We start from the raw sequence: 288,358 nt of genomic DNA, 5'->3' as shown, positions 1-288,358 counted from the left end.
AGCATTCAGAAAAGAGAAGCCACAGATCAGAATCAGCGCACTGCACATAGGAGAGGCGAGAAAGTATTACATAGACAAACTTTTTTCAGTTGTGGGTACACGTGTACCTGTGTGTTTGCATGTGGGTGCACATGTAGATAGCTTCCTGTGTGTGGTTGAGTGTGTATGTGTATGCATTGTGTGCATGTGTGTTTTATGTATATGTGCGTGTCTCTTTGGGCGTGGGGGGGAGGACACACTATAGAGTGGATTTCTTACCAGGGGTCACAGGCGAAATATTTTGGGAAACGCTGGTGCAGATGGTCCCTAAGGCTCTTCTGGCTTTGACACTGCATGATTCCAAATGCTGTTAGACGAGGGGAGGGACCCTGAGGGACTCATTCTAGCCACGGGATAGGAAAGGCTTCACAAGAGAGACAGTGGAATTTGTACTCTCAAAGATGAATAGAATTTCAGCCAACAGAGAAACGAGGCGTGGGGCTGGAGCAGGGAGGGCGAAACTGCATTCCAGGCAGAGGCACCGCTGAGCAAAGGACGGGAGATGGGCCTGTGCTTGGTCTGCTTGGAGAACAAGCAGGAGCCCTGTGAGCCCCGAGCAGGACGTGCCAGGAGGTTCTGAGGCTGGAAAGGTGGGCGGGGCCAATGTTTATGGGGCCCTTGACTCCCACGTGGGGGCTCCTCATAGGGGTGGTAGGGAGCCAGGTGAGGCTTTCAATATCTAACATAGTAGGCCCCTCAGGAGGGACCCCAAGACTCCACGCTCCTCCCCCTCCAGGAAAGGGCTTTGTAGACTCATTTATACTACGATGTGGCTGACTGGCAAGACTTCACGAACGACCTGTTTTATAGGAATGGTTGGTGTTTTACTGTTGGAAAGTGGCTCTAAAATAGGAGTTTTGGAATTTTTTCGAGCTGAACCGGACTTTAAAAATACTTGTAAGTGATTTTTTTTCCAGGGGAATAATTAGCACTTAGGGTCTGACAAAGGATTGCCGCTCTGGACGTGCCACGCCTGATGGTCTGTGAGGGGGGTTGTGCGTTCATGTGTTGGCATTTAAGGGACCTTGATGTGTGTGAGGACATTTGGGACAAAATACTGGAAGTTGAGTTCACATGTCTGAGAATCTAATACATAAACAAGATGGATTCATTGGTCGCTCCTTCTGCAGATGAGGAAGCTATAAACCAGGGAGAAGTGACCGGCCCAAGGTGACAAGTGGGCTGGCACCCATTCCTAACCCGTTGTACTCCTGAATGATGGTGTGCTGCTCGGGGGGGGGGGGTTGGTGGGAGAAAGGGCAGTATTCTGGGAGACCAATCAGAGAGATCGCTGGAAGGTGGCTTCCTACTCAAAAAGCCTGTAGGATTAAAATAAAACAGTTCAGCCTGGCACCCCTCCCCCACAGAAGGCAGCCCCACCCCACCCGGCTGGATAATCCCTTGACTGTCTCATTAATTAAAGCTAGGTTAACCCTGACATTGACCCCCAGCACCCAGGCAGGACCTGGACCCCAGACTCATTTCCTTCCTGGCACCCTCGGAGACTGGACACTGAGCAGGGAGAGGTGAACCCATAGGCAACTATTTTTAGCCCAAGAATTGGTTGTCGGGGACATAAGCTAGTTCCCTGCCTGATAACAGGGACGAGCCAGTGGTGCTGTTTGCAGGGCCTAATTGAGGGGTTTGTTGTAAAAGGCAACTTGTCAGCACTGCCGTGCCCCGGGTTCAGTCCTCCTGTCATCGGAATTGAGCTATCTGCCAATTCCTTGGGGCAGGGGAAGGGAGTGGGGCGGAGAGGGGCAGGCAGATTGTGTACTCTGCCCCTGACCTTGCATTGAGAGTCCTTGAGCCCAGGAGGGGGCAGAGAGGATAAGAGGGCTGGAGGCTGGACTGGGGACCTAGCAGGAGGGGCTGGAGCTGCTGGGCCCACAGTTTTCAAGACTTTCTTGTGTCGGGAAGATTGGGGAAGCTTCTGGTATCCCAGGAAAGGGGTTGGGGAAGGATGGCTTGGACTCGTGGCATCTTAGGGGAAGGCTGGACTCAGGCCTACTTTCCTTATTTAGAAACCTGGAGTAATGATGCAGAACCACCTTATGGGAATGCTAAATGAGCAAAGGAAGGTTGAACGCCGCTGGCCATGGGTTCAACTTTCCTGAGACGAGCTAAAATTGGCTTGATCGTTAAAGCAAAGCTCTGTGATCAAGCATCCAGGTCTATGTTATTCTTTACAATTATTTTTAAGATATATATATATATATATATATATATATATATATATATATTAATAGATGCCACAGAACTTGCACATGATGCAAAAGTAAAAAAGGGCTCAGGATACATCCTGAAAACGTCCCTCCCTTCCCTGCTCTCAGCCACCTCATTCCTCTCTCCAGAGGCTCCAAGGTTGTCCGTTTCTTGGTGCCCTCCCAGAGTCTGTTTATTCACATAAACAAGCAATCTTGGCTGCATATCCTTTTTGTTTCGTACAAACATGCCTATATAATCGATGGCTACTCTCCCCTCGAGGACACTAGTAGTCAGCCTCCAACACAAAAGGACAAGAGGAAACACAATCCTCTCCCCACCAGGCTGAGTGAGGGCAGGACCATGGTCCGGGGCATCAGCCCTTTCACCAAACCTGCAGCCACCAGTGACATCAGCAAGGTGGTTAGGTGGGATCAGAAGTGACCACCCGGACATCTGCTGAGCCAAAAGGATGGATTCGCTAGGGCCTCTCCCCGCTTGAGTCCTTTCCCTGCTTGACTGTTAACAGAAACGCAGAGAGAAAACCCAGCACTCATGACAACTGGCTTGGTGTCGAGGAAGAGACAGGACAGGTTCAGGGGGACCTGGAAGCCTGGTGACACCCTCCCACCCGGACAAGCCCAGCTGCTGGCCACTGGGCAGGGCCTGGCTCCTCCCTAGACCCCAGCTTGCTTCTCTGTAAGTGAAGGTGCTGCACTGAATTCCGTTGGTAAATGTGCAGTGAGCACTTATTACATGCCACGTGGTAGGGGGGCGAACTTGAGCGACACGAGGTTCCTGCCCTCAAGGAGCTCCCTGTCTAGCGGGACACAGGCACAACCAACTCCACGCAGACAGAACAGAATAGAGTGGTGTGGGAGGTCCACGGGGCGGGTGAACCACTGGTTAATTCTCCCTGAGGCGGGTAGGGAAACACCACAGGAGCCTGAGGGCATCTGAAGTGGGCTTCAAAGGATGGGTAGGAGTTTTCCAGAGGAAACTCGGTGACCCTTCCAGTATCTCCAGTGCCAAAATTCTATTCCCTCAGCCACCGCGGCATTTCCAAACTGCGTCCTACAAAACACTCTAATTTCCTCAAGATGTGAATTAAATGCCCTCAAGAAAAAGGTTTCCATGATAGAAGAGGTTTGGGAAGCAAGGAGTTCAAATTAAACAGGTGTCCTTGCTGCAGGACTCCGAAGAGCCTCCCTGTGCTCACTGCGTTGTGAATGTGTAGGGAGGGGCCAGAGATTAAGGCTCTCCCTTCCTCCCTCTTCTCACCTTGAAGAGTTCTGAGGAGTCCAGCTGAGGAAGGCTCTCCCGGGGCAGGTCTAGGTGAGTGCGGGCTCTGGCATCTCCACAAAGGCCTGGGCTGCCTCCTAGCTCCCTGCCTGCCAGGCAGCTGCAGCAGCTGACTATCTATCCACACAGGAGGCCTGTGCTAGGTGTACCGGTTAATAATGCGGATTTTGTATCAAAGAAAACCTGATAATTTCAAGAGAAACATCAAAAGTGCTTTATTCAAAGTAATGTTCATCATAGCTACATATCTCCCCCCCCCCCCCCCCCCGCCGCCATCTTTCAGGTAATTTGTGGATACCGTCCCAATAGAACTTTTCTTGTTTTGAGGCAGACCATTCAGAGACCCAATTTTCCACTTCTTCGTACGTTTCGAAGTGCTGCTCAGAAAGTGCGTGTGCCATCGATCGGAACGAGTGGTAATCTGAAGGAGCAAGGTCTGGTGAATATGGCGGGTGGGTTAATACTTCCCAGGCAAGATCTTTTAATGTGTCTTTAACTGGTTTTGAAGTGTGTGATGGTGCGTCATCATGAAGCAAAATTACTTTGCTGTGTCTTCTGGCCCATTCTGGTCGTTTTACGATCAAAGCGTGGTTCAAATTGACCTGGACGTTCTTTGTCTTTCACATTGAAATCATCACTTTTAAAGCGTTTAAACCAGCATTCACAAGTATCGTGAGATGGAGCAGGTTCACCATAAGCTTCCTGAAGTATAGGATGACTTTCAGTAGCACTTTTCTTCAAAATAAAGTAATGAATTAAAACTTCCTCAAATGCTATTTTTTTGGCACGAAATTCAACATTTTTAATCGTAAAAATATCTATGATGTTAACACCTTCAGAAAATTTGTCATATGAAGTTTTGAAGCTTGTTGTCAATACAACAAAATAGCATACGTATCAAATCGCATATTTATCAACATATGTGGAACCCGATCTATTGAAAAAATCCACATTATTAACCGGTACACCTGGTAGGAGCCCAGTCATTCCCAGAGGGCTCTTGTCCTGCTTCCCTCCCACCTATAGCCAGGCTGGAGGCCCCATGCGTGCCAAACAGGCCTGCCCCTCAGCAAGGCCCAGGCTGGAGAGCTGGGGCTAGATGGAAACCTGAGGAAGGTGAATGCTTCTTTCACCCTGGCCATATATAGCTGCCTGTGTCAGGACAGGCTGCCTCTGCTGTCCCTGCCCCCATGCTGCCCCTGCCAGGGTGGGCATTTGTGGGCAGCACGGATGGGGCCTCTGCAACCAAGGTTCTTACCTGGAAGCCCCCTATCACCTCAAGAGAGAGCAGAGGTGGACAGGAAGGGGAGTCCAGACCAGGGAACACAGACTGACGCCTCATTGCCCTCCCTTCCTTCTTCCCCTCCTCTCCCCTCCTTTCCTCTCCCTCCCCCTCCCTCCCTCCCTGTCCCTTCTCTCTCCTTCTTCTTCCTTTCTGCTCCCACCTCCCTTGGGCATGCACGGAGTGCTCATTACATACAGAATTCCGCTCTGTCCCTCCAGACTGAACTTGATGCCCACCACACTGGATGCACTAGTAGAGGGGAGAGGGGCAGGATGCTCTGCTCCTAGGATAAACTAGCTGGCATTTAAGTGCCCAGAGAGGAGGAGTGGAGGAGCAGGGCCCAGGTGGGCCCAGAGAAAGGAATCAAACATTACTCAGAGCTTATAGCACTGAGCATGTGCTAGGGGCTGTTACATGCACTAGGAGGTAATTTCCTTGGCCCCAAAATGCAGTGAACGTAGTGTCATTATCCACGTTTTCATCCACAAGGGCCCCGAGGCTCAGAGGGGTTATGCAGGGTGCCCGGGGTCACACAGGAGTGAGAGGAGACCAGAGGCTTTTGATCCAAAGTGCCTGCTTCTTGGAGGAGGGACATGGAAGCAGGTGTTGAAGGAACTGATGGGCCTGACTGCGGGAGAGGCTGGTGAACCGGGGCTGAGGGGCACGAGGGAGTCTGTGGGCCCTGGCCTGGCTGGAGCCGGCAGAGGTGAACTGGGAGGAGAGAAGGGGCGGCTGAGCAAAGCCGCTGGCCAGAGGAGAGTGTGGGACTGGCTTCCCAGAAGTGGCTCCTCAAAGACCCCATAACAGAAAGGTTCCTGGCCGAGGGTGGAAGGGACGCTGAGGAATCCTTAACAAAGGCACTGAGGCCGTAAGCTTCTCTGATTTATCTGCTGCAGGTTATGTAGTGGGTATTGATTTTCTCTTAATACAATTTCATTCTGATGTTTTAAAAAAGAAAGATGAGAACAAATGTGTGTGGAGACAGGGAGCTCAGCAGCAAAAGGTTCTTCTGGGGCCACCCAGGGGTAGCTCCTGGAGGGGGGTGGGGCCTGCACTGGGGGTGGGGGTGGGGGGGTGGGGCGGGCTGGGTATGAGGAAGACTCAGTGTTAGAAAGGTCCCAGACTTCAGTCCCTGCCTGCTCCCTTCCCTCCCACAATCCCCTCTGGGTTGGAGCAGACACCACTTCCATTGGGCGTGCCTCTGCTCGGACACCTGCACCCACGTTCCACTTGACCTTGGAGGCCTTTCCTGCACTTCCTGACCACTGACTGCCTGGGTTTCCACAGCACCTCTCTGAGGCTCACCTTTGCTACAAACAGGATGATGCCACTCTGTGAATGCTCTGCCTACTCCATCTGAACGCTGTGATTACAGAAAACAAAAGCACTTTGCAGATATAATGGAATGGATAGACCTCCATTCTATTGTATCTGTTAACACTTCATTTTGTATAGTCCCAATAGTCATTTCTGTTGTTCCTTGACTTACCCTTCCTAGAGTTGAAGGTCTTCATTCATTCAAAATTGTGATACAGGATTAACACGTGCCAACGAGAATGCCAGGTGCTGGGATGGGGGCTTGCGGCAAGGACACAGTTTATGCTCTCTCTGCCCTACAACGCCTTTCCAGGGCAGTGGTAGTTCATGCTCTGCTTAGTAAGTAGTTATTCAGTGATTGAAGAGTCATGCTAGCCTACCATCTTCAGTGTTTTAATTTGGGAACACCCCACCAATCACCCAACCCACCTTCTCTCATGCCTTTCACCTGGCAGGCTTCCAACTGCAGACACTTTGTCCCCAAGCCCCTCCTGTGTCCCCTGAAAGGCCTTTCGCTCAGTCTGTTCTCAACCCTGTTTTCTTGCTATTCCCCACTGCAGGAGGAAGATGAGAGCTGGAGAAGGGGGGTCAGGGTTCGGCTTCTGGCTCTTGATTGGGGTTGGGAAAGGATAGGTGGGGGTGGGGTCAGAGAGTCGGATGTGCTTTTCTGGGAGACCTCTCCACCAAACCACCTCCTCTCTGCCTTCTGCTCCTGAAGACTGAGTGTACACCTATAGAAAGTGTACCTAAATACACCTGGCCTTGTCCCTGAATCTCCTAAGGGAACCTGTTAAAGTAGAAATAAACTTTAAAAAAACACAGATTCCAGGCCCCCTCCCCCCAAATTTACAGACTCAGAATTTCTGAGGATGAGGAACCAGAACTCTTAATTGCTAATAAGCTCCCCTGATAATCCTATATAATAAAAGGCTAATATGCAAATCGATCGAACAGCAGAACGACTGGTGGAACCACCGGTCTCTATGATGAGCACTGACCACCAGGGCTGCCCCCAGCTCGCAGGCCCAAGGCCAGCCAAGGCAGGTGCGAGTGGGAGGCCCCCAATCGCCCCACCGGTCACCCCACAGAGGGGGTGACTGGTAGCCAGGCCAAGGGACCCTACCCGTGCATGAATTTCGTGCACCAGACCTCTAGTTCTGATATAACCAGCTTGGAGCTGGGAACCACCAGCATAAAGAGGAAAAAGTCCATGGAAGTGGACAGCCCTAGATCTAATGTCAGTTCTAGCACTTATTTACTGTGCAACCTTACAAAACTAATTAACCTCTCTGAGCCTCATATCAATACCTGCCTTATAAGGTGGCGGTAAGAAATACATAAAATGGGGCACTCTGCCTGGAATTCCCAGAACCCTAATAAATGGGGAGTTGATTTTACAGCTATTATTACATAATTAATTTATTATTGTTGTTATTATTATTGCTACTCAAACACCTCGCAAGCCCATGCTGTAGTTCTAAAGAGTGCTGTTGCCAGGCAAGGCCCCTGGAGAGGTGTCTCTAGTTGAAAGCCAAACAGATAAAAGGCAGCAATGGAGCTATTTGCTAGATGCTGGGCTCAATGACAGTAAAAGCTCCAGGGAGACCAGAGAGATGAAAGGAAGGGACTCGCCATGTTGGTGATATTACCCTGTGCAGTGACATCTGCCAAGTGCGCTCACCCCAGGTAACTCTAGGCGCTGCCACCCAGCAGCTTCTGTGGCAGCAGCAGAGGCTTCAAGAAGCTTCAGGGCAGGAGAATCACTTGGGGGACGTTGCTCTGGGCTGGGGCAGGGTGCAGCTGGCACCACTCCAGAGCCCCTGCTCCTGGCAGGGAAAGGAGGGGGTCTTGGAGCAAAGCCCATGGTGACAGAAGGACAGGAGGCCATACCGGCCTGAAGAGAGATTTTTAAGTATAAGTCTCAAGACTTGGCTGCCAATGTAGCCTCTTCCCGGCTGGGGTTAGGGCTTCCCCACGTTTCCACCTCCGTTGCAGCATTTACCACTCTGCTCTGATTATTGGCTTGTCTGCCTCTCCCATGGGATGGGAGTGACTTGTCAAACCTCATCTTACATTGTTGTCGCCTCAGTCCTGCACTACTGCTGCACTGGCCTCCTTTCTGTTCCTCAAACCCACTGAGCTGTTTCTAGCCCCAGGGCCTTTGCACTTGCTATGCTCTCTCTCTTCAGTCTCCAGGTCCTAGAGGGCCTCCCTAGCTACCCCGTTTCTGAAGTAGGCCACCCAGCTGCTCTGCATGACAACACCTGCATATTTCCTTTAGAGCACCTATAAATCTAGAATCATCTTGCTTATTGACTATGTACTTGATTATTGTCTATCTCCTGTGGAGGGGAACATATAAGCTCTGTGGAGGTAGGACTATCTGCCCTATTCACTCTTGATGTCCAGAATCCAGACCCCAGTGCCTGATACAGAGTGGGAGGTCGATGCATATTGTTGAATAGTCTCATTATCTAGTTGAATAGTTTCATCGCAAGTCTTAACACCTAGCACAGTGCCAGGAACCAAGAGCTGCCTAACAAATGATCGCTGAATAAATAGATGACACCTTCAGCCGTTTCTGAATTGGATTATTACCAAGAATTCTTCTAGGAGTGATCCTAGGACTAGAAATCTACTTACACAACAGTGTTAATTGAATAATTACTATATACCAGGCACTGAGCTTGGCTCAGGGGACACAGCAGAAATCAGAATCCCTTAACAGTCTACATTATAGAGGAGAGGAATTAAGTTGGGGAGAGGGGTTTTCTAGGAGATACATAGAGATGCTCTCAATATCCACGTTTCTTCTCATCCTTATATCTGACTCCTGGGATGTTCCAACATGCCATCACCATTGTGGTTTGCTTTGCAGGCTTGGGGTTTGCTGGATTTAAATGTTAGAGAAGCAGGATTCGTAGGCAGGATCAAAGCAGCAGCCAAACTCAGCCACAGAGCTTCTCTCCTCCCTCCATCCCTGTCCCTCTGCTTCTGCCCATCTACACCCTAGGCAGCCTGCAATCAGGCACCTTCACTATAAAGACTGATGGTACACAGAAATGAATGGAGAAAGCTTCTGCTATGCCTGACTTTTGTGGTAGGAATTTAGAGCCCTCAGTAACCAGATCAGCACAGCTCTGTTACGCTACGCCCATCAGCCAGGCTGAGGCAGAAGGCTCCTAGGAGGTCTGGAGTGGGGCCTGGGGGCCTAGGACAGCCAGCTGGGTGAGGTGCCCCGGAGCCCTAGCGGTGGGCTTTCCAGCCAACGTACTGTTGTTGAAATTGGGCTTTCCAGGATCTCACTTTTTATTCTACACTCTGCCCAGCACATGGGAGGTGCTCAATATAGACTGGCTGAAGGACTGAATGAGTCAATGAATGGATGGATGGATGGGTTGTTTTATATATTTGCGGGGGGAAAAACAAGGACATCCTCCTGATTTCCTGTGGTGTGGTTAGCTCCACTGACCAGACCTCAGAAATTTATTAATAAACCAAATGATCAATAAGACACCACCCAGAAGTGCATAACACACTACAGAGCAGTGACCAAATTGTCTTTGGGAACAGCAAACTGTATCAGAGCAATTTAATTTCCTCTGCAGTGATAGAGCGACAGGCCTCATTGGCGAGGGTGAGAAGGAGCTGTCATCTATCTTGATTTCAGGGCGGCTGTTGGTTCAATCTTACATGACATTCTTGTCAACTTGCCAAGGAAGCACTGCCTGTTTCAGCTTCCCCCGGGGGTGGACAACCAGCCTGAGGCTTCCCGCGTAAGGCCCTGTCCCCAAGTCAGCTCCACATGGGCTCTGGGCTGTGCATGTCTTCACATAGGGGACCCTCCCGGGTGCTCACACACTGAAAACATAGAGAGGTTCAGATGCAGACATGCATGCACATCTACGTGGGTGAGAACATATGTGCACAAGGCCACATGAATACACACATGCACTTGTAAACATGCATGTATCATATGGAGATCAGCATGCCAGGTATGGGTCATATATAAGCCTCAGCATTTGAGCCTGAGGATGTGGGGGAGGGAAGAACAGGGTGGGGCTGAATTGTCAATCATGTGCTAGATGAGTGATCTATGTAAATGCTGTCTGATAAAAACAGAATTCAAGCCACATACATAATTTTAAATTTTCTAGAAGCCACATTTAAAAAGTAAAAGAAACAAATGAGATTAATTTTAGACATATTTTTGCTCGTTGTTCTCTGCATTAACTCAGTATATCCTAAACATGATAATTTCAACATGCAATCAAAAACTCATTGAGATATTTCTTTCTTTTTTATTTTGTACAAAGTCTTCAAAATCCAGTGTGTACTTAACACTTACAGCACATCTCAACGTGGATGCTAAATTCAGACACAAGTATTTTTCATGTGAAAAGGTAGATTAATATATCCAAATAGTCTCAAACATATTTAAAAATTTTCAAAATTGAATTGAGTGTCAGTGCCACATTCCAAGTGCTCCATAGCCATGGGGGCAACTGGCTACCAGGCTGGATAGCAGGCTCGAAGCCCCAGCAAGCTTAGGAGCAGCAAAGGTGGTTCCGTGGGGGCGGGAGGGAGCATGAGTCTCCAGGATGTGAGTGGGGCTGTTGAGGACAGGACATGGTGGACATCACTCATTCATAGGGTCGCCAGGAGTTGGAGCCAATTCAATGGCACTTAACACCGAGGTAATGGCTCATCTCTGCTCCAGGATGTTTGTGGCTGCAGTCCAGATTACTACGATGGCTGGGAGCTGAAACCAATTGGAGGGTAGCCTGGCATGTCTCTCTCTTTCTGCTCAGTCTCTCCATGTGGCACCTTGGGCTTCCTTATGGCATGACAGCCCCAGGGTAGTTGGTCTTACATGGCAGCTTAAGGCCCCAAGACCCTAGAGGCTGATGAACTGCAAGGTTGTTGTGATCTTGCCTTAGAAGTCCCAAGCATTGCTTCAGTCACATTTTACAGGTCAAGCAAAATCACTAAGGAAAGCTCAGATTCAAGGGGAGGAAGGGACAGTTTATCTCTCTATGGGAGAAGAGTGTGCATTCATAGAAGAGGAGGGAATGGACAGCAGTCCCTTTGGGATCAAGCTAACCCTGCCCACTGCCCGGGGCCAGCAGCTGTGTGTTTTATTAGCTCGCCCACATTTGTCAGCCCAACAGCCTTTCCTTCTGCAGAGGCCACAGCCTCAGAGACATGCTGAAGTGCTTGTCTTACCTACTTAGCCAGAACAAAAACCCCTCAAGAGTTGAGACCTTCTCTCTTATGCCTCATTGCCCCGGGCCTTGACATTTTGGGTGCTTTTCTTCCTAAATCGGTGGCCCCCACCTGATTCCATTGACCTTCCACTGCTGGCCACCCACTGCTCCTAGAAACATCTTTATTGAGTATCCTGGTCCCTAGGGTGGAAAAAGGGCTCATGAACTCACCCCCACAGCTTGAGTGCGGAGACAGACAGAGGAGGGAGACAGGGGTGTGGGATGGACAGAGTGGGAGGAGGATGACTGTGGGAAATGTGACCACGGTAGGTCTGGTCTGTTGGTGGCCATCTGAATTTATGTTCTTGACGTGGACACATGCCATCTCTGCCTACAAGGCCCCCACTCCTGCATTTCAATTCAGTGTTGCCCTTGCCTTACAATACAAACTGCGTTAAGAGAATGACATTGTTCCCGAGAAGGGGGCGGCAGGGGTGGGGGAGAGATAAACAACAAAAAAAGGAGATGGAAATAGCAGTATCTTCAGAGAAACTATTTGTCAAAATATTTCTAAATAATGGTGGCTGGAACGGGTCTACATTCAAGTCCGTGTGTAGGAACACATGCCCTTGCGCTGAGAAGGCGATGTATCCGACGTATTCTTCTGGCCCCGGCGGAATGCAGAGGCACAATGAGGCTGGCCATGCAGAGCAGAAACTGCTGATGGAAAAGACGATTTCTGCTCGGGAGGGCAGGGGCTTGCCTCTATCTGGATCTCTTTCATTGCTCCACAAAGAGCCCTTTCTTCTTCCCAGGCCGCACTAAATAATCACAACCAGGGACTTTTTCTCGTCCCATTTCTGAGCCTCTTCAAGTGTCACCTGGTTAGCAATCAAATTCATACCTGGAATAGTGTCTTTGACCTTGGACCAGTCTGCGTGTTGCCTGGCATGTTGGTGGGATTCTGGGAGAAATAACTTGGTTTGGAAAAGTGATGGAGATTGAGGGCTCCCTGAAATGTTGGCAGGCCGTACCTAGAGGTTGGATTTTTGTGACGTGTGTTAGATTGGAAAAGTGTATTGTCCTGAAGGAACTGCGTAAGCTCCCCTCCCTGCACAACCACCACATCCACCGACCACTGTGTTTCTCTGGCATTTCTTGCTTCCACCGTCAGAACCATACTCTGGGGAGTGGGTTTGCTTGGGGTTCTGCCTGCCTGTCTTCCCACTGCCAGGTCTTGGATCCCCAGGGCCGTTTGCCTTGATCTTGGTCTCTGTGTTCATCTGAGCATGCCTCGCTGCCCTGGCCTTGACATTTTGGGTCCTTTGCTTCTAGAATCAGTGCTCCTCCCCTGGTCCTCACCAGCCTTTGGCCACCCATTGCCTGAGTGATGCCGTGTCTCACAGAGCGGGTGGTGAAGAGATCTCAGCAAGCCTGGGAATGGGGGCTGGATTCAAATCCAGGCTCCATCACTCAGTAGCTATGGGACCAGGCAGGGTATTTAAGAAGCGAGAGCTTGTGTTTCCTCGTCTCTGAAACAGGATTCAGAAAACCTCCTTGCAAGGTTAATGTGAGGATTACCACTTCTGCAGGCCAAGGGTCTGGCCTTGGGAAAGCGTCCAATCAACGACAGCTCCTGTTACCCCCTCACTTTTACTGCTGATGGTGGCCGTGGGGAATCGCTCCGTGTGCCTCAGCTGTGGGCTGCCTGGCCAAGGCCTTGTAAACAAGCTCACTCAGCTGCACAGCCCGAGGGAGCCGACCGAGCGGGGTCTGGGAGAAGCCATGTAAGTTATGGAGCTCCTACCACATTTGGGAATTTTGCTGGGAACTCGCTGAATCCTCAGAGATGCCTGGGAGGGAGGCCCGATTATTGTGCTCATTTTACAGAAGATGGAGTAGGGACTCAGGCAGAAGGAAGGTGTAGGCTGAAAAACTGGGACCCAAACCCATGACTGGGCCTGGGCCCAGGTGAAGGCTGGATTCCCACAGAACCAAGAAGATAACAGGTGACTTGATGCTGAATCTGTTGACCCCTGAAATCCTCAGCATGGGAACAGATCAGAAGCAGAGCCTGGGGAGGGACGACCCTGCAGGTGGAGGCTGCCCAGCGCCCCCTCTGGGGTAGGGAAGTGTCAGGGGTGCAGAGAGATGGGCAGGTCTATTTCACTGTGATTGGCACAAGTCTACATACACATCAACACGTTACCCCACCTGCCAACTCAGCACAGGTTCCCTGAACAGGGCACCCAGGCAGGAGGAAGGAGCAGAAGACAGGGGTGCAGGCCAGTGGAAAGGGGTCCTCGGCCTCTAAGAACAGTACACACTGGAGTCTGTCCAGTCTCTCACCACCTGCTTCCCAACCCCGCTTCTCTCTCCCTTCCACTTGCAGCCACCTCCCTAATCACTCTGACTTCTCTCATCAACACTTGGTGCCCTCATCTTCTGAAATCACTCCTCCCTCCTTCCACTGGGATCCAAGACCCAGAGGAGTGACTCATTCACCTGGGCACCCACAGTGAGTCCACTGCCAGGCCCTGTCTCCCGGCATCCTGAGTTCTGTTCCCTGCCCCACCATGCTGGTCGGGCTGCTGTCTTGTCCGGGGGCAAGAGTCAAGGACTGTTTTTTCTCCTCCCCCAGAGGAGAGAGGGTACAGCCCCTTAAATGACAGTGTTTGTCCTCCCAGTTTTAGGCAAGAGTCCCATGACTGGCTTTCATAGGACCTTTCACAGCCTGGCCACTCAGGGGAATGCACACTATCTCCAATCTCCCCGAGCTGTGAAACCAAAATACAGAAACAAAGGCCCGTCCTCATGGGCCCTTAATCTCTCAGCCAATCATGGTCAAGGAGCCCTCTTTCCCTGGTCACACATGCCAGGCTCAGGTTTAAAGCTGAGGGCACAGCAGACAAAGAGGGCAGCAGAGCAGGTGGAGACAGAGCTATTGTGTTGCCTGTTTAGTCTTGCGGTCCCAGCCCAGCCTGCTGGGAGGGGCAGGGGGCCTATTTTACTGGGGTTGGCACAAGTCCTACACATCCAGACTTGTTGGTCCACCAGCCAACTCAGCCCGGGTCTCCCGGGTCAGGGTCACCCATGTGAGGAGGCAGGAGCAGGAGACAGGGGAGGTGGTGGGAGGGTAACATAACAGAATAACTGTGGGGTAAACATTCTGGTTTCACACCAAATGATACCTTCCCCATATCCTGAGATGGCGGTGGGGCTAGGTGATGGGTAGAGATGCTGTAGTCTCTGTCCCCACTCCACAAAAGCAGACCCCAAGCCCTGGCTTTCCCGTCCCGCTGCCCTGTGACTGGGCAGGCTGCTCCAGGGAGACCCCTGGGAGCTCCCTGGTGAGCACCTGGTCTCCTGGTTTGGGATTAGTGCTCTGCTCTGGCATTTGTTGTTGACGAGGATGTCACCATAGGAGACCCATCCTGGGTGCTGAGTAACTCTCAGACATGATGACACTCACTCATCACCCTCATTAACCAGTGACACCTGGTCTCATGCAGCTGCATGTGACAATATGCTGGGTACACCCACCCAAACCCCTGTACAAGGAGCTTCCGTGGGGAAGAGGAGAGGGAGAGGCAAGACTTCCGGTGAAACAAGGTCTCATCCAGCCCGGCCGTCCCTCTTGGCCAGCAGCTCCTCCTAGAAGAACATGTAGAGAGACAATATAACCGACAGGCTGACACTGGGCTTTGGTATTGGGTGACTTTGGGTTCAAATCCTGACTTTGCCACTTGCTGCAGCTAACCTGTCCTCTCTGAGCTGCCACGTCTCTGTAGAAAGGTGAGAATAAGAACAGCTTCATAGAGTTTTCAGTAGATCAAGTGAGGCCCAGCTGAACAGCCACCACACAGGGATGTAGACAGGGTATTACTAAGTGGGTATTACTAAGAAGGCACATGGGGCAGAGCACAGATAGTGTCAGACAAATGCTGCCCAACGAGGGTGAGAACGTTCTGGGCGGGTGGCACTGCTTCTGACAACCAGGGAAGCCTCTCCCTTCATTGCTGTCCTCGGAAAGACCCTCAGAGTGTCTCTGGAAATGCGGGCACCTCACCTGCCTGCAGAGAGAGGGAGGCAGGAAAGGGACTTGCTCACGCACCCAGGACCCGGGCTCCCAGCAGGCCCCCAGCAGCAGCAGTGCAGTCCCCTGATGTGGCCAAGGCAGGACACGTTCCCTCGTTCCCTCAGAGGAGCTGGAAACTGCTGGGTGCCTCTCCCAGACTCTGTAATGACGTCTGGAGCAGATGGCAGGGGTGGGTGTTCCTGGCTGGGCTGACAGAGCCTCGTTTGCCTGGAAATTCCCTCCAGTTCCAGGGAATCCCTTCCAGATGTTCCCACCCACAGCCCTGCTGAGCAGGAGCAGTGGGGAGGTGAAGAGTCAGAGATGGAAAGCTGAGCCAGCCTATACATAGACAAAGAAATAAGCCACCATAGGGCTAGTCCAATAGCCTTATTGCGTTCAAGTACCTGCTCACCACCACTTACACTAATCCATGGCTCCACTATTAGGTAGCCATTCCTTTGGATGAGTCATTCCATCTCAGGGAGTTCTCTTTCAGACCGTAATTTCCCTGGGAGGAACAACACATAAATTCTTGCCACTTAAACTGTGGTCCAGCAACACTGGCATCCCTTGTTAGATTCTCAGGCCCCACCCCAGGCCTAATAAATGAGAACCTGCTCTTTAACAAGATGCTGCACTAAATCACTGTGGCCCCTTAACTTCTAGAATAGCTGCATGAGGGCAGGGGTTTCTGTTTGCTTTGTTCACTACTCTGTCATCAGTGCTTAAATAGTTGAGTTCTTTCCCAGAAGGTTGGTGGAAAGTTCTGGCACAGAACTCAATAAAAGCTTTTTGAATAAATGAATTAACACTAATTAGAGCCTCGTTCCCTACAGCCCCGAGGGAAAGCAGGGAACACGGGAGAGGCAAGCTTTGATATGGAAGGAAGGAGAACACTACCAGGCCCAAAGTAATCGGAGGAGAGGAGGGCTGGGAAGGAGGAGAGGGTGTGCAAAAAGTGTGGTGGCCCCAAAATAAGCTTTATAGTTACTCCCTGAATTAGAAGTGAAAACAGGACTCGGGAGGAGATGAGACAAGGCCCTTCTCTGAGAGGTCCCCTTCCTCTCCTTCTGACCCGACCTCTCCTTCAGCAGCCCCCTCATCCCTGGCGCCTGGGATGCCTTCGGGGCTCTCTCGTGTGAAGCTGGCTGCTCCTGCCATGTCAGTCAAGCAGGCAGGCCCGGGTCTCCGTGGCTCAGGTCACCTGGGGCCACAGGTGACTCCTCTAGTTGTACCCCGGTCTCTACCCAGTGGCTCAGCAGGAGAATCATAGTGATTGTCAAGTTGATCCCTCCATCAACAGTTGGAGAAACTAAGTCCCAAAGAGATCAAGGAACACAGCCAAGTTCACACAGGTAGGAATGGCGGACGAATGCCCAGGGCTCTGCCTCTTGCACTGGTTGGCGTTCTCTCCATCCCACCTGTGGACAGCTCAGGTGCTCCTCCTCTGGGTGCCCTAGCATCTGTGCCTGGCAACTAATAGGCGGAATCACTGTGGAATGAATGAGTGCGAAGCAGAGAGCCCACGGGCACCCAGAGAATGACAAGGGTAGTGAAGGCCACCGTTTCTCCGACTCTTCCTCCCTCCTAGGCCCTGGGCTGCGCACTTTACACTGGTTATTTCTTTTTTTTAAATTACTTTATTGATTAAGGTATCACATATTTGTCATCAACCCCCTCCCCCTACACTGGTTATTTCTTTTCATCTTTACATCAACCTTATGGGAAAGGCTCTATAGTCACCCCCATTTACAGATGAAGAAACTGGGGCACAGGGTGACTAAGAAAGAAGAAACCTTGGTTCTGCTGGAGCGGGGATCTCAACACACTTCTGCCTAAACCTCGAAAGCCCCCAGTCCCCAGCAGGGTGCTTCGCTGCTCTTTTCTTTGAAAGCGGCCGCTGCTGCCCAGATGAGTCTGGCACAGGCTCTGAGCCAGGTGAGTTTTTAATTCACTTTGATGGCAAGCAGAGTGTGTCCCCACTGGCTCGTCGAGGAGCCTGAGACTTCAAGGAATTCTCTCTGAATCCTCCCCACCACCTGGGATGCCCCAAGTCCCCCGGTTCACTCTCAGTGGCAGCTTCTATGCAAATACCAGCTCTTCTGCAGGCTCCGTGGACCCTCCGGTCCCTCTCCATCCTCTCTCCTGCTTTATTTTGCTCCGTAGCAGAAAGCATTGCCGGACATTATGGTATAGCTGTGAGCTGTGTTTGCTCTTCAGTGTCTCCCGCTAGGAAGTGACTTTCATGAGAGCAGGGACCTGGCTAGTTTCCTGCTCTTCCCGCAGGGCCCAGCACAGAGTAGGTACTCGGTGCATATTGACAGAATGAATGGATCCTCACAATGTGGTACATAACACAGAGTTTTTCTAAATCACTACCTACAAGTTCGTGGTATTTCGGTGACAGATGTGCCTCTAGGAGTTTGTTAATGAGAGTAAAAAGTCAACATTTGCCAGAGGTTTACTTTTTTATTTTTTATTTTATAAATCTTTATTGTTGAAAGTCTTACATATGTCCCCTTTTCCCCCCATTGACTCCCTCTGGCCCGCCCCCGCCCCCCACCTCAAGCCTTCACCCCCCTATTGTCTGTGTCCATACAAGGACATGTATGCATACAAGGTCTTTGGTTGATTACCTCCCACCACCTACCCTCCCCCGCCTTCCCTCAGAGATTCTGCACTCTGTTCCATGCTTCCACGTCTGCCAGAGGTTTACTTGAAAGAAATCACAGTGGATCCATTGCTCATCCATGGACTACTTATTAAGCCCCTCCCTGTGTACTAGGTAGTATGCTAGGTCCCGGTCTTACAACAAACGAGCCATGCCCCACCCCATCCCAGGAGTTGTATTTAGTAAGGGGAGATAGACACTAAACAATTCCCACAAATAAATACTGAAACTGCATTGTAAACTGATCAGGGCCATGACCTAGTCTGCTGGGGCGAGCACAGATTTGAGGTTCGTCCCCTGGCAAGGTCCCTCACACTTGTCTGCACTCTTGTGGGTCTTCCTGGGTGGCAGCGAGGGGGCTGGAGCAGCCACTGGCATGCCCTGGAGCGGTGGTTGCCCAAGGGGGTGGGCTTAGCAGGGACAACATCTATCAAGTCAGCGCCAGGGAGAGCAGGCTGGTAAGTGCTGATGGGGTGACTTCCTCTTGGGGAAGGATGGACCCCACTGGGCTGGAGGCTCAGCCTCACAGCATTAGGGGGTCTTATTAGTCACTTATAAGGCCCCTCTGAGTCCCAGCTCCAGGAGCCTTCTTCTCCAACTGTAAGCATGATAACAAGACCTGCTTCCTCGCAGGCAAAGGACTGAGCAAGAGTCACATGTGAGCGATGCAGGTCAGCGCCTGGCTTGCAGGAGTGCCCTGTGAGGGTCTCGAAATGTGGGACAAGACGGAGCTCCCTGGAGGAGGGGGTGCAGTGAAGGCCAGGGCGGGGAAAGCACAGATATCAGAGACTGGGATTGTCCCATCTGGAGGGCAGATGGCTCCGGTGCCTCCGTTTTTAATCTATAAAATGGGTCACTGGCTCGTCGTTTTCACACAGAGGGCTGGACAAAGAGAACTGGACTTCAAATAAAGCCGAGAGATTTGCAGTCAGGCAGGAGGAAGAACTTCTTGAGTCCCAGAGCAAATGGAATAAGCCAGTGAGAGGGAGGAGTAGACTGTCTTAGGAACAGGGCTACTACACCACAGGACAACCACCGAGGTTTCTCTGGCCGCAGGGGCCTCAGCTCCCTTCCCTGGGGTGAGGGGGATTCCACCCTTCTTTCACCCAATTTTCCCAGACAGAGGTGTACAGTCAGTTCATATTCTCTCTCCCCCTCTCTCCCCTGGCTGTGCATGAACCCGTGGGGCCAGGCAGAAAGGATGCGCCCTCCAGGCTCAGAGGTGTGACTCCTCTTGGGCTCACCCTCTGGCTTCCTCGATAGCCTCTGGCTTCTTACTGACTGCTGGACTTGTGGTCAGAAGGAGCCAGGTGGCTCCCTGGGACAAGGATGCTCGGCAACAGTAGCAACATCAGGCAAAACTGATGACGTGTTCGAGAGACGCGGTAGAACACTACACAGCAGATAACAAGGTGACCTACTTAGATCTCTAACATAAAATCTCGGGTTTTAAAAAAAAGGCATTTTGCTGCATGTTGGGTTACTGTGGTACCCTTTATGTCACAGCAACCTAGCATTACTATATACACACTCACAAAATACTATACCTTTTTCAAAGACCCATGCGTGTATGTGAAAACAATATTTAAGTGTGGACAGATGACATCAACTTCATATAATAGCTGCTACTTCTGAAAATGAGGTGGGGTGTGACTGTGTAACAATTTAGAAGGAGAACGGCCCGTGTGGTTTAAGATAAAGCACAGGCACTCCAACTATGGGGCAGGAAAGTGAGGCCAACCTCCTCCTGCCGGGGCTCCATTAGTGCCCACCCTCACCTGACTGCACCGCTCGCCGCAGGCGGCAAGCACTGTCCCCTCCCTCATCTTAGGTGATGCCCACAGTAATGCCATGACGGGCAGGGCAAGTGTGATTTTTATCCTCATTTTGCAGAGGAGGCCACAGAATCAAAAAGGTTAGGGGACTTGCCCATGGTCGCAAAGCCAAGAAGCAGCAAACAGGGACCCTTGTGTCTTCCAAACTGATCAAGCACAGTGGGGTGGATGGCCGGGGTCCAAGCGCCCATCTATTCCCCGGGAGCTCAGAGTTTGCAGGCTTTGCATATGGTGTTCTTCCAGGCAGACAGCGTCTCCTCAGCCTGCACCGCATCTCCAAGCTCCTTATTCCCTTCCTTTGCTCCCACCCTGTCTTCATGAACCCCAAAGGTGACGCCCTTCTAACTGTCTCATGGTACTAGATGCCGCACCCAGACAGCAGTAACGCAAGTACTTTAGCTTCTCTTCTCTGAGACTTCTCTTCCCGGGCTGCCAGCCCAGCTGTCTCCCTGTCCAGTCCAGCCTCAATTTTCCTTTTCCCTCACCAGTTGAATCCCAGTCCTGCCGCATGTGCTTCTCTTGATTGGTCTCCCCGTCTTGTTCCTCCTTCTTCCCGATCACTGATTGGCTCCCCCTTTCTGATTCCTCCCACCTCTCTGGACCCTCCTACTAGTAACTTCCACCAGAGGCTGCCCCAGGTTGTCCTTAGCAAACTTCTAGGTCATGGTTCTCCAGATGTCAGCGCTCTGCTGATCACACCACAGCCCTCCTGAGGAGCCAGTTAAACACCCAGATGCCAGGGCCCCGGGCCCAGAGATGCAGATTCAGTAGGCCTGTGGTGGGGCCTAGGAATTGGTAGTTTATCAAAACAAATCTTAGGTGATGCTGATATTCAGTGAAATTTGAAAACCACTCGCGTCTAAACCTTTGAGTCAAAAATCAGGAAAACCAAGGCCCAAAGAGGCTAAGTTACATGTCCAAGGTCACACAGTTAATAAACTGGAAGCAAATATTTTGAAGCTACTGGTCCCCCGGTGACACTCTCCCTATGCTGAAGACACGCATGGCACAGAGGCACACACACACCCCACATACGCCCTCCTGAGCTAACTCTAGGCTCCCTGGGGTTGACTACAATCTGGCCCCTTTGCTTCTAGGCCACAGAGCCCGGTCTGGGACACAGTAGTCCCTGTGGAGTGGGGGAAGGACGGCTGTTCCTTGATGAAAGCTATCGCCCCGCCGGGGCCGGGGCCTGGCATCATTCTGCTGCCCAGTCAGAGCCCAGGTCACACACCAGGCGGTGATGCAACTTGAGCTGCCCCTCCCTGTCCCAGCTGTCCCAGGAGGTTCCAGGGGCCTGGCCTCACAGCCACCCTCCCCAAGATTCAGGTGTCACACAGCTGGGCGCCACGCCAGGCTCCTGGTTCCCAGGCTCCCGCTCCCTCCCTCGAGGCTGTGGGAATCCCAGGAGATTGCAGTTGTCTCTCGTGGAAGGCTCGGGTGGCTGTGAAGGGTGCTGAGGCAGTGGGGCCCCCTCTGGGCCCCGAGAGACCCTTTCTCACTCCGAGCAAGCCCTGAGTGGGCAGACCTGGTCTTCCAGGCCCTGCCATTCTGGATTGCCTACTGTCCGCAGGCTCTTCGCTGCCAACCCGGTGCCTCTCCTGCCTTTGCTCTTGTCCTGATTCATCTTGACACATCTGCTGACAGTCACCCCTTCCTACAAACTGCAGTTCTGAAGTTTCTGGTATCCAGGGGAATTCTGAGAGCCCGTCCCTCTGCTTCTCCTGATTGTGATCACATCCCCACTTCACTGGTACCCATGGGGGAGTAGCAGAGATAGAAATGAGGGCATTTCTGACACTCACACCAAGAAGGATGGATAAAATACCAAGCACTGGCTGAGGGAAGCAACTGGAACTCACCTGCATTGCTTCTTGGGAATGCAAAATGGTATAGCCACTTTAGAAAACAGTTTGGCCAAAAAGTCATCAGGGGCTACAAGGAAGCTCTGAAACCCTGCATGCTGGAGAAGAGGCTGGGGAAGCAATAGGGACAGGCTACAGAGGAGGTATCATTAGTCCAGTTACAGATGAGGCCGTGAGGCTCACGGAAGTTGCTCAAGGTAGCACAGTGGTAAGAGACAAAGCCTGGGTTGGGACTCTAGTATTTCTTGGTTGCTAGTAGTTTCTATCTAATTTGCCCCACTGTGCGATGGGAGCACAAGGATCTCTCTCTTAGCAAGTCTCATCTGCTTAGGTAAAGCTTTTTATGGTCTCAGACATCTCCCTTGCTCTGCGCCTCAAAACCATGAGGGTACTGATAGCCCCGCAAGCCTTAGGGGTTCAGATTTGCTGTCAGATGGATGTGGGACAGTATCCAGGCTGGAGAGGGGACCCTGGGACTGTTACTCTATCTCCCTGAGTCTCAGTTTCCCCATCTTCCATGCGAGTTGATAATGGTAACGATCTCCTAGGGTCGCTGTGTGGATTACATGAGACGATGAATGGAAGGTGTGGCATATAGCAGGTGCTCTGGCAGAACTCGGGGAGCAACCTCTGCTCTTGATGAAAGACAAACCCGGGGCCAGAAACCTTCTGTCACCATGCCAGCCGTCTGATGTCCCCAGTCTCCCAGGCTCTGACCTTCTCCCTCCCAAGCTCAGTTCTGCCCACGCCATCCTTGTCTAAACTTTCCCAAATGTCACTCTTTGGTTGTTGTTTTTTAAGCCTCTGTGTCTTTATCTAGGTGACATTTTTCTTTCTTCCACAGGGACTGTTATGAGAACAGGAGTGAAAATAACAACAGGGCCCCCAGATTAGGCTTCCCCCAAAAGCAGGAGGATGTTTTGGCCTAGAGGCACCCAGAGGGAGTCCTAGGGGTAGAGAGTGGGGGAGGGGGAGGGATTGAGCTGTGGCCAGTTCTGCAGCTGAGTCAAAGGAGGCCTCCCTCTCTAGGAAAAACCCCACTGAGTTTTGAATCTCACATGTGATGAGTCAGTGAAACCCAGCTCTGGTATTCCTGACAAATCCGAAGCCTTCCACATAGGAACTCGGGGAGCAGGTTAAAACACCTTCTAGCACTTTCTGTCCACATGGGCCTATGCTGACAGGCTCAGTCAGATCAATTCTAAGCATCCCCTGGCTGGGTGAAGAGACCAATTACGGAGCTGACAGCAAAGGGTCCCCCCCCCAGCCAGGCTCTCCTGCGGCTCCAGGCCCTCAGCCTTGCGTTGCTGTGGTTGGTGGACTCGCTTGTCTTCACAAGGCGTGTGGGGATTGTCTCATGGCACCTGGTGCCTGTGATACATCAATCAGTGCCTCAGTGAGGGTCAAGTGAAGTGACAGAGACCCCTGCTCTCTGGAGAAATGAAGGGTAGGACTTCTGAGAGGAGGTGAGTTGAGGGCAGAAGACACCTCCATTTAAAACTTGACTCCCCTAGTCTGCCCAGCTCACCACACCCTCCCCGTTCTCCAGGAACTGGCCATCACCAGGCATGCGCACCAGGGTGCTCCCAGCTCACCCCCCTCTATCCCCACTCCCACCACCACCGATGAACAGGAGCAAAGAGCACCTGTTAGCCAGTCAGATTCTTTCTGCCAGGAATTTGAACTTTTTACCTGAGAGGATAGCAGGTGAAAGGAAAAGTGGTGACCTGTCTTTTTACTACCTGTCCACAGTGAGTCCTCGGGGGGCTCAGCTTCTAGTTATCCTCCCCACAAGGCCTAGAATAATGGAATAGCCACTCTCTGGGAAATGACCAGTGGGTTGTCATGATAGCAGAAGGGGAACAAGGCTGTCCAGAAACAGACCCAGAAACAATGGTGCAAGAGCAAATAGTTTACCCGGGAGGTGCAGGAAACACTGGTAAGGAGTGGGAAAATGCAACAGGGAAAGGAAGGCAGATAGTAACGGATACATCTTATGCGAGCTGCCTCTGGGGGGATGAACTCAATCCTACAGGAAATCCCAGGGAACTGGTGAGGAAGACATGGGACAGGGTGAGCCCACCTGAGGGGTGAGAGAGCTGGGGTATTAATATCTCAACTCCCCAGTAATTGATGAGGGCTGATGGGATGATGGTGTGCCACTCCCTGGCATGTCTAGCCTGTCTTTCGTGGTCTGAAAAAGTGCTCAGGGACAGAAATGCAGACACTGCAGGTAGAAGTTGGCCGGGAAGATCCAAGGGGATGGGTGGGCACTGACGGAGTCTGCCCAATGGTGGGTCACACACTGCTCTTCAAGCTTCCACTTGCGAGTGACACTGTCACTTCCACTCCCATGTCATTGGCCAAAGCAACTCATAGCTGCCATGTACCTAGATAGGGAGACACTAGAATCCTTGTGCACAGCCCACTGCCAGCCACAGGGACCCAGTCTGGACTCTCACTGCTCGTATAGAGAGCAGCTGAACGGAATCTGCCAGGAGACACCACAAATCTTGTCCACTGGCCACATCTGGTCTCCTCTGGAAACTCTTCTAGCTCCTTCCTTCCCCTCACTTCTCCTGTGGTCCATTTTGGGTTTCCTCTCTCTTCTCAGTAACAGTCATTTCCCAGCTCAGATGCCCCAGGGGGGGTTCTTAGCTATTCCTGTCCACCTCTCAGTCTAAATAACTGAACACTTTGTCATTTGCAAACTGCACAGGCAGTGATCGTTTCTTCTCACGTCATGTGATGGGCACTATCTTCAGTTCCACAGATGAGGAAACTGAGGCACAGAGGAAATAGATGGCCTGCTCAAGGATTCACAGTTCATGGCAGACCTGGGATTTGAAAGTCAGGTCTCCTGGCTCCGAGTCCAGTGCTCAACCTTCCCCGACATGTGGCTTTTCTGAGGTCGACTCCCGGCCTGACCCTACCATCCTAGGGCCACCAATGCCACCTCCGTCTCGCCAGCTTAACTGGCAAGCACTGTTATGTCACAACTCCACACCTTTGCCTGAGCTGTTCTCTCTTCCTTGAAAGCCCTCCTCCATCTCCACCAACCAGAGGGCCCCCCAGAAGTTGTCCCTCTTCACCAGGCAGGAAGTGTTGGCAGGTGAATTTCCTTTACCTGTGGCTACAGTCACTTAGATGCCAACTCCATGGCTCACCACCTAAAATGCAGCCTAAACCTCCTTCCTTCTCCCCATCAGCTCACTCCATTAGTTCCATTACCTGCTCTGGTGAAGCTCCACGTGGCTGTCAACACTGGCAGCTGGCAGCCAGCCCAAGGAGGCAGAGTCCTCCCTGGAACCCTGGCATCTAGCTGGCAGGTGGGGAAAGAGTAGGGAGAAGACACACCCCTCTGAGCTGCCTCAGCCTGGGATGACAGGTCACCTCCACTATTACTCCACTGGCAAGAACCAGTGGCATCCTCACCCCCACCCCCACCCATGCAGGAATGCCGCAGCAGTGAGCCAGGGACCAAGAGGAGGTTTTAGGAAGCGTTCTGCCATGGGCCTCGGTGAGGCATTTGGGTTTTATTCTAGAAGTGACCAGATGAGAAGCTACTGGAAAGGTTGAAAACAGAGAAGGGAAATGATCTGTGGCTTCGGGAAGGAGAGACTAGGGGTGGGGCTAGAGGGAAGAATCACCCAATCACCGGACTAGTTCGGTGCTACAGGTGGAATTTGATCTCAACGGGTCTGACGCCAGAGTGTCACCCCTGGGACTGAAGTGGACACCTGCCCACCCATCTCCTGGCCTCCTGGAGACAGTACAGCAATAGAGGCAGAGAACAGCCTTCAGAGTAAGTCAGGCCTGGGGTCGAACCCTGGCTCTGCACGTAGCAGTTTCAGGACTTCTGTTGCCTTGCTCAGCCTCAGGTTCCTACAAAATGGTGATAACCGTGTCACGTAGCTCATAGAGTGGTGTGAGCCTTCCATGAGACACTTCATATGAAGTGTGGGGTTGAGGCACAGTGACTCTCTGCACTGGGGAATCCAGGGGCAACCTGCTAGGTGTAGTTCTAGTAGCCTTGGGAAGGGGATCCCTCATCCCTAATGTTTGGCTTTCCTTTTCCCAAAAGTCTGGGATCCCATCTCCTGGGCTTAAGGCTTTGCTTCCTGTGACCATGCAGAGTCCCCTTCGAGAGGCGGCACATTTCACAGTCCCTGTCAACTCCCTCTGGGGAAAGAGCTTCAGTGAGCCCTCCCCAGAACCCTGTTTGAATGAGGGTCTCAGGGCCCAGTCCACCGGGAAAGGACTGCCAACCAGAAGAAAAATTACTCTCAAATTGGGGCCAAAGACCCTCTTTCCCTCTTGGGCAATTTTGCTGCTCTCTCAGCCCAGAATCCTCTCACATCCCTTAAATCCAGTCAGGAAGGAGAAGCTGGTCAAAATCTGGCCCTTCCGAGCTCACATTTGGAGCTCCCGGGCTAGGACCTGGCCAATGTGAGGAGCTGGGAGTGAAGGCTTGGCATCGACGTTTGAATCTCTGAGGATCAAAACTGAGAGCTTTCCTGATGCCAGTGTTCACATTGATTCAAAGGTGGGAAGCTCCAAAGCGGTTATACAAAGCTCTGACCTAAACCTGCTCCTGGCGGAGCACATTTTGACAGGTTGAAGGGCCCTGGAAGAATAAAGAGGGAGCATGACCAGTCTGTGCAGGAGATAAAGCCTGGGGGTGCAGTCTTGGGGGTGGAATGCCTGGGGTTGCTCACTGGCCACGTAAAGGGCTGGAGCTAGAGAACCGAAGGGAGGAGCTGGGGAGGGTCCACCAGGAGCCGTGAGGTTCCCTCAGCCTCAGTTCCCTACAAAGTGGTGATAATCGTGTCACGTGGTTGTGAGCTTTACCCGAGGCACTTTGTTATGCGAAGCTCACAGTTGAGATCTAGTAGACAAGTGTGGCTTCAGGGCGGAGAGGAGTGAACTAGGGGGAAGACAAGAGAGAAAAGGAGAAAGAGGGGTGGAGAAGGGGTTAAAAAAGATGTGAAAGACATGGGGTTTCAGAGTCCACTGGCCATCCTGAGACCCCTCCCACTACATAAATAACACCTGGAAATCCTGGGCAAAATACAACAAACACCCTTTCAATGAAGCACTGAATTCTCGGGCAAGTGAGGGCAATCCTCAGGGGCCCCAGATGAAGAAAGAACCAAGAATGCTAAGATGATATTGAGGATAGCAGTTTCTCTCAGGGTATTAGCCCACCTCATTAACATAGGATCTTAAGTTTTAAAATCCACCCAAGCAAGAGAGGAAGTTGGAATTGAGATCCAAGCATAAAACCTAGATCCCTGAAGGGCTAAATCTGGAGTGAAAAGTTGGCCCGTCAGCTAAGAGATGGAAAGAAACACACCTGTCTTGGCCTGGGCCCTGGTTTGAAAAAAGTCAGTCTCTCCTAAGAACTTGAAATCATAGGCTCCTCCCATCTGCCGGTTGGGGTTCAAGTGCACCCAGCTTATGTGGTTTGGAAAACCCCAAACCAAGAAATGTATTTAAAGTGGGGCCAGATTCTTAGCACCTTCGGGTACTAATGCTAATCCTCTTTGGAGCTGACACTCTTAACCCAGGCCTCACGGGATTCCCACAGATACGGAACATCGTCTTTTGGGTTGACAGTTTTCAAAGACTGGAGACTGCTCGTGATCCATCAAATTTTATAGCTCCTCCTTTCTCAGTAGTAATAAAGTTGAATCTGAATTCAGGAGAGCCTGTCTTGGGATCACATTAACCAGCCTCCCTTGCAGTGAGCTCCTGCCGCCTTCTTTGGTCTGCAGAATTTACAGCTTCTCATAAAACTGCAACACCCCCTCGACATGCTTCTGGTGTAGCCCAGGATGCACAGCCACAGCCAAGCTCTCCAGACAGGCTTCTGAATCCTCTCCATGAGCATATTACTCAATTGATCACAGCAGTCAAGTCAAAACCCATGGTTCCCCTGGAAGGAGGGACCCTTTGTCACCAAAAGGATTAGGAAATGGGACCTGTGGGAGCCGGCTGGCCCCGGAGAGGCTGATTGGCGTTTCTGCCTTTGGTTCTATTTCTGCCTGTCTTCGCTCAGCTGGGGCATCTCCTCACTGAAGTCCTGTGGACATGACTCAGGGTAACCGCCTCTCTAACCACGGCGTCTTTCATCAATTCCAGGCCACCCCCAGCCTGGCAGGCTCTGACCTCCCAGCTGGCCTCCACCTCCTCACCCACCCACTCCTTTCCAGTCTCTGGAAGGAAAGCTCCTGCAGCTTTGATATTGGCTCCTCTTCCTAAAAGCCTCGTCACACTGTCTTTTCTGTTCCGGAGAGTAGAGTCTTTAATCCTCGCTGCCAGGAGGACTCTGGTCTTCCTTGCTCAGAGATTCTCATCCACCTGTCCTTTTCCTCTGGCTCCTTCTCCCCCTTCTCTGCCTTCTTCACCCCCTCTTCTTCCTCTTCCAGAAAGCCCCCCTTGATTAAGGGGGAGTAGAGGGAGAACACCCCTGCCCAGCATCATCTTGCCTTCTCGCCTTCTCTGCTGGGCCAAAGGAGGCAAGCAGCGTGTCCCGCCCATGCATGCCACCCCAACATGTCTTTCTTTTTGGAATTAGTCAAGCTCATTCCAAAGTTCAGAGAGGAAAATAGCCAGGCAAGAAGAGGCAAAAACCTAAAAAGGAATAGGGAGGGGTCCCAGAGTTAGAAAGCTATGGCGATTAAAACAACATGAATAGACAGTTCAGTGGAACAGGGGAAAAAAAGCAAAAACTCTCTGAAATGAAAACAAAGAGCAACAGCAATTCCGTATGTGGTAATTACCGTGTTTCAAATCACTGGTGATAAGATGGGTCGTTTATTAAATGGTATGGAACAACTGGAAAAAAGTTGGAGCCCTGTCTCACAGCTTACACGAAAATAAATCTCAGAAGCATCAAAAATGAAACCATACAAATACGATGAAAAGATTTTAAAAGTTAATTTGGAGGTAGGAAGACCTTTTAAAATCTGTTACAAAACATAGAAGCCATAAAGAAAAAGTGCATAAATTTGACTACAGATGAGTCAAGGTTCTCTCCCTGGAAAAAATAATCTAAGCAAACAACAACCTGTCATCTCTTAGCATGGGCAAAGGGGTTGTTTTATTAATATGTAAAGATTCCTCCAAATCCATAAGAAACAGGAACAATCCAGATGCAAAACTAGCAAGTAAAGAAGATGAGCAGACAGTCCCGAGGCAGGAAGAACAAATGGTTCTTCGACACGTGAAAAGATGCTCAACCTCTCTCACAGAAGAAATGCAAAGTAGGCTACCAGGAGATAGAATTTTTTCACCTATTGAATCAGCAAAAATAAGAGAATATTTGCTAACAACTTTTATATATTGTTGGTGAGAGCGTAAATTGGTCCCATCTCTGAAGAAAGCAATTTGGTCCTATCAAAATAAAAAAATTCATATGTCCTCTGGTCCAGAAATGTTACTCCTAGATATTTATCCTACAGATTAAGCAGAAAAGTGCATACTTGCAGGCCTATTGTATCGAAGCAACGCTTGTAAAACCAAAGGTTGGGAAAAGACCTAAATGGCTAAGAGAGGATGAACGAAATGCATTGTTCAAAAAATGGAACACCAACAATTGTCTTAACAATGGGCCTACTCTCTCTGTGCTGATATGGAGAGATCTTCAAGGAAGTAAAATGGGAAAATTCAGGGGGAACGCGTGTGTGTAGTATGTTACCTTTTCGTGGAAAACAAAAGTGTGTATTTATCGACACAGAATGTCCCTGGAAGGATCTGTAAGAAGGTTAGAGGTGACCTCATTTTACAGATGAGAAAACTGAGACTCGGAGAGGTAACATAATTTGTCCAAGTTCAAAAGAGGTGCTGGGACCCAAACCCAGAACCAGATCTCTTAACCACCACCCTTAGTGTCACGCCGAGCACAAATGAATGCTCAGCCAGTCCCAGCTGTCAGTACTAACCTGCCACTGTCCTCAGAACAGAGAGCAAAGTCCAGGCCAAGAGGATCAGGCAGAGCACGGCAGGGGAGAGCACGTTCTTGCCCCCAGGAGTCTGATGCAGGTCACTGCGGCCCAGGTACTGATGGAAAAATAGGAGGTCTGTGCTAAAAAAATAAACGGCGTGGTCCCTCCTGCAGCCAAATGCTCCTCCCGCCTTGTTTTCCCCCTGCCTGGTGGGATCTTATTTCTAGTTCCAGTATGAAGAGGAATCGAGTCACTTAGGTGAGAGCCTGGCCACATTAGGAACACCAGGTGTGGGCAGGCTGACCAGCCTGGCCTCGGGTAGTGCAGGCAAGTGTGAAACTAGCAGAGGCCTGAGAAATCCAGACTGTCACTGAATGCCATGCACTAATTGGTTTAATTAAGGTGCAGGCCTGTAGGTCACAAGAGCACAAGATCACGTTCGAGGCGTGTAAACAGGATCTTAAATGAATTTGTGATTAGGTCTTCTCTGTTACTGACATCAGCTGTCAGGTCTTTAGCTTGTGATAAATACATTCCTGGGCAAGAGCTTTGTCCTAAAGGGGGCTCCTGAGCAGAGCGGGGGCCTTGGGAAAGCTGTTGGGAGAAGATGTGACTTGCACATGGTCATGAAAAAAGATAAGTGGGGATAGTGGAGAAGAAAGAAAGGAGAGAACTGTTTTATTGCCTACTGTGCACCATGTTCGATCACCCTCAGAACTCTGGATCATCCCCCACAATGCTTTGAGATAAGGATTGTGCTCCCATTCTGTAGATGAGGAAACTGAGGCCGAGAGTCAGCTCTAAATCAGGGCTGAGGTCACAGCTAAGTAAGCAGCAAAGACAGAACAGAAAGAAGGCTAAGATTAGCCAAACGCTTTCCACGTATGGCAAGTGCTTACCATTCGTGTTATTACTTTGATACCTCTCAAAACCCAGTAGCTTCAGTGTGTTTATCATCATTTTACAGAAGAGAAAACTGAGGTCCAGAGAGCTTAAGTGGCTTGCTGGTGAGTGGTCTGTCTTACAACATGATTCATGCTCTTTCTCCCTAGTACCTCAGAGTCTTGAATTGCAAGGAATGCACACATCAGTAGTGAATCAAACAATGATGGCATACATACCAAATGTTTTATGATGGTGTGCTGCTTTTCAAATGTTCGTCCACTGCTGGTGTATTGGTTAAAATATACATTACAATATAATCAATGTTAAAGGGTAATTAATTCATAGTTACTTTTAAAAAATATTGTGTCCCTCCCCGCAACTTGGTCCCAATCAATGGCTACAAAATACAACCGTTGAACCTCAGGGGTCTGAGACATGGGGTGGAGACTGTAAAAGGGCTTTCATCATGAAAAAAGTTGGGGAAGCTTGCTCTGCCCTCCCTGGTGGAAGAAGGTTTGGGAGGAAAGCAGGTACTTTTCAAAGGGAATGAATTTGACCATGGCGGCGGGGCGGGGAGGGGGGGTGGATCTGGCTAAGGATGCTTCTCCAATAGGGTGCAGAGGCAGAAAGGACCAGGAGGGGATGGTCACTTTTCTATGATGATGCTGTGTGGCAAGCAACCCCCAAACCTCGGTGTCTTATAACAATGAGCTCACGAGTCTGCAGTGGGCTATGGTGACTGCTCCTGGCTGTGGGTGGGACTTAAGCTCTGTCCCCATGTCTGTCATCCCTGGACCCAGGTTGAAGGAGCAGTGGCGACGCAGGCCCGCTCTTCTCAGGGTGCAAGGCTGGAGCTCAAGAGGCCGAGCCATCCACGCAAGCACGTTTAAGCCTCTCTTTGGATGGGCTGTAAGTCATGTCTACCTCCATTCGACTAGCAAAGCCAAAGTCAGCGGGGCAGGGCAGTATCCTCTGCTGCACAGCAAGGAGAGGAGAATGCATGTTTGCTGAACAGTAACAAATCTACCACTGAGGCTGAGTCTGCCTGCAGCCACCTGGGCAGAAGGCCTAGAGGACCACTCCAGGGTAGTAGGCCCCCAAAGGCTCAAATTTAAAACCTACAGTAGCCTTAGACCTGGGCACACACGTCCGTCACCTAACAAACATCAGCCATGGAGGCCCTTCAAAGCCCTTTGCTGAGTCTGATTCTGCACCCATTCAGCCCAGTATACATACCTTTTGAGCTATGGTGGCTTCAGGACAGTTGAGTCAGCCCCAATGCAAGGCTCTCTCCTGCCTCCTTGCCCATCTTGGGGGATTGCTCCCCCACTAGCTCATAAAACATTCATTTCTCCTAATTCAAATATTTTCACCCTTTAGAAGACTTGTTAATACTGTATTTTAAGAAGCATTTTAAAAAATCATTGTCTGCTCTGGCTGGAACAGTAGCTCATAAATGATTGATTTCTGCTGGCAGGAGATGAGGATTCTCTTTCTTTTGGAGCAGAAAAGGCATGGCCCTGGCTGGGATTTCAGAAGGACAGGCAAGTGTCGGGGATCGGGGTGGGGGGAGTGTAGGAAGAGGGTCTTCACCCACCCAGGGCAAGAGGAGAAGAAACAGGGCCCCCGTTTGGCCACCCCTAAATGGGGTTCCTATTCCTGGGTTTCCTCACCCTGGTTTAGACCATGGGCCCAGTGGAATTCCTGCTCTGCCTCCTGCCAGCTGTGTTACCCTGGGCCAGTTGCTTGGTCTCTCTGAGTTGCAGTCTCTGTGCCTATAAATCAAGTAGTGCTGTTGGGAAGTGAAGAATAAATGAGATGATGCCTGAAGAACCATCATCTACCAGGTTCAATAAGTGGTCATTTTCCTCTGTTTTCAAATTCCTTTGGTACGGGGCACCCTGAACCTGCATTCAGACTCTGAACTTAGTGCTGGAATGGGCGTAGGGCAAGAAGAACTTCCATATTGGGTTCCCGGGGAGGCCCTCTGTGCTGCCTGGAGGACCCCTGCAGGGCAATCCAGCAGTGCCCTTGAGCCTGGCTTGTCCCCTGGAGGCAGGAGTGACCTAGATCAGAGCGTCTCAGTGGTGTCTCGGAACCACCGCGGGCCGCAGTGCTCAGTGCTCCGGTGGGAGCTGCCAATGCAATCTGCCTTCCCTGTGCCAGCCTCAGCCCCAGGGGATCTATTAGCATCTCACACTTGTGCACAGCTCGGTAAATCAGCCTCCTTGTGCAGGGTATTCTGTGTGGCAGTATTCGCTGGAGATAGAACAGGACTCGGAGGTGTGGAAAAGGCTGCTCAGAGCCCCAGGGAGCGGGGCCGGGGGGGTGCACCAAGCAGGAGCTGCCTACGCCCGTGGGGATTTGACCCCCTTTCCCAGCCATCATCTGGTGTCCATGGGAGGGGGTGGTGGTGATAGGGGCCACAGCAGCCCTGATCACTGAGGGGCACGGATGCTGGGTACCCCATCCTGACCCAGCTTTGCCTCCCGCTGTGCTTGAGTCCTTAGGCACACCCAGAAACCCAGAACCAGGGTGGCTTAGCCTCTGAGCAGAGGGACATGGGAAGGCTGGCGTTTCTCAGGACAGTGACCCAGGTGCTAGTTGGTTCATTCCTAAACAGCAAGTGCAAAAGCTTTGAGTTTTGTTATAGAACTAAGGTGCAAGGGTCTGACTGCACTGGCATTCTTGTCATTGTTCTGATGAAGTTTTTGGAAAGTGAGCATAAGGGTTTTCGTTATCACAGCCCTGGAGTGGTCCTGAAGAGCCCGTGGAGGGGCAAGCATGTGCACTAATGAATGGAAAAAAATAGTCTGAGAGTCATCGATGGGGTGTAACCTTCTCCACTGAGTAAAGAAACTCAGAAAAGGGAAAAAGCTTGGCTAAAATAAAAAAGGCGTTTAGGGTGATGCCTGGACCAGGGCTCAAATCCCAATTCCGGTTCTTTTCTGTTTCCACATTTTCTCCACAGCCACTTAGCCACTATGGGTCCCACTCTTCCCCCCCTGCAAAGTGGGGATAATCACACACCCCTTCTCACCTGCAAGGTCTTCCTGGGAGCTCTCCACGGGGAGCATATGAAACAGGTGAGACCAAACAGGATCACCACTAGGCCGGTGCCTCTGGGCTGCAATCCCCAGGCCCTGGAGCTCAGGCCTCCCCGGGAGCTGGGAGAGCCCAGCCCCACGCAGCCTGCTGTTTGTCCGCTTAGCCTGCTTCTGCCTCACAGAGCGGCAGAACCTTGAGAATACACATTTCACCGAAACTTACTCTCCCTGGATCCCTGCTCTGGGTTTTATTCAGCTCACCTGTCAGTCGGGAAACACACATGTGGCCATGGCCAGAGCCAGGTTGAGAAATAGGTGGACTTGTAAGCCTCCTTCACTATCACTCCTCCCTTTCCTTGCAAAGCGGACCAGCCAGACTCTGCCAGCTGGTGCCCTTCAGCCCATCTCTCAGGGGTCTGCATTTTAAAAAGGAAATGGGGAAATACCTGTCCCCAAAGGTACAGAGGGCTCCTGGTAAGGTACCAGCTTCTTGGTTCCTGTGGGCAGGAGGGGGGGTTCCGGCGTCTCTGTGTCAGCCCACGTGGGCGGCCACTCCCTCCCTGATGCACGAGGCCTCCCTAACTGCCACGGGCCACCTTGGGTTTGGTTTACTTTGTAGCCTTGTGATACCAACTTCACAGCCAAGGCCGCTTTCTTCTTGTCCTTCTCTCCTGGGCAGAGAGCCAAGAGACCTGAATTCCAATCCTAGCTCTGACCCTGACTGTGTGATTTGGGGCAAAACATTGTTATTCTCTGGACTTCATTTTCCTCATCTCAAAAATGGGGAGATTTGACCGGAGGATGGTTAAAACCCTTCAGCCCTGAAGGTAAATGACTGTGTCGTTCTCTGAGGATCTGTGTGCCCAGCAAAGGCCTGGGGGGTGCCTGATGTTTGTGCTGTCGGCGATTGGAAAGACAAGGCATGAAAAGTTACCAGAACTAAACAGCAATAGGAGCCGAAACCGGTTTGGCTCAGTGGATAGAGCGTCAGCCTGCGGACTGAAAGGTCCCAGGTTCGATTCTGGTCAAGGGCATGTACCTTGGTTGCGGGCACATCCCCAGTAGGGGTTGTGCAGGAGGCAGCTGATCGATGCTTCTCTCTCATCGATGTTTCTAGCTCTCTATCCCTCTCCCTTCCTCTCTGTAAAAAAATCAATAAAATATATTTTTAAAAAAATAAAAAAATAAACAGCAATAGGAGACAACCTTACAAAGTCCATCTGTCACCAGAAAGTTCACACTCAGGGCTAATTGGGCTGGGAATGACCTTGAAGAGATGTAAGACAGAGAGGTTCGCGAGGAGGCAGAGATCAGGGGACTGACATGGTTAAGGAAGTATTCTGGCAGGGAACGGGGGCAGAGCTGAGCTCAAAAGGATGGGTGGGGTTTGAATCGATGGAGAAAAGCCAGGCAGGGAGACAGCATGGGCACAGGTGGGCACTGGGGGTTGGTGAGTGAGTTGAAAGGACAGTGAAGGTGAAGTTAAAGTTCAAGCAGGGTGACTGTGGGTGGGAACGGCCCTTCTTCTTTCTCAGAATCCCCCCTGGGAGCCCCAGTCTATAACATAGTATTGAAAACTTGAACTCAACCCCATTTGGCTTTCCCAACTGCCTTTCTAGATCCATCCTCCCTGTCCCCCACCCCCCACCCCCCAGCCTAAAGCGCGAATCCTTGTACCTTCCTACCATGTGCCATATGATTTTGTCCCCCTCCAGGCCCATGGGCTTGGATGAGAGGTGGGCAAGTGACTGCTCCATTCATAGACTGATTCAAGGGCATCAGAAATGCTCTCTTGAGAATGTCACTAATACACACAGAAACTATAGTCAGGAATGGGGACTGAAACCAAAAGCTGTAACATGGAGAAGCAGGGGCAGCTAAGTTGGTCCTTGTGCAAAGTGAGTCCCTGACTTTTCAAGAGAAGGGGCCTGAGTCCCTGACGTTCCAGCCCCAGCCCCTGAGGCCCCCTCTACTGCCCTGAGGCAAACCAGCAACACACCCAGGCTATGCAGTGGGACCAGTGCCTTGTAACAAGCATGCCTTAAGTAGAGCACAGCACAGCCAGGGCAACTAGCCTGAGAAGTTGGGGTCACAGCCCTGGTCCATTGTTGTCTTTAATTAACATCAGAAATGATATTTTCAGACATCTGTTGGCCATGTGTATGTCTTCTTTAAAAGATGTATTGTCTTGTTCTCTGCCCATTTTTTAATTGTTTTTAAAAAACAAAATCACCAATTCTAAAAGAAACATTTACCCCTATGTTTACTGCAACATAAGTTACAATAGTCAAGGTATGGAAGTAACCTAAGTGTCCATCAATAGATAAAGAAGCTGTGGAATATATATATATATATATATATAAAATGAATATTACTTGGCCATAAAAGAAAAGGAAATCTTGCCATTTGCAACATGGATGGACCTAGAGGATATTATGCTAAATAAAGTAAGTCAGAGAAAGATTAAAAAAAAAAAAAAAAAAAAGGCCCCGGTCTCTCAACACAACTGCTCCCACTCCAAGGCCCCCGAGTTTCCACATTTCCTTGGGCAGATAAAGATGGACAAACCTCTTGCCTTCACCCACATTGTATTCCCTTCACTGAGTCATATTCTCTCTGCCATCGACTCCCACTCTGAGTGACTCACTCATGTCAACAGACCCAACATCTTCCCTGCCCTTTCCAAGGCTCCCAAGACTGATTCCTGGTGCGGATGGGGATAGCGGGGGCAGGGAGTGATAAACTCCAGCAATTTTGCTTCAGTGTTGATGCTACTGGGAGGGAGCGGCAGGGGAGGCCCTGAAAGAATTGGATTTCTGCTAAAGGCCATATAACATCTGGAAAGTAAGGAAGAAATGGGGCTGGAGGGAAGGTTGAGAGATGTCTGGATCTACATGGCTGGTGCAGTCCCACTGCCCATCCAGATATGGCTGAGCATCCTTCTGAAGAGGCCCCGGACTTTCCCCTAGGTACTGCCTGCCTCCGCCTCCCAAACATCCTCTCCAGTCCCAGCCCTGCCAGACGTGACAGAATGTTCAGGGTTGTGCGGGGAATGGAGGATCCACTGGGACAGCAATGGAGAATAACAAAATTGATGGACGGAAGAGAAAAAAATCCATTTCTCTTCCTCAACCCAGTATTTACCACACATGGAAGCCTGGTTCTCCCTTCTCCTGGCAGGGAAGCGATTACACAACCTGACAGCCAGTCCCTGGGGCCCGGGCTGCGTTGGAGCTAATTGCCAATTACTAATAAACATTGAATTAACACCCTGGACCAAATTAAAACTAATTTGGATCAAACTATAATGACCCAGATGAATTCCATTTCTATTGTCTCCTCCACACATACTCACACACTCCCACTAATTTATGTCTGAGCCTAAAGTCTCCTCAAGTTTGGGAGTCCCAGGACAAAAACCCAACCCACGGAGACCCACCATCAGGACCACCAACTTTCTTGTTCAAATTGAAGCAACTCTAGATTCCACCGTGCAAGGCCCTGGTCATCTTCCCACTCCACAGTCTGACATCTCACCAAACGCATCTCACACTCCCTTCACCTGGCCCCCTGGAGCCCCCTGAGCTCTCCTGCTCCCCAAGCACGTTCGACTGGCCAGTTATTGCTTCTGTCTTTACAACACATTGTTACTCGCATCTCTGCAAATTCAAACTCAATGCCTCTTCTAAACGCTTCTCTGGAGAAACCTTCTGGGGTAATCTTTATCATACACAGAATTGGGGGTTATGTCTTATCCTCACTTTCCCATCCGCACCAAACACCTCTAGGTGTCACACAGCCCTTCCTGAAGCCTTGAGAGCGAAGCCTTTGTCTGGAGGAGCAAAAGTCTATCCTTTCTTCTCACTTTTTATTTCTCCTTCCAAGGTGGTGAGGCTTTGGGCTGGTCATGCCCCCTGCCTTTCCTCTTGAGACCTGATGGAAATGAAAGAAGGTGCTTGCTAATGAGGCTGGCTCTGGTTAAGGTCTCAGGGGAGAGACAGATGAAGGGTTCCTTGAGGGTCCACAGGGTCTAGTCCAGCTCCATGGGCAGGAAACCAAATAAAACTGAAAGCAGCTGTCCCACATGAGAATGAAGAATGTGCCCATGGATGGAGAATTCCCTGAGGATTAGCTCTCAGGGAATTCAGACCAGGAAGTGAGGAGATGGATGGGGTGCACATGTGTCCATGGTAAGTAAGGACCCAGCCAATACCTTCTGACTCAAACAGAAGGAACCCATCCAGTCAACTCCTCTTGTTTTAAAGGAGAAACTGAGACCAATAGACAGGTGACCTGCCCCTCATACAGCAGGTTAGTCAGGGATCAGTGTATTGGTCTGATGAAATGTTAATGTTTCCAGTTCCGATGATAGAGCTAAAGCAGTTCCTTTCCTCTGTGAGTAGTGGGCCTTCACAAAGATACAGCCTGAATGAAGGTGCAGGCAAGCTGCCTCCTCCTGTCCCTTCTGAGGCCCAGTGGGCAAGGCAGGGAGGATCTCCTTAGCTAAACAGGGAGGCCACGGTTGTAGCCTCTCCCCTTTCAAGGTAAGGAAGGGCTCGTGCTGAGAGTGGAGACGGGAAATGGGCAGAGTCTCCACAGGCTCAGGTCCTGAGAATGCTGAGGGCAGAAGAGGAGCTGAGAGGGGACAGCACTCCCTCAGCTGGGAGCCTCCGGGCCTCCTGCTTACAGGGTCAGCTGGGTGTGACTGCAACAAGCAGGGGTTGAGAGACCAGGGCCTATGGTCTGGGGATAGGCACTCAGACGAAAAGGACTCACTTTTAAAAGGCATATCTAAAAAGCCAACCACATGCTTACATTTCAAACATAACATCAGCACCAAAATTTAAGTGATTGCACTGTTGCAATTGTATCGACTAGTTTTATATCCAAGACTTTGAGGCTTTAAGCACTCTATGGGATGGAATGGTGACTAAAGAAAGAACATTTCGTTATAAAGTTCTTTTTCTTTAAAGGGCAGAGACCCTAACATATGGCTTTCCTCGGGGACCCTTCTCAAGATAGCCAGAGGCCGTCCCCGCCCGCCCCGTGCTGTTTTCTGAGACCAACCATTATATGAACTGCTTAGGATTATTCCCATGTATTCACACGTGGGTGTTTTACTGTCTCTGGATTGATTAAATGACCCTTTATGACTGGAACTGGGTTTCCTTTGGGTTCTTCAAAGTGCATGGCCAAGTGCTGAGCCTGGATTAGAAATGCAGCAACTGGGTAATTCTGAGATTGTTGTTCAGCATTACCCAGTTGCTGAGTTGCTAAACCTCTCCTCCTCTGTCTCCTCCTCCCAGGCTGCTTTCTCTATCCCATGCCTCCCTTCTAATGTCCTTCAAGAAGAAGCATCCAGCTGTTTCACTGAGGGCTCAGATCCACTCACACCTGTCTTACTCTTGGGGTGACTGCGCTGGGAGCCAGAAGCCACACCATGTCAGGTGGGAGTAGAGATGAAGGAACCTGGAAAGGAAGGGACCTCACAGCTTTTCTTGCTGTGCTGAGACCCCCTCATTCTTGTGCCCCAACCAGAACCATAGTCCCCAACTCCCCCAAGAGCTTCAGATACCCTTCCCAATGATGCTGAACTCGGTCTGTGGTCAGGGGGGTTTAAAGCTTGCAGAACACCTGGCCACCTGGGGCAATGCTGACATCCCCTGTAATGAGCAAAGCCTAGCACCTAGCACCTAGCATCTTCCAGAGAAGATGGGGATATGTTGGGGGTGGAGGTTGCGGGGAGGCATGTGTGTCAATAAATGCATGCAGGATTGAATTCGTTTTTGGTTTTTTAAAGCAGTTATCATGTATAGACATGGCCTTTGTGCTGAGTATACATGACTTAACCTGATGAGCAAATCCCCTGATTCTTAATTAACCTTTTCATTTGAACGCCTTGACCAAGCAGCAAATGGAGGCTGGTGAATTAGAAATCATAGCCTTACCTCCCTGGTGCCCCAGCCCGGCCAGCCACCTAGGCTGGTAATTACCTCGGCCAAGGCTGGGAACTTTCCACAGGCTGATGGACAAATAATCTCCGCTAATAGCTGTGACGACCACAGAGCCCCGTTCACCCCTCATCTCCTTCCTGATTACCTTCTGTGAAACCAGAGGGCAGGTTTGGTAACATTCTTCTCTCTCCCCCTCCTTTTACTAAAAAGGACACCATTTGGACTAAGATCGGGAACATTGGCATAAGGAGGAAGAGGCATTGGCCTGCAGAAGCCTCTCCCCGCAGGACAAGCCAGATGCTCTGGCCATGTCCTTTAGCAGACCTGGTGGACAGCTGATATTTCTGGAATGTGCTCCTCAGCGGATGTCAAAGCAATTTAGTAGGCTGGCTCTTGGCCCACAGGCACATGGAGGAGGTGGGGAGGTGTCAGCAAAGTCTTTAGCCCCCAGCCGAGCTGAGCAAGGAGCAGCAGAGAAGAAAGGGAAAAATTAATGGGACAAAAAGGGAGAGGAAGAGGAGGATGAGAGAAGGATGCAGGAGAAGAAGCAAAGACTGCTTTCTGTGAATTTGCTTCTTGTGGTCGTCTAGCTTATCCCAATATTCACTGTCCTCTTCTTGAAAAACCACTTCTTAGTTTTAGCTGGGCGCATGGCCACGCAAAGACTGATTTTTCATAGCTTTCTTTGCTGCCAGGTATGGAGCCAGTTTCTAAGAAACTCTCTTAAAAGGCTGCTGGTGGGTGTCCTTTAGCGCCCTTCTTCCTTCCTCCTTTCACATGCCTGGAATGTAGATAGAATGGCTGGGAGGTTTAGCAGCCATTTTGGTCCTTGTGGAATGAGAGCTACCTGCAAGGATGATGGAGCAGAAGGAGAAGTATCTTGCTTTCTTAGCATGTCAGACTACCTTGCAAGTTCTGGATTGTATACCTCTGCCTTTTGAATGAGAGAGAGAGAGACATACTTCTATCTTGTTTAGGCCACTATTACTTTGGGTTTCCTATAGGAAGCAGCCAAACCTAATCCTAATTGATACGCCACCTAAATTGTTCACAGGCTAACACTGGTGAAAGCACCCGGCATAGTAACTCCCATATGACAGCATCTCAATCAATCTCTTTTCTCTCCTAACATAGGACATGCTCCTAACGAGCTCTGGTATTGTAGCTTAATACAGTCTTTATACTGTCAGTTACCTATTCATGGTTATGCATAACCCCACCTCTCTAAATATAGCTCCTATTATATATGCTTTTCAAGATTATTTTACTCCTAAGCTTATTTAACTCTACAAAAAAAGAATGCATATTGTCCCCACTTTATAGATGTGGTTCTGTAGGCTCCTAGGGGACCAAAGCATGCCAGGTACCCAGGGCTTCTCACTCCAGGTCCACACTGTTCTCCTACCTCACATCCACAGCAAGTAGAACCAAGCTTCGTGATTCATCTTCATGTTCTTTCCATTGTAAACAGCATGAATGTTCTTTGGCATGAAAGCATGCACACAGTAGGTGCTCAATGAATACATTACATGAAGTTAAGCATTCATCCAAGCAACTCTTCAAGATACACCTAGACCAGGCGTTGGCAAAATACGGCCCACAGTCCATGTTTGTATAACCCATGAGCATAGAATGGTTTTTATATTTTCAAATGGTTATGGAAGAAGGAGAAGGAGACAAAGAAGAGGAAAGAGAATGAGGAGGGGAAGGATAAGATGATGTGACAAAAGCCTAAAATTATCTGTCCCTTAACAGGGAAAGTTTTCAGCCCTCGGTTAGACCATCCTCATGCAGGTGTATGTTTAACCCACCAGCAGTGCCTTCACCAGCTGCTCTCCCCTAAGAGAGACGATTCCCCAGAGAGCTTGGGGTCCCTGCCACTGAAGGCCTGCAGGCTTGATCTGCCCTCTTGCTCCAGACCCCGATGGAGTCCCCAGACCCTCACTCCCTGTGGCACTTCTTCTGGGCAGATGGACATGAATATTTCTATCCCCATATCCGCCACCATCCTGTGATTTAGAAGCCTTTCTGAGTCACTGGTCAAATAATCAAGCTCAATTTGATTAAAAATTCATTGGCTTTTTTCCCTGTAAAAAAGAATAAATAAGTGAGCAAACATCAGCGGCGTAGGCTATAAACTGAAGTGTGACAGTCCAAACAGGCTGAAACCATGACCAGAAAAGCCATTAGCTCCAGGGCATTTTTATTTCCTCAAATACCCACCTTCCGGAGGGGAGGCTGAGTGGGTTCCGCTTTCCAGTGCCGCTGACAGCATGTCCCCCCATAAGCTCTCTTATTCACTCAGGGGATATTTGAGTGATTATGGGAATGGGGTTTAAAGTCAGACTGAATTTTACCAGCTGTGTGTCCCTAGCTGAAGCACTTAACCTCTCTGAGCTCAGTTTCCCCATCTGTAAAATAAAAAAAATTAAGATTTGCCTTGTAGGATATGCACAGTGCTCAGCGCCATGCCCAGCCCTGAAGTGGTCACTAAATGGAAAATATATATTTGGTATTATTATACTGACCAGCCCTCTTTTTCCCCTCCTCCTTCTGTCTCTCTCTCTCTTTTTTTTCTCCCTCTTCAGTTGCTTGCTAAACCACATCCTTGAAGCAGGCCAACCCACCTCTAACTTGGCTCTCTCCTTTCTGGCCAAGCCACTCAGCATTTCCACCAAATCTCCCTCTAGGGGAGTTGCCGAGGAGTGACACTGCCATCTGGTAAAGACACAAGGAGGGTCTGGGCCTCCAATGTGTCGACCCCAGAGCTGGGGAGGCAGAAAGAACCTCCTCTCAGAGCTGCAGACCAGGAGGGGCCTGACCCTGCCAGGACACTCCTTTGCGCCCCAATACTGCCCCTTCCCTCACTCAGAGCCTCAGGGCCAGTCTTCCTACTGGAGGAGGGAGTGGCCAGTTAAACTTCAGGTTTGGGAATAACAAGTAACATAACGGAAAGCTAGGCAAAGGGAGCAGAGCAGGGCTGGGGTGACAGAGCATATTTTAAAGGAAGGTGGTTTAGCCCTTTCACACCTTCAGTAAGCACCCAGTGCTGAAATGATGCTGACGACGACGATGATGACGACTAATATTGATTGAGTGAGCATTTACTATCTGCCAGGCATCATACTGAGCATTTACATGTACTGACTTACTTAACCTTCACAAAGATCCTAGGAGGCAGAGACTCTGTTAAACCCATTTTACGGATGAGAAGATTGAGGCAGAGACGTTTCAAGTAAATTGCCCCAGGTTGCCCAGCTAGAAATGACTGAACAGGATTTGAACCCTGCAGTCTGCCCCTACTACCTGTGTGCTTATCTACTCTGTTAGACTGTGTGTAAACCCTACAGTCTGCACACAATGGAAGACCAAGGTTATTACTAAGACTTTTTAATCCCCTCTGCCCCTGCTAAGGAAGTAGGTCTCAAACTTCACCAACCATCAGAACCATCTGGGAGGCATGTGAAAAATACAGAGTCCTGGGCTCACCCCAGGGAAACTGATTCACCAAGCCTGGGAGGCCCAGGAATCTAAATTTGTGACCAGAATCCAAGGCTGTTCAGAACATACTTAGAGACACTTGGCCTCCCTGAATCAAGACCCAACTTCTGGGCTTGGCCGACTGGGTCTGCCCCATGAGGTAGACTCTTCCTGCTCAGTCCACACCACACTTACCCCGACTCACTGTCCTAATCCAAGTGACGTCCCTCCCTCCTCCCCCTTTAAAGGCCCAGTGGAGTTCTGTATAGTCTCTTATGCCCTCCGCAGGAATAGCATCCACTCCGGTTTTCCCGTTTCTAAACCCCATGCCCTTGTAGAGAAGCCGCTCTGCTTCAGATCCTCATTATAAGCTGCCTGGTATTCCTACTTCAGTGTCCTGTGGCTGCAGCCCTTTTCTGAGGAACCAGCTCATCACAAGTGATTTAAGTGAAGAGGCTTTCCTTTCTATTCCTCGTGTATGCCCCCCACATGGTAGGTTAGCATTCAATAGAGACCTGTGGATTTGGTTACAGACCTCACGGGCCAACACTCCTATTTCAACGATCCTCTTGGCCACTATGCACAACTGGCCTGTTCTATGTCTGCTGCCCACGGGTACAGTCCAAGGGTCTGGGGTCTTCCTCCACGGGATCCCGGTGCCTCCTCTATGCGAGGCACCATTCCAGCACTGAGGGTCCAGAGGATGACCCTCTCTGGGGGCTGACACACCCACATAGCTCATTCTAATGCAGTTTTGCCCTCCAGGGGACATTTGACAATGACTGGAGACATTTTTTTTTAATTAAATATACTTTTATTGATTTCAGAGAGGAAGGGAAGGAGAGAGAGAGAGAGAGAGAGAGAGAGAGAGAGAGAGAGAGAGAGAATGATGAGAATCATCGATTGGCCACCTTCTGCACGCCCTCTACTGGGGATCGAGCCTGCAACCCAGGCATGTGCCCTTGGCCGAAATCGAACCTGGGACCCTTCAGTCCACAGGCTGATGCTCTATCCACTCAGCCAAACCGGCTAGGGCTGGAGACATTTTTAATTGTCACAGCTGGGATGATGGGGGCCACTGGCATCCAGTGGGTAGAGGTGAGGGATGCTGCTAAACCTCCTGCCATGCACAGGACAGCCCCCTCCCCAACAGCAAAGCAGCACCCAGACCCAAATCACAGCTGCAAGGTTGAGAAAGCCTGCTCTAATGGAATGTGCTAAGATTTACAGCGCAGCGACAACCGGTGACAGTGACAGTGACAGAATGGTTAATAACCCCCGGGGAGTAGGGGCTTGTTGAAAAGGATTCACAGAGGAGATGCTTAATACATATGAACTGATAGAGGAATGACGGATGGGAAGGGAGGGTTTTCCCTGCAGAGGCAGGGGAGGAAAGAGGAGGTGTTCCTGGCACCGAGGTGTGAGTCCCCCCCGGCTCATGGTAGGTTAGCTTGGCAGGTTTGGGAAGCTATTGCTGGGTACCATTTGGCCGGAGTGCCTGGTATTTGTTCTTCTCATTCATTCAACACGTCTGCTGCCATCTTATTCTCATCACTCATTTGATCAGCAAACTCCGTCACCGGGCTGCGTGGCCTGGTCAGCTCTGGCTCTGGTTGAATCATCCCCAATTCAGAATTGTTGATCTCTGAACAAACGAGGCTTACTTCATTCCGGGGGGTAGGGGTAGGGGGTGTCATACCGGATTAAGCTGAATGTGATCATCAGGAAAGTGCAAAGCTTTGAGAGACCCCTCCCTCAAACCCGTACTTTACAGGTTTTCAGTGGCACCATCAGGAAAGGCCACCACGCCAGGCGAGATGGCTTCCTTCCCAGGACTAACTGAGGGGTCTTCGGCCAGCCAGTAAGGAGGGTGTGCGTCTCAGAGATAGATAGGAACGAACACGCATTACAAAGTAATTCTGAGAAAAAGAGGCAATTCTGGCAATGCTTGTCTCTTGGAATAAAAACAACCAACCTTGATGGCCCGTTGTTTATTATTTTAAGTCGCTGTTTTCCTGGATGAGCTCAGTCTTTGCCCGCCTCCTCCTACCCGTCTTTGCATGTCTCTTCCACTTGCTCTGGCCTCTCCATGTCCATCTCTCTCCACATGGAGTGTCCATGCCTGTGTCGTGTGTGAGCGCTTCTCTTTATGTCTCCTTTTCTGTGTTTCTTTGAAGGTGGATCTGTTGCTTGCATTCTCTCTGTGTGTGTGTCTCTTTCTCTCCGTTTTTATTTTTTCCTCACTTCTAGCCGCCTGTTTCTGAGTCTGCTTCTCTCTCCCTCCCCCATTCCTTGAACCTCTCCTCCCGCCCCCTCTCTCCACCCCAGTCTCCCTTCAATAACTGGCCACAGTATATGGCCAAAGTGAATTTTTATTACTGGTTGTCTTTCCCAAATAGAATTACATGGTCCCCATACTTGATTTTTAAAAGCTGAAACATTTTCTATTTCTCTCACCCGACAGCTCGCTGAATGAAGCTGCACTTTATTTTCATCTCCCTCCATTGATTGATTTTTCCATTCTGTGGGTCATGTCCTTGAAAGAAAACAAATACGTTCTCCACCCTCATTTTACTGTATTTCAGAGAAGAGCTGGCCCAGGGGGTGTGCAGGGCGCCGTGGCCGCTGGTGCTGCTGGAGGCTGCCGCTCGGCTCTGGGGTGGGCGACCCCAGCGTTCTGCCATCGAGGACTTGGTTCATCTGATTTCAGCAGAGCTGAGACCTGCTTTGGGTTTAACATGCAGCTCTGGAGGAATAGCTATAGATTCCTAATTCATCACCACCGATTCCCTCCCTTCAATGCTGCCTGTAGTGGCTGGAAAGAAACAGAAAATGATTGAAGACAAGTCTCGGGGAGCAAATTTTTTACCTCTTAAAAGGAGAGCGATTTTCAGCCTGGCAGGAGCATTCGCGCAGACTCGGGGGGTCTCAAAGCTTTGCACTTGCCTGATTTTGCTTGAGCCTTTGCTATGCCGGCTGCAGTTTAGCTTGGTTAGCAGGTCCAGTATCTTAATCTCTTGCGGGAATTGACTCTCCATCTTTTTGCCCTGGCCCTCATCTTGCTACTCTTAGCCTTGCCAGGAGTCATTATAAACAGAGTCATGGGACCTGGGGCATCGGGGATGAAAGGGTCCAATCAAATTGCCTCATTAATAGAGGAGAAAATGAATCTCAGAGGGTGGAAGTGATTTGCCCAAAAAGCACAAGGCTACCTGGTAGGGCATGTCCCCAGTCCCCCCTTCAGACCCGTCCGCACATCGATGAAAGGGTCTGTGGGCTAGTTCCCTATCTCTGCTGATAGGACTTAGGATCTGGGGCACAAGGCCAGCCTGGCAGCCCTCAGGGACCATCCCATGGCACGTATGACGCACATCCCCCAGATCACAGATGACCCCCTGCCAGAGTGAAAGGGAAGGAGGAGGAGAAGCTCCTGAAGCAATCACACCTGTGTCTACATTCAGTCTCATTGAGTTCAACATCATTTATTAGCTGTCTAGTTGTAAGCAGGCCCTTTGCTAGAACTGGGGGTACAGCATGAAGTTTAGAGCCTTAAGGTTTAATACTCATGTATGTATAGAGTGGCAAAGGGGCAGAGAACCAACCCTCCCTCGCAACTCAGCCTGGGGGAAGGTCCAGGAAGGCTTCCTGGAGTAGGTGATATCACGAGAAATAACTAATGTTCTGTTGAATGCTTCCTCAGTGAGCTCCCAGTCAGGAGCCTCTGAGGAATGCCATTAAAATAAAATGCATTTTAATATATTAGCAATTCTGATCAAAGCACTTTGTGTTTCAATCTTGGCCTCTACACTCACTCACTAGCTGTGTGACTACAGGCAAGTCACAAGTCCTTCTGAGTCTCCCATGCATGCTCAGGGGCTGGGGTGAGCGTCCAGGAGGATGTGATCTGGAAGTGCATTTTGCACATTTTAAAGTGCTCTGACATTGTGGCTCATTATAACCCTTAGGGTTCCATTTAAATCCTCTGACCTTGGAGTGCAGCCGAAACCAAAGTCATACCTCCTCTCTAGAGGGTGCAGCAAAGGAGCAAAGAAGTAGAGCCTGCGAATCTGTGTCCTCTGACTCTCCCCGAGCCTCTCCGGGCTCAGTTTCCTGACCTGAGAAATGAGAGTGTTAGCCTCTTCCTCTAAGTTTCCTTCCTGCCTGTGATTGTAGGACAGCAGCCAAAAGGCAGAGGCTGGGGCCCTCGAATGGCCAGCGCTGTCTTTGCCTGGCTCTAGGCAGGGGCCTGCACCACCTCGACCTGGCTACCACCTCAGGCTAAACCCCTCGCTCTGTCACTCTGGGCCACCGCCCATAAAACTGGGGCCCTGCTCCATACAAGAACCCAGATGCTGGAAATGAGCTCCATCCCAAAAAAGAGGGAGCTGAGGGAAAAAGAGATCTGCCATCTTCCTCAAAATAAAAACAGAAGCAGATGGCTGGGAGGGTTTCCATGGTTAATTAAACATGCTTTAAGTCTCTAAGTTAATTATAAAATGATTCCTGTAGGGGGAAGCTCTGCTTTGCATGGAGTGGGTTCAGGTAAATATCACAGGGAGCCTGCAGGGCCCTCCCCCTTTGCATTGCTCACCCACAGTCCAGGCCTCAGAGGCAGCAAAGGCCACCCCCTTGGAGCTGAGGGAGGGGAGCTGAGGGAGTGGACAGGAGCCACTCACCTCCTCAGGCATCTGCAAGGAGAGAGGTAGCACGCAGCGGATCTGAGACTCTGTAATTTCCCTTCTGAGAATTTTTCTTACGGAAATTATCAGAAACCCAGATAAAGAGTTCCTGGACAAGAATATTCACTGCAGCATCATTTATAATCATGAAAAATAGGAAGCTGCCTAGATGCCTGCACATAGGGAACTGGCTAAGTAAATTCTGGTACAACCAGACAATGAAATATTAGATAGTCATTAAAATGGTGTTTCTGAAAACTAACTGATGACCTGGGGAAATGCTCCAGTTGTTTAAAGTGAAAAAAGCAAGAAGCAAAAGCCTATGTAAAACACAACTAATTTTATAAACAGTGTGCAGAGAGAAAAATTGGGGATACATTCAAATGCTAATGATTCTTTCTGAGAGGTCAGATTCTGGGAGATTTTCTTTCTATGTACCTTTCTGTATTTTCTTAATCCTTTGCAATGAATATGTACTACTCATTAATCAGGAAAATAATAAAAAAATATAAATGCCAGAACCCCACATAATGGATTTCTGAGTAGGCCTGAACAATTGGAGTACACCTTCTTTGAAGTAAATTAACTTGACTAAAATATGAGCTTCTGGGATTGATAAAGGTAGGCCGTAGCTTACTTTCTAGAGCTCTGGAGTTAAGGTACTTTCAAAGGGAAGCACTGAACATGTCATGTCCATTCCCACTGGTGCCGTGGGACATGGCAGCGTGCTCTGTCAGCTATGACACCCATACAGGACTCTGGGAGAGAGTAGGTGGGCATGGGTGCCTGGGACCACCTAATCTGAGAACTTGATGAGACCTTCATGAGAGATGTGAGGACACAGCGAAGTCTTCCGAAGTCGGAGAAACCCTATAGCCTGGAGAAACATAGGATGACAAGATCAATGGTGAGATCCCAGTCTAGCCAGGACCACAGGACTAGACTCGCCTTGGTCTCTGAAACTCCTTGGAGTCTCCAGAATCATGCAAGGACAGTGGCAGCCAGGCTGACCTGTAGAAAGTTAGAAGGCATTCTTGACCTCCCATGCTCACTGGCTTGACTGGAGTAGGGGATGGAATAGAAAAAACATTCACAAATGTTTATATGATTGAAACACTACTTGACATGATAACAGTCTTCATCTCTTACCAATGTAGCAAGCTCCATCACCAAAACAGCCCACATCCCAGAATTAAAAAGCAGTGGGGCCATAGCCGGTTTGTCTCAGTGGAAAGAGCATCGGCCTGTGGACTGAAGGATCCCAGGTTAGATTCCTGTCAAGGGCACATGCCTGGGTTGTGGGCTAGGTCCCTGGTAGGGGGCGTGCAAGAGGCAGCCGATCAATGACTGTCATCATTGATGTTTCTATCTCTCTCTCCCTCTCCCTTCCTCTCTGAAAGCAATAAAAATATATTTTAAAAAATAATAATAATAAATAAAAAGCAGTGGGCATAACCATGAGAGGAGAAGGAAGGAATTCAGTGTTTTGTCCTTAGGAAGTGCTATCTGGTGATGGTACCCCTCCCCCAGAACCCTTGGTTGCTTCTATATACAGGCCATAGAACTGTCAACGTGTGAAAGTTTGCCCCATCAGCACCAGGCCTCTCTCTGTTTTAGTGCCAGACATGCTGCCCAGACATCAAACTAAGAACAATAACAAGATTACATAATCTTGTTATCATTGCAAAGAGAGGGAGAAACTCCAACCCTGCCTAACCCACCCCAATCACAAAAGGAGATAAAAAGAAAAGTGTGGGATAAAGAAATGGAGATGTTAGTGAGAGTCATTAGTTGTAATGTAAGACACTCTCCAAGAGAACAGAAGAGAGAAGGGGTCCAGGCAGCCTTGAGGAGGCAGCCTTGAGTATCAGCCGTTCCCTGGAACCTCTGAAGCAGAGTATACACCAGAACTCCCCATAATTCCACTTAAGAATCTCCCCCTTTTCAAGCTTCTGCTACAGGAAGGAACAGCAATTATTCAGAGTGCTCTCAAATCTCTCTTACCGCATGACATAGACCTGGCCCTATCACCAAAACTTTTCAAAGCCATTCATTTTCTTGTAGAAGACCATCTTAATTTCATAATAGAATTTTAAAAATATTTATGACTCATGTTATGAAGGGTTGCTTTATAGCCAGCTCTCTTGGAAGGGGCCTGCTATTAAAGTGAAGGATGCCCCTGTGTCCAACTTCATGGTGACAAATTGTCCTTTCAACAAGCAGTTCATGACTTGAACCCAGAAATACGTCCCAGCCTCGATAGTCTTTGGCGTTCAGGCCATCACCACCATCATACACTGGTCTTTGGCGCTCCTAAATTGATTTTTCTCCACCGAATGTGGACTTTTGCACAACCACTGGCAAACATGTTGAGATGCCACAAGACAACAGTCCCATTCGTGAGACATTGCCATTCCATTTGGCCTGTACCATGCAACACAGTGCAATTGTTTGAATACGTTGTTGTGTTTATTGATGTAAAAAAAAAAAATGAGGAGAAACCAAGATGGCGGCATAGGTTAAACACCTAACCTGCAGCCGGGCACAACAATTTCAAAAATACAACTAGAGGTCAGAACGGACATCGTCCAGAACCACAGGAAAGTTGGTGGACTGAAATGCCCACAGCTGGGGGGAAGGAGAAGGCCACGGGGACAGTCGGGGAAGCCGTAAAAGCCTGAGGTATGGAGAAACGGGCGGAGACACGAGCACACGCGCCTGCGGGGAGGATGGAACCGGAGAGGAGGGGGCGGCTGATGACCTGGCCGGAGTTCACTGGCAGGAAGGAGATAAAGGCTCCGGAGTGCGCTGAGCGCCGGCTCCGATTGCACTGAACCCCATTCCGGGCGAAACCCTGGGAAACTCACTCACTTTCGCAACTCCGCCGCCCCCGCAGGCAGCCCGGCCCGGGATGCTGGGGACGCCGCCGCGGCGGCCGGAGCCCGGCGGCCTCCCAGCACCCGTCCCCGCCGCCCAGCCCCCGCGCGCCTGGTCCCGCGGGCAGCGCGCCCCACACACCGGACGGAGGCCCGGGAGCCCTCTCCGTGCACCTCCCGGCGGCGCTAGACTTCAGTAGAGTTGACTGAATTCAAGGGATTAAAAAGTATAAATTGGGGGGACGCCGCGGAGGCGACGTCCGGAACACGGTGATGGCGGTGCCTGGAGCTCGGCGGCCGCCCAGCGCCCGTCCCAGCCGCGCAGCCCTCGCGCGCCTGGTTCCGCGGGACGCGCGCACCGCGCACCGGACGGAGGCCCGGGCGCCCTTTCCGTGCACCTCCCGGCGGCGCTAGACTTCAGTAGAGTTGACTGAATTCAAGGGATTAAAAAGTATAAATTGGGGGGGACGCCGCGGCGGCGACGTCCGGAGCACGGTGATGGCGGTGCCTGGAGCTCGGCGGCCGCGCAGCGCCCGTCCCAGCCGCGCAGCCCTCGCGCGCCTGGTTCCGCGGGACGCGCGCACCGCGCACCGGACGGAGGCCCGGGCGCCCTTTCCGTGCACCTCCCGGCGGCGCTAGACTTCAGTAGAGTTGACTGAAATGAAGGGATTAAGAAGTACAAATTGAGAAGTTTGAAAAAGATGGCGGCGGAGGTTAAAGGCTGTTCTGTTGCCTCGCACCCAGCGAAATCGGAGGGGATGAGGTGTGGAGGTGCGTGGGTCTGGCTGGTGGCGGGGGAAAGGGGCTTTTGTTCCAAACCTAAGGGAGATTAGCTCTCCATCACCCTGAAACCCATCTTCTGGCGAACCCCGGGAGACCCAGATGCCTGCGGGGAGAGGCGGGACTCTTGCAGAGGTGCGCCCAGCAATCAGTGTTTGCTGCGCTGGAGTGCGGAACGAGGGGACTTAGATACATGGAAGGCAGAAGGACCAGACTCACAGCCATCGAGGCTTGCCGCACCATGGCCTGTTGGCGCCCTGAGACCCCGCCCCGCCCTAGGACCCGCCCCGCATGTTTTGAAGACCTGCCCCGCAAGTCTTGCAGGCACACCTGCGCCCCAAGCAACGGCTTATGCATGTGGGTGGCCTGCCCTCTGGCAGCGGACCAGATGATCTGCTGTTCTAGTCGGACTGCTCCAGGGCCACTCAGACAGGAGGAAGAAACTACAGTTTTTGCTGTAATCCTTGCTGAGTGCCTAAGGCAGTAGCTGATCTACACCCCATTGGAGACCCAGAAACGAGGGCATCTAGTGGTCTGTGGGAGATGACACCAGATTTCAACCACGTGCATAAGGGACACATTCAACGGGAATATTCAGTGAGCGCCAAAGCTTTGCTGCACCAAGACCCGGCCCATAAACGTGTCTCCTGCACAGCAACTCTTCCTTTATAGACAAAGAGAGCCCCCCCAATGACAACAACAACAATCAAGACTTAACTATACAAAGGAGGACCAAGATGGAGGCATAGGGCGGAAGCCTGATTGTTGCCTACCACAACAACTTTGAGACTACGACAAGAGAGCAGAGCAGACAACATCCAAGACCACCATAGGGCTGGCTGAGTAGATGCTCTACAACTAGAATAAAAGAGGGGTATGTGGGATGATGCTGATGCCGGCGACCCAAAGACCACACTTTAAGAACTACAGCTCAGGCGACACAAAAGAACTATGGCTCAGGCGATACAACAGCGGCCTGGAACGTGCTCGGCGCAGTTCCCCCGGCGGTCTCCGGCTGAGGGGACGGCTCCACTGGCAGCCAAGCACGGACAGACGAGCCCCTATGAGACATGGGGTGGGAGACTCCGAGCTTGCTGACCTCTGAGTCCGTCAAGAATCTCAACGCCCCGGAAGCGGCCAGGTGCGCATGCTCGGCGACCGGCCACCGATGCAGACCCAAGGGCCGACGCAGCGACGCCAGTCTGGCCCACCGCCATGCACCGGGTGCACCGGAGCTTCGCCGAGCCGCCGCCCGACGAGTTCTGCAGCAGCCATACTGGAGCTCTGGAAGGATGGCCAGGGGAATTGCTGAGGGGGGATTGACCGGCAGGAATTGGGATCGGGAAGACGGGGCCCCGCTGAGACCCGGGTGCGGGCGGGGTTGCGCGCCTCTGGACTCGGGTGTGGTCACACGCCTCTGGGTATAAGTGAGGCCTCACGTCCCTGGGTCTAGGTGAGGACACATGCCCCTGGGTCCAGGTGAGGCCGGACTCCGGGTCCGGGTGAGGCCAAGTGCCCCTGGACCCGGATGACGCTGGATCCCGTGCCCGGGCGAGGCCAAGCGCCCCTGGGTCTGGGAGAGCCCACACACCCCTGGGTCCAGGCGAGACCATGTGTCCCTGGATCCGGGTGAGGCTGCGTGCACATAGGCCCGGGTGAGCCCAAGTGGCCCTGGGTCTGGGAGAGGCCAAGCGTCCCTGGGTCCGGGTGAGACCATGTGTCCCTGGATCCGGGTGATGCCTTGTGCACCTAGGCCCGGGTGAGCCCAAGTGGCCCTGGGTCTGGGAGAGGCCAAGCGTCCCTGGGTCCGGGTGAGACCATGTGTCCCTGGATCCGGATGAGGCCTCGTGCACCTAGGCCCGGGTGAGCCCAAGTGGCCCTGGGTCTGGGAGAGGCCAAGCGTCCCTGGGTCCGGGTGAGACCATGTGTCCCAGGATCTGGGCGAGGCCTCGTGCACCTAGGCCCGGGTGAGCCCAAGTGGCCCTGGGTCGGGGAGAGGCCAAGCGTCCCTGGGTCCGGGTGAGACCATGTGTCCCTGGATCTGGGTGAGGCCTCGTGCACCTAGGCCCAGGTGAGCCCAAGTGGCCCTGGGTCTGGGAGAGGCCAAGCATCCCTGGGTCCGGGTGAGACCATGTGTCCCAGGATCCGGGTGAGCCCTCGTGCACCTAGGCCCGGGTGAGCCCAAGTGGCCCTGGGTCTGGGAGAGGCCAAGCATCCCTGGGTCCGGGTGAGACCATGTGTCCCTGGATCCGGGTGAGGCATCGTGCACCTAGGCCCGGGTAAGCCCAAGTGGCCCTGGGTCGGGGAGAGGCCAAGCGTCCCTGGGTCCGGGTGAGACCATGTGTCCCTGGATCCGGGTGAGGCCTCGTTCACCTAGGCCCGGGTGAGCCCAAGTGGCCCTGGGTCTGGGAGAGGCCAAGCATCCCTGGGTCCGGGTGAGACCATGTGTCCCAGGATCCGGGTGAGGCCTCGTGCACCTAGGCCCGGGTGAGCCCAAGTGGCCCTGGGTCTGGGAGAGGCCAAGCGTCCCTGGGTCCGGGTGAGACCATGCGTCCCTGGATCTGGGTGAGGCCTCGTGCACCTAGGCCCGGGTGAGCCCAAGTGGCCCTGGGTCTGGGAGTGGCCAAACGTTCCTGGGTCTGGGTGAGACCATGTGTCCCTGGATCCGGGTGAGGCCTCGTGCACCTAGGCCCGGGTGAGCCCAAGTGGCCCTGGGTCTGGGAGAGGCCAAGCGTCCCTGGGTCCGGGTGAGACCATGTGTCCCTGGATCCGGGTGAGGCCTCGCGCACCTAGGCCCGGGTGAGCCCAAGTGGCCCTGGGTCTGGGAGTGGCCAAGCGTCCCTGGGTCCGGGTGAGACCATGTGTCCCAGGATCTGGGCGAGGCCTCGTGCACCTAGGCCCGGGTGAGCCCAAGTGGCCCTGGGTCGGGGAGAGGCCAAGCGTCCCTGGGTCCGGGTGAGACCATGTGTCCCTGGATCTGGGTGAGGCCTCGTGCACCTAGGCCCAGGTGAGCCCAAGTGGCCCTGGGTCTGGGAGAGGCCAAGCATCCCTGGGTCCGGGTGAGACCATGTGTCCCAGGATCCGGGTGAGCCCTCGTGCACCTAGGCCCGGGTGAGCCCAAGTGGCCCTGGGTCTGGGAGAGGCCAAGCATCCCTGGGTCCGGGTGAGACCATGTGTCCCTGGATCCGGGTGAGGCATCGTGCACCTAGGCCCGGGTAAGCCCAAGTGGCCCTGGGTCGGGGAGAGGCCAAGCGTCCCTGGGTCCGGGTGAGACCATGTGTCCCTGGATCCGGGTGAGGCCTCGTTCACCTAGGCCCGGGTGAGCCCAAGTGGCCCTGGGTCTGGGAGAGGCCAAGCATCCCTGGGTCCGGGTGAGACCATGTGTCCCAGGATCCGGGTGAGGCCTCGTGCACCTAGGCCCGGGTGAGCCCAAGTGGCCCTGGGTCTGGGAGAGGCCAAGCGTCCCTGGGTCCGGGTGAGACCATGCGTCCCTGGATCTGGGTGAGGCCTCGTGCACCTAGGCCCGGGTGAGCCCAAGTGGCCCTGGGTCTGGGAGTGGCCAAACGTTCCTGGGTCTGGGTGAGACCATGTGTCCCTGGATCCGGGTGAGGCCTCGTGCACCTAGGCCCGGGTGAGCCCAAGTGGCCCTGGGTCTGGGAGAGGCCAAGCGTCCCTGGGTCCGGGTGAGACCATGTGTCCCTGGATCCGGGTGAGGCCTCGCGCACCTAGGCCCGGGTGAGCCCAAGTGGCCCTGGGTCTGGGAGAGGCCAAGCGTCCCTGGGTCCGGGTGAGACCATGCGTCCCTGGATCTGGGTGAGGCCTCGTGCACCTAGGCCCGGGTGAGCCCAAGTGGCCCTGGGTCTGGGAGTGGCCAAACGTTCCTGGGTCTGGGTGAGACCATGTGTCCCTGGATCCGGGTGAGGCCTCGTGCACCTAGGCCCGGGTGAGCCCAAGTGGCCCTGGGTCTGGGAGAGGCCAAGCGTCCCTGGGTCCGGGTGAGACCATGTGTCCCTGGATCCGGGTGAGGCCTCGTGCCCCTAGGCCCGGGTGAGCCCAAGTGGCCCTGGGTCTGGGAGTGGCCAAACGTTCCTGGGTCTGGGTGAGACCATGTGTCCCTGGATCCGGGTGAGGCCTCGTGCACCTAGGCCCGGGTGAGCCCAAGTGGCCCTGGGTCTGGGAGAGGCCAAGCGTCCCTGGGTCCGGGTGAGACCATGTGTCCCTGGATCCGGGTGAGGCCTCGTGCACCTAGGCCCGGGTGAGCCCAAGTGGCCCTGGGTCTGGGAGAGGCCAAGCGTCCCTGGGTCCGGGTGAGACCATGCGTCCCTGGATCTGGGTGAGGCCTCGTGCACCTAGGCCCGGGTGAGCCCAAGTGGCCCTGGGTCTGGGAGTGGCCAAACGTTCCTGGGTCTGGGTGAGACCATGTGTCCCTGGATCCGGGTGAGGCCTCGTGCACCTAGGCCCGGGTGAGCCCAAGTGGCCCTGGGTCTGGGAGAGGCCAAGCGTCCCTGGGTCCGGGTGAGACCATGTGTCCCTGGATCCGGGTGAGGCCTCGTGCCCCTAGGCCCGGGTGAGCCCAAGTGGCCCTGGGTCTGGGAGTGGCCAAACGTTCCTGGGTCTGGGTGAGACCATGTGTCCCTGGATCCGGGTGAGGCCTCGTGCACCTAGGCCCGGGTGAGCCCAAGTGGCCCTGGGTCTGGGAGAGGCCAAGCGTCCCTGGGTCCGGGTGAGACCATGTGTCCCTGGATCCGGGTGAGGCCTCGTGCACCTAGGCCCGGGTGAGCCCAAGTGGCCCTGGGTCTGGGAGAGGCCAAGCGTCCCTGGGTCCGGGAGAGACCATGTGTCCCTGGATCCAGGTGAGGCCTTGTGCAACTAAGCCCGGGTGAGGCCACGTGCCCCTGGGTCTGGGAGAGGCCAAGCGTCCTTGGGTACGGGTGAAGCCAGATCCTGGGTCCGGGTGAGGCCGTGCGCCCCTGGATCCATCCGGGTGAGGCTGGGTCCCAGGCCCGGGTGAGACCACGCGCCCCTTGGGTATGGGTGAGGCCACGTGCCCCTTAGTCCAGGTGACGCCGTGCCCCTGGGATCGGCCGAGACCAAACCAGAGGGAGTCAGACCTCCATTACCACCATTTGTCCACCATCCAGAGCTGAGGGGTCAGTGCTGACATGTACACATAAGGAACTACTGGACATCGAAATTGGGTCTCAAAAGAACTGTTGGTCCAGGGGGAAGCTCGCTACAGATTGATTCATTTGCCTGTCAGCATAAATATTATTGCTCGTCTCACATTCAGTTCTTATTAGTATATATCTAGTGACATTTGATCTCGTTCATCTAGAGGAAATGAGGAACAACATAGACTGAGGAACAAGAACAGAACCAGAAGCAAGGAGGCATCGATCGGACTATCGGGCCTCAGAGGGAGGATAGGGGAGGGTAGGGGGAGGGTGGGGGGAAGGGGAGAGTTCAACCAAAGGACCTGTATGCATGCATATAAGCCTATCCAACGGTTAAGTTCAACAGGGGAGTGGGGCATGCGTGGGGAGAGGGGTGGGATGGGAATGGGGGGATGAGGACAAATATGTGACACCTTAATCAATAAAGAAATTTAAAAAAAAAAAAAATAAAATAAAATAAAATAAAATACCCATAGACCAAAAAAAAAAAAAAAAAAAAATGAGCAAAAACAGGAAGACAGAAGTGCAGCTATTTGTAATAAATGAACATTTTTTACAAACTTAACACAATGGAAACTAACATGAAAATCGTTAGGATGCTAAAGGCAGCAAATCTTTGGCTTCAATCAAGTGTTCATTGGTCTTGAGCCACTTGACCAGATTCACTCATGAGGGAAGGAAAACAAAGTCTCAGAAATAGGTTTTCACTGATTGTGTCTCAGAGGCAAAATATAATCCGGGAGTCGATTATTCCCTTCAGCTCCCTGCGTCTAGAATCCACCTTAAAACGTACAATGGTCATTAACTAGTGCTGGAGATATATTAAAACACTTAATTTTCATGAGAATCCAATGAGGTAGTTACTATAATCAAACCCATTTTAAAAAACGTGAGGTCCAGAGAGGTCTTTCAGCCATACACCAAGAAGGGGCAGATTTATATCCATGCCACCAGGGTCATTGTCCATGCTCTTAACCACTAGGCAACACTGCCTCTTGCATGGCGTAAGATCATCATCCCACTTTGATTCATCTGATTGTCAGAGATAGTTTCAGCAACTTATGACTTGTAAAGAGATAAGGTCAGGGTCTACTGGGACAGGGAAATCCTGAGGGAACCTCCTCCTTTGCCGCTCTTGTCTTTCATGAGTGTGCTGTGGTCAGCTTTCAGACTCAGGTTAAAGCAGGGCTGAGGAGGCATTTAGACAAGACCAAGACAGAAGTAGTTTTTGCCACGATCAAGGCCATTAGCACATGAACAACCCTGTTTGTACTCTATGTTAAGAATCCAAGTTCAGTTCCACGTAGTGTAAGACTCACAGAAAAACTCCTTTGCAAGACAGAAACCCATGCATTTAAATTAAAAATTTTGAAAGCCTTTGGGAAGGGGCCGCTGAAAGCAGATATCTGCGTGGGCCGAATGATTTCCCTGTCACTGGGAACATCACCTGTAGCCTGGAGTGTGGCTGTCCATGAGGCTGGTCCACTTTTAGGTGCAAGGAAACTGAGGTCTGCCTGGGAGGAAGAAAAGGAGGGAGGATGCGCCTGTGGGCAGGTCTGATCGCAAACCTCCCGAAGCAGATTCAGTGTTAGGGTTTCAAAGTGAAGAGGGGAGCACCTCTTCAGGGTGCATCCTCAAAGCCTTTGAATTTGGGAACCAGATTTTTCTGGGAGTAAGTAAGCATCCTTGTGAGCCCAGTCTGTATAACCTGTATTCCCTTTTATGGGTCCCAGACCCCTTTGAGAAGCTGCAGACACTCCAGGGAAAAGCAATGTACGTGCACACATACCCGCGTGATTTGACATACACAGTACATTCGAGAACCCCTTCCAGACAAATCCATGTCCCCTCCCCAGATTAAAGAGTGCCTGCAGAGTGCAGGGGCGTTTGGGATGTAAGCCAGAAGGCTAAAAGAGCAGAGCAACTTGGGTCACGTGACTTGTCCTCTGGTTCAATGCCAGGTCCAGAAGGTGACAAAAGGTCTCTTCACCAGTGCCCATCAGAGCCCCTCGCAAGCTGTTCTCATTCACACTCTCAGCATCTCTGCGAGAGGCATGGGGCGGCGACCTTATTCCTCCCATGGCCATTCAGGAAAGGGGAAAGCTGGATGTCTTGCCCATCTGTCCATCCTGGGGCCTGCCCTATTTGCCTGTCCCCACACCCTGCCCCTCAAGCTGTGCAAACACCCCTCTTCCATCTGCCTCTCTTTCTAGTGTGGGAGATGGTACAGGGCGGGGGGGGAGGGGTTGTCTACAGAAGGGGCTGTTGAAGGGGACAGTGCAGTACATGGCCCAGGGAGGAACCTAGAGGCCTTGAGTCACAAGAGAAGAAGACTTGGAGTGCATGGCTTTTTGGGGTTCCTTCAGCAGCTGGAACCAGTAAACTCCTTGGGGGGAAGAGATTGTTGTTCAGGCAGATAAAGCAGGCATGCCCGTCTTTCCCTTGGGTGCTGAGATTCATCTAAGAAGTTGATGTCATGGGGCCCCCTGGGGCTGCCCACCCACTCCGCAGCTTTGGCAGGGAAAAACGTGTCAGCTGGGTTTAGCAACTTTCCCAACGCCATCCCAAGATGGCTCGGAACGGAAATAAAGCCTGCCTTCTCACTCCAGAGGATGGGTTCTCCTACTCCCTGTGACTCAGCCACACACACGCAAGCTTAGAATACGCCGGGTGAACAGATGGAGGAGAGACGAGAGGAGAACCCAAGCCAGGCTGTGGGGCAAACCATGACCCTTGGGCCAAATCCAGTCTCTGGCCTCTATTTGTAAATAAAGTTTTATTGAAACAGAGCCACACCCATTCATTGGCATATTGTCTATGGCTGTTTTCTGATACAACAGAGTTGCACAGGGAGGACAGAGACACATGCCTGGCATACTCTAAAATGCTCCCTATCTGGCTCTTTACAGAAAAAGTTTTCCAACCCTACAGCATGGGGAAGGAAGGAACTGGACTTCACTGAAGGGACCTGTGAGGACACAGAGGGTAGGCCCCTGGGCCCCTGACTAACTCCCGGGAGCAGAGCTTTCCTACTGGCCTGGGGCTGTTATATGAGAATGAAATAAACATCAACATTCTTTCTTTTATACGTGTGTGTGTGTGTGTGTGTGTGTGTGTGTGTGTGTGTTTCAGAGAGGAAGGGAGAGAGATAGAAACATCAATGATAAAGACTATACTTTCAGGGATCATTTCTATAGTTCGTTTCTAGAGAAGTTTCTGTGAACGTGTAGAGCACCCGAAACCACGAGGAGGAGGCACAGCATTCTCTCCTGAGCGTGAAGCTGGCTCTTGGTGTTGCTTCTGCAACTGCCATTAGCCATTGATGATCGCTCTTCCCTTCCTAATGGAAGAGTAAGATGGAGAGAATGCAGTCTGAGTGGCTTAAACCTACTCAATGGGGGAAAAAAAAAGAAACATCAATGATAAGAGAGAATCATTGATCGGCTGCCTCCTGCATGCCCCCTACTGGGGATAGAACTGGCAACCTGGGCATATGCCCTAACAGGAAATTGAACTGCGACCTCCTGGTTCATACATAGGCTGATGCTCAACCACTGAGCCATGCCAGTCGGGTAACATCAGCATTCTTTAAGCCACTGTATGTTGAGACTTCTTTATTATAGTAGCTCAGCTTTAGTTACATTTTAAATCCTGGCTTCAGCACTTCCCGGCTGTTAGGTAACCCCTCTGAGCCTCAGTTTTTCCATCTGTAAAATGTAAATAACAATATAGACCTTATAGGTTATTGGAAGGATCAAATAAAATATAAAACCCTGTCTCAGAGTAGGGGCTCAAGAGATCTTAGCTCTCTTCCTCGCTCCCCCCTTTGGGTGCCCACAGTTTGAGGGAGAACATCATTTCTGCCCCCTAAGAACTCCATCTGCCCAGGGAAAGCAGGTCACGATCTGACATGCCAGAAGAAGTTGCTAAAACGTCTAGATGCTTGTTTTTCTTAAAGCAAAACACTTCCATTTCCCCACTCCCACCCCCTGCTGCCCATGAACACAGTTTTCTTTAATTTGGAGGCTGGCCCAGCTGTTCACTTGCAGAGTGTCCTCCTCAACGCCAATGAGCCGGTCTTAGAGCTACTTTAAAATAACCATCTCTCCAGGTGGGGAACCCTCTGGCTGGGCTGGAGATTGTGGAGACTGGCTTAAGTGGCCACCCACGGCTCGGAGGGGCTGAACAGGAGCACTTCACACCAAGGCCAGCAATTACAGGGTTTCTACTTGGCTTCATTTAGTGCCAGCTGCCGAGTGGGGCTGCCTCTCCCCCCTGCCGGCAAAGAGTAGTTCGGAAGCATGTCTGGATCATCTGCTGAATGCTGGATACTGTGCTAAGGAGCTGGGGAGGAAGGAGGAGAGTGGACACAATAAGTAATAGACCAAGAAATGCCACCACCAGCAGCAGCACTCTGTAGGACTCAGCAATAAGCCTGGAAATAACCAGCTCTGAAGGTTCAGGGCTGCCAGGGGCCCTGCATTAAAGCCCTTTCCACGGCTGGCCTCGTCACCTGGGGAGGTTTTACATATACAGATCCCCAGCTCTGCCCAGGGCCCACTTCAGCAGAGTCCCCAGGGTGGGGACCCAGGACTCTGTATTTTCAGCATATTCCCTGAGTGACTCTGGGGGTACCTGCCTGGCACTAGTCTGCGGAAGGACTGTGGTGCCCACAAGTCTGGGTTCAAATTCTAGGTCCAAGGCACGAAAAAAACTAAGCATGAAAGAAAGAAGTGATAAGTCGAACAATATCAAAATAAAAACGTCTGCTCTTCGAGAGATACCATTATGAAAATGAAGAGACAAGCCACAGACGTATAGAAAATACCTGCAAAGCATACATCTGATAAAGGACAGGTATCCAGAATGTAAGAGTCCTCAGAACTCAATAACAAAGCAATAAAAAGCAGCTGACCCAACAGACAATGAATTTTTTAAATGGACAAAAAAATGCACCAAAGAAGAGATACAGGTGGCAATCTGACAGACCATGTGGACCATGCCGCACGATTGACCCCTCAAGGACAGGAGGCTGAAGTGGTTGAGCATTGCCCCTTCCCTTCCCTACCCTTCCAGGCTGCCCCGCGCAGGGGCTGAGCCTGCTTCCCAGGCTTCAAGGCCTGGTGGCAGCCGCCGGAGACGGAGGTAACTGTTCAGCACAGCTGCGGCTGAGTCTGAAGTGGGCCAAAGGGACGAGAGGGGAGGCACAAGGACATGCGCTCCGGTGGCCAGGAGAGCAACGTCTGATCAATGAAGAAGGGGTTGGGAAGGCTTTAGGGGCAGATCCAATCAGTTTCCCCCACTGTCTAGCACATCCCTCCACCAGTAGTTACAATACAGCAAATAAGATGACAGTGCAAGGTAACCGGAGGGGGAGCTCTGCCTGGGGGCAAGGGCACTCAGATTGCTCTTACAGAGCTACTGCCCAGGCCAGTGGTCGGCGGTTTGCCGCTCAGTTGACTAATGAGTTTGCCGACCACTGGACTAGACTAAATGTTACTGTGTAGTTGGAAGCTGTGAGGATTAGGCAGTTGTGGCATATTGTGTGCAAAGAGGTAAAGGGTAGTATATGACAGTGATCGGCAAACTCATTAGTCAACAAAGTGGCAAACTGTGGCTCGTGAGCCGCATGTGGCTCGCGCGCCGCAGTTTGCCGACCGCTGGCCCAGGCCAAGGTCAGCGGAACCCAGATCACGTTCAGACCCTCTCCTCAAACCACCACACTCCTACCTGCCTCTCCTCCCACCAGCCCTCCAGCAGCTGCCTGACTAGTTAGTGTCTTCTCATCTTCAGCTGCCTGCCCCCAGGAGGTGAGGGTTTCCCCATGAGCTCTGAGGCCCCCTGTGCATTCTGCCATTAGCACAAGCATCCCATGTTTGGTCTCTGCCATGCTTCCCAAGGGCAGGGGGTGCCATCTAGATCTCCAGGACATACCACAGGGCCTAGCACAGGGTTGGAGCAGTGACTGAGCTGACCAGATGTTCTGAGAGTCAGGGGTGGCAAAGAGGAGACCACCCAGCTCAGACAGAGGATGAACCAAGAGGTGCCACTCACGGTGGACGGGGCTGGAGGACGCATATGAGTCAGCCAGAGAGGGAGGGGGGGAAGGAGGACAGGCCCCTAATGGCTGTCCTGATTCAGATCAAAGTCAAGTGCCTCTGGGAGGTGGAAGAGGCCCTGAGACCTGTCACACCACGAGGCTGGCTCCAGATACAGGCCCTGTCTGCTCAGATGAGAATCCCCTCACAGCACGCCAACAGATGCCTCATCGAGGAGACAAATTGCAGAGAGATTACAACCCCTTGTTGTGATTTCTCCCACGGCACTAAAAACAGCACATCAGTCCCACACTCTCTATATCCAGATGGATCCCACAGCCTCTCCACCCCAAGGGGGCCTGAGGGTGGAGCAGACTAGCCTGGGAAACAGGCCTCGGGGGAGGGCAAGCCTCAAAGCTGGAGAATGAGTGGGACCCCCAGGCTGGGTTGCAGCCCTGCAGGAAAGCCACACAGTGTGCTCCCTGTGCCACCCCCACGACACCCCAATCCGAGGATGAGCCAGGAGACAGGGGCCCCCTGCCCCTTTACCTTGCTGGGGAAGGTCAAGCAGGGTAGATTAGGGCACATGGGCACCAGCTGGAAGCCAGCACCTTTTCCCCAGGAGGCCCACCCAGGAAAAGATGTCTGAGCCTCGAGGAAGTAGGTAGAGAGGCCAAGAGCATGGCTTGAGAAGCCTAACTGGATTCGCCCCAGGAAGGCACTTTGTCAGCACCATGACGCTTTGTTATTACAGACACAAAGGCTGGCATCCGGGTCCTGAATGCTGATTCTGTGGCCTAGATGGGTGGACCCCAACTCGACTGCACCCAGCCTCTTTCTTGACCCACTGGCTCTCCCATTGCTGAGACCAACGTGCAAGGACACCGAGAAGCCCTTGCCTCTCCCTAGCCTGTCCCCTCCTCCTCACCCCCTCCCTGGGCCGCGGGCAGGCTGCCCAGCATCTGTCAGGCAGAGTGGCTGCCACACGCTCAGACACCTTAGGCCCAGGGTTGACAGTAGGGGAGAGGATGGCATGGAAGATCACGTGGGAGGGTGACAGTGATGGGCAGGGAAGCACTCCCCTCCCAGCCACACTGAGACACCTCTCCTCCCAGAGCAGCTGGCCTACGGGCAGAGCAGGGCAGGGTCCCCGGGAACCCCTAGGAGGCCCTTATTCACAAGCCCCAGCTTAGCCTTCCTGCCATGCTGCCCGCCCCCACCCCTGCCCTGTCTCTCTTACTTCAGTGTTTATTAGAAGTCACTTTCTTTCCAGCCTGACTGGCTGTACCTATTGTGTGCCAGCCAGGGTCCTAGGCACCTTGGAGGCTGCCAACCTAGACGGCATGCCTGCCCTCAGACTAAGGCTGTTTTCCCCAAACCAACAGGATGCATTGGAAACTACCCCAGGAGCTGGGGTGGGGGAGGTTCTGGGAGGCAAAGTCTGGAGATGGGCAGATGTGGTGACATTTGAGCGAGTCCTCATCACAGCTCAGTCATTCCCACCACAGGGCCTTTCCTCCACCATTCCCTGTGCCTAGAATGCCCTCTATCTTCCAGCTGGGTTCCTGCCTCTCCCTTTGCTAAGCCTACCACGCAGAACACTGTGGGAGACACAGAAGTGGATCTAATATCAGAATGCAATAAAAATACTGTAATAGCTTCTGCTTAATAGCACTAATTCTGCGCCAGGAATAATGCTAAACTTTTCACATGCATAATCTCTTCTAATTCTTACAACACTCGCACGAGACAGGCATTATTGTCCCTATTCTTAGAAATGAAGAAACTGAGTCTCAGATAGGGTAATTCGCTCCAAGTCACCCAGCTACTAAATGGCGCTCTGATGCTCTCTAAAGCCTTCATTGACAGCTGCCCTCTATGCTGTCTCCCAAATGGGTAAGCCCCAAAATCTGCCCTTCCAGAGAGCCCCTGAGGGTGCCCTCAACAGCACGTCTTCAGCTCAGCTCATAGAGCAGGCCACCTAAATCTTAATGAGGGGTGGGAGGAAGGAGGAGGGAAAATCACCTGTCAGAAGGAAAGAGCATTAGGACAAAGATGACAGACAGCAGGCGCCTTCTTTCCAGCTTCGAGCGGAAGCTTGGGTCATGGATAGAGGGCTGGCTAGAGTTAAACAATCAGATCCAATGCCACTTTGCCACCTTGGATGAGTCCCGCACTCTGGCTGTGTGAACTTGGACAACTTGTTTACAGCCCTGGGCTCCAGTCCCCTGGTATATAAAACGATGCAGATGGATTGGGCCAGTGGTTCTCAATCCAGATTGCTCATTGGAACCACCTGGGGAACTTGAATAACTACCCAATGCTTAGGCCCCGCCCCCAGAAAGTCTGATGAAATTGGTCTGGGGTGGAGCCTAGACATGGGTGTTGTTGAAAAACTTCTCCAGTGATTTTAGCATGTGCAGCCATGGCTGAAAACCACTGGAATCCGAGGCCCTTCCCAGCTCTGTGCTTCTCCAGGAGTCTTCCCCCAGCTGGCTTGCTTTTGTAAATATAGTTTTTCCTTTTGTAAATATAGTTTTATTAGAACCCAGCCACGGACATTATTTACACATGTCTGGGACTACTTTCAGGCTACGCTGGCAGAGTTGAGCAGTAGTTGAGACGACAGGGCTCTCAAGCCTAAAATATTACTATCTGGCTCTTTCCAGTTGCAACAGGAATGCCAGTCTCCTTTCCCAGCAGGGATCGGAGGGAGCAGGAAGGCCCAGGATCTGCTGGCCTGGAGAGCCAGGTCTTCCTTACCGCTGTTTCCTCGGTGTCTGGTACAGTGTCTGGTACACAGGAGACTCACAAAGTATCTGTTCAATGAACAGATGGGTGGGTGGGTGGATAAATGATGGGAGGGTGGGTGGGTAGAAGGATGAATGGATGGGTGGGTGAACAGGTGGGTGGGTGGGTAGATAGATGGTAGGTGGATAGGTGAATGAATGAACTCAGACCAACCTTACCTGGAACATCACATCTGCAGAACCATCCTAGTCATTCCTCTGCCACAGAGCAACCGGAAGCACCGCACAGAAGGCTGAGTTGAAGCAAGACTGCCTCACTCCCTGGTGAGGCCCAGGACCTAGAAAGGTACTTCAACCTCCAGGCCCTCCTCCCTCCAGCCCCCAGCATCCCTCACTTCCAGCAGCACTTTCTGCAAAAGCATGAATAGGTGAGCAGTTCTCCCAGCCAGGCATTTCCCTCAGCCCCCTGATACCTTTGAAACTGCACGGCAGGCTGCCCTTTTCTCCCTTGCCTGGGCACTCCCTTCCCACATACGAGCCTGTCACACCACTCTCTTCCTTCCTTCCTCCCCTCGAGCACTTCCAGTGCCTCTAGAGTGGCCACCGTCCCACAATTTATGGCACGTCACAGGAGGTGCTCCCACCTCCGTAATACATTCCAGCCTGAGACGCCTCCAGTGGTGGCTTCAGGGTCTGTAAGATGATTTAGAGGCCTCCCTCTCTCTCACTGTAAATCCAGAAGCCTGTGCATCACCTTTCCCGGAAAAAGGACAGGTGTACCACAGCCTGATAACACATTGCCCCATCTACCTACCCCAGCCCCCTCATCAGTACACACAAAGGTTGAAATTGCTGCATTATCAAATAAAGAACTGCTGAGTCATTGAATCCACCCGCTGCTGGACCATTAAAAGCGAGTCTCTCCAAGTCATAGCGCAGAAGCATTGCTGAGTCGGCACAAAGTACCCTCTTGAGCCGTGCCTCTACTCATGCAGGTCCTAGATCTTCCCGGAAGCCAACTCCCACTTTCATATCCAATCCACAATGTGCTGTGTGAACGGGGTTTTGTCTGACTCTCCTACCAACTCTATGAATAGTTACATTATATTGCACCCAAAAGGAAACTGAGGTACTCAGGGGTCTCATAGCCTGGGCTCACACCCCAGTCCTTTTGACCAAAAGGCCCATCAATACACACACCCTCCTGGACTGAGCCAATTGTTTCTCTCTCCCAGACCTCCCCTTTACCTTCCTTTATAGCACAGATCATATTGTATTGGGATCTCTCTGGGCACCTAATCCCCTAGACTAGGAGTTCCACATACAGAGAAGAACTGTGTCTAATCTTCATCATGTCCCCTGCACTCCACACCGTGCCAGTCCCACCTCAGGTGCCAAATGGGGGCTTTGAATGCGTCTATCCATAGAAGGTTCTCACTCCTTGTCAGGCAGTGTGACCACCACAGGGGCAGACCTCATACAGGCAGATGCGTTCTGAGGTTCCATTTTCCATTTTCCTTTGGGCGTCTAACTCACTCTAAAGTTGGGAATGGCCCACATTCCCCGTCCTCCCAATGATTCCGCTGGTATCACGTGCTGCCCGCCTTATCCTGCCCCCAGCATGGTCTAGAGCAGAGAATTTTTGTTCTGGGTCCGGAACCCATCAGAGAACCACATGGAAACGCAGGCCCCTCTTCCCAGGGAGACTGTGAAGCCCAGGCACGTGACGTTTTTTGACACATGTAAAATTTTGCACATATCAATGAATTTGATATCTCCTGAAGTCCATCTACAAAACCCCAAAAGGCAGTTAGACCCCGTATTAGAGGATGGTCTGAGAAGTTTGGGAAGCTACTAGTGTAAATAGCAGAGAGCAGGGAACAGAGGTTTCTGGGTAGGAATAGAGTCATAGTGAACCCCAGAGAGGAGGCCACACCAGCCCTCCCAGGCTTCCTCAGAAATTCACCCTGGCTCCCTTGGCACACCTTCCCTGGCCGAGAAAGCCTCCGGTCTCCCTGCCAATCGCGCTCTGCCAAGGAGGTTTATCTAACGTGAGTTGTTTTGCATTTGCTTCATTAGAAAGCCTCTTAAAATTCATCTTCAGGTCTGTGTGTTCAGTACAATGTGTCTCTATGAAAAAATTTTCAAACAAATCACTTTAAGGAGGTTCGTTTTTTATTCCTTCCGCCCGGGCTTGCCACCCCCAGACAGTGCAAACCCTGGAAAACCATCCTAAACCATAAAGCAACGTCAGGGCTCCCAAGACCCCAGCCCTGCCTAATTCTCTCCATTGCGCCTGACTGGTTGGAACCCCTGGCTAGTACCTGGGCAGCTGACCCAGAGATGTCAGTGTCCTCTCCCATCCCGACCCATCCCATGTTGACCTTGACCACAGAGACAAAAATCACCCTTCATCGGGGTTATTTTCTCAGTTTTCCAGATGAGGAAAAAGCCCAGCAAGATGAAGGCGTCCTGCAAAGTCACCCAGCGAATCCGTGGCCTGGTCTTCCGACTAGACGAGGGATGAGAGGGCCTCAGAAACCTCTGCAGGTTTGTGGTTTTCTGCTGCTTAAAAATTCTAGGAGCAAAGCAAACTGTCAGAGGTGGGATACAGGACCTAGCATGGGTCTGGAGGTTTCCAGACACTGCAGTTCCATCAGCTCCAAAAGGCCCAGACAGTGCCGGGGACAACGGTGGGGACAAGGTTGACAGCTGGGCTCCAGACCAAGTGTTCAAGTGCCGGCTGCTGACTCTGCATAGTGATACCGCATCAGCCCCAGGAGAGGAGCGAGGTGTCTGACGGAGGGGCCGCAGCACACAGCCTTCTGCTCCACAGCAGGCTCCTGAGGCCTCTGCAGTCTCTGCAGGAAGACAGAGAGCAGCATGGGTTTCTCCTCTGAGCACAGGGGCCTGATGCCCACAGACGACCACCTGTGTCTTCAGGTCACACCTGGCCCTGCGCTCCCATCTGGCTCTCTATGCCCATGCCCCTTCTCCTTTGCCCTGAGGCTGCCTGTATGGGCTCAGGAGCTGCCGGGTCAGGACCACTGCTCTCTGGGCTGATACCCAGCTTAGCCCGTGACATGGTAGCCATTCAACAACTTTCTGCTGAGTTAAACAATAGGAAAAAATCAGGAGCGTGATCTAGGATCTGGAAGAGCAAGTCTGTTGGGGAAGATGCTTTGGAATCTACTGGTTCCAAAGGCTCAATGGGCCTGTCCTGGCCAGAGGAGGGAAGTAGTAAGTTTATGTTTGAGGTTCCCCACTTGCAAGGCCCCTTTTAAGCCCTGGATCTAACTTTGTACCCATAATTTGGAATTATTTTTTCTTACAGAAGGTACCCAATGTAGTATAAGCTTTAGGCTTCACAAAATCTGGGTTGTCCCCCCCGCCCCTACCATCCTAACCCACCAGCTTTGCAAACTCTGAGCCCTACGTATTGGAGAGTAGGATCCCGGGATTAGGGGATCGCATTGATTATGTGGTTCATCCCTCAAACAGGTAGATCCATCAATTCCCAGGAGCTCTTTCTTAGGGATATGCAAGGATAGATGTCACCTCTCAAATACTCTGTACTAATGTTTGACATCCTTAAAGTCAATAAATTTCTCTTTATGTCCAACTGCTATTTCCTACGTTAGCTGAGTATTATTTCCTCTTGACCAGGCATTGTGCACACCGAGACCATATCTCCCCTTCCTCTCAGAACATTGCCATCTCTCTCAGAAAACCGTGGCCGAGACAATGCAACATCCTTACCTCCCTGGATTCTCCTCCAGACCTCACGGGAAGACCACGTTTTGCATCCTCCCTTGCAGGTGATTTGGGACCATGTGACAGAGTTCTGGCCAATGGATGCGGGTAGAAGTGATATAAACCACTTCCTATGTTGGCCTTAGATCTTGCATGACCTTCCAGTTCTCTCTCCCCTTTGGCAGAACCTTGGAAAGTTTTGTGTTTCAGATAGAATAGCTATGAGGTCGACGTAGCCTGGGCCCTGTGGCCACCTCTTGGAGGGAGCTACCAAGCAGCAGTAAGATGGTGAGAGGAGGGAGGAATGAACCTTTATTAAGACACTGACATTTCAGCATTTGTTTGTTACTACAGCATAGCCTAACCCACCCTGGTGAATATAGTCTTAGTCTCTCTCCCACTCTTCCTCTCTCTCATTTTGGATACCATCTCTATGGCAACTTAGAAGTTCATACCAACACAAAATAGGACAGTGGGGGATGTATCGGTACAGAAGTCACTTTATGGAAAACGAATTCGTTCAAATGCATAACTAAACCAATCCTGAGCCTCCTCTCCCAGTTAAGTCGCATGGACACCTTCAAACTTCCCCCTGGACCCAAGGTCTATCCCTTTGATCATCTCAGGCTTCTTTCTCAGGATTTTCTTCATTTCCTACATCTTTTTTAAGAGCCAGTGGCCCAGATTAGAAAGATTTCTCTGATAAGAAGATGATCCATAACATATTCAGTATAGGATACAGGAGACCTCCTCTGGTTTCTTATGTCTGTTGTTGCAAAAACACAGTATAGCTTGAAAAGTCACATTTGAGGTTAAACCTGGAAAGTTGAGTACATGGTTTTCTCATTGTTTCTTTCTTCTAAAAAGTGTTTTTCCAATTACAGTTTACATTCATTATTTTGTATTAGTGTCAGGTGTACAGCATAGCACTTAGACAATCATAGACTTTACACAGCGTGCCCCCGATATCTCCAGGACCCCCCTGGCACCATACATAGTTATTACAATATTATTGACTATATTCCCTATGCTGCACTTTACATCCCCATAACTATTTTGTAACTACCAATATGTACTTCTCAACCCCTTCACCCTTTTCATCCAGTTCTCCAACCCCACCACCACCTCTTGACAACTATCAATCTATTTTCTGTATCGATGAGTCTGTTTCTGTTTTGTTTGTTTATGTTGTTCTTTAGATTCCACATATAAGTGAAATCATATCATTGTTTCTTTCTGAAACTTCACTAAAATGTGAGTTAAGGAATAAAAAAGGTATAAGCCCACAAAAATAAAAAGAATGAGGGGAGGGGGGAAGCAGCATAAGACAAAAGGCATCAACAGATTTTTGGAAGATGAAAAGCTGGTGGAGGAATTATCAGAGCTGAGAAAGCTGAATACCATGTGCCTACACAGGAGGATGCTCGTGAGAACAGAGCCAATTCAAGCTGCGGAATCTTGGCAAGACACCGGGGACTGCAAAGACAAGAATGAACTGGAAACTGGGCAGCTTCAGCCCAACTGGAAACTGGGGATCCGTAGAAAAATGCCCCAAGTTCCTGCCCCAGTTCAGTACAGTCGGGTGAACACCATTCCTCTACCCCAGTAGGAGGTGTATTGAGCAGAGAAATTGAGGGTCCAAACCCAGATCAACAGGAACAGTAGAAAAGAGTCATCAGAGGGAGAATTAAATGAAAGCCTATCTCCAAATGGTTGTACCCCCAGCCTCCTATGCTATACATCTATCTCCAAGGACCTTAGCAACCAGATCTGTACTATCCCACCCCGGTCACCCACCCCACCCCAGAGAGGAGGTTGGTGGATTCTTCTCTGGTGAAACTGGCCCCTAAAAAGACCCCATGCTACTAACATTGTGGGAATTCTATTCTAAATATATGGCCCTCATATCACTCCTATGGTGAAACTTATTGATTGATAAGTGACACCTATGCACAGAAAGTGTCCAGAAGATGGCTTTTTAATAATATTTTACTCTTAAATATTAGTGGAGTTCAAAGGATAACCAAGAACTCAAAAAAAGTCTCCAACACAAAAGACAGAAACTAAAACCAATAACCAAAGAGAGGACCTTGGAGGAAAGAAAACATCAAACTTGAACGAAGGAGCAGACAAGAAGGACCTATCCAAACTGGATTGTGATGATGGTTGCACATCTCTTGAAATTTACTAAAAAGCATTGAATCATATATTTTAAGGTCTGTAAATTGTACCCAAACAATTGTTTTAAAAGAGAGAATAATTAGAAAAGAAAAAGGAACAGGCCCTTGGCTATTGAAAATATGAAGCAGAAATAAATAGTCAATAGAAGGATTTCAAAGATAAGGTCAAGGAAATTTTTCAGAAAGTGGGAAAAATAAAGGCATGGAAAATATGAGATGGAAAAAATAGGGAAAGTAGAAAAATCCATGTTGGGGGCCCAACAAAGGAAATACAGAATAGAGAAAATGTAAGGGAGTCCATTCTCAAAGAAGTAATACGAAAATATTTTTTTAGAACTGAAGAGCCTGCATTTCCAGATTTTAAAAGCCTATTGAGCACCAAATGCAACGAATGAATAAAAGCCCACACTAATTTCATGGTGAGGGGTATGAAAAATGAAGATCTTAAAAGCTTGTAGAGGGGGGAAAATAGATTGTAAAAAAAAAAAGAATTATCAACCAAGAATGACAGAAAACAACTGAGAAATGAGTTGAAAATTGCTCCCTTAGCATGATAAAAAAACCATAACCCAAAATTTTAAAAACAAGTCTTTGATGAGATCAAAACGTGTGTGTGTGTGTGTGTGTGTGTGTGTGTGTGTGTGTGTATTTCTACATTCATCTCTCCCAGCTTTCTCAAAGACCTACCCCCTTTCTTGGATGTTATCTTTTCTGCATCCTGCTCTCCTTTTCCCTTTCCACTTCCTGTTCTCTCTTCCCTCTTCGTTGTCTCTCTTCCTTAACTGGCCATCACATAGAACAAAAATAATATTTTTCTAATTACTTCCTTCATTTGTTAAGTCATTTTTGTGTTCTCTATTCTTCATCTGGAAAGCAAACACATGGAACACTTCATGTTTCTGCATCTCAAAATCAAATTTAAACTCGATTTTTGTTTTTCCCCCTCTGTGGTCTGGGAGGCACCTCCCTGGATTTCTGCCTGGGAAGCCCTGTCTCACTTCCGCCTCCGGTGGGAGCAGTTCACGTTTTATGGCTCAGCTTGGATGGGAATAAGAGGCTTAACTAGTTCTGAGCTCAAACTCATCGTGTATATATATATAGAGAGAGACAATTCCAAACTGGTCTCTCCTAGTTCAGTGGGGGAAACGAGCTGAGATTTGGTCCTCTATAGGCAAAGGCCTCCTCATTCTAGATCCTTCTATCTAGCTGGCCTTCCAAACCCCAACCTCTCACTAAAGCAGGTCTGTTGCTCTAGGCCAGGCATGAGCAGGGATTGGATCCAGCTCAGTGTCAAGACTTGGGTGGAGGTGGCTGGTGACAGCAGAGACAACCCATTCCTCAGCACACAGTTGTTGAGTGCCAACGATGTGCTCGGCCCCAGGATACAGAGAAAGCTGAGACTTGGCCTTTAGTCTCAAGAATTCACTGTCTGTGGCAGGGGGCACAAGCACCTAAACAAATCCGTATCCTCCACTGTGTCCACTGTGGTAGGAAAAGTATGAACACGGCCTCAGAGCAGTGTGGGCAGAGGGTGGATGGCTTCCGTCCATCCTGGAGCCCTGAAGGAGGCTTCCTCTCAGAGGAGGGGACCTGAGAGTTGAGCCTTGAAGTATGCATGAGACATTGTCAGATGAAAGAAAGCCTGAGGGGGCAGGGGGAGGGCAGGCTCTCCAGAAGGGATGGCCTGTGCAAAGGCACTAAGGTATGTGAGAGCATTTCTATGTGACCCTGGTGGGTGGGAAATGATAGGGGGAAAGGGTATCTCAACTCTCCCCTCAGAGCTCCCCAGGCCCCCATGACATCTGTCACCTCGTGTGGGGCGACAAAGCAAGTGTCTAGTCCTGCACGACTCCACGGTGAGTGACAGCTCTGTCATTAGCAGGGCAGAGGCACAATCTCCCTGAATGAGGAGCTCCTGGATTCAACGGCTGTGCTGTCAGCCACCAGCCCCGTTCACTCTCAGCCAGACTCTGACCTCTGCTGCCCCTGTCTCAGGAAGGAAGATCCCCTCCCTCAGAATCGCTAGCTCTCTGTCTTTTGTGGGGGCTGGGCTGGATCAGTCTGTGGGGCCCGGGAGACCAGCTCCATTGTAAAGCAGCAGCTGTGAGAATAGATCACCGCGCTGACAAGCTGTGGAGCTGGGAGAGTCCTGTGTCCCCAATACCCTCCCCACCTCCCCAGGGCCGGCATATGGCAGGCACTTCATACATGCGTGTTGAATAAATTCTGTGCTTAGAAAAAGAAAAAAGGAAAGTAAGAGAAAGAGACGGAGATTGATTGATTTTTAAAAGGGAGAGAAAGAGATGAGATGTTGGGGCACCAGGCACACAGCACTAGCAGGTCACACCCTAGGGGCCCGTGTTAAATGCCAGGCCCTGTTGCAAGCTCCATACACGCATTAACTTGCTGAACCCCTACAAGAACTCCATTTGGCAGTTGAGGAAACTGAGGCCAAGTGAGGCTAAGTAACTTGCCCACGGCCACAGTCTCAGGCCTCTGCACTGGCTCCCTGGCGACCAGCTCCTGCCCTCACTGGCTACTGCAGGTGGCTGGCCTGAAAACTGCTGAGCAGGAGTGTGACCGTGTCTAGTGTGGCCTCCACTGCCAGTTGAGGGTCGAAGGAGCTTGGCTCTCAGAGCCTCTGACACCATCTATTTTTGTTGCAAAACAGCTGGCCAGATGGTCGGCCCACTTGGCCCTGTGCCCAGACCCCTGACAGGGGCTCAGCAGAGGAAGGGTGGGTTCCCACAGGGCTTTCACCAAGGAACCCTCCCCTGCAGAGCCCACCATCACTTCCCTCCCACGGTCCTCCCGCACTAGCCATCCTAGTCTCCCTGGTCAGATACCCGCCACCGCACTTGAATATCACCGTCTGCCAGGCACTGTGCCAAGCCTATTGCATGACTCATCTCATTTAGTCTCCACTACTGTGTCCTGGAGGGCAGGTATCATTCTTTCTCTTTGCAGGGTGGGAAGGGATGCTTAGGGCATATCTCCCCCCAACCCCTCTCCTCCTCCCCCCCAACTTGTCACAACAGTGCTGGAGGTGGGGCTGGGATTCCAACCTGGCTATGTGGGAGTCAAGCTCTGCCCTGTTAGCCTGGGCCTTTGTCTTCTGAGTGCCACAGGGGGGTCCTGGGGCCTACTGTCTTTCAGCACTGGCTGAGGTCATTTCTCAGCGCCTAGCTTCATCCTGGATGGAACAAAGTTAGAACAAGGATGGCCTCTGGCCTCCCTCCTATCACAGGTGGATGGAGCCCAGGAGAAATGCAGAGATGCTCCAGAGGGATTGAAGGGGCTGCAGACACACCTCCTGCTGCGTTGGTTCCCAGAAGTCAGAGGTCCATGGTCAGGTAGGAGAGGCCTGGGTAGAGGAGGCCAGTGAGACTCACTGCTCTATCCACTGGAGAGGGCAGAAAAGGAGAAATAGAGGATCCCTGATTTAGCAGGTAACTGGCCCTATGAGAAACCAAATGTGACAGTGGGGGACCTTTGTGGGGGCATACAGGAAGTGGAAACCCAGGTTAGACCCACCTATGGCCAAACTCTTAGGCGCTGTCCCACCTGCCAGGGTTAGCCCCTAGGAACATGCTCTGTGCCACAGTGCCATCTGCAGGGCAGCCCCCCACAACACGGAGGCTACTGGGGCTGCTCCTATGAGCTGCTGATCATGAGCATTCCCGATAATGGTTGTGGATGACGAAACCAGCACCCTACATACTGTTATTGAACACTTAGGGCAGTCAATGTAGGCACCCCTTTCCAGCAGCCTTCTAAATGATTCGGGTTGATATGATTGTATCCATTTTGTAGATGGAGAAACTGGGCCTCAGAAAGTTAGAATCACCTAACTAGTTGCTGGTAGAGCCTGGCAGGATTCCAGTCCCTCCTATGGCAGAAGAAAGAGAAGCGTGGATGGAGGGAGATGAAGCAAAAATCTGCTGGTTGGAGAGGTCGGAGAGGCAGGATTTGTGTCTTGGTTCTGTCACACCGGCCCTCAGAGAAGCCCCTCCCCACCCCAGCCATGGAGAGGAAACAGCCCCAGATGACCCATTCTACTGTGTCTGTCAGCAGAAAATTGAATTGCTTAAAGGGGATTTTCTAGGGGGTAAGGGGGGCTTTTACACATCTCATTATCTGGCAAGATAATTGAGAATATTATTTTTCCTCCCTTCAGTGCCCAGCCCAGCCCCAAGTTATCAGCCAAAACAAGGAACTGAGGCTGCCTACCCAACGGAGGAGATACTCAAGTTGCCTAATTTAATCAATGTTTCTGAAATGTGAACCCTATAATTTTTTTAGTTGGCCATCCAAATTCCTGAGCTCATGTTTAAAGTGTCATGGACACAAAATGAAGCAACCTAATTGGGTTTACATGGGTGCTTGAGGTTCTACGAGCCATGTGTGAAGTAGTTCACAGTGAATTTCCTTATTCCTGGGGCAGCCTTTCCCCATCCAACTTAAGCCTCCCAAGAAGAGAAGAGAACTGCTCTGTGATCCTGAGCTCATTGCGGTATTATCCCGATGGGAGCCTATCTGGGAAGGGAGATGTGCCTAGTTGCCAACCTTCCTCTCCTTGTACATGGAGAACCCAGAGGTAAAGTCTGCTGTTCTAGATGACTTGATGTCACAGAGGCAAGATCCAGGAGTGGTGAGGGAATTCAGCTCTCAAGAAATGGTTAGAAAGGCTCATTCTGCTAAAAGGAGAGCATCCTGTGAGGTCTTACCTGCTTGTTCAAGGCACGTGACATTATGCCAATAAGTAACTGAAAAAAACTTAAAGCCTTCTCTTTCTAATTTTCTTCCATTTCCTTTGTTAAAGAGAATGATCGTCAACCTGGAAAGGTTAATAAACATGATTATGGGGTAATGAGGACCCAAGATAGATGATGGCAGTGCTCAAGGAGAGCCCTCTGCTGTACATGAGCTCAGCTCTCCTGATTCCAACTAAATATATCCAAGGACTCCCCAATGTGACCTCAGAACCCCTACTGGTAAATATCCTGATAAATCAGGAAGCTGAGAGGTAGGGGGGAGAGAACTGGAGATGGGGACATGTTGTCCAACTTTGAAAACGTAGATTCCAGAAATGACAGGCTGGTATGTCTGATGTTGACCTGTGGTCAGGTTTTCAGCTCAGAGTCCAAGGCAGCACTTTGTCCTGGAAGGATCTGGGCCCCAGGGCCCCAGACCTGCATTTGAATCATGGCCACGTGGCCCTTGGCAGGTGACTTTACCTTCTTGAACCTTGTTTTCCCTTTTGCAAAGCAGATATAATACACATGCCTTCCAGGGGTGAAGGTTAGAGATGATGTGTGTGAAGTGCCTAGAACAGTGTCCAGGATGCTCAATCAATAGTAACAATGACTGCTTTGTGGATATGATTATTGCTGCCTGTTTTATTATTGGCATTCACAAGTCCTCTGCTCTGGGTACCTACTTTTCTTTTCTCTTCCAGGCATATCCTTGGCTGTAGTCCCTGTTTCCTAAGTCGTTCCCGGTGTCCAGGCAAAACGCGGATTCTCCTACACTTGGGAATCCCCGTGGCCCACCCCAGCCAGGGCTGCGTGTAGGTGAGTGGCATGAAGCAGTAAGTGGCACCACCCAGTGGCAATCTATTTTCTGGCCACATTAGTAGCTAGCCTAAAGATTGAACACTTTGGAGGGTCGCCTACTTCAGTGGTTCATCCAATGCTTGTGTGGTCCATCTAGTGCTTGCGTGTGCCACAGCATCCTCCCAGAGGCTTTCCCATGCTATGCATTGGAGTAAAAGAATGAAAATAAAAAGGTAAGTTCTTAGTGTACTGCTCCTCAGAGACCACAAGGTGGCGCAAAAGCAAAGTTTTTTTTCAAAGCGTCCCACCAAATCTGCAGAGACAGAAAGGAGATTGATCCATGGTTAGTGGTTGCCTAGGGCTGGGGGGTGTGAAAGAAACTGGGATTGACTGCTAAAGGGCCTGGGGTTTATTTTCAGGGTGATAAAAATGTTCTAAAAGTTGATTGCGGTGATGGTTGCACAAATCTATGAGTATACTAAAAACCACTGCGTTGTACGCTTTTAAAGTGGTATGTGAGTTATAATTCAGTAAAGCTGCTACCAAAAAAAAGGTGAAAAGAATATCAAAATTTTCAAAGAAAAAGTATCTCCAAAGCATATCATCAGATTTTCTGTGTACTATTTTGACAACTTCTACCAGCTACCTGTGGACCAAGGACTCGGGTCACGAGAGGGTGTCTGTCATACCTCACTTGAGACCTACTTCTACAGGAAGAATGTAAACCTTCCTGTCCTGAGCAACTCCCATGCAAATATTCTCAGCCCTGATAAGGCATTATTTAAAATAGATCAAAGTACATGATCTACAATATATAGAATTGATGCATGGGGCTCCCCCGCCCCCCCATTACCCCATATTCTTGGTATCCACAGAGCTGTACCCCAGGTAAGCCTGGGAACTTCCTTTCTAGGTGAGGAAATCAAGGGTCAGAGGTTCAGTAGCCCAACTGAAACCAGCGAGTGGGTGGGTGGAGCGCTAATCTCAGCCTCACACTTCGATTCCACACTCAGAGCTCTGGCCATTTCAATAGGGGACCATACATCTCACTTTACACCTGTAGTCCCTGTGAAATTATTAGTGCATTATTAGTCACACTCCTTTCCCTCTTGAGGTAATAAATTCCATGGCTGCCTAACCATGGGGCAGTCTTTTCCCTGGGGCTCTGCCTCCTTTGTAACTAAGACTGATGCCTCAGAACTGGTGCTGTGGTCAGGCCAACAGCACCTCAGCACTTCCTAAAGCACCCACCAAACCCCTCCCCTGCCCAGAACAGGAAAATCCATAGAAACAGAGTAGATTAGTGGTTGCTGGGGACCTAGGGGAAGAGAGGAGTTGGTTTCTTTTTGGGATGATAAAAATAATTGGAAATTAGTTGTAGTGGTTGCACAACTTTGTGAATATACTAAACACCACAGAATTTTAAAAAGGAAAAAAGATGAGGGTGGGACACAGCAATGGGCTTTTCTATACATGCATCCCAGCTGGCACTTGTCATGGTTAGAATAGGACAGCAGTGAGCAGGATCAGGTGAATAGAGCAGGAGAGATTAAGCATAGCCCCCACCCCACCCCACTTCACTTTTCCTATAAATAAGGCTGATTACTTTGTGGCCAGCACTGCTGTTTACACTTGGGCATCAAGATAGCCCCAGAGAAACACCAGAGCAAGGCACACAAAGGCCTGAGACATTTAATCCCCACAACCCTATGAAACAGGTATTATCCCCATTTAACAGTTAAGCAAACTGAGGCTCAGAGACAAGGAGGCTGAGAGTAACTGGCCTGAGGCCAGCAGCTAGTGAGGGACACAGCTGGGATGTGAATATGGCTATCAGGGGCCCGAGTGTCTGCTCAAAGCCACTGCACTAATGTGTCCCCACTTACCCCAACTCACCAAAATCACTGAAAGACAAAGACTATAGTTGGAAGAGTCATGAAAGTACCAGTGAGGAGTACTGCTAAAGGCCCAGGGCCAGGAGAGTACCCCTGTGGTTTTCTTGTACAAGTGCCCTGTGAGTTTTCTATAGAAAATCAGCTAAGATAGAAAAGGAGGGATTTTAAAGTAGTTCAAGACATTCAGAAGTACATGGCTGCCTTCTCTTCCTTCCAAAGCAAGTTTTTTATTGTTCAACCAATCAACAGTGTTCACTGAAGCCTAGCACAGTACTAAGTACACTGTACTAAGCATAAATACACCAGCGTAAGACACAGTCCCGGCCAATTTAAACGTAGAATCTAAACATTTCTCAGGAATTACTCCATGGTTAAACAAGCAAATCTGGTCTTAGCTGACAATATCGCAATGAACAGTCTTTAAAGCCAATTATTTTAAAGAAAAACATTACACCTACACTTGTCATGGTATGCAGTTTCTCCCCAGTAATATCAACTTCATTGTTTTCAATAAACAAGGTTTACTTTTCTTAAAATTCACCTTTGTTAAAATTAACCTCTGTAATTTCAATAGATTTTTTTAAAGGAATTTTAAAAGGTAAAGTAGTGGAAACATGTACAAATTTGGCCAACAGATGTCTGAGCAAAAGAGCTCGAGACTACTGAGAGAACCTAGCCCATCTCCAGGCCGTTTTCGTTAACATTCTGACAACATAAAGCATGTTTCCATGTAAGACATTACCACCGCCCAGAAGAGGGAGTCAGGACCATGGACAGCGGTGCAGGCTAGCCATTACCAGGAGGGCAAAATTTCACACCAACCCAGAGGCAATAAATACCAGGGGTTGGGGGGAATTTTGTCCCCCAAATTAACCTCTTGATCCTCTCACAAACTCTCATAACTCACAGGTGTGTAGTTCTGGGAACAGAAGTTAGCCCAAACCAGAAGTTGGATTGAGATACTGTACAGGGTGATGATTCATTCCCGGGAGCAAACCTCCTGCTTTGAGAGCGTGGAACATTCAGCACAGAGCAGAGGAGAGAGAGCAGCAGTCTCAGGAGCCTGAAACCTGAGAGGGTGATGCAAGGACACAAACATGCCTGTCACCTTGCTTTCTTTTCCAGACCCTGCGCTCGACTGTGGCCCCAGCAAAGAGCTGTAGCCTCATGCTGGGTTACTACCCAAAATGGTGTCCATTTTGGCAAAAAAAAAAAAAAAAGGCAAACGAGGGAAGGTACTAGCACAAGGGGAGGACTGGATAATTTTATACTGTTCATGTAGTCTGGATACTCTAGTGAAAAAGATCACTGATTCCTTGAAATAAAGTATGTTATACCAGGAAGTCAGGGCTAGGATGCAGCTGAAGGGAAAAGTTCAAATCTGAACTTCAAACCTGTGGTCAGCAAGTGCCTTTTGCTCGAAAGCACTGAATAGTGAGCATCTAGCTGTGGCAGTGACGGGAAAGAATGACAGTTCCTTCCTTTTCGTAGACTCTAAAGTCTAAAAGGACCCCAGGTATGCAGAGACGCCAGACCCAGGGCTTCACAACTGAACTTGGTCCTCATGCCAGCAGCCCTCCTCCTTTCCACCATGAAGATCACTCTGGCTCCTGTGCACCCGACAGCCCTCAGGAATCCTCCAGCAACTGTAGAAATGATCATCAAAGCTACTGCAATCGGAGGTAGTGTACAAAATGTAACGCTGGTTTTTCTTATAGCAGATATAAGGCACAGTGTGAGGACGCTGCCCCACTCCCAGCCACACATCCACACTTGCTCCTGGCACACACACAAGCAGCTGATTTCGCCATGATGCACAGGAGTGAATTGCTTCCAGTCACTTCTGGTTCTTAAGCTGGTCAGAGAGCCAGTCCAGGCCTTCGTAAAGCCCGTCTCCACTGGTGGCACAAGTAGCCTGAATGTGCCAGTTTCTCTGGCAGAGGGACTGTAAGCCAAGCTTGTCTGTTATTTCTGCTGTGCTCATAGCATTGGGAACATCCTTGGAAGAGAATATCCAAAAGTCAGTTTATAATGTTGCATTCATATAATGAAATATCATGCTTTTAAAAAAGTATATATACCATGCTCTTCTCCCCAAACCTGCCCCAACCCACAGACTTATCTCAGCTGATGGCAACTCTAGCCTTCCAGTTGCTCAGGCCCAAAACCTTAAAATCATCCTTAATTTTTTCTCTCTCTCTCACTCTCACAACTCCACTTTAGGAAATCCTACAGACTCTACCATCTAAATATATTCAGCATCTGATCATTTCTCACCCCACCTTCACAGCTACACCCTAACCCCACCACCATCATGTCTCACTTAGATTACATACATAACTTCTTTATTGGTCTCCCTGCTTCTGCTCTTGCTCCCCTAAAGTCTATTCTTAACTTAACAGTCAATTAAAATCAGATCAAGTCATTCTTCTATCAAAATCCTGCAACAGCTCAGTCTCTCTGGGGGTCAGAGTCCTTCTGATGGTCTGTAGGCCTTCATGACCTGAGCCCCCATGACTTCTCCAAATAGTCCTGCTTAATCTTTTTAAATACAGCACTCAGCACATGTTACTATATTATAACATTTACTTACTTAGTATGCTTTTTCTTATCCATCTCCCCTAACGAGAATGTAAGCTTCACAAAGGCAGGACTCTATCTCTTTCTCTGATGTATCCCAAGTGCATAGAACTGTGTCTGGCACATAGCAAGCTCAAACTAAATTTGAATAAATTAGCACTAAAGAACAAGGTAGATCTGTTGTATTGATATGGAAGGTTGGTCAAAGATATGCTAATTGAAAAAGGCAGGTTGCCAAACAGAATGCAGACTATGATCTCCACAATTTAAATGTGAATATAATCATTTAACTCAGGGGTCCTCAAAATTTTTAAACGGGAGGCCAGTTCACTGTCCCTCAGACTGTTGGAGGGCCAGACTATAGTTTAAAAAAATCTATGAACAAATTCCTATGTACACTGCACATATCTTATTTTAAAGTAAAAAAACAAAATGGCAAAATGGCAAAAACACCCGCAGGCCATAGTTTGAGGACGCCTGATTTAACTGCTTATATAGGCATAGAAAGTTCTACCTCTGGAAAGAGGTAAGAAATGTAACAATGTTTTTACCCTGAGGAGTGGGACTAAGTATTTCACTTCACTTGATAGTCTGAACTGTTTGCATACTTATACCATGAACATATTCTGCTTTTATAATTAAAACAATAAATCTGTTCCTTTTTTTTTTTTTGAAAGTCCACTATGTTCACTAGTGAAATTCTGGACTGACATCGAACCTAACAGTAGGGACATGGTTGAGTAAATGATGATCCATTTGCCCTTTAATATCAACTTTAAAATCATGTTTACAAAGAGATGAATGACAAGAGAAAATGCTTTCGATAAATCGGAAGTGACAAAACAGTATGCAACACTGTCAAAACAGTACGATTTCCATCATATGATGAATATATTCATGGAGGAGAGAGTGGGAGGAAACATATCCCAAGGTAACTGTTGTTATCTCAGGCTGGTACATTCCACATGATTCTACCTTCTTTCCCATACTTAGCTCAGCTTCACGTTCTGTTCTACACTGGGTCCTCCTCCCACTCTTTTACAGCTTATATTACATTAGAGGCCCGTTGCACGAAGAGATTTGTGCAATAGGCCTTCCTTCTCTTGGCTTCTAACAAACCGGCACCCGGGACCCAGGCCTTTGCTCCGGCCGGAGTCTGCCATCTTCGTCTTTGATGCAGACTCAGGAGTCTGCAGTCTTCGTCTTTGCTGCTCCTGTAGATCCCTTGCCGCCCCCCCCCCCCCCCCCCGGCCCTCCCTCTCATAGCAGGAATCCTGCCCCGCCTGGCCACTCCCTGCCTGGAGCAGCTGGGCGGCTGCCATCTTTGTCCTTCTAATTTGCATATTCCCTCCTGATTGGTTGGTGGTCGTAGCAGAGTGATGGTCAATTTGCATGTTTTTCTTTTATTAGTGTAGATTTCCTCCTCAGTGATAGCCCTGTAAGATCTAATCATTCCCTCCCTGGTCCACCCCCAACTCTGCTCCAGTGTCACTGGCTGCCTTGCTGTTCCTAGAACCCTGGGGCTCCCTTCCTGATGGACTTCAGGTCTCTGCTCAGATGTCATCAGAGAGGCATCCTGGCCCTTCCCCATATCCATTCTGCCCCTTCTCTGCTTTACCTTCCTCCACAACACTTCCACCAGACACATTACATATTATGTATTCACTGACTCTCCTCCCACTAGGATGTAAACTCCATAAACACAGAGACTTCTGTCTGTCTTGTTCACTGATATTATCACCAACACCTAAAACAATGACTGGAACTTAGATGCTCAACGAATATGTGTTGAGTGGATGAATGAATGAATATAAGACGGATGCTATAAAGGAGGTGGAGGAAGAGGTTATGGTAGGGACTAGAGAGAGAGAGGCAGACATCTAATTTAAATATCTATTATTTTTAAGTGATCAACTAGCAGTAAGTTTCAGTTCCAGTATTCAGAAAGCCAACAACATACCTGTTTATTTGCAAACACCAACAATACTGCATCTATGAGCTCATAATCCATTAACAACCTGGTTAGTTCTTCTTGGGCCTCACTGATCCGTTCTCTGTCGTTACTATCGACCACAAAAATCAGACCTGGAGAGACATCATAAGCATGTTAGTGATCTGAACCTGGAAAGGGCAGCTGTTTATATCTCCTTACGGCTTCTCCCCGCTCACATGTGTTTTTCACTGAAAGCAATCCTGTGGAAGGATATATAATCCCAAGAGTTAGGAAATGTACTGTACACCAACTAACCTATCTTTTTCAGAAGCATCATAGCCCTTCACCAGATTACAGAAAATATACAGAGAAATACACAAAGAAAAGGTTTTTAATCACTCATTTAAAAAAAATACGTTTTTTATTTATTTTAGAGAGAGAGGAAGGGAAAGAGATGGAAATATCAATGTGAGAGAGAAGAGAAACATTGATTGACTGCCTCCTGCATGCCCCCTACTGGGGATTGAGCCCACAACCTGGGCATGTGCCCTGACTGGGAATCGAACCTGCAACCTCTTGGTGTACAGGACGATGCTCAACCAACTGAGCCACACTAGCTAGGGCAATCACTCATTTTTAATCACTTAATTTCTGAATCGAACCTACATAATAAAGTTCCAATAAAACTCTGGACATCAAAGTTCAGGTAAGTTTCCCAGGTTTGGCAATACTCTGCATATATCACACATCAATGTGCCGGAAGGGTAATGTATTCCTAACTCTCAGGATTATATACAGGGTGGGGCATAAGTAGGTTTGCAGTGGCTTGTGTGGAAAAAACATGCAGGTTATGATTATTACAAGAGTTTTATTAGCCCTGGCTAGTTTGGCTCAGTGGATAGAGCGTCAGCCTGCAGACCAAAGGGTCCTGGGTTTGATTCCGGTCAAGGGCACGTACCTTGGTTGCAGGCTCTGCCCCAGCCCGGACCCTGGTTAGGGCTCATGCAGGAGGCAACCAATCAATGTGTTTCTCTCACATCGATGTTTCTCTCTGTCTTTCCTTCTCTCTTCCACTCTCCCTAAAAATCAATGGAAAAATATCCTTGGGTGAGGATTAACAACAACCCCCCCCCCCACCCCCCAAAAAAATAGCTTTATTACACTGTGTTTTATATTCTCACAACTGTAAACCTTTTGCCCCACCCTGTATCCTTCCATCTGATTGCTTTCAGTGAAACCACACATGTGAGCAGGGAGAGAACCATGGAAGCTGTGTGTTGGTACCACCCAGATCTCTCCCTTTGGTTCATTTGTGTCCTTGTAATAAAACTGTAATGGTAAGTATAGCCCTTTCCTGGGTCCTGGAAGTCATTCCGATGAACCTGAGGGGGTAGTGGAAACCACCAAATTTGCAGTCAGCTGATCAGAAATCAGGGTGGCCTGGGGAACCCCAGACTTGCAGCTGGTGCCTGAAGTAAAGGAGTCTTGTGCATGTGACCCATGAAGTTGGGCACAACTCCAGATAGCTGGTGTCAGAAGTCTTTGCAGCATCCCAGAAAAATCCCAGGAAGCAAGAGACAGGGTGAAGAAAGGTGCTGCCACACTGTACTAGTATCTGAGCAAGTATCGTTGAAACCTGCACAGACCTGGTCACTGCCACGCTGGCTGGGGCAAGAGATGATAGAAAGGATCTCCCAAAGGAGGTGCCGAGGAGGAATCCAACACACCATCCAAATACAGGACAGGGGAGACTTTCTTAGCAGTAGTCCATGTGGCAATAACGGTAATAACCACGTGGGGTCAGGTGACAGTAAGCCCTCTCTCAGACAAGAATGTGGTTGCCAAAAGAACGAATTTGATCCTAAGCTGTATCAACAGCAGTGAAGGTAGCTTAGTTTTTAGGATATGGGTGATTAAAAAAAACAAACCCCACGCTATTGTATGTCCGTCAGAATATCCTGGGAATGTTATGTGGTCAGTGCTGGACCCCACATCCTAAAGCACAGGCAAACTGGAGGGATTAAAAGAATGACTAGGATGGGAAAGGAGTCAGATACCATGTCATCTGAAAAATAACTGCTATAACTGGGGATATTTTACCTGGAGAAAAGACTCAATGGGGGGACTGCTGATCGCTGTCTTCAGATATTTAAAGGGCTATGGCATAAAGAGAGACTTAACTTGTTTTATATAGTAGATGAAAGATCAGTGGGTAAAATCTACAGTAAGTCAACGTGATAACGAGTCAACAGAACTAAAGTAATGATCTACTGAGGGGGCCCTCCTGTGCCTGGAGGTATTCATGCCCAGTTTAAGCCACAACTTGTGGGGACACTGTAGAAGGGGCCTTGCTGGTAAGGAACAGGTAGTGAGAATGAGATGACCTCTAGGTTCCTTCTATGAGATTTCATGACTATGTCTAGGAGGGAAAGCCAGTGTTGGCATTCTGACCTGGCCCTCCATGCTTCCCAATCCCCCCACCCTCTCCAACAGCTGCTGGACCAGCCGCTCTGGACCAGCCCACTCCGGGAGACAGCTCGACAGCTGCTGAAGGTGTGGGGCTTGCACGTGAGTCAAAGCCATGCCTGTTATAGCACATCAGATTTTTAAAGTGCAAAACATTCAAAATTCCCCCCCCCAAAAAAATATGAATGCTGCCAGCAGTTCTGAACTGTGATCATCACTAAGCAAACCAGGTTATCCAGAAATTTGAAGAGATCCTTACAATCATTAGTTCCTAATGCAAAACAGACAGGGGGGAAGCTGGCATAGTATCTCTTTGCCATTCCTAATAACAATAAAGGTTTATAAATATTAGGTACCTTTTCATATTCTATTTTTATAGGGATTCTTATCTGAGAAACAAGATAAGACTTTTGCACTAAAAGAACCTAGAAAAAGGTAAATTGACGCATGAGTAGCATACTGTAATTTGTTTTGTAAATAGGGGAGGAATATATAATTATAGCATAATTATGTTGCATAAAATACCTTTGTGCAGATATACAAGAAATAAAAATCATTGCCTACAGGAAGGGAGCTGGATGGTTAAGGAACAGTGATGAGCTGATGACCTTTTATTATAGACTTTTATTTCTTTTTGAATTTTGAGCCATGTAAGTACATTGCCATTTAACAAATTAAAATTACCAGCAATCAGAGAAAAGTCTTTCCAAGTGAGAACTAAGAGACCATTTTATGCATTATGTGTGATATAGCCCCATCTTTAAGAAACCAATGATAAGGAAATATAGTAACAATCTGGGATTTTCGTGCCTATACGTGTACTTGTAGAATAGTAGGACAGCAGGGAGGGACTGTGGCCACACAAGAGACTGGGATTTGGGATTTGGGGATTCAGCCCTCTCTGTTCATCTCTTTCTCTCCAGAGGCATGATTTTTAGATATTCTCAATAGGTTTAAAAATGGTTAGTGAATTCAAATTCTTAAAAAATTGGTACCTCATCTAAGGGCACCTATAACTCTCAACCAAAAAATGAAATTCATCAGGATAACCATTTTCTAACCATTTCTTGATTAAAAGGAGTTTCCTATATTGGGCATTAAAGCCCGAGTACTTTTTCTAGGAATGCAGGGACCATTTCTCAGAAAGAAATCTCCCCAGTAAGTGTAAGTAGGCCATCAGAAGAGAAGGAACGACTGACAGTCCAAATAAAGCAGAGCACCACCAGGTGCTTCAAGCATGCATCTTTTTAAAAAATATATTGTTGGAGAAACCAAGATGGTGGCATAGGTAAACACCTAAACTGCTGCCTCGCACAACAATTTCAAAACTACAACTAAAAGACAAAACGAACATCATCCAGAACCACAGGAAAGCTGGCTGAGTGGAAATTCTACAACTAAAAGGAAAGAGGAAAGCACATGGAGAATCAGAGGAGCTGCAAAAGGCTGAGGTACGGAGACACGCGCAGGCGGCTGAGTGCCTGGCTGGCTTTCTCTAGCAGGAAGGAGACAAAAGCTCCCGACTGTGCTGAACCCCAGTTCCGACTGCACTGAATCCCAGTTCCAGGCGAGCCCCTGGGGACCCAGGCTTATACGGGGGGAATCTGGACTGTCAGGCAGAAACTCACGGGAGCCGCGAAAGGCAGAGGCCTGGAGGCGTGTGCGCGAGTGTGCGAAGAGAGGACTGACTGCTGAGTACCGCTGGCTTTCCCTAGCGGGTGGGAAACGGAAGCTCCCCCACTACACTGAACTCCAGTTCCGGGCAAGAATCTGGGAATCTGGATTCATTGGGGGAGGAACTGGACTGTCTGGAAGTGGGCGAAACTCGAGGGTGGCTTACTCTTAGAGGTGCTTTCAGCGAATACCGAGTGACACTGAGACCCAGGGGCATCATAGGGCAAGACTGTTTGCTCAGCCCTGAGACTATGCCCCATCCAAGCTGAGCACAAAGGTTTTTGCAATTTTGCAAGTCTTGTCTCATAAGGCTGTCTCCATCACAGAAGTTCTCCTGGCGTAGACACAGCTGATCCTCACAGCCAATTGGCCTGGAGATCAATTCCTCCCAGTGATACCAACAACAATCAAGACTTAACTACAACAAGACTGTACACACAGTCCACAAAGGGGTGCACCAAGAGTGTCCACCTCAGGTAACTGGGGAGGCCGACCTACTGGGCCATATAGGACACCTAGCACACAAAGCTGCTATAGTCACCTAGCAGACTAGAGGAACGCAACAATCAAGTCAAAGATTTGAAATACAAAGAAGCAAAAAACACTCAACCAGAAAAGCAAAAAGAAAAAAGAATCCAAAAATTTGAAGATAGTGTAAGAAGCCTCTGGGACAACTTCAAGCGTACCAACATCAGAATAATGGGGGTGCCAGAAGAAGAGAGAGAGCAAGATACTGAAAACCTATTTGAAGAAATAATGACTGCAAACTTCCCCCACCTGGTGAAAGAAATAGACTTACAAGTCCAGGAAGTGCACAGAACCCCAAACGAAAGGAATCCAAAGAGGACCACACCAAGACACATCATAATTAAAATGCCAAGAGAAAAAGACAAAGAGAGAATATTAAAAGCAGCAAGAGAAAAACAGTTAATTACCTACAAGGGAGCACCCATACGATTGTCAGCTGATTTCTCAACAGAAACTATGCAGGCCAGACGCGAGTGGCAAGAAATATTAAAAGTGATGAATAGCAAGAACCTACAACCAAGATTACTCTACCCAGCAAAGCTATCATTCAGAATTGCAGGTCAGATAAAGAGCTTCACAGATAAGAAAAAGCTAAAGGAGTTCATCAACACCAAACCAGTATTATATGAAATGCTGAAAGGTATTCTTTAAGAAGAGGAAGAAGAAGAAAAAGGTAAAGATAAAAATTATGAACAACAAATACATATCTATCAACAAGTGAATCTAAAAATCAAGTGAATTAAAAATCTGGTGAACAGAATAAACTGGTGAATATAATAGAATCAGGGGCACAGAAAGGGAGTGGACTGAAAATTCTCAGGGGGAAAGGGGTGTGCGGGGTGCGAGAAGAGACTGGACTAAAATCATACACCTATGGATGAGGACAGTGGGGGGCAGGTAAGGGCAGAGGGTGGGGTGGGAACCGGGTGGAGGGGAGCTATGGGGGGAAAAAAGAGAAACAATTGTAATAATCTGAACAATAAAGATTTATTAAATTTAAAAAAATTAAAATAAAAAATATATTGTTATTGATTTCAGAGACGGGAGAGGGAGAGAGAGATAGAAACATCAATGATGAGAGAGAATCATTGATCAGGCTGCCTCCTGCACGCCCCACACTGGAGATCGAGCCCACAACCCGGGCATGTGCCCTGACCAGGAATCGAACCGTGACCTCCTGGTTCATAGGTTGACATGCAACCACTGAGCCACACCAGCTGGGTTCAAGCATGCATCTTTAGATACATTTAATATAAATGGTTCCAAGCCTGTGGACTGGATAATCCTTACCATTGGTGTCCTTGAAATAATGTCTCCACATAGGTCTGTGTTTACAATGGCTATTGACATCCCAGATGGTGAGGCTGATATTGTTATATTCCACCGTCTCCACATTGAAACCTAAATTGAAAAGATGGAGACAAATTTTAATGATAACTTTTGCTGGTGGAACAATTCCAAATAATTTCAACTGACATTTGGCCAGCTTTAACATTTGGACTTTTAATTTACAAAGCAGCTTGCTAGTCAAAGATTTATAACTTACAAAACAGAATGTGTTAGTCAGCTTGCTCTCCCATTCATCATGAAGGTGTCTCAAACCTTCCCTACTCTCTCCAACCTCCAACCTCCCACTTTCCCCCTTTCTCGCAGCAAAAAGATCTTAACAGTGTACTCGAGAGCAAACAGAAGCCGTTAATGGGACTGACTTCCACTTTCCGCCGCACAATATAGAAACCTTCCCACATCTTTCCTCCCTCCCTCTTAGAGCCTTTCCCACTCAGGAATTTGGATCTAGAGGCAGTTCTCAAGGCAAAGATTAAGTTCTATCAAAACCGCCTTTGCAAAACCCTTAAATAGCCCACAAAACACAGTGCTGGTTCATAGGAAGGTTGATCTACATTCTACAGCTTTGGAACAAATCAGATTCTTCAGTTGGACACCAGCTCAAGTAGTTGGCTTGAACCAGAGTGAAGAAGAAATAATCACACTGCATCTTTAAACACTAGGAGCATACTTGGAGTGGAGAGATGCTTCCACTGAGGAAGGCCAGCTGGAATGAAGACAGACTGGAGGGAACAGCAGATTTCCAGCTTCCCTCTCAGGCTGAGGCTGGGACACATGCTAACTGAGATGAATGGAGGGCGTAACTGCCCTCGATGTTTTAATCATTATTATCTTTTACTTTCTTGCCTAGCAGCTAAGGTTAAATTTGCTTAATCTAAATGTGTTTGTATGACTCCCCTGTAAATCTAGGAATGCGCTGGAGATGTTGGGGAGCAATTGGTTAAGTATATATTACCTGGTTTTGGCATCAAAAAGTTTACATTCTTGGAACAAACAAGATTTTCGAAAAGAAATATTCAATAATATAAGCAGCATGTTAAGAGTTTAATAGACTCAATTGTAACTTGGTGTGGCCATAGGTCGTTAACATACCTATGGTAGAGATGGTAGCCACAGTCCTTCCCAGCTTCAATTTATACAACATGGTGGTTTTTCCTACTCCATCCAAACCCAACATAAGAATCCGCACCTCCTTTCTCCCAAACAGACTTTTAAACAGTTTTTCAAAAACATTCCCCATGGTAATTGAATTTGGTTACCTGAATGAAAAGAAAGGCAAGTCAAATAATTGTTCTTTGCAGAGATATGCAAACATACATAAAATACAAGTCTCTATTAACGGTGGATCCTAGTAAAACTTTTTAAAATCACTTTTCATTTTTCAATTACAGTTGACATACAATATTATATTATACTAGAGGCCTGGTGTATGAATTCGTGTATGGGTGGGGTCCCTTCACCTGGCTGGCAATTGGGGCCAATCAGGGCTGTCTTGCCCAGTCCTGATTGGGGCCGATTTGGGTCGGTGGCTGGGGAGGGACTGCTGGAGGGACTGTGGGTCGGCTCTAGGGCGTGTCCGGCCCCAATCTCGCCCAGTCCTAATCAGCCAGACTCCAGCAGCAAGCTAACCTACCGATCAGAGTATCTGCCCCCTGGTGGTCATAGTGACCAGTCAGGCAGTCAACCACTTGGTTGGACACTTAGCATATTAGGCTTTTATATATATAGATTAGTTTCAGTGATTAGACATTATGTAACTTACTAAGCAATCATCCCAATAAATATTGTATCCATCTGACCCCATACATAATTATTAGAATATATTCCCTAAACTGTACTTTACATACCCACGACTATTCTATAACAACCATTTGTTTGTCTTAATCCTTTCACCTTTTCACCCCTTTCCCCAATCCCCCTCCCATCTGGCAACCATCAAAATGTTTTCTGTATCTATGAGTCTGTTCTGCTTATGCGTTTATTTTGCTTAGTTTATTTTCCTTAATTTAATATACTGATTTGAGAGAGACAAATACAGAGACGGGGGTGGGGACATCAACTTGTTATTCCACTTAGCTATGCATCCATTGGTTGATTCTTGTATGTGCCCTAACTGGAGATCGAATCCACAGTTTTGCCATATCAGGACGACCCTCTATCTAACTGAGCTACCTGGCCAGGGCCAGCTTTTTAGTTGTTTTTTAAATTCAATTTAAACAATCTTAAGTACACTTTTGCCAATAAGGAATAGTATGTCTTTTTTCCAAAGGAAAACTCAATTAAGCCTTTTGCTACCTTACCAGAAAATTGTCTTTTCCACTGCAGCATCTAAGTGGGATAGGTAGAAGCCCAGTCTCAATGCCACCACTGTGATGGCAGGCTCTAGTCACCTTAAGTGGGGAAGCAATGCCACAATAAATATATCTAAACTCTCTTGAAATGAGAACTTAGAGAACCAGTTTATTTTACACATGTGAAGCAAAGTCCTTAAGGTAGGCCCAATATCAACATATCTTCGAAATTTAGTTAGTGGCCTGTGGCTAGCAGACCATATCAATACCCAGAAAATAATCTAACGTTTTTCGGAGGTGCAGAAATACGTACAGCATTGTGAAACTGCCCTGGAATCAGTGAAATTAATGAGGCAAGAGTTGAGGCCATACCATAGCCTTTGATATTGACTATCACCTTATTCGCCATCAATTTTTAAAACTGTTGAAATATAATGTACATACAGATATAAACATTCATGATAATGGTACAGTTTAATGAAATGTCACGAACCAGATCAAAAAAGATGATTGCCAGTGACCTAGAACTCTTTGTGCCCCCTCCCAGTCATTATCCTCCCAAAGGTGATCACTATACTGACTTCTAACAGCGAAAATGTTCAATATTTTGTTTTTCAGTAGAATATAGGATAGATTCTATAAAGGAAGGCAATAGTAAAGACAGACTGGTTTTGCAGAAAGCCAACCAACCAAACAACAACAACCCCCCCCCCGCCCCCCCACCCACACACACACAAATCTCAGTTAAGAAACAAACATAAGCTTGCTGTGAGAAGGAAGGTACCTCTTACGTATCCTGTGAGGCTCCATGTCCTCTCCCAACCACACACAGCGCACCTCCTAGGTTCTCCCTCCTGCTTCTCCTTGTCTCTTCCTACTCATCTTCGAGAGGCGCCCAGACCTCGGGAGGAAGACGATGGCGACCCCAGTGCCTCTTTGGCACATTCACACCACAAGAACTAATTGTCCAACAGGGCACGGAGGGGCGCGCCGCACCCCCAGAGACGGCCTACGAATGCCCTTTCTGCCCAGCCACCAGGCCGCCCCCTCTCCACCGGACGGCCGTGGGGAAAGCGTAGGGCCCAGCGACAGCCTCTCGGATCCCCGAGCCCCGCTCTGCGGAGGACGGCAAAGGGACGGGGAGCCCGGGCCCGCTGCGCAGGCCGCCGCCGCTCTCTAGCTCCCCTCCCGCAGACGGCGTGGAAACAGGAGGAGGCCTTGAGGACCATGGTCCCTTCTCCCCCGCCCGCGACTCAGCCGTCCTCCCTGATCACGGCCACCCTCACCGCGGCCTTCTGAACTTCCGCTCCGCTCAGGTAGGTGGTGGGTCACCGGCGTGGGGACGGGACCTTTTGAAACTTTCGCACCAATGAGCTCGAACTTTCGTGATTGACGGCATGTCTGGCCAATGCCAAGGACAAGAAGATCCTGGCTGCAGGAGGCCCGCCCTTGGAGACACCAAGCTTTGTAAATGCCGGGTTCGCCGACCAGTGACAGCTCATCGCGTCGCGGTGAGACACGCCCGGGTACCCCGCCCCAAGGCTGTGTGCGACCCATCAGAAAAGTAAAAGGATTACTGGTTATTCTGCCGATCAACTCGGAAAAATCCCAAGGATTGAAGAACCCTAGGAGGATTCGGACCCGCCCTGTGGGGACGTGGGGACGGGGCCAAGTTCCTAGTACTCTTTAAGGAACTTTGCTGGGATGCGGCTGAAAGTGGAAACTAGTTTGGGGCTGATGTTCTGTGTAGGAAACACCCGGACCCTGACACCGAGGTTAAGCACAAGGAAGCCTTCCTATTCAATCTGAAGCTAGACTGCAACCCTGCCTCTAAACAGATTTCAACAGCTGGGGAAATACTAGCCACCTGCACCTTCCTTCAAATGTCATAGGACCTGCCCTAGCCGGTTTGGCTCAATGAATACAGCGCGGGCCTGCGGACTTAAGGGTCCCGGGTTCAATTCTGGTCAAGGGCACATGCCCAGGGTTGCTGGCTCATTCCCAGTAGGGGGAGTGTAGGAGGCAACCAATAATTCTCTCTCATCATTGATGTTTCTATCTCTCTCCCTATCTGAAATCAATAAAAAAATATATATTTTTTTAAATGTAGTAGGATCACAGTCCTACAGCTCTCAATCACTCAGCTCCTTAAAGGCCAACTTGGTTAGCTAAAGAGGTTACAAACCCCGGCAAATGGTACATCGGATGGAAAAGGGGTAACACTGCAATTGACAAGCTATGGGGGCAGAGAGGAGGGGGCGGTGCACTAAACTCAGAGACCAAAAGTAACCACACAGGATGGTGTGAACATAAAAATTCTTTTAAAAATATATTTTATTAATTTTTTTACAGAGAGGAAAAGAGAGAGAGTTAGAAACATTGATAAGAGAGAAGCACCGATCAGCCGCCTCCTGCACACCCCCTACTGGGGATGTGCCTGCAACCAAGGCACATGCCCTTGACCGGGATTGAACCCGGGACCCTTCAGTCCGCAGGCCTGACGCTCTATCCACTGAGCCAACCCAGTCAGGGCCATAAAAATTCTTAATTAAAAGCAGATCATGGTGGTGGTCAGTTATGTACTAGGCTTCCCTGACAAACGTCAATCTTTACCTTAAGTGAGCCTGTCTATTGTCTTTGTGCATCTGGGATTACAAACCTGTGCAATGTCAGAGTAATTTTAGTTATAGTACTCTTGGTAGTGGTAATCAGTATTTGCTGTGTAACTTGCTGGGTCAGGTTTTGAATGTATTAGGTACTCTGTGATAATTATCTAATTCTCACATGAAATCTTTAAGTTTAGAGAGTTTAAATGTCACACAGTAGACCCAGACCACCTTCACCCAAGTATTACTAAATGTATCCCTCTATTCTGGTCACGCTTCTGTTCAAAGAATGTCTTCTCCCTCTCTTAGAAAATATGCTGTGCATATTCCTTGCCCTAGAAACAGTCCTCCGGTAAACTCACCCTTAGGAGAAACCTGAAGACACATTTTTACTTTTTCTCAGGAGCCCTCCAGAGAACTTGACAGATATGGCCATCTCAATCAACTATGGTTTGTGGGACTCTAGTGCCTTCAGGTTCTACGAAATGCAGCCCCTTCCAGGAGACGAGGACTTTCTTTTCTCAAAAGTCATAAAGTTTCATCAGATCAATATCGGAAAAATCCCTTTTAAAAGAGATTGGACCCACGATGTTAATATACAGGCAGTTCTCTGGATCCACAATGTTAATATGCAGGGTTAGGCAGCCTGGCAAGTGCATTGGGGCTTACACTAAAGGATAGTCTGGTTTCCATAGCAACATCCATTCCCTTCCATGGAGGATTCCATCATCTCTCCTGCCCACTCAGACTTTCCAGAATGAATTGATTCTTGTTACTATAGGTATTTGTCCTTGATTTTCCAAAGAAAAAGGACATGTTCATCCAAAACAACAACAACAACAACAAAAGCAATAAAAAAAAAACAAAAAAACAAACACCTGACTGCAGCTAGACTGCTGCATTGCATCAGCTGGTCTTTCTTTCTTTTAAAATTCCGTATCCTTTCTCCATTTTGTTCTGTTCTCTAGCCTTATCCATCATTTTGGGAAATAGGTTTCTCTGACAGAAAACAAACAGATGGCAACTCTATCTTCCTAAAACTGGCTATGATGGGGCTGTAAAATGAAGTTTTCTCTACCTGAAAGCCTGGACTTAGGCCGGGGTATCTAACCTGTGGGTATGATTGGAGGGGCAAAGATACGAACTGCTTTCCACATTTAGCTCCCAGTAGAGCAGTCACAGTCTCCCACATTTTGCCATTAGAGACTTGTTTCCTTAGGTTAGGCATTGCTCTCCCAAGCAGTATTTCTTAAATTGCATGTACTCCTGGGAAAACTAATCTATTAGATTACGAATGCTGAAAGAACTTAGAAAAGAGAAGAGGTGGTGCAGAGGGAAGGGTGTAAAAGGGTTTTCTGAAGACCACTTTTGTCTGCTTCACAATGACATCTTCTGCAAGAGGGGCAGTGCAGGTCCTTGCCTGGGTTCAGTGCTCCCTCCTGGGCCAGGGTACCTTGTCTGACAATGCTTGCAAGGCTGCGTGACCTGGGAGAGCTGTGACCAGAAAAAGGGGAACAGCAAAGATATTTGTTGTTTATCCACTATCGCTCCAAGGATTACTCAGAAGGTGATGGCAAATCAGCTCTACTCTAAGATGACCTTGAATATCAGAGCACAGCACAGATGGGATGTGTAGACATGTGACAACCTGGAGCAGTTTCTCAGACTCTTCCTGGAGCTGGATGCTAAGCACTTTAAGGACCAGAGTTCATATCTGCCTACAATTGCATTGGTAGACCCTGCAGGGCTATGCACATCATTCTGTTGCATTTGTACGACTGGTGAGAGGATACAAAGACTCCTTTTATGGGTAGATGTGCTCATAAACTGACACACTGGCACCTCTCCAACAGACCTGTCTTTCCTGGGTGCCAAACATTCCTCCTGCTTGGAGAGATTAAAGACATTTCCCCTGTAATGTAGCCTACCTATTAAACTCTGATCCACCGGTGAGTTAGTTAACATCTGCTTTGTCCCACAAAGCACTCTGGTTCTCAGGGACAGTGTGAGAGTTTATGAAACTGGCCTGAATTTTTCTTCGGTCCCTCGCCCATCTTCAGGTCACTTAGTGATTTTTGTTAGTTCTTAATTTTAAATTGCTAAGCATGCCCAGCTCTTCTCATTCCTTTTCTCTCTCTGTTCCTCGAGTTGGAAAAACGATTTTTTTTTCTAATTAACTATGAGGAATGGAAGATAACAAATCCTATTGTTTATTATCTTTTATAAATATAAAGAGAAAAATAAGATAGTGGGGGCAACAGAGGCGTCAGAGAACCTATTGGGCAGAAACAATCTTCTTGCAGGATCCTATTGTTATTATCTATTCTGATGATGACGTATTCTGAGATTCCAGTGAGGAAATGGAACTGTACAAAAGAAACATCAAGGGTGTGTTTTTTTTTTGTTTGTTTGTTTTTAAAGGTGGAATTTAGGGCATATTACATTCAAATTCCACCATATACACTGTCTACCATGAAAGAACACTGGGGAATGGCAAAGACACAAATTACTTTTATAAACAAAAACAAATATAGAATAGTTAATAAATATGAAAATAATCATAATTCACTTTTAAATTAGAAGAAAATATTAACTTTAGTTTTCCAGGCTACACATAAGCTAAACATAAATGCCAACTTCCAGGAGCTAGGAAAACAAGGATGCCTACAGAGAAAAGCCTGAATTCACGCAGAACTTGAGCTCAGAACCCACCACTCATTACTGATCTTCCTTGGGGGCAGGCCAGTTCCCTCACAGGGTGCTCCTATTGTACATTTTCACGGGTCAGTGGGTCTGGAAGCATCAAGCTAAAGGCAATGTAAGGGCAAAGAGCAGCTGGCAAAGAGGAAAGCAAGGGCTCGGTGACTAAGGCCTCGCTACAAAGTCCAGTGCCCACGGCCAGCTGTGATGAGATTCGAAAGAGGAGCCCTGGAGAAAGCCGCTGGCGGACACGTACGCTCTAAGAAACACGGAGTCACTGCACCCGTCCCTTCCCTCAGCGCCCTCCTGCTCAAAATGGCGCCGACGCCCCGCCCTCCCCTGGCGGCCGCCCAGCGGGCGCGCGCCCGGCGGGACTGGGGAACCGGGGACGCGGCTGGGCGCGTGCGCAGCCTCACGGTGGCAGCGCGCCTGCGCGGAGGCCGGAGGCGGGCGCGCGCGCGGCGGGGGCGGGCTCTGCCAAACGCCGAGCTGCAGCCGCGGAGCCGGACGTGTCCGCGAAGATGGCGGGTCGGGTAAGTGCTGCCCCGGGGGCTGCGGCTTAAGGCGGGGGTGCCGGGCTTGCGGGCACCCCGAGGTCCGGACAGCCCCAGGGGAAGGGAAAGGGGTCTGACCAAATAGGGCGTTGGAGGGGGCCACAGGCCAGAAAAGGGCTTGAGGGTGAGTAGGGGGAGCGGTGGCTTGGAAATAGCCCTCCTCCTAAACTCCATCCTCGTAAGAAAGCTCTAGGGGAGGTGGACCCCTCGCTCCCTGGGCCTCCTGCGTCTCTGTTAATCCCCCTTTTCCCTCCCTTGAGGCTCTTTTCCTTGCCCCTCGAGGCAGCCGCAGGGTTGTGGCCGTTCCATCCCTGTCTGACGGACTCGGGGGGTTTCTCCGCACCCTCTTTCGAGGGCTTATTAGGTGCCGCCTCTGGAATAACTGCGGAGGATCCGTCTGCTGCATTAGGGCGAGGGCTGTGGGAAGGACCGTCAGGAACCTATTCCTGGTTCTTGACAATAAAAGGTCTTGGGGGAAGGAGGAGGAAGTGCCAATGACTGAGTGTTAAACCCCGGCTATCGAGGGACCTGTCACTGTCGGGTCATGCAGGAATGCCTTGAGCTTGGACTGGGGATTTGGCCTGTCGCTTTTTGCTTTGATGAATGACAGTCGCTTCGAATGCTGCAGTGTGTGTTGCGGCTTCAGGGTTTTATATTTTACGTTCTCCCCTAGCCTCTGAGGTCGCGGCGTAGTGTGGTTTTGGCGAGGGGAGCGAGGGCTGGTGGTTCTGTGCTGTATTGCAGTGTGCGTTGAGCTGAGCGCTCTCGGAGGGATGGATCCTGCCCAGAGATGACACTGGTCATAAACCCCGGGATATTAACTGCGTCATTGGGGGATAAGGATGTGCTTGACGGATTATTTATCCCAGATTATTTGAATACGTTGTTTGCGTAGATTTATGCATGCATGCAAATGTCCTACAAATGTCCTACCTAAAAGAAATTGTCATGGGATTCCAGAGTGAGAAGAGACCTTAAAGGTCATTTAATTTGGCCTCTTTCTGCTCTTCCTTTTCTGCTTTTCCTCTCCTTTTTATCTGTGGCTACTTTGTCCACCCATGTTTCAGATTCTGGTTTTCCCACCTTCTCGGGAATCCCACTCCTCTGTATCCACCCGCTCCATCTTAACATACTCAGGCTACCCCCCTCTTAAAACAAACCCTCCCTCCACCCCCACAGCTGTCACCTCTTCTCGTCCCACTTTACAGCCAGACATCCTAATAGAATTGTCTCCCATTTGTTTGCCACCTGCTCACCCCTCAACCCATTGCAGTCTGATTTTTGGCCCTGTCATCCCACTGAAATGTGTCCCTAAATTGTTCAATGCAGATATTCCTCAAGGCTCTCTTCTCACTCTCTATTTTCTCCTTGGGCAGTTTCTTCTAATGCCACAGCTTCAAATAGTATCTATGTGTCAATGATTTTCAATATTTTATTCCCAGTAAAGACCTATCCTTTAAGTTCCAGATCAATGTATCAAATTACCTTTTCAAAACGGGGCATCTCAGTCCTAGCCTGTTTGGCTCAGTGGACAGAGCAACCGCCTGCGGACTAAAGAGTCCCAGGTTCAATTCCATTCAAGGGCACCTACCTCCAGTTGCAGGCTCTATCCCTGGCCCTGGTCAGGGTACATGCCGGAAGCAAGCAATCCATGTTTCAACGAATGGCACCACTATCCATCCATTTATATAGGCTAGAAACCTGGAGTGGGGGTGGGCATGTCATTCTTTATATCTCTTCTTTTTCACCACACCCCCCCCCAACACTGAGTTCTCTCCGCTCCCTTCTACCCCCCCCCCCAAAAAAAAAATGTTTTAGGGCCAAAGAATCTGTCTTGGGTCATTGCTGCTTTAAACTGCACCCAAATCACCCACTGGACTGGTCACATGGGTTCTGTCATTTTAACTTCCTGAAAATCTCTTCCATCGGTCCATCTCTCTAACATCTTCATTTTCACCTCCTGTTCCCTTACCATCATTTCTGGTCTGTCTGAACTGTTGCAGGAAGCTCCGAAGTAGGCTGTTTACACCATTGTCCACATTGATTGTTCCCTCCCATACCCATTAAACCCCTCCCTTGATAGCATCCCATTACTTTTGGGAGAAGACCAAATCTGTAACCAGGCCTGTAAGGTCCTTTGTGGTTCTACTCTTGCTTCTTTCCACTCCCCCACTTACTCTCTATGCTCAGGTTATATATAGGCCTTGAAGCTACAGTGGTTTCTCTTATCACAAGAAGGTCTTTGCTTGTGCTTTCTTTGTAATGTTTTACTCCCAACCATTTCCCTCTTACTCAGATCGCTCAACTACTTAAAGGAAGCCTATTCTAATACCACACTTCAAGTCAGGATCTGTTGTTATATGTTCTTTTTTTTTTTTTTTAATATATTTTATTGATTTTTTACAGAGAGGAAGAGAGAGAGGGATAGAGAGTTAGAAACATTGATGAGAGAGAAACATCGATCAGCTGCCTCTTGCACACCCCCTACTGGGGATGTGCCCGCAACCAAGGTACATGCCCTTGACCGGAATCGAACCTGGGACCCTTGAGTCCGCAGGCCGACGCTCTATCCACTGAGCCAAACCGGTTTCGGCGATTGTTATATGTTCTTGAAGAACTGTATTGCTTTCCTTAGAGATTTATCTGTTATTTTAAATTTATTAATGTGATTATTTGCCTCTATCGTTATATTTTACCTTCCATTAGACCATTTTAGTTTTTTACCCACTGTCATCATTGTACTTTGCACACTGCCTGGGACCACCAAAAGGTGCTACAACCATTTTTTTTAAAGACGAATCTAATTTCTCTTTGAATACTCTAGTGATAGATGGTGCATTGCCATAAAGCTAGCCCGTTTTACTGACATGTTAAAAAGATTAAATTAGGTAATAAGTTTTCTTAGCTATTTTAAATTTTTGCTAGTAATAAAGCAGATTCTAGTTTTATTCTTACTACTTACATTGACTATGGACTCTTATTTAAAATGAATTCCACATACAGATGGCTACCACTGCCCCAGGCCTCTTTCAGAATTCTCATGCTACAGCTGCTCTGGAATCATGGAATCAGAAATAAAAAAGGATTCTGAAATGCAGCCTTAATAGCTTAGGAGAGCTGATTTTAGGTAGGGAGAGACTCCTATTTGGTATTGCTTTCTAGGCCCATTATATTACCACCACCACTCCATTACTGAAAAAAAAAAAAAAAAAGAAAGAAAGAAAGAAAGAAAAGAAGAAAGGCTTTCCATATTGCCTGGACTTTTTTGTAATCTGTCTTTAAAAATTACCAGGAATCTTACTTACTGGAGATCCAGCAGTTCTTTTATGAAAATATACATATATGAATGCAAATAAGCCAATGGATTGTTTCTTCCTGCACCCTGTTGAGGTGATTTGTTGTGAAGAAATAGAGTGGGATGATGTTAAATAGGCATCTAAGGCAGAGAACTCTCCTAGGAGATGAAAGGAGAATAGAAAGATGCTAGAGATAAAATTTACCTAATCCATCGTTTTGCCTAGACATGCTGATATATTTAGTATCTGTTAGTATGTTGAAGAAGCTTTTGTAGCCTAGTCCAGAAACCTACCCATTTATACTTTATGGGTGAATGATATTTTTACTATTAATCTTTAAATGAAGTTTTGGAGCACAAGTTATAAATTGGAGATAGCTCATGTGCAGTACCACAAGTCAAAATAAATAATATAACATGTTTCATGGTCCCATTTTCTAAATCAGTGTTTTGCTATCCAAAGCATGTCAACTTTCTGAAATCTTATATGCAGTAGTTATTGCCTTTCTATGTTAGAGATTTTAAGAAGTATCTTCAAGTGCTGTACATTTTAGAAAAATAAAATTGAGCTCTTTATAGCACTATTAAATAGCTGCTTCTTTGTGAAACCCAGAGGAATTTATGCTTAAGATGGATGTATTCTTTTTTTCCCCCAAGTATTTAAATCAAGGTGCAAAGATGATAGGTTCAAGTATATGAATTATTCCACTGTTAAAAATTCCTGAATTTGTAGAACAGTGAACCCTTGCAAACATTTGCATTGTCAATACACTAGACATTTGCAATAATGTTGTTCTTAAGGGTCCATACTCTAGGCATGGTATTTTAGGTAATCTCTAAACGATATCCTTTATCATATTTCAGCATTGATATCCTTGAATGGTCTCTGAGGCCTAACTTAAACTGTCTTCAATTTCCTAGTGATTTAATCTCTAATTTCTAACTTATTTTTTATGATGAATACTAAATATTCCTTGTGTGACTATAACTATTTCTAGAAGCTCTGTGCATTTTAAATATGTATACTTTATATAAATGTGAAGAGATTTCTAGCATGCTGAAAAGTACAGCAAATGGCATAACATATACTGTATATCTATGTGCTCACTATCCAGATGTAAGAAGTGTTAACATATTTTGATATTTGCTCCAGATTTTTTAATTTTTAGAAATAAAGCATTACAGATCCAATTGAATCCCTTTTGTATCCCTTCTTGATTCCACTAACCTTTCCCAGAAATAACCACTATCCTAAAGTTGGTCTAGATCCTATCTGTTTACATCTACATATGTTTGTGCCTATAAAAATATATATATTTTGTGTTTTTTAAAAACATGTATGTAACCAGATGCAGGTTTGGCTGCCTGCCACAACAAAAGCCAAACTTGTGAGACAGGTGCTGATGAGAAGGAAAGTCGTTTATTCAATCACCGGCTACCTGAGATGGGGGACTCTCGTCCCAAGGCCCATCTCCCCATCTCAGTATAGGAAAAACAGAACAAAGGGATCAAAGGGAGGGGGTTGAGAGTTCTCCACTGAGGACACTACGTGTTGACCAGCACAGTCTATTCTGATAAGGATCTTGAAACTGGTCAAGCAATGGTCTGGTGTGCATCCTTCTGCTTTTTGTTTGAAGGTCAGCAAATTTCCTGGAGCTGGAATACCTGAAAGTCGGAGTCTCTCTCCCTTGAAGTTATTAGTTCCTAGATTCTTATACAAACATGCTTTTATCTACAAGCTATATATTAGTCAGAGTCAGCATTTACAGAAACAAAAGAATGGTGGGGTGGGTTACAATTCCCCACTGTTACATGGATAATGGTGTAGAGGGTCCCCTGGGAAGGCACATGGGCATTCTTTAATTATTGTTAGCTGAACCCAGTGGCATTGGCAAGGGTGTTGTCAGCTTGACCTTCATTTCAGCCCATGGTGTGGGGAAGTGGGTTTTGATATCTAAATCCAGCCTAGCACCAGGAATGCTCAGGGCCTACTCAAGAATGCAAATAATCTCCTTTGTCTTGACCTTTTGGTGAAACTTCCTGGTATTTGGGGGTATAAAATAAACACGCTGCATAGGCTCTGGGTCACTGTCTCTCCATCAGAAGAGGGCAGCGGTCCACCCGGCCCCAGCTTTTCTTTCTATCTCTGTGTCTAGTCTCTCTCTTTTATTTCTCAATCCCCAGCCGCCTCTACTCAGGAATTGGACCCTCTCTCTTTCAGCGCTGGACGCAGGAAAGAGAGAAAATAGTTACATCTGGCGCCCTTCCGTAACTATTTTCGCTCTGTAGCCGTGCTGGACACGGAAAAGAGAGAAAATAGTTACATAATGGTGTTATGCTGTATACTGCATATTTCCTTCTGCAATCTGTTCATTTAAAAGGACATTTGAAATTTATTCATGTTGGTATATGGCCAGTTAATTCTGTTTTAACTACTATGTAGTATTCTATTCTGTTTTCTTATCAGAGGATTTGTATATGTCTCTTAACATACATATGTAAGAGTTTCTTTAGGATATATTTCTAGAGACATATACATATGCACTCTTTCCAACAGTATAGGAGTGCCTGTTACTTATGTCCTCTCCAGCGCTTAATATGATAGACATTTTAATTTATATAATATGATAGGTGTAAAACAATCCTATTGTTTAAATTTGCATTTTTCCTGGTTACCAGAGAGATTGAGCATTTTTCATATTGGTCATTGGGATATCCTCTTCTGTGAATTACCTTTGTATATTCTTTACCCCACCCCCCTTTTTTCTCTCAACTGTTGAGCTTTTAGCATTTAAAAAATTGATTTGCAGAGTTTTCCCTTTTTGTGGGTGTAGGGGTTGCTTGTAGTCTCATCCTTTGTTAGTTGCAAATAGCTTCTCTTAGTGGTGATTATTTCATGTTTATAGTTTTAGATTTAAATTTTAGTATAGTTATAATTACCTCGTTTTTCCCTCTATGATTAGTGTATTTGTATGTTTTTAAATAAAATTTTCTTCACCCAGAAGTCAGAAAGATTTTCTTCTAAAAGATTTAAAATTTTGCTTTTCACACTTTGTTTAATTCATCTGGATTTAATTTTTGTGTTTGGTGTGAATTAGGGAACTAATTTTGTCTTTTCTGTATTTATAATCATTTATCTCAATATCACTTATTGAGTCCATCCTTTTCCCCACTGATTTGTATGCCATCTCTGTTTTATATTCAATCTGTCTGGATTACGTTTCATAATTCTGTTTGTCTATATGTACATCAATACCACTGTTTTAATTACCATAGCTTAAAAATGTTTTTCAGTTACAGTTTACATTCAATATTATTGCTGGCCGGCGCCTAGGGGCCTGCTGGCTACTGGCCGGGGCCTGCCGGCCACAGGGCCTGCCAGCTGCCAGATTGGGCCTGCTGGACGGGGGCTGGTGAGGGGGGACCACAGGAGGTTTGCCAGCCAGTGGGGAGGGACCAGAGGAGGTTGGCTGGCCATGGGAGGTTGGCTGTGGGAACGCACTGACCACCAGGGGGCAGCTCCTGTGTTGACATCTGCCCCCTGGTGGTCAGTGCATGTCATAGTGACTGGTCAACCGGTCGTTCTGGTTATTGGGTCTTAATTGGGTTGCTTAGGCTTTTACTAGTACATATATATAGATTATTGACTATATTGTCCTTCTCTACAGTTACATAGCTTTAAAATTATTCTTGCTGTCTGGTAAGGTAAGCCTGCTCCTTATTTTTCTTCATTTGGCATTTCTTGGTCCTTTTTCCTTTTCTTTTTTAAAATTGATTTTAGACAAAGAGGAAGGGTGGAATCAAACCCACAACCCATAACCTTCTGGTCCCTGGGATGATACTTCAACCAACTGAGCCACACAGGCCAGGGCTCTTGGCCCTTTTTCTTACAAATTTTAGGAGCCACTTAATCCTTCTTCATTAAAAATATTTTTATCTTTAAGTTATCTTTATCTGTTGCTATTGATTTTGACTTACTTTTTCATTTAAAAATATTTTTATTGATTTCAGAGAGGAAGAAGGGGAGAGGGATAGAAACATCAATGATGAAAGAAAATCATTGATTGGCTGCCTCCTGCACGCCCCACTGGGGGTCAAGCCTGAAACCCTGGCATGTGTCCTGACTGGGAATCAAACCATGACCTCATGGTTCATAGGTTGACGCTCAACCACTGAGCCATACCGGCTAGGCTGCTTTTTCATTTCGACATTAAGCCAAAAAGTGACAACTTTGTGCTCTATAGATTTGAAACCAAATGAATTTGCATCAGCTGTTTATGAGTAATGCAGGGTATTTTGGTCCTTTGCTAAATTCAGAACGAAGTGCTAAAGTTCTGATGTATTTTGCACTAACCATATAGATCTTTGGTAATAAAGTGGGAAGATTATTAAGTTAAAATAAGAAACTGTCGGCGGCTGCTCTATAGAGCCTGCCCGCTCCTTCCGTCGCCCTCTTTCCCCAGATGAGTTTTCCTTGCTCTTCTCTTTCTCCTAAGCTCCAAAGGCCCTGCTTTTGCCTCTTGTTTCCTGAGCCCACGCCCAGCTGACTCACTTCCCCTACTTCGGTGATTTTCTAAATTTTTGCTTATAAAAAGAAAAAGAAATAATATAATTTTTGAAATCTAACATTTACTTTTAAAATCACTAAATAACAAAGAGTATTTAGGGGTTCACTGGTGGATTTTTTAAATTGTAAGGTGTCTTTAGTGTTAGGTGCATATGAACATTTTCCTACTTGGTTTGACAGGTAATGAATATAGTAATTATCACTAATTCTGGGTCTTCCAAAGAACATCTGTGTTAGGGGATTTAAAAATGTTAGTTATCCTAGTTACTTTTCTCCTAGAGAATAATATTAACAAAATTTTGTGAGAGGATAAAAGACAGTTCCCACTGTTTAGAACAGAGCCTGGCATGGAAGTATTGATAATTTTTTAATGAATGAATGAACATGTATTTCTGAATACCTTAATAAATAATCATTTTGGACAGTGTCTTCAGTTTGAATTTTAATGTTATGTTCTCTGCCAAGCTATTGAATACTCCACTGTTGTTTATTCTGTTATCTACATCATTAATGAGATAGTATAGCTATAACTTTAAACAGCTGCTGGACTCCAATACAGTCTTTTCTTCACCTGCAGATATTGAGTCTGATAACTGCTTTTTGTATATATTGCTTCTAATCAATTTACTACTAATTAAGAATCAAAATAAACTTAATTATATTTACCAAGTTAAATGATGAAATGGACTAAGAGCATTTCTGAAGCCTCTTTTCCACATTTTTTCTCATCTATTGTAGAAGGAAATGAACCTGCAGTATTTCTGTTTTCTTTTTATGAAGTTTATTTCTCTTTACTGAGTACAGTGATTCTCAAAGTGGAGACTCAGACCAGCTAATTAGCATCACCTGCGAACTTGTTCAAAATGCAAAATTTCAGGCCCCACCCAGGCTGATTAAATTAGAAGCTCTGAGTAGGGGGGTCCCTGCAATCAATCCTCCTCCCCTCCCCTCCTCACTCTTCCCCTCCCCTCCCCTTCCCTGCCATCCCCTCTTCTCTCCTCCCCTCTCCTCCCCTCTCCAGAATAGGGTACAGGGAGAGAGAAAGAGAAGCACTGATATATGAAAAAAGCATTGATAGGTTGCCTTCCATATCTGCCCCTACAGGGGATTGAACCCACAACCTAGGTATGTGCCCTAACCAGGAATTGAACCAGCAACCTTTTGGCGCACGGGATGATGTTCTAACCAACTGAGCCACACCAACCAGGACCCCTGCAATCTCTTTTAAGTGTTCTGTAGGTGATTCTGATGTATGCTAAAATTGAGAGCCATTAACAGCATTTTAAGCTCTCCCATTTAGTTCCTTATAAATTGTTGAAGATTTTTTTTCCAGACTTCTTCCCAAATGTTTGCTCAACCTAGTTATATCCAGATGCCTTTTCTTCCCTTTAATACCTTCACCTATATCCAATTTCCAAACATTTAAGAAAGTAGTTATTTCTTGCATATAGTAGATTTGGTACCCTGACTAAAATGCTAGATAGTATTAACTATAGTTAATAACATATTATATACTTGAAATTTGCTGAAAGAATAGATATTAAGTGTTCTCACCATGCACACATGGGCATACACACACACACACACACAATGGTAACTGTAACTTGATTGTGGTAATCATTACACAAGGTATACTTATATCAAAACACTACATTGTATACCTTAGACAAAACTCCCTAGGCTGAACATATGCCATGGATGTTTATGACCCAGCCATTCTACTGGAGGGTGAGGTGGGAATATATTCAATAGAAATGTATACAGATATCATTCAAAAGACATGTACAAACATGTTAATAGCAACAGTATTCATAATTAAAAACTAGAAACAACTTAAATGGATACATAATGGTGGTATGTTAATATCTATACTAATAATAGCCTAGGTAGTTGTCACGCCCTCATGTCTCACAAGATGGCTGTCACAAGATGGCTGCACACACAGCAGAGGGGGGCGCCTGGTGCCACTCTGTGCGGTGAGGCCTGGGGGGTCCCATGGCTCCGCGCGGCGTGGAGGAGGCCTGTCCCAGCATCTCCGCTGCCTCGTGCGGAGGAGGCAGGTCCTGGCCGAGGAGGTGGGTCGCGGCAGGGGAGGGCAGTTGTGGGTTATCAGGTTGGCAGGGGAGCAGTTAGGTGTCAATCAGGCCCACAGGGGAGCAGTTAGGGGGCTATCAGGCTGGCAGGCAGAAGTGGTTAGGCAGGCAGGCAGGCAGGCAGGCAGGCAGGCGAGCGGTTAGGAGCCAGCGGTCAGGAGCCAGCAGTCCCGGATTGTGAGGGGGATGTCCCAGATTGGAGAGGATGCAGACCAGGCTGAGGGACACCCCTCCCCCGCCCCCACCCGTGCACGAATTTCGTTCACCGGGCCTCTAGTAATTATATATTATAAGAGAAATGAAAGCCGAAACCGGTTTGGCTCAGTGGGTAGAGCGTCGGCCTGCGGACTCAAGGGTCCCAGGTTCGATTCCGGTCAAGGGCATGTACCTTGGTTGCAGGCACATCCCCAACAGTGGGTGTGCAAGAGGCAGCTGATCGATGTTTCTCTCTCATCGATGTTTCTAACTCTCTATCCCTCTCTCTTCCTCTCTGTAAAAAATCAATAAAATTAAAAAAAAAGAAAAAAAAAAAAGAGAAATGAAAATGAGTGAACTATTGCCACAACATGGATGAGTCTCACAATCATAATACAGACAGTCCTCGGGTTACGACGTATGTCGTTTCATGGTTACGTCACCATCTCCCATTTATTTATTTTTAAGAAAAGTTCCATCATTTCGACGTATGTACGTATGTGCTTTATGTTTTTTATTATTTATTTACCACAAGTAAAGGTCAGGAATTGTAATCTTTCTTTTAATTTTTTTTTTACTGTTTTGCTTCATTACTGCTGTGTATGTGCTCCATGTGAGTAATGTAGGTGCTTATGTAGGTGGGTTCCGACTTATGGCGAAAATCGCATTACATTGTGCCATAGGAACGGATCTCCGATGTAACCTGGGACCTACTGAATTGAATGGTAGAAGTCAAACATGGAATAATACATGATGTTTGATTCCACTTTATATATAAAATTTTCAAAACAGGCAAAACTAATCTAAGGTTTTTATCTGGTGATAGAAACAAGATAGTAGTTATCTGTGGTTGGGGCAAAAATCTAGTGATGGGGGTGGGGGAGAGCTGGGCAGTATGGAATGCTGGTAATGTCTTTCTTCAACTGGGTGTTGGTTACCTTGGGTGTTTTCACTTTGTAGAAATTCATTGAACCAAACATTTGCAATGTATGTATTTTTCTGTATGTATGTTTTTCTTCAATAAAATGTTGATTTAAAGAAATGGTAATGTCTTGTAGGTGAAAGAGACCCCAGGGTAGGTGGGAAACTAAAAGGCTGGGTATATTTTTGTCAGATGACTTGTCAAATTGTGACCGTGGATAAAAATACTGTCTCATTCAGAAATCAAACTTATGACCTAGACTTTATTCATCTCATGTTCTAAATTAGTGATTTTCAAACAGTTTATCATGAATCCCATAAGTAAAAAATGTATTGATCATTTATATGTATATATATTTATAACTTATACTTGAATAGTTTATATACATAATAAAACACATATCAAAATAAATAAAAAGGATGAGCTAAAGATGAAAAATACATTCTCAATTTTATTTTATTTATTAGTAATACAGAAAGTAAAGTGATAGCTTCATTATTCTTTAAACTCTTGGTTTAATATTTTGTAATACACCTATTCTGAGATCAGTTTCTAAATTCAGTTTATTTTGATACTTGGATTACCAGACAAACTTGAGATGCACATATCCCATTTTAGAGACCACTGCTCTAGACAACTGGGATAACTATTGAAACTAGCCTTTAGTTAAAACAAAAGCGAAGCAAAAAGTAATTTGTTTTCCTCTATAAATTTGTGTTTGGGAGACAAAGTTAATCAGCTTTGGCTTGAGGTTTGAAGAATGGGCACTGTAGTCATAAAAGACTGACTACAAGTGCCATATTTTACTAACTAGGAAACCTGAGAGAACAGGGGAGGGTTATTGGTTAATAAATACTTTATATGAAGGAATGTTTTGCTAGTCACTGTTGATTATAAGATTGTTATGCTCTGTTTTTAAAACATGTAAACCTGTAATTATCTTTGTTGGGAGATATTTAGAATTTGGTTTTTCTCAATCTATAGGAGACATGGCTTAGAGGCACTTAGGATCTCTTATAAAACTATACTTTTCATGATATACTTTATCAAACTTATTGAATCTACTTCATTGTGTTTGAGTCAGTTTAAATTCTTCTCTTTGAAGAGGTGGAAAACCAACTCAAATAAGCTTCAGCAAAAAAGAGAATTTATTGGCTTATAACCAACGTTCAGGATTCAAGGATTTTAACTTGATTGTCAGGTCTCTGTTTTAAGGTGTTTGTTTGTGTCTCTGTTACTTTGCTTTCTTTGTGATAGGTTTATTCTTGGAGCAGAAAGTCCTCCTTCATGTGGTGGTGAGGCAAGGGAGAATTCCTTTCTTTAATTACTGCTCTACATAAGGCCCCATGGGGGGAATAGGACTCTATGTGGTGGTATGTGTGCTGTGATTGGCACGCCCACAAAAGCATGTGCAATGAGGAAGGAACAGTTTTCCAAAGGAAGGGTTTGCTATAATCACAGAGGAAGGGGTGCTGGGAGTAAAAACAATAGGCCTTTACATCAGGGGATGAGGAATAGAGGACAGGAAGGCATAAACTATTCTTTAAGGTTATAAAAGATAATTTCATTTTCCTAATCATTGCTTTTTATAGAGTATGCAAGCTGCGAGATGTCCTACAGATGAATTATCTTTAACCAACTGTGCAGTTGTGAATGAAAAAGATTTCCAGTCTGGCCAGTGAGTACCTAACTTTGTTTTTCTTCTAACCTGCTAGATGGTATTTTAGAAAGTTCTAGAGAGCTCTTATTTTTTAGTTAACTTGAGAATAATTTTTTTTGAGAATAATTTTTTATTCCTCTTGCTGAATTAGAAAATGGAAGAGATGAGAAAGAGTTGTGTAATTCAGTCTTAACTGTGTTAAACTTTCATAACTATAACATTTTTAAAAGCATATATTGTTTTTTATAACTTTTTTAAAATGGATTTCCCTAGCACAGTGGTCGGCAAACTCATTAGTCAACAGAGCCAAATATCAACAGTACAACGATTGAAATTTCTTTTGAGAGCCAAATTTTTTAAACTTAAACTTCTTCTAACGCCACTTCTTCAAAATAGACTCGCCCAGGCCATGGTATTTTGTGGAAGAGCCACACTCAAGGGGCCAAGGAGCCGCATGTGGCTCGAGAGCTGCAGTTTGCCGACCACGGCCCTAGCAGAACTAAACATACTGGTCATATGAATCATATATAGCATTGCCATTAGGTTTTTGGCTCCAAAATCAGGTTGTCTGAGTTTAGATTCTAACTCTGCCAATTATGAACTTGGTGACCATGGGTAAGTTACCATCTTTGTGTCTCTGTCCCAATCTGTAAAATGGGGATGATGATAATTGTAAAGATTGAGTTATACAAATAAAGCACTTAAGACAGTGCCTAGCACATTAATAAGTCCTCAATAAATATTAGCCATTTTGATCAGTGATGCTAAGATATTTTAAAAGGCATGAAAATTGGAAGATGCACAACAAATGTAGAATCTTTATAAGTATTTTAAAAAATATATTTTTATTGATTTCGGAGAAGAAGGGAAAGGGAGAGATAGAAACATCAATGGTGAGAGAGAATCATTGATTGGCTGCCTCCTGCACGTCCCCTACTGGAGATCGAGCCCGCAACACAGGCATGTGCCCTTGGCCAGAATCGAACCCGGGACCCTTCAGTCCGCAGGCTGACGCTCTATCCGCTGAGCCAAACCAGCTAGGGCTATAACCATTTTTATTAAAATGACGTTAAAATAAACGTCATTTATTTTAACTGATTCATGGTACCCCACTGCCAGAACTTCTAAAGGCCCTGCTACCAAGTTCAGTGCCATCCATATGTTTCTGAGGTTGACAGAGGTAAGGGGCTGTACCTAAGGCAGACTAGGGAGATAAGGAATAATCCATTTAAAGCAAGCACCAATCTTCCTATAACTAATGAAGCAGGATTTTAACTGAGGCTTTGTTTGTTTGTTTTTAATTTTTCTGTGAAATACATGAGTTTCACAGAGTTAGAATTGGTAATAATCTGTGGTTTTTCAGCTTCAGAATAAGGATCTGTACTGCATGATTGTATTAATATTGTTTTCATTCCTAAAATTCTGTGATGCTCAGTTGAACACAGAACTCTCCACATATAAATTGCAGTATGGATAATCAGTGTGAGAATTTTTTTATGGAATTCTTTTATATATGTCAAATGTTCACTGTGCTCATGAAGGGGTTATTTAAAATACAGTAGCTATAAGGAACTTGTGTTTTAGTGGCAAACTGATATGTATGGAAACATTAACCATTAATATTAAAAATTATAGCTTTCTAAAAGATAATTTTAAAAAGATAGCACATAACAGTTTGAAGCTTCTATCTTATACACAGTTCTTGGTAGTTTCTTGGTGTAAGAGATTATCATGAAATGACTATATTTTATCTGTTTATAGGTAACTTCTGAACAGGGTGAATTAGCATAAAATGCTTTGAAATAGTAAATATATATATGAAAGCTGACATATTTTGTAAAAATTTTTTACCATCTTTTTAGTTTTATAGGTATTACTGCTTCAACCTATTGTGAGAGTCTGCAAAGAGATTTAAATACTTGTCCTGAAAACTAACTTTTTTTGCTGCCATACCCTATTCTATCTTTGGTTCTCCTCCCTTTATTCTATTTTGAAGTGAAATAATTCTCAGGAGAGGAAATTCATCTGGTTTTTACTTAATATTAAAGACTAAATCACTATTATCAGTTTTATGTAAACTATAAAAAAACTGTTATCAGTTTATGTAAATTGGAAATGTAATAAAGTTTATATTTTGGGTGATATGTACCCTACTCTCTTGAACTTGGTCCTCATTCTGCTTGATGTGTGTTTGGCCCAAGGTGCTCCTTATGCCTGGAAAACATTTTGACTTGCTCACATTTTTTAGAAATGAAATTTGTGCTCCTAGTCCTTCCGGACTGTCATGTAATGCCATTTTCCCGCCTGGTAATCATCAAGTCTCAGTTGTTGGAAATGAACACATTTGGAAGTGGTATTCTTCATCTCCTTTGACATGGAGTACTGACTGTGTTTCTGTCTTTTAGGCATGTGATTGTGAGGACCTCTCCCAACCACAGGTACACATTTACACTGAGGACCCATCCATCAGTGGTTCCAGGGAGCATCGCATTCAGCTTACCTCAGGTAACTCAGGTGTTAATTTCTTCTCTTCCATTCCTGAAGGTCGTAGAAGCAGCAATCCATTTAAAGCAAGCATCAGTCTTCCTATAGCTATTGATCCATGCTGAAGAAAAACATCTAGGTAATATACTGGGAATTTAAAGATATATCCTGAATTGCCAATTTTACTGTGTCTGCCTTTTATTACTTTGATTTTTTTTTCTAATTTTAAAAAATTCTGCAGTAATATCAGTTAGCTATCTGATAAGGCGTTAAGTTATTTTCATGTTAACTTCCAGGGTAACAGAGAAGATATAAAAATAGCATTTACTTATAAAATTGACATCTATTAATAGTGATTTTTAAATGCAGTGATGTCAGACTAAAGAATATGATATGAGTAATTGTTATCTCAAATTACAACCTAACTTGCTGGGCTCCAGTAATGACTGGAAGGATAATGATCACATTTGTAACTGTTGGTGGATTCTTCAGAGGGAAAATTGCCTTGCACTGCTCCAGACATACAATCCATAATCTAGGAGCACCACAGGTACTAGTCTGTGTTCTATTGTTCCTTATTTCCTTGCTTGTGCTGCTGATCTCATAGTCTTAAGTACTGTAAATACTACCCCTCCTCTTTCTAATAAGCATTGATTTACTCATGATTTCTGACTATTTCTCCTTGTCTTTTTGCTGTTAAAAAAAATTTCCCTCCAACATTTACTGTAGGCCAGATATGATTCTAAGTACTTTTGCATGTATTTGCTCATTTACTTCTCAAAACAACCCCATACTATAGATACTGTTATTATCATACTTTGAGGCCATCTTTGGAATTGAAGTGCAGAACCTAAATGTGGCTTCTCTGTGACCCCAAGTCTGGGCTTAAACAGCATGCTGCTAAATTTCAGGTTGGCTGTGTGTGGGATGGGATATTACAGAAGAGGGGTGTGAAGGGCAGAGAGGAGGGAGAAGTGACCTATGGTGGAAGGGAGAGCACTTAATGTACACATTTAAAATTCAGCATCCTCTTAGCTATCTACCACAAAATCCACATGTTCAGATGAATAGACAAAGTATTGATTTTCAGCCAAAAATTATTTTTCTCACTGTTCTTTGGAGTGTTAGCAGTGGTTACTGATTTTGAATCTATACCAAGCCAGTCCCAAATTCCTGCCTAAACACATTCTGGGTCTGCCTCCATACATTATTGCCTTTGTAACCAGTCTGGACCTGGGGAGAAGCTGAAGTCTGGCTGCAAATGCCTGAGAGAATCCTTTGGCTGGTACACAGAGACTAACTGTAGCCATCTAATGATTTGAATCCCTGCTTGGGTTTCAGTATACATTGTCTGACCAGTTTTAATGTGGTTTTTCTGAACTGAATGTTTTTCTTTCTGTGATACTGTCACAAACAGTGTAACTAACCCCCGTACATTTAGAGTACTGAACTATCTGATACTACAAAGAGCTTCAGGAGTGTTATACTACGCAAATGAGCATCTACTCAGTGGTGCTGGCTTTACTGTAAAGAGGCAAGCTTTGCATGTTTTGGGATGGATGTGCATAAGTTTCCTAGACTGCTGTCACAAGTTAGTACCAAAAACTGGGTGGCTTACAACAGCAGAAATTTCTTCTCACAGTTCTGGAGGCTGGAAGTCTGAAATCAGTGTGTCAGCATGCCACACTCCCTCTGAAGGCCCTCGGGAAAATCTGTTCATGCTTAGCTGCTGGTGTTGCTGACCATCCTTGTTGTTCTTTGACTGGTAGATGTATCACTTCAATCTCTGCCTCCTTCGCCTCATGACTTTCTACCCATATATCAGTGTGTCTTCTCTTCTTATAAGGACAATAATCATATTGGCTTAGAACCCACTCTAATTTGATATAACCTCATCTTAGCTTGATTCCATGTGCAAAGATCTTATTTCCAAATACAGTCACATTCACAGGTGCCAGGACGAAGATTTCAACATATCTGTTTGTGGGACACAATTCAACATAAAAGAGCTTACCATGTTTTGGTCTTTGAATGTGTTCCTGAAATTCAGAGAAATTCCTCTTTTCCTCATTTATCTAATTTTGATTGATTTGACTTTAAGTGTCTATTTTTTTCTCTTTTATTTTACAGCGAAAATGGGCTGGACTTTCTATTGGGCAAGAAATAGAAGGTAGGTAAATATTTTAGCTACCTGAGGGAGATTTTCTTTAAGATTTTCTCATAGTTCTGGAGATCTGTACAGGTTCCTGTTACTGGTTGTTAGGTCGTTGCACATTCATTATAATCATATTATTGGTTAGATCTATGAAACTGTTGTTTTGAGGAAAATGCAGAGGCCTTTTGGAGGTAGCGGGGAAGTGTGGTTTCCCCACAAGAGTCGGGTGAGGGAGGAATAAAAGTAGAAGGAGAGTGTTGTTCAGTATGTTCGAATTGATTCGGATGGGGGAGAACATCTCTAGTGATTATTACTATGTTTTAAAATCTGTGCCTGTGTCTCTTAATGACAGCCACGTAAAGCCCCTCCCTTTTATATATATATTGACTTCAGAGAGGAAGGGAGAGGGGAGAGAGAGATAGCAACATCAATGATGAGGGAGATTCTTTGATTGGCTGCCTCCTGCACGCCCCCCACCCAGGATCGAGCCCACAACCCGGGCACGTGCCCCTGACCAGAATCGAACCCGGGACCCTTCAGCCCGCAGGGCTCTATCCACTGAGCCAAACCGGCTAGGGCTGTAAAGCCCCCTTTTGGTTCAGTTCTGTTAGGATTCATTTTGGCGAAACTTTTAGTTACTTGGAACACAGCAAGTATTTGGTGTCCCTGTGATTTTTAAAAATGCTTCTTTTTTTGCCCTAGTGTCCTTATATACGTTTGACAAGACCAAACAATGTGTTGGCACAATGACCATCGAGATTGATTTCCTGCAGAAAAAAAGCATCGACTCCAATCCTTATGATACCGACAAGATGGCAGGAGAATTTATTCAACAGTTCAACAACCAGGCATTCTCAGTGGGACAACAGGTAGCTTGAAATTTTCTTTCATTTCTTACTTTTTATAGACATTCTAATCCCTGTAGTTGTCCAAAAATTATTCTACTTTTAAAAAACTGAGAGTAGCTTTGCATATGAACAGGTATATCTAAGATGAGTGATAACAAGTGAGGGAAATGTTTAGAAAAATTCTAAAGACACCTTAGGTTACAATGTGATATATGATTACAGCAGCTTTTCTATCTGTAAATTGGGAACATACATGTCTCAAATTTCTTCTTTGCTAATTGTGGGGCATTTGTATAGTCTTAGGGTGCCTTTCTCTTTAATGATATATTTCTGTAGAAAAGTAGTTGTTAACTTTTTTTGGTTATGAACCTCTTTGAGAATCTTAAGGAAATTATGTATGTATATTTTCAGGTTTTTCATAGAACCTCTGAAGCCCTGATTTTCTCTTTTTTAAAATGGTATTGCTGATGATGGCCGTTTGTTTGGACTTCACTTAATATCATATTGTTAACTTCCTAGGAAGAAATTCTGTCCTTTTAAAATTGTACTCTTAAAAAGTATGTGAATTTATAAATTGCTCTGTGTTTGTACACATCCTATATAATAAAGAGCTCATGTGCTAATTAGACCGAACAGCAGAACGACTGTCCGGACGACTGTCTGGATGACCTTCCGGACGAAGCCGGGGCTGCGAGGGTTGAGGCAGCCGGGGCTGCGAGGGCCGAGCCTCTTGCACAAATTTTGTGCATCGGGCCTCTAGTAAATACATAAGTAATTATTGCTCCTGTGCCCTTACATTTATTCCCTTCTTTATGACTTTTCTTAACCACTCCTAATTCCTTCCTCCTATCATAGCTCCATAGCCATGGTCCTCAAAGTGTGGTCCTGTGGCTCTTTCAGGGGGTTTGCAAAGTCAATAGCTATTTTCATATTAATACCAAGACATATGTGTCTTTTTCCTCTTATTCTGTCTGGATGGTCGTTCTGCTGTTCGGTCTAATTAGCATATTAGCTCTTTATTATATAGGATGAGCAAATGGTGCAGTTTTGTAGATATGTGCTAGTGCAGCACATCGACTGCTAAAACAGTCATGGGGGTCAGCTGTCTTCCATGAAAGAGATTTGTGAAAAAGTGACTGTCACTCTTCCAACTTTGGTTTTTTTATTTTGGACATTAGAGAGTATTTTATAAATTAAAAATGTTATTTTTGTTAACACATCATGGATTTATTAGTTAATTTTAGATTAATAAATAAAATTTAAGTTCCTTTGTTCTAATTTCTAATATGGTAAATATCATCAATAGATATAATCTATATAAACAAAGGCCTTTTTGGGGGCCTCAAAAATTTCTATTCTTTTTTAAAAATACTTTTATTGATTTCAGAGAGGAAGGGAGAGGGAGAGATAGAAACATCAATGATGAGAGAGAATCACCCATCAGCTAGCTGCCTCCTGCATGCCCCACAATGGGGATCGAGCCCACAACGTGAGCATATGCCCTGACCGGGAATTGAACCGCGATCTGCTGGTTGGTAGGTCAATGCTCAACCACTGAGCCACGCTGGCTGGGCAAAAATTTGTATTCTTATAAAGGATCCTGAGACTAAAATATTTGAGAATCCTTGCTTATAGCATTCTGATCTCTATAACTTCACCTGGACTCCCTTGCAGTCTCTCACATGGGAATGTATGTAAGATGTGGAACGAGAGAAGTGGTAGAAGGAAAGAGTTGTTGGAGTGAAAGAGTGTTATTTATTTTCATCCTCATTTTCAAAGGCATAGATTTGGAACAAGACTAAGAATTTGATAGTCCACACATTATAATATCAAACCTTTGTGAATAGAAACTGAATTAATGATAGACAAGAAAAGGATACAGTACACTTACTATTGTTTTTAAGAATACTAGAATTGGTATGAACCTCAGAGTTTATTTTATTTAACCTCCTCATTTTGCAAATGAGGAATTTTAGGTCGAGAGAAGGTAAATTACCTAGTACATGCCCCTGGCTACACATCCAGGGGCATAACTGAGATACGAACCCATTAGTCAAGTGGTCAGTTAATTAAACAAATATACTGTGTATATTGAATACCTTATATGTTCCAGCCACCATTTTAGGCACTACAGATCAGCAGTGAACAAAATACGCATAATCCCCACTCTCATAGAACTTACTTTCTAGTTTGGGAAGACAGAAAATAAGAAAGAAATGCCATGAACTTGAAGTACTTTGTTGATGTAAATTGGATGATGCACTAGGGAGCCACTGTGGTGCTACTTTGGTCCAGGAAGGCTCTCCAAGAGGACCTTTAGCTGAATATTTGTTGACTACCTATCCATTGCATTTGGGGCTATATTATATTCCTCTGGATTCCTACACTTTTGGACTGATAGTTTAGTTCAAGTCATCTTGCTAAACTTCATTGTTGTTGTGGGTTTTTTAAAATATATTTTTATTGATTTCAGAGAAGAAGGGAGAGGGAGAGAGAGAGAGAGATAGAAACATTAATGATGAGAGAATCATCAATCTGCTGTCTCCTGCATAACCTCTACTGGGGATCAAGCCTGCAACCCAGGCATGTGCCCTGACGGAATCAAACCATGACTTCCTGGTTCCTAGGTCGACACTCAACCACTGAGCCACACTGGCCGAGCTAAACTTCATTGTTTTTACCTTCTCCTTTAGCTTTAGTATTTTAGTAGAAAATGCTTAGAAGAATGTTTAATAGAAAATGCTTTGATATTTGTAATAATTTAAACCTAATAACATGTGGATGTCTATAAACCCATGAAATAAAATCCTCCATAATATAGAGAAGAAATACATATCTTACCCCAAATCACTGTTCTTAGTATTTATTCCCTTTCAAAGTAAATAGTAGTAGCAGGATTGGCAATCAACATTGCCAGTTATATTTACTGTTATACCCCAGCATGTGAAGAGGGCCTAGCTTGTGAAAGGCACTCAATAAATACTTGGCAAATGGATGCATCTGATGCTGTCTCTGCACTCGTGTGGCAGGCATTTGGTATTGGTTTTAGAAAAGTATGGATATCAGAGTCTCAGACCCAGGCTGATTCATGGCACTGTCATTTACTGTGACTCTGGGTCACATTGCTTAGCCCATCTCTGTATCTCAGCTTCCTCACTAGTTAAAACTGAGGAATAATTTCTGTTTCCAAAAGAGTTTGTGACTATTAATTACATAACCTGTGGTGATTGTTAGGTACACAGCAAATAACTCAATAAATGTTAGTTCCCTTTTCCCCTCATTGGCTAGTGGGTAGTTTGTCCATGAAGCAGATATAAGAGGAACACATAGGACAAAGCTGCTTTTCTGCATTTAGAGAATATTGCTGATGATGTGAGAGTGAAGCCATTGTATCATAAAGTGATATTTCTGCCCTTTCCTTTTTTCTACATAGCTTGTATTTAGCTTCAATGAAAAGCTTTTTAGCTTAGTAGTAAAGGATATTGAAGCCATGGATCCCAGCATCCTGAAGGGAGAGCAGGGGACAGGTAAAAGACAAAAGGTATGTTTTATTGATAATTTTTATTTGATAATTTCTATGATGTAAATTGTGCAGATTAATAGAATTTTTCTACCCATTCTCTTGCTCAGTGATTACTTTCATATTATGCACTTTCCTTTATTATAGTAGGGAGAGAAAATTGCTTTTATAGCAAGCATTATTATTAAAATACTAGAAGCCCGGTGCATGAATTCATGCATGGGTGGGATCCCTTGGCCTGGCCACTGATCGGGGGTGATCAGGGCTTTCTCACCTAGTCATCCTCCCCGTGGGAGGTTGGCCGGCTGCGGGGAGGGACCGCGGGAGGTTGGCTGGCCGCAGGACGTTGGCTGTGGGAGCTCACTGACCACTAGGGGGCAGCTCCTGCATTGAGCATCTGCCCCCTGGTGGTCAGTGCACATCATAGTGACCGGTCAACCGGTCGCAACAGTCGCTTAGGTTTTTATATATATAGAATAGATGGCATAAAATACACTTATTTGCAGACCTACTAGTAATTTGAAATTTGTAATCCTGGTTGAATGCAGATAATATGTACTGTAAATAAATAATAATAAGACAGGCATTAGGAAAAGATATGTGCATTGAAATAAAGAAAACAGGAATAATTGAAAGGTAGTTATGACAAAAGTAAATGTAAATTAGATGATAGTTGGAAGATTTGCTCTGCTCAGAGAGACCTCATTTCCTCTTTGTTTTTGACTTTGCTTTAAGAAGTCCAGAAGTCTGCTATAGACTACTAATTATTGTCTTTCTGTACAGATTGAACTAGGACTGGTTCTTGGAAATAGTCAAGTTGCATTTGAAAAAGCAGAAAATTCATCACTCAATCTTATTGGTAAGACAGTTTTTAGAAGATTCTGAATAACTCTGTTACATGTGACTCAACTACAGTGATTTTCAAGTGGGAAAGAGAATAGGGGTATCTCCCTTGAGAAAGCTTTTCACAAAATCACAATGAGCTAATGTAGTAAAAGTTTAAAACCGTCACTAGATCAGCATTGTCTAATAAAAATACAATGGGAGCCACATATATAATTTTTAATTTCCTAGTAACCACACTATAAATAAGGAAAAAGATACAGATAAAATTAATTTTTAAAGTTTTTATATTGAGATAAGTTTAGGCTTATAGAAGATTTGCAAAAGTAGTTCAGAATTTCTGTATACCCTTTACCAGCACCCTCTGATGTACATCTTAAATAACCATAGTATGGTTACCAAAGCTAAATTATCATGGTTACATTGCTGCTAACTAAATAGAGACTTCACCAGTTTTTTATTATGTCCTTTTTCTCTTTCAAGATCTAATTCAGGACCCACATTGCATTTAGTTGTTTAGTCTCCATAATCTTCTCCAGTCTCTGACAGTTCCTCAGACTTTCATGGTCTTATATGACCTTGAGAACTGGTCAGTTATTTTGTAGACTGTCCCTCACCTGATTGTATGTTAAATGCAATACTAGTGTCACTTTGATTAGTGATGGAGTTAAATGATAAATGTGCAGGTAAATAAAGTCTTTCCAACAGATTCATATTGTAGTCCTATTCTTTTATATTAGCCCCACTTTTAAAAACAGATTGAACTTTAAGAAGAGTAACTCACCAGAATAATAATTCCATTAACTTTACAGCAGTTATTATTTTTTATTAATTTAATAACTAAGTTGATGTTTACTCCAATAGAAAGTAGAGAATTTTCTTTGGTTGCATACTGTCATATCCAAGGTTATTTAATTTTCTTGGAATGTGTAGCCTTTTTTTAATTCATAAATTATTAATCCCTCTTATTGTTTTTCTTAATTATAAAGTAAAATATTTATTTTATAAAATATGGATAGACACCCAAACACAGCTCACACAACTTCAAAAATTTTAAATTTTATTCTGTTTTCATACTGTTTTATAATTTATTCTTTCTGATTAATGTATTTCAACCATCTTAATAAATACACCTTTCAACATTAATTTTAATAACTATATACATCATTTTATGGGTGTGGGATATATCAAAACCTGTTATTTTAAAAATATATTTTATTTATTTCAGAAAGGAAGGGAGAGGGAGAGAGAGATAGAAACATCAATGATGAGAGAGAATCATTGACCTGCTGCCTCCTGCATGTCCCTTACCCAGTATTGAGCCCACAACTCAGGCATGTGCCCTGATGGGGAGTCAAACCGTGACCTCCTGGTTGAGCAATCCTGGCTGCACTCAAAATCTCCTGTTACTGATCAAATATATTTCCACAGTGTATTTTATGTTTTGTACACTTTTAGTTATCTCAAGGGAATTGCGTGACTTTCATACAGTGTGGGTATTTCTAAGTAATTTTTGCGAAGGTGTGATTGATAGGTTTTTCCCTTTGGAAAATAAAATTGTGGTGATTTAGCATACAGTAAGTTTGGCCACAAGAGGGCAGTAGAGTGTAAGAAAAGTATTTTCCGTAGCTTTGTAAAGGAAATGTTAAATCCACAAAACTCTTAACCATAAAACTACTGTTTAAGATAAACTTTTTCTAATGCAACCTTCTCTTCCCTAATTTAATAAAACCTATAATATTACTTTTTTATGTATAGTAATGTATTTATTCCAAGGCACTTTTATTCTTTGTATTTGTGATAGTTAATGTGGTTCTCTGGAGTTACTTTAGGTGGCACTATAACATTTAAGTGAAATAATTTGTGTCTGGGAATTTGAAAACACGAATTTTGAAATCATTAAAGACTTTAGGATGATTTTAGACTTTGATGTACAAGTGAAGAAAAGCAAATAAGACACCAAACTTATTCAGTGCATCTTCCCAGGCTGAGGGGTTCATATACTCAATTATAAATTTAATCTAGATAAATACATGTATTTTTAAATACACTTGCCTTAGGAGCCTTGAGGGACTGCTAGATTTCAGTTATATTTCTGGCAGCTGGTGTTGTCTTCATCAGATATGCACATGGTGTTTCTTCTAATCAACCAAATTAGTTAACTTGGTTAGGATTCCATGGATTGATTACAAACGGACTACAGCATGAGTTTAGCTAGTCATTTTGAAAGTTTTTTACTGACCCTAAAGGGGGACCAGACAAAATAGTTAACATAGCAAAACTCATTCTTATTAGAAAATCAGCTAAGAGCATGTTGTTCATCTTTGTATAAGGCTAGCCTTCCTTTGTTCATTGAGGATGCCCATGAGCTCTTGTCTGTCTGTCTTTCTATACTTACTGATGAAGTTCTTGTTTCACATTTGATCATCTTTGTTTAACATAGGCAAAGCTAAAACTAAGGAAAATCGCCAGTCTATCATCAATCCTGACTGGAACTTTGAAAAAATGGGAATAGGAGGTCTGGACAAGGAATTTTCAGATATTTTTCGACGAGCATTTGCTTCCCGAGTGTTTCCTCCAGAGATTGTGGAACAGATGGGTGAGTTTAAAAAGGAGAACTTGATAAAACCTTATATTGTTTTTAAAAATAAATGTCATGAAGTCTCTTTTCAGTAATGTTTTAAAATTATTCTTCAGACCTTCCAAAGTATTTTTCTCTTTTAACTTCTTCTAAAAATTTTTTTGCCTAAAAAATCTTTGACAAGTTAGAAGTTTTAAAACTACATTTTAAATATATGGAGAAATCATAGAAATATTTGTGGTTTTGCTCCGCTTTTGAAATTTATTCATTTATTTACTTATTCATGTCTGTTTTTCTACTGTACATATTTAGATATATCATTTTATTTAGTTATTTTAATGTTTTGCATAGGGAATATTTAAAAATCTCACCTGACTCTAAAGGTACACTATGGGTCAGATTTACCCTGCTGGATAATTATTATCTATTAGACTGTGGGCATTTTCTAATATTAGCTGCTGCTTCTTTGTAGTGTGCTGTTGCATTACTTAATTAGTACATCTTCATACCTAGTAAATGGATACTTGGTATGTTTTTAAGTTTGATAAGTTTGATCCAATAAGACAAATGTAGGGTATTCATAGGAGTTTCCATATTACATACAAAAAATGCACTATTCATTTATCACTTTCTTCTTGAAGATTTATTTAATTTATCTGTGTGAAGTGGCATTATTTGCCCTAGTGGAAATGCTGTAATGACTGTTTTCATATCCATATTATAAGTTGGATTGGAATGTGAGCCACAGAATACCTCAGAAAGGAATTTATAACATAACAGCTTCTGGCAGACTATTAGTATAAAAACAGTATCCAAAAAAAAGCTGGAGGAATATGAATATATTACTCCTCTCACCCCCATCATTCTTTATCTTTCAATTGCTACCAGGAGATAAAGTATATTCATAATGGTGGGGATAAGAACTGCTTTCTAGGCACTAAGGGCTTGGTTCTATTAGCCTCCTATTGTTGGTAGCTTTTCTGCCTGGTCGCTCACTCTGATAAATTACAGGCATAGCACACACCTGTTCACTGGGTAAAGGTCGAATTTGGAATTGGATTAAGAGAAAATGACAGAGACCCTCATCACCTGAGTTTTATACACCTTGAAATGGCAATAACATACTTTTTTATCTGAAAGATACAAAGGCCAACTCCATAAAAAAACAATTTTAATTTGGAAAATAGTAAAAAGCATGATAGTTCACTATCTTGGCAATGTGTGTTTTGAGGCATACTCCATAAAACTTTTTTGATCAAGATGAAAATATTATTTAAGTATATTGTAAGTATAGGCAGAGATAAAAGGATTTCAAATGTTGTAATTTATTCTTGTAGAATATTTTTTCTGGATTTCAAGAATGAGCTCTGATATAGAAAGAGTCTAATGATTCTGTTTCTTTGAGCATTATACTATCCAGCCAACAAGCCGAAGAATAACTGCTTCTGTAAAACCGTAAAGCCATACTTTTAAACTATATTATGAATATTTTCTCACCATTGGACACTATGGAGGATTCAGCTATTCAGACACTATAGTTTTGTGTTTGTGCATTATCTAAACTCTGCTCATTGGGGCTTCTGTCTGAGTTAGGTAGTTCATAAAGGAGTAAAACTCATATTGGTTGATTTGAGATTTTGCCAGCTGTCAAAGAATTTGAAATTAAACCAGAACAGAGACAGCATTCTGAGTGACTTTAGTCTGTGTTTCTGCAACCCATATCGAAACCAATTAAATGATAATAGTATGCTTTTGTTTTTATTAACATGCCTTTTGACTAAGGACCATGGATTTGAATTTTGTTTGTGAGTGCTACTATCCAGAGCTCTTTTTATGTACTTATTTTTCTAATATTTTTACACTAATTTGATTAGACAAAAATAAAGTTCTGTTGTTTTTTGTTTGTTTGTTTTTTAAGTAATATATCTTTTCTCTTCATGGCTTTTTCCCATCAAGAAACATATGCTATAAATTTGATTTAAGCAAGAATAAATATAAAGCTACCTTGGCTTTTGAGCTGGATTGAAAGACATTGTCTTTATTCTGAATAAAGATTCTCAGTGTCCTAAAGCTACTTACTTTAATGTTAAAATTGCTGTGAAATAATTCTCTTGCTATGCATGTGTCATTCCCTATTTTCCGATAGAGGCTTCTTTTTTTACTTTTAATTTTGAGGACTTATTGCACTCCAAGAACAGTGTGGTTATAAAGTTCTCATTAGGTGGTGGTAAAAGTATATAAAAATGCAAATTGCTACTTTTAGATAGAATATAAAATAATGCTATGTAAGTCCTTCTTATATATACCTTGTGTTCTTTTACCCTGCCAGGTAGAAACAAAATTGGTTGATTCTTTTGCTTACTCTTGGTTAACTAAATAGATAAACCTGTATGGTTGTGGGATCCAGTTGGACACTGGGTATGATTAGTTAAATCAATTCAAATGAAAAAAAATGATTAGAAAAGAATAATTATGGGGCTGTTTTATTTTGATTTAAGCAGAGAACTTTTATACTTTTGGCTTGAGACCAAATCATTATCTTTACCATGAAGTCTAGAGTTATGTCTACTTTGCAAACAGGAATCTTAACTAAATGGATCTTTTGCCTGTACATCAAAGTTGGAAGCTCAAAAAGTGATAAATTTAGAATTCTATTGTGTCATGTTTATGAGACTGATAATTATGCTTCTAGGTAATATAGTTCTTTCTTTTTTGCTTGTAAAACTTCATGTTTCTTTTAAAATTGAAAATATAGTTTAGATACATGCAGAATGTTGCTGATGAGATGTAGGAAGACAAAAGGACTAACCAGAGAGAGACACACAAAACTGGGGATCAGATGAGGTAATATACATGAAATAAGTGTCCTATACAGGATGGGGCAAAAGTAGGTTTATAGTTATGAGTACGCAAAACAGAGTTTATTCTTACATTATTATTTATTAATTGTTGTATTATTTTTCATACGAGCAACTGCAAAACCTACTGTTATGTTAGTTTCCAATCTTTTAGTTTCTCTCTTGAAGTACTTTCAATTATGTAATATATACCTTGCTGTTTTTGTTATAATATTTTTATAGAATTCTAATTAAGGAACGCCTTAAAGGGGAAAGGAAGTCACTTACCGTCCTACAGACAGAGGAAGAAAGGCCGTGTGTAGAAATAGGAAAAGGGATTACTTAGGGGAAATATCAGTTTTGTTTTTGTTGTTGTTGTTTTCATCAGCGTAACTATGTACATTTTCCTTGTCTGTAGCAGTTGGACTCACCCAAACCCCTGTAGGGTAGTTCTTCCTTGGAAGTAAATAAAAGCATTCACAAGAAAACTAGTCCTATACCTTGCATTTAGTGAATACCAAATAACTATTTAGTCGGAATATACTCCAGGCCCTTTAATGATGGATGTTTAGTTACGAATGACCTTAAATCCTACTTTGTGGGATAATAGAAACACCTTTTGAGTGCCAGGGTAGAAATATAGGCATCAAGAACCAGTATCTGGAAGTACAGGTGAATAAACTCAACAGCTGATTGCCGTCCTTGAGAATACTCAGATGTCAACTGAATATATACATTTGCCACATTTAGTCCTTTGCATGCAGTTTTGGAGAGTGCTCAGGATAAACGATTGATTTCCTCAGTTCTCATTGTAGCTCTTTTGTTGGCAAAGATAGTTTCTGCAAAGAAACTTCATTTTTCAGCACCCCTGGCAATTACCTCTAAACTGTAAATGTCAGAGAGGAAAAAAACACACAAATCTTGTTCAAAGAACAGTGGAATAATTGTTAAAGAATTAGCATCCCTTAATGTCATTTTAGGACTAGGTTCACATGTATCCAAGGAAAGGGGCTTTGGTAGAAGTTATCCATTTTAGAGCTAGAAGGAAAAAGGTGTAGAGACACTAAATCTTCAAGCCTCATACTGTCCTTTGGTAGATCTATACCTTGTAGATATCCAGGCCACCAAGTGGGGAGGAAAGCCACTTGTTGTGATCTTGTGCCCCATTCTTCCAAACAGACAGTGTGTTCTTTTTGGTCCCCTTTCCTCTGTGCCTCCCTCTCTAAGCCCATTTTCAATCTGTATTTTTAAGGTTTCTTTTGAAATTCTAGAGGAAAGCAACTCTTTTCTGCTATCATATGTGAGACTGCAGTTACTCTATGAAGTAGAACTGCTGAGAGATAAGGAGCCTTTCAATCACATGCAGACATCTTTCAGATGCTAAGAACAGTGCGAATAAAATAGAGTGGAAGAAAGAGCGCTAAGGTTTTGAACATCCACATTAGGGAGAGAGGGAGTTCTTGCTAAGATTAACATAAACACTGACACTCTCAAAATGCATTTTCACACCCCCACTCATGAGCAGAGATTGCAATTTAAATGGGGGTTAAGACATCTAGCCGAACTCCAGGGCTCTGTAAAAGGAACCCTAAGGCTAAAGAGCTTATCTGAAATTTGAAAAAAAGAAGAAAAAAATGAAGCTTTCTGACATTCATCTTTTTCCCTTGTATTAGTCATAACTTGCTTTTCAGCTATATTTTAGGTTTTGAATGCCAACCTGACATCTGTTCAAGTCTGCCTGTAATTTATTAGGAAAGCAAAAGAAAGCAATTGCTCGCTGGTTAGAGATGCAAAACTTCCCCCATCTGGTTTTCCACAAAGAACTTATAGATGATACTTGGATATGAGGAATGTAACAGTTTAATAATTTACTAATTCTAACTTCAGGTTGGGAAATGTATAAAGTTTTGGGTTTTTTTTAATTAGAAGAAAATGGCTTATGACCATGTGATTTCCAAAATCTCTACAGTAGAATTTAGAGATCAAGCATACATTCTAAAAAAAAAAAAAAAAAAAATACTATTGGTACCTTTCTATAAATTGAAATTTTTAACCTTGAATTAATTTTCCCATTGGTTTTAATTTTTAAAAGTTGAATTTACTTACACTTGAATAGAAATAATGTGGCTGTGCCTATATCTCAGAGTCAAATTATATGCAAATGCAGCTGGCATTTTTTTATTTATAGACAAATTTTAGAGAAAAATCTTTTGGGGATGCAGAATTGTCTATAGTGTCACCAATGGGTTAGACTTGCTGGCAACTATAGTTGAGTTATGTATAGACCAATAATTTGGTCACTATAAAGTTGAAGTCTAAGTTTGAACCTAGTAAAGAAATGATTAAATAACTGTGCTACGTTCTCCTATCCTCATTATGGAATACAATGGAGCAAATCTTAAAGTGATATAGCTCTAAATATACAGATATATTTGTTTTATGGAAAAAAAAAAACCATAAAAGTAAATGCATTATAAAAGCCTCTACAGACACAGGCTGAATTAAAAAAAAAGTTGTTTACTCCTGTGAAAAGGAAGTTAGGGTGGGAAATAAAGGGGAGATTTTTGTTCTTTTACTCTGCATACCTCTGAGTGTTTTACTGTGATATTAGATTTCTACTTGTGTAATTAAAAACACAAACAAAAAGATATTATCACAGGCTATTTCTCTCTCATGGTAGCTCCACTGTCAGCACAGCAAGGGAGCAGGGGAATAGGCGTGTCCCGTTCCCTTCATGAAGTTTCCTTGGAGGGGAAAAGCATTCCCAGGGCATTGATGGCAATTCCTTACAGATGCAGAAAACTATGGCCCAAGGTCACTAAGCAAATCACAGGCAGAACTGGTACTAGAACTTGGTTCTCCTGGCTCAGGAACCCCAAAGCAGGAGAAGGAAATTATTTACTAAGTTTGTACAAATAGTAAGTTACCAGAGCTTGGACTGGAAACCAGGGATGTCTGGTTCCAGAGTCTGTATTCTGAACTGCCTCTCCAGATACTGAAAGATGAAGCTAAGAATCGAGTGGTCAGGAAAGCCTTGAATTTTATGTCAAAGAATATCCTATGATGATATTGTTCCACTTTTGCCTTTTCTCCCTAATTATCAGATATTTACAAAGCTTTTCATATATAAAGGTTCTGAGAACTTAGCCATAATAGGTTTGGGGTATGAAAAGGAAGAGAGGAATTATGAAAACACTGAAGGTCTATAGTTCTGGCCTCATCCCCTACCATTTCCTATATGCATTTACTAGTATAAATGACAACCTTAGCATTCAGAAGTTATTCAGTACTTTAGTAATTTGCTAGAATTCTTCATAGTGAGTGTATATAGAGGTAGTTATAACTACAGAAATCTGATCTTTGTATTTAGATGTCAGACAAGACAATTGTTTTAACTTTCCTCTGCTAAATAGTAAACCACCTCCTCCTCCTTTGTCTTTCTTCTCATTTACTCCTCCCTTCTTCTTTTTAAGATTAGAGGCATTTTCCAAAACCTCAGATTTTTGCCAAGGCAGTGAGAACACTGATTGAAAGCATAAAGATCTCTTTATCTGTTCAGATTTTAAAGTTTGATTAGAGAAACTGTCTTAATTGGGATTTCTTAATTTCTTTTTTCTGGCAGTTTTCCTGGAACTTGAACGTGGCAAAAATCAGTACCTTGGCCTTAAGTAAGAAGCCTAAGTACTCAATATATGAGAGTGAATGAACTCTATAAGACACTAAGGTTTTATAAATAAGTTACTTTTCTAGTAATCTGATGTATTCAAATTGTCATGAGTTCAAGAGACATGAAGAGTTGGTGGTTAGGACTGTAATGTCTAATAACTCTAGTCCACTTTCTTCATGTGCTTTTTGATACCTCTAAGAAGCTCTGTTTTAAGTGAACTGTCAACTTAAAATAAAATAATCATTGGAGAAAACAGGAGGAGATTGCTAAAGTAACTGAACATTGGTCTTCTGTTGCTCTAAGATGATTATTTTGTAAAAGACTTTCTAGTGTACAAGATGCAACTGTGTCCAACTAATTGGTATATAGCCACCAATTAGTTTTGTTTTTACTTTGCCATGGTGACCCAGCACTGACTGCTGAGGGGGCTACGGATCAGGCCCTAAGAGAAGCCCAAAGAGAGAGGCAGGGTCTGATCTGCAGCCTCCGTGGCAGCTGTTGGTCAGCCGTTGCCTCTCTCTTTCCGGGCTTTGCCAGCAGCTGCACCTCTGTTTCTCTCCAGGCCTCTGTGGGGGCTGCTGATCAGCCCCACCTCTCTGATCAGACCTGGAGATAGGCCCAGAGACACTGACTGACATAGAAACCGACCAATCAAAACCAAATCTGGGTGAACTGTGAGGAGCCAATGGCTTCCCAGGAGGTGGAGCTTTTGATGCTGACTGGCATAGAAATCGACTAATCAGAACCAAATCTGGGTGAACTGTGAGGAGCCAATGGCTGCCTAGGAGGTGGAGCTTTTGACGCTGACTGGCATAGAAACCAATCAATCAGAACCAAATCTGGGTGTACTGTGAGGAGCCAATTGCTGCCTAGGAGGCAGAGCTTTTGACGCTGACTGGCATAGAAACTGACCTCAGAACCAAATCTGGGTGAACTGTTGAGGAGCCAGTGGCTGCCTAGGAGGTGGAGCTTTTGACGCTGACTGGCATAGAAACTGACCAATTAGAACCAAATTGGCCGACAGGGGAGGGCAGCTGGGGGCAAAATCAGGCCGGCAGGGAGGGCAGTTAGGGGTGATCAGGCAGGCAGGCAGGCAGGTGAGCAGTTAGGAGCCAGTGGTCCCAGATTGTGAGAGGGATGTCCGATTGAAGAGGGTGCAGGCTGGGCTGAGGGAACGCCCCGATCCCCCACCCCTATTCACAAATTTTGTGCACCAGGCCACTAGTGTGTGTGTGTGTGTGTGTGTGTGTGTGTGTGTGTGTGTGTGTATACTGTTGACCACTCTTGAAATTTCCTCTTTACTTGGTTTCTCTCACTGTAGGGATTTCAGATTTTCCTTTACCTCTCTGGCTGTCCCTTCTCAGTCTCTTTTGTGTCCTTTACTATGTTGGAGTTCCTCAGGAGTCTCTCTAAGACCTATTCGTCCTCACTCTAACTATTTTCTCCAAAATTGATCACATGTATCTGTAGCTTCAATTAGTATCTTTTCTTTTTTTAAACAAACTTCATTGATTTTCCACAGAGAGGAAGGGAGAGGGATAGAGTCAGAAACATCGATGGGTGAGAAACATTGATCAGCTGCCTCCTGCACACCTCCTTCTGGGGATGTGCCCGCAACCAAGGTACATGCCCTTGACCGGAATCGAACCTGGGACCTTTCAGTCCACAGGCCAACGCTCTATCCACTGAGCCAAACCAGTTAGGGCTAGTATCTTTATGTCATTCACTCTCAAAGGTGCATATTCTATCTCAGTCTTGATTTAGAGCTCTGGATATTTATCAGCATATGGCTATCTCATGATTACAAAGGGAGTTCAAAATTAAACTCATTCAACTGCCCCCATCCATCTTCCCTAAACATGCTTCTACCTCTGTGTTGTCTATCTCAGGCAATGATCTAGCCGAAAACTTTCCATAACTCCTCTGTTCCCCTCACCTCCCATTTCCAGTCAATCACACAATAGACTGTCAGTGCTGCAGTCTCCTCAATATCTCAAATCTTCCCCGTTCTCTCCATCTCCCTCACCACTACCTTCCTTCAGGACACCATTATCTCTTGCCTGAATTGCTCCCTAAGCCTTCAGCTTTGCCCTTCTCTAATCCATTCTCCACACTGTAACTGGAGCGATTTTTATAAAAAGGCAAGTCTGATCCTGTCACTCCACGGGTTAAAACTCTTTAGTAGCTCTCCTTAACTCCTTCCATGGCTTACAAGCTCTATGTGGTCTGGCCCCTGCCAAACTTTCCCGTCTGTCAGCCTGTGCCCCTCCCCCATGCTCTGGGTTCAGCCACTGCTCTGGGTTCCAGCCAGCCTGTGCTATTTTCAGGTCCTCTAATTTGCCATGCTACTGCCTCTTACCTGCTTCTATATCCAAGGTTGTTCGTTCACCATCTTTTTATCTAACTCCTCCCTTTAGGCTGCAGCTTTTTTCAGGGTGTTTTTGGCTTTAGTGTTGTTCCTCTGTGTTCCAATAATTCCATATGTTCTTTTATGCATTATTACATTGTAATATAATTGCTCATTACATGTCTGTATTCCAGACTTTTCTCCCCATGTCTGTACCTCCAGAGGAAGAAACCTTGCTCATTTTGTCACTAGTATATTTTCTGCTTCTGGCATGGTGCCTGCTCATACGAATTTTTAAAAAACAAATAAATGCCAAGAACTTTATTAACCTCAGTTGTAGAACACTTAGACAGTTAGACCCACCTCCTGCCCTCAATATGCTTCCAGTATATTTGGGAACAACACTATATTTGCACATCCCAAAGTAGTATCTTGTAAAACATAAGGCACATTGTCAACCAAAGTAGCAAAGTAGGCAATATGGGGAAGCAGCAGATACATTGAAGCAGTAAAGACTTGAGGCACATCCTTTATGCGTGTGTGTATATATATATATATATATATATATATTTCAGAGAGGAAGGGAGAGGGAGAGAGAGAGAAACATCAATGATGAGAGAGAATCATTGATTGGCTGCCTCCTGCACGCCCCCTACTGGGGATCGAGCCCACAACCCCGGCTTGTGCCCTTGACCGAAATCAAACCTGGGACCTTTCAGTCCGCAGGCCGAGGCTCTATCCACTGAACCAAACCAGCTAGGGCAAGGCACATCCTTTAAAAGTCACAGCAGGTATTTATAATTCATTACTAAATCTATGTAGGTCCTTTTAGATTCCTTCTTAATCTAGGAAAGACCTCTTGCATTGATTTGAAATAGAGCTAGACTCCAGAAATAAGGGGAAAAGTATTTGCTTAGGTTCTTATCACCTACTGTCTGCTTCAATGGGAAATTCCATTCTTATGTATGGGTGCTGTAAAAACAGTGTTCAAAATTAAAGGCATCAGGTCAGTATAGTGTGTAGTGTGTGTGTGTGTGTGTGTGTATGTGCATGCATGCACATGTATGTTTTCTATTTTACAAATTATAAGAGTAATGCATCCTCATAAAATAACACAGATATGCAGAGTGAAAATTGATATCTCCCTTCCTTTTACCCACCCCAATTTTACTCCCTCTCCTAGAGGTAATCACTGGAAAGAGTTTGGCAGGATTCTTTTCAGACCTCTTTCTAAGTATTTATAAACATATGTGTTTTTGACTCTGTGAACTCTATAATGTATAGATTTATTTATCTGTTTAAAGAGAATAATACAAGTCACCATTCTGTGACTTTTTTCTTAATGTATCATGAAAGAATATATTGATAACATTTTATCTTTCAAAAAGATAAACAGCATTAGCAAAATTCTATCTAAATAAGCTCAGTAATGGTAAATTAGTATCTCTTCCTCAGCAGTAAGAAGACTCTTGTGCACAACAATCAAAGCTGGCTTTGAGTCGGCCATTACCACTTGTCACTTATATAGCCCTGGTCCTCTTAATACTTAGGGCCTTGGACCTTAAATTCTGTGATCCTTGGTACCCCCACCTGCAAAGTTATTTACTTTAAAAGTTTATTGTCAGGATAGCATTAATGTGTATAAATTTTCTAACACAGTACCTGGCTCACTATCAAACACTTTCTAGATGGTATGTGATTGGTATTGTTATATTGCCAAAAGGCGCTACAGCTCTGTAGAAGGCAGAAATCTTTAATCCATTTACTTTAATCAAATGTTTAGATATATTCTCTTATCTTAAACTTTTATTGCTGTTGAAAACAGTTAACACGCCTTATATTATGCTGTTTTGTAATTACCCGTTTTGAACAGTGTTTGTTGATAAGGTAGTCAAGGGGACACTTGGAAATATTTTTTTTAAATTTGTGAACTCATACCTTGGCTGATTTATATTTACTTTTTATCACATTCCATCAGAGAGAAGCTGATAAATGTTCCACCACTTCTATAAATCTTGTCAGTTTCTTATATGTGAAATATTGACTTGGAAAAACAACAACCATCTTGATAGACACAATAGAGAATAGGATGTTGGAGGAAGGGAAGTGAAAGAAAGAATGAGCAATAATGTTAGCAAAATGCTGCCCAGAACTAAAAAAAAAAATTATTTAGGAGAGTACTTCTACCATGATTCATCAAGACTTTTCTCGGAGTTCAATCTAATTTGTTACTTGGAGCAATCTACCTTTGATAATATGTCCATAATTTAAATTTAAAACAAAACAAAACCCTGCAAGAAACTTTTTAATAATTAACATTATATTCTTTCAGGTTTTTCAAAGAAGTTAGAGTAGACAGCAGTAAATCCCTTCTATACCATTTTACTAATAGTGTGAAATTTGAGATTGAAAGTTACTATAGATAATGTATTCAATACTCAATAGATTTATATGTGACTTTGAGTTCTTCACTGATACCTCTGGCTTTAACACAGTATCTTTTCTATGGGCAAGTAATAGTTTTGAGTCCTGTTTTTTTTTTTTTAATATATTTTATTGATTTTTTACAGAGAGGAAAGGAGAGGGACAGAGAGCTAGAAACATCGATGAGAGAGAAACATCGACCAGCTGCCTCCTGCACACCCCCTACCGGGGATGTGCCCACAACCAATGTACATGCCCTTGACCGGAATCAAACCCGGGACCTTTCAGTCCGCAGACTGACGCTCTATCCACTGAGCCAAACCGGTTTTGGCTTGAGTCCTATTTTTATTCCAGAGTGACTGAAAACTGATATATAAAGACACACATCTGTACCTTCTATACTGTCTATACTAGTAAATGTATTTACCGAATTTATTCACAATGATATAGTTTTTTAGAAGTGCTTTGATTTTAAAAAAATCTATCTAGAATCCTGTCATGAGGGAGAAAATTTAGCACGACTTAAATGCCTTTTGATAATGAATGGTTACTATATGATAAACCTATAATTAGTATGCTGCTAATCCACACATCAGATAGAGTCAGTCAAATCTCAAATATACATAGGAGAATTATCCAAATTGCAGATTATTAGTGCATTCCAGGGACATTTCCATGGTGATCCACAACAACTTTTTTGCCTGACACTTTTTTCTTTTACTGGACTTTTCTTTCCATGAAACTTCTCTTTATTGTCTCTTACTTTTCTGTCTGCTACCTGATTACTTTGGCTTCCTCTGCAACTCTTCATTTAGGCAACCAATTGTGGCTGTGATGAGCTTAAAAAAAAGATAGGGAAGACTCACTTTACATAGTTACAGATTTTCTGTAGTCTGATTTTTCTTTATCTGGCTATAGAAGACTGACCATATGTGATACTAAATGACATAGAACACAGCTGTTCAAAATTCAGATTGTCTTATAAGTGGTAATGGCTCCAGGTAGATACTGTGTCAACATAGGAGAGAAAGATGATAGTTTATTATCACAGTCTAAAAATTTAAACAGTTGACCAAATTATATTTTTCATATATATTTGGTTTTCATCCACAGGTTCTGACTCACAGCTCCCAAAACACATAGAAACTTCCTAAGTGTTGAGAGTGATAATGGTGGTCTTATGTTAATAATATGTCCATTGGCCCTGGCCGGTTTTGCTCAGTGGTTGGCTCATTGGCCTGCGGACTGAAGAATCAAGGGTTCAATTCTGGTCAAGGGCACATACCTCCGTTGCAGGCTCAATCCCTGGCCCTGTCTGGGCGCATATGGGAGGCAACCAATGGATATGTCTCTCTCACATCGAAGTTTCTCTCTCTCTCTGTCTCTACCCTTCCCTTCCACTCTCTCTAAAAATCAATGGAAAACATATTCTTGGGTGAGGATTAACAAACAAACAAAATAATAATAAGTCTATAGGAAAGCACCTAAGGATGGGGGCTGGTTGCCAGTGGAGCCATTTCTGTGATTAGAACTTGTAGTCCCACTCGCTGACCTCTGAGGAAGGGAGAAAGGCTAAAGATTACCTTCAGTCCCCTATGGCCAACGATTTAGTTACTCATACTTGTGTAAAACAGCCTTCAGAAAAACCCAAAGGACTGAGTTCAGCGAGCTTCTGGATTGAATACGTGAAGGTGCGGGGAGAGTGGTGCTTGGAGAGGGCATGGAGCTCTGTACCCTTTTCATGTACCTTGCCCTATGCTTCTGTCATCTGGCTGTTCCTGAGTTATTTTATAATAAACCAATCTTCCTCTGAGTTCTGTGAGCCGATTTAGCAAATTAATGGGACCCTCTAATTCATAGCAAGTTGATCAGAAGCAGAGGTAACAATGTGACTGACATCTGAATTGAGTTGCTAAGCAGGAGGTTATTGGAACCTCCAGTCAATAGCCAGTCAGTCAGAAGCACAGGTAATAAATAGTCTGACATCTGAAGTTGGAGGTGGGGGATATAGTTTGTCTTGTAGGATTGAGCCCACAACCTATGGAATTTGATGTTATCTCCAGGTAGATATTATCAAAATTAAGTTGAATTATCAGACACCCAGTTGGTGTTCCAAGAATTGCCTATTGGAGTGATTTGAGAATTCTCAAATCTCAACAATTGCTTGTTCGAGAATTGCTAATTGGAACACTAAATTAGTGATGTACATAAGATCTGTGTCTAGATTAATATATTTTTTTCTCATGTGGGTGTCCAGTTCTGCCAGTAACCACTTTTTTTTTTATATTCCCATCCAAGGAGATGTGTGTTTGTTTTTTAAAGTGATTTTAGAGAGAGGAAGGGAGAGTGAGAGAGAAAGAGAAACATTGATATGAGATAGAAACATCGATTGGCTGCCTCCTGTATACGCCTCAAGCAGGGATTGAACTGGAAACCTGGGTATGTGCTCTGATTGGGAATCAAACCCACGACCCTTCGGTGCACTGGACAATGCTCCAACCAACTGATCCACACCGGCCAGGGCTCCAGTAACCATTTGTTGAAAAGACTGTTGAAAAGACTGTCTTTGCTCCATTGTCCTGCCTTTGCTCCTTTGACGAAGATCAGTTGGCTATATTTATGTGTGCTTGTGTTTTTCAAATGCAGTCTTGAGTATTCCTAATTTTTTTGTTTTATTTTTTAGATCATTCCTTTTTTCTTTTTCAGAGCCTCAGTAAATTATACTTAAACTATAGCAATAGCCTCCTTATTATCTTACTAGTCTTCAGTCTACTTTATTCCCATCCTAGAATATTTCAAAGCACACTTTGCAAAACTATCTGGTTCAGTCGGAGAATATCAGAAGAATTGTAGAATCTTTTATGTAAGGGATCATAAAAGTCATTTAGTTCACATACTTGTCTTTCATTTGAATTTCCTCTCCATATCGCTGAATAACTTCTGCCAAGTTGATTAGTCTAAGCTTGAATTCCTCCAGTGACAGGAAAATCATTCTCTCTGAATGCTGCAGTCCAATTCTTTGGACAACTGGAGGTTTAAGTTGAATCGTCCTTAGTTAAGGTAGGATGGATATACATATAGCTTCTACTACACGCTCCAGTTCTCCCCATAAGACCATACAGAACAAGGATCACCCTACTTCCCTATGAAAGCCCTTTAGGTTTGGGAAGATATTTTTTGTCCAGAATAAACTCCCTGTAGATTCATCTTTTCTCTAAACTAAATCTCCAAACTTGGTTGGTTCCTCCAGCCAATCTTTTTGTAACTTGAATTTTAGTCCTTTACCATTCTATTCAGATTTCTCTGAACTTTAACATTTGTTTATATTCACCTTAAGTTGTGAAACCCAGAAATCAGTTTGAGTACTGTAAGTGTGGTCCCTGTTTAAAATAGACCAGAAATATCCATCCTTTGTTCAAAACATCAGTCTTCTCTTAATGCAGACTGAAGTTGCATTAACATTTTTGACATCTACATTCTATCTTGATTCATATTGAATTTACTGTTGAGTAACTCACAAAGACATATCTCTCCCAGTTGTACTCAAGTACAGGAATCTTACATTTACTCTTGATAACTTTTATCTTGCTAGAATAGCTCGTTGCTGTTTTACAACTACAACTTGTCGAGGAATAAAAAATGTTTTCTTACTAGCTTATGATTTGAGACTATAAAACATATACACTAAATCGAATAAGAGCCTAAGGACTCTTAGAAAGCAATTTAATATAGTGTCAGTTGTAACTATGAATGATGTTTTCCAAAGTGTCCTCTGGCCTGCATTAGATTCACCTGGGGATGGGCTTATTAAATATTCAGGTTCTTCAGCTCCACTATAGACTTAATGAATTTAAATTTCTAGGATGCCTGCAAATCTGCATTTTAACAAGCTCCATTGGATGTTGGTGCTTGTTAAAGTTTGACAACTACTACTATAAGTATTGAAGAAGAGAACCCAAAGATGTGATCAGAGCTAGGTGGTATTCACAGTCAGATGTGTTCAGCATTAGGTGTCATTCATTAAGGAGCTGATTCCTGAGGAACAGAAGAACATGAACTGATAGTATGAGTAGAGGTTTCAGGTATAGGAAAAGAAATAATAAGTTATCTACTAGAGATGACAAGATGTTGGTTAGTCTGAAGCAGAGGCCTTGTAGAACAGCAAGTAAAATGAGCTTAAAGCTAAGGGATGGACAAAAAAAAAGAAGAAAGGAAAAGCTGTAAAATTCTGAAACCAATGAAGATACATGCTGCCAGGTGGCAGCAAGGCAAGACCTGCTTATAGAAGCATGATCTTTGTCATCAAGAATTCACAAAATACCAGGCCACACCCTAGGAGGGAGTGTAAAAGGGTGGGGGTGTCAGCAAAGATTAGTTTGGAAAGTTGCTACACATACCCCATCTTTAGTTCTAGACTATCTAATGAGAAGATCTATATTAAATCTCAGTTGACTAATTTGGGTATAGACCAGTCAGGTGGTAGACATCTTGCACAGCTGCTTGGAGCTCCGGGCATAGGCCCTTCTCACTTCATTGTAACGGAACTCAAAGCACTCTTGGTAATTGACAGCTGGAGGGGCAACAGCAAGTCTCTACTAGACAAAATGATACCCAGTCAGGCTTATCAAAGATCTGACTGCTCAAATGAGGTCAGAAGTTGTGTTTTTAGTTTTAAGTGTTTCCTTTCCTTAAAGATTCGATAAGTGCACAGCTATGCAAATGTAGATAATAACCTGATTTAGATGATGATTGACTGTCTTTGAAACAAACAAACATTATGAGTTGATGTAAGTTATGCTCCAAGTCTTCATTGCTTGGCTGGAAAATTCACAACTGTTTCTTAATTATATCATAGTACCAAAATGATAAATTGAATAGAACTAAATCACGATTCTAGGAGAAGTTGGGATTAGGCAAACTTTAAAATGAAAGATCAAATATTAATATTAATTTGTGATGGTATTTTCTTCAAGTGCATGCACTACTTAAAAAGAAGCATTCAGCCCTAACCGGTTTGGCTCAGTGGATAGAGCGTTGGCCTGCGGACTGAAAGGTCCCAGGTTCGATTCCAGTCAAGGGCATGTACCTTGGTTTTGGGCACATCCCCAGTAGGTGTGCAGGAAGCAGCTGATGTTTCTCTCTCATCGATGTTTCTAACTCTCTATCCCTCTCTCTTCCTCTCTGTAAAAAATCAATAAAATATGCTGTTTTTTTTTAAAAGAAGCATTCAAATGTGGTTTGCATAACTGAAGAGATTGCAAGACTTGTGAATATGTCCTGACTTGCCACTAGCCTTGCTCTTTGGCAAACATAGTGAATCTCTGCATTTGAACTGGAAGCTATTTGGGATTTCCCTTTAAACATCAGTTATCATTGCCCTAGCTGATTTTGCTCAGTGGATAGAGCACCGGCCTTCAGACTGAACGGTTTCGGGTTCAATTCCAGTCAAGAGCACATGCCCAGTTGCGGGCTCAATCCCCAGTAGGGGATGTGCAGGAGGCAGCCAGATCAGTGTTTCTCTCTCATCATTGATGTTCTCTCTCCCTCTCCCTTCCTCTCTGAAATCAATAAAAATATATTTTAAAAAATTTTCAAACATCAGTTATCATTCAAAACCACTTCACACTTTTCTCTCTCTTCATAGATCATGCTGCCTACAAAATGAACTAAACACTCCTTATCCTGATGCTAATTTGAGATCACTTCCGATTTATTATTCTGTTCACTCTTATGTAAAATTAGTGTTAGCTCTCATTATTCCACTTTTGGATAACTAAAAGTTGACTGACAATTTTTCATCATTGCAGCTGGCCTCTGATAAAGTCTCAAGCAAACAAAGAAAATTTCACTGCTTTCTAAGATACAAACTTGTCACTTTTTGGATAGTGTTTGGAAGATTGCAAATAGTAAAGATTACGGTTTATTCATTTTATTACAGAATTAAGGCTGTGTATTTTAAATGGAGCTATTTTAAGAAAAGAGGTTACAAATAGTGTATTAGATAACAAATATTTTCATGTGTAACTTTCATCAGAGGGGCTGGGTAAGTCTTATTATATTAGGTAAGACCTTATTCCACTTAGACTTTTAGATCAGAAATCATTTCAAGCTATTTGTAGCACACTCTTGAAGTTTCCCTCACCAAAATTTGTATGATTATAACCCCTCGATATCAACACCTGAGGCTCAAAACAGTAGTACACATTTTGTACATTGTTGGGAGAATTGCTGATTCAGGTGAGAGAGTGGTAGCTAGAAGTGAGATAAGAAGGCATCTTATACTAATCTATCTCAAACTAAGAGGCAAAGGATGGGCTGTGGTACTCTAGCATTGCAAATACCCTTTTGGATGACATACCCAGAAATAGCCCCAGTTCATCCCAGTAGAACCAAGTCATCCCTGGTGAGTGCCAACAGAGCAGGGTGTGTGCTCCCTAAGAAAGGGGAGTGGCAGCTTTCTAATATCTGGCAGTTGGGGACTCTGAGAAGGGTTGCAATGGGGGAGATAAGGAGACCTTTGGAAAAGAAATATACATATTATGATAGGACAGGCAGAGGGAAGATGATAGAAGGATGTGTACATGTGGAACTGATAACATGGTAACCTGGCTTTTATGAATGAGCTACATATTGACCCTAAATGAGCTTGGAAAGCTTGAGAAATAGGTATGAATTGACTGCCTACGGCACAAGAGAAGCAGGCAGGATTGAGACTGATAGTAATCTACCTAGAGGAAAGAAGGTAACCATGGAGAATTCCCGGCTTACCAAACACTAGTAAAGTCTTTGTGAAAATGATGTGATCCATATCTTTTACTGCTCATTTAATTTGGAGCTAGATGTTCATCAATGGAATGGGTACTATAGTTTGCAATATTTAAGTGATAATAGCATTAAAGTATTAAATGGCCACAGTAGTCACTCTCAGAAAAAAATTTTGTAAGCAAAATAGTTTGTTTGTTTTTTCCAAGCTTTACAGTCACTTAATAGTTCTAATTCTCACATGCCAGTTGGGAGTCTGGCTCCATTTCATCACTCCTTTACAGCAAGAAAATAAAAATAAGCTAATATTATTTAATAGCCAATATTTATGAGCTCTTACTAGGTGCCAGGAAGAATGCTAAGTACTATATGTTTAATCCTTGTAATAACCTTTTGAGGTTGTTGCTGTTGTTACTCCTAGCTGGTAAATAGAAGAACCAGGATTTGAATCCAGGCAAGCTGACTTAAAAAGCCTTTACTATTAACAATGTACATAAAGCCAAGTTTATTTAATACAAAAGAATGTCCTTTATTTTGAGATTATGTCCTTCTACCTTTTATTATTAAATACATTTTATATGAAATGGTGGTGATAGATGTCAGATTTGATTTGTTTGTTTAAGAAATCTTTACTTTGCAAAATAAAAACTGAGCAACTTAATGACAGCATGTCTTCCTAGGTTTTTTGTTTCGTTTTGTTTTAAGTTCTTTTGCTAGTTTTTGATATCCAAGTTTGAGAATCATTGGTCAGAAAGGTGGGGCTATTAGTAATTTTTAATGTTCTCTGGAGTTCTTTACTTGATTTATTCCTTAATACATTTAATTTTATCAGTCCTCCCTTATTTGGCACCTGACCACAAATCATGCTTTCTTCCTTTTGACAGGTATCTATTGTAAAGCATAATTAAAATGCAGCTTTGTGGCTCATATCCCATGGAATCATTAAACATAATTTATGACAAGGAGTCTAGAATGAGATACAAGCCTTATATTAAGTTCTTTACAGAATGTAGTCTTATAGTGAGATTCCAGTGTCTCATTAACTTAAATCTTTAGTAAACAATGGCATTACCATTTGCTATGCTTATTTCTTTAGCATTTTATATCATTTGTGCCTTTAGTAATATATATTACTTAATGATATATTAATAAACATTAATACTTTTCACTGTCAGTACCATTTGGAGAACAAAATGAAAGAGAACAAGAGTAGCCCTGGTAGCGAGGAATGAACAAGGGAGCCAGATAAAGGAGTTGCTCACTTGTTTTTCCTAACTGTAATCTTCCCTGTGTGATTTATTTATATGTTGGGTGACTTTGGTATCCTGTTGGTAATTTGTTCAACAATCTACCTTTACACTTTTTTTACTTGCTCATTTCTTTCACTCCTTCTCAGCCACCCACTGTTTGGTAAGACCCAAGACTGCCATTACCAATAACCACTTCTGGAATCTCAGTTTTAAGCATCCTGCTTCTAGCCACCTTCCATTGGATCCTTGCTTACTTCTAACATTCTTCCCAGGCCAAATCCAGCAACTTTGATCCCATGGGACCCTCCAGTTAATTTGCTCTGTCACTTCCCAACCTTTTTGTCCTCTCCTCCCTCTTTACCCAGCTTAGATTTCATGGTCTATCACATTTATCTTCCTTGCACACACCCTTGTTGGCCTCACCCTTTGTCTTCTATGTGTGTCAAAGCCCCAAGTGTGTGTCAGCTACTGCCTACTATGTATAAGTACCCAGACTATTAAATATGGCTTAAGAAAAACACAAAACCATGGTGTCTGATCTCATTTTAAATTTACGAACCAAATCTCAGGTGGGCCATTAGTATGTCTTGGAAGCAGTAGTTCCTGTACTTCTCCGGTCTAGTCAGTTTACTCTCCTACTCTTTGAGATAACTAGTTTCTCTCCACTCTCCTCAAACCTTCGCCACTGCCTCTTCCCTTCTTCCATCTTCACCAGCAGCCAGTCATCTGGAATCTTTATTTCACTGAGAAAATAGAAGCAATCATCTTCCCACCACCAAGTGTAGCATTTGTTAGATGAATGAAATAATATGATATTCCAGAATTTCATTTACTCCTATATTCAAATGTAATTAGCAACTTAAATTCCAAAACCATATATATCTACATATCTATTTTTGACCATTTTGGATAATGCTTTTCACTACCACCTTCCTTTATGTTGTATTAACCAAGAATTGTTAATATGTTTGTGCCTCATTCAAGTAAAATTAGTTATTTTTAAGAAGATGATCAACAGGAGCAGTTAGTAAAACAAGCAGTTAAGTAACTGAACACAGGAAATTAAAGAAGTAATGCATTGTAACTATATTTGATTATACTATTAGCCCACAATGGTTCTTACTTATGTAAGCTGTTGTGGAAGAAGAAAAGATGGAAATGACTCAGAAATGCAAGTGAAAACCCCAAACTTTGTGGAAAATGGAGGAAAAATGTTGCCTACAAATCATGTGATAGTTTTGACCTCATACTTTGAATGAGATAATTAGATAACAGAATTGAGCTATAAATATGTTGATTTCAAATTAAATTAACTGAATATTGTTATTTATCTCATGTTACTAAACTGTAAGATTCCGTTTTGAAAAAGGAAATAAGCAGCCAATCAGTTATTCTTTCTCATCATGATGTTTCTATCTCTCTCTCCCTCTCTCTCTCCCTTCTCTGAAATCAATAAAAGTATTTATGCCCTAGCTGGTTTGGCTCAGTGGATAGAGTGCCTGCCTGGGGACTGAAGGGCCCCGGGTTCGATTCCAGTCAAGGGCACATGCCCAGATTGCAGGCTTGATCCCCAGTAGGGGGTGTGCAGGAGGCAGCTGACCCATGATTTTCTCTCATCATTGATGTTTCTATTTCTCTCTCCCTCTCCCTTCCTCTCTGAATTCAATAAAAATATATTTAAAAAAGAAAAAAGGTGATGAGATGGTTAAAACCAAAGAAGTCGAGATTCTTATGGCAGCTTTGATGACATTTATATTTGTAGAGTTGAGTAAGAATCTATACCTTACCTAACAGTGTGAGTTGCTTATATAATTACAATAAAGAGGAGAGTCCCTCAGTGACCTGAATTTCATATGCTGAGTTCACTTGCCTAATGGCATCTGTCTGCTCAAGCACGTTTCCCCACACATCTTCCCAATTCCCCAATTCTTTCCAAACCTTTACCATTGTTTACCAATATCATCTTCTCATCCCTCATTTTGCAGATGATCTAAGCCCCTACTTCACATAGTAAGCAGAACCCCCCGGGCATACCTCAGCTTATTTACTTCCTCTTCTCCAGTTTACTTAACTTGTCCCAGAAGAAGAGGTTCCCTTGCACTCTGTCTCCCTAAATCTGCCCTCTCTTTTGCCAGAGTTCCTGAGAGTGTTATCTGTTTGTTTCTGCTTATGCTTCTCAGCTTCTTTCTCATACCCCATCCTAAAATGATCTGACCCAATCTAAGGCTCTTTGGCCAGATCAGCATGAACTTCCTGATTTTTAAATGCAATGTTCTTTTTCTAGTCCCCATCCTCTCTATCTGCAGCACGTGCCCCTGCTGTCACGTTCCTCAGCCTAAAATTTCTTGTGTCTTTTCACGTGCCCAGAGCAGACATTCAAAAATATTGAACCAGTAATTCTGATATATTTTCTGAGTTTTCAGCCTACATTTTTAATGGACAATGCTGCCTGAATCTCAAAATGCCTTACAGCCAAAAACAAAGTTATGATTTCCTCTGCCCTCCTCTTGCTATCTTCTTGGTGACCTTCTGAGGTTATCCTCATTTCATACATGTGAAGGTTACATACCTTAAGGTCACATCCTTGATGCCTCCTCTTTCTTTTGTTTTCGTTTGCTGTCTAAATTCTGATTAATATCTCCCACATATTTATTTTCCTACTACAATTACCTACCACTATTGCCTCTTTCACTATTGTCTCTTGTCTGGATTATTTCAGTAGTATATTTAGGAGTTTTAAATTTGGATTCCATGAATAGACCCTCAGGGGATCTAAAAATCCCCTCAAAATTATATAAATTTTTTGTACATAGGCATTTTTCTGGGGAGGTACATTAGATTATCCCATGGGAAAGAAAGAGAGAGATAGAATGAGAGACTATGACAATTTAAACAAGTCAGTTTCACTGATTGTTCTTTGCCTGCCCTTTGCTATTTAGTTCCCTAACCTAGGGCACTGATCTCTCAGTAGTGAGGGGGCATGTAAGGCATAAGAAAGTAATAGCAATCAGTACAGCTTCGCAGTCAGACAGCCCAGCAGCCAGAGATCAGAGGCTCTCCAACATCAGAACCATGCTTTAATGTCCTAGAGAAGCTCAGGAGAAAGATGGGGCATCCGCAGGGGCATCAGTAGGGATGTGTCCTCCTGAGCCCTCTGGTCCCATTTGTTCATGTGCTTCCAAAGGACTTGGAGGGATGTGCAAAATTTAATTGGTGAAAATCCAGAGCTAGCCAGTGAGGCAGTGTCCCCAGAAAAAAAGGTTAAGAACATCTCTTCAACTAGACTTCCACCCTCTCCCTCTTTGTTTGCTAGTCCTTCCTCCAATTACCATCAGACTTAGTTTTTAAGCCCATATCTTATTGTGCACCTTCCTTGGTTATATAAACCTCAGGGTTTTTACAAAACATATTAAGAACTCCTGGACGTGTTGTCAAGGCCTATGGTAGTTGGGAGCCTGTCGGACTCATTTCCAGGCACTCCCCTCTCCTCACCTCCAAGGCTGAGCCACAACAGGTTACTACTAGCTGTTTTTTGTTGTTGTTTTAATATTTTTATTGATTGCAGAGAGGAAGGGAGAGGGAGAGAGAGATAGAAACATCAATGATGAGAATCATTGATCAGCTGCCTCCCTACTGGGGATCGAGCCTGCAACCCCAGCATGTGCCCTTGACCAGAATCGAACCTGGGACCCTCCAGTCCACAGGTCGACACTTTATCCACTGAGCCAAACCAGCTAGGGGACTACTGGCTGTTTTGAGAGGACAGTTTCCTATGTCTATACCTCTGTGTGTTTGATCAGTCCAGTCTCTCTTTTAAGGGTTCCATTTCCTCTCCATTGCCCAGCCATGAACCTCCTACTATCCTTCAAGTTACCTGAATGTTACCTCTTCCCCTATTTGCATCCCTAATTTTCTACTATCACCCTGACAGAATCAAGTCTCTCTTGGCTAAGTTCCAAAACATTTTATACATATCTCTGATAATGTCATATTATATTGTAGATAACCTTTTTAAATTTCTGTCTATCCTACTAAACCCAGAATGCTCTGTAGGTAGGGATGGCCTTTTTCTTGTTTGTATCCCTAATACTAGTTTCATGCATAGTCCAAACAGGAGCTTAATATACTTTTGTTGAATGGAATTACTTTTGAAAAATTTTTATGATTCATTTAAAATTAGGGACCAATGCTTATTTAATAAGTCAGAACAGGCTATAATAATAGTGATAATAACAAAGTCTCATTTCCACTGCTTGTTTAAGTAACTGCTTTCTTTGTGGAAGTGGATTTTGAAAATCTTCATATGTCAGTGTATATTTTTGATGTGCTTTCTTGAGATCCTAAAAGAATTATAGTTCTAATGCAGACTAGAGCTTCTGTGACATCTGTTGATGTTATATTGAATAGAGTCTGTCATTTCAGAGATCTGTATTATCCTCCTTCTATATAATAAAAGGGTAATATGCAAATCGACCAAAGGGCAAAATGACCAGTCCCTCTGACGCTCAGTGCAGGAGCTGCCCCCTGGTGGTCAGTGCATTCCCACAGGGGGAGCGCCTCTCACCCAGAAGCTGGCTCATGGCTGGCGCAGCAGCAGTGGCAGGGAGCGAGCCTAAGTCGTTAGTTGGACATCCCGCGAGGGCTCCCGGACTGCAAGAGGGCGCAGGCCAGGCTGAGGGACCCCCCCAATGCACAAATCTTGTGCACCAGGCCTCTAGTATATAATAAGTTCCATGGAAATGTATTTTATCTCCCTCAAACTTCATGGTACTATTTTGTGAATTTTTTAGTTATTTTATAAAATCTGGGTCAATTTAATTCAAAACATATTAAATTGAGCATTTTTCACATATAAAAACAGAGTTACAGAGTTAAGACTAGTATTTATATATCATGTAGTTTGTTTTGCTAAGTTTACAAAGTCCCTATCATTGCAATTATGTTTTTTAGGTATTTTAATTAGTTCAGCTATGTTACTTTACACTGTTCCATAAATTAAGAACTTTAAACAAAAATTTTAAAAGGGTCTTTTCTCCCTCATTTTCTTTGAGGTTTTACTTATTTATTTTTTGGGAAAGGAATCCATAATTTACTTATTCAGCCATTTATTGAGTACATATTATAATGTGTTAGGCACTATGCTGCATGTCTGCAATTCAGGATTGATGAGACAGTAACTGCCCTTGAATAATGGAGAAGAAGGTATATATACAAATAATTGGAATTTAAACCTTAGAGAAGAGGAAGGAAACTCATCCTTTAAGAGCCAATGTTGATGTTGAGAATGGATGTGTCTGCAGATAAATTTGTAGATACGGAATCAGGAAGCTAAAGGGAGTCCACAGTCTTTTTAAAAAAATATGTGAAGTAGGAATGTAGGTCATCTTTAAGAATTAATGGCATGGGTAGCACTTGAGAAGAGAAGAGCAGTGAACATCTGAATAATTACTAAGGGGAATGGGAGACAACTCACAAAAGCAAGTAAAGGATGGCATGCTGGACTGAGAAAGCAGTGAGAGTAGAACTAAAATTGGATGGCATGAAATTGTGAAGATATCAGCCAGTGGTATGATATTTTATGGCTGTGCTCTGTGATCAGTGTGTAGGTGCAGTAAATCCACATTGTGTTCAGGGCTTATGGGATGAGTGTTCCAGGAGTATAAGAAGGCCAACGAGTTGAGAATCCTTGAGAAAAAAGTATGACTTACTATGGAAGGAAGTATGGTTAGGGGGAAGTTGTAAACGTGGAGAAAGTTAAGGAAGTGGAGATGAGGATAAGGCCTGGTACTTTGTAGGTACGCAGCAAATCTTCATTTTCTTCTTTCTGGCTCTCCTCTCCTTGTACCTATTTCACCACCACTGTCACTTGCCTCTGCAGGTGTTTTATAAATAGGAATAGCTTCAAATCATGATGGTAGCAGTTGGCTTGGAGGGGAAGATTAGGAGGCAGGTTCCAAAGTCCTCATCAAATGTGCCCCAGTCACTTGGATGCTGTAGGGCTTGGTGGTATTGACCTCTAGGAGAAGCTCGAGACTTCCCCCTCATCTCCCTACCACTCATGCTTGAAGGGTGGGTTAAGGGCCAAAACATTTTATTGGGCCAGGGTTCTTTTTTTTTTTTTTTTTTTTGCCATGGTTCTTAAGACAGGAATTTGCTCTGTGATGAGAGGGTTAAGACTAAGTCTTCAAAGGTTTCCAAATAAGGTCCTCTAGTCTCTATAAGCACAACCTTACCATAAGCACAGATCTCATTACTTTCAGGGATTTAAAAGGGAGTCAGTCCTTTTTGACATAATGATAGAAGTAATGAACTTACTGGCAATCCAAAGGGTCTTCCTCCTCAGAATGTAGAATTTCTAGGAGAGCTGGTTATATCTTGTGATTTCTTTTATGTGAGTTATTACATGTATTGTCATCATTGAAAACATAAGATGTATATTCCATTTCCAGAAATTTTCTTTTTTACCTACTTTTGAGTGTTAACACTGAAATCAATAATTTTTTATTTCACAGCGTGCTTTTTGGTGTAGGAGAAATAAAAAACTCACTTAAAAAAGTCATGCATCTGAACTGTGAAACTGCTAGAAAGATGAAAATTCCTAGAGTGAGTAAACAGAAACCACAGGTCATCCTAATCTTAAGAAATGGAGTAAATGCTCATGTAGAGTTGTCTAAAGAAATCCTGGGGCACCTAGATTATTATTCTTGTTATTTTGCTATTAATGATACCTCTAAGGCATTTAGCAATGCTTGCCTAGAAAAGAAGTTTCCTTTGGAACTTCATCTGGGTGGCTCTGAGAAAGCATGTGCCTCACTTGGCATTAGTCACGTGAAGTAGAACATTTAACTTTATGCACAAAGTCTGTAATATCCATCTGGATCATATGGATTGCTCTGTGCCATCCAACTCACATGTTTGCCCTTTCTGCAAGTGCTTGTATTGGCAGGTAGACCTATAATTTCTATGACTAAGATAGAGTTTCCATAGCTTACTGTATCATAGAGATTTGTGTTAGGTTAAATTAACAAAACAAAAAAACAACAACAACACACTAGATTTCTCCCCCTGCCCCTGACTTTAAAGTAAAGAATGATAGAAAAATAAGTAATAGTTCCTAATTAGGTATTTAGTTTAAAGAGAGAGAGTTAAAAGGATTTGTTCTAAATGATAGTTCAAATAATACTTTTCCAAAGACCTTTAATTGGCAGCTTCCCCCGCAAATATTGGTACTGGTGTAGGAATTGTTTCTGAATTTGAAAAAAAAAAAGAGCTTCACTTGTTCATTCTTGTTCTGTTCATGACACCTGGCTATTAATGTATGTTAATGGAATCACTGTACTTTTTATTACGTGCATATGAAGAAGAAAGAAAATTTTCCTTTAGATGTCTTACTTGGATTTTAGTTAGTTGACGTAAGATTGTTTTCTTTTCCTTTTTAGGTTGCAAACATGTTAAAGGCATCCTGTTATATGGGCCCCCAGGTTGTGGTAAGACTCTCTTGGCTCGACAGATTGGCAAGATGTTGAATGCAAGAGAGCCCAAAGTGGTCAATGGGCCAGAAATTCTTAACAAATACGTGGGAGAATCAGAAGCTAACATTCGTAAACTCTTTGCTGATGCTGAAGAGGAGCAAAGGAGGGTAATGTTAATATAACTATATTTCAGTAAAAGTTTATTATCATTTATAGGATGAATGAAACTCAGCGTTATGGTGGAAAACTTGTTAGAACAGTCTATATTTTTAAAAACTTGAGGGTGAAATTTATTTAGTACCAAGTTATGTCACTCAACCAGGATTATGGGGGATTTACATGATGTCATTACCCACATGTTCATAATACAAAGATAGATGATTGTATAAGCCAAAAGTTTTACAAAAACAAATCATGAATATATTTTCAGGTGACACTTTTATTCCACATTACTTCCAGAGACTTGAACTCATCCTTTGGAAAGGGAGGAATTAAATCTATAAAGGGACTCGTAGAATTATGTGTATGTTAGGTCCATGTGCAGAAAGCTAGCTTACTTACCAGTGAGTCTACTCAATTGTAGAGTGACAGGTATGAGTTGTTAGGTCCCAGAGGCAAGCTTGATTTGAGTCTTAGAAAAATAATAAAATTAATTAAAAATAAAACCAGAGTTTACTATGTGGTGGTTAATTTTATGTGTCAATTTGTCTAGGCCTCAGGGTGCCAAGACATTTGGTTAAACTTTATTCTGAGTGTGTTTGTGGGGATATTTCTGGATGAGATTATCATTTGAATCTGTAGACTGAGTAAAGCAAGTGCCCTCCCTAATATGGGTGGGCTCCACCCAATCAGTTGAAGGCCTGAATAGAACAGAAATATCTTTAGATCTTGGGACTTGTCAGTCACCATAATTGTGTTAGCCAATTCCTTATAATTAATCTCTCTATAGCTAGCTAGCTAGCTGGATTGATACATAGAGATCTAGATCTCTATCTAGATATATAGATCTACATATATATCTGTATATTTTCAGGTGACTAATAGGGTGGATCTTGGTTCTATTACCCTGGAAAACCCAAACTAATCTACTAATATTTGCTTCATTGACAGAGTGTTTAAAAATAATGCCATGGGATTTTGTTTCTGGCAATATAGTAGACTAGGCAACTTGAAACCTTCCTTCTACAAACACCTTCATATGCTGGGTAAAATATAAAAAAATCATTTTAAATGCATAATTGTGCTCTCAGGAAAGAAAATGAAATCTTCAGAAATGTAGAGAAAACTCTGAACATTTGAATGATAAAGATAGGAGCTGAAGCTTTGGTTTTGGTAATATATGAGTTTGGGTGTTTAGCACCCACTGAGAGCAGAAAATGAGTCCTTGAACCCACTTAAGGTATGGACTAGGAACTGGAACCTTCAAAGGGCTTGTGTCCTCAATGAAAAGAATGGACTTAAAGATATTTGTCTACCAGCACAGAGAAATAAAAACATTTAACAACCTGGGTTCTGAAGTAGGAGCTAAGGAATCTCTCATGGCCATTCTAAACTGTGGATCCTTGACTCATGCTTATGATTTAAAAACCAAACAGCAACAACAACAACAACAGAAACCATTCCATCTGTGGTCTGGGGTCCCCAAGCTGAGAAAATAATTTTAAAATGAATCCTTGGCTAATGATACCATAGGGTTGTTAGATATGAGCAGACCCCAAGGAATGCTCCAACAGCCCAGGCCATAACAGCTTCTCATAGGGGAAGCTAAAATAGTTTCAATAAATGGAAAATGTTATCATCAAAATTTAAAGCTCAGCAACCAGGTTAAACATAAGCCAGTAGTTTCAGCTGAAGAAAGAAGTGACAAACAGGAGAATAGATCTAAAGAAATCCTCCAGAATGTAGCGCAGAGAGATAAAGAGGAAATATGAAAGAGAAATGGAGATAACAAAGTTAAAGTGAAAAGTCCAAATAAAGTAGTATAGAAGCAATATTCAAAGATAGAATTGCTGCTGAAACCGGTTTGGCTCAGTGGAAAGAGCATCGGCCTGCAGACTGAAAGGTTCCAGGTTCGATTCCGGTCAAGGGCATGTACCTTGGTTGCGGGCACATCCCCAGTAGTGGGTGTGCAGGAGGCAGCTGATCGATGTTTCTCTCTCATCGATGTTTCTAACTCTCTATCCCTCTCCCTTCCTCTCTGTAAAAAATCAATAAAATATATTTTTAAAAAAATAGAATTGCTGAGAATTTTCTAGAATTGATAAAACACATAAATACTCAGATTCACATAGCACCATCAGCCCAAATAGGATAAGTAAAAATTAGGTTATTTTTAGACCCATTGTAGTGAAACTGGAGAATGTCAAAGAAAAAAAGAGAAACATCTTAATATAAACAAAAAAGAAATGACAGTGACATACAAAGGGAGATCCATTATGTTGACAACAAACTTTTCAATGACAGCAACAGATCAGAAAATAGTGGAACAGTATCTTCACAGAGCTAAGTGAAAATAATTGTCAACTTACAATTTTATACACAGTTTAGTTCTCATTCAGGAATAAAGGGGAAATACATTTTTTCAAGCAAAGACTAATAGAATTAACTAATCACAGAAGCTTTCTGGAGGAATATGAAGGATGATATACTTTAGAATTAAGGAAATTGAATCCAGAAGGAAGCAGTGGATGCAAGAGTAATGAAATTGGTGAAAATGTGGATAAAATCTGGCATTTCTACTTCTGGTAGTGACAGATTAGGTAATTTGAATCATGCCTGGCACTGAAGACTATCAGAAAAGCTCAACAAAAGATTTAGTTATATTTTGCTTGAAGGCATCAAAGAACAAAGGCCCAGATAAAAAGGCCCTGGTTTTTAAATAATAATAATAATAATAATAATAATAATGATAATAATAATAATACCCTGATATACGGAGGCTCAGAGGGAAAAGGTCACTGTTTTTCTAGAGATATTAGTTAGTGCTGGAATTTGCTAGGCTAGTGGGAGTAATGGGCAGAGATTAGCACCTATGGCCCACAAAGAGGGAACACCTGATGAACATGCCTCATTTTGAGTTGGGACCCTGAAGGGCTATACCATAGAGTTAAGGGTTAACTAGAAATAGAAGAGCATTCTCAAAGAGGCTGTAGATCAGCTTTTAATCATGACATTCTCTAGAATTAGACTGAGGGTTCTTAAATCACTAGTGCCCCCAGGTATCTGGCAGAATTGTAGATACTTCCTGGAGGAAGGCCTCAAATTATTTCTGTCGTTTACAAATGAAATCTCTGGTGTATAATCAAAAGCAATCAGACACACAGAGACAACAAAAGATGATAGAAATTGGGCCTCTGGATATTGGAATTCTCAGATACAGACTTTTAAAAACTATTCTTATCTCATTCAAAGAGAAACAAAATTGAGAATTTTGGCAGAGCACTGGAAACTAAGAAAAAGTCAAATGGTAATGCTGGGAATGAGAAATCAGCAACTGAAAGTAAACCAAGTAGATAGGTTTACATAGATTAGACACATCTAAAGAGAGAATTAGTGAACTGAAAGATATTAGACAAAATAACCAGAGACAAAGGATGAAAGAAATGAAGATAGAAAATAACATAACAATGTCTTTAAAGTTTCAGAAAGGAAAAGACGATGGGGCAAAAGCAGTATTTGAAGAGAAAATGGTTTAGAACTTTCTAAAACTAATGAGCGTCCATCCATAGATTCCAGAAGTGATATGAACCTCAAGCAAGAGAAATACCAAAGAAGTTGACACCTATAGTTAATCATTGTTATGTTATTTTCTATCTTCATTTCTTTCATCCTTTGTCTCTGGTTATTTTTGTCTAATATCTTTCAGTTCACTAATTCTCTCTTTAGATGTGTCTAATCTATGTAAACCTATCTACTTGGTTTACTTTCAGTTACTGATTTCTCATTCCCAGCATTCCCATTTGACTTTTTCTTAGTTTCCAGTGCTCTGCCAAAATTTAAATGAATAATAGATGTACATGGATCAATATGAGTAATCCTCAAAGTCATAATATCTAATTTTTTAAATCTAGTAAAGTTGACTAAATCTAACATACCCTGTTATTTCCTACTTATTCTTGTTTTTGTTGTTGATAAAAATAATTTTTAAATATTTTCTTTATAACAACCCTTTAATGCTTCAAGTCTCATTGTTGAGCACTTAATTACTTTTGCTTTACACAAGGAGGTTTTCATTAAATTCTTGTTCATGTTCAGGTCTCCAGTCATTTCAGCCCCATTGGTTCTAGCAGTCATGGGTCCTGGTGGATGGTGCGAGTTCAGTAACTGATCTCAACTCTTCAGACAGCCCCAGAACAAATTCAGTTTTATAGTTCATCTCTAGTACTAACAATATTTTCTGCTTCAAATATCTTTTCAACACTCAGTATACCAAGAAAAATAGTCATCACCATTTATTATCTGGTTTGAAATAACTCCTTTTTAAAAGTTTTTTTATAAATAATTCATATATGTAAAATTAAAGAGAAGTGAAAGACTATTAAAATATTTAATAAGAATGTAAATATAACAAACCAAATTTTTATTCCATATTTTCCTGATTTTGAAGACATATGTACCCAAAATGGGCAGAGCTTCTGAATGTAACTCACTGTCCATCAGTTGTCATACATGAACTTGTGTATACTGCTTATAAATTTCAAATACATCTTTAATAGATTCTAGCTTATCATTAGTTCTGGTTCTCTTGCACTGGCATCATCAAGACACAATACTTGAAGAATTTTTTTTTTTACTCTTTGGCTCATAATTTAGTTGAAGAAAAATGCTCCATACTTGCAAAACTTTTTTTTAGATATGTATACACCTTTTATAATGGTCAATCCAAATTTTTTATGTTTATGTTATCTATTTCTTCTGGTCTTCTCTCTATAGTGCCTGCCTTCAGATTTGTCTTTAGAAACCATACCAAGGAAATTTTTATGCACAGATGAAATAAAAGGTGGAGGAATACTGTCATGTGTTCTTTTAGAAAAATGAGATGGCCTAGTTTCTTGTCACAAAATACAGCACACTGAAGACTTTTTGTTGAATAAATAACTGGATGACAATGTCATATTTTCTTTATGTCCTTAGAAATATATTCACTCATTCTTGAGTTTGAAAAAAATTATGTAGAATATTATCATCTGAAAGCACATAGTCTGAGATTTTACTTTTACGATCACTTTCACCATCTTCATTAGAGTTTCAAGTGCTTCTGTCTCACTCTTTGTATTAACTTTCGGATTCATGTAATTGTGAAATATCTTTCTCTATAAATTTTCTTTTCTTTTTTTTCTTTTTGCCATTATGGCCAGAGAATTTAAAACATCTGAGTTCTTAACTGTGTTCCATTAAAACTAAAATCAGGCAACAAAAATGGTGACTGCTATCTCTAGATTTCTCTTATACTAGCAGTCGCCAACCGGTGGTCGATGGGTCCAAAAGGTTGGCGACCGCTGTCTTATACCTTCTTGAAAGATGATACAATACTTTGGACAACACTAAGAAACCTGAAGGATGATATCATAGTGATATCTATTTCTAAGCAGTTTCATCATTCTTTCATTTTATTATTTTAATCATTTTTTAGCATAACTGGTAATTGATGAGTAATGATGACATGATTTCTAGAATGTTGGAATAGCATAATATAGCTTAGATTTATAAAAAGATCCGGTGGACCCATATGGTAATTGCCAGATAGAATGAGTGTTATTTTATTTTTTTAAATATATTTTCCTTTTTGGTCTGTGGAAGACTTCTAAGAAAAAAAGTCATGAGATATCAATCTTTATAAATAAACTTGCAGACAGTTTAAATATGACACAATTAATGATAATGTTGAGTTGGCAGAGAATTTCTAAGTAGGGAATTTCATAGCCAGCCTTTTCAGTTATAACTTTCTCAAGTCTTACATCCAGAAATGGCTTGGTATACTCAGCTAATGAACCCATGGAGGGTATATGTGTGTTACATAATAAAGAAAAGCATCACCTCTGTGATTTTGGACAGTCCGGGCTGACGGAGAGGAGCACTTGCATATAGGTCAAACTAGTTAAATATAGAACTGTGGTTTTCGAAGCTGTTGCCAGGAGCTCAATAGCATCAGCTCTGTTTCTATGGGGGAATACTTTTCAGATGGTAAGAACAGAACTAAAAGCCAGCAAGTTGAAGAGGATTGCATTGTAGAAATTTAAACTCTTTGGTAAAGGGTTTATTGATGATTCAGCTACATTAATCTGTGAACATTAATTTTGACATCTCCTTACCTGACTCCTAATTTATTGCAATAAGAATTTGGCTTTATTTAAGTAACACACCTGTAAAAATTGATGTTATTATACTGACTAGGTTGGGGGAAGGGACCTGATGACAGGTCACAAGATTAGTAAGGTTCTGAAAAGGTCAGAATTGTACTGAATTATGTTTAGGACAGATTGCTCCTGTGATCATTTAATCAAACACAGTGTTCTTATTGTCTCTGGCTTCCCTTCCACAGAGATGATATTTGAGGTTGGCCTGAGAAGGAAGTCATGATTCCATTGGCAACATAAGGCACATTGACAGCAAAATTCATACATTATAGCAGCTGTTTGTTTCATGCTCTATTGGCAGACAACCTTGAATAAAAATGTCTTATAAAAATAATGTAGAATCACAGTTTTTCAGTCATAAACAGGAATGTCCTTATTTTGTACCAAAGACAGCAAGAATTAATACCCTACTATGTGGAAGTGTTTGGTAAAGCTAAGATTTTAGTTCCAATTCCTCCTCCTCAGTCCTTTCTACAGATGGAAAGATGAATAGTTTTTGGTGTTTAATTTTTTTTTTTTTTGGTGTTTAATTTTTTTAAACAGCAAGCTATCATTTATCATCAGACATCTGTTCAATAAATATGATTTTAAGAAATTTTTTTTTTCAGATTTGAATTTAGTTTTTAAAACATTTGTGGAAGGAGAACAATTTCTGAGTAATGTGTTTCTATTTATTATTCTGAAGTAGTGTTGACTTTCTTCTGGTATACAGTTTTATGAATTTTAGCATATGTATAGTTTTATGTAACCACCACTAAAATCTAGATACAGAACATTTACATCACCCCAAAATAATTCCCTCAGGTTGTCCCTTCATGGTCACTCTCCCTGTGCTAACAGCTCCTGGTAACTACTGATCTGTTCTCCATCCCTATAGTTTTGTCTTTTCAAGAATCCTATATAATAAAGAGGTAATATGCAAATTAACCCTCATGCCCTCACAAAGTGGCTGCCTACAACCAGGCCGGCAGGGGAGTTAGTGAGGGACGACCAAACGACTGAACAAGCAGGCTGAGTGGGGCGACCAGTCGGCAGGGGGGTTAGTGAGGGACAATCAAACGACTGGACAGCAGTCTGCATAGGGGGACCAGACCGGCAGGGGAGGACATGAGGGGCAACCAGGCCGGTGGTGGTGGGGGGGCAGTTAGGGGTGACCAGGCTGGCAGAGGGGGGCAGTTGGGGGCAACCAGGCCTGCAGGGGAGGGCAGTTGGGGGTAATTAGGCTGGCAGGGGGGGTAGTGAGGGGCAACCAGGCTGGCAGGGGAGGGGCAGTTAGGGGTGACCAGGCTGGCAGAGTGGGGCAGTTGGGGGCAGTTGGGGGCAACCAGGCCTGCAGGGGAGGGCAGTTGGGGGCAATTAGGCTGGCAGGGGGGGGCAGTGAGGGGCAACTAGGCCAGCAGGGGGGGCAGTTAGAAGTGACCAGGCTGGCAGGGGGGCCAGTTAGGGGTGACCAGGCAGGCAGGTGAGCGATTAGGAGCCAGTGGTCCAGGATTGTGAGAGGGATTTCTGACTGCCGGTTTAGGCCCGGTCCCCGGGATCGGGCCTAAACCGGCAGTCGGACATCCCCCAAGGGGTCCCGGATTGGAGAGGGTGCAGGCTGGGCTGAGGCCCCACCCTCTGTGCATGAATTTTGTGCACCAGGCCTCTAGTGTCATATAAATAGGATCAGAGTATGTAACCTTTTGAGACTTGCTTCTTTCACTTGGCATATTTCCTTTGAGACTCATCCAAGTTGTTGCATGTATCAACCATCCCTTTTTATTGTTGAGTAGTATTCCATTGTATGGATGTACTACAGTTTGTTTATCCATTCACCCACTGAAGGGCATTTAGGTTGTTTCCAGTTTGGGGCACTTATGAGCAGAGCTGCTATAAGCCAAGGGATGGAATTGCTGGATCAAACAGTGTTTTACTTGGTTTTCATTTTTTAAAACAACTTAGACCCAGTCTAATTTCCTTCAGGTCATTTTTTGCCTGGCTGGTGTGGCTCAGTGGTTGAGCATCCACCCATGAACCAGGAGGCACTGGTTTGTGTCCCAGTCAAGGCACATGCCCAGGTTGCAGGCTCGATCCCCAGTAGGGGGCATGCAGTAGGCAGCTGATCGATGATGTTTCTCTCCCATCAATGTTTCTATCTCTATCCTTCTCTTACTCTGTCTTTAAAAAAAAAAAAATCAATAAAAACATTTTTTAAGCTTTAAACCTATTTTTTTAAATTATATTCTTGCCAGAGGTTTAATGACTACCAACCATATCTAATCCTTAATCTCATTATGTCCATCTTAATATTATCCATATGTTGTCATATTGAGGTTTTGTTCATTCTCACCTGTTTCATTTTATTAATCCCTAATGTTTTTGTTTTAAAAAAAATTTCTAAAGCATACTTCTTCCTTTGGTTACTTAAATATAAATTGTTAGAAGGTCCACTTAACCTAATCTAACCAATTAGCATTTATAAGTTTTTGCATCTATTGAAGTTTTAAAATATACAAACTATTTTAACAATGACTATATCCAATAAACTAAAACAGAAATCACTATGCAGAAGAAACACCATCCGCTTGACTGTGTTCTTTTTGTAAACTGTGTCTCTGTTCTCACTTTACTGTTAGGAAAAAATAATCTGTTTTCATGTGGTATGACTGAATGTGAATCATGTTCAATTCCTTCCCCTATTTCCTCAATTCCCAGTGGACCTCTGGGTAGAGTTACCATTTAGCAATATAAGGTGACAAACAAATGAACATTAAATCTACTGTTTCTGGGACAATCCCTTCACCAAAAGTTAGGGAAACTAGGAGGGAATTGTCATTCACTGACTTAAGAAATGCATCTGATAAGTATAAGAATTCCTTTAAATAGTGAGATAAGAAATGAGTGTAAATGAACAGTTAGTTACTAGTATATAATGGTTTATTCACTTGCATCAATATATAATGTGTATGTTTGTTTTATGGCTATTAAATAAGAGGTTCTGGAATATAATTGCAGTTTACAGACTTCTGAGAATGTAGTTCTAACACCTTTGTAAGGCTACAACCATGATTAGACTTGCTGTATTTATTAGTCAGTATGGAGCGAAGTCCATCTATGGAAAGTTTTGTTTTGCCTTTTGGATTAGTTTGTTTAATATATTCAAATTATTTTAATTATTTGCCCTATAATATAATTTCTTCCCTTACTAGCTTGGTGCTAACAGTGGTTTGCACATCATCATCTTTGATGAAATTGATGCCATCTGCAAGCAGAGAGGGAGCATGGCTGGTAGCACAGGAGTCCATGACACTGTCGTCAACCAGTTGCTATCCAAAATTGACGGGGTAGAACAGCTGAACAACATCTTAGTCATTGGTATGTTTGCTTAAAGAAGTGCTATGATTTCAAAAACATTAGACACATGGGTTCGGAATTAAGATCTGTATAGATTGTAATTATACTACTTTGCCAATGTTTCCAAATTAGAATCAAGTGTTATTGAAGAACTTGACTATTTTAATGTCTAGCCTTAACAGGACAAATGTTAGGTGGGTTTTAGTGACTCGTGGATTTAAGCATATAGTTCACCCATTTAAAAGGCAGCACAATGTAATGCAGTGGTTTTCAAAGTGGGTCTTGTAGACCTCCAGGGGTTGTCAGGGGGGCTTCAAGGTCTGTGAGGCCCAGGGAATGAGCTTCAGATCATGCATCTCTATCATAACTTCATCTTTTAACTGTTTAGGTACTGCGGTTCTTTTTAAGATGACTTTTGTGGAGGGAGGGAGCAGTCTGTTGTTTATGAAGGTTGAAAACCATTGGCCTACAAAAAAGGGAAGGGACTTTGGGTCAAACATGTTCATATGGCCCCTCTCTCACTTAGACAGGTTACTTGCCCTCTCTGAATCTTAATTTTTCTTTTTAAATATTTGAAGTTTTTATTGTATTTATATTCCATTGGCTTGTACAGTAGTGAAATAACTAAATTTATAACAAAATAATTTATAACTAAAGCAAAGTCTCTAGGTATTTTCATTAGAACATGTCAAGAACAAGTGATATTTTTATTTGAGAATAAATTGGTTTTCTGTTTGACTTATAAAATGTCCTCGTAGCTTCTAAGGTAAATTACTAATCTTACATATACTGAAGGGACATTTTATCTTATTTTTGAACTGTGATTATTTGTATGTTTTAACATCTATCTCTGTTCAGGAATGACCAACAGACCAGATCTGATAGATGACGCTCTCCTTCGACCTGGAAGACTGGAAGTTAAAATGGAAATAGGTAAGTAGACCTGTCACTGATGGCGTGGGAGTGGGGGATGTAGAGTTTATTAGCAGGAGCAAAATCATACAACTCAGTGGTTTAATGTTTGTTAGAGAAGTTGCATATCATGAGAAGCAGATGTTTTCATGCTTGAGTACCTATAAGAAAGCATTAGGAATAAAATAATATCTGCCTTATTTTCAATTTTATCAGGCTTACCAGATGAAAAAGGTCGACTACAAATCCTTCACATCCACACAGCAAGGATGAGAGGGCATCAGTTACTCTCTGCAGACGTAGATATTAAAGAACTGGCCACAGAGACCAAGAATTTCAGCGGTGCTGAATTGGAGGGTCTGGTGCGAGCGGCACAATCCACTGCTATGAACAGACACATAAAGGTCAGTCAACTAATAGATTAGGAGTCTGCAGCCCTGTAAATACTGTGCCAGGGTTCTTTCTCTTTCCTTTCAAGCATACCAAGGGCTAGGGGTGATGCTGACTTTTGATAGAGAAAATTCATGGTAAAGGGAATAGTAATTAACTGTCCACTGCTGAATCTTCAGAGTAGCTGGAAAAATAATGGTAGTATGTGCCCCATAGTAACCACTGACTCATCTCCCTTAGGTTGCCTCCATCTGATACATGTGAAGATGAAGTTGTTTTTCTTTAATACATTTTATTGATTTTTTACAGAGAGGAAGGGAGAGGGAGAGAGAATCAGAAACATCAATCAGCTGCCTCCTGCACACTTCTCACTGGGGATGCGCCCGCAAAACCAAGGTACATGCCCTTGACCGGAATTGAACCTGGGACCCTTGAGTCTGCAGGTCGACACTCTATCCACTGAGCCAAACCGGTCAGGGCGTGAAGATGAAGTTTTGAACAATTTCTTAAATCTTTGTTCTGTGTTGAGTTGTAACATGTCATACGAAGTTAGATATTCTACATTTTAGAATTATAAGGGCTGCTTCTTTCAGCAAATCTACTGCATAATTGCTATTTTTGAGTTATTAAACTGGAGACATGAAGATAATAAAGCATGGACTCTCCCCTCAAGGAATTCAAAGTCAGGGGGATGGACATGTTTGCAAATTAGTATTGCAAAATTAGTATTACAAAAATGTATTGATACTCTGGTAGAAATATATACGAGGATACTTTTATTTTGATAAATAAAGTTATCACCTGTAGATAAGTGACTCCCAGATTTATGTCTTATCTCTTGAAAGTATATCTCCCACTTTCAATTTATAATTAAATAATTCTACCTGGATGTTTTGTTTATTTTAAATATATTTTTATTGATTTCAGAGAGGAAGGTAGAAGGGGTGAGGGAGAAGGAGAGAGATCAATGATGAGAGAGAATCATTGTTCCTCCAGTCTTTTTTTTTTTTTAATGCTTTCCTTTTTGCTTCTATTTTGCTGATATCTCAGTTTCCCAGACTTGAAACTTCACAGTTATCTTTGATTCCTATCACTCTGCTGTATCCCACATCAACTCATTTGCCAAATTTTGTCAGTTCTGCCTTGGCAGTATCTTTCAGTTCTCATTGTTACTATCCATCTTCTATTTGATTAATATTCCTACTTCATATCATTCTACCCTTTAGAAACTTTCAGTGAGGCACCTTTGTCTACAGAACAAAGTACAGACTTCTTAGCCTTGTCTTTAAGGTCCTCTAGACCTTATTCTAGGCTAGCCTTTCCGGATGTGTTCCCAGTTATTCTCTACACACTTTAGTCAAATTGAAATACTCAGTGATCATCAGACATTAATTTATTTTTCCACTTCTCTGCTTTTTTTTTTTTCTTCACTGAGAGTCTTTACCATCTCTTTTTACTTTTCAATACCTGGTTCATATGCCACAATTTTCTTCAAGTCTTTTCTGATTCTTTCTTTCAAAATAATGTGTTATTGTCCTTCCTGAAATAGAAGTGTATCATTTATGGTACCTTCGGTTTACTTTGGTTCAAAATAGATTTATTCAGCATCTATTGTATGCCAGACACTGTGCTAGGGGTTAATACTACAACTGCAAAGAAGTAAATCATCTACTTTTGAGCAGCTCACAGTCTGTCCTCCACATAGAAAGTACATGGGAGGTGAGGAAGAGAAAGTTGTCAGATGTGGTCAGTTCATGGGGTGAGAAGAACTTTCACAGAGAAACTTCTGGTCATTTAGGTAGAAGGAACAACATATGCAAAGTAACAGAGACACAAAATAGCATGATATGCTAGGGTAATTCAGTATTACTTCAGCATGAAAAGCAGGGAAAGGGTGGTAGAGAGAGATATTGTGAGGAGACTAAAGCAGGGGATGGAGCACAAAGAGCCTTTTATACTGTGCTAAGAAGTATGCACTTTTTTTTTTCTGTGAGTAGTGCTAAGCCATTGAAGAGTTTAAAGAATAGCAGTGACATAGTGTTAAAACATAAGATCACTCTGGCAGCTGTATCGAGTGGAGTATTTAGGGGAGTATTTAGGCAGCTGGCAACACAGACAAGAGAGGGGGACTTTTATAACTGTTCTTGCAGGAAATAATAAAAGCTTGAACAACTAGGTTAAGTATGTTCTAGTTATTTGGGAAAATTCTAGCAATGGTTCTAAACCAAGGGCCCATGGGCCATATCTGACCAGTCACCGGTTTTTATAAATAAAGTTTTTTAGAACACAACCACACCCATTCATTTATGTATTGTCTGCAGCTGCTTCCATTCTACCATGGCAGGGTTGAGTATTTGCAACCAACACTGCATGGCCCACACAGCTTAAAATATTGACTATCTGGCTCTTTACAGAAAATGTTTGTCAACCCGTGTTCTAGACTTTAAGTCCATATCTTATTCATCTCCGTCAACCCCTGTTCTAGACTTTAAGTCCGTATCTTATTCATCTCTGAATCTCCCACAATATTTCAAATGGGTGTAAATACTGAGAACATAGTGGGTGTTCGGTAAATATTGTTTAAGTTAGTAAACTTATATATGTATTCTGAATCAAACTGTTTATAAGTCATAATTTCCCTACATAATAGAAATGACTTTGTTCTAGATCAAGAATGCCATACTAGAGAAGGACACTTTATTTATTTATTTTTTAAATATATTTTTATTGATTTCAGAGAGCAAGTGAGAGGGAGAGAGATATAGAAACATCAATTATGAGAGGAAATCACACCCCTTACTAGGGATCGAGCCCGCAATCCAGGCATGTACCCTTGACTGGAATCAAACCCAGGACCCTTCAGTCAGCAGGCTGATGCTCTATCCACTGAGCCAAACCAGCTAGGGCAAGAAAGACACTTTAGACATATAAGAAAAACCTCTTTAAAATACTGGAGACAGTGGGAGGAAGATACTAGTATATCATTGCATTATTTTTATTTTTATTTTATTTTTATTTTTTTAAAATATATTTTATTGATTTTTTACAGAGAGGAAGGGAGAGGGATAGAGAGCTAGAAACATTGATGAGAGAGAAACATCGACCAGCTGCCTCCTGCACACCCCCTACCGGGGATGTGCCCGCAACCAATGTACATGCCCTTGCCCAGAATCGAACCTGGGACCCCTGAGTCCGCAGGCTGATGCTCTATCCACTGAGCCAAACCGGTTTCGGCTGCATTATTTTTATATATATATTTTATTGATTTTTTACAGAGAGGAAGGGAGAGGGACAGAGAGCTAGAAACATCGATGAGAGAGAAACATCGATCAGCTGCCTACTGCACACACCCTACTGGGGATGTGCCCGCAACCAAGGTACATGCCCTTGACCGGAATCGAACCCGGGACCCCTGAGTCCGCAGGCCGATGCTCTATCCACTGAGCCAAACCGGTTTCGGCTCGGCTGCATTATTTTTAAATGCCAATGATCTAAATAATGTGGGAATGTAATATTGGGTCCTTTATAAAGTGGATTTTTCCTTTTTCTTTTTCTTTCTCTCCTTGCCATAAGAAATGTCTTGATAAGAAGTGATAGTGACTTCAAGAAACATTGAGTAAATGATGTGAAAATTGTTTTCCACCTTACTAATCCTTCACCTCAGACCACATTAGTGCTTCTTGATATAATCGACAATAACTAGTTTATTAGTTACCAGATTTTTCATAGCATTAGCCACCGGATTTTTCTCTTACTTAGTTATTTGCCATTTTTACCACAATAATCTTATCCCAAAATGTTTCTAAGCCATCATCTCATTAAGAAACATACTTCCTTTAAGTTTACATTAGTTTTACACATGAAGCAATAAGATATGGTGGAAGGAATATATATTTTATAATCCTAAGGAATGGTTATACATTACACTTCTTTCACTTTTTTGTTTTTGCTCTGTCAAAGGGCAATAACTACATATTTCATCTGGATTTTTGTGAAAATGAAATCAAATACTATATTTGGAAGTGGCTTATAAACTATATATCAATGTTAGTTCTTTACAGTTTTGTTATTATTGGCTGATTTGAGAGGCTACTATATACATCCTTTTCAATATCTGAGTTCCTGGGTTTTATTGACTATTTACAGTTATCATTTTTCTAATTGTAAAGTTAATATGTTAGTTAAGACTATACAGAATATATTATACTTCAGATTTACAAGTAAGAAGTAGTGCAAATAGTGGACATTATTTCCCTCACTTTTTCCACGTGGTTGAATTATCTTTAAACTTCAGGTGATGCATATTGACTTGTGACCAACACCTTTTAACTTTTTACAGTATCTATGGGATATATAATAGATACTATTCAAGGAAGAGGGAAGGATATGTAAGACACTAACCTCATCCCCCAAAATAAATAGTACTAATAACATTTCCTTTACTGCATTAAAAAAAAAATCTATATTGCCAAAAGTTCTTTCAATACTGTTTTCCTAACAAGACTCCTCCTCGGCCGAACAAAAGGCATACAGTTTTAGTATTCCCATTGCTGTAAATGTTCATAGCTTTACTAGTAATGATTGATGAATAAGTAATTTGAAACTTATGATTTAAAGTTGGTATAAAACTTAGACACAACATTCAACTGTTTGTTATGATGTTCTTTCTGTGTATTATAAAAAGCCATTATTAGTGGGGTTTTTTGCTTCCTTTGCAAAAGATTTAGGTTCAAACTAAATCAGGTGGACTAAACTAAACAGGTCTTCCCTGTTAAATTGTTCTTTCAGGTTTTCTGAAACAAGTGGAAAATCCCATCATAAACACCCGATGTTCATGTCATTTGTAGTTGAAACCATGTTTGTGGTCAACTAAAATTCATGTGACATTAGGTTGTTTTTATCTTGAAAGGAATTTCTGCTTCAGGTAGAGAAGATTCATAACCCTAATTTTTTCTGCTCTAATCTGCTGTAAGGAAGTAAATTGAGGACACACACACACTTTACAACTGAATCGAAGCTCTGATTTATGTTTGCAGAACTTCAATAAAATTATTTCTTATTTTCTGTAGAATTTTGATTGATTAAGGTCATTCTACCCTTAATTTAACAGGAATGATAAGAACTTTGAAAGGTCAGATTTAAAAGGTTATGAAATTTAAGGGTGACCACTTGATATTTGATAGTGTTGAAATACAAGTTTATTAGTTTCAGCAGGTATAAGCTGAAAGACATTGCCTCTTCTATATTGATTAGCTGTTATAAATAAAATGCAGGGGAAAATCACACTAATTCAGACAAATGAGAAAAGGTTTTCTGAATGAGTAAAAATTCAGAATTGTAGCATTTTTAAAATAAGGTTTTACTAATTTGATAAAATAGTAAAAAATTAGCTAAGCGAATGCCTTAGAAAAATTATCTTAATGAGTAGTCAGGAATAATTCACAATTGTATTATTGGTTATTTATAACTAGTTAACTTTTGAAGTTCTAGGAGTATCTAAAAACAACTTGTTCTAAAATAACTCTACTCCACCCATCTTAATTCACTTGGAATTCATTGAGTGAGTCCTTTCTCAGTAGTAAAAAGACAAGTTGCACACCAGCTTCAGTACTGAAATCTATCATATTTTTTGGCAAACGTTTAAAGATAGACAAGATTTTCCCTTCATATTGCGATATGTTTCTGTCTTTTTGGTTTCACTATAAGAGGAAATCAAAATAAAAAACATTTTAGTAAAAACTTAGGGCTGTATAGGGAGAGATTATTTAAAATTAGTCTGGTAGCTTCATTGGGATTTTAATGTGATTCTGTCAGAACTGCTTTCTTCACTGTCACTTTAAAGTTTACACTTTGTAGAATTCTTTTAGATGTGTCAAAAAGTCTTAATCCAAGTTTGAAACCTTTATATAAGGTTACCTTTACCCTCAATTTAAGAAACCTTTCAAGCTTATATAAGGACAACATGAGATGAAATGAGATAATGTATATGAATATATTTTATAAACTATAAAGCTAAAAGAGATGTATATATTATAAACATCATAATTCTTTCAGGAAAATAAACTTAGAGATGTCAAAAATGTGATCAATATTTATTGAATATCTAATATGTCTCAATGAAAACCCTATTAATAATTTAAATGCTAATTATTCTCTTTATTTAAATAGAATATTTGTGCATCTACTTAAATGTTGCTTGTTACCTGTTCTCTTTTTTAAAATATAGAAGTCATATATGAATATATTCTCTTTGTAGAAGACCCAAGGATGCCAAAGTATAGGGGAAAAGTGAGACAGGCCAGCTCAACACCCAGAGGTGGTCAGCATTTGGGCTATGCCTTTGTAGTCTATTTTCTTTATATTTACACTCAGATACATATGCACTTTAAAAAAGCAAATGGAGCCGAAACCGGTTTGGCTCAGTGGATAGAGCGTCGGCCTGCGGACTGAAGGGTCCCGGGTTCGATTCCGGTCAAGGCATGTACCTTGGTTGCAGGCGCATCCCAGTGGGGGTGTGCAGGAGGCAGCTGATCGATGTTTCTCTCTCATTGTTTCTCTCTCATCGATGTTTCTAGCTCTCTGTCCTTCTCTTCCTCTCTGTAAAAAATCAATAAAATATATTTTAAAAAGCAAATGGAATTGTACTGCAGTTCCTATTTTTCACTTGACAATGTGTCTTGGCTAGCTTTCCATGTCAGTATATGTAAGTTGTTCTTATTTTGGACAAATGCTCAGTATTCTAAGCTATTACAACACAATTTCAAATATAAGATCCACACGGGCAGGAACTTTTGGCCTTACTGCTATTCTGTAGAGCAGCAATTTTCAACCAGTGTGCTGCAAGAATTTTTAAAACATGCAATACCTGACTAGTCACGGGCACTGACCTCTTTTCCTTTAAGATTGTCAAATAAATAAAATTACAACAGCCAACACAAAAATAGCTATCTGGTGTGAATGAATCAAACTTATACTTTTTTTGGTGTGTCGGATCGGCAAAAATATATTTTTTGGTGTGCCGCAGGATTTTAGTAATTTGTTTGCGTACCACCAGATGAAAAAGGTTGAGAATCACTGATCTAGTGTCTAGAACAGTGCATAATACTGTTATGAAAATTCTTGCCTGTGTCTCCCTGTGTACATGTGGAAATCATTATTTAGGGGAAATAGCCAGATGTATTTTCTAAATGTGATTGGTTATATTGTCTTCTAGTTTCTACTGTTGCGAGGTTCCATTGTAGGTAACCTGTTTTTGTCTCTCATAAAGGTTCTAGGACTTTCTCTTCACCTTTGGTGCTCTGATACTTCACAACACTGTCTAGACCAGTGATGGGCAACCTTTTGAGCTTGGTGTGTCAAACTTGGCCAAAAAACTGAGCATAACTCGGGTAGTGTGTCACTTTGAGGAAAAAACATTATTTCGCAAATATTTCATCCTCAGGAGCAGCAAATGTTTCATCCTCGGCATGCGGCCACCTCAGCGGCCGCGTGTCATCAGAAATGGCTACGCGTGTCAGTGCTGACACACGTGTCATAGGTTCACCATCACTGGTCTAGACCAATGGTCGACAAACTCATTAGTCAACAGAGCCAAATATCAACAGTACAATGATTGAAATTTCTTTTGAGAGCCAAATTTTTTAAACTTAAAAACTATATAGGTACATTGTTATTAACTTAATTAGGGTACGTGGTATTTTGTGGAAGAGCCACACTCAAGGAGCCAAAGAGCCGCATGTGGCTCGCGAGCTGCAGTTTGCCAACCACTGGTCTAGACAGATGTAGGTTTGTTTTTATTTATCCTGATCAGCACTCATTGAACCCTTTAAGCTGCAAAAACAGAGCTCTCTTCAGCTGTGGAAATTTTTTTTCTTCTATCTTTTTTCCCTCTTCTCTTCTTCTCGGACTCCTCTGGCTCAATGTGAAAAATTCTGCATATACCATGCTTTTTAACCTTTCTCTCTTAACTTTCTGTCATTTCATGGATTTGGGGAAGGAAGGCAGATAAGTAAATGTGTTCTGTTTGCCATTTTAATCCAGTTTCCTGACATAGTTCTTCTTATCCCATAAAGCTTACTTTTTAAAAAAAATGTCTGTCACCCTGGTTGGGTAGTTCATTTGGTTGGAGCGTCATCCCAGTACGCCAAGGTTGTGGAATCAATCCCCGGTGGGGGCACATGCAGGAATCAATGGATGTGTAGATGGATGGAACAGATCAATGTTCCTCTCTCTCTCTCTCTCTCTCTCTCTCTCTCTCTCTCTCTCTCTCATCCTCCCCCTTCCTCTCTCTCAAATAAATAAATAAATAAACAAATGTCTGTCATTTTATTTGTCTCAGCAGTCTATTCCTAAAGGAACATGACTCATATTTTATAGGAATCAATGGAAGGTTGATATTGTTTAACAAACTTTTGTTTTATAATCAGATTTTTGAAGATAACTTTTTAAAAATCATAGTACCATTTTAAATATTAGACTCACTTGCCTGCTGCTATTGGGAGTGAGCCCAGTCACACTGAAAACAGTATTGGTATCTCAGTCACTCATCAGGTCCAGGCAGCTCCAAGTACTGATAAAGGCCTGATGCTTCTCCAGATGTCTGTGCGAAGTGTCAGCTCCAGGTGCAGAAAGCAGAATACTTAGAGCTGGCACATAGATTCTCAAGCACAAAGTATGAGTATAAATCCAAGTTGTAGGTCCTTGGTCTCCTAGAATAATGGTTTACAAACCTGATCGAGCATCAGAATTACCTGTGGAACTTTATAAAAATTAAATGCCTGGACCTTCTTAAATCAAAATCCTGAAGGGGCTGGGGCTGAGTGTCTGTGTATCTATAAAGGCTTTAGAGGTTATCTGGGTATAAGAATGACAGCTAGAGTTCTTAGAGACCCTCTGTATATATTTTTTCCTCCTTATGCCTCATTTATAAAGAAGTGGCTATCCAATGTTCTTTGGTACAGATGTGTCCTAATTGACTTAACTGGTACCTGCTTGGTGGACATTTAATTTGCTTCTAGTCTTCTGCTATTACAAGTCACTGGAGTAGTTATCCTTATAATATAACATTGCGCACATCTGTGAATATACCTATGGGATAAATTCCTAGAAGTGGAATTGTTCAGGCAAAGATATATATGTTTGTGAATTTGAGAGAGATGCTATTTGCCTGTGAAAGTATGCTTTTCAAAATCTTTAGGTGTTACATTCTTAGGCTGAAAATATTCTTAAATCTTAGAAGTCCTTACATTGTGTTTTCATTTCTAACTAGGCCAGTACTAAAGTTGAAGTGGACATGGAAAAAGCAGAGAGCCTGCAGGTGACAAGGGGAGATTTCCTTGCTTCTTTGGAGAATGATATCAAACCAGTGAGTATGAATATTGAATGATGTATAAGCCCAAAAATAATAATAATTTAGGAGAAAAATAACTGCTATTTTATCAGTATTGTGGAAGGTTATATCATATGAAGTTTTTAAAAATAAAAAAATCTTATTAGAAGTGTTCAATATAAGAAACATTCAAACAATAACTGTGATAGCTGGGTAATTAGCCAATACTTACTGAAATATTTCTCATGATAGGGAGCTCACCATCTGTTAGACCGACCATCCCCTTTTGAGGCTTTCTAATTATTAATTCTTTATATTGAACTATAAATAGTTTTCTCATTGGTTCTTATACAATCTGAAGCTACTGAAACCAAAATTCATCCTAATTTATCCGTCCTCCATATGTTAGTTATATTTAAAATTAGCTCTCATATTATCCTCTCTCTACCTTTCTTGAACCTCCTCCAAGGCATGCCTTTTTCTTACTCATTACCTTTTGGTCCTTAACTGCTACAGTTTCTGAAGACTCTTAACCATTCTAAGTGCCCTTTAAAAAAAAGGTGTCAGTTTTGTTTTAATGCACTCACTAGTCATAGTTGGAGCTTTAGAGTACAGTATAAGATCATTAACTCATCCTATATAATAAAAGCCTAATATGCTAAATGTCCGGTCATCCGTTCAACCAATCAAAGCATAATATGCAAATGATATGCTAAGGCCACTCAACTGCAATGACCACCAGGGGGCAGACAGTCCACCAGTCAACCAGTCGCTATGACGTGCACTGACCACCTGGGGGCAGACGCTCCAACTGGTAAGTTAGCTTGCTGCTGGGGTCTGGCCAATCGGGACTGAGTGAGACGGGCTGGACACACCCTGGAGCCCTCCCACAGTCCCTCCCCCACTGGCCAACCTCCCACATCCCTCCCTGGCCCTGATCATGCACCAGTGGGGTCCCTCAGCCTGATTGTGCTCACAATCCGGGACCCCTCAGGGGATCTCAGAGAGCCAGTTTCAGCCCAATCCTGCAGACCAGTCCAAGGGACCCCACTGGTGCACGAATTTATGCGCTGGGCCTCTAGTTTTTCTATAAAATAACCACTAATGCTTGTTTACTCTTCATTGAGTAGCCATTGCTTGGAGTCTTATATTAGTACAAACAAACGAAGTGCAGAAAGGCCTCTTAAAGAGGTGTGTATGTTTAGTTTTCTTTTTAAAATGGATCTCAGGTGCACAGAATTGGATTAATCTTAATCTTTAGTTTGTGACACACTGTTGTCATTAGTCTACATGGGGTATAAAATAAAGTATGGTGCATGTAATTTGGGGAGAATTGCTATTTTATTGCATATTTTATAACCAAGAATCATCCATATGATTTTCTGTAGCTATACATCATTCATTTTCTTTTTTTTCAATAAAAACAATTTATTTTCCAATTACAGATGTTATAAAATATTATATTAGTTTCATATATATAATATAGTGATTAGACATTTTCATTACTGAATAGCATTGCATTATGTGACTACCACAATTTATCTATTTTCCTGTCAATGAGCATTTGGGACATTACTAAGTTTTTATATTACTAACAAGTGTTGCTATGAGCATTCTTGAACGAGTTTCTCTTAGATATATATTAAGGAATGAAATTGCTGGTTTGTTGGGTATATGAATGTCCAACTTCAAACAGAAGAATTTTAAACTTTTTCCAGTGGTTGAACCAATAAGTACTTTCCCCAGTAGTGTAAAAGAGATCCTGTCATTCTATATCCTCTACAACACTTGGTATTGTCAGACTTAATTTTTGCCATTCAGTTGGATGTAAGATGGAATCTCATTGTGGTCTCAATTTGCATTTCACTGATTACTTACGAAGGTAAGCATTTCTCCATGTACTTATTGGCCATGAGTGTCTTTCGAGAGATGGTATTCATGTCTTTGCCTATTTCCCTATTGTATTGTTTATTCTTTGCTTTTATTTTATCTGTATAAGTTCTTTATATATTTTTGACAATAATTATTTGTTGCAAGTATCCCTTTTAAAGACAAAAATCAATTTGTTTTAGCTCTATTTTTTATTACTATTGTGACTTTTAAATACAAATATTTACTTTCAAAAGTTACTAAGCAATGGAAATGGTTACTCTTTTGCTGTTGTCATTTGTAATAGATACCAAAAATATTAGAACCCAGTCTAATTGATCTATTTTAAGATTTTTATAATGACAAATAATTTGGCTACAAAAAAGGGTAAACTAAGATAACTAAGTTAAGTAGGTAGTAAGTTTCTTTTAATTATTCCATGGGTATGGGGGACAAAACAAAAATGAAGTGGCGGGATAAATAAGGAAAACTCACACATATTGTGTAGCCTGGGAGGGAGGGTCCCTGTTTCCTGGTTCAGGTATCTTAAAGCTGCTGCTGTAAGACTTAGAGTGTATACTTGGAATAATTAAAGACAAGAGTCAGCCAATCCACATACTTCCTATAGTAGTATTTATTAGGCTCCTCCTTTATAACTTTTTAGAGGGCCACTGAATGCACCATATCCAGACCAGGGAATGAAGATTTCCCTTTGTACTCAGGAATCAAAGGGCTAATGTATGCAAGGACCAAAGAGAAGTCTGAGAAATGATTTGGTAGCAAAGAAAGAGAGTAATGAGACTGTTGTATACTGTTTAGAAACACTATTACAAAGAATAATTTTCTGTGAGGTGCAAGTTCTAAAGAAGAGTTAAAATTATTCCATACATCGGGGTAGTGAAAAATTAACTTGTTGAAGGATGTAATAGTTTAAAATTCTCAAGACATAGGACCTTTACATTACATTGGGTTATGTCTTCCTACTCATTTCTTTTCCTTTTAACCTTATGAAAATTCAATCAAGTAACTAAGTACTGAAGTTATTGACTACTTTTGGCAACTGGTTTGATAGGAATTCCAATATAAGATAAGAAGTTGAAAATGAAGAGAAATGTGATTTAAACTCCAATATGTAGTGAGAACAATTAAAATTATTACATATAATAATTGCTTTTATTTTATTTTCCTAGCCCTTCAATCTTTGATTACAGCTGCTCATTCTTATCTCATTTAAAATCTTATATTTACACATATACACTTACCTTGGTGCTATTTAACTTGTAACCCCTTCCACCAAACTGATGTGGACAGGATCTCCTCATTACCGTTTTATATTCCCATTTTAATCCATGACACCTACAGGAGAGTGTCTTTGTCTGCTGAGACAAGGGTTTCTAATTTCTGAGTCCATAATCTCTTTTTCTCTTTGTTCTTAACAGAAGGCAACAGCCATGTACTCCTTATAGAACTAAGCACATAGGGACATACCCTTTCTCAGGTATTATGACAGCTTGGGCTCTGGTAGAATCTGAGCCTAGAATCTATTGTTTTTCCATTACGTCACCCAAAGCAGCTCCTCCCCTCCCCAATTTGATAAAAAGTGAAATGCAAAATTATAAAACGATGGGTTTTTTTTGGTGTGCTTTTCAGGCTTTTTACAATGAGATGGGATATTGCTCAACATTTTTATTGTGTAGGAATAAAGTATTTTGAGCAATCTTTTACATGCTCAAAATGTTTTAAACTGTCCTTTTCTTCCATAGGCATTTGGCACAAACCAAGAGGATTATGCAAGTTACATTATGAATGGTATTATCAAATGGGGTGATCCAGTTACTCGAGTTCTAGAAGATGGAGAGCTGCTGGTCCAGCAGACGAAAAACAGTGACCGCACACCATTGGTTAGCGTCCTGTTGGAAGGTGAGAAGAAATTATGAGATGGCATTAAAAGTTAAAAAACAAAACAAAACAGTACTTTTACAAAGCCATTTAGACATTCCAGAAAAATGAATTATTTTCATTTCTAATACTGTTCATCGTCTGCAAATAGCAATCCAGTATATGTGTACCAATAATTGTGCATCAATTCAAGTCCTGTTGAGGACAGAAAGTTACTGATGAATGATAGCAACTCGTTTTCTTATAGGATTGTATCTAAATTTCTATGTTACTTAATAGACTGTAATACCAAACAGTGCTGAATTCAGTTAAATAAATATTCACTGAGTACTTGACTAGTTGCTGGCAATACAAAGACATTCACAGAGTTCAATTTGGTCATAAAAAAAGACTTGTAAACAAAGTCCTAACTACAATGTATATGTATAAAGATGTGTGTGGATGCAAGTAATTTTGCCCATCAGTGTTCAAGTTAATTTAATTTAGTGCTTAATTTAGGTGGTATTTATTTATTTATTTTTATTTTTTATAAATCTTTATTGTTCAGATTATTATAATTGTTCCTCTTTCCCCCCCCCCATAGCTCCCCTCCACTCGGTTCCCACCCCACCCTCTGCCCTTACCCACCCCCCCTGTCCTCATCCATAGGTGTACGATTTTTGTCCAGTCTCTTCCCGCACCCCCCTCACCCCATTCCCCCCGAGAATTGTCAGTCCACTCCCTTTCTATGCCCCTGATTCTATTATATTCACCAGTTTATTCTGTTTATCAGATTTTTTATTCACTTGATTTTTAGATTCCCTTGTTGATAGATATGTATTTGTTGTTCATAATTTTTATCTTTACCTTTTTCTTCTTCTTCCTCTTCTTTTTAAAGAATACCTTTCAGCATTTCATATAATACTGGTTTGGTGTTGATGAACTCCTTTAGCTTTTTCTTATCTGTGAAGCTCTTTATCTGCCCTTCAATTCTGAATGATAGCTTTGCTGGGTAGAGTAATCTTGGTTGTAGGTTCTTGCTATTCATCACTTTGAATATTTCTTGCCACTCCTGTCTGGCCTGCATAGTTTCTGTTGAGAAATCAGCTGACAGTTGTATGGGTGCTCCCTTGTAGGTAACTAACTGTTTTTCTCTTGCTGCTTTTAATATTCTCTCTTTGTCTTTTGCCCTTAGCATTTTAATTATGATGTGTCTTTGTGTAGTCCTCTTTGGATTTCTCTTGTTTGGAGTTCTCTGCACTTCCTGGACTTGTAAGTGTATTTCTTTCCCCAGGTAGGGGAAGTTTTCTGTCATTATTTCTTCAAATAGGTTTTCAGTATCTTGCCCTCTCTCTTCTTCTGGCACCCCTATAATTCGGATGTTGGTACGCTTGAAGTTGTCCCAGAGGCTTCTTACACTATCTTCATATTTTTGGATTCTTTTTGCTTTTTGCTTTTCCAGTTGGGTGTTTTTTGCTTCTTTGTATTTCAAATCTTTGATTTGATTCTTGCGATCCTCTAGACTGCTTTTGGATCTCTGTATATTATTTTATTTCAGTCAGTGTATGCTTAATTTCTAGTTGGTCCTTCTTCATATCCTCGAGGGTCTCACTAAATTTATTGGCCTTTTCTAGAAAATTCTTGAAAAACCTTATAACCGTGGTTTTGAACTCTATATCCAGTAGTTTGCTTTCCTCCATTTCTTTCATTTGTGACCTGTTTTTTTGTCTCCGCATTTTGGCTGCTTCCCTGAGTTAATACTGTGGCTTTGTGTGCTAGGTGTCCTATAGGGCCCAGTGGCTCAGCCTCCCCAGTTACCTGAGGTGGACACTCTTGGTGCACCCCTTTGTGGGCTGTGTGCACAGTCTTGTTGTAGTTAAGCCTTGATCGTTGTTGGTATCACTGGGAGCAATTGACCTCCAGGCCAATTGGCTGTGAGGACCAGCTGTTTCTACGATAGGAGAACTTCTGTGCTGGAGACACCCTTATGAGGCAAGACTTGCTTCAGTGGGACTTTGGTGCTCACTGAGTCTGCCCCCTGAGTGTGTCCCTTATGGATCTGAGGAGTTGTAATCTGGATGGTCCTACTCTGACCCCTGAGTACACTGGCTCTTGGATCTCAAAGGAGGTGCTAATTTAGCCTCTGCCTGAGGCCACCCAGCAGGAGCTACAGAGAGATCTGCAGATTCCTCTTCTTTGTTTGGGTTTTGGAGGTGCCCAGATGAGGCCCAGCTGTGAGCTGCTGTGGGGCCTTGAGCCTTCTTTTGGATGTTCTGGGTCTCACTGACTCAGCTGCAGTTTGTTAGGTAAGTTTAGATTTCAAAGGACCAGGCCATTCATATGCAAAAGCCTCTGCGCACAGCTTCAATGGGATGAAGTCTCAGGGCGGAGCAAACAGCAATGGCTTCCTGTCAGCCCTGCCCTAAGAGGCCCCCGGGTCTCAGTGTCCCTTGGTAATCACTGCAAGCACCTCTGAGAGAAAGCCACCCTTGAGTTCCACCCGCTGCCAGACAGTCCAGTTTCTTCCCCCCTGAGTCTGGTTCCCCAGAGTCTCGCCCAGAATTGGAGTTCAGAGCAGTCGGGAGCTTTTGTCTCCCTCCTGCTTGAAAAAGACAGCCGCATACTCAGTTGCCAGCCCTCTCCGCACGTGCACCTCCATACATCTGCATTTTACTTCCGCAGTTCCTCTGAGTCTCAGTGTGCTTTTCTCTTCCCTTCTAGTTGTAGAATTTCCACTCAGCCAGCCTTCCTGTGGTTCTGGATGATGTACGTTTTGTCTTTTAGTTGTAGTTTTGAAGTTGTTGTGTGAGGCAGCAGTTCAGGTGTTTACCTATGCCGCCATCTTGGTTTCTCTTAGGTGGTATTTAATTTAGACTTTGAAAGATCAGTTAGGGTTTTACCAAGTAGACAAAAAGATAAAGACATTCTCTTCATCAATTGTTTATTTACAGTTATAATTAGTACAACAGAAAAAGTTCAGTGAGTCCACATCACAAGAGGATCTAGCCCTTTTCAAAGGTCTGGGGGTAGGTTCACTGAGAGAAACACATGACTCCAATACCTGAAGGATGAGGAGAAGGTGGCCTGGCAAAGTAATCAGGGAAGATGTTCTATGTAGAGAGACTACCATGTGGAAAAGCCCTGAGCCGGAAGGAGTTTAAAGCAGAAAGGAAGACTGGCTAGACATGAGACTGAAGAAGTAGACAGGAGCCAGTTCATGCAAAGCCTTGTAGACCATGTTAAAGATTTAAACTCTGTCTGAAGGTCAATGGGAAACCATTTGTAGAGTTTTAAGTAGTGAAGTGACATGATCAGATTTGTATTTTCAAAACATCATGACTGCTTAGTCATAGAGAATGGATTGGAAGGGCAAAAAAAGACACAGGAGAGACCAGTGGTTAGAATCAGTTGCATTAGCCTTAGTTGTAGTTTGATTGTAGTTTGAAGTAACAGTGGTAGTGGAGATGGAAATAAGTAAACCATTTTGAAAAATATTTAGGAGGTAGAATAAAAGAGACTTCATATTATTATTATAATTATTAATTATTAATCACAATTAAGCTATAATTCTTTCAACTCTTTCTTTTGCCAGTCACTCTACCAGCACTTTACACATATTACCTCATTTAAACCCACTTCAGTCCTGAGGATAGATGCTGCTGTTATCCCTATTTTGTAGAAAAGCTGAGGCTTGGAAATATTAAGTAACTAGATAAACTATGGGAAAGATATCAAATATAATCCCCAGGTTTCTAGTATGCCTTTTTACTAAGATTGGGAGCATTTGTGGAAAGATTTGGGGAAGAAGATTATGAATTCAGTTCAGGGCATGTTGAGTTTGAGGTTCCTATAGAATAATTGAATCGGAAATGTTGAGTAGCCCATTATATGTAGGTCTGGTGCTCTGAAGAGAAGTCTGGCTACAGTACACATTCATGAGGTGTCAGTATATTGACTGTTGTTGAATCCATGGGAGTGGATGAAGTCACTTACAGAAAGGGTATAGATTGAGAAGAAAAGTGGGCCTAGAACTGATCTCTGAAGTGTGTCAACATTTAAGGATAAAGTTGACAAAGGAGACTGAGCAAGAGTAACCAGAGAGGTAGGAGGAGGGGGAAAGAGAATGGGCTATCATAGAATCCAAGAAAAGTATTTAAAGAAAGAGGAGAGTTATCAATTGTATCTATTATTCTTAAGAGGCCAACAGATAAAGTATCTGTTAGATTTGGTGACTTGGAAGCCATTGGTGATCCTGATGGGAGCCTTTCCATGTAATGGGAATGGAAGCCATAGGATTTGTTTGAGAGTGGATGGAAGGTGAAGAGTGAAGGCAGTCAGAGTAGATAATTATTTAGGGAAGTTCCATTTTGAAGGAAGAAGAAAGAGTAGTGTTGAAGGGTGTAAAGAGGAAGAGATGGAACATATGGGGGAGAGGGTACTATCAATAACGTTGGGTTTCTGAAAAGCTGGGAAGGAAGAATTGGTTGGTTTATGGGTGGAAGAGGGACACATCTTTCATTACACAGAAGGGAAGAAGAAGATATCTAAATACAGGTAAGTTTGTAGATTTGGTGGCCTGAATCTTTAGAATTCTAGCTTTTTAAGCCACATTTGCTTCAAATACAGTTTTCCCCTGCCCCCACAATCATCTCCTAAAATTGTATTGTTTTCTTAGACAAATAATTTGGTAGAACTAAACATAAATACTGATATGCATTTGAATGTACTCCTTTTTTAAGAAGCAAAACGCTTGTGTTTTATATATTAGGCAGAAGTTTAAAAGATTAAGACTATGTGAGAAAGAGAGAAGGAATGTATTTCATCATACTTTTGAGAAATGCTAATCAGTTCATTAAGTTTAGTTGCTAATAAATAAGAGAAAACATGTCTGCCATGAAGTTGTGTCAGGATATGTTAATGAGCAACTAGTTGAGACCTCAGTACCTTGTGGATAAAAGTTTAAACTTGTTTTATTTCCCTTTGCTTAGGTTGGCTTTTTTCCCCTGACTTGCTCATATCTTTATGCAGGCCCTCCTCACAGTGGGAAGACTGCCTTAGCTGCAAAGATTGCAGAGGAATCCAACTTCCCCTTCATCAAGATCTGTTCTCCTGATAAGATGATTGGCTTTTCTGAGACAGCCAAGTGTCAGTCCATGAAGAAGGTATTAAGATTTTTACTTTCATTTTAATTTCATATCTCTTAGATGTGTGTGTACATATGTACATATATATCTACTAGAGGCCCAGTGCATGATTGAATCATGCACGTGTAGGGTCCCCTAAACGCTTTCGCTTTTCGCGATGGAGCTGGGTGCCTGTCCGCTGGTGCACCAGGCCTTTCAGAAGCCTCTGGCTCGGCGGAGGCTTCTGAAAGGCCTGGTGCCGGAGCAGACAGGCACCCAGCTCCCCCACTTTTGATGGTCCGCGGCCGCTGAGGGGGGCTACCCCGCTGAGGGGGGCTGCCTCGGACACCTGGCTACCCTGCCGTTGAGAGGCGCAGCTGGGTGTCCGCGGCAGGCCCCCTCAGCGGCCGTGGATCTGGCCATTGAGAGGCACAGGGGCGGAAGTCCCGCCCCCTGCACCTCTCAACAGCAGGGTAGCCCCCCTCAGTGGCAGCAGATCCGTGCCTCTCAATGGCCGGATAGGCCACCCCGAGTCCCGCCCCCCAGCCTCCCGCCGCCCAATCGTGGGCATAGTGGAGTGATGGTAATTTACATGTTACTCTATTATTAGATAGGATCTTTGTACGTGTATGTTTGTGTGTGTATATATATTATGCCATAGCAACTATGTTCTTCTCAAGTAGAACTAGATTATCAGCAAAATTTGGGAAGAAACAGCAACTATTTTAGATATTTAACTTTGTAATGCATTTTTAAGTTCTTTCATCAGTATACAAAAGTCAAACTATTTGAGGTCAATTAAATTGACTGTATATAGAAGTGTACCATTGAAAAGATATTTTCAAAAACTCCACTGCAAAGGGATGGCAGTGTATTAGATAATCACATCTACTTGACAACTTAATGCAGTCCTCATCCTTCTTCCTTTCTCCAAGTGCCATTTGTCATCTTTTCAATATGGCTGCTTTGAGCCATCAGTGAGTGATAACGACATAGAATAGACTTCTAGAGCTGAAAGGACCATCTGTTCCATCTCTCATACATTCAAGCAAGTGCCATGTAAGACATCTGGGATAGTAGGTGACTGCTCTTTAAAAAACAACAAAAAGCAATGATGAAGACTCTTAATGACTGTTTAATCTCACTTAGTAGCCAGTGTTTCCATTGATATTCTGATTATGTATGCTCCCAGATAGTGAAGAAATTTTATTTTGTATCTAATTGAAGTATTTATTTACCTAAATCCTTTTTTTCATTCTTGATCTTTTCTAGATAAGAACTGACTCTAAGTTAAAGAGATGTGGGAAAATCAGAATCAAGGAAAGGATTCTTGAGAATTGAAGTGCTACCTAGTGAAGACAGCTCAGGTGTTCTTTTACGGTGCTCAGAGGCCCTCACTTTATATAGACATAGGATAGAATTACTTCACTTTTTCTTTAGGAAAGAGACAAGCAGATTCCAAAAAAATATGTTTGAAAAGTTAGTCTCTTGTTAGTGCAGGAGGCAGAAAATTATTTGTGTAGGGTGCTTGAAATGGATGGAGGAGGCAGAACTTGGAGCAGGATTCCAGTCCTATACACTGAAATGTGAAGATAAGTATTCTATATAAGGGGCCCTGGCCAGGTCAGTCTGAAAATATATAAGAAAAAATATATATATATATATATTATATATAAGAGCATCATCCTGATACACCAAGGTTGTGGGTTCCATCTCTGGTCAGGGCACATATAAGAAGCAACCAATGAATGCATGACTAAGTGGAAAAACAAATCGATGTTTCTCTCCCTCTCTTCCCCTTCCTCTTTCTCCTAAATCAATAAATTAAAAAATATTCTATATAAAGATATTTGAAATTGAATATGAAAGAGAAGGAAATGTTTTCGGATACCAAAAGAACTTAAGTATCATAGTCAATTTATTTCATGTCTGAGGTGAAACCAGTAATATCTATTCTCAAGAAAATCTGGACAAAATCATGAGACCAGTAATTTCCTTGATGTAAATAGGGGTTAGTTTTCTTTGTTGTTTTTTTTTTGTTGTTGTTGTTTTGTTAGTGTTTTTCCCCCCTTCTAAAGGGAACCCTTAAGCCATATCCTTTGGTGAAAATTTTAATAATAGCCCTTGGAATCTGTGGTCATTTAATTTTCCTTTTAATTGAACAGCTAATTCTACTGGCATATCTCTAACTCCATCTACTCCTTATACTTGTCAAAAGTAGTCATCTTCTACCCTGGCTGGTGTAGCTCAGTTGGTTGAACATCGCCCTGTGCACAGAAAGGTTCTGGTTTGATTTTCAGTCAGGGCACATGCCTGGTTTCAGACTCGATCCCCAGTAGTGGGAGTGCAGGAGGCAGCCAATCTATGTTTTGCACTCACATCAGTGTTTCTCTCTCTCCCTCTCCCTCCCTCTGTCTCTATAAATCAATTTATAACTATTTTTTTAAAAGTAAAAAAATTAAAAAATAGTCATCTTCTGTACAAATTATGAATTACTCCATTGCTTTTCACCAGCTGCCAGCCTCTGCCTCAGATGTACTCTGAGATGTGAGTGGATGGTCCTAGTTTTTCTATAAAAGTTTTTAAAAAGTACTTTAGGCTCCTGCAGATCAAAGCTGCTTTGTAAGTGTGAGATATTATCATTTTTATTATTTTAATCTCTTGCAAATTGACTTGAGGGGGGAAGGTAATATGTGCTGATTTTAGAGGCTTAAATGGTTAAATTAATGGCTTAATAACTTATGATTTAATCTTTAAATTGTTGAAGCCTTTCAAGACAGAGTTTTAAATGAGTAGAAGTCTAAGGAATATGAAAATAAGTGTCTATACAAGCTTATTCAACATTGTTTCAATTCATGATTCACTGTCTGGATCATCCATGCACCCTTAAAGTTGCAAAAATGTTTTCTGTTTCAGCAGTATAATAAATACATATTCAACTTTTTGTTTTTCCTTGGGGAAAAGATTTTATTCCCTGAAACTAAAGTACAGAACAGTGAAAGAATGAAGCATAGGTGTCTTAGAACTATATTGGAAATATTGCAGAATCTTTCTCTGCAAATAATTTTCACATTGTTGCCTAATGATAGGTTGACAAAAGCCTGAGGGCTCAAACCAGTCTAAAGGTGCTAAGTTTTTCAGGTTGCTTCTAAAAATGAAATATAAATGCCACTCTTAAGTAGTTCTAATCTACCTCCCACCACTGTTGTCTTCCCTCCATTTGTAGTGTGAGGATGGGAAGATTTTTAATTTTTTTTTTTTAGAGCACAAATAATTTATAATGTTTTTATCATTCTGGAGAGGACCGTTCTTTCTTTATAAGTGCCCTCCCCCCAACACACACACACACACACACCACCCCCAAATTAGGAGAAAATAAAAATGAGTTTATGTTTGTCCTTCAGTTTTCTTCTCTGCTCAGACACACTTACACACACACATTATGTATTGGGGATCACACTGGATGTACTGTTTTAAACTGTCTTGTTTCACTTAATTATATTATGAACTTTTGTGTGTTGTCATTTTTTCTTATCTGGGTTTTATTTTTCATTTTTATTTATTTTTTAGTTTTTTTCTCTTTTGCTCAGTCCCTCTACCTGCCCCTCCATTATGAACTTTTTTCAATGTCATAGAAATGTATCTCACTATTATATTAAATTAATAGCTATACAATATGCATTTAAGCATTCCCTTTTTATTGAACATTTAGGTTGTTTCCAGTTTTTTCCCCCAATTACAAATGATATTCTGTGGAACTACCAAACTAGGGAAATTACTGTCACCATTTTCTTATTAGATTTTTCTTAGAGTAGCATTATATCTTACTGGCTGAGAACTTGGGCTTAGATTTCAAATAGATATGAATTTGAATCCCAGCTCCACCACATTTCTTGACTATAAGCCTCTGTTTTCTCATCTGTAAAACTAAGATAATAGTAATAGCTGCCTTATGGGTTATTATGAGAATTAAATGAAATGGTAATCTATGTAAAGTATCACACAATGCCTTGTGATATAATATGTGCTTGATAAAGTGCAGTGGTTATTTTTACTTATCATTATTATTGTACATACACTTTTGGTTATTTCCTTAGAATAAATTCTCAGAATCAGGATTGCTAAGGTAAAAATATGAATAATTTAAATATTTTTAATAATACTGCTACCAAAACTCTTATGCCAAAATAATAATGATTTATAGGATCCCACCTCTTTAGAAAGTTGAACCAATTTATGCTAGCACCCCATTTTAGTCTCAGTTTCCTGGGACTCTCAACCACACTTAATGTTATGAAAATTTTTTTTGCCAATTTCATAGGTAAAAGATTGGCATTTAAGTATTTCTTCAGCCACATTTTCATGACTAAATGCTCAGTTTTAAAGATTTTTCAAAATGTTTTGCAATGGCAATAGTTTGTGAAACTGGGAAATATTATAACATTAATTTTTGTTAAAGAAGGATGGTCTGAATAGTTAATTCATAGAATATCTCTGTATACCATTTTATTATTTAAACTAAGAGATAAGAGTTTTTGTTAGTAAAGAGGGCCATTAGACTTGTTTTAATGAGCGGCTACGATTTCACTGTAATTAACTATTGCTTTTTGTTCACATATGGATGGTATTATAATGTATGAAAGTAGTTTATTCTCAATTATTTTAACATTTACCTTTCACTGCTCTTAATTTGCTTAATGAGTTATTTCTCCAGAGGTCAACTTCTCACCACTGCCAGTATGTATGAGGTATTATCCTCAATCTGGGGGGTACCATATGTTCCGTTCAGATATCTGAAGTATTTGCAGATCTTTCCCCCGTTTATGTTTGTTTTCCCAACTTCATTCTATTTTAAAATTTTAATTCCAGTATCCATTTTTGCATCTATACTTTTTTAGAAATTTGTTGTAGTAGTCCTATTAGTATCATTAAATGAACAAAAGGACAAAGCAGTAAATTTTGATTTTAACTCATTACCTAATCTTGATGCTTTTCGAGTATACAAAAAAAAAAAGTCTGATGTGACTAAATTACTTAAATAAAATTAAGTAAAAATATGAGTGATTTATAAAACTATACCCATTAATAACATATTCTTGCTTTTAAAGGATTGAAAATTAATGGAAGACATTTTCCTTTCCACTAGCTTTGCATGAAAGAAATAATCTTCTTTGAATATCCTCCTGTAAATCCCACTGCAAATTGAAGTCTTCACAGAACAGAATCATGGTGCCTAATCCTCCCTTTTCGGGGTTTAGTCCATACAAAGAGCAGAGCTAGAAATTGGATCTTTTGACAGCAGTTACTAAGCAACAGAATTTGGATGTTTTTGGTTAACATCCTAATATATCATGTAACTGGTTTGTTGAAGTTTGTGCATGTATTAACTGAGAGAAGTGGACACTCCGGAAGTGATTACAGGTCCCTGCATGGCTGGGGGCAGCGGGCGCTTGTTGTTGTTTTGTTTAATATGCGTTGTCTTTTGGCGCACAAAAGAAGATGGGATAGATCTTTAGTAGAACTTTCAGACTTTGTGGCTTTTTATATTATTAAAGACTACCTCACTCTGTGGCTCGCGTTATGTGAAAATATAAGAATTTTTCCTGAAAAGCAGGGAGAACAAATAAAGGATTTTAAGGTCATTCCAGGAATCTTTAGTGCTTTGCCAAAAGTTTAGGTCCACTTCCTGAGGCAGTTTCATTAGAAGACAGCTAATGTTTGCTTGGTTTACTCCCAAGTTATTTTTAGAAACTAGAGATTATTACTGATAGCACTGATTTGAATTTGCTCATTTACGTTTTTATATGCTACCAAATATGATTAGAGTGTGCTTTCAGCTAATTGTTGACAGATTTACTGCATTAGGGATTTTCTAAGTCATCAGATTCCTACTAACTAGGTACTTCCCGCCAACCACTTCAGAATTAAGATGAACTCTTTCAGCCCCCAAAGGAGCAGAGAATTTGGCTTCACTTGCCTCAGAGCACTAAAGAGGTTATAGAAAATAGAGGACAGAGTCTACTTAGAACACGCTTGCTGTGGTTGTGATTCTGAAAGGCTGTAATTAACATGGAACTAATACTGGTCTGTTCCCACCTGTATTCACGTGGACTCCAGGGTCTGCAGGTGCTGCCATTCCCCTGCACACAGGTGGCTCCCAGCTGGTCGGAAGATTCCAGGAGTGGGCTGTGTGCCTTGAGAGCTTGCAGTGTCCTTGAGGACCAGATTCAGACCTGCCCCTCATCCTTGTGCATCAGGAGCCCTACACCTTCTTTTCCTCAGTGCTTAGAGTGCAGCCAGCCTGCTCTTGCCTCAAGCCCAGGCTCCCCACATGCTAGGTTGTCTCTTATGACCACTACCTACCTTTGCACATGAGAGAGGTGGTACCAGAGAGCCTAATGACAGTCTCGTTATGTCCGTATCGAGAAATAGACTAATTCTGTTTTCTAGAGACATTCTTCATCTTCTAGAATAGTCCTCATTATTTCCTTGTTGACTGATATCACACTTTTTCTTTCTTTCTTCCTTCCTTCCTTCCTTCCTTCCTTCCTTCCTTCCTTCCTTCCTTCCTTCCTTCCTCTCTTGATTTTAGAAAGAGAAAGAGAGAGAGATCAATTTGTTGTTGCACTTCTTATGCATTCATTGGTCGCTTCTTGTATCTGCCCTGATCCAGGATTGAACACCAAATCTTGGCATATCAGGATGATGCTTTAACCACCTGAGCTACCTGGCCAGGGCCACACTTTTTCTTTCTTCAATTCTTTCCTCTTTTTTTTTTTTTCCTCTTTAGCTTTTTCTTTCATACTTCTCACTCAACTTTAAGACTATATTTATAAATATGTATATATATATTTATATCTACACACTGATAATTTTACTTGCTCTACAGGAAACTCCCTGATAAAACTAGGATGATCATACACTACAGTTTGCTTTGAGCAATCCTGGTTTTTACCTGTTGTTCCAGTGTGATTATTAACATCTCTCCCCTTTCAAGTGTCCTGGTTTGCATGATAACTTATGTGATCCCCTAGTGATAACCTCTCCAGCAAGAAAAGGCTTGAGTATCATACTTTCATCTTACTAAATGAGAGGATAAGAATTTAAATTATTTTTTTAAAGAGTCTGTAAGATACAACCATTAGCCTAAGCTTCAGCCCACCGGGCTAACTGTTGTGTTGGCATCATTTGATCTGGAGCAAGTACTGTGTATCTGCTGTATGCTGGTACTGGAGAGAAGTTTGGCACTCCCAGTTGTAATATTCTAGCCAGGCAGTTTGTACAGCTTTACCTTTTTTGCATCTTTTCTTCTAGTATTTCTCCTCCTTTTTGGATTTATCTACATAAAGTTGCAGTAGAACGTCCCAGCGTAGTGTGTAAATGTCTCATTTATATTTTAGTCTGGCAGCTAATCCCAGATATTTGCCAGTTGAATCTGAGTATCTTCTTAGTGAAGGCTCTGCTGGGGCCTGGACCAGGAAGCTGAGAAGAGAAGCAGCTGGGGAAATTAGGCAGAAAACATGAATCCAGAGGAAGAGTGATTAGATAAGGAAAACAGTATGTATGAAGTGAATGGGGTGTGTGTATTTAAATTAGAGCGGAGTTGCTACCTGAAGGAGTTTCAGTTGACTGGTCAACTGAAACTGGTCAAGTCACAACTAGAATTGCACTGCCTTTGTCATGGTTAGTATGTTAAGAGTCACCTGTGAGTGCTCCTCTCCCCGTGATGCTAATTAGTGCATTAAGAGCTATCTGTAAAAAAAAAAAACTACTTTAGCCCTGGCCGGTGTTGCACAATGGTTAAGAGTGTTGGCCCATGCGCCAAAGGGTCTTGGTTTCAATTCCCAGTCAAGGGCCACGTACCTGGGTTGTGGTTCACTCCCTATCCCTGGTCGGGGTGCATGCAAGATGCAACCAGTTGATGTGTCTCTCTCACATGGAAGTTTCTCTCTCTCTCTCTCTCTCTTCTCTCTCTCTCTCTTTTCTTTTCTCTCTCTCTCTCCCTTCCTCCCAGTCTCTTTGAAAAGCAATGGAAAAAATATCCTCAGGTGAGGATTAACAAAAACAAACAAACAAAAAAACCCTACTTTGCAATGAATGACTGCTGTAGGTATTTTTCCCCTAAAATGTTATAGGTAGCCCATGCAGTCAACTGTGAAGTGATGTGTAATGCTTCATGAATCACAGTGTCTAAGTTGGTGAGACTACATAGCAATTTATCATCAGTTTAGACCCAAGCAGTGTGCCCAGTAAGGTCCCTGTAGCCATGTAGACTCTGCATTGTTTTTGAGAACGGAGAAGAGCTGATTTGGGGAAAATGTAGAAAGTAGTGTCTCAGCTCCTGTGGCTCTAATGCACGATATTACAGCTTGACAGATAGAATGAATACTTGCATCAGAGCCTTCAGTAGAATTCTGAAAAAAATATTTTGAAGAACAAAGCATTATTTTCAGTGACTCCTTGAAATCACCTGAGTTTATAGGCTACCACATTGGCTGCTGTATTGGTTCAGTCTTTAAAAAACAGCAAAGAACCATAGGGGAACTGCTTCCAAACTTCATCTCTCACCCACCACTCCGCACACACATCACACCAACACTGACCCCCTTCATTTTAATTCTTATTGACTATGTCAGTTCCTGCAGTGCTCCTGAATTTTCTCACGTCTGCCTCCTAATATCCAGTATACTCTGCTTGGAACATTTTCTTCCCTGTTTTCCACTGGTTGTTCATCCTTCAGATCTCAACTTAATTATCACTTTCTAAATTTAGGAACACAGCATTGACTCCATAAGCCTCTTTTCAGTCAGGCTAGGCTAAGTTATGCTGCAATAATAAACAACCCCAAAATCTCAGTGGCTTAATACAACAGAGTTTATTTCTTGCTCATAGTACATGTCCATCATGGTTCAGAGGCAGAGCTCTGCTCATTGTAGTTTTTCAGAGATTCAAGCTAGTAGCAGAGGCTCCATCTCACATGTGATTCCATGATACCCAATCAGGATAAAGGGAGTATGGTCAATCATACAGTGACTCTTATGAATGCTCCTTCCAGAAAACGATACATTTTATCATTTTTATCTACCTCACAATCCAATGGGGAGACAGATAGCTAAGGAAGAAAGGGTAGAATGGATTGTGACACAGTGTGGGAAAATGACTGAAGGGTATAGAGCAGTGGTCGGCAAACCTCGGCTCGCAAGCCACATGCGGCTCTTTGGCCCCTTGAGTGTGGCTCTTCCACAAAATACCATGGCCTGGGCGAGTCTATTTTGAAGAAGTGGCGTTAGAAGTTTAAGTTTAAAAAATTTGGCTCTCAAAAGAAATTTCAATCGTTGTACTGTTGATATTTGGCTCTGTTGACTAATGAGTTTGCCGACCATTGGTATAGGGAATGGTGTAAAGCAACAGAGCTATTCTTTCAAGCATGCTTTCTTTTATTCATGCATGCAGCAAACATGGATTAAGTACCAGTGAAGTATCAGACCTTGGAGACATACTACTTGGGTAGACAGTGCTTACCTTACAGAATGTAGTGTGCTGGGGAGGGTCTTTCCATCTAGATTGTCAACATGAGTTGTTTTTTGCTTTTTAAAAAAATTTTGTTTGTTTGTTTGTTTGTTTTTCATCTTTGAGGGTGACTTTTGAGCATAGAAAACACCATATGTAGCCCTGGCCACTATGGCTCAGTTGGTTGAATAGTAGCCTATACACCAAAAGTTGATGCCTTGTCAAGGGCACATATCCAGGTTTTGGATTTGATCCCTACCCCAGTTGTGGCACATATTCCCATCAATTACCTCCAGAAAAGATCATCTGTAGCTAATTTGTGGTCTAAAAAATTAAAATAAAACATATCAAAATTATATCATGTAAGAGTTTTTAACACAAAAGTAAGCAAACTTTTAAAAAGTCTACTTACATCTCCTATTTGTAAGTTTAGAAAAATTTAGCATTTACTTAAAAGGGGACTTTTACAGTTTAATTAAATTTCTTTAAATATCTTAAACTATATTTCCACATTTAAAATATTTTTTCTCTTTGAAGTACTTTAGCTGTTTGTCAAACAAAAAATATTCTAAATTTCAAAGTAAGTATATAATTACATTTATTTAATAATAAATTAAATTAAAACATAAGTATGGTTAATCTTAGATTATCTTTACCATTTGCAAGGCTATTAAAGTTATCTCTTTGCCTTCCAAAATAAAATTAATTATTCAATTGCATATTTCAAATTGAACTAGCAAGGCTAATCCAGTAATCTAATATGGTAAATTCTCTTAATTATTGCAAATATTTTAAAGACGAAGTATACACAGGTTGTCTTCAAACTTAGTATGAAAAATATTAATTTTGTTGGTTTGATTTACTTTATTTCTATACCTAACTCTTAATCTTATATAGTTAGAAGATAGCTGCTAAGGAATATTATGTTACCCCAAGCAAGATGGAAGGGAGAGTTACATCTTGGTCACTGAGGTTACTTATCAACCAGAGAGCTTGGGCTGGGATGCAGGAATTAATTACAGATGACACGAATGGGATGCCCTGAGCCCCAGTTATAGTTACTGGAAAGGAGCCCCCAACTTTTATAAAAAGGCTGGTCTCAAAGCCTTGGGTGCTTATATTCAATTTTTACATAAATGAATTCTCTTATCTGGCTTGTAATTGCTACGTCCTTATCAGGGTATAACTTTTTTTAAAAAAAAATATTTTATTGATTTTTTACAGAGAGGAAGGGAGAGGGATAGAGAGTTAGAAACATCGATGAGAGAGAGACATTGATCAGCTGCCTCCTGCACACCTCCCACGGGGGATGTGCCTGCAACCAAGGTACATGCCCTTGACCGGAATCGAACCTGGGACTCTTCAGTCCGCAGGCCGACGCTCTATCCACTGAGCCAAACCAGTTTCGGCTATCAGGGTATAACTTGTTCACTGCTTGGTTTAGTGTCCATTTCTTTGGCTATCATAAGACAATGTACTATTATCTTTTGTCAGAGTCTAAAGGTAGAACCAGATCTATCTAGTCCTTTATACCCAACTTTCATTCTTTTGTAAACACTGACCATTATGGTCTGATTTGAGTCGACAAGCTTCTGTTCTTTCAATGTTATTCCTGCTTAAAAGGGTCACAGTTCTTACAGATAATAAAATGACATCCAGTTTTATTCTACATATCCCTTGTGGCTTCATCTGGCTTTTGAGTCACAACACTGAAGTCATGTTCCTGACATAGATAGGAGAGACCTTTGTGATAAACTTGACAAGATTTGTCTGTTCTCAGCATCCCAGGTAGGACATAGCCATGATCTAGTATCATTTTGGGCAAGTCATTTAACTGCTTTGGGTCTCAATTTTTTTCATTCTTAAAATGCAAGAACTCTTTTAGTTCTAAAATCCTATTATCTTTTAAATTCTAATTTAATGTAGTCTGAAATATTGGTGTTTTACTGTGATTTGTTTAGGTATTGCTCAAGAATTAACAACATTTAATTTTTTTAGAAATTATCATAATTATGGAGAGCAGTGAGATAATAAATGGTTTTGCTTCCTTCCAGATCTTCGATGATGCTTACAAATCCCAACTGAGTTGTGTAGTTGTGGATGATATTGAGAGACTGCTTGGTGAGTCATTACATTTGCTATTGTACTATCTTTGCCATATTATAGCCAATGTCTCACAGCTTATAAGAGGAAAAATAACAGGTATTTATAAATTATAAGGCAATAGAAATACCTTTCTTTGTCCTATAAGGAAATATAACATTATCTCTTCTCTCTCTAGTTAATGATGGTATTCATGTTAAGTATGCCTTATGACTATAACTCGGTTATAAGTTGTTTTCTTGTAAGGACTCCTGCCTCGTAATATTTTCTATCTTCTACAGAGTTCCCTGCCCATAATAAATGATTAGTAATTTTTGTTGACGGATGTATTTAGTGCCTGTAGCTCAGAGGTTTCACTTATGAACTTGACAGAGCTAATGAAAGTAGGGTTTATGACTAGAGTGAGATAACACTTGGGGCAGAAGCGGCAAGCTTTCGGTTACCTCAGTTTCTGCTCTTATAAAAGAGATATAAAAAGGATATAAAAGACTATATCCCTTCCTTCCTTATCCCATGGAGTAATTGTGAAGACAAAATTTATATATAATAATGTTGAAAACATTCTGAAAGTTAAAAGTACTCTGTGGTAATTTTAAAAAAATATTTATTAAACATTTATATGCATTCTTACAGAATACAGATGTGAATGAGTCTCTGCACTCAACTCAAAACGTGTAATCTACAAATAAATTCCAGAAAAGTATTATTCTTACATTTTATTTCATTGCATAAATTAGATAACTCTGGAATAAACTTATAACAGTGGCTCAGGATGTTGTAATAAACAATAGAAATGGCACCCACCTAGTGACTTAATAAACCTCTGAAAATACTATCTAACATCTGCCTGATTAATCCCTTCTTCCTTAAGCTATCCACACTGGTGTAGAAATGATTTCAAGTTACCTATGCTGACTACATTTTTTCCCATGATTTTCAGACTTGCTTTAGGTCCTCTATTATTTATTTTTCTGTTTCCTACGGCAATATTTGTTAAAAAGCAAAGCAGGTATATCTGTGAGATCTTTTTAAATTGATAGTTTTATCTAATGACCTGGGTTTTTGGTCTGCTGTTTTTAATACATTTTAGCCCAGTTTATAGGATTATTCCTTTAAAAGCTTTTAGGCACATACTCATAGCTCTGTGTAAATTCCTTTATCTAAACACAATTGAAATGTGTGGTCATAGCAACACTACTATGTCAGGAATGTGTGCCCTCTGAGTATATTTTCACTTGTATGAAGTTATTATCTGTACTTGTTTGTTCATTTATTCACCAAGCATTTGCTGAGCCCTTACTGTGCCATAATTAGGTCTCAGAAAAATAAGATGCTGTCTGTCATTATAACATATATTGGCAAAAATTAATGCAAAGTAGAATGTGCTATTGTTCTGGATAATCAGAGAAGGGAAGGAACACTTTTGACTTCAGAGGGCTGATGCCTGAAGGTAGCTCTAAGCACAGGGCATGGGTGCATGTACAATAGGCAGAGAAAGCTAAGGAGCTGGCATTGGTGCAAAATCTTGAAGGAATGGTAGAAATTTAACAGGTAAAAAGTTCTTTTAGCAAGCTCTTTGTTCTTCACCATCTGAGGACCAATCTTAGTGGCTCTAACATCTTTTCAGTTATATTGAAGTACCTTTTGTACATTATTATTACGTACCATTGCCCCCTCTACCCATTTTCTAGTATGGTGTTTTGTTGCCTGTGTACTTACTGTATTGCCATAGTTTGCAGTAATTTCTTGGAAATGCTTAGTAAATACATTTGCGGGTTTTTTTCTCCCTTAAATAAACCTGTCTCTGAATATGTCTATATGAACTCAAAATGTATATTTAGAAGCTTTTTAAAAAATTTACAGAAAAGAGTTGCTATATAATATTTTATGCATTCAAATTATTCATATATTTGTTTCTTAATATCATTAGTTGTATGACTGTTTCTAGAACTGTGTTTGCTCTTGATGTAAAAAAAATGAATGTTTGGAATATGTGCATCAAATCCCTAAGCATAGTAATATTTCTCTTTCAGATTATGTCCCTATTGGCCCTCGATTTTCTAATCTGGTATTACAGGCTCTTCTTGTGTTACTGAAAAAGGCTCCTCCTCAGGTAAAAATAATATAAGGAACATCTTCACAGAGTTTTTCCAGTAAATTGCATATAATGGTACACTCTTTCTATATAAGCAGGTTATAATAAATGCATAAAATTCTTTTGAGGGATTTTGAAAGGTCATCTGGTCTGGCCTTCTGTCTTAAGGTAAATGATTTTCTTAACATTCAGAGTTTTTCATTCCTTTTCTGAAGGTTTCAAAATCTTAGTTTCTGTTAGCATTCTGTTTTGTTTTTTAAGTTCCCCATCAAATAACACATCTTTATTCCCTTTCGTTTCCTATGAGAGATTATGATATTAATGTGGAAGGGATTAAGTACACGTTCTCATTTGTTTCCTTTATCATTTCATAGGTTTTCTGAGAATTTTTATTTGGGGAAATGTATTTCCTATAGGCAGATTTTTTTTTTCATTTTTATAGATGAATTTGAGTTGTTTTTCTTATGGCATGTGGCATATTTAAAGAGTGAGTTTATAGCCAGGATCTTGGTTCATGTGGTTACATTTTTACTGATGTGGCTATTGGAGACTGGTGATTTTGATAGCTTAACCCATTTAAAACTAACCTATGAGGGCTGGTTAAATATGTTAATTATGTAGAGGCTGCCAGAGCATGTTTGTCTATGACACGAATTCTCTTGATTGATTCTGTGTGCTGCAACCTTGAAGAAATACCAATCAAAGGCAGATACAAAGGGACTGAGTACTAACTTGAAAAATATCTTAATGTCTGTATGGGAATCTCATATTTGAAATTAGAGACATAGACTATATGGGAAATATTTAATATTAAGCTGGTAAATCTAATTTAAATTGTGTGTGTCTGTGTTGTATGGGTGTGTTACTCCTAGAGGAAAGGACTTGTCTTGATTTTTTTAGTGTTTTTTTAAAAATTTCTAGAATAGTGAAAATAAACATAACCTACAACAACTTTGAAATTTTATTACATATTTGCATTGTGAAAGGATTTTTAATCATCTTTCCATAAACTATTATTCCCAGTAATCAGAGTATTAGCTTATACTTATACTGAAGTTAGAGAAGTAAGAATATTTTTTCCTTCTCTGATTTCTTCAGTAAATATATAAATGTATTCAAAGTTGCTAGAATGAAAAGAAATAACCTCAGTATATAAATACATCATATGCCAAAAAATCCTTTTTTATGAAATCAGCATTTTAAAAATTATGAGATTGGGAGAATTTTCCCAGGCATTTAAATTTATTTCTTGTAATATTTAATTTTTTATCTAAAATGAATGTATGGTAAAAATCATTTGGGAGAGAGAAGAAGAATTTTTCAATGGTATTTTTCAAACCGCCCCTTCTTTGCATTGTTAAATACTATTCACCTAGCTGAGAATTAGCTAATCCAAAATGGATACTAATAGAAATAAACAGGACATACTAACAAATGACCTGCAACTTCTTTTTTAGTCCTCACCCAAAGACACGCTTAGAGGGAGGAAGGGGGAGAGAGAAAGTGGGGAGGGGGGAGAGAGAAAAGGAGAGAGAGAGAAGAAAGAGAACCATTGACTGGTTACCTTCCATACATACTGCAACTGGGGATCGAACCCACAACCCAAGTATGTGCCCTAATCAGGAATCGTACTAGTATCCTTTCCATGCACAGGACGATGGTCAACCAACTGAGCCACTCTGGCTGGGCACCTGCAACATTTTAAACACTCAGGAATAACTGTTTCTATTTTGTAAAAATAATTGTAAGATTCGTGAGGAAAGAAACATTATCTTATACTCTTCAAAAAAAATGTTTTTTAGTGTACCTTCATTTTGGTGGGATTAATTATTTTACTGTTGCAGTAGTTTATATTTAGCAAGGCATGATTTAAGTGAAAAGATTAAAAAATAAGTAAGCTTCAAATGTCCAATAACTACATGCAAAGATATTCAGCATCATTAGCCATCAGGAAAATGCAAGTAAGTCAGGTAATAACAAGTGCATATAGAGAAATTTGAAACCTTGTACACTGTTGGTGGGAATATAAAATCATGTGGCCTTTGGAAACTGTCTAGCAGTTCCTCAGGAGGTTAAACATAGTTACCATATTGTGACCCAGCAATTCTACTTCTAAGTATAGACTCCAAAGAAATGAAAATATATGCCCACCCAAAGGCTTGTACATAATGTTCATAGCAGCATTATTCATAACAGCCAAAAAGTGGAAACAACCCAAATGTTCACCAAACAGAATAAAATGTGGTATATACATTGGACTATTATTCATCAATACAGAGAAATGAGTCCTGGTACATGTCACAACAGGGCTGAGCTTGAAAACATTATGCTAAGTGAAAGAAGCCAGTCACAAAAGACTTTTAATAGATATTGTATTATTCTATTTATATGAAATGTCCAGAATTGGCAAATCCATAGGGAACAGAAAGGAGATTTGTGAGTGGTTTTCTAGGCCTGGGAGGGGTGGATAGGGAGAATGAGAAATGACTGCTAATTGGTATAAGCTTTCTTTTTGTGTGATGAAAATGTTCTAAAATTGATTGTGGTGATGATTTCACATATCTCTGGGTATACTAAAAACCATTGAATTGTACACTTTAAATCAGTGAATTGTATTTTATGTAAAATATATCTCAATAAAATGGTCAACGAAAAAAGAAAGTGGTTTCAGAAACCACTTAAGTGATGATTACATAAAGAGCTAGAAGTAAGGAGTGAGCACCCAGCGCACCTGGGCCATCTTGGAGAAATCCTAGAAACAGGAACTGGATCATTAAAAAGGGATGTGGGATGTATTTCTCCTAGGAATGAAAAGGGCATAGGAATAAATAGAAATAAAAGATAGATCTGGTCACTTTAGTGATTGGAAATGGCAGGGAATCTCATTTAAGAGAATACCAGCCTATTATTAATCAGAATTTGGTGGCTCTGACCTGGACTGCTAGATGACCTCCTGTATAAGTGAATCAGTGGCAGAAGAAATTAATGTTTGAAATATTTCTTGTTGGCGCATATTTAACAAAATGAAAATGTGCTTTCTCTGTATCACCTTGCTTTTTAAAATTAGTTTGTATTCTCTCAGTAAAATAGGAGAAAATTTTCAAGCTGATCCAGTTTCAAGAATATTTGTCATTCTAGAGTAGAAGCATTTAGCTTTTTTAGTTTTTTTAAATTAAATATTAAAATATATAAATTTGAGTGATGTAGAAATGCATAGACTGGTAGAAAGCTATTATTTTAATACTGTCAAGAAAACGGAAAGGTTGCAGGCATTTTGCTTTTAAAAAAACCAACTGTACATGTATACAATAGTGTAATCATATCAGCCACAGAATCCCTAACTTTGCATTTGTTATAATTCCTGCTTTCACACAGAAAGATTGTGTGCATGTTTGCACATGCTCAAATAAAAGAATCCCTTCAGGGGCACTATGTTGTTATGTATCAAGATATTCTCTTTTCTACTTCTCCCCCTCCCCCATTCCCCTGCCTCCTTGTAAATTGGCTTATTAAAACTGGTTCACAAGCCTTCCTTTTTTCCCTTTGTGATTGCTTTGGTCCTGGATTTTCAGTGTAGGACTAAAAATTCAAGTCAGATTTCAGTTACTAGGATAATTTTCTTTTAAAATTTTTCTAAGTAAATGCATAGATTTTTAATGATCTGGTATTCAGTGGATTTGCTTTAAATTTAGCTGGAGAGTTAATTTCATGATTGATTTATTAGCCCTTTGAAAGTATAAAAAGTGGTATCCATAGTTCATGAAGACTGAAAAACATCATCACATTTTGTTTAGCATCTTTTTAAAACCAATTAAAAGCTTTTCTAAAATGGATTGAACAGGAGAAAATAAAACATGTTCCCTAGGTCTTTATTTCAATCCAGTTTCCCTGTGTTCTGCAGGAGAAGAGATCGAGGGGGGATAGAAAAATTGAAAAGGGCTGTCCCAGCAGGGAGCCACGCCAGAGAAAAGGGCTGCTCTGAGAACTCAGCAGCAGCAGCTAAGAAAGCTCCCAGCCTGCTTCATCTACATGCAGAGTCACACAAGGCATGGGGGTGCTCACCGTCACCACAGAGGTTTCACATGTGCTTCCCTGCTGATTCCTGTGAAAAGCTAACAATTGGCTTGGAGGGTAAAAGACCACTGCAGTTCACCCTCCCTGAGCTGGACGTACAATTTGTCCAGTGTTAGGAAATGTCCGGCTTAACAGTGAGAGGCTTGAAGACACCCCTCCTCCGTGGAGAGTCCTAAAGCCAGCTCTTTTACTTGATGACATTGGGGCTCTTTTCAAGTTTCACAGATTTATGGAAGTTGAGGGGAATGTGCTTTTCACAATCAGGAGGATGAAAGCTTTAGTCTTAATGTCAAGGAAGCTGCAGGAGTGAAGCGGGAAGGCCAGGTAAACCTTCCCGCAACCTGCAGCCCCAGCGACGTTATTGTTTTCCTCACAGATTGCTTCTGGTGCCTTCTTTTTTGAGTGTGGGTGGGAGAGACAGAATAAAGTACCTGAAAAGGAACTCCTCAGGCTGGGAAGTGACATGATTTCTCAGTTTCCTCAACAAGTATGAGAGTAGGTAAGCCCATTGACTTGACTGCTTTAACACTAGGTTTACTTGACACTTTCAGAAATCAAATCGGAAGACCACATCCGTATATACCAGAATAGCCTTGTGATTTATGGAGAACCGTTCCTTGTTCAGTTCAGTGCTTCCCTGCCTTTTTCAGATCACGGCATACAGAAAATGATAACATTTGATATTGTGCTTGGGAAAAGGTATGAGGCCACTCACTGGCCAGAGATGCAGCCACTCCAGCCTTCCCAAGTGCAGATGAGAATTGATACCTTAGTCCAGTGGTCGGCAAACTGCGGCTCACGAGCCACATGCGGCTCATGAGCCGCGGTTTGCCGCTCTGTTTACTAATGAGTTTGCCGACCACTGTCTTAGTCCATCTGAAACTCATAGGCATACCAGTTGGATAACTCTTAGGAAAATGTAAACTTTTACAAAAAAAGATCACTCTAAATTCGTAGCACTATTACTGAAGAACTCAGACCTAACAGAATTTTAGCTAAAGTATAAAGTTGTGGTTTTCTTTTAAAAAATAACTTCCTTGCTGCTCTGGCACCTAGGAATATTACTTAATAAGAAAGAAGTAAAGTTTAGAGCTAGGACGGGCATAATGTGTGAACCAAAAGAAACTGTTAGTAAACCCCTAGTGGGAACTGGGGCAGACATACTTGTTTCTCCATGGCTTTCATTTTAACATTACTGGTCTGTAGACAAGATTGCTTTTTATGTAACCCTTATGACATCTTCGTACCCTCTTACTTCAGAGATGTTATTAGGAAGTCTTGGTAATATTAAGCAACTCTTCAAGCTTAGGGTTGCTTTAGCAAAATAAGCAGATAATGGAAGAGACTCCAAATTGTGCAGGCCTAAACATGAGTATCTCCCCATCTATCTGTTCAAAATTAACTCTGGCTAATGACTATAATATGACTCAAGAAGATATATAACCACTTTAGGAAAGAGGTTTAGTCATTTTGCCAGACACATTAATCGCAATCACTGATGTAGTGGTGACTTTTGCATTGGACTTCTTTATTGAAGAAAAAAAAAAAGGAAGATGCTTGACAATTTAGTGGCCTGATTTTTCCATTTACTAAGTAAATGACATGACATGGCTGCTATATTATATATACTAGTAATTCTTTATAAATTACTTTGCTTAGTAGTAGATTGTCTTAAAAAGTTCCCTGTAAATCGAACTCATATATAATATATAGTCATGCACTGCATAACAACTTTTTGGTCTATGATGGACCACATATACCACAGTGGTCCCATCCTATCTAATAAAAAGAGTAATATGCAAATTAACCATCACTCCAACACACAAGATGGCTGCCCTCATGTGGTCAAAGATGGCTGCCCCCATGTAGACACAAGATGGCCAGCAGGGGAGGGCAGTAAGGGGTGACCAGACTGGCAGAGGAGGGAAGTTGGGGGCGACCGGGCTTGCAGGGAAGAGCAGTTGGGGGGGACCCAGTCCTGCAGGGGAGAGCAGTTGGGGGAACCAGGCCTGCAGGGGAGGGCAGTTGGGGGGGACCAGGCCTGCAGGGGAGAGCAGTTAGGGGTAACCAGGCCTGCAGGGGAGGGCAGTTAGGGGCAATCAGGCTGGCAGGGAAGCAGTTAGGCATCAATCAGGCTGGCAGGGGAGTGGTTAGGGAGTGATCCAGCTGGCAGGCAAAAGCGGTTAGGGGCAATCAGAAAGGCAGGCAGGCGAGCAGTTGGGAGCCAGCAGTCCTGGATTGTGAACGGGCAGTCGGACATCCCTCGAGGGGTCCCAGATTGGAGAGGGTGCAGGCTGGGCTGAGGGACACCCACCCCACCCCCGTGCACGAATTTCATGCACCGGGCCTCTAGTAAGACTATAATGGAGCTGAAAAATTCCTATTGCCTAGTGACATTTTAGCCACCACATAGTAGCAGAGCACATTACTCATATATTTGTAGTGATGCTGGTGGAAACAAACCTACCATGCTACTAGCTGTATAAAAGTGTAACACATATAATTATAGTTGTAGGCTTTACCACCTAGGTTTGTGTGAGTATACTCTGCGATGTTCAAGCAATGACAAAATTGCCTAATGATACTTTTCTCAGAATATATTCCCATCGTTAAGTGACACATGACTGTATATGTAGAATAATTTCAAATACATTAAAAAACAGTAAAAGAAATTTGGTGAATGCTTTTATAAAACATGGCTATAGATACTTGCCAAACAAAAATGAATATGTTTTTAAAATAGGATTTTGTTGGTAGAGCACATCTATAATAGTTATTCATGAATACAAGAAAATTATAAGACATACTAGAGGCCTGGTGCATGAAAATTCATGCACTGGAAGGGGGGTCCCTCAGCCCGGCCTGCCCCCTCTCACAGTCCGGGAGCCCTCAGGAGTGGGATGCAACCCAGCAATCAGGGGAATGCAACGCCCTATCACACCTCTGCTGCTGCCACTGCCAGCAGCGCAATCCTCGGCTGGCCCTGGTTACCTGAGCCTCGGGTGGCCCTGGATGGCTGGGCAGCTGCCATCTAAGACTTGCCTGCACCTCAGGCCAGCCCTGGGCCGCTGGGGGGGCAGAGGGGACTGGGGGACTCTGGAGGCAGGTGCACAGAGCGGCCGGGCCTGCCTGGGGGTGGGCCCAGCCTTGCTGCGCACCTGCCTCCCTGGCAGGACTGAGGGGACTGGGCGCCACCATCTTGTGGCTGTGGGTGCCACCATCTTTGAGGGCGTGGCAGTCAATTAGCATATTCCCTCCTTATTGGCTGTGGGCGCCACCATCTTTGAGGGCGGGGCAATCAGTTAGCATATTCCCTCTTTATTGGTTGTGGGTGCCACCATCTTTGAGGGCAGGATAGTCAGTTAGCATATTCCCTCCTCATTGGCTGTGGGTGCTGCCATCTTTGTGATGGCGTGAGGGTCAATTAGCATATTCCCTCTTTATTATATAGGATATGTCATTTTCAGGTAATTCAGAATTAAATACCTAAATTTTAATCATCAGAGAAATGTTAATGGTTCTTAGACAGAATATGCTCTCAGAATGTCTTTATCTAGCCCGATTGCCTTACATTTATTACTATGACATGACATTAGTTTTAGGAAAGTGCTGATAATAGTATTCCATGGGGCCATGAATCTAGTTATGAGTACTATCTCTGCAGAACTTACTCTTTGTATTGGAGTTGGAGTCAGAAAACCTGAGTTTGAGTCTTAGCTCAGTCATCTTCTGGCTATATATATAACCTTGACCTTTGTGTCTTCTTCATCTATAACATGGAGATAATTCTCCTGCCTCACCTACCCCATTGTGGAGTGAGATATTATAGAGTGAAATGCTCTGTAAACATGTGGACTACACAGACATAAGGAATAAAGTTGCTGAAAAGTAGGAGTATGCCATTGTCCATAGAAAATGCCATTTATAGCCAAAACCGGTTTGGCTCAATGGATAGAGCGTCGGCCTGCGGACTCAAGGGTCCCAGGTTCGATTCCGGTCAAGGGCATATACCTTGGTTGCGGGCACATCCCCAGTAGGGGGTGTGCAAGAGGCAGCTGATCAATGTTTCTCTCTCATCGATGTTTCTAACTCTCTATCCCTCTCTCTTCCTCTCTGTAAAAAATCAATAAAATATATTTTTTTTAAAAAAAGAAAATGCCATTTATAAACAACTGGTTTATAGTCTTATCCCAAGATCTTTGAAAAGGGAATGGATGTTTACCCTGCTTGATTTGAATATTCCCATTGGTTGGGCCCAGTGGTTGACATCTAAGATTCTATTTCTTCCTCTTTTGTTGCTGCTTCTCCATCTCTCATTGCTAAAATTTAGAAGACAAATATTCTGACCTGGGGATTAGGGACCCCAGTTATAAAAGGGAAAATGAAGTAGAGACAAATTTCAGAGCTCATTAGGGTAAGAAGTGGAGGGCTGGCCCACATTGAGAGATTTCTAAGAACACTGCCCATTGCACTTGTCCTCAGCCTCCAGGGACTGGCCCACCTACTTGCTTTATCCCTGCAACCACCTGTTACTTGTAACTTCCCCCTTTCTTCTAACTCATGGTGGAACAGAAGAGCATTTCACAGCTTCTTTCCTACCCTCCTGTCCTCAAGTACACAGATCTTTGGAGATTCCCTAGGGGTTTATCCCACATGGCATGACAGCTATTGGCTAAGAAGAACCAATAAGAGGAACCTTACAAAGGTCCAGATCAATCCATCAATATTCCTGATAGTTATTGAATAAAGATGGAATCAGGCCTTGATCTCTTTAAGTCACTGCTTGATCTAGAACCACTTCATCTACGTCCCCCTCACATTGGGAAATGGAAACCCTCTGTTTTCCTCTCTCTCTCTCTCTCCCTCTGTCTCCCCTTCTCTCCCTCCCTTCTTCTCTCTCTCTCTCTTTCCTCCCTCCCTTCCTCCCTCTCCCTTTCTCAACCTATTTGGACTATGTAGATTATATTTGTTGATGGATATTCTGAAGATGGTGGTTCTTAACTACACATAAAACTGGCATTGGCAGTATAAATGGCACAGGAGTTAGAATGCAAAGACTTGAATTCGAATCCAGTTTCTTAATTTCTGAGCCTCACTTTTCTCATTTGTAAAGTAGAAACAATAGTAATATTTAAGTTGGGAGAATTAAATAAGATAAATGTTTATTATAGTTCTTTGTAAACGGCAAAGCACAGCTCAGTTATTAGTTTATTATTCACTTCAAAGAAAACTCTGTCTTTCCTCACACACACACAAAAATATCTACTAGTAAAACCAACAAAGTAGCCAACCCCATCAAAGGAGCTCATCTCCAAGGACTACTGCTAAAGAAGCCAGTCCTAAAAATGTCAGCAAGAAAGAGCATAGCAGCTTTCTTTTTTCCTCTAGCTGCCAGCCATCTTGCTCCTACAGACCCTGCCTTAGCCAGCCCTGGAGCAAGCGGAAGAAGGGGAAAGTTTCTGGAAGAAAAGGGGTAATGATGGGAAGGGAGGATAGGGAGAAATACCAAGTGACAGTGGTCAGATGAAAAGCTCTGGCCACCCAGCTAGTGACCTATTATCTATGTAAACTCAGCCTGTGTCAGCAAATGCCTGCATAACTATCAAATCATCTTGCACTTAGTCCTCAGTTATTCTTATAGTGTGATTTCAAAGTTATAAAGAAAAAAAAGATTTCAGTTATAAAAAGAAAAGCAAGTGTTCCATAATTGTCTATTGTGATTGCCTTTATATTAATGGCCTCCAAACTTTCTGACCACATACCCTATTAGTAAAAAAGATTTGAATTCATCTTTTCAGTCGTTTAATACATCTATCATTTAATAAGATGATGTTTATTTTAAAACATATACAAAAGGTATTTTTTCAAGAATGAAAATAAAAGGCAGTTCTAGTATTTCTCCATCTTAAAGACAACTGCTATGACTTAGATGGTAGAATTGTAGGTGATTTTTTTTCTACTTTATTTCCTGTATTTTATAAATTTTCTACAATAAGAATTTATTACTTTATAATCAGGAAAAATAAAAAACAATGTGTATATTATTATTTTAATTTTTAACTTAGCATAACTGTCAAAATTCTTTCATTCCAACCCTTCCAACTAATTTTCTGTGTGACTAACAGAGTTAAGTAACTCTACCTTTGTCTCTAAACTTGTTGATATATAATATCTTTTAACCTTATTTCTTTTTTTAAGGCTGATTTAATTTAAGGTCTGGCCCATAAGACACCCTGTGGTCCTGAGAGTAAAGTATGGAAGTGCCTAATGGCTCTCACAGTTGTCCTTGGAGACGCACGGCATTCAGCTCAGTGCTGTGCTTCTAGTCTGAACTCATGACAGTTGAATGCCGTGTGACTAAGGTTGACTAAGATAGATGGTAACAGTTATATTAAGTTTCATGGAAGGGAGATAGGAAATTTATTTTCCATCCAAAAATATTTCTTTTGATAGGCAAGTCTGAAATATTACTTTAAGGAATATATGCTTTTGCTAGGATATGCATTTGTTCCACACTACAGAAATACGAAGATGATCAAGACGTTTACCTGCCCTCAAAGAGCTCATAATCCAGGACCACATGTTCAGTTGTGCAGTTTGTGCACAAGGTCGAGTGGCAGGATGGGGTGAACATGCAGCCCACACCCTGCTCACCAAGCTGTCCACTCTGGTGTGGGGCTGAAGCTGCCCGGTGTAGGGTTGCCAGACTTAGTAGATATGAATATAGGATGCCCCGTTAAATTCAAGTTTCAGAAAGACATCAAATAATTTAGCACAATCCATTCAGTGTTTGTGACATATACTCTTATAAAATATAAATATAAAGGCAAGCATGGTCCATTTTACCTGAGAAAATCTACAAACATTTCACAAATAGTAGTTCTTGATCTTGGTCTTGAGATTTCTCAGGGCCACTGTGCCATGCTAAGGAGTCCCCGCTCTGCAGCAGTGGGGAGGGATGGCGAAGGGTGTGCTGTGCCAGAATCAGCAGACTTGTTATTTATATACTGACTGATTCTTGGGAACTTAAGGATATGTGTCATGTACAGTTACTTATCTTAGACTTCATATGGCATACTCAGTTTTACTGGAGGCAAGAATAGGAATTCATAAGAAATCAAAGGCTTCATTTTCTCCACGTGACTGAATCTTAACCTCTTTAAATATCAAGTGTTATACTTTAGCCTTATTTTATTTTTTATTGAATTTATTGGGGTGACATTGGTTAATAAAATTATACATTTTAGGTGTACTGTTCTATACTACATCATCTATATAGTATATTGTGTATTCACCACCACTTTAGCCTTTTTTAACAGGAAAAAATTGCTACATATATCTTGGTGTCTAAAGCAAAGTATTATAAACACTATGTTAATGAATAAGGATCATCATTGCATACCATAATCACATGGGTCAGTTAATACTATGAGTAACAGCAAGAACTATTAGAATGTATAAGATTGCCACCGTAGTCATTAAGTAGGCCCAATGTGCTCTGTTTTTGCCTTGTTTTGTTTTTGAATTTTTGTACCTATTCTTGTTTTTAATGGTTTTGCTATCAGCTGTTACTTGCAGAATCCAATTGAGTTGTATCAGTTCCTGCCTCTGACAGTTCCCCCTCTTCTAATTTGCTGCTTCTGGTCATCTGTGAATTAGATAGGCAACAACTAGGACTCACGAGTTGTTTGTAAAGTAAGAGTAAGTAGGCTATGGGGAAAGCTGGGGGAGCTTTCCTGTAAGCAGGGCCATGTTATGCCTTCTATAGGTACCTTCCTTCAGTTAAAAAAAAAAAAAAATGTTTTTAACTGTTGGTATTTAAAACATTTTCTTCAACCTGAAAGTCTTTTTCTTCTGATTTTAAAAGAAAGAATACTTTTGTGGGTCTCTCAAAGTTTTATGGGCCCTTGCACTGTGCCTTTGTACTGATGATAAGTTGGAATAAAGTCACTTGTGTTTTGTTTTCCGTCCTAGAAGTTAGAGGACTTGTGCTGTTTTCAGGACAAGTGTGTTCAGGATAGTTGATGTTGTCCAGCAAATTGGTCTCCAGATAAGTGAGGTATTGTTACTGGGCATGTTGAATCCATGTTCTGAAAGGTGGGGCCTAAAGAAGTAAACTGGATTGTGTGGGATTAAATGAGGGCAAGTTTTGAAATATTTTAAACATGAGAGAGAATTGCGAACTGTAAGAAAACTCTGGAAAGCATTTTAATAAAGAGGAATTTTATGAATAAAAATCACAGAGATAGCCCTGTCCCCAGTTGGTTAGGCATTGCCCTCTGCAGGTTCAATTCCCAGTCAGGCACATGACTGGGTAGAGGGTGTACACAAGGCAGCCAGTCGAAGTTTCATTCGCACATTGATGTTTCTCTCCCCTCCTCTCTCTCTCTCAAAAAATAAAACAAAATAAATTTTGATCACAGATATAAATTAAATAAAAGAAAAAGAAAATTGACCTGTTAGAGCAGAGGGGTCATTTTAGGGAGTATGCAGCTAAAAGCTGAGAGAATTAGGAAAATTCTACTGTGGGTGCAAAGATCAAGAAGTTTAGATTAATCAGTGGTCATCTTAGTTAAGTTTATAATGAGAGAACACATCTATTCCTTTGGTACAAGAATACTAAGAGTATAATTTAATATTCTTTATTTAACCTTTTCTCCTAAGAGCTCAGAGGTCATAATGTCTAGGTAATATATCTAACCTAACTAACTCATAATTAAGGATCAGCTATTGCTGATAGGAGTTTAAAATGCACAAATAAGAACAGTGGGCAGCAAAGCGTAGTGGATGTCAATGAGGCCTGAGCTCGGTTTCAGCTCCCTCCTTGATATAAAGGCTTCAGAAAGAGCCCTTCACCTCTTACCCCAGGTTTCTCGGCTACAAAAGAACCAGAAGAGGGAGAAGGCAAGGACTAGGTAATCTTTAAGAGCTACTCCAAGGGTAAAATCTGATGACTCGGTGTCTTTTTTCACAAACTGATACTAAAATATTCTTTAATATTACAAAATGGGCTGTTCGCCTATAGCAGTGATGGGCAACCTTTTGAGCTTGGTGTGTCAAACTTGGCCAAAAAACTGAGCATAACTTGGGTAGTGTGTCACTTTGAGGAAAAAACATTATTTCGCAAATGTTTCATCCTCAGGAGCAGCAAATGTTTCATCCTCGGCATGCAGCCGCCTCAGCGGCCGCGTGTCATCAGAAATGGCTACGCGTGTCAGTGCTGACACGCGTGTCATAGGCTCGCCATCACTGGCCTATAGTAATTATTTGGGGTGAAGTTTCTCATTTCATATCCAATCTGCATCATGAATTCCCCTCCTTATTGTCCTCTGCCCTACTTGCAATAGTTACAAAAACAGTAGACTAAGAATTTGCTTCAGGGTAAAATCTAATGGAGAGTTTAACTGTAGTTGTCTGCCTAGTTGTAGCAAGATTTATTTGAAACATCCTTCCTTTGGTATTCAACATAAACATTTAACTACCACCGCCCCCCCCCCCCCCCCCCCCGCACCCCCGCGCCACAAAAAAAAATAGAAGAAGTTGCAGACATTTGAGCATGAGAAATCAGAAATGCATGCAGGATATGCAGAGGCCCCATTCCTCTCCTTTCACCGTCCAGATTCCTGGTTGTTTTTATTGGTAGTCAATTTTTCCCATTGGCGTGGGGGAACCAAGAGTTGCAATAGATGTTTACTAATACTTGTTATCTCACTAGCTTAAATTAATGGCTTCTAATGAATTTTATCTTTTCTCTGTTAGAGAAGTCTGTATTATCTAACCAATAGCTTGATCATTGATTGATCAATTAATTAGCTAAAAGAAAGAGCTATGACAGCTTTTGCATCTACTTATATTGTAAATGAATCATACATGCCATTCATTTTAGATTATTTTCTTTATTTTTTAAAAAATATATTTTTATTGATTTCAGAGAGGAAAGAAGAGGGAGAGAGAGATAGAAACATCAATGATGAGAAAGAATCATTGATGGCTGCCTCCTGCATGCTCTCTACCAGGGATTGAGCCCACAACCCGGACATGTGCCCTTGACTGGAATCGAACCTGGGACCCTTCAGTCCCACAGAGCCAAACCGGACAGGGCAGATTATTTTCTTTAAAACTTGTTATCATAGCATTCAACCCTTACGGCTCAGAATATATTTTCCTATTGAACACTTGGTATAATGTGCATTTTTCCAGAACCAGAAAAGAGAACATAACAAAGAATGATCTGCTAGAAAGCTACACTGAGATCACCATTGATTCATTCCACACAAATTTATTAACTTCTGTGTACAAGACTAGCCCTGAATACATCAATAAAACCAAATAGAAGCCCCGTCCTTATGAAGGAAGACCAGCAATAAATACAATAAATAAAGGCAGTAAATAAGTAAAGTATTTAGTATGTTAAAAGGTGATTCATGCTGTGGGGGAACATCAGGAAAAAGGAAGGAGAGGAAGTGGGGATTGCAGTTTTAAAAGGGGTGTAGGGGGTGATTTTGGAAAACATATCAGTAAATACAATATTTATTTTTGTGGGAAAGGCCTTGTGGGAAAGGTGATATTCAAGCAACGCCTTGACTTTGAGGGAGAGAACCATGTGGATGTATAAGGGAAGAGCATTCTAGGCAGAGGGAGCATAGGAGTCTGCTGTGCTAGGCTTGCTGGGCTAAGGACTACCTGGAGAACCTAGGTGAATAAAACATGGCTCCTCCCCCGAGGGAGCTGACAGGCTAGAAACAAGATTCAGACTTGCAAATAAATGCAGCAATGAAGTCGTACAAGCTATGTCTACTATGTTAAGTAGAATTTTTTAAAAATACCTCTGTATTGATAGTATAAACTAAGTAAAATATAAGAAATTATTTCCATTTCAAGAATGAAGCTAGGATAAGTGATGGACTAAAGCACCTCTTACCAGGAAAGTGTTTTCACATCCTCTGCCCTGAACTGATCGTTCCCTCACTCTCACAGCTGCCCCAACTCTTCTGAGGGGGTGTTTGATCTTTAGCTTCAGGCCTTGTCTGGGCCTCACCGAAACCCTAGTTAAGCTGAAGATTGGTGCTCTCATCTTCCCCTAACACAGCGAGTCTTGGCCCTTTTGGAGAATCTTTTGCTGCCGGTGCCCTGTGTTGTTGGAAAAAGGAATTTTCGGGTGTCCCCTGCTCACCCACCCGACCTACTGCTATAGATTCCTGACGTCCTAGGCAGAGGATGATTTTTCAGGTTCCCCTCAAAACCATTCAACTTCTCACTTCCTTTCATTCTTCCTCTACTCTGACAGGTAGGTATGATTTTTAATCCCATTTTTATGGTTGGGGAGGAGACAAGTCCTGAGAAGTTAAATAATCTAGCCAGGATCGCACAGCTATGAACAGTGGAGACTGTACTTGCCTCTCCTCCCTTGCTTTCTGCCAGCCCTGGGCTTGCATTAAAAAGGATGCCACCATATATCTGAGGTATGCAGACGTCCCTCCTGGCATGCTTGCTCTTAGAACTGGCATGTAATTCGTGCAGCACCTTTCTCACTGGCCACGAGGATCACCTTTCTCTTCATCACAGTTCTTCCTCCCTGAGAACCTTCTTTAGTTTCCTGTTGCTTTTTATACACAATCTCCTTCCTTAGTGTGGCATTCTGAGTCTTCCTTTTATTGGCTGCCCACTCCCCATCTCTCCAAGGAGACTTGGTTACCAGCCCTTCGCACTCTGGGTCAGCTGCCCCCACCACCCTTACAGGATTTAGTAGCATTAGGGACCCACCTTCTCCTCTGGGGCCTCCTTTGTCGCGTCTCCACAGTGCTACAGGAATCTTCCTCGATGACCCACCCCAATGAAACTGTCCCCATGTGCTGTGTCCCCTCTGCCATTATTAGTTTGTATTTACTGATATGTTAGTTGGTAGTGGTCCCTGAATATTTATTTGTTCTTTCTGGCTAAATTATAATCACTTGGAAGGCACAAACCAAATCACATAATTCCAGAAGTACCTGAATGGAAAAAATTCTTGTTAATGGTCTGATCAACTCATTTATTGTATCTTTTGGTTACTGGGTTTATAAATTCTTAATATCCTGAAGTGTTTCATTCGTGTTTACAAAAACCTCAACTTCTAACAATCAGAAAATAAAATTTAAGGCCCCCAGCACACAGCAGTTTAGAGTTGCGCTTTTAAACTTCTTAATCCATTTCAGAGTCTCCAATTGTTCACAGTTAATTCTTCTTACTAAGGGTGTATTACACTTGCTCAGCATTGAATGATATGGAAAGAATGGCCTTTCTTTACTGCATAACTGACTTTACTTTTGTTCACAGGTTAAAATCAGCCCTTCCATTTCACTGCAGTATTATATTGGTGGCGTTTTTATTTAAGAAGAAAAAAAGCTTTCTTCCATATGAACTTTTGTTACAAATCAGTTTATTGGGGCCAATCAATGGGCAGGACCTATGAAAGGGTGTGGATTATCTGGTTAGGCCTTTGTTTGGCAAAAGGCTTAGATACTGCTTAGTACTTGGCTCATTCTTCATCATGTAAAGAAGTGTTTTTTGAAGGATCAACACCTGACTGAGCCCTGCCTTTTTCATGGTAATGTTTTCACCTGAGTTGCTTCTTATGGCACTAAGAATTAGTTAACTAATACTTACTTAACCTTGGAACAATGTTTATCGTAATCCGATTGGCAGATAGTCATTTTATTTAGGCCTTTTTTTTTATTGCAACAGGACCGACAAATCTCAGTAAAGAGTATGCTGGGAACAGTTTTTTTTCTTTCCATCAAGAAGCATGTTTCGGCGCTGTGGGCTTGAGACTAGTAGCCACATACTAACAAGTTGGATTTACCCTCTTGGGTTGAGTTCCACTTTTATTTTTAAAGCTGGTCTTCCTGTTTTATGCTGCTGTCAGCTTTTTCTCCAAAACGTTCTCCAATGTGATTTATTATGTTAATACATTCAGAGCTGCTTTTTCATGATAAAGCTTCCTCATGAGCATTACTCCACTAATTAATATACAAAATGACCCGGCACAATTTAATTATTTCGTAATGTGGTGTGTGTGTCTTTTTGGTGTTTTTGTAAAGATGATGCTTTACAAGTCAAGGCCTGAACTTGCCTGGGTCGTGACCTCTGTTCAGTGTTTGCAGTCTTGTTAAACAAGAAGAAAAGCAAAACATAAATTAGCATCTCTATTATAAGTTGCTCTACATTTCCCAGTCTTTCAACACTGAGTTTCTGTGAGACTCAGTAGTCACTGTGAGCCTAAGAGAAAGGTTCACTGGGAAAATGGCAGTCCCCGCTTTCTGGAATGAGTAAGAAGCTTCTCCCTCAGTGCCATCTTCTAGGGCCAGCATTGTTCTCTGTGAGAGAGGAACAAGGTGAGGGAGTTTGAATTATGGGCTATGAAGCATTAAAAAACTAAGGAAGAAAAGAGAAGAACCACTTACTCTTTAAATGTAGTAAGGATGTTCCAGCCTGTGTGGCCTTTGACATCTCTTAGCCTTCAGGAATGTGTTTCTAAGTTTACCACTAGAATTTAGTGTTGGAAAACACCTGCAATGTCGGGTAAATGCACCACTTTTCTGTTACAGTAGATGTTTATAAGTCTTTATGCGTTTGTCATTACCCCAGTACCCCAGTTTTTGTTTTTGTTATTTTGCCTTTGGACTTATATATTTCTGCTCCTTCTGGCTTGAGATGACCTTCCCCTTCATCGTCCTAACCAACCCACTCATTCCTTACGACTCAGCTCAGGAATTACCTCCTCCGAGAAAAGGAGATGTTCGTCTGGTTCATGTTTCTTCCCTCCACCATGACAGACTGTGACAACATCTCTACCTTTCCGTATTGTATTGTAATGATCCCTTGTATCTATCCATAGATACAAGGTCTGTTCCATATTCACCTAGGAGCTTGGTAAAGCTCTGTTGATAAATGTGTTTGATTTGTAGCTACTTGATTTCTTCACTAATAATGGTTATCTTTCCATCTGTATACATCACAGGTATACATCTATCCCATAGTGTTTGCACAGTCATCTGATGTGCTAATCACTAATTCTACCAAAAGGACTCTGTTTTGTTTCTTTGACATGCCTTTGTTTATGGTGATGCATTATCTATTCTTAGGACAGTAGATGGACAAAAACAATGAATAAGACTCAGACAGGCTAGCATGGCTTGTTGACAGTAGCATGCTTTATTGAAATTGTTTTTGCATCTGTTCTTCAACTTCTTAAAATCTTTTCCTATATTTATTTTAATTTCCACATAATTATTTATTTGCATATTTATTTTAAAACTCTGGATTTCTAAGATCTGTGAATAGGTTTAATAATTGTGTTAAAGGCTTGTCTGTGGAATAAGTGTATATAAATACAGTGACATACGTTAAAAATGTATTCCTCTTCTGTTTTCTAAGTAAGTATTTTTTTTAATGGGTTGTTCTTCATGAAGAAAGGCAGCATACAATTTTGGATTCTGGATCTGGTTTTCATTCCTGGCTTCATCTTTTTTTAGTTTTTTGACCTTGAACAAATTATTTATTTCTGTGAGACTCAATAGTTTCATCAGTAAAATAGAGATAATGCTAATGCTTAGTTCTCAGGATTATAATGAATATTAAATGAGAGCTTGCTCTAAAGAGGTGCCATACTGCAAATAGGAGTAAATGAAGGTCTCCATATTGAACAGCGAGATACTCAGGCTCCTTTCCCCATCTGCTTCCAGTAGGCTGGAAACTGGGTTTCAGAGCCCTCAGGAAGGAGATTGGAAGAGTCTTCTCTGGGAAAAAAATTATACATCCTGACCTTTGAGGGCCTCCTAATCATCAGCCAAGTCTTATCTGATCATCCTCACCGTGTAGTGAAGCCCTCATACTCAGAGCTCCCAGATATTAATTTAACTCTTAATTGTGATTAGTCATCAAATAATGACCACACTCTTGAGAAAAGCCTCCAATGAACAAATAGGAAAAAACAAATTCGGAGGAAACAGAGACGAAGAAGAAAACATTTTTAAAAATCTGTAGAATTCACAGAAATCTAAAATTAAGTATTGTATCCATGAAGTATAACAGGATACAGTAAAAAAAAAGATTCAAGAAATAAGAAAGAGCTCTTAGAAATAAAAAATAATAATATTATAGAAAGAGATTAATGTTAAGGTTGGAAGATAAAGTTGATGCTAACCTAAAAAGTATTAGAGAAAGAAATAAAAATCAAGAGCAAAAAATAGAAAAGAAAAAGATTAGTATTAGTAGACCAGTATCCAACTAATAGAAGTTTTGGGGCAGGGTTTGGGGGGAGCACAAAGGAAAAAAAATGAACAGAAGGAAACCTCAAAGAAATTTCCTAGAACTGAATGATTATTTCCAGTTTAGAAAGGACCCATCTAATCCTAGTAGAATGAGTAAAGAAAGACTTGATCTCAAGGTACATAATTTTGAAATTACATAACATAGGGATAAAGAAAAGATTCCTTTAAAATTATATTTTTAAGATATAATTTTAAAATACAAGTTAGAAACCAAGAGTCAGAAAATCAGAATGGCATCAGTCTTCCAGCCAATAGTACTGAAAATTAAAAGATAATAGAGTGCCTTCAAAATTCTGAGAGGAAAATTATTTCCAACCTTGTTCTCTATACCTAGCCAAACTATCAATTATGAATAGTGTGCACAATATTAAGGGTAGAAGAAAGGCATTTCCAGACATTCAAGGAAATGTTTAAATTTTTACCTCTCATATATCAAAGCTTCTTAGGAAGCTTTTGAAGTATATGCACCACAGGGAAGAGAGAATAAATGAAGGAAAGGGAAGGCTAGGAAACAGGGGTTATAACAGAGGGGAGGGGAAAGTTCTAGAACTGCAGCTGCGGAGCAAGCCTAGAGAGCAGTCAATTCAGATTGAGCTCTGAGAACAGGGGACTTCAGGAGGGAAATGTCTTTAAAAAAAAACAACTTCAGAATTTCCTAACATGTTTGGATACTATATTGAAAAGAATATTCATGGTTGTATTTGTTTGGAGATGAACTTGTGATAAGTACCTGGTAAACTAATAAGCAAAGGGGGGAAATGGCAATCATTAACTCCACTAAAAACAAAATGTTGCCCAAGAAAGGAAATTAATATGGCTTAGCTGTAAGTCGCATTTATATAATCATAATAAATACTGAATATAGATTTAACCAAAGATTGTGAAATAACTGTATTAGAAGGATGAGAAAGGATATGGGGGGGAATGCAGAATTAATATTAAATAACCATCTTCCATAATAGTCAGTAAAGAATCTGTAGATTCTTTAAAAGAATTTAAAGCTAAAAACAAAATTCTTAAAATATAAGAATAACCTTATTATCTATACTAATAATAGAGAAATATGCAAATTATCCGTTGCAGTGTCACAAGTGGATGATACAGACTTTCCATTCATTCATTCATTCATTTTTTTCCAGTTCCCACTATACATATACCATGTTGGCTGTGAAAAATGAATTACAAACATGGACTGAAGTGTCTTGGCTTGTATGTCCCCTGATTTACTAAGCCACTATTTTATTGATGTGAATGAGGAGAAAGAGTTGTTGCCTCTTTCTGAATCCTGTCCTGAAGAAAGTGTTGCTCTTTCTGAATCATGTTGTTGATTATTCTTTTTTAATTTCAAGAGGAAAATTCTGATTTTTTTATTGCCTAATCATTTGCATTTCTGCGATTAAAGAAATAGGTATTGTTCAGGCTTACTCTAGTTTTCAAATCAGTTTTATCCTGTGCATTTTAACATGTTTTCTCTCTGTGGTCAGGGCCGCAAGCTTCTTATTATTGGGACCACTAGCCGCAAAGATGTCCTTCAGGAGATGGAAATGCTTACCGCTTTCAGCACCACCATCCACGTGCCCAACATTGCCACAGGAGAGCAGCTGTTGGAAGCTTTGGAGGTGAAAATGAGTCAATGGATTGCTCACTGTTTATAAGAAAGGAGTTGGGGCTGGAAATAATACTAAGGGGTGCCAGACTTTGCACCTGGAGTTTAGTTTCTATGTTAGCCTAGAATATGGGACCTGGGCTATACCTTCAGTTGTTTTCATGATTTAGGGGAATGAGAGATGAATATAAATTAGGGTGAATTTCCCTCTTCTCGGTGAGGGCAGCACACAAACTGCCAGGAAGGAGTGACTGTGTTCAGCATGAGTGATGCACATAGATTAAAGGACCAGAAACGTGGGGTGAGGGCAGGGAAGGTAATCAATTAGAAAATTCAGTTATTCATAGTAGCTTTCAGCTCATTTACTTGTATTTATTTAATAAATTGGAACAATGATTAAAATCTTCGGAACTTCATGAAAGTTACAGAAGTAAAAGGAACTGTCTTATGATCAAATTCATAATATGAAAATTTTTTCTTCAATCTTTTTGAGGATGACAAAGTTTTTAATTTAAAAAAATAAATCCTTCATTAAACTTTTTATTAATATCAATGTGTACAAGTGACTTGCTGAGATCTGTTAGGAAATATGATCTATGACTTTGTTCAAGTGTGAAGTCTCCTTAAAATCTTCAAGACCTATAAAATTGGGGCATACTCCCAACAAAATAGAAATTATTTATATGATAAATGTCTCCAGGTTATCGGCTTGAGCAGCTTTTGTGCCAGAGTTGGGTAAGAGAATTAAATTTAGTCTGCTTTGACACATAGATTTGTTTCTAGAAAGGAATGTTAAAAATTTTAACTGATATTTCTTAATGGTGGAGCTATTTTTCCCCCAGCAAATATACCTCTAAATTATAATAGAGGCCTATAGGAAAACAGGATTTAGGGTACCAATTTTCAATTTCATTATTATACCTAATGGGTTTAGAAAGGTCAGGTTAGATTTTTTTTAAATAGGAGAGAATCCTGTCAACTTGAACCAGTCAGCTGGTCCTTATCATTGTTCTTTTAAGCATAAATGTTAGAATTAACTAATATTGTCAACTCACTATAATAGTGCTTTCATTACTTTTATTGTTTTTGTAGCTTTTGGGCAACTTTAAGGATAAGGAACGTACCATAATTGCACAGCAAGTAAAAGATAAAAAGGTCTGGATAGGAATCAAGAAGCTGCTAATGTTGATCGAAATGTCCCTACAGGTAAGTCATGTCCTTCCCCATATGATTCAGACATAGAAACTTCATATGCCTTTCTGTTTGCTCAAGTTTTAATTTGTTATAATTTCCTTATATTATTTTTGAACTCGTTTATATTAGTAGCCTGAGATCAAACAATAATTTATTGGTACTTTTCTTTCCCACTTATTAAAATTCAAAAAGAGAAGAAAAGGTTATAAAGTTATTTTAAGTTGTGTGTTTTTTTAATATTTTTATTGATTTCAGAGAGTAAGGGAGAGGGAGAGAGAGAGAGAAACATCAATGATGAGAAAGAATCATTGATCGCTGCCTTCTGCATGCCCCCTACTGGGGATCGAGCCCGCAATCCGGGCATGTGCCCTTGACTGGAATCGCACCCAGGGCCCTTCAGTCCGCAGGCCATACCCTATCCACTGAGCCAAGCCAGCTAGGGCTATTTTAAGTTTTAACATTGGGTGGGACTCACTAGATCGTAGAATTAGAAAGAACTTCAAAGAGCAGTTGTTCTGCTGCCCCTCATTTTAGAGATATTGTCCTGCTGCCGCTCATTTTAGAGATGACAGTACCGAATGTCCCGCAGGTTGTCAGTGAGTTATCCAAGGTCACAGCCAGTTGATGGAGGGGGATGATGTTGTCCATCAGAGATCAGGCAGCTACCACACATACACCAAAAGGAGCCTGGGAGACTGTTTTCAGAGACAAAGTAATTCAGTTGTGCAGACTAGACTTGGGCTCTGTATATTTTCCCCTGCCCTAGGCTCCTAGAAATGTCATGCAAACTCCTATATAGTTATGCACCCATAGGAAAACTGAGCTCCAGGCTATTGCTTGGGCAAAGATGAAACTTCTTTGGGCCTTTCTCACGTCTACTGGCAACTTACCCTTTCTCTTTTTGGAACACCCCCCCCCCCCCCCCCCCCCGTGTACCCATCCTGTGTCTTATGCTTATCTAGTTAGATAATAAATGTATCCTTACCAAGCTCTGTGAGTGAGTTCAGGGACCTTGGCTGTCACTCACTATTGAATCCAGCCCCTGGAACAGAGCCAGACACATAGTAGGATGCTCAGTGAACTTGCGTTGAGTTTACTGAGGTCCTAGGCTACATTCTAAGCATATGTATTACTGCTGAGCCCTGCCGCTTGATCAGTGTGTGCAGTGGGTGGCGGAGGTGGTGTCAGTTACCACTGAAATAGGCTCTTGGACCACTAACAGATTGGAAAGACGAACTGAATGCTTTTTAATCTTCGCTGGTAAATTTATTTTAAAATAAAATTGTGGTTTTCAGGAACCTAAAGTTTAATCTATTGAACTGTCAACCAGACTACTTTTAAGCCGATTTATTTATTTCCCATTTTGAGCAGTAAGTTAAAGTTACAGACTAATCACTTTGCTTAGGATTTTTCTTGGTAAAAGTGCATATACAGATGTATTGGCTCTTTCCTTGGAAAAAGATAAACCTGTCAGATAATCAACTCTTCATTTTTTTAGTTTCAACACACTTTTTTTCAATAATTGCATAGAAGAAACTATGTGGGTTTTTCTCCCCAACCCCTACCCCTGCCTCTTGCTTTCATGCCTGCAGGTCAGTGATCAAGTTAATGCCTCTTGTGTATGTGGGGTAGAAAGTGAGAGTGGGGCACTCAGACCTAATCTTCAGCGACTGACACTTCATAGGCCTCTGAGTTTGAACCCCTTCATGTCAAATGGATTTCGTGCAGCTGAGTGAATTCTCTTTAGATCTGCCTTAGAGAGACTGGGCCTAAGTGAAGAGGCACGTAGTCTAGCAGAATATAAGTCATGTTACCTCTCTGTTCACTATACACAATTCTGTTAAAACTTGCAGAGTGCTGAGGATCTGCTCTGACTGGATGTCACCTGAGGGAATAAAGTCATTTATCTAGATTACTTTTTTCCTCCCTTTCTCTTGACTTTTAATTCCATAGCTACAGGCAAGTCAGTAAGTCGTTGCTCACACATATTAAATATATTTAATGGGCAAAGACCTGCAAGTACTGACTACAACTGAGCTCCAGCCAGTTCCATTTTTTTAAAGAAGTTGACAATTGATTCATATGTAATTCTATTCCCAAAGAAGAAAAATGTTTCTTTTGTTAGCATTCACACTTTTTTTTAGTCCTTTGTAGTCTGACCTCTTAACTTTGATACATTTGAAACTTCTATACTTCTGGGATAGAGGAGATCTTTAAAAAAAAAAAAGAAAAGAAGAAAGGTAGTTAGAGGGGGAATCCAATTGCACATTTACCCACAGCTGCACTGAGCATTTGAAAGCTATTCCTGGAGGGCAGGGAGTTCCCTCTTGGGAAACAGACTCCTGCCTGGAACATTTTTTAAAAGTTAGGTGTGTTTCTTACAATAAAAATTCATCTCAAGGAATTAAAGATATTTTTAATGAGCATTTTTTATATCTCTGGTGGACCAATGAAAATTGAATATAGTTAAACAAATTAGTTAAATATGAATATAAAATGGAGCTTAATAATTAATTATAATGACCTGAACCTAGAGCCTGAACCAGAACTCCTCCATCTTTTCTTAGACTCGACACCATTCTCATCACAGGAGACTTGGATTATCCTGAGTTAGAGGAGTCAATCCCACTCTTCATTTTTTTAGTTTCAGCATAAGTTTTTTTTTTTTTATTACTTGCAACAGCAGTTGGTTTCTTCAAGTTTGGTCTCACTTTTATGCTTTAGATGAGTCCTATGAATTGGATGCCATTTAAGCCCCCATGAATGGCCGCTGTCTGGTCTCACACTAGTCTTCTTGGGCATGCTATCTCCTCACATAGCTCTCCCTAAAGGAGCATGCAGCTGAGGTGTCTGTGAATGACTAGCTGGGTCATTTGGAACCTCGAATAGAGTAATTCTCTATGCTAGGAAATCCCATTCACTTCTCTTGAATGACGCAATCTGCTTCCTGTGTATCAGAATACTGGTCAGGGAACAGGTAGCACATTTCTGTGACTCAGCAGAGCACTGATGGATGTCTGAAGCTCAGGATTTCCTTGGCATGAAGTAAGTGCATAGTTATTAGAAGGCACCATTAACCCATCGTCTTTATTTCTTCTGATGTATTTAGATGGATCCTGAATACCGTGTGAGAAAATTCTTGGCTCTCTTAAGAGAAGAAGGAGCGTAAGTATATATATACAACACTTAAGACTGTCAACCACACTTACCACTCTTTTAAATCCCAGTGCCTGTTCTACAAGTTGCTTGCTCTACAGTGCATATGAATTTCAAATCTCAGCCTTTCTTGGACAACTGTTTCCATTTATAGAATTCTTCACCGTGTTGTAGGTCTGAGAGACCAAGCAAGGAGATTGGTTGTTGTACTGTTGGTTTGCTCTCCCTGTGCAGCTTCGCAAACCTCCTTGTCACAATGCAGGAAAAACTCAATGGTACATATTTGTTGGGACCTGCTTATAAATGCATGGAGCTGTGACCATTTCCCTTTGTGACATGCTCATCTCATAGCAAGTGCATAGTGGAAAGTTTAACAAAGCCTGTAAGAAGCTCTTAGTGATTTTGTGATGACTTTTTTGTAGACCCTCATCTGTTTCTTGTGTTTGGGGTATTTCTTTTTCAGTCGCTCCCTTGACTTTGAAAATGGACTATTTGCAAACACATAGTGACCAAGGTAGAGATGGCCTGGGATCGTCACTGGATTTACTCAAGACCCTAAATGAAGTGAATTGTTCCCTGCCTTCAACACGTGCTCACTCTGCATGATCAGTGCAATAAAAGTCCCCTCCTTGTGCTTATCGAGATAGTCCACTCCTTTGTGGAAGGTACAGACTTGCTTTAGAATGCTGTGCTTACCTTTCCCTGCAAGCTAAGATGATTCCTTCTTCCTCAGTCTTTAAGTGTGGGAGATGCACTGTACTTGTGAACACTACTCATTTTAAGCTCCATACTCTCCCCTCCACCCAGGAACTCTCAATAAATGTAATGATGTTGCAGGACAACGCTTGGCCTATTACTAGGAAGACTGTCTACAGGTAAACCAGGAGCAGGGAGGGCTCACAGGGATTATCAGACAACTTCCCTGTGCGTTTGGTTCAAGTTCTCCCAGAAAGCTGGTTGTTACCGTTGCCTGAAGAAATAGGGCAGGCTTTGGATTTCTAAGATGCTGTTCTCAATCATTTTCAGAGATGTTTCCAAGCTGCAATCAGGAGATCTTTCTTAATAGAAAGTCAGGAGTATTGCTGTGTTGGCTATGACATCCCCTGAATGTAACTGATTTCCTCTGTGGTAAGAGATATGATAATCATTACCACCTGGTAGGTGTTGTTAAAAACTTGTGAAAGATGTATGGGAAAAGTCATTAAAATAATTTACAATCCTTTCAGCATTGATTAGGGTCCAACTCTAAATGATTCAGTTCCTTAGTATAATACTAAAGGCTTACTAGCATCACCACTTTTCTTTTTCCCTTAGCTTAATGACTTACTTAGAATGTATCCTTCCTTTATTTTAATTATCTGTACAGTCTAGCATCTAAATAGAACACTGTTCTTCAGAAAAGAAATATATCACTTTACAGCTCTCTCCCCTCAGTCCTCTAACGTCCATTCCAATACACTTAATACATTTCCTCCACCTTCTTCTCGTTTCTTCCAAAGGCTTTGTCTTATAACTGAGTTAGAAGGAATTTAAATAGGTCATCATGTTTGGTGATGAGACCTGTGGAGCATGCTACTCTCTCCCCATTGCTGCTTAAAATGTGAGGACAAGCAATCAGAAGCCATCTGCAACTGCCCATGAAGCTCGCTGCCACGATGGCACTTGGGTGTGGCTCGGTCAGCTGTCCCCATGGCACAAGGCAAACTGTCTCCAGATCTCTCTATCGGCATATTTTTGGTAGACTTGTATGTCATGTCTACTTTGTTTCAGCTTTTCATTCCTAGCTGCTTTGTGGCTTTTCAAAAAGTGGACTGTATTGTGAAATTCTGTGATTCCTGGTAGCCAGTACCCTGAGTTCTCTTGTCTGTTTTAGATCTTTCTTGCCTCTTTTCTCCTCCCACGAAGACAACATGCATTGTACTAACTTATGTCTCTTATTCAATGAGGTTCATGTCTTTGTGTTTTGTCCAAAACTATATTGAAAAATATAAATATTATATTGTTTAATGCAAATGAAAGAATGCAATAAAGAGTATATATACTTGAAAACATCCTGTAGACCAATATTTTATATAAAACAATATATGCAACTGATATGTATGAAGAAGAGGGCTCAGAAAAGACCTTATGGATGTTTTAACTATCATAAGGAGATGGGTAATTTTTATTTAAAAATCTCTTATTTGGGCCCTGACTGAGCAGCTCAGTTGGTTAGAGCATCATCCTGATATGCCAGTGCTGTGAGTTTGATCCCTGATCAGGGCACATATAAGAATCAACCAATGAATGCATAAATAAGTGGAACAACAAATGAATCCCCTCCTCCCCTCTAAAAAAAAAAAAAGTAATCTCTCATTTTAATTCTCTTAAAAATATAGTCATTAAAAAATACAGATCAATAGCATTTTTAAAAGTTAATGCACAAGAATCTTTACATTTATTTTACTTATTTCACCTTATTAAAAAAAAAAAAGTGTGTCCAACTCATAATTGGGTTAAACCAGAAAGTAAAATTGTTTCTCAAGTTGAATTACTCCATCCTATGAAATGTACAAACCAAATCAGTGAGATTTCTTCCCATGGTTCATTTTACATCCTTCATCCTTTTTACATGTTTCTGAACTATCAGATCTCTTAGCCTAAATAAAACCTGGCCCTTGGAGTTGGTTCAGGTTAGGACTAAAGGTGGCCCAGAAAGTCAGCAAGGGTCTGTGGGAAGAAGCCAACTTCAGAGCTTCTCTGATAGCAGGGTCACACCCTCCTGGGAGGAGGGCTTGAGACCACCCGGTCCTTGGAGATAGCCTTGAACAGGTGGAGTCTGGAAGCTCCGAGTCCTCTCCAAAGTCGATGCTGGGCAGAGAGCATACGAGATTGCAGCCAGCCTGCTGATGAAGCAGAGGTCCTCCAGCTAGCTGCTGCCTTGCTTTTCTTCATCTACGGATGAACTATTAACAGGCTATTTCTTTTTTGTCAAAAGATGTCATTAAAGCCTAAAAAAATAGGTTTATCCTTTTTTTTAAATTCTTTTTTTTAATATATTTTATTGATTTTTTACAGAGAGGAAGGGAGAGGGATAGAGAGTCAGAAACATCGATGAGAAAGAAACATCGATCAGCTGCCTCTTGCACACCCCCCCACTGGGGATGTGCCTGCAACCAAGGTACATTCCCTTGACCGGAATCGAACCTGGGACCTTTCAGTCCGGAGGCTGACGCTCTATTCACTGAGCCAAACTGGTTTCGGCCTTTCTTTTTATTTTAATTCTTTCTAAATTTGTACATCTTCACTGAAAACACTTTTTAAAATGTAACACAGAAAACTGTATACTGGTAGTTAAAATCTGAAATATGTTTTGCTTTAAGTCTGTTTTTTCAGATCCTAAAAACTTCCCCTTGAAGTTTCAGCAACAAGCCATGGAGTAGATTCAAGTGTGTATAATAATCAAATCTTGCTAAACACACTGTGGAAGCATTGAGTCAGCTATACACAGCCAACCCAGCCCAAACACAGAAGGTAAAAGCAAGATTTCATTTTTCCTTGCCTGGCAACTTGATCCATAAGCCTTTTCAAAGTAGTTACAGGGAAAGGTGTGTAAGAGAGTTCAAAAAAGCATGTAAATTTCAGAAGTTATTGCAAAATGATCTAAAGTTTCTCATCCGCTGGCAAGCAGTGCTAAGACTAGGGCCTGGAGCAGGGCCCTCGGGCTGTGTGTGGATGGATACCATAGCATTGAGATGCAGGAGATAGCGCCGTGATCGGCAAGATTCCCAAGTAGTGAAGACAGGATTTGCAAGAACTCATGTTTGAAAATTTCCCAGTGTACAGTCTCCACAACTGCCTTTGTCTCACTATTTGGGGAGTTTACAACTAATGGGTAGATAATTTTTTGCATCCTAGAAAGTTCTCTGTCAAGCTAGGAGAAATGATGACAGTGTGGTGGCCATCATTTTGCTGAAATAACTTCACTGTATGTGTGTGTGTGTGTGTGTGTGTGTGTGTGTGTGTGTGTGTGTGTCAGCCACGCATGTGCAGTCCTTAGACCCAAGGCTGGCAGGGATATCCCACTGGATCATTGGATACATCACTGGATACAGCTAGAGTAATCTCACCACCCATCACCTCTCCCTTGCTTTTCTCTGCTTTTTCTGTACCCTCTTTTACTTTCATTTGTACCTTATCCCATCATCCTTGAACACATCACACTTTCCCCCTCCTTTCTTTGTAAAATAATACTGCTTTGAAAGATATCTTCATTATATTGTCTTTTTTCTTTCTTTTGAATCTTTTTTAAAACTTCCTCATATCTTTAGATGTTTATTAGTATTTATGTTTACAGAGATTCCAAATGTTCAGGCGCTGCTATAAACTGTATTCTCTTTAATCATAGAATATGATTAATCATAGAGAGGATTACGAATGGCCTTGGTAAGTATGAGTAGGGACCATTTAAATCTTTGGCAATCTTAAACATACCCAGAACACGGGTAGATGAGTACTAACTTTACATAAAAGCTGAATACAAAGGTAAGCAGCGTTTTAGGGCGTGGAGATCTGTATGCTTTCCATGTCCGAAGCCTTGCACGGCTGAAACAACCATTTTTGTGGTTTCAGCTTTTCAGGGACCAAATAAAATGCATGAATTTCTAGTAGCCATTCCCAATCTAAGGTTAGAGGTCTGGCAACCCATCTCCACTGCACAAGGCAGACTGCTTTATTTTTCTGTTGTCGTCTTCTGTGAAATTAGATGAATAAAATTTGTTGCTAATAAAGATAAATCAGGAGGAAAGAAAGAGGGACGGAAGGAAGGGGAGGGAGGGAGGAAGGAAGGAAAGGTGGAAAGAATTTTACTGTGCCAAATAAACTGGAGATGACTTTATGGGTAGTCTGAAGACATTTTATGTCTGTTGTCATAAAACCGAGTTATGGCATCTCATTGCTAAGGAGGTGTTCCTTGTGGACCTCAGGTGAGTCCTTTGAAACTGCAATCCAAGGAGAGGATGCCTTTACCTAGAGCATCGTGGGTCCTTTCTGCCCAGACCAGTCTAAAGCTTTCAACGACACTTGTTCCAGACAGTCCAGAGCTCGGAGGACCCCGTTTCTTCCTCCTGACCAACCTGGCCCTTGTGTGGCTTAGTCTCCAGCAGCGCTAGCAGGGCAGAGCCATTTCCAGTCAAGTTTCATTGTCAGTAGAGCAAATGCTATGTTCCCAGTAAATGGAGTTGAAAACATGGGTGAGGAAAGGATTGAGTCAGTGGCCAACATCGTGGTCTGCTGGCCTTGAGCCACATCTTTGAGTGTCTGTGACATTAATTTGTGTATTGGGAGTGCTGGAGTCTATGAAATGAATTACTGCCCAAATTGCTTATTTCTAAAACTGGAAATTCTTTGTTAGAAGCTGTTTTAGAACAAAGTAAGCCTGTAAGAAAGTCTTAGAGTACATCAGGCCTACTGTCCATGACATCTCAGATTATCTTGCTTGGAGAACAGAGGAAATGAACTTAATTTGGCCCACTAATTTAAGAGTGAGAGTTGAAGCTACCACATTCAGATCTTGATATTCTTGACCTCCTGAGGATTAATCTGGAAACTCCACACATTGTACAATGTATCCATTTTAAGTTTACCTTCTCTTTAATGACTTAACAGAAAAAAACTGCATGATGAAATATATTTTCTCCAAATATATATATATTTATATAATATATAATCTTAGTTAACTCAAAGGTATATACATTGTATAATAAATAATATTTATAAAAAGAGACTTTTTGAATATAAAATCAAAAAGATCAACAACTTCTACAACTTTTTACAAAACTTTGGATACAGCAGGTTGGTAGGAAATTTCCGTTGGATACTATTACCTGACTACGGCAAGAATAATTACAATGCACTCAATGTACTATTATTAAATAATTACTTGTCAGCTACTTGAATACGCCCCAGAAACATGACTTTATCACTTTTAATATAGAATACATAGATATGAAAAGACTGGTTTGAAAATTTGTGTCCATTCTGCTGAAATAATTCTCACATAAAGCAAGCATTATCTGGTTGACATGATTTAAAACTTTTTAGCCTAAGATGAGATGAGAAGGGGCATTAGAGATTCTACATCGGGGATGGGATGTGTATCTTAGCAGGGCTCGTGGCCAGCAGATTCAGGAGTGCAGGCCTGGCTTCTAGACGGCGTCTTGGCAAACCTGTCTGAGCACGCGTGGAGATCGCCTGACCCCGCTTTCTTAGGCCAGTGTAAGGTAGACCAAAGAGAAGGGAGAAAAGGAAGAGAAAACTGTTCTGCACTCTACCCCTGCTGCACCTCCTTCTGGTTCTCCTTAAGACCGAGCTGTTGGATTGGTCCATCCTATCAGCTCCGTTTGCCTCCGTTTTGCTAGCTTCCTCTAGGATCCCCCAGAGGACCACTGTGGATCAGAGAGAACTCAGCTGGGGGCGCTTTTCCCAAAGGAGCAGGTGACTGCTTGCCCCCTTTGAACACCTAATCCTCACCCTCAGTACTGCTCGGGTTGATGCTTATCAGCTTGCAGGTGAGGCCAGAAGCTCTGCCTTAGAGAACTCAGAACTCACTCGGGCCAAAGAAAGAACAGGATGCAGGAAGACATGTCCTTACTGGAGAGGAAATGAGGACTCGTTTTTACCCTCCCCATCTACTGGTCTCAAAACTGGAACTTCAGGAATAGACTGCTCTTCTCTCACTGGCCCTTTGTCTGTCTCATTTATACTAAGGTGGCCAACTGCTCACCTGGTGTTGTTTTGATGGAGAATCTGCAGGTGAGCAGGACTGGAGGGGATTGAGCGGCCTCTTCCAAAGATACCACTCTTTTCTTTAGGAAGCCATTCGGGCTGGAGAAGGCTTGTTCTCTCCCCTCCCCCCATACACAACCTATTTACAACATCCACTACAAAAAAAAAAAAAATTAAAAGTACTGCATTCATGGTGGAAACTGCAGAAAGGTAGAAAAAGATTTTGAGATCTGACTGCAGTTCACAAGAGCCTCTGGTGCAGAACAGCATTGAGGAGAAAACGAGGCTGAGAACACACTGCTGCTCTTCAAACAGCTTACCAGGGCAACCTAGAACTAGTTCTTCAAAACGAAACCCCACTCTCACAATTGCCTCGGGCCTCCCTACCACTTCGTCCTCACTAGACCTATGGCTTTTATCAGCTCGTGAAAGTGTATCAATTTGAATGGGAGTAGGCAGAGAAAAGGAGACTGCCGGGGTCTGTCCTACTTCGTAACTCCCACCTCCCAGCATCCTGGGACGTCCCCATGAGAAGCGGTCTGCAAACAGTCTTGCCCATGCTGATGTCCATATCACCAGGCAAAGAGCTCACATTAGCCCAGCCTGTTCCACCGGAGTAGAAATGGTTTTCCATTTTTATTTTCTTTAACATGTGCAAAGATAAGCCTCGGATCTGTTCCTATCAGACCCCAGAGAACTAAAAAGAAAGCCCCTTCTTTAAACACCATACACCATCCAGAGTCGGGTGAGAAACTTAAGATGAGAGAGGGAGGAAGGCCTCCCAGTCAGCGGGCGGTTGGGTCCAGGCAATTTACCACACGTGCATCTGGCAACAGTCCGGATTCCTTGCTGTCGGATGCTGAGGGCTGAGCTGGCTTAGGTCCTGCTCAGGACTTCAGTGAATCTGCCCAGCCGCACGCTTCACCGTTCCCAGCGCCCCTTGGGAAATAAAGAGGAAGAATTAGAAACATAATTGCTTTCCCAGGGAGACCACCCATAAGGGTGCAAAGATCACAGGCTGATGACAGGAGAGCTCAACATTTTTCTTGTACTTGGAGGTAATGGGGACCTGGAGTGACTTTTCCCTGCTCCCTCCTATACTTGGGGTCCACCACTGAGGAAGGGAGTGTGCCCTACAGGAACAGTAGGGCTTTAGCATCCACTGACTGGATCCAGATCCTATCTCCCTCGCCGCCTAGCTGGGGCCTGGGCGACAGGAAGCCTGTAGCAGGTAATTACGCTAATGCAGGAATCTGTCTTGTATAGAGACTGGGAGGAACCTGGCAGGTACAGCCCCCTCTGTGAATGCCAGAGCCATGTCCTGATGGATAGTGGGGACACTGCTGCCTCTGGCCATAGTGGACATCAGAGGAGGCTGGCCACTGTGCTTTCAAACATTCCTTCCACCTTGGCAGGCCACAGGGAGCCTGTGCGTTCTCTGTCGCTTGCGGACTTTTCTTCTATCATTGGGAAAGGCAGTAAATGGACCTGCCCAAGTGATGACACCGTGTCACTGCTCGGTGACCACTCATGTCACACTCCCTGATGGCATTTAGCACTTTCTATTAGTAAGTGGTCACACCTCTTAGCTCATTTGAGCCTCATAAAGCTTCTGCCAGGCTCCCATTATCACCACCTCTGCCTAGATGAGGAAACGGGTGGAAGGTTCCACGGCTGGTAAGCAGTGGGATGGGAACCACCCTCCTAGACTGTCCCTGACTTCAGCTACACAGAGGGGCTTCCCAGATGGACTGGTTAAGTCACCCCTCAACCAGAACTCTCCCCATGATGTCGGGTTCCCCCCAGTCCCATCAGCACAAGCAAGCACCCCAGCCCCGAGGTGCCCTGTGTGGAACCACAGGGCCCAGTGGAGTGCCCTCCCTTGACACAGCCCCAGCCAGCAATGACCCGGGCAGGCAACCTCTGCCATGAACCAGTCACTGTTCCCAGGGTCCTTCCTGTGTTCCTCATAGCGCCTCTAGGGAGGGTGACAGATGAGGAGACAGGGGTGTAAAGACTGTCTTGTCTGGGTCCCACAAGTGGCGGGAGCAATCCCGGGGTTCATGCCTTTGTATATTCGGCTCCTCCTCAGGGCAGAGAAAAGGGAGAACGGGCATATTGGCCTCAGAACATTGCACCTCCAGGACTCCAGGACCACCCTGCCTCCATCAGGCCCTATCTGGGACCGATGGGTCTGAGCCAGGCACACGGTCTCCCACGCCGGCCACCTCTGGGAAGCTTGGCAGCATAATCCACCAGCCTTTGATCCCTTGATTACTCACCACCATCACTCTGAACTTGACTCCTTCCTCCTCCCCATCACCATCCATAAACTCCATGAGAGTGCACCCACTCCACCCAAGCTTCAGATGTGTCAGGATATGGGCTTATACACAGCTTCCCCCCACCCACCTCCCTGAGGTTGGTAGGGTTTACGCCTGTGCAAAGACTTGCCCTCGAAGTTCAAGGTGGGTGCCGAAGGACTCTGCCCCAGGGTTTTAGAGGAGACTTTTCGGCCTACTGTCTCACGTATTTTAACCTCCTTACTTCACAGCAAGGAAACAGGCCGAGAGAAGTGGCGGCACAGGAAGTTAGGGGCAAAGTTGGCCCCAGAGGTCAGGTCTCCAGCTTCCAACCCCACAGTGTCCCTCCTCTGTCTCCACAGGTGCTCAGTAATGAGAGCCAGTGGCTGGACAAAAAATTTGACCTGGCTCATAATTAACTAACCAGGTACAAGAATTTTAACCAACTGCTCGCAGCCTCAAGATCAAGAGCACACACTCGGGGACTTGTGTCTCGGGTCGCTGCGAACTAGAACAGGGTGGTCAGGCAGAGATGGGCAAAGCCAGGTCCCTGCAGCAAGGCCCCCCTCCCCCCATCCCCCAGCCTCCCACCCCGCCACCCTACCTGGCTCCCTACTTGCAGGTGTGCACGTCGTAGATGCGGACGCACTCCTGGCAGCTCACGTAGCAGCACCAGTGGAAGATGCAGTGGCACTTCTCCTTCCGCTTCTCCGTCCTCGTGTTGTGGCCGCGGCCGCAGCAGAGCAAGTCGCAGCCGTCGATGCCATGGGAGGTGACGTTGCAAGTCCTGTCCCTGGTGCCAAAGGAGCCCGTCTCGGGGTTGGGCTCGCAAAAGTTGGGGGAGTTCTCGTAGTAGACCAGGTCCCTCTCGGTGGGCGGCTTGAAGAGCGCGTACTTGGCGCGGAGGGTCTCCACCCAGCCGCGCGACTCGCGGTGCTTCTCCACCACCATCTCCGAGGCGCTGTCGTACTTGTCCTTGAGGAAGTCGCCGATGGCGCGGAAGTCGGGCTGGGCCCACCAGCAGGTCTTCACCTCGCAGCTGCCCGACAGCCCGTGGCACTTGCACTTGAGGTGCATGTGGTCCAGGATGGTCTGGGGAAGAGAAGCAGCAGCTGGCCCCCAGACTGACCCCAAGGCAACCCACCGCGGGAAGGGGCGGAAGCTGAGAGCAAAGCCGGGCCCACAGGCCTACAGGCTGCCCAGACGCACAGCACGGGCTGCGGGGCCTGCGCAGGGGCCACCACACTCCGCCTGGCGCGTCCCCAGGCGGCGGCGACCGGGGCCAGACCGAGGCTAAAGGAGGGTGAACAGACGGGGTGACTGGGCGGGGGCGGGGGGCCAGGGGAAAGGGGCAGAGCGGGGAGCCCCGGACGCACCAGGGCTGCGGAAGGGGTGGAGGCAGGAGGGGCTGGGGCAGGGCTGGGAGGGCCACCAGGGCAGCTGCGGCTCACCGTGCGGCCCGCCTCGTTGTTGTGCTTGTTCATGGCCGAGCGCGCGTCCGGTCGGTTCTCGCGGGCGTCCGCGAACTCCCGGGACACCAGCACCCCGAAGTCGGCGTCCTCGCTGCAGCCGCCCCACTTCCAGCCCTCGCCGGGGGGGCCCTTATGGTGGGAGTCGCAGCCACAGATGGTGGAGGTGCCCTCTGCGCAGGAGCGCGTGACCGCGAAGGCCACGCCGGCCGAGGCGATGGCGTGCACGAAGGCCGATTCGCGGGTGGCTGCAGGGGGGGGGGGGGGGGGGGGTGGGAAGCATCGCTTAGGCCAGTCCTGGGACTTGGCTGCCCTGCCTCCACCCCCCAGCCAGGCCAGCGGGGGTGGGGGCGGGGGTGCTGGGGGAAGAGGGTATCCCCACTTTATGGATGCGCAAACTGAGGGCAGGGCCACTGACTGGTTAAACCAGAGCCCAACACCGGGCAGAGGGAGCCGGTTAGAACCGGGTGGAAACCAGAGCTCGCAGGTTGCTTAAGAGATGGGGCGGCCCTGCCCGGCCCTAGCCCCAGACCCCCTGCCCTCCGTCTTCCCAGACCCCAGACCCCAGCACCGTCCTGGGAGCCTGCAGCCTGACCTAGCCAGCCCGCCCATTCCCACCCGGGCAGACCCTCTCCTTTCTGAGCCTCAGTTTCCCTCGTCACAGAAAGGGAACGACCCGTCCGCCGCCAGCGTTCCTGCCCCGGAGGGCGGTGGCTGGCCAAGGTTTGGGGCTGAGACGGCCAGGTCCCTCCTGGGAGGAGAGGACAGGGTCCAGCGAAGAGAGAGCTGCTCGGGGATGTTCCCCAACCTCGTTGTAATGACCCTCTGGGCGCTCCGTGGGCACCAGATCCTTCCCTCCGGGGGCTACATCACCCCGGAGGCAGGCGGTCGGAGCGGCCCGGCCCCAGACACAGACTAACGACCGGAAGGCACGCGGTCCAACCCGCTCCTTTCGGCGACGGACCCACAGCAGGGGCGTGACCTGTCCTCGGCCTCGCAGGGCGCCAGGGCCGGCCTAGGCGCCAGGCCCCGTCCCGAGCGCCGAGGAGGAACCAGCTCGGCAGACCAGGGCGCCTCTGTCCCCTGGTGGCCACTCTCCAGGCCCCGCGCCCCGCAGGCCACCTGCCTGGGAGGGCCCGTCCCCGCGCCCCGAGTGGGAACGTGCAGCCAGGGGGACGGCGGCCAGGGGGCGGCCCGGCCTGCGGCTCTGCGCCCTGGCTCCAACCCGGTCCCCCGCCCCCATCCCCATCCCCATCCCAGCCTCCTCCCATCCATCAGCGCCCGGGTTCGGGGGCGGCGAGAGCCGGGGCCTCGCTTCCGGCCGGGCTCGCGGCCTCTCGCGGCGGCGGCGGCGCCCAGACCCCGGGCCGCGCTCGGTTCCCAGCGGCGGGGACGCGGGGGCGCGGGGGCGGGGCGGGGATTAGCCTGGGAGCGGCGCTGACAGCCCCGCTGTGCCGGTCCCCGTCCGGCGGGGCCCGCTGGGCCGCTCAATCCGCCTTTGTTCGCGCGGTGTCACACCGCATTACCCGCATAATACGGCCGCCGGGCCCGGGCCGCCGGGCCGGCCGCCACCGCGTAGCAACGGGCGGCTCCCGCGGCCGGGCCGCGCCCCCAGCCCCGGCGCCGGCCCGCGAAATCCCCATTGAAGCGGCGCCCCCCGCCCCCGCGCCGCGCCGAATGGCCAGAGGGCGTGTGAATGGCGCGGCGGCCGCAGCGGGCGCGGGGCCGGGCCGCGCGGTGGGGGGCGGCGCTCAGCCCTTTTCAAGCCGCCTAACCCCTCGGGGTGCCCGCCCTCGGCCCCGCCCGGGGAGAGCGCTCTCGGGCTGGCCTTCCGGCCGGTGACCCCGGCGCCCCCGCCCCGCCCCCGGCCCCCGCTCCTAGGACCCCGCCCTGGGGCGTCCGGCTCCGCGGAAGGTGCGCGCCCGGGGCGCCGAGCGGCGGCCGAGGTTCACCCCCGGCGGCCCGCCCAGCGGGGCGGGGGCGGCCCGGCTCCGGACCCCGGCGCGTGTGCGCGCGGGGGTCCTCTTCCCGGAGGCTTCTTAGCCTCCATCAGAGTCCCCGAGTCTCTGACCGACTCCCCTGCCCTCGCACCAAACTGCCCTCCTGCAAGTCCGAGGCGCAGGCATGTTGTGGAACCCACGCCGGTGTGTAAACCGTGCAACGCCGGCGTGAACGGCGGTAAGCCGGGCCGGTGTGGCCCGCGGACACCCCGAGCGGCGCAGGGCCGGCGGAGGGAGGCGCGCGCTCGGGGCCGCGTCTAGACGCCGGGCGGTGTGATCAGGGCCGAGGTGGGGCCCCGGAAGGCGGACAGACTGACACGCCAGCGAGATCAGGTTGGAAATGAAAACCGCCGCCACTTGGCCCCAATTAGAGGCCAAACCTTTTGTGTAAACAAGCAATAATTAGCTTTGGGAACAGCAGCGTAAACAGAATCATCCTCCATTGATTCGCTAATTGCCCTTGGGTCCCCTGACAATAGCCTGTGGATCGGACTGAGGCGAACCCGAGGCCCAGGTGAAGGCGGACCGCGCTCTGAAATGGGGGTTGGGGGGGTCAGCCTCACCCACCATTCCCTGCCAACACCTGCCCCCCCTCCCCAAGACCCTCCAGGCTTTCAGATTCCCTCCCTCCTCCCTCCCTCCCTCCCTTCCTTCCTTCCTTCCTTCCTTCCTTCCTTCCTCCCTCCCTCCCTCCCTCCCTCTCTCCCTTCTTTCCTTCCTTCCTTCCTTCCTTCCTCTTTAGATTCCTTTTCTTTCTGGCTGTAAATGCAGCTCCCCTAAAAGGAGGGAGGGCCGGGCTCATGGTTGGGGTGGCAAAGGCTGGTTGATGGTGGGAGGATTCAAGTTGCTGTGAAAGGGGTGGTGGCCCCAAGGCCAGCTGGGAGCATTACATTCCCAGATCTGCAGTTTCTCCGAGCGGCGCCCATCTTCAGGCCAGAGCTCACCCGGCCCGAAGTCCCTTCTTCTAGGGAGCAGTTGTCCCCTTACCCCTCCCATCAGGGGCCTCCCTGTCCTAAGGCCAGCTGTGTGACTCCAGTGCAGCCAGTTAGACTCCCAGGTGGCACGGTGGCTGGGCAGTGCCCCGGAGGCCAGCGCTCGCTCTGGCCCCTCCACAATCCAAGGGCATGTCCAGCTTGCAGGGGGGTGGGTCCAGCAGAAGGTTCTCACGGAAGCTCTTGGGAGCGGTGCAGTGCCACCGGCACCAAGCAGCTTTCTCAGCTCTAGAACTTTCTAAATGGGAGGGGCATAGGGGTGACAATGCCCCCGCCCTATCCCCCCCCCCAAAAGCTACATTTGCATAGCACTTCACACAGCCTGGGGGAAATGTCACATGTGTCCACATCAAAGCTGGGCCCCGCAGTGGAGGCTGAGGGGGAAGGAAGGCGGGACCCTAGAGCATCTCAAGGCTGCCCAGCCCCCAGCAGCGCCTGGGATGGTGTGGCAGCCATGGTGACAGCTTGGGTCGGTCCAGAGAAGGACCTGACCCGTGTTCTGTGGAGGCCCCAGGTCGTGACCAGCTTTATCACTCTCCCCTGGGGACCCTGGCTCAGAGCTAAGGCACCCTGAGATGGAAGGGTCACTTCATCCTGAGGGTCTCCCCCACCTCCCCACCCCTCCTAGTGGGCCCAGAGACAATACCTTTGTCCAGGACGGGCCCAAAGATGGCCAGGCTGTCGTCTATGGTGGTGCAGTTCCAGCGGCGGCCCCGGAACTGGTGCTGGCACTCCTGGATGCCCAGCTTCACGCCCTCCGCCACGCTGGGCATGATTTCGATGTAATTGCGACAGAAGCGCAGTTGCTTGGGGACCAGGCCTGGGATGGAGCCGCAGAGCAGAGGCTGCGAGCCCAGGGACGTGTACTGCTGGCCCAGGGCCAGGGACCTGTGGGCACACAGAGGACAGTGGCACTGCAGGCACAAAGCACAGAGCCCATCGCGGGCACCATTTCGCCCTCAATAGCCCTGCAGGGCAGGTAGAGCAGCACAGGCCCCGAGAAACCTGGCACCTGGATGCTGCCCTCGGTGGGCAGAGCTCTGATCCAGGCAAAGTCAGCCCTCTGACGTGGACATGTCCCACGTGCAAGGGCATGGGGGCCAGCAGAAACCTCCTGTGGGCACCCTTGGGGACCACTGCAATTCCATGAATGAACCAGGGACTGCAAGGATGGTATTGGGGCCCAGGTCAAGTCCCTCCCAGGCTCTGGACTCGTTTCCCTGAAGGGCATGGAAGGGATTGGTCTGGGCAACCTCCCAGGGAGTCTAGGTTTTGGGGGCCACATGAGACTGTCGATGACCCATGGAAAGGAACCCACACCTAACAGGAGGAGGACCCCCAGCCCCAGCTCAGAAAAAGCAGGGAAGCCTCCGTCCCCACAGGGAGTTGACACACACAGTGATGGTGGATGGGTCCAGAAGACCCCGGGCAGATGGGGAAATACCACAAAAAAGCTTTCTGGACCAGACACAGGATGAACCAAGCGCCGCCATTTAACAGCTCTTACTACGGGCTCGTGATGGGCACCACCCTGGGCTGGCTCTGGGCTCAGTGTTCAGGGGGGTGAGGCGGCCCCCACTTACCTACTTTTTAATTAATTCTGGGAGAGGGATTGGCGGACCAGGTCTGGAGTTTGGATGGTACCATTTATGAGCCATTTCTAGATCTTGAACACCAAGCTCTTTTAAAGAGAAGGAAGGGCGGCCCACAGGGCGGACTTAGCACAGAGATGGCTATTCCTGAATTCCCCTGTGCCGGGCCCTGGGCTGAGTCTGTTCCTGGGCTTTGCCTGACTGAATCCTTATAATCACCCTGTGACCTAGGAGGGGCGGTTAGAGCAGCCCCGCGCTCGATGGCTTAGCCTTGCAGGTTGAGAACCGAGCCCGGACCACAGAACCGCTAAGGAGTTGCTCATTGGACCCCGTGCCGTCCGACTCCAGTGCCCATGGGACGATGCAGTTGTGCCACCCTTCCTTCCGGGCAATGCCCGCCTCGGCCCCCAGGGGTGGGGTGGCTGCAGGCCTGGCCTGTCTGCACCCTGGGCCTCAACACTGAGCCCATCCATGCCCGGGCGGGAGGGAGCGGGTCAGCCCAGAGGCCTCTGATGGGCACATGCCCACAGCACCTGACAGGGCCCTGCAGGTTGCCCGCTCCTGCCCTGCCTTGTTTATGGTTACGAACAGGTTAGCGTGCTAACAATGGTGATCAAATCGCTACTGCTTATTACGTGCTGGGCTGGTTCTGACTGCTCCCATTATGTAATCCTCACACTGTCATCGTCCCAGTTCATAGATGAGGAAACTTGAGGCCAGGGAGCTAAGTAAGCTGCCCATCTGCAGACCTGCCAAGTGTCAGAGTCGAGCCTCCCTCCCCTCCGCTCAGGCTGCCTCTCCGTGTGCATTTAACCAGCACGTCCAGCCCTGCCCCAGCAGCCCCCCAGTCACTGGGGAGGGTAATGAGCCAGGGTTCAGCGCAGGTGGCCCAGCAGAGCGACATCCTGAGGGAGGCTCAGGAGCAAGGCCCCCCTGGGAAGAAGCCCAGGCCTTTCTCACTCCCCCCTCTTAGGACCCAAAGCCCTATATGGGGACAGCTGGAGAGGGGAGCTGAGGCAGGATAGAGGGCGCTGCCACCCCGCGGCCACAGCTGTGTTTGGCCATGAGGATGGCGGTGATTGCCCGCCCTCCCCGTAGCCTGGCCTAGTCCCTGACTATCCCAGAGCAGCACAGGGAGGCCTGGCACCCAATTCCCAGCCTCGGCGTCCCTCCCCTCTGGCCAGAGTGCTCCCCGGTCTCCCCCCGCAGGTGCCTCGGTCCCTGCCTGACCCTGGAGGTGTGGGCTGGCCCTGCAGGGCCCACGCTCTCCAGGAGCCTGGCCTCCCGTCCCTCTGCACACTCTAACCTGGGCCGGCCTGTCCCACATCACCTCTGGCACCAGGAGGGTTGCCCAACGTCGCTCCCCATTTATTGGTCTGCTCACCAGCCGCGCCGGGTTCCCAAGGCTCCAGCCTGCCTCTACCCAGAGAGATGAAAGCGGGGCCCGAGGGGCACTCAGGATCCTTCCTCCTCCTCCCCCATTACTTTTCTTCCTCCTCCTCCCAGCCTTTGCCTTGCACCTGTCGGCACCTCTGCAGGCCTGGGTACCCTCAAACGAAGTGGGAGGCTGAGCCCTGGATCAGAACCAGAACCTATGGGAGAAGCCCTAGGAGAGGGTGAAGCCCATTACACAGATGAGAAAGCAGAGGCCCCAGAGAGAAGTGACTTGCCCAAGGCCATACAACCGGATGTGTGGAGCCTGGTTAGCTGGCTGCCACTGCACGGAAGGGGTGCTGACGGGTGGGGAAGCCCCTGCTGGCGCTTCATTTCCACTTGGCGAGGCTGGGCCTCACCCCAACCCTCCAAGGGGCTCCCTGCTTCCTGGTTTCACTCCCACGGGTCCTAGGCAGCCTGCCCGGTCCAGCAGAACCCCGAGCACTGGGCACTGAAACTGGCATCGCTCGGAGATGCCTTGGTCCCTTTCACTCCCCCGAGAGTCACCAAGCCCTTGCGGGCTGAGTCCTTCCTACAACCCAAGCGGATTTTCATATTCAACACTAGCGATAATAATGGCAACCACTTATTTAGCACTTACATGCCAGGGACTTCTCTCATTTAATCCTCACAATAGTTCTGTGAGGCGGTGCTGTCATCCCATTTTACAGATGAGGAGACTGAGGCTCAGAGAAGTTGGGTGACTTACAGAAGGAAGTTGCCAGAGTTCAGACCCTGGTTTTGTCTGACTCCAAGTGCAACGTCCTCTGAGAATATCGCCCGGTCTCAGAGATGATGAGTTCACTTTCCTCGTCCCACCAAACCCCGTCTCCTTCGTGCTGCCCCGATCCAACCGACTGTGTCGCTGGGAGCCAGGCTGCCGTTTCCTAGCTGTTGATCTCTAGCGATTTACGTAACCGTCCCGTGCCTCCGTTTCTTCATTTGTAAAATAGACATGGTGGGAAGTTTCAGCCCCAGGAAACACTGGCACATGGAAGCGCTCAGTAAATGGTGTTCGTCGTGGTCACCCTGTGTTTCGGGGCTGGACCCAGCACTTGGTCTGCCCCCTGCCCCGCCATGGGCTTCACTCCTCCTGCCCTCCCATCCCTGACTTTAGAGAGCACATCACATTTTCAGGGCCTCTCCCATCCATCTCTTGGAAGGATGCTTGGAACACAGCAAAGCTGGCCCCTTGCCCGGCAGTTCAGTTCTCACTGGGGTGGCTAAGCAGACGTGCGAGCTGGCTGCCTGGGGAAGGTGACCCAAAGGGCCAGGGCGTACAGGTGTTCCCACTAAGCTCCATTCAAGGGTGTCCGCTCCGATCTGGACATCCTGCCAGTAATTAGCCAGGGCCTCTGCGGACGCGGGTTTAGCTCCCCGGGGCTGGTGTTGGGCTAAGGAGGCTGTGGCCGCGGGATTGATTTCCGCAGGATGGCTGCCCTCTCCCAAACGTGCCCTGCCACCCCTGACTCTGAGCCAACTACCCACACAGGACTCCTGTCTGAGATTCCGCCACCACAGGTTCAGGCTAATTTAACTCACAGCTCCTTGTCCCCATTACTGAAGGTCACGATCGCGTGGGGGAGGTCACACAGTGAGCCTCGTTCTCCTCAATTCTTTGCACCAAAGTAAGTGAAGTGGCTTTGATTAGATTTGTCCCGGCCGCTGTGAGTGGCTGGCAGCCCGGCTGTTTCATGCCCGCCTGCCTTCCACACCCTGAGCCCTCCACCTGGAGCGCCTCCCTCGGCCCGAGCCCGGCAAACATCTTCCCCATCCTTCAACCTCCCAGTCCGGGGCCGCCTCCGATCCAAAGCCTTTCATGGGCTCCACACACAGGTAGCCCCTCCTCTCTCTGGATTCTGCCTCTACCTTATTCAAGCCTTCTTATCTCCAAGTGCCGATTTGTTTCCTATTCCTTCTGGCTGCGCTAGTGTAAGTTTCTTGAGGCTAGAGGCTGTGTTTCCATTCTCCCTCAACACACACACACACACACACACACACACACACACACACACACACACCACTCCTCCATCACACACACACACACACCACTCCTCCATCACACACACACACACAAAACACTCCTCCATCACACACACACACACCCACGCACACACACACACAAAACACTCCTCCATCACACACACACACACACACACAACACTCCTCCATCACACACACACACACACACACACACACACACGCATGCACACGCACATAGAGACGTGAGCACATTTGGTCTACCAAAAGGCCAGGCACATGGTAGGTACATGTTGACTCTCAAGGGAGGGAATGAAGGAGCGAGCCCTTCCCCAGGCCAGTCTGCTCACCCCCATCTTGCAGCCTCACCCCCACTCCCCAGGCCTCCAGGCATCCGGAGGTTCCACCTCCACACAGAACAAGACTCCTCAGTTCCGCTGAGGAAGTTCCTACAGTCAGGACCTGAGACAATGGCGAGGCTCCCAGGGGAGCTAGGGCCCGCCTGGCACTGGCAGCTGGTGAGGGGGAGGGCAGGGGCACTGCCAGGCCTTCCCAGCTGGGCAGGGGCTATTTATACTCAGCTCCTGGCCCTGCCCTGCCCAAGTGCACTGCCACCCTCCCCTAAAGACAGCTCATCCTCCACCCCACCCACCCACCCACCGTGTAGCTGGGCCAAGGACAGACACAGGCCGCCAGGCGGGTGGGCAGCAGGTGCCCGCAGCACCAGGCTGCTTGGGAGACCTCCATGTCAACCTCTCAGGCAACATCCCCTCTCCGCATAGGCTGGGCTTCATCAGATATTGAGCACAACTCATCAGACTCCTCCCAGGTTACTCACCTGGACCCTGCCACACCTCCCGTCCCCAGAGGGCTGAAGGTGGGCCTGCACGGTGAGCACAGAGCAGAGCTAAAACTTTTAACCAGAGAATTCAGGGCAGCGTAGATGCTGAACTGACTGGTGCACGTAACGTACGGTGAGACACCACCTAGGGCCCCATGCCGTGTGTCCTGTGCCGAGACGCTGGCAATGTTGACCCCCAGATTCCGTCACCCACCCAGCAGTGACCCGCCCTGCTGCTGGCTGACCGTGGGCTGTGCCTGGGGGGTGCCCACGGGGCTGGCCCCACCATGTTTCCTTTAAGGAACCATTCAGGTTGGAGTTCTGCAACCAGTGAGGTCGCCTCCCTTGCACCCCAACGTGTCTATATTTTTTAGCTTGGACCCTCCCAACATTGTAGGATTTTAGAGATTGGGTGGGCCTTAGGAGTCATCCGGGATGTTTCTTAATTGTTAATCATTTATCCCAAATACACACCCCCCTTCTCTCCTATAGCTACTTAGTAAAACAGACAAAAAGAGCAACCTGTTCTTCAAAAGGCGAAACACAGAGTTACCACATGACCCAGGAAGTCTACTCCTCGGTTTAGACCCAAGAGAATTGCCAGTAGGGACTCAAACAGATACCTGTACACCCGTGTTCACGGCCGCAGCACTCACAGTAGCCCAAAGGTGGAAGCAATCCAAGAGTCCATCAACAGACGAATAAAAAACAAATGCAATGTATCCACACAGTGCCACATTAGCCATAAAAGGGAATGAAGTTCTGATACACGCTACAACATAGGTGAGCCTTGACAACATTGCGCTACGTGAAATAAGCCCGTCACCAAAGGACAAATATTGTATGATTCCACTCATACGGGGTACCTGGAATGGACAAATTGACAATGACAGAAAATAGACTAGACGTTACCAGAGGCTGGGGAAGAGGTGGGAAATGTATTGATTAATGAGTATAAAGTTTCTGTCTGGTATGATGAAAAGTTCTGGAAATAGATAGTGTTGATGATTGGACAACACTGCAAATGTACTTGATGCCACAGAATTGTACACTTCAATATAGTTAAGTTGGGGGGGGGGGGCCAAGGGCCTAGAGCCCCATCCCTCAGCCTTACCTTTACCCTCACCATGGCCCCTCTGCAGGATGCAATCTGAGAACCACCGGTCTAATCCCTTCCTTCTCTAGATGGGAAGACTGAGGCCCAGAAAGGGATTGTCATCCTCACCCCCCCACACACACCCCCACCAGCTTCGGAACTCCTCCCTCCAGTCTCGGGGTGAGCTCCATGGTCAAGCCTCCCCAGTTGTGTCTTTCATGGAGTCATAGTTCCCTTGCCCTCACCTTTCCCTGCGGTGAGGCATAACCATCTCTGCCAGTCCCAGACAGGGCACCTTACACTGCTAACCCAAAGAATTAGTGTCTCTTAAAATGACTGACGTGGGGCTGGGAAGGAGGGAGGGAGAGAACTGGAAAAGGGAAGGAGTTGGAAACCACCTCCTTAGTGGTCACTTGTCTCTCTCCGAGTGGCCCTCATGTTAAAATAGCCCCGTGTTTGGTGCTCTACCTGCTGGCTCCTGGACAGTCCTGGACAGATGTCCTTCCCATTTTCCTGGGTTCAGAGGGGGCCCACATTGGCCAAGGGCAAGATAGACATTTACAAAAGGGGAAGAAAAGGCTTGAAAAAATGTGCAGGAAGTAAAGAGCCAAGCATCGGCCTTAGACTTAGGGCTACTACCTTCCCATTTAGGTAAAGAGGCCACTCCGGGCTGACGGGTGGTAAGGGGAACCTGACTAGTTCAGGGGCGTGTGCCCAGCAGGGCAGGCCAGGGGAAGGGCCTGGTGGGCCCTGAGGCACCGAAATCCTGGAGCTTCCAAAGAGCGGAAACCCGGAGTCTGGAGGCAATCGCCGCTCCTGACACGGGAGGCCACAGGTCCTGACCTGGGGCCACTCACCCTGGTGTCTCCGCAGGGTGCTTGTGACGCAGCAAGAGAGGAGGGACCTAAGTCATGACTCACAAGCTACCATCTTTCGTTGCCTGTCCACTGGTCCTTCCCGGAGCGCACACGGGCCCCGTGGGTGCTGAGCACAGCTCTATGACTTCCCACCCCAACCCTGCACCCGTCTCAGTGCAGGCCACGGGGAGGGAGTTGCTTCTGAGCCCAAAGGAGCTCCTGGGGTCCCATGGTCCACAGAGCAGGTCTAGATACCCCAGCAGAGGCCTTCCATCACAGGAGCAGGCAGATCTCTATGGACCTTTCTCATCAGCCACTGGGTCATTCCCTCAGCAGGCATGGCTGGGCCACCTGGTTCTCGTGTGTCTCCAGCCGGGCCAGGGGCACCCTTGTTTATGTGCGAGAAGGGAAGAGAAGGGAAGGGAAGGATAGGGTGAGGTGGAAGGGGTTCACGTGCTGAGCTGGGACACAGGGTCCAGACAGGAGTCAATGGAGAAGCGACTGTAAGAGCGTCTGAACCCGGCGTGGCTCAGGCCTGCTGCTGGACTTGCCGTCTTCATTCAGCCCCAGCCATGCAGACTGGGGCCCCACGAGGGCAGCAATCATGCGGAGTGACTGGACGTGCCAGCCCTTGGGAGAGCAGGTTGAAATCTTTCCCGGTAAACAGATTCCTTCCCTGCCTGTTCACTCAACACACATTTGCGTGATGACTGAGTTGGGCCAGGCCTGGGAACATGCAGGTGGATTAAGCCGCACCCATGGAGCACCCAGATCAGGAGGCATCTGTCAGTACCAGACCAGCAAGCCCTTGTGCAGCACCTCTCAGGTCTGGGTGCCGTGGGTGCCGTGAATGAGTGACAGAGGGTCCTGAGGCCCTTGTAACTTAAAACCCAAATGACCACCAGGCCGGAGAGCACTAGAGACCGCCGGCTGGGAAAGCAGTGGGGAGGCCAGTTGAGGCTAAGGCGTCTCGGGCCTGGCTGCACATCACAAGCCCCCGGGGGGGCAGGCTCCCCTGGTCTGGGGCGAGCCTAGTGGGCAGCCGGGGCTGAGCACCACCCACCTGGGTCACCAGCGTCTGTGGCCATAGGTCTAGGGCAGTGGCATTGGGAGCGGAGAGGAGGCAGTGAATAAGGATGGGCAGCTATTGGCCACATGAGACCTAGAAAGGGAACTTAGGAGGTGACACAGGTTTGGGAACAAAGAGAGGGAATTTTGTGGGACCAGGGAGCCCTCCAGGCACCGTGTGCTGGAGGTACAGAGCTGGGGCCCAAGAGAAAGAGGCCGGGAGTTCAGATTTGGGAACCTCTGTCCTGGAGGGAACAGAAGGCTACCTGAGGCCTCATCTCCCGCAGCGGGCACACGGGAAAGGGAGAGACAACCCAGAGCCTCGTGGTGGAATGCTGGCTGCCACGTGCCCAGGGAGGGAACCCAGTGGTGGCTCCAGGAATGCAGGGCTCCCCTGGGAGGGAGGGCACAGGACGGGGGCCAGGATCTCACACCCACAGGCTGGAACGGCAGGCCAAGAGGTGGGGCGGGCTCTCCTGAAACCCTGCAGGAGGAGGTCGGTCGGCCTGGCTCTGCCAACGCTGGCATTAGGCGCCCGGGTTTGGCTGCTGGTCCCCGATATTCTCCTCAGGCCCCACCGAGGCGTGTGGCCAACATGCTTGGGCAGAGTGAGTCACCTCGCTCTTCCTTCCCGCGGCGGCGCCTCGCCTCTTCCACGCTTGTGCTCACCCTCCTCCCTGCACCTGGGCCTCGGTCCCCGGCCATGCACAGGGGTGGCCCTCCCAGCCTGACCAGACCCCCACCCCCCAGCAGCGGCTGAGGCCACTCTTCCCTGTCACCTGTCATGGTCACCATGAGCGTGGCAGGAAAAGGCTGGGGTGGATGTGGAGGAAAGGGGGTTTTACAGGCCAGGGGTCCACAGCGCCGAGGCTGAGGAAAACCCACACGTCTGAAAAAACCGAAACCGAAGTAAAAAGGCATTCTCTCCCCTTGGGCAGCAGCCCCTGAGGACTGGCCATGGGCGGGGGGGGGGGGGGGGGGGCGGTCCCATCTTCATCTTCCTCTCCCTCCCTAAAATCTCCAACACAACTCGCTGGCCCTGCTGGCCCAGTGGCCGCTTCTGTGTTGTGAGGGCTCTGCCCCTCCTCCCCTGCTCCCCGGTCAGCTCCCAGGGCTCTCAGAGGGGAGTGGAGACCCCCTGAGAGCCCAGAGGGGCTGCGAGAGGAGGGTGTGGGCGGGCTCGAAGCTAAAGGGTCGGCAAAGACCGAGTTCCAGTCCCCGGGAAGGGGGTGGAGGCACGGGCCCTGCGCTCCATCCTGGGGAGCCCTGTGGGGTGTTTCTTTGGGGAGAAGAAGGGAGGGCGGGGAGGGGAGCGGAGGGCGGGGCAGAGCCTGGCTGGAATGTTACAGCTTCTGTTCTCCAAAGCGGCTCCCAGAGCGCCTGGCCTGCGGCTCCCGGCTGATCTGATAAGATGTGACAAGGCGGCCTGAAAAATGTTGAAACCTGTAAAATGTTTAAACCTGTTTTTGTTGTGTTGTGAGCATGAGGGGTTTTTTTTCCGCTCTCAATTTCATAGGAAAGTGGAGTTGATCAGAGTGGAGCAGGGGAGGGGGCGGGAGAGAAGGGTTGTCCCCTTCAGCCAAATTGGGAGGCGGGGTGCAGAGCAGGCTGGTCAGACCTGGGGAGGAGGAAGGGAGGATGAGAACTGGGAGGAAGGAAGGGGTGGGGGTGGGGGGGCTGAGAGAAGGGGCGGAGAAGGAGGGAGGGAGGAAGGGAGGGAGGGGGCTCTGCCTCCAGCCTGTGGGGACAGGACACAGTGAGCTGTGGTTATCTTCCTTCAGCGGGTACTGGCCCAGGGAGACTCACCGGGGGGCACAGAAGGGCCTGAGCCCAGGGGGTGTCAGAGAGAAGTAAAGGGGGGCTAGGAAAACTGGGCCCCTGGGATCTCACTCCTGAGACCTCCGAAGGGTCTTCTGCGAGGCTCCGAGCCCACAGGTGGACAGGTGGACAGAGGCGGACAGGTGGGGCAGGTGGAGACCGCTCCAGGTGCACTTGCTTTGCCGAGCAGTTGAGAGGTCACAGGTGAGTTCAGAAAAGCCCTGCCCTTCGGAGCTAGAAGCTGCGGCTCAGCTCTGCCCTGGCCACGTGCTGACTGACAGGTGACCTCGTCAAGGGTTGATATGCCGTTTCACAGATGAGGCAACTGAGGCCCAAAGGCAGGCGGTCAGTGACTGGCCTGGGGTGACATCGCTCCTGGCCATCTGTTCCCGGCGACTCCATCAAAATTCCCTCCAAATGGGTCCAGCCTTGCCACCTGAGGGACACTGAGCGTCTAGACACCAGGGTGGGGCCAGGTGTGCCGGAGTGCTGCTTGGGTACAAGGCAGAGGCTTAAAGGCCTGTGCAGGAACGGCTCTGCCTGAGAAGCTTCTGCAGGTCTCTAGGTGTGTGTGTGTTGGGGGGCGGGGGGGGGGCGTGTAGGAGTGCCTTGGAGAGACTATAGAGCCTTCTGTAAACCGCCACACGCACTGCTCATTCTATCGCAGCGTCAGGCTATAGATCATCCGTTGGGTGGAAACTTGGGCATCATCCGGTCCAGCGCCTCAGGCAAACTGAAGCCCAGAGCAACCCTGAGCCGTGCCCAGGGCTCCTGCACCGTTGGAGGCAGCGCGGGGAGCACAGCGAGACCTCTGACCCCCCAGCCAGAACGCCGTCTCCCTTACACGTGCAAGTCCTTCTCGGAGCCTCGGGTCTGAGGCTGAGGCTCCATTCAGTGCACGTGAATCGCACGCCCCGGGTGTGTAAGGCTAGCCCCCCCCCCCCCCCCCCGGGCCCGCCCTCATGCAGGAGAGGCGTTCTGCCGGTGACCGCTATCAGGGGCAGGGTGTGAGAAATCCCATTTGGGGTGGAAACCAGGGGGATGGGGGTGCTGAGGGGGAGAGGGAGCGAACAGCCAGGAAGACGTCTATGAGGTGACATTTGAGCTGGGCCTGGACGTTGAGTTCAGGACGCCCATCTTTTACCCTGGAGCTCTGTCTTCTGTTTCTCTGCTCCCCACTCCCCCAATCATATTCTCATTTAAACGTTCCCTAAGCCACGTGTGCACCTGTAGCTCGTTTCAGCCTTAGAACACCTCCCCTCCCCGCCCTGAGCTCAGAGGCAGGGGCTAGTCTGCCATTTGACGGATGAGGAAACGAGGTCCTTCCAGGGCCCGGGCGCTGGTTCTGAGAAACCCAGCCTGCCGGTCCGCAGGCCAGGGTTTGTGGGGTTCCTACACGACTTGACCCTTCAGCCCCGTTCTGGTAAAAGATAAGACGCAGCCTGCCCAGCGCTCTTGTGCACTTTGGACTCCTATTCATCCACCAAGGCCCGATTTCAAAATGCCCTCATTGTGTCCTGTTTAAACAGCGTTTCCCAGCTCTTACACGTGCCGCGGCAGGAACCTTAAACACATTCAACTGAATTGTCCGTCTGCTCTCTGTTCGTCAACTACACGTGAATGTTTTTGAGAGAAGGGATGCTCTCACTCATTTTCCTATGCTGAGCAGAGTGCCTGGTCCACCGACCGGCACAGCATTCCTGCTCCTCTTGTCACTGAGCAGCTCTGCCTGTTACCACAGCCATTCTCCTAACCCCCCACCCCCACCCCAGGGCCCCACAGGCTAAGGGCAGTGATGGCCTCCTGGTTCGCTGGGCCTTAGAACAGCGGCCGGTTCCACCGGCTGGAAATGCTTTGTTGGACTCGTAGGAAGACGCCCAGGAGGGCGCGTGGAAAGCAGGGCCACTCTGCTGCGAGTTCCCTCTCTGAGAAGCCAGAGCCTGGTGAGTGTCTTCACCCACCGAACATTTACACGCGGCCAGGCCTGTGCTGGGTGCTGGGAGCACAGAGATGCAGAGGGGCCCTCCTGGTCTTGCCCCAGGTAACCCATCCTCCTCCCCTACTGGGGCCCGGGTGCCCGCCGGCCCATCCTGCCTCAGCCAGACAGCACTGACCACCCACCCTGGGGAGGTCTGGGCACTCAAGGACTTCCCCTTCCTCGACTGTCCCACCCACTTCCTTACACCATGCCTTCTGGAGGGCCAAGGACACGCATTTACCAGCTGCTGCTGGGGTCAGGGGGTCAGGGGTCAGGGGTGCAGGCTGCGGCATCGAGGCCCTCAGACCACTTGGGGTGGTTTGGAAAAATACAGACACCTGGGCTCCAAAGGCAGCCGGGCTGAATCAGACTCTGGAGAGGCGCCCGGGAAACTGGATCAGGGACAACCTCCCCAGTGGGACAGTCTCACAACATAAGACGATGCAAGGCGGAGTTCCCAGGGGCCTAGGAAATTCTCCGCCAAAGATGAATAACCCGAGTCTCCCCCCAGTAACTTTCAGGGGGTCAGGGAAACTGAGGGACAGAGGAACAACCCAAATGTCACTGGGGAGGGAGCAACCGGACAGATTCAGAATGCGGACAGTCCACAAGCTACAGGCTGGACTCGCCAAAAAGCCAGAGTCATGTTCCTTAAGGTGTGTGTGTGTTGGGTAGGGGAGGCGTGTTTTAGATGAAAATAAACTTAAGAGACATTAACAATAAAAAACAAAATGGGACTAGTTTGAGAATCCTAGCCACCAAGGCATTTTGAGGGTACCCGGAGACATTGCAAACACTAGGAATCATTCATTTTTTTAAGTGTCATCATGGAATGTGGTCATGGGCGGGAGGGAGGGGGCGGGGGAGGGGGCATCATCCTTAGATTTTGGAAATGCGGGGCAAAGAGCCATGATGGGTATAACTTAACTTGGAAATGACTCGGCAAAACAAACAAATTGTGTGTGTGTGTGTGTGTGTGTGTGTGTGTGTTGAGGGACCGGAGGGGAGAGTGGAGGAATGAATGTGGCAAAATGCTAACACAGTTGAGCTAGGAGAAATGTACCCTGTATATATAGTCGTGCCATATTTTTTGTTGTTGCTGCTTTTCTGATTGACGTTGAAGGAACAATAAGAACTCGTGGGGTCTTCTTGAACCGAACGGTGCGCAGCGCGGGGCGGGGCGGGGCGGGGCCGCGGGCCAGGGAGACGCGGCCACCGCCGGGCGCTCAGGGCGACGCGCGCCGCCGCCTCCTTCCCAGGTGGGTATTCCCCCGCATTCCCGGGAGCGCGCGCAGGTGAGCGCAGCCCTGCCCGGCACCTGGACTTCCCCCGCTCGGCTTAGGGAGGCTCCCCGCAAGTTCAAAGCCGTGGCTGCCTCTCCCGCCCCCTCCCCATCCGCGGGCGAGGCAGCCCAAGCGAGCCTCGACACCTTCCTTTGCGCCCCTCCAAATCCATCAGCCCGAGTCCTGCCCGCTGCCAGGCCGCCTCGGCAGGCCGCCGCCTCGCTCCCTCGGTCCTTTCTTCTCAAGGGCTCATTACCACGGGCGCCTGGGTTTTGCAAGCATTTTCTCAGTTCCTATTAGGGGCTGTTTTCCGGGTCCACGCAGGACCTCATTAAATGTTCCGGCACTCAAAGGGCCAGGCCACTGGTTCTCCACCCTGGCTGCACGACAGATGGCGCGTGGGGGGACTTGAAACCACGGGTGCCTGGGCCCCAGCCCCAGAGAAACAGATTTAATTGGTCTGCGTGCTCCCTCCTGTCTGGGATGTTCTTCTTGCCCCGGTTTAAGAGGAGGCGAGGTGGGGAAGCACTGTCCTAGGTCCCAGACAAAGCTCAGAACCTGTCCGCGGTCACACGCGGGGGTAGGGGGGTGGGGGGTGAGGGTGGGGAGGCGGGGAGACAGAGGGCCTCCTCAGGTTGTGGGGGGGGGGGTATCAGTCCATCCTTTCCAACCCAGGTTTTGTCCATTCCCTCATCCTCTCTCCTGGCCCCTCAACACGTCTCCATCTCTACAGCAATGGAGTGAAGCATTCTGGCCCACTCAAGTGTCCCGGCCCCTCCATCGCACAGCTTAGGTCTAAATCGCATGCCAGTCAGCCGCACACTCATGTTTCCTGCGATTACAAAACACACGCTAACATGCATTGGAAAAGGCAAGATAAAAAGTCTATTTCAAAAGAAATCATTTCCTCCTATAACCCAGTGCTTTATCTGGTGACCCCCAGCCCCAGCCCTCAACCCTCCCATGCACCCCCTGGGTTTCTGCCCTTATTTCCCCGTCTTCCTGGGGGCCAGCTCACTTTTCGTAGCCCCGAAAATATGTTTGGGAGTAAGTGGAGGTTCTCTCTGCAGAGACGCAGGCCGCCAACAAACACCCTTGGGGTTCAAGGTTCCCAGGCCTTTCTCCTCCTGGGATTGCTCATCTTCCTGGGTTCTTGTCCACAGTACTTTTTTTTTTTGTGGTTTTTTTTTGTCTAGGACTCCGGGTTCTCCACTCATCTCTTCACTGGAAGTACTTTCTCTCCACAAGTCCATAGCAGAGCCCTCCTGTCCACTCACCTCCTCTTGGTCTGTCCTCACTGCCTGCTCCCTCCCCGCCCCTCACTGTGCCCAGCACCCTGTCATCCCACCAGACCGGGCTGGTCCCGGGAGAGCGCAGTGCCACAGGGAAGGCCTGCGTTTTCAATCCTGTGCTGTAGTCACGTCCATTATAAAAGCAGAAAGGAATTTCTTCTGGGGATGGGGGCGGGGGGAGAGACACATTGGACAGAAAAGAGAAAATCATCACGTACCCACACACAAATAGCAAACATTTAAAGTAAAAAGAATGTCAATTTCTCTACAAAAAGGACGTGTGTTCCACATGAGGGGGCAGATGAGCGCCAGTTACGGTTCCCTCAGGAATCACCTGGCCTGAGAGAAGGCCAGAGTCCCCGCAGGCAGGAGGCGGGGCCCACGAGGCTCTGGGGAGATGTGGTCATGGGCCTGAGAGCTGCAAATGGAGTAAAGGGGATGCTTTTAGAGGTGCATACCCGGTGGTGAAGAATACAGTTTATTTGGGTAGAGGGTGGTTAATAAGGTTATGAGGAATCATTTCTGAACTCTGCTATAGGTAAGGTGGTGAGGCACTCGGAATGGTTATCTTTAGTAATAATAATAGCTAACCTTTACTGAGCCCCGACTAGTGCTAGAGCCATGGAGAGCCCTTACACAGAATATATCTTCTAATTTGCCAAAGAACCCTATGAGGTTATTATTATTATCCACGTTTGACAGGTGATGACATGGGCTCAGAGAGGCTACGGAACTTGTCTGGGGTCACACAGCTAGGAAACGGAGGTGCTGACATGGCTAATGAAGCCATAAGGGGAGGCATTTATGAGGACAAGGTCTCTAAGGAGCATGTTGACGAAGGGCTGAAGGAGGAGGGGAAGGAAGGACTCAGGTCTGTCCTGCTCCTCAGGCTGCTGTCTGGATTTACAGTCCTGTAAACTCCAACCCGAGGGCCTTGCCTATTGATCTTTCTCTTTTGAATGTTTTCATGGACCTTCTCCCCCTGAGGTTTGTTTCACTGCGTGTCAGACGAGGCCAGAGCCACACTCGAGGAGGGATTTGTGTGTGAGGCGGGACATGTGGTTTCAGGACCTCTTCCAAGAAGCCAAACCCAACAGACGCTAACAAATGTGGGCATCGATTTCCCAAGAGAGGTCGGGGCAAATGACACACGTTCTAGCACCTTCCAGTTTGCGCAGCGTTTCCCCAAAGAGCATCTTGGCTAATCCTCATTACCAGTGAGGAAACTGAGGCTCAGACAGAGGACCACCAGCCAGGAAGTGGGGGTGGGGGTGGGCCCCTGCTCCCCATCTGTCCGACTCAAATCCCTACTGCTGTTATTTTGCTCTCTGTCAGTGCATTCCAGCAGAATGCATTTATTCAGCACCCACCCCCCCCCACCCCCCAACCCCTGGACGCTCTGCCCTGAATGGGCACCTGGTGGAGGGTACAATCTAATGGGCAGGCCACGTGCACAGGGACAGAAGGCAAGAGCAAGGAGGCCAGCCAGCTCACAAACCGTCCTGGTGGCAACAGGGAGACCAAGGGAAGGAGGACATAGTGGGATGGGGGACAGATAGCCCAGAAGCCCTCAGTGGTGGTTTTGTGCCCTGAGAGCAAAGGAAGAGGAAGGGTGATTGCTGGCGTGACCCAAAACACCAAAATGCAAGGAGCAAAGGGGGAAGGAGGCGGGGCCTGAGGGCCCAGCTGAGGAGTTTGAATCCCACATGCATGCCCAGGTCCTCCCTCCGCAGGCTGGTCCCCCTGGAAAGGAGCCTGTCCGAGCTGGAAGGAACACTGGGTCGTCGGGCCCCAGTTCGGGAGTTCAGTTGGGATCCTGTGGGGCTGAGGAGCCAAAGACCTCAGTCGGCTGTGAGGACGGGCTCTGCCAAGTCTTTCTGGAATTCCGATCCTCCTTTGTTCACAGAACATTCCGGACCGGACCGTGGAGAGGATACGAATCTAAAATGCAACACCTTCCCAGATTCTCACACTAGTCAAGCCTTTGATGCTAGGGCAGCCTATACATTCCTGGGAACACCCCCACCCCCCCTTCAGGCTGGAGAGGCCCCAGCCCCTTCGCTCACTCCCTCTGCCAGCCGCACCGGCTGCTTCCACTCCTGCCTCTGCCTCGTGACACCTGGCGGGAAAGCTTACCTCGCCACCTACTCTGTCCCGCTGAGCCACCACATGGACTCTGTCTGTCCTCAGGTGCTGAGGGAGTAGCTGCTCCCCTGCACAGAATGAAGTCCCCCAACTCTCTCTGCTCCAAGAAAAACAGCCTCCTACGTTCACCACATCATCCCCTCTTCCCCACACCTCTGTGGTGCGCCCAGACCGGGGATGGTGCTGGAATACAGCCCGGCCCATGTGGACAGAGGAGAAGAATGGGGTCAGTCTATGGAGTCCGAGAAGGCCGGCTGGCCCCCCAGGGAAGGGGTTCCAGCATGCTCACCTCAGGAGCCAGGGATGGCCCCCAATCCCGAGGCCCCTGTGCCCATCCCTAACCTGTGGTTTCCGCCTTTCACCGGGATAACTGGCCTGGGTAAAAGCGACCACAGGTGTCCTGCCTCAAGCACTCCCTGGGCACACACAGGGCCCTGGGCAAGGCGCTGGGGCGGCGATAGCAAGCTGAATGCCAGGGTTTCTTGGCCCCGTCTGCAGCACCGTGGATTCCCGGGGGGGCTCTCCCACCATGTATCTCAGGGGGAGTCCCGCCTCAGTGTCTATCTTATCGGGTCTGCTGGGAAGGTTCTGGCAACCTCAGACCTCTCAAGTAAATCACTCCCACCTGCCACCACTCTCTCGCATGCACACACGCACATAAGAACCAGCCATGCGGCAACATGGATTTCCATCTTTGGGGAAGGATAGAGGATTAAACACACAAAACCTGGATTGGTTCTCAGTGGGGTTATTACAGGTGAACAGAAGCAGAGGAGCTACCCAGCCCCCGAGGGGTAAGCAACACCATCCGTGCTCACGGGCCAGGTGCCCCACCTGCTGACCTGAGTCCTGGCCCAATGCTGCCACCAGCTGCCTATGGCGTCCCTTTGGGGGGCCTCATCTTCCTCATTGGAAACATGTAAGCATCACCTGCTTCAAAGAGGCTGGAGGGAGGAGTCCTGGAATGATGTAGACAAAGCTCTTACCACAATCAGCAATGGTGGTTGCTATTGTTGTAAGTGCTAACCCGGGCCAATGCCATGCTCAGTGCCAGGCGCTGTTTCACGTGCTTTACACACATTAACTCGTTTAATCCTCCCAACAACTCTGTGAGGGAGATGCTGCTATCGCCACCCCCCTTCGGACAGGGAAACTGAAGTGCAGAGATTAAGTCGTTTGCCCCAGGTCACCCTGGTAGTGAGACACATCCAGTCTGGCTCCAGAGCCTGCAGGCGTAACCACAGTGCTCTGCCGGGGCCTCCGCAAGGAGTCAGGGGAGCCATCCATCATTCAGCAGCTGGGGACCGCGCTCCGATGTGGGAGCACAGAGAGGGGAGTGTGACGTGGTGCCTGCCCCGCAGGGGCTCCCGTCTCACAGGGAGACAGATGCCCAAAAAGAAAATTACAGGAGGCCTCCGGAGGAAGAGTGATTCATTCTGGCAGAGGTGAGGGGGTAGGCTTTGTGGAAATACTGTGGAGAGGGTCTGACCCTGGCCAGATAGACCGAGTCCCCAGGGCACAAAGGCCAGCGAACTGCCTCACAGCAGAGGAGATGCAGCCGGATGACTGACTTGTTGGCTGATTGCTCTATTCGTTCGTTCGCTCGCTCCTTCGTTCGTGCATGCATACATTCTACTCAAACCCCCCGGGAATGGGTGCTGTGGGCTGAACTGGTTCACACAGGATGGTTTAAAAGTTAGTGGAATCACAGCCAGGTTGCGGAGAAGAGTAAGACAACAAGGATAAACTGACATAGGAGAGGGGCAGGTGAATCTTCTAGATTACATTTTCCAAGTGGGTAATAGCTGTTACTTAAGGTGGGAGGGAGACTCAGCTCTGAGAGGTTCAATACTTTTGGAAAACAGATTAAACCAACGAAAACAAGGGTCATAAATGAAAGAAAGGAAACAAGGGTCATCCCTGGCCTCTCTGTGTTGCTAATATGCTAATGAGATGCTAATATGCTAATGAGCACCATTAACACCAAGAGGCTGGAAGTAGCAGGTGGCACTGCTCAAACTTATTTGACCCTAGAAGCTCTTCTCAGCAGGATTGCGTGGGATTGGTGTAAGAAGCACACGTGATGGCCTGCCTTGGCCCCAAAGGTGGAGGCCCCAAAAGTGGAGGGAGGGAAGGAAGGAGGAAGAGAGAGAGAGAGAAAGTAAATTAGGCTGGAGGATTCCCAGGAATGTGGCAGCTCTGAGCTGGGTTTAGAAAAATCCTGGGAAGGTCATGGGCAGGTGGAGAGGTGATGGGAAAGAGTTTTTCCATAGGGGAAACTATTTATAGTGGAGGCCCAAGGAAGTGGAGTTTTGCCCCGGGGCAGGAAGGGAGGATGAGCTGGGCCCAGCCCTGAAGACAGAGACCCAGCAGGAGACGGCTGCCACGTCTGCTTTCTGATGTGGGCTGAGGAGCTGAGCGCCTTTCTCCCAGAGGGAAGGAGTCCAGGGTTGGGATAAACTTTAAGGTAAGGATTCACCTTCTGGTCTGCCCTGAAGTGGCTCAGGCAGGGTGGCCCATGGGAACAAAGGGCAGGTGCTGGGCCGGGAGGGAAACTTGCCCTGGTCCTAGTGGGACGGGCCCTCCTAGAAAAAAGTGGCATTCTTTCTGGATAGTAGGCAGGGCGTTCACGGGCCACGAGCGTGCATTTGAGGAGCAGAAAGGGAAGAGAACGAGAAAAAGTGGAGAGGGGGGCAGGGGAGACCCGTCTGGGTCTGGAGCTCCATCTGGGTCTGGAGCTCCGTTAGCTAAGTTTGCTGTCACCAAATGGCCAGTGATGCCCTCTGGCTCTTAGACAGACAATATGAGGGACTGGAAGCTGAAGGCGGGGGAATTTCCTCAGTCAACCTTACTCACTGTGCTTCAGGAGGCTGTTATGGCCAGTGTCTAAGCCATTACAGGACCATAGTAAGCCCACACAGACCAGTCCTTGGAACCCCAGTAAAAACTCTCACAGACACCATATTTGATCTATAGTAGTCCCCCCTTATTCGCGGGGACTAAATTCCACAACCCGGGGACACTTGCCAAGATCCCCACTGGATGCCTGAAACTGCCGAGAGTACCAAAACCTATACATACTATGCTTTTCCCTATACACACACATCTATGATAAAGTTTAATTTATAAGTTGGGCACAGTAAGAGATAACAATACGTAACAGTAAATTAGTCTTTTTCTCGAAATATCAATATACCCAAAATCTTTTGAATTATTTATTTCTGAAGTTCGCCATTTGGTATTTTTAGACTGCGATTGCCCGTGGGTAACTGCAACCATGGGGAACAGGTAAGAGGGAATGCTGCAGCCTTCCCTTCCTGAGAACTAGAGTCCTCGTGAGGATTTTGGCTGAACAGGACACCAGGACACAAGGTCCGGCCAGAGTCCACATTCTCTGGGGCCCACTGAGTCACAGAATTCCGCCACACACCCATCACTCACTTCTTTCTTCACCCAGGTTAGTTAGTCAGGACAACCCAAGATAAAGGGCATGGCTTTCCCTGAGTGTGGCCTTTTCTGTTTGGGAAGGGATCCAGGTCTTTTTGTTCCACAGAAGACTAGCCTGGGATAGATTGTTCTTAGAACCCTTGCTACATTGGAATGACCTACAGAATTCTTTTTTTTTTTTTTTTAACATATTTTTATTGATTTCAGAAAGGAAGGGAGAGATAGAAACATCAATGATGCGAGAGAATCATTGATTGGCTGCCTCCTGCACACCCCTATTGGGGATTGATTCCACAACCCGGGCATGTGCCCTTAACCAGAATTGAATCTGGGACCCTTCAGTCCCCAGGTCAATGCTCTACCACTGAGCCAAACTGTCTCGGGCTGACCCACAGAATTTTTTTTTTTAATCTTCTTAAATTTATTAAGGCTAGTTTTGTACAGAATTCTTAATTCATTCAGTGCTTATACACCTTTAACTCAGTTCCTATTTCTTATTTCATTTCAACCTCACATTTCAACTGCCCTGAGATTAGGATTTTTACCCCCATTTTACAGATGAACAAATTGATATATTAAACTATCCAAAGTTCCATCACTATAAGGTAGCACATTGAGTTTTATACCAAAGCCGGTTTAGGCCCAGAGCCTACCCACTTTCCGGAACACCAGGCTGCCTCCCAGCACAGAGGCTAGAAGCTCAAGTCTGGACCCCCTGGGGAATCACAGAATGAGGGAAAGGAAAATGCTCCCAGGGAGCCGGGACCAGCTGAGCCTGGACATGAGCTAGCTTGGGAAGAAGCCAGGTTCATTGGCCAACAACCGGCAGAATTACCAACTGTGCTCCTGCAATATTCAGGCTCACTGGGGACACAAAGACATATAAAGCAGAATCCTGCCCTCAACGGACTGATACTCTAGTTGGGGAGATAAGACAGATGCCCATGAAGAGGAAACTAGTGACAAGAGCCAGTAGGTCTTCCTGGGAGGCCCTCATTGCGGCAATGGGAATCCAGCTGGAATTGGAAGACTGAGCCTGTTATTGGCAGATGACAGAGGACCCTCATCCCACCACCCACCTCAGAGGACCTACTGTGTGCCCCGTGCTTTGCTGGGTGATGTGGGTACAAAGATAATGGAAACCTGGTCCTGCCCACAGGGGGCTCACAGTTTAGTCAATAACGCAGATAGACCGAGTAGGGGGCCGAGCTCGGGCCACGTGCTGAGGGAAAGCTGCCCAGAGGAAATGGAGTCTGAACTGTCCTTTGAAGAATGAATGGGAGTTCACAGAGGTCGTTCCAAGAGAAGGCAGGGGCAAATGCAAAGGTCTGGAGGTGGGAGCTACTATACAAACAACACAAACAGTAAAACGAGATTAACAATGGCAAAGTGTGTGGGCACCAGACCCTGTGCTAAAAATCTTACAGTGGCCCTCATTTTACAGAGAGAAAACTGGGGCTCAGGGAGGTTCAGCTCACCCAGATATTAAAGGCAGAACCATCTAGAGCCCAGGACTGATGCACCCTGAAGCCCATGCTTCTATCCAGACAAGTGAAAGCAGGTCACGGGGTGGAGGTGGGGATGTGAGGGTGGGAGATGATGGAGAGTTAGGAAGGGGCTAGGTCCAGCAGGGCCTCTGGGCCATGGCCATGCTAAGGAGTGTGGGCAACACAGTCAGAGCTCCCGGCTGAATGCTCTTCTGATTGAACCATTCATTTAAAAACATGACAAAACCCACCAAACTCAAAGAAAGATCCTCTGAGGCCAAGGAGGAGTAAGACAAGGACCCAGATTAACAAATAGAAACCTGAAGTTAAGAGTTGACAACAGACTACAAAGCCGTGTTGCTAATACAGAAGGCACTCAACCTGCTAAGGAAAGAAGGTAAAGACAACAAATATTTATTGAGCATCTACTAGGTACTTGCCAGGCACAGAGAACCCAGCAAGATAGCACCTGCCCTCAAAACACATGGAATTAAATAACAATAAAATGAAATAAAAACCAGGATCAAGGTGAAGGAGAAGACAAATACGCCAGGTCAAGGTCAATACAGGTGCAAGGGTTGAGCTTCAAGCTTGACTCCAGGTTTCCCAAGAGCCAGGAAACTTTATCTGAAAGGAGCAGCCATGCTAGTTCCCCGGGGAGAAATAAAGCTAAACATTAAATTGTAAAGGTCAAGTAAAAACTCATGTCTATCAGAGATACTAACACAAGAATTGGCTTGGGCGGAATCCTCTTTCTTGTAATTGTTTTCTCGTATGTGCATGACAGAGCCCAGATGCCAAGGAGCAAAAAGGACTCATAGAATGACAAAGCCTATAGCTGGAAGGAACATGAGGGGTCATTTCCTCTCCCTCCCTCCTGTTTCACAGGTGAGGAAACGGAGGCCCAGGAAGCAGTGATTGGCCCAAAGCCACCACTCTCCCCTGCAACAAAACGGTCACCGGGCCACTACGGCCGGCTTCGTACGATCCCAGCTTGAGGACAGGTGGGTAGTTGGCCAGTGACTTATACATGGTCCCCAATAAGAGCCCTCTCAGAGGTTCAGCAATCGTGTCAATAACCCCAAGGCAGCAGCTCTCAAGTTGAAGGTCAAATGTAATCACGCCACAAAGACGTCCTTTGAGAAACGAGACAGAACAAGTAAATTCTTGCTCCAAAGAAGAAGTCCACTTCTGAGCCTGAATGGTGGCAGAAGGAACAAGCTTTGGGCCCAGCAGGACAGGGGTTCAGAGAGCAGGCTGCAGGACCCGAGTCCCCATCTGTGAAATGGGCAGAATTAGGTTCTGGATTATGATGTGCGAATAGGGACCAGCCCATCGCCACCGTCTACGAACATACTGACCTGTTCCTGGGTGGAGAAACAAGTCCTGCCAAGTGGGATTGTTACACTAAAGACGTGGACAGACACCTGAGTATAGTGTGAGCTGGTGACCCTGGGGGACAGAGAGGGTACATTTGCAAATAGAGCTGGGACGGAGAAACCGAGACTAAGGAGACTCAGCCTTCTGAGGCCCCTCCACAGCTCCGGCTGTTTGCCACGCATGGCCTGAGCCACGCGGGCCTAAGCCACGTGGGCCTGAGCCGAGCAGCCGGCACCAGCTTCAGCCGCCTTTCAAAGTCAGCAGAAGCAATGTGCTGAGCCTCGGGTCACACCTGGGGAGGGCGTTTATTCATTCTGCTCATTCAGTCTGTTCATGACAGTGGCATGATTCACATGTGCATCTGACACTCTCAGAAACCACTTTTGTCCATGCGCCTCTGCAGGGGGTTTGACACTCAGCACAGGGTGGTGTTCTTGCTTACCGAGCCCTACTGTGTGCTGGACACCGGGAAAGGGGCCCCCAGGTGACTAGAGCTCAGGGTCTCCCTTGGTGGGGGGCAGCTAGTAGTCTAGCAGAGGAAAGCAAGACACGCAAAGGCCCTGGTCGAAGGCAGTGGGAATATATGGCAGGTCTGTCCCCTGGGGGAGGAGAGGAGGGAGGGTGACATCTTCCCTGAGAGGGCAGTGGCTCAGAAATCTAGGTGGAGGGTTTTGATCTGGGTCTTGAAGACAAAAAAGAATTTCAGTAGTTGAGTGTGGGGAGGGGAGAAGGGGTGTCGAAGTACTTCAATAAACAGGCACAGAGTGATGTGGGGGGACTTATCGGGGTCATGAAACATACCACTGACAGGTGGGTAGAGGCCAGTCCTAGGGAACCTTGGTGCCTGACAAGAAGTGGGGAGGCATGGGAGGTTTTATTTATTTATTTAAACATATTTTTATTGATTATAGAGAGGAAAGGGGAGGCAGAGAGAGATAGAAACATCAGTGATGACAGAGAATTTTTGGTTGGCTGCCTCCTGCATGCTCCCCACTGGAGATCAGGCCTGCAACCTGGGCATGTGCCCTTGACCGGAATCAAACCCAGGACCCCTCAGTCCACAGGCTGACACTCTATCCACTGAGCCAAACCGGCTAGGGCGCCATGGGAGGTTATAGAGCAGGGCGGAGACACGCTGAGAAAGCCAGGTTAGGAAGATAAGTGGGCCGGACGCTGGTTTGTGCATGGCCACGGCTCCTAGTTGCATTCCTAAAGGGCTGCCAGGAGATGGGTTTTCCTCGCGGGCCCAGCTGCTCTGGCAGGTCAGTGGGACTCTGTGCCCAGGGGCAGGCTTCACAGAGGGCCCCTCAGACCTGGGTGCTGGGTCCTGTTGCTCACGTCCCCCTCTCTACCCCTAACACACACACACACACACACATACACACACACACACACACACACACGGTCCTCCCTGTTTTTCCAGCCTAGCTCAAGTGAAGGGTCTCCCAGTTTGAGTCCTAATCCAGGTGACTCGGGTTCCCTGATGACCACAGACCTCGGAAGAGCCCTTCTGGCTCTGGCCCTTTACCCTCAGCCCTCGTCACCTCCACCCACATCTCCCACCGTGTGTCCTGCTTAGAAATCCTGCTCGCTGTCTGGCTGGGCCCAGCTCAGGCCTGTGATCTCTGTGTGAGGTCGGGAGGGCTCCCAAGCCCCGTGGCCTGAGCGGTGAACCTGGGCTGCCCTGTTGCCCACTTGGCCTCAGACCTCTGCTCCCTCCCCTGGGCACTACCCACTGTACCCCAGGGCTCCCACAGGAAGGAGAACTCCCCCACAGAACTCCCTTGTCTGTGCCCCTTTCAGTCCTCCTTTCCTGGAAATCTCCTCAGGAGAGTCCTGACGGGTCTGCTCTGAGCACCCTCTGGCCAGGGGCTGGCTCTTGCTCCTCTCTGCTGGGGGGACCGGCGATGCTGCGACCTTCTCTAGGAAGAACGTGCAGCTTCTCCGAGGGCTTTCATCAGGAATATTCCTCCTGGAGCTCTTAGCAGCCCCGCTAGTTGGCAAGGCAAATGGTTGGTACTATTCATCGCCCATTTTGCAGATGAGAAAATAGAGGCCTGGGGAAGGTAGAGACTCGTCCATGATCTCTTGGCTGTTTGAGTGTAAAGGTTTAGCACTCCCACCTTGCCCTGAGGCAGCTCTCCGTGACCCCCCCGCCCTGCCACCACCACCACCATCACCACCAGGCACAGGTGACCCTAATAAGCTGGGCAACCAGAATCCAGGATTGAGATCTCAGAGCTGGAAGCCCAAGGCCAACGACATGTCCAACTCCCCTCGTTAGCGAGGCCCAGAGCAGGCCTAGTGATTGCCTGCCTAAGGTTACCCCGTAACTAGTGGCAGAGCTAGGGCTCAGGTCCCCTCACACCCCACAACACCCCCTCTCGTCTCCGAGCATCCGTTCACAGCTCCATCCTTCCCCGAGATGTATGGGTGTGCCTGACATTTCTGGAATTCACTCCACACACACAACGAGGCCATTTTGAGAAGGCCCGCCTCAGGGGGAACCGGAGCGCTGTCTAGTGTCCCCATCCTGACCCCTGCCAACTCCCCCCGGCTGTACATGCCAATCTGCAAACAGATAAAGAGACGCCATGGGCCTGGGCTTCCCACCCCCTGCCCCCCACACACCTTTCTAGCCTCAAGAACTAGAGGCGGAGTCTTAGGGTTTCAAAGCTGCAGCCGAGGCCGCCTGGGAGCCAAGAGGCAGTCGACATGAGTCAGGGATCCAGATGCCACCACGGCAGGTAGCTGAACAGCATGGGCTGCGTGTCAACAGCGCTGAAGGGACTCTGGCTTTCGCAGTTGAACTGTGGTGACTCCTTGAAATGTCAGTTTATACGAGGACAGGAAACTTTCTCTCCCTCGGATGCTCGGATGCTCGGCTGACCCTGCCCGGAGCACTCTTCTAGATCTAAGGCCGCCGTGTGCCCACATACCACAGGCTGCCTAACAACAAGAACTGACTCTGGGCCCTAGCTGGTTGGGCTCAGTGGATAGAGCGTCAGCCTGTGGACTGAAGGGTCCCGGGTTCAATTCTGGTCAGGGGTATATGCCCGGGTTTCGTGCTTGATCCCAATAGGGGGCGTGCAGGAGGCAGCCCATCAATCAGTGATTCTCACTCATCATTGATGTTTCTCTCTCTCTCCCTCTCCCTTCCTCTCTGAAATCAATACAAATATGTTAAAAAAAAAAAAAAAAAAAAGACTGTGGACCTCTTAGCACAGAGCTGGGTCCCCAGCACCCAGCCGGGGGCCCACTGAGACCGAACAACAGAAAAGCACACACTTGAAGGAAGGACCCAGAAGCACCAGCTGACAGGGCACTGAGGGAAAGTGTAGGGTTGCCAACCTCCGGAAGATTCTAGAAACCCTCTGCCAAGTGCGTTAGCTATTGACCTTCCCAGAAGCAGGAGTGATCTTTCCCAGGTGGCCCTGTGTCCCAGCGCCCTCTGCCACCCAGACTCCCCTGGAGGAGTCCCAGGAGACAGGACTCTGACCTCGCCCCTTTTTCTCCACCCTCAGGCCTTCTCTCCCGACCTAGACCTAGTCTCTCCTTGAGAACAGGGAATGTCCTCTCCAGCAGCAGGAGAAAGAGGGACCCTGCCTGGAGTTGGGACAGTTACAGGGACAGGGCCTGGAGGGGGAGGGTGTAGCCTTGGGTCCCCTGCTGCCGCCCCACTCATACATCCACCCCCCAAAGAATGTAATTAAGCAGCAGGCCTCTGCCAGGAGCCAAGCTTTCTGCCTTCCGTCTATAAATCACCTTCTGAATCATCTCTCAGCTCCTGGAGGAGCAACTTCTGCTCGGGCTGCTCCAGGCGGCCCCAGTGCCACTCCCCCCACCCCCCTGAGCCTGCCTCCCCCCCTACCCCAGCTCCAGGTCCCAGCTGGAAATGGCATGGCTGCAAGAGTCTGGGAAACTGTGCGGTGGGAGGCAGGTTAGGGGAGACTCCACTGCCCTCTTTCCCTTCTCCTTTCTGGGCAGGCAAAGAGCTAGGTTCAGGGTAACCTGGTCTAGCTCCCTCAAGTTAATAATAAAGCTACAGGCTCATAGTCACCAGTGGGAAGTATAATGGGGCAAGCTGGCTCTGAGGATAAGGAGAAAACTGAGCCAGGTAGGGCCAATCTGGGAGGGCTTCTTGGAGGAGGCAAATTTAGATCCAAGACTTAAAGGACTTATAGTAGTTCCTGTATGTCAGGCATTATTCCAAGAGCTTTGCATGTATTCATTCATTTGCTCTTCACAACCATTCTTTGAGGTAGAAGCAGTCATTATTCTCATTTTCCAGATGGGGAAACTGAGGCTCGGAGAGGTTACCTTGCCCTAGGTAGTACATGAAAAAGCCAGACGTGAGTCTGGGAAGGCTCCAGAGGAAGGTGAGCATTTGGGGGAAGTGAGGTTTGGAGGTGCAGGCAGGCTGGCCCGGCAGCGATGGAGCCGCCAGCTTTGGCATTGAGGTCAGATGGGGCTGCAGAAGTAAAGGGCTGGGCTTCCCAAGCCAGGCTCCGAATGTCTGAATGGGTGGCCTGGGATGGGGGGTGGGGGTGGGGGAGGCAGACTCACTGAGGCCACATGGAGCTCCCTGCTTCACAGCAACGAATTGGGTCCCTGTCACGGTCCTATGGACTCCCAGAGGCAGACGAGACCAATCAGTGTGGTCAAGGAAGAGGAAGCCCTGAGGGAGGCAGAGACTTGAAGTGCAGAGAAGGAGGGGGACTCATCCTAGGTCCGTGGGTGGGAAGCTCAGAACTCGGACTCCTGGCTGTCAGCACTTCCTGGCACCCAAGCTAACGTGAACATGTCGATGGAATATCAGGATGGTCTTAGCCTTTGAAGGAGGCATACCTCCTCCCCGAACCAGGGACACGGGGTAGAGAATGCCTGGCCCTGCGTGGTGGCTTTAGAAGGATTCTGTGGCTCACAGCTGCGTGGGTAGAAAAGACTGGAAGACCAGGTCCCCCTCGATGGACGGCTCACTCCATGCTGAGGCCAGAAAGATCTTCCTCCCCCCAGCTCTCCTCAGAAGGATCTGTGGCTGCTTTCTCCTTGGAAAGTCACCTCTCCTTCCCCAACCTCAGTCTCCTTGCCTTTTGCCCAGACCAAGAAGGGACCTATTCAAAGTCTAGAGAGAGCCCCAGGGTCATAACTCCCTTCCCACCTCCCTCCCCCTGTGCCCATATCACCTTGTCCATTCCACAGCCGCCCAAGTGCCTTTCAGGTGTATCAGCATTAAGCTCCGCAGAGAGCAGGATGGGAGATGCTTGCTTGGCTGAGTCTATTCATTGGGGATTTCCACCTAGGGCCCTTTCCATCTTCACCAGTGACTGAGCACGCACCCAGATGCCAGAGAGTGTGGGTGCTGGGGGCTCTGGCTGGGTCTGCCACTGGGAAAACTGCAGGGAGGGAGGAGAGAGTGCCCGCTAAAGGACTGGGCACCATGGTCTAGCTCCTGCCTCTTTTGACCTTTCCCACAAAGGTCTTCCCATTGAGCAGGTGCCCCACCCCACGGTCCTCAGGATCCCTGGGGCGGGGTGATGTCAGGACCAGGCTCCATCCATGGCTCACCTCTTAGCCCCAGAGCTGTTGACAAAATGCTACAAAATTCTAGGAGAACTTTCCCTGACAGCTGCCCCTTCCCCCAGGCCTTCCCCACATTAAAGCAGGATCTTCTAAGAATATACGTAACTCAGCACCATGCTCCTGGTATTATTACAACGTTTGAATTGTTTTGTTTTGTTTTGTTTTTTTTAAGCAAAATGTGGTCCCATCAGAAGAATACAAACACATCAGCCACCACTTTTACTTCCTTTGGACACCACGCTCCGCCCACAGTGGGAGTGGGGTGGTCAGGAGGGCTGTTCATTCACTTCCAAGAGACCTGGATTAATTTCCCTGCCGCATCCCCCCAGGGAAAGGCCTGCCCTGGAAGGGAGACCACCCGCTTAAAGCCTGGCCATTCCTGGCCATTCGATCTGGTATCTGCTCATCTGTCTGTCTGTCTGTCTGTGAGATCAACAGCCTCCAGCCAGCTCAGCTCCTCGCCAGCCCCAGCCAGCTGTAATTCCTGCCTGTTACAAGTGTTAACACCTGGCCCGGGGGCCTTCCTCCCCCGCAGTCTCCAGGTGCCTCCCTGGGCCCAGCCCACTGACCCCCACGGGGTTTGACTGAACATGTTCACAAGCCTCTGAAAGGCGGGTGGAGGTGGGAGTGGGGGAATGGGGGGGGGGGGGGCAGAGGGACACCTGACAGATGGGGAAACTGAGGCAGGGCTTAGGGCAAGCGCTAGAGTTGGGGAATAGATCTCAGGATGGTGGAAAGAGAATTCAGGCGTATTTCCCAGCTCACTGCCCTTGACTTCTGCAGGACACTTTCCACCCCAACCCCAGCTGTGGGGCAGTGCAGGCTGGTGATCCCTGGGTGAAATGGGGGGCGGGGGGAGGGGGGGAAACAGGCTCAGATAGGTGGGTCACACAGAAGTGAGGTACCCTCCCAACCCCTAGCACAGAACTCCTCAATCATTCTTAGTGCCTCTGGAATGCAGTAGGCACTAGGCCGGGCCCTAATAAGATAGTTCATTTTTCCCCTGAGAAGGAGAAGAAAGACAAGTCCTTCCACCGGGTGCTCACTGCAACTGACAAGAAGAATTCTAGAAACCAGTGCTGCTGTCACCTCTTCCTGTCCCAGTGGCTGCAGGGCCCTCTCTGTCTGAGGCCCTCAGAGCTCTCCCTTCCGATCTACCATCTCTCGGGGCCGAGGCCTGCCATGCAGGATGTGGGGATTCGGGGTGCCTTCTGAGGGGTGGCACAGGTAGAAATCCCAGCTAAGTGGTTTCCCCTGTAAATCCCTCCTGGGGAGTGCGTGAGCTGGGTGGGCCAAAGTGGGCAGGGGCAGCCTTAATGAGCTCAGATGCTAAAAGGCCTGGAATCTGACAGCCTGGGGGCAGAGTGGGAACAGGAATCTGAGGCCCATCCACTCTGCTGTCCCTGTCCCAGCCCGGGCCCTGGCCTTGGTCCCAACCCTGAGAAAGTGACTCATCCTCTATCCCAGCTCCAAGACCGAAGACAGTGGGCCTAAGAGGGGAAGGCTGCTGGCCACCGTCCTCAGGCAGACAGGATAAGCTTGTGGCGAGGGAGGCTCTGCACCCCACACCCCACACCCCACACTGCCCAGCCCAGATCCCAGGTCAGCCGTGCCCCTGGCAGCTTCCTTGTTAGACCTTTGTCTCCCACTGAACTGTCTCACCAGGACCATGAATGCCCCCCATCTCAGGATGTCGCTCACACCCATAGGTCATCTGTGTGCAAACGTATCCGTCACTGGCACTCGAAGACAGGGCCATAGGCAGCCCCAGACACAACCCTCACATCCATATTTTCAAGCACAGTCAGGCCACGGCCATGAGCATGGATATCCATGCACAAAGACATCTGTGGGGCTTTCCCCTTACACTGTCATGAAGGCATGTGCACACATGCACACACACACGCACACAACACTCACATGCCCAGTCATGATCACAGTCATGCAGTGTCATAAGCAGACACAGGTGCTGACCTTCACATGGGCATAGATACTTCTAGACTTTCTCTCTCTCTGACACATACACACACACACACACACACACACACACACACACACACACATATCATAGAATCAGCCACTTGCTGACACTTGTATGCAGACACAGCAGCACACCCTGTCACGGGCTGTGGATCCCCCAGGCATAGCTCACACGAGTTCACATCCATGATCACCCGGTTGCAGGCACAAACACTCCTATTCGCAGAAACACACTAGTGTACAGATGCCGCCCTTTAGGGTCATAGACCTAGAACACACACACACACACACACACACACACACACACACACAGAGGTCTCTGCTCAGACAAAGCAGCATCCCTGTCCCCCCAACCCCCAAACAATCCATGTGGCCAGTATGGCTTTCCAGGTTTTCCCAACATCTTTCTATTGGGTGGATCCTATCTAGATGCTCCCCGATACACCATTACTCACCAGACCCCAGCCCTCCCACAGGCACTGCCCAGGGAAGTGCCTCCTCCAGTTCCCAGAGCAGGAGAACCTGGTCTCTCCAGCTCATCCCTGCAGCCCGTGGGGCTCCACACCCTCTCCTCCTGCCCTCCCCCTGCCCAGGGTCCCTGTGCAGGCGAAGAACAGCACGGCCTTAGTGGGGGGGACGGGAGAGGGGCGGGAAGACAGGCGGTTGGTTTCCGCAGCGGCCTTCCCTGCAACGGGCATGGCCCCCAGCCTGGAATCTCCGGCCGCCCGCCCGGGCCACCCCCACAGGTTTCTTTATGTACAGGCGGCCTTGGGCCAGCCCAGTGCCCAGGGAAGGATGGGCTGGGCAGAAGAAAGACTTCCCCTTGGGTGTCTGTCCTGGGAACAACTCTCAGCACCTTATAAACAGAGATCCTCGGCCATGCCTCCGTCCCAGCCCTCACACATCCAGAAATAAACACTGCCACCCCCCAAGCAACTGGAGGCAGGCTCGGGGCTGTCGCCCCCAATCTCCTGGCTCTGCTCCCCCGATCCCTGGCTAGAGAAGGGGTGGCAAGACAGGGAAAGGGGGACACGCAGGTGGCACCACACCCTGGTGGCTCTCCTCTCTGACTTTCACCCCAGGGACCACAGCCCCTCCTCTTATTCCCAGATCCTAAATTCTTACCCCTCACCTCCCACCCCCAGGCCCAGGCCGTCCTCTGTCCAGGAGGGGAAGATTCTTTAATTAAAGTTTTCCGGAATGCAGGGGGCTGGAGACCGAGGAGAGGCGGGTGTAATTTAGAGAACTGGTTTCAGTGTGTCTTTCCCCTCTGGCCTCTGGGACCTGCCGGGGGGCGATGAGGCCGCTTGGAAAACAAGGGGACTCCCTGGAATTGAGGCTCCCAAGGGCTGTTTATTCCTCGGTTGGCTCCCCCATCAATGCACATCGCCCCAAAACACCGCGCCTGGGTTCCTAGCCTTATTTACTAAAATCGTCTTTTGTATCCGCATTTCTCAGGGGTGGGATTCTCCTTTCCCTCTCTCCCTTTCTCCTCGGTCCTCGGTTTTCCAAAAGGAACGAATTTAACATGGAGAATTGGGGTTTTGGTCGGAGAACAAACCCACCCCCTTCCGATCAACTACATGTCCAAGGAGCCCCCCTTTTTGCCAGGATGGACAAGCAAGAAATGAATAAAACGCGAATTCAATGGCATCTCGGATCAGCAAATACCACATTCACTTCTGAGGCTCAAGATTAATCTAGAGCAGAGTGGGGAGAGTCTGATGAAATCCCCCCCCCATTCCCCTGCCCCTGGGATCCCTGAAGCCACGGGGGTCTGAAATATGAAGGCAAATGGGGGTTATTGTGGGGAAATCTCTTGATGGAGGCGCCGGCAGAGGTGGGGGTGGCAAGGACGGAACAGGATGGTTTTGCCCATGAAGACCCCAAAATGGAGAAGAGGAGTGGCTGGGCCCCAGGGTCAGCGTTGGATTTCCACAAACCCAACTGGGAGCAAATGGAGGGTATTGGGGGGGTCCCCAGATTGGGATGGGTGGAGGCTGAGGATCTAAGATCAGGAGACCTTCTGAGACGGGGAAAGTCCTCCACTCCAGCCTCTGCAGCGAGTAGCAGGGAAAATGGTGATTATCAGAGAAGCCAGGAGTTGGATTCTGAAGGCGACACCAGCAGAAAATCCGGGGGGGGGGGGGGGGGGCGGGGGGTAGGGAGTGGGGGGCTGCAAGGAGGCAAGGAGAAAGGAGCCCCAGCCCGGGCCGAGCCCACCCCCAGCCGGCGCCCCCCACCTCCCCGGGCCGCGGCGAAGAAATCGGGCCGCGGGCAGACAAGAGGCGAGTCTTACCACCAAATTGGGTAGCCGGCGAGGACCCTGGTGCCACCGAGCAGGAGGCCGAGGAGCAGCCCGAGCAGGTGGGGCTCCATTAGAAGCGGCGCCGAGGAGGAAGTTTGCCCCCGACCATGAAGAGGGGGAGCGACGCCCCCAATAGTTGGAACAAAGTCCACTTGAGATTGGAAATGACTTTCGGGCTTGTCAGAAGCGCACCTCCACCCGCAGCCGCCCCCCTGCGAGCCCAGCGCGGAGCAGCCGGGTTTGAGGATGTCAGCGAGCAGCCAATCAGCGCCCGCGGCCTAAGGTAAGAGATGAGTCTGTAGTTCAGCCTGTCAATCACGCGCCCCTCCCGCCCGGCCCACGAGTCGGGCTCGGGGAAGGGCATCGCCCTGCAAACTTGGGCAAAGCCCGCGCCCCGGACACAGGGAGAACTTGGGGGGGGGGGGACACGGCCCGTTGGACCCTCTTGCTGGCCCCGCGCCGCCGCGGCACCCTGCCGGCCGGGTGTAGGGAGCTGGGGGCGTTCGCGTGGCGCCGGGTCGGCGTGGGCACGGATGGGTGTCTCCCTCTCCCTCGGGGGGGGGGGGGCCGTGACCCCTGGGGACTTGGGCCCTTGAGGAATCGACAGTAGAAAGCACGGAGATGTTCCCAGGAGCCTCGCTCCGGCAGGACCGGAGCCGAGGGTCGCGGAGGGGGCTGGGAAAGGCAGCCCCTCCCAGCCTCCAGCCGCCGAGCCCGAGAGCCACCCGCCACCCGACCCGGCCGCGGGAGGTCGCTTCGCGGGTGTCCGCGGGGCGCGCGGAAGGGTCTGCGGAGGCTCCAAGGTCTGGCCGCGGGCGGCGCCGGGGGACGGAGCCGTGTCATTGGAGTCTTTTGTCAGGGATCAGATCGGTATCGGGACCTCCTGCTGCCTTTGCATTTCCTGCAACTGACACCAGCGGCCAGTTGCATTTCCTGCTCCGGAGCCGGGTCACTTTCTCCTCTTCGAGGGGTTCAGGCCAGGCCGCCAGCGCCGGTCGGAAGCCTGACCCGCAGTCCCGTTTGGATCTTGGGGATGGACTGTTAGGGGGTCCTCGGAACACCCTGCTGCCCTCCAGACACACCCCTGCTCCCCAACTCTCCTGCCCTTGGCTTCAACCTGCGGTTTGCCATTACGTCCCTTTGCCCCGTGTGGACACCAAGTGCACCCCAATAACACCCCCCCCCCCCCCCGCCCTCACCATAGCTAAAAAGTCCTTCCAAGCCCCGTGGCTTCTTTTTGTCCTCGCCCTCTACAAAGTCAAGGAATTAGGTCTCAGCCTTGAGTGGTGCTGAGATGGGGGGCACACCTTGGGGGGACTTGCCCGCTGTCACCTGGGTGGCCTGCCCCCCAACTCCCCTCCCTGGCCACCCAAGGCCTCCAGAGGCACTCGGGACCCTGGAGCAGCCCTGGGCCTGGGGTGAAGCAAGCAACGCCAGTGAGAGGGGGGCAAGGGCCGCTGCTCAGAGACCCGACGCAGGAGGCGCAGCCCCGAGTCCTGGGGAGGCCTTGGAACTCGGGCTTTTCCAGGTGGGGGGCACGACTGGAGGAAGTTCATGCCAGGGGCCAGACATTTCTGGCCTTTGATCTGGGCCACCCATGCCCACGGCTCGAACCCGCTGGCCCTGCGCATCCCGAGAGAGCTCCCTGCGCACGGGGCTGCTGCGGGCGCGGGAGCTCGGGGAGCTGGCCCCCGGGCACCAAGGGTCGGGAGAGCCGCCTGGGCTTGTCACGGCTTCTGCTGCGTTCCTAGCCCGACTGGAGGGGGTGGGGTCGGGGGAGAGATGAAAGAGAGGAGGGAAGGAGAGAAAAGGGAGAGACAGTGCAGGAGAGAGAGAGGGAGAGGCCGGCGGAGAGACCCAGAAACGCGGAGACAGAGAAAAGGGAGGGGAGACAAGCAGAGGGAGCCCAGGGAGAAAGAAGGGGGAAAGGGGAAGGGGAGAGGCTGCGCAGGGGAAGGGTGAGCAAAGGAAAAGCCCTGACCTGCCCGGGGACGGCGGATGGGGTGCCGCCTGCGGAGATGTCCGAGTGGTGGGCTGCCTTAGGATCCTTGTTTCTCATCCTCCTGGAAAGGAGGCCTCAGTGGCTTTGCTATTGTCCCTAACTTCGGCGCCCCGGCGCCCCTGCTCTAGGGGTAGGGAGCTCTCACACCCCCCTAATGGCCTGCCAGGTCCCACCGGACTTCTGTCCACCCAGCAGGGCCTCTCCGCTGGTTTTCTGATCCGAGGTGCCCGTGGGAGTTCAGATCCACCTGACCGAGTGGGGTGCTCCAGAGCCTCATCACCTCTTCCTGAGAGCCCAGGAGGACTCCCTTCCCTGGCCACCACGACCCCACTACAAACTCCGAGTGGCTGGAGGTGGGAGCTGGACTCGATGACCTTTTGGGGTCATTTCGGGACCCCAGAATTCCACAGGTGCCAGCCCCGGGCAGTGGGGACAGAAGATTTCTGAGGCTGCGTGTGGGCTGGCGATGGGCAGAGCCATGCCCCCAGCCTGCAGCCCCGGCCATGTAGGTGAGACTGGGCATCCCCTGAAGGGGCACGTGTATGATGCCTCCTCCAGGCAGCTGGGAGCACGGGGAGACCCAGGTCAGGAACACGGGGAAGGGAATGGAAGAGAGGCCAGCCAACAAGGGGGTGGGAGCCGGTACCCCAGCCCTGTGCTGGCCGCGCCGCCGAGGGAGGAGAGGGCTGGGAGGCGGTGTGGGAACTTGTGTGCGGCCCGCATGGGCCCAGGAGAGTGGAGGCCTGTGTGGGGATTTCCCCCCCACTTGAAAGCTCCCCAGAGGAGGGGATTCCTGATCCCTTTCTCCTCCCCTGCCAGGTGTCCTTCCTTCAACACAGGCTTAATTTCCTTCCTCCTGCCTGCCCAGCGCTGCCGGTTGGAACACAGGCACGGTCCCTGCCGGGAGGGGGAGCGCGCCCCCGCGCCACGTGTCACAGACGGAAGCGCCTCCTCTCTAACAGGCACCCCGGACCTCAGGGTGGGCTGCACTCGATGGGGAAAGGGTTAAATTTACTTCCAGGCCGGCGAGAGTGAGGAGGTGGAGGCCTCCCTGCGGTGGACCCTGAATGGGGGGGGGGGGGGTGGCCTCTTGAAAAAGGGGCAAAGGAGGCCGCGACGGCCCGGGGTCTGGGGGCTAGGGGTCGGCGGGGGGAAGCACTTTGTGTTGTGTGTGTGAACCTCGGGGACTCCGACCCGCCCATCTGCAGGCCGATGGCCCACCCCCATCGCACCCCCACCTCTCTAGCTGCCCCGGGTTCCTTTTGATGTGCGCTCCCCAGGGGCGCGCAGTCGGCCGCTGTGGATTCCGCGCGGCTCCACCGCGCCCCCGGCGGAGGCACCGCGGAGACAAAGGACCCGGAGGCCTGGCCCCGGCCCGCCCGCAGGGGGCTCCCCGTCTGTCGCGCGGAGGGAGGAGGAGATCTCCGGTCAAGCGTCGTGCCATTCATTTTTACTGGGAACAGGGCGATGGCTGCCGGGGGCTGGGAGCCCGGGCCAGCCTGGGGATGGAGAGAGAGGGAAAGCTGCCGCAGGCGAGGGGCGCAGCCAGCGCGCAAGGCCAGAGGCCTCATACCCATAGGACACCGAGAACCGCACGAAGCGGGCGCGTGGGGGCTCCTCGCTCTCTGACCTACAGAAAGGGGCTTTGGACTTTCTGCTGAGAGCCAAAGGAGCCGCAGACCGTTTCCAGCAAGTTCCTTGGAGGCCACCAGAAAGCTGGGCAACCTGGCGGCAGGAGGGCCAGAGCGTGGGGTGCTGAGGCCAGGCGTTCATTGAACAGGATTTCTTTCAACTGCCCAGCGTAGGGATAACGTCCTGGAAATGCCGATAGCCTGCCCAGGGCAAGCACTTTGGTGAGCAGCAAGTATCAGTGGGGCACACCAAGGCGCCCCAAGCCTGCCAGCCTCTCCATCCCCAGGCCCCGGCGCGCCCCCTGGCGGCGGTGCGGATAATAAGGCAAGAAATTCGGCAGCGAGGAAGGGGGCCCTGCCCCGCCCCGCCCCGCCCCCGTGGGCCCGGAGCCCGCGCCTCTGCTGGGTGTGCAGCCCGGATCTTTGGGGATCCAGGTTAAGTAGGCGTCTTCGTGAGTGAATGCCCTTAATCTACTTCGCAATCCCTGAGATTAGCTGGGGATAAAGTGTGCGCGGCTCGGGATCCCCTCTCCTCCCAACCTGGGCTCCCTGGGAAGGCGGGCAGAGGAGAGGTGAGGTCCCGGCGGGCCTGCACTCCTGGGCACCGCCAGGAAGGGGCCCTGCGGCTGTAGTAGCCTTGTGTCCATGGAAATACTGGAGGCTGCAAACCCGGGCACCAGTTCTGTCTGGCCTGGCCCACCCGCACCCCAAGATCATAGGTGCCCCCTACGGGAACCGAGGGCTTTTCCCTGTCACAGTAGTCACTCCCCAGTCTTAGTCATCTCCAGTTCCCCAAGGGCATTTTGGAAAGTGATTTGGGGTCAAAGACTTTTACAAGGGAGGGAGCAACAGAGAGCATTGGGGGTGGGGGGGCACTGGCCAGCTGCCAGTTATCTCTGAACCTCCTCTATTCCCTGCGCAAGGTGGAGATAATACTCTATATCTCATAGGGAGTTGTCAGCGTTAAATGAGAACGGTGCTGACAGAATGCCAGACCGCGATGGTGAATGATAAATATTGGGTTTCTTTCTTCTCTCTGAGGGGCTGAGGATCAGGGAGCTCTCTTGGGTGCCCCTTCTGCCCCTGTCAGCCTAAGCTAGGCGGTGGGTCCTCAGGTGCCCAGGGGCCTCCTCCAGGATTTACCCACTAGAGACCCATCCCAAAATCTGCTCTTCAGAGAGGCCCCGAATACCACTAGCTGCTCCTCAACTCTGTCCCTCTGGGCCTCTTATTCCAATTTATTTTTCCTTCTAGCCCTTAACACCGCTCTTACCTACGATATGACACAACCAATACATCTATCTAGTTGTTCACTTAATGTTGTCCATTTTCTACTCTGAAATCTAAGCCCTGTGGGACTGCTGAAGCCCCAACGCCTTGGCTTCCGGGTGAGGCCTGACTGGGGTTCCGTAAGTCCAGCTGGGGAGACCCTGTCTCTGACAGGTTATCTTAGAGCCCAGATGTCGTGCCACCACCACTTCCCTAATGAACCCAGCTCTGTCTCTTACTTTGTGACACTGGAGACATTACCTCCTCTCTGAGCCTGTTTTCTCACCTGGGAGGGGGTGGGGGGAGACGGTATAGTAACACCCACCTCAAAGGGCCGTTGCCTGTTGAGTGGAGTGATGCCTGCAGTGTTTGAAATGGCACCTGAGACATTTTAAGTGCTAGGTGACGGGCGTCCGTGCCTTTATGGACGTCAGCTGCTCTTTCTGAAGCCGCTCAAGGGCAAAGTCATCTGTTCAGGCGTCCTCAAACTACGGCCCGCAGGCCACATGCGGGTGTTTTTGCCGTTTTGTTTTTTTACTTCAAAATAAGATATGTGCAGCCGAAACCGGTTTGGCTCAGTGGATAGAGCGTCGGCCTGCGGACTCAGGGGTCCCAGGTTCGATTCCGGTCAAGGGCATGTACATTGGTTGCGGGCACATCCCCGGTGGGGGGTGTGCAAGAGGCAGCTGATCGATGTTTCTCTCTCATCGATGTTTCTAGCTCTCTGTCCCTCTATCTTCCTCTCTGTAAAAAATCAATAAAATAAAATAAAAAAAGAAAGATATGTGCAGTGTGCATAGGAATTTGTTCATAGTTTTTTTAAAACTATAGTCCGGCCCTCCAACGGTCTGAGGGACAGTGAACTGGCCCCCTGTTTAAAAAGTTTGAGGACCCCTGGTTTAGATTGTAGGATAGCTCACATTGCTGGGGCCCCTTCCTTCAAGCTGGTAGAGACCCCAGTTTGTTCTGCTACCTACCCCTCCCCAACCTGGCTCAGAGATTAATCCTGAGTGGTCTAAAGCAAACTCATTAGTCAACAGAGCCAAATATCAACAGTTCAACGATTGAAATTTCTTTTGAGAGCCAAATTTTTTAAACTTAAACTTCTTCTAACGCCACTTCTTCAAAATAGACTCGCCCAGGCCGTGGTATTTTGTGGAAGAGCCACACTCAAGGGGCCAAAGAGCCGCAGTTTGCCGACCAGGGGTCTAAGCCAATCATGAAGATCCCTTCCCCTTCCCAGGGATTGGTTAGGGATAGGCATGTGACCCAGCTTTGGCCAATGAGACATGAGGGAGGTCTGCTGGAAGGTGCAAAAGGACTTCTGGGGAAAGATTGTTTGGAACTCTTAAAATGAGGCTGCGAAATGCTCCTTTTTCCTGCTTTTAGACACTATTGTGTCTGGTGGCATGCCTGGAGCTGCAGCAGCCATGCTGTGGCCCTGAGGGAAGCTGCCTGCGGTTGAGGCTACCTGGTGGAGGAAGAACAGAGAGGGAGAAGCTGGGTCTCCGACACCGTTGCTGAGGCATTCGCCGCCTCCAGGGAGTCCTGCCGTGGAACTTCTCATCATGTGAAGTGACACTTTTCCCTTGCTGGTTAGGCCACATCTGGCCGGCACTTCCCACCAAAGTCCTCCTAACTGAACTCCGTGTCCTCCTGCCCACAGTGTCTGCTATAGGGCAGTGAGATGCCACGTTACAAGTTGAGTTGCTTTGATGAGGGCAGGTGAAGCTTCGTTTTCTTGGTTTGGGGGTTCAGTCTGGGTGGGGGCAAGGTTGTCATTGGAACCTGGAGCTGAAGACACGCTCTGAGATAGCTTGGGGTGAGGGGAGAAGGAAACAGCAAAAGAGAGGGTGTAGGCTTGAGGTGGGGTTCAAAACTAATCCAGAATATAGTTCCAGCTGGTGCTGCCTTTTCCTTCACAAACAGCAGTATCTTTGGGGGGGATGGTGAAAATTGGAATCAATAGTGGTGATAGATGCACAACTTATTGAATATACTAAAAGCCACGGAGTGGTACACGTTTAAATGGTAAATTTAATGATGTGTGAATTACATCTCTATTTTTAAAAAAAGCTTCAGCAGCTCAGCTGCCCTCCTCCCACACTCGCTCTTCCACCTGTGATCTCAGCCCTCGCTCACCGCCTCCTCAGCTCTCCGAGTGCCGGGGAAGCGGCCTCAGACACATGCGCACAGTAGTTCCTATGGCTGCTTCTTCTCCCAGGGGCTGGTGGAAGGTTTGTCTGGGGACAGAGGGCTGTGCTCTGCCTTCCACCCACCTTTTCAGGCCTCTGTGCATGTGCCTCACCCTCTGACCTGAGGGGCCAGGTTTTCCTAAGGTCTGTCCCCCAGGACCAAAGAGCCTCAAGTTGCAGGGAGGGAATCAGAATAATGCTGGGGGGGGGGGGGGGGGCGGGCTGTGCGGGAGCGGGTATGGGCTCTGTGATCAGACAGAACAACTTCAAATCCTGGCTCCATTGCTCAGCTGTGAATTTCGGGCAAGTGATTTAGACCTGTGTGCCTGTTTCCTTACTTGGCAAATGGGAATACTAATTGCACAGCTCACAGGGTCAAATGGATAATTTACCCAAAGAACTCGGGGGCATACAGTAGACAACACATGCTGGTACCTTAAGACTTACTAACTTGTAACCAGAGAAAGGCAGAATCGTGACCAGATTGTCTAACGATTGACAGTGGTGATAATAATGAAAAAAGCCTGAAATGGTATTCGGCCGAAGGATGGAATTTGGAGAGCATTTCCATGATGAGGGGTATGCATCTCTGAGGCTGGAGAGGACCATGCCTGCCCCACGAGATGGAGTGTGGTGGGAAACAAGTTTGAACACAGTGAGAAAGCTCATTGATTGGTATTCCCTGGCCCCGTGGTCGGCAAACCGCGGCTCGCGAGCCACATGCGGCTCTTTGGCCCCTTGAGTGTGGCTCTTCCACAAAATACCACGGCCTGGGCGAGTCTATTTTGAAGAAGTGGCGTTAGAAGAAGTTTAAGTTTAAAAAATGTGGCTCTCAAAAGAAATTTCAATCGTTGTGCTGTTGATATTTGGCTCTGTGGACTAATGAGTTTGCCGGCCACGGCCCTGGCCCATTCTCCTCCACTCCTTCTGAGGATCGTCAAGGAGGAATTCTGTTTGGTGCTAATGCCACACTTACGAGATCCCTTTCTAATAAGAAGGCCGTTTAGAGCCTTTGTCTGCGGGGAGAGGACAACAGTATCTGGGTAGAATGAAATCACGTTGTTGAAAGCCGTAGTAACAGAAATCTTTCTTTTTAGGTGAAGTCATCGGAACAGAGCAAATGAACGTAAGGAAAGTGTTGAGAAGAGGGAGCAGTTTGCGTGCGGATGTGTGAATGTGGCATGGGAATACCCGGAGTCTGGAGGACACTGGATCATGGGGACAACTGCGCTGAGGGCCTGCAGTCAGGGTGCCCTGCAGGTGCCAGCCTGTGTGGTCAGGGCATCTTCTTGGGGGTCCTGGGAGCCAACGAGGCTGTGTACAGAGGGCAAAACTGGAGGGCACCCTGGCCACGAGCTGAGAACCATCCTTGCCTTGACGTGCCAGATAGGCAACTTGGGGCCACCCACCCAGCCTTATGAACACATTGGATGTCAGGCTGGCCCAGCACCAGGCTTCTGTGACCCAGATACTCATGGGAGGTGGAGGAGGAAGCTTAACTGCCTCCCAGTTATCCAGAGTAGCTGGGCAGGGCACCCCTCCAGTCCAGGCCTGATGGAGACTTTCTGAGTGGGGATTAAGTGGCCTGGTCAAGTTCAGACACCCCTTGATCACTGCACTAGAGGTAGGCAGGTCAGGGCCCAGAAGGTGCATCAGCTCAGAGAGCCACCTGCTTCCCTCCAGTAACAGGTCTAGAGAGCCACAGAAGAGGGAGACCAGAAACCAGGGAGCCAGCCCCAGCTTTCCCTACCGTGCTGTGTGTCCCTGGGCAAGGCACTTCCTCTCATTGGGTCTCAGGGTCTCTCTAGACAGAAGTGGCCAAATGCGGGGTCCTCCTGGTGCCAACACTCACGGGTTGGATGCTCCCACCACCCTTTGTGTCCCTGCCCCTTTCAGGCCAGACCAGGACCCTGGGCCAGAGCTGGCTGCAGGCCCCGGGCTGGGGCTGTCCCAGCCTTCAGAGGAGGCTTTTCCTTCCAGGTGGGGAGTTGTTCCTAAGGCCCTGGCAGGGCTGGGCAGTGCCCAGCGGCACTATAGGCACTAATAGGAGAGACTGGGACCTGAAAGGGAGGGGAGGAGAGACGGAAGAGGTGGCCAGGGAGGGGGCGGTTCTAGTAGCTGCCCCTCGGGAACGTGCAGAAGGTTGCCAAACTGAGTTTAAGCCTTGGTTCCAGCACACAAAGCCTGTCTCTGGGGGCTTGACCCCTCGGAGCCCCCCACCCCCAGGGCCTGCTGGCTGAGCTGCCCCAAAGGAACTGGCCCCAGAAGGGCCTGGTTGTTGGCTGCGAAGTGGCTGGGAGGGAAGTTTTAATGATACACAACACAAGACACAGGGGGGGAGAGAGAGAGGGGGGCGGTGGAGGAAAGAAGGGAGGTGGGGGGGTGGGGGGAGAAAGAAAGACCTCCTGCCAGGCCTGTTGCCAGGAGACGGCTAGGCAGCCAGAATCAGCCCTGCTCTTTTCACAGTTGCCTTTAAGCACCGAGAGAAAGCCCTGGCCATAAAGGGAGACATGTGTTGCTGGGTGTGTAAGGCTAGCCTCTGCAGTTAGGGGAGCCCCTGGCCCCCGCCCCCGGCCACTGCCTGGAGAGAGCCCCTCTCGCCCCCAGCCCTGCCCCCGCTCCTGGGGGTTATGGATGAATGAGACTGGGCTACAGAGCAACGGAAAAGGACTCGGGGAAGGCGCTGGCCCTGGCCACCAAAAGGCCGCAGCCACCTCTGGGCTGAGACTCACCAGCCGGGCGCCCCAGGAAGCTGGCAGGGGCTGGCGGGGCCGGGGAGGCCAGGGAAGTCCAGCAAGGCGTGCCCGTGGAAACGGGTTCTGTTGGCTCAGGCGGGCCACTGGCACATGGGGATGTCTAGGTGTCTAGGAATCCTCAACAGGGGACTTACAGGGTGGGCTGGGAAGCTGACCGTCCCCCGCCTGCACTCTGGCCCCTTGGTCCTTGTCACACATCCCGGGGGGCGGGGGGGAGCAGGCGGCTCTAGGCTGTGCCTTGGCACTTGGGGACCGTGTCCGTGCAGCCCAGTGGGTGGCGGCATCTGTTTCCATGAGGCGTCTGCCACACAAACACCAGGGCAAACAGAGGGCGAGGGCTGTTGGCAACACAAAGACTTAAGCATCCCAGGCCCCGCTGTCCGTCCACAGTGCGCTCCGCACAGAGGCTATCAGTGAAGCGTCTACGCGGGCACGGCGCCGGCTGCTGTCCCACCGCTTGTACTTGACTGGACTCGGAGTGTGAGCTCCCTGGTGCGCGGGCTCCTTCAACATGCTGTTCTCACACCTGCTGGAAACAGGCTGCCATTTCTGTTGCTCGTGTGGCAGTTTAATTAGAGACCAGCAGGCCCTTCGCATCCTCTGGCGTCCACGAAGGCCGGCGCTCCAGTCCTGGGAGGGTGACAGCCCCCTCTGAAGCTGGGCGTTAGCTTGGGAAGAAATGGAGAGCAGCTCCCCAGCTCCCCAGCTCCCCAGCGGTCGGCTGGCCGCTGTGTGGACTTGGGCACCGTGGAGGCTCCCGCGCCGGCTTCGGGCAGCCCCCGGAGTGAGCCAGGGGTGTGCGGGACAGAGCTCAGGAGAGGCCCGTTCTGGACAAAACGGACAAATCCTCGTGTCCTCGAAGGCATCTCTGACTGAGCACACGTGTGCATAGGGATGTTTTCCGCACGAGCCGGCGTCCTGGAAAACAGGGCTCGCAGGAAGGGGTAGGGTGAGACGGCCCACGCGGCACTGTCTGTCTGTCTGTCTGTCTGTCTGTCTGTCTGTCTGTCTGTCTGCCTGTCTGTCTGTCTGTCTGTGTTCCAGGGCTCCTGTTGGGAAGGGTGGCTTTCCCTCCACCTTCCTTTGCATCTTGCTCCTGCTGAAGCTGGTGTTGTCACTAGTTCTCAAGCCTTTCCTATCCCCACCCGGGGCCAGGCCCCACCCCAGGTGTCAACACTTGCTCCCAGAAGGGCCAAATCTCCATGAGGTGATAACCAAAAGGGCAAATTTGCCAACTCCCTGGGGGGACGGAGGTGTCGGGGGAGGGGGTAGTGGTGGTCTGGGCTGTGGCTGGAGGAGTGGGTGGTAACGGTGCTGATTGCATGAGGGCCTCTGGGGGAGGGCAGTCGGCTGGGAATGTGAGGCAGCAGGGATGTGTGAGGGGAGGAGGGAGGGGCGGGGGGGGGAGGGGGAGCTGGGGAGCTCTGCAGGGCCCTCTGAGGTCCTGTTGGGCTTTACACAGGAGGTGTTGAGTGCCTTCCCTGGAAAAGCCCAGCTCCCTGGCTTGTCACTGACTTTCATCCCAAGAAAGGCCAAGGGCTCAAGGAAGCAAACACACCTGGCTGGGCTCAGCCCTGTTCTTAAGGCGGGCGCAGGTTTAGTCCTTACTCCCTGCCTCCCCGCGTCCCTCTGCTGTCACACCCCTCCCCCATCCAGATGACCCAATTCTAACTGGAAGGAAGGTCTCCCTCTCCCTCTCCCAACTCTGCATCCTGTTATTCCCTCCTAACCCCTTACCAAGGCTCCTCCCTATTCCCACTCTCTTAGTCTGTGGCCCCTGCTTCTCTGGCTTGTGGCGGGGGGGGGGGGGGGGGGGAGGGGGGAGAGTTCCTGAAAGCCCAACCCAAACCCAGAAATACCACCCCGGCCCCAGAAATGGCCATTGATGAATTCACCTGTCAGCATTCCTTTCCCAGGCAGTACCAGACCCCCTAGGCTGCCTCCCCCTCTCTCTCGTTCTTCAGATGAGGCAGGGCCATGAGTTAATCTCTTAGGTCCACAGTCACCTCCTCCAGGAAGCCTCCCTGGCTTACAGCCCCCTCTGTGCCTTCTGGCTCCTCATCAGTGCCATGATTCCTGACCTCTAGTGGCCCTCAGCAGTCACCAAGATTGGTCCCCAAAGCTCAAGGCTGGTGGCCAGGTGGGTTGAAGGAGAGTGAGGCAGACACTCTCCTAATGCAATGGAAGAAGAGACCTGGCCAGCTTGGAGTGAAGCTTCACTCTACCCTCTGTACCCACTGCCTCGCCCCTTGACCATGAGCCTGAACCTTCCCTAAAGGGGTCCTGGGAGATAATGAAGCAGAAGCAGCAATCTTCTCTCTGGGACAGGCCCCTCCCTGTGGGATTCCTTAGAGTTGAGGTCCCACCTCTGGGAGCCCCCCAACCCTCAAAGGTGTTGTGTGTACAGGCCCCAAACAGGGCCCTGTGAGGATGGTCAGGGCCACAGTGACACCTGCTGGGGATTCTAGGAATACCAGCTGGAGAGATGCTAACAAGTGTGGGGGTGGGGTGGGGAGGGCAATTAATAACACCTCACCACAGATCTTGAAATTCACCCCCGATATTAAACCCCCATCCGCTTTCCAGAGAAGAAGCACAGAACGGTGCAGAGGGAACAGGGGCAATGGGATTCCAACAGGGAAAGCCAGGGCCCCGGGGACAAGAGCTGCATTTCTCAGAATCGGTGGTTTTTTTGTTTGTTTGTTTTTGTTGTTTTTTTAACTCTATTCACAGAGTCTGGTTTCCAGGAATGTACCCAGAAGTAAGTCTGAGAGTATTATTTGCACTTCTGTGTGAGATGGAGTTTTAAGGGCAGTAAATAAGTATGCCCCCTCTGTACATCTTTGTGTTGTATTGCATCAGCAAAAGGAAGAAAATATGTGCCACTGCAAATGTCAGCGATTAAAAACGGTCCAGGTGACCACGGCCAATGTCAATTTCTGAAGAAACTGGGAGGAGTAAATAAGATCATGAAATGAGCCCTAGCCGGTTTAGCTCAGTGGATAGAGAGTCGGCCTGCGGGCTGAAGGGTCCTAGGTTCAATTCCAGTCAAGGGCACATGCCCGGGTTGTGGGCTCGATCCCCAGTAGGGGGGCATGCAGGAGGTAGCCGATCAAGGATTCTCTCACGATTGATGCTTCTGTCTCTCCCTTCCTCTCTGAAATCAATCCATAAATGTATATAGATGATCATGAAATGAATTAGCCCAGTTCCTGACACCTGATAAGGCTCGGGATGTTGAGCCAATTCACTGGTAAAATGAAACCTGTGGTGGAGAGAGCCATCGGCCTCCCTGCGAGCCGGCCTGGAGGGAGGCAGCGTTGCCAGGGCCACAGGGTGGTGTCTTGGTTGGAAGCCACCCGCTGGCCTGTGTCCTTCTAACCCTGCACTACCCAGTGACTCCCTGGAATACACAAAAAGCCAGATGTGTGAATAGAGAAATCCAGGGGTAGGGATTCCAGGCTAGAAAGTAACCCTTCGTTTCAGGAAGAACCCAGGCTAGGAGTCTTGCCAATATTTCATATATCATTTGTTTCACCCTCGCACCCCTTTACTTGGATAATCCAACCTCACCTACAGTGATGGGGCTGGAGAGATAACCTACCCCTGTAGCCAAATGAGTATGTTCCTTCCTTAGGTAGAGTTTGGAGTATAAAGGGGGGAAAATTGGGGGGAGGGGACTGATGGTGGGGACTCACAAGGCCCTGGTCCTGGTGCATGAATGTTTCCATCGAATGCCCATGTGAGATAATAGGGACTGTGAGGGCCCTAACTGGTTTGGCTCAGTGGATAGAGCATCAGCCTGCGGACCGAAGGGTCCCAGGTTCGATTCCGGCTAAGGGCACATGCCTGGGTTGCGGGCTCGATCCCTAGTAGGGGGTGTGCAGGAGGCAGCCGATCAATTGATTCTCTCTCATCATCGATGTTTCTATCTCTCTCTCCTCTCCATTCCTCTCTGAAATCAATAAAGAAATATATTTAAAAAAAAATAGGGACTGTGAGGTCACAGTCCTAAGTGCTGGAACTGGGATAAACACCCAGACCCACGTCACTCAGAAGCCAGTGGAGAGAGGTGATCCAGAGGACAGAGGCTGGGTACACAGGAAGGTGGCAGCGTCCCTGCTGGGAATGTGCCAGGGGGAAGGTTTGGAGGGGTAGCTAATGTCAGCGAGACTCAGTTTCCCTCTCACAGGACAGAGGACTGGCCTCGTATACACCTTTAGGATTGACACGCACACCGTGCAGGTTGTGCCCTGAAGAAGGGTACCCCTCCCTGGAGGACACCTTTCGCATCGCAGGCACATTTGCAGCGACCTTTTTCTGACAGTTGGAACGAAGTGCTTGGAAGAGGAGGTACCTGAGGGGCTGTGTGGGTGGGCAGTGTCCTGCCAGCCTTTTCCATTCATATATCACATCTTCCTCCAGACCATCATCCAAGAGCAGGTGTTGAGCAGCTCTCTGAGAGATATCTGGCTGAAAATTCAGGCTTTAGCTCTTCCTGCTGGAGCAGAACCTCATAGTAGTAATTGGGGCTGGGGGAGGGGAAGGGAGAGGAGAGGAAGAGTCCAGAGCCCAGTGAGTGAGTGTAAGGGAAAAATGCAGAACAGGGATTGGCTTATTTTTTTTCCCACATCTCAGATTCATTTTAAAAAATAACATCCCAGATCGTTTTTGGGGAGGGGGAAGCCCTTCTCCCAATACCATCAGTCAAGTTTGGGGACGCTGAGATGATTTCCCGGAGCAGTATTTGTTATAACAGGCAAGTGAGTATATCAAGCTTCAATGCACTTTATAAAAATCTGCGTGTGCAAAACAGATCCACCGGCATGGAGCTCGGTGCAGGGAGAGGGGATTATTCACCACAGCTCACAAGGGTTGTTTCCTTTCCTAATGAATTTCAAGTGAATTTCCACAAGTCTCAAATATTGTATTTATAACTGTTCATCGGATGCTTATTGTGTCAGACATGCAAATACGCTGTAGCGGCCATGCTTCACAGCACATACCCTCTCCCCATGACCACAGCCAACTGGACCAGGTGTGGCTACCTCAACCTCGGGCAGCCAGTCCACAGCTGGCCAACAGCCTTTGACGCAGATGTCACTGGACCCCAAGGCCATGCCGTGACACAGTGAGGGTGTGTCAGGCTGTAAGTTCTAAGAAGCAGACAGATATGTTCGGAAAGAGTGCAGGGTGAGGAAGCCAAGAGCAAGCAAGAGAGGCAGACCTGTACCTGAAAGTCAGGTCGTAGGGAGCATCAGTGACAGTGTGGCTTGATTTCCCCATCTCTCTGCCTTTTCTTTTCTTTTCTTTTTTTTTTTTTTTCAATTGATCAGCTGCCTCCTGCACACCTCCTACTGGGGATGTGCCCGCAACCAAGGTACATGCCCTTGACCGGAATCGAACCTGGGACCCTTCAGTCCGCAGGCGGATGCTCTATCCACTGAGCCAAACCTGGTAGGGCCGCTCTGCCTTTTCTACCCACTGAGAGCATCCTCCTTCCCTATGACCCTTACACAGTCACTGTGTGGCCCCTTCCCTGGTGCTGCTCACAACAGGAGGCAGAGGATGAGGAGGATTAAGGGGGAAGGGTCACACTTGGGAAAGAGGGTACCAAATAGGAGATGTAGGGCTCTGCAGTGTATAGCAGGCAGAACGACTGGGCGACCCGCATCCTGCTGACGCGCTGAGAGCCCTTAAGCAAATCACGCCCTCCCCTGAGCCCCGCGTTTGCCGAGTGCAACGTGAAGGAGCTGGGAGCGATCCCTCCGGGCTCTTCCTGGTCTACTTTGGGGCGTCTCGGGTCTCCCAGGGACCTGCCCCTCTAGCGCTGCCTCCTCCACTCTCGGCTGCTGTGAGCAGCGACGCCGGTGACCAGCAGGGGGCGCTCCTGCAGAAGGCTGACCCCCGCGGCCGCTCCGCAGCATCCGCCTGGCCAGGGTGTCAGGACAGGAAGGTCATCCCTTCTCTGTCCTTCCCAGCCTGTTCCAGTCACTGGCCTTCCCGCATGGCCCCTCCCCACCCCGCGTTCTGGGATTAACTGTCTGGAAGGTTCCTGGAATCCAGGTTCTCGGGCAGGTCACTTCCCTTTTTGTGTGTCTCGGTTTCCCCATGAGCAAACTGCGTTGTGTGAGGCTCAAGGAGGTGTCCTGCTGCTTCACACCCCGTTATCTGTGTCAGGGCAGGAGACACTGCTTCTACCCTCCACTAGGGAGGAAGAGCCCCCCACCCCATTACAACCTTTATCCAGAGTCTTTTTATGCAAAGGTAGGAATAATTTCTGAATTCCATATGGCGCCTGGCACACTGAGTGATGGTTTTTTTGAAATCATCAGGACTCTTCTGAATCACACTGGAAGGTGCCCACATCCACCCTCACGTTTCTCACCACTGTTCTGTGTGGAAGACAAACATGGAGTGTTATACCCATTTTACGGATGAGGAAACTGAGGTCACAGAGGAAGCCAGGTACAAGGTTAAGTTAGGACCCAGGGTTCTCTCTCCATTCAACTCAGATGTCCCATCCAGTGTAGTTAGCGGCCCCTATTGGAGATATGTGGTATTGCAGATTGGTCATAGTAGAAGCTGAATGCCTGGTCATGAAGAGGAAGGGAGTGACTGGGGTAGACCATAACATTGGAACTGGGGGTGAAAATAAGATTCCGGAGTCAATAACACAGAGTGGCGAGGCTCAGCAAGTCTCAAATATATTTCCTGTTATAAAGTCCCCAACTCCCCTTTCAATCTAATTCCCCAAAGTTGAACCCAATACAGTGTAGCAAAGGGATGCTCTGTAGGGTCATTCCTTAGAATTAAAATGACAACCACTGGAAAAACTTGATTCTTTATCAAACATTTATGTGGCAGATTAGGATAGACTGTGCCATTTGGTAAAGTGAAGAAAGACTAAAAGAAAATGACTGCAAGAGTCAGCTCAAATATCACTACCTATTGGTATTATCCTAAACACATCTCACCTGACAATGAATGGATTGTCCTCTTGCCTGTATTCCCACCTATTTTGGTATTTTCTTCTCTTTAATGCAGCATAGTGATGATATATATGCTTCTGGGTCCAGCACCCTGGGGTCTAACCCCAAGTCCAAGCTTACTAGCTGGCCAGTTACTTAACTTCTCTGTGCCTGAGTTTTTTCATCTGTAAATGTTGTGAGGATTAAATGAGCTAATATTCTTCTAGGACTTAGAACAATGCTTGGCACCTTGTAAGTACTCAATACCTAGCTTATGCTTCTATAGAAATATCAAAATGCTATATGTGTTTATTTGCACATCTTCCCAACAAATTGTGTACTCCTCAAGGGCAGGGTCTGGCTTAATCATCTCTTACTCTCAGGGCTGAGCACCAGATGCTCAATCAAAGTTTGTTAAATTGAATATTATATAATCACTAGTGGCCCAGTGCACGGATTCATGCGCCAGTAGCTCTCTGCGGGGCCTGGCCGCTCCGCACCCACTGCCCAGAGGCTCTCCGTGGCCCAGAGGCCCATCTGCAGCCAGGCGCAGAATGCTCACGCTGCCTGCTCTTAGCAGCCCCCCGTCCCCCCATGACTGGGGGACTCCAGTGGGGCTGAGAGGACTGGGTGCCACCACCTTTGTGATGGAGTGATGGTTAATTTGCATATTGCCCTTTTATTGGATAGGATAGACTGCCAGTGCACATCATATGTACCAACCAGTCGGTCGGTTAGATGATCGTATTGTCGGTCACTTAGCCTTTTATATATATAGAATATAGATACTTTATATGAAATGGACATTTTGCAGTAAAATGGAATTAGTGACTTTAAAATTTTTTAAATATATTTTTATTGATTTCAGAGAGGAAGGGAGAGAGTGATAGAAACATCATTGATGAAAGAGAATCATTGATCGGCTTCCTCCTGCATGCTCCCTACTGGGAATCGAGCCTGCAACCCAGGCATGTGCTCTGACTGGGAATCGAACCCTGACTTCCTGGTTCATAGGTCGACACTCAACCACTGAGCCACGCTGGCCGGGCAAATTAGTGACTTTTTTTTTGAGGAGTTAAACCTGAGCTTATGTCTTACTGTTTCCTGGAGATAAATCAAGGTTTGAGTCTCTCCCCAATTTAAAGAAAGACCTCCGGCTGGGCCAGGAGAGTCCATGCTGAGTTTAGGAATATGTGCTCTGACCCAACTGTCTGCTAGTCAAGACTTTGTTAATGAGCACTTCCTGCAAACTCAGTTGTACCTGTAGTTGTGAAAATGCAACCTGGAGGAAAGGTGTGTGATGGCCATCTCCTCCAACCATGCGTGCAGGGAACTGTGTTCCTCCAGGCCCCAGCTGCATTCTGAACTTCAAGATGAGGTCCCTTTCCTCTCAGCCTTCCTTTTCTGAGAGCAAGAACTTAGTCTGGAGAAAACAAGCTAAAATGATGTTGAGAATGCCTCTGTTCAGAGTCAAATCTTGAGAATGTTACTTATAGTAAATTCTGGGATATTTTTCATTTCTATTTCCTAAGGAACTTGTTTTTCTTGCTCTCTTCCTTTCCTTCCTTCCTTCATTTTTCTTTCTTTCTGTTGAGCCATATTAGTGGCTGTGCCTTGTGTGGGAGACCTTTCTGTTGTAAAACACCCAAGTACAGTACAGATTAGTTGGTGCATGACCCGTGGGAAGGATCTACTGGGGATTCACAATAGTTGAAAACACGTGATTGTTGCTCAATGCTGCCTGCCCAGTCATCTACCACTGTGTTCTAATGCTTTGGGAAGTGGGAACCCAGTGGTGGGTATATTCATGGTGAGCCCAGGCAGAGCACACATACACATGCCTCCTGACATTTATGAGTCACCATGGAGTCACTTTTCAAAATTGGGATTGTTACCTACCTACCTGTCTATGATCACTAGACAGAACTCCCTCTAGTTCCAACCATGCTATGATAGAGGGCTCAACATCTTGTCCCTCGTGAAGATTATAAAATCAAGGGCAGGGTCCATAGCCATCAGTAAGGCAGGTCTGACCTATCCACACTCCAGTGTTTATTCATTCATTAATTCAAATATTTAATGATTACTTGCCTGTGAGCTAAAGCTCTGTACCACTAGGGGGAAAGGTGTGGGATGTCAACGAAACAGGAGACAGGGTTTTAGTTCTTGAGAAATCTGCAATCTACACAGAGCAGGGGTGCCTAACATCCCCCTCCCAACTCCAGGACTGTGTGCATTAATGCAGTCACTAGCTCAAAATTGAGCTGTGCTAATAAAGTCTCTAGGGCCAAGGTGGTGAGTAAGCAGAACCAGGAGTGGTCAGTCAAGGCAGGCTTCCAGGTGGGGATGGTGGCCCACACCTGCTGGCCTTGGCAATGGAAGCAGGGCTGGGGGGGGGGGGCGGGGTGCAAAAGGGCAACCCTCTGCATTTGGCCTTCCTTGGCTAAGCTCAAAGATGCTCAGAGCAGGGCCTCAAGCAGGCAAGGGGCAAGGGAAGGTCACACCACCCTCTACATAACAGAACCCCCACTCCGAGGGTAGTTCCGGAAGTGAGGAAGGTGAGGCAGGACAAGGCGAGAAGGCCTCGAATGAGAATTGCCATGGGTGGGCTGAGCTCTGCCAACTCAGGAGTGAGCTCCCCCAGGGAGGACAGGGCCCTTCCTGCAGAGAACAGAGGGATGTGTGCCATAGGAGGATGTCCAGAAAGACTTCTCCCACCCCACCTCCAAACAGCTCTTCTACCAGGGCTTCAAGTTCTATCACGAAAGAATTATTCTGGAGTCTCTGTCCTTTCTCCCTTTTAAGAAATCTTTTCCTACCATAAATGTTAAATGGGCTTATAATAGAAAATTTGGAAAACACAAAGAGGATAACAACATTTTTTATCCACACTCCCAAGCCCAAGGCACCCACTTTTTTTTTTCTTCTTTTTTTTTTTTAACATTTGGGTGTCTTTCTTGCCATCTTGGTTTGTTGTTTTCAAGCATAGCCATGAGTCTCCTACATGTGGAATTCTGCAGTCCAAGTTCACTTTCCCCACTTAGCCTCAGTCTTATTTCATTCAGCCCCGATGTTCCGGAGACATCAAGTCCCCAACCACCAAGTGCCAGTGAGCTCCGTGACGCTGAGAAAGTTACCTTTCTGGATTTAATGTCCCATCTGTATAGCAAGGACAGCGATGTCCAACATGCTCCCTCACAGGGCCCGGAGCCAAATAATACAAGTGAGAGTCAAGACCAGGGGTCCTCAAACTACGGCCCGCGGGCCACATGCGGGTGTTTTTGCCGTTTTGTTTTTTTACTTCAAAATAAGATATGTGCAGTGTGCATAGGAATTTGTTCATCTTTTTTTTTTTAAACTATAGTCCGGCCCTCCAACGGTCTGAGGGACAGTGAACTGGCCCCTGTTTAAAAAGTTTGAGGACCCCTGGTCAAGACCAATTCCAATGTGGCGGGTAGAGTAGTTGGGAGTGGTCAGATAGAACTAGTCATAATGAGACCACAGCAAAGAGGATGGGGTTAAGCGGCGGGGGGGGGGGGGGGGGCAGTAGGAAGGATGGGCAGAAGGACAGGTAAGCACACCCATCCAAGTCCTGTCGGGTCTTCCCCAGCACCAGCTCTCCTGAGCAGCCAGGCCTTGGGCCTGGCCTGGGCACTGGTGCCTTCCCTCGGAGCTGCTGGGGCATCTCCTGCACCACTTCCTGTGGGCTGAGAGCATTCCCAGTGCAGCCTCAGGGTGATTAGAGGGAGATAGCCAGCCTGGAGTTCCTCGTTTCCACTGCTCAGGGCCTGGTGGTGAGCTGGAGGGATTGTGTGATTGCCTGGCTCTGCCTTGGCTGGGGTTTGGAATCATGGGGGACCTGACAAAGATGGATGGATTCTTGCCCTAGCCTGTTTGGTTCAGTGGATAGAGTGTCGGCCTGCAGACTGAAGGGTCCCGGGTTTGATTCTGGTCAAGGGCATGTACCTTGGTTGCAGGCTCCTCCGGGCAACCAATTGATGTGTTTCTCTCACATCAGTATTTCTGTCTTTCCCTTTCTCTTCCATTCTCTGTAAAAATCAATGGGAAAATATCCTCAGGAGAGGATTTAAAAAAAGATGGATGGATCCTGAGGGTTTGCTTCAGGCAGGGTGGCTGGACCTGGGGGCAGAATTGGGTTGGGCGGGGGTGGGGGGGGAGTTCTGGAGACACCTTGGAGATGGATTTGATGCAACCATTTGCTAGCCTTTCATCCACGTGTTTGTAACTTCCAAAGAGTGTGTGTGTGTGTGTGTGTGTGTGTGTGTGTGTGTGTGTGTACACACAGGGGGAGGGGAGGACTCCGTCCCTGAGCGTGGCTGCCTTGGGCTGGTTAATGGAGACAGGTAGCTGCATGTGGCTGTCTAAGAATGCTTCTCTTGCATACCTGTGTGAGCCTGTGGGTCCAGGAGCAGCTGTGGGTCTGCCTAGGAATTTAGACAACCATGGGGGAGGTATGGGGGGAGTCGGTGTGTCACTGAATGCCTGGGCTTGTGTTGCAGAGTGTCAAAGAGCGCGTGCGTGTGTGTGTGTGTGTGTGTGTATGTGTGTGTGTGTGTGTAATGAAGCATGTGTCTGAGAATAAGAAGGGTGCTTCTGTGAGCATGCATTGTGTCAATATGACTCTTTCTATCCCTGAAGCCCCATAAAAAGACCACAGACCAAGCTGGCAACAACACATATTTCCTGAGCACCTACTATGTGCTGGGTGGGCCCTGTGCCAGGCTCTGGAGATACAAAGAGAAATGACCAGCCATCTGGGTATTTTCTAAGCCTACCTCACTGTCTAACCACGCATGTGTCTGTTGACTTTTTGGCGCTTCCTCCGACCTCTTTGCATCACAGTCTTAACCATCAGATGTCAACATGTAACTTTTATGAAACGTTGAAAAGGTGTCACTTTGGGAGAATGTACTCCCCCTCACCCACCCCCTTCTCCAGGCACGTGCATGCTTGTGCATGCTTGTGTGTGTGGTATGTGCTTATGGGCGTGAGGACAGGATGGGGAGCTGGGGTAGCCCAAGCTGGACCTGCTCCCTCCTCACTGGCCCGCACTCAGTGCCCACTGGGCGTGGCTAGGGCTCCAGTCTGACTCACACGGGTGCTCCCCTGAGCTTCGTTGAGCCGGCTTCAAGGGCTCACCAGTGGTGAGCTGGCGCTGGCTCCGACTGGCTTGTAGAGCCGACTGTGCAAATCTCTTCCTAACGCCAGAGATCAGGGGTGACACCACATTGGTAGCTTGAACTCTTTCCAGCACAGAAATCGGCAAATGATACGAATCAGACACCCATTCACCCCCCCCCCCAAAAGCATGTAAACACTTAACAGCACATCACCGGTGCTGCCTGCAGTTACAGCAACAACCGGAGATTGAGTGGTAGCACCTGTTAGGCATTTGGCATCACTCTTATCTGCACAAAAATCCTGTGAGGTGCTTGCCATTGTCCCCATTTCATATCTGGGGTTCATAGTTACATGACTTGACTTCAGGTCTCTGCCCCTCACACGGGGCTGTGCCCCTCAATAAATAGGACCTTGAGATTGGATAGGGCTGGCAGAGTTGTTAAAAAGGATCTTCCACCAGCTAATCCCTGCTCTCATTTGACAGGATCACTGAACTCAGAGAGCCTCACTATTGAGGGACGGGGGGTGCTTCCTGTGCTAATGCCACCTAACACCTAACGCCACAGCTGCCATCTTCCACCAGTCTCCCCACCTGCAATCATGCAGTGCCCACCGCAAAGCCAAGGTCGCCGTCACCGGATGTCCTACAAGCATGGCAGAGTTTTTGGAAAGTTTACCTGCAGATCTTAGCATCCAGTGCAAGTTATGGTTTGTTGTGCTTGATTTGACCCAGTGTCCAAGACTCTCAAAAACATTTTAAACTTTGCTTGGGTTTCCCTCCTAGTCTGGTACCACCTGCTCGCCTGCGCTTCAGGAATTAGGATTAAATTAAAAAAAAAAAAGAAGAAGAAGCAAGACAGAGCTTTGTGGTTCAGCCCTGGAGATGCCCATCCTATCTCACAGAGGTTCTGGCATCTACACACTTTGGGAAGCAAGTCCCTCCCTGGCCTCCCACCCCCACCCCGGCTCTGCCTGCCCCACTGACCAGAGAATCTGGATTTCTGTCCCGTGAACATCAATCAGCCGCACTTTGTCAAACGCCCGCCGAGGCCCCCGCTGTGCACCTCGCCTTTGACGGTCTCCCATTTAGAAAGGGCGCCCTTTCCCCTGCTCCGCTTTGACTAAGGGACCCACCAGACGCCTTTTGCCGGGCAAGAGGGTCCTCCCCCCATTACACGTGGACCCTGGAGAACCGCTCTGCTTCAGGACCTGGCCCTGCCCTCGGAGTCCCCGGCCCGCGGGGAGCGGACCCGACACCGCTTCTCCTCCGCTCCAGGCTCCTCCCTTCCATTCCCGCTCCTCCCTCCGAGTCCGGCACCCCCGCACCCCGGGGGAGAGGATCCGCGCGTCCCACCACCCGCCCCAAGAGAGAAGCACGAGCTCCCTCATCCCCACCCAGTCCTCCCATCCCGGCCTCCCGAGGACGGGGACTGAGGGGCGAGGGGGCGCTCCACGTTCCGCCACCGCGTCCCCGGGTGGGCAAGGCGTCAGGTGAGCTCTCACCTGGGGCGGGTGGGCGGGCGACATGGGGGCGGGGCGAGGGCGGGCCCGAGGCGGCGAACTCACCCGCGACGGGGCGGGACGAGGCCGGCGGCGCCAATGGGACGGGGGGCTCGCCGCCGGGGGGGGCGGGGGGGTGGCCGTCAGCCCTCTCCT

General features: G+C 46.1%; 3 protein-coding genes and 1 non-coding gene across 8 annotated transcripts; 2 read left to right on the top strand and 2 right to left on the bottom strand.

Annotated features, from left to right (window-relative positions):
* Positions 1–59,794: 59,794 nt before the first annotated feature.
* Positions 59,795–60,009, top strand: LOC114234443 (small nucleolar RNA U3). Its single transcript, XR_003620644.2, has one exon. It is a non-coding gene; the product is annotated as a small nucleolar RNA U3 (small nucleolar RNA).
* A 7,580-nt stretch (positions 60,010–67,589) lies between these two features.
* Positions 67,590–92,955, bottom strand: LOC103293167 (ADP-ribosylation factor 2-like). Of its 4 annotated transcripts, XM_054709415.1 has the most exons (6): positions 92,403–92,936; positions 91,628–91,717; positions 90,420–90,586; positions 89,271–89,381; positions 83,340–83,464; positions 79,662–80,798 (listed from the first exon to the last, which is right to left on the bottom strand). In XM_054709415.1, exons 3-6 carry the CDS (start codon positions 90,565–90,567, stop codon positions 80,637–80,639), a joined length of 546 nt encoding a protein of 181 aa, XP_054565390.1. In that variant the 5' UTR covers positions 90,568–90,586; positions 91,628–91,717; positions 92,403–92,936; the 3' UTR covers positions 79,662–80,636. The 4 variants fall into 4 exon arrangements, with proteins under 4 accessions (XP_054565391.1, XP_054565390.1, XP_028013274.2 ...); XM_054709416.1 differs by lacking the exons at positions 79,662–80,798; positions 91,628–91,717 and adding an exon at positions 67,590–68,277; XM_028157473.2 differs by lacking the exon at positions 91,628–91,717 and having other exon boundaries at positions 92,905–92,955.
* A 4,453-nt stretch (positions 92,956–97,408) lies between these two features.
* On the top strand, positions 97,409–218,480 carry NSF (N-ethylmaleimide sensitive factor, vesicle fusing ATPase). Of its 2 annotated transcripts, none has more exons than XM_008149570.3 (21): positions 97,409–97,457; positions 110,143–110,228; positions 112,616–112,715; positions 114,825–114,864; positions 115,552–115,718; positions 119,131–119,238; positions 120,001–120,076; positions 122,504–122,659; positions 149,368–149,567; positions 158,945–159,110; positions 159,948–160,022; positions 160,218–160,405; positions 169,660–169,755; positions 173,352–173,508; positions 178,495–178,628; positions 190,154–190,220; positions 192,236–192,315; positions 213,167–213,301; positions 214,381–214,494; positions 217,592–217,647; positions 218,102–218,480. In XM_008149570.3, the coding sequence occupies exons 1-21, from the start codon at positions 97,446–97,448 to the stop codon at positions 218,142–218,144; spliced, it is 2,256 nt and encodes a 751-aa protein (XP_008147792.1). In that variant the 5' UTR covers positions 97,409–97,445; the 3' UTR covers positions 218,145–218,480. The 2 variants fall into 2 exon arrangements, with proteins under 2 accessions (XP_008147792.1, XP_028013276.1); XM_028157475.2 differs by having other exon boundaries at positions 217,592–217,651.
* A 6,546-nt stretch (positions 218,481–225,026) lies between these two features.
* Positions 225,027–264,908, bottom strand: WNT3 (Wnt family member 3). The gene is made up of 5 exons (XM_008149476.3): positions 264,728–264,908; positions 231,814–232,055; positions 228,158–228,423; positions 227,311–227,798; positions 225,027–225,342 (listed from the first exon to the last, which is right to left on the bottom strand). Exons 1-4 carry the CDS (start codon positions 264,805–264,807, stop codon positions 227,319–227,321), a joined length of 1,068 nt encoding a protein of 355 aa, XP_008147698.1. The 5' UTR covers positions 264,808–264,908; the 3' UTR covers positions 225,027–225,342; positions 227,311–227,318.
* Positions 264,909–288,358: the final 23,450 nt, after the last annotated feature.

Source organism: Eptesicus fuscus, chromosome 20 (assembly GCF_027574615.1).
Source record: "Eptesicus fuscus isolate TK198812 chromosome 20, DD_ASM_mEF_20220401, whole genome shotgun sequence".
Taxonomy (NCBI): domain Eukaryota; kingdom Metazoa; phylum Chordata; class Mammalia; order Chiroptera; family Vespertilionidae; genus Eptesicus; species Eptesicus fuscus.
This window is presented reverse-complemented; position numbering and strand designations above follow the sequence as displayed.

What these genes read in the sequence shown, in the direction of transcription:
- LOC103293167 (XM_028157473.2), bottom strand. Translation starts at nt 90,567, where the DNA reads ATGGGGAATGTTTTTGAAAAACTGTTTAAAAGTCTGTTTGGGAGAAAG. An exon ending in TTATTTCAAGGACACCAATG is followed by an intron (nt 83,465 to 89,270) that starts GTAAGGATTATC and finishes ATGTCTCTCCAG; the next exon opens with GTCTGATTTTTGTGGTCGAT. An exon ending in TGGTGTTTGCAAATAAACAG is followed by an intron (nt 80,799 to 83,339) that starts GTATGTTGTTGG and finishes TTCTCTTCCAAG; the next exon opens with GATGTTCCCAATGCTATGAG.
- NSF (XM_008149570.3), top strand. An exon ending in GGACAGGTAAAAGACAAAAG is followed by an intron (nt 119,239 to 120,000) that starts GTATGTTTTATT and finishes CTTTCTGTACAG; the next exon opens with ATTGAACTAGGACTGGTTCT. An exon ending in TGGAGAATGATATCAAACCA is followed by an intron (nt 169,756 to 173,351) that starts GTGAGTATGAAT and finishes TTTCTTCCATAG; the next exon opens with GCATTTGGCACAAACCAAGA.
- WNT3 (XM_008149476.3), bottom strand. Translation starts at nt 264,807, where the DNA reads ATGGAGCCCCACCTGCTCGGGCTGCTCCTCGGCCTCCTGCTCGGTGGC. An exon ending in TGGGCCCGTCCTGGACAAAG is followed by an intron (nt 228,424 to 231,813) that starts GTATTGTCTCTG and finishes CCCCCCCTGCAG; the next exon opens with CCACCCGCGAATCGGCCTTC. An exon ending in ACAACGAGGCGGGCCGCACG is followed by an intron (nt 227,799 to 228,157) that starts GTGAGCCGCAGC and finishes TCTCTTCCCCAG; the next exon opens with ACCATCCTGGACCACATGCA.